The following is a 250,605-nucleotide window of genomic DNA, read 5'->3' as shown; positions in this document are numbered from 1 at the left end:
AGTGAGTGCTTGCTGGCCTTCCCAAGGATTGGCACATCGTTTATGTAACTGACGTGCTGGTCCACGCACCTAGCTTCAGTGACATATTCACAAACCTGGAGTAGGTATTCCAGACTATTAAATCAGCAAACATCTGGCTGCAACTGAAGAAATGCAGCCTCCTTCAGCAGTGTGTCAGCTTTCTGAGGCATCTAGTGAGCCATCAAAAAATGAATCATAAATCATAAGGATGTAGCCAAAATTGTCAAACACAGAGAGAATGTTGTTAATATTTCTGTGAAACCAGGGCAAAAACGTTGACCTGTTCCTTATAGTTATTTCAGCGTTATTCTGTAAAACTGCTTTGTGTAGTGAGAAATTATGTACAGTACAAAGCATAGCTTCCAGGCAAGCTGGTGAAAACATATAAATTCAAATTGGTAGGGTTTCAAAACGAATGATGACTGTCCAATTTTGCTGAAAATATCATTGGGAATAAAAAAACCAAATTGAACAGATATTAATTTGGGATGTGTACATTTACCAACATAAATATTGAGTAGGGTCAATGAATTCTTTTTACTCTTTCAAGGGGGAAAAAATTGTATTCCTTTCCTGCTTCTCTAACCATTTGGCTCTAGATCTTATAAATGTACTCTTGACCAATTCCAAATAAATGTGGCATATGTACAAAATAATCTCTTTTAAATTTTAACTCCTCATCATCTGATATCTGGGTTTTGCTTAATAAAACATTAATCTTACTGAAACAATTATAATTTTAAGTTTAATGTCTTCAACACCTTGCTTCTCTCCTAGCTGGAGTGCAAAACATCTAGATTTATATTTAAAACACTCCCATTTTCTTTGACTTTTTTGACCTTCTGTACAATCACTGACCAGGTCTATAATGCTTTTATTGAATTTATCCTCTTTTCAGAGTTTATTATTTAGCTTCTAATAACCACTCAAGATAGAAATTCTCTTAATTCCACCCATATTCAAACTAGCACTTTTGAAATCTGATAAAGGAGTTTATGAGTGAGACATAATTAAGAAAGTGCAAGCTGAGGTAGAAAATAGGAAGATATATTCTACAAGGGGAAACTTTTCCGCTAGACCGATCAAAATTAAGTATATTTGGATAAAGAAAACACTATGCATTGATCAGTGAGAGATCAGAGTATAGTGTTAAACCTAGATTAAATTTAGCAGGATATCTGTTTAATGTTTCATGCATACACTCATTAAAGTACCAGAATTTCCCTTTAATCACAGATGTTATTTGTCAAAAAAAATTTGTTAGTTTGAGGAGAGTTATGACCATATATGTTATAATGAAAACTACATCCTTCTTAACAAAAATAATACATTTTCAACTATGTGAAGGCACAACATCAAGTATATCCCTTTAAATGTATGTAAAAGAATTGAAAGTTTGGAAAGTTAGCACCATGCCTACAGGGAATAAGGTTCTTCCACTGTGGCTTCCAAAATTTAAGATCCGATTCACATTAATGAGCTTCTTGAAGGAAAATCATATCAGCATCACCTTCTTTCAAAAACAGACAAAATCAAATTTGCTTAACCTTAACATGCATACCTCTGACATTCAAGGACAAAACAGGAAAGAAACAGAGCAACAAAGCATAAAGGTAAAAGTGAAATTCAGAACCTTACACTAACACAAACAAGGTAAAAAAAAGTTTAAATTTAGTGCATTAAACTACCTCAAAAGGTTAAAAGCAACAACCAGAACACCACAGAATGCAAGCTCTTTCAAGCTATTCAAGACATAGCCAGGTGTGCATAAGGACATATGTAACTATATGACCATCCACAAGTGCATCAAGGCCATTATAAATCAGGTGCTTGGCTTTTCTGCAATGTCCAGAAATGTTTCAGCCTCGAGATAATAAGACCTACTTTACACGAGTTGTCAAATTTCTTCCGATCACCGATTCATATGAACCAAGGAAGGAGGTTTTATTCCCCTTAACCCTTCCTTTGTTAACTAAGGGCCAAAGCTTATCTGCTATGTCCTCTGGTAGTATAGCCTCTGAGCGATATAGATTGTTGTTGCAGAGAAACCTGTATCATCTAGCAACCTTACAAATGTCATCCACCAGTAAGTGGAATGCAAATAAGATGATAATGGATCTATGAGATCCATCAATTCTTCCTCGACCAAGATGAAGGAGGACATGAACCCCTTATTTCAAACTTTCATGGAACTCTGGATCCACTTTGCCAAAGATTTCTAGTGTTCTCTCCATCATCCTCCTTAATGCTGTAACACGGAGAGTCTGATAGACACATACAAATGCTGAGAAGAGCTTCATTGAGAGCAAATCCATAATTGAAATCCATAGTCTCTTCCAAGGTCCAAAAGCCAGAGCATTCATGAACAGCAACACGACTGGAATATATAACTGGGAAAATGAAAACAACATGGGAATACAGGTAACTATACTAAACCAAGTACAAAAACAGCGAATGCAGATATGGGCTAGTTACACTGACTAGATCAACAAACATGTAGACATTTAGATATTAGACAATGACCAGCAACATAACACAAGAAACAATGGGCTAAAATACATGGCGTAATGAGATTAGAAACATGCAACCGGTGAAACCAATCAGAGACTGAGAAAATCAAAACAATGACAGGACCAGAGACAAAACAAAGAAACATGTGACAGGGTTGCCAATGTGACCGTGATGCTAGTGTAGGGGAAGTGTGACAAATCCCATGCAGTTTCAATACCCACTTTCACCTGTAGCATTTACAGTCAGCCACAGCAGCACTCATGTTGCTTTTCCGCTTGTGAATCTCAGTATGTACTTGTTTCATTGTCTCTTTTTGTTGATTGACATATACTGTTAAACAATGTACAGCGGAGGACAGTTTCTGAATTTGTTCAGAAGTCACCTTGGTCGTTGTTTTGCTGAGCATTTTCAAAAATGTTTCCTCATGCTTGTTAGAAAGTTCGTGAATTGTGGGCAAAATGTTTTCAAGCCTATCGTTACTGTCATTTTTTGCATCAAACCAGTTGGATTCTCTTTCACCAGTGCAGACCCTGCAGGTTTGAGGTTGCTGATATTGAATAGAGAAGGCAGCATTTGTTCTGTCTGAACTTGTGGACGTAGTTACAGCTTGCGTTCTTGTCTTTCTGCGTAGAACTCCTCAAACTCAAAAATGTATGGCAATTGTCAGTCAAGGTTTAGCAACTCAAAAGTTCATTTTACAGCTTGTTTAACCATACAACCACAGGATTTACTGACAGAGTTTCACCTGAAGCATCTCACCTACACCATGAGTATCTTGCCCTCCCTCTTCCATAAGATGCAGAAGTCAGTTTGATTTGAGATACATTCACACACACACACACACACACACACACACACACACACACACACACACACACACACACACATTCTCTCATTTACACAGTCAAACACACACTCTCTCATTCAGACACATGCACACACACACACTTGAGTGTGGCTGCTGTGTAGGTAGGTTGAAAATACCATTCATTCAACACCTACTGCATTAGATCTGCATTAGCTTGTTCTTGCATTCACTGGCCACATTATTAATTTAACTTCATAAGGTACACTTTATAAGGATAGAATTGCAGACTGCAGCCCACCTGTTGGAAGTTCTGACTACAGGACCACAGTTTATTGCCCAGGAGAACCGGGAGTTATTTGGGTGGTGGACCATTACAGCATTAACACTGAGACGGCAGTTTCATGGTTGTGGGTGGTGAAAGTGTTGCTGGGGTTCTTAGCTAAATGTACATGTCACTGATTCTTTGTTGGTCCACTGGCACAAAAAAATTCAACATCGGCCATGTTGTTAGAAACTGGGCAAACACAATGTTATGTTCATATTATAGCAGTATGAACATAAGCTTTTTTGACTGGGATAATCTAATCTTAAGTGATATATGTCCCATTTTCACTGATATTTGATGCTGGTCAATGACTAATTTTTGGTAGAATTAAAGATAATATAACAGGGCTCATAAATGTAACTTGAGCCTGTAGTGTGAGACTTATGTCGCTGTTTATTGAAGTCTTTCAGCATCAGTGGACCTGCCAGTCTCGACCTGTATTCCCCTGGTGTGTCAAAGCCTGTCTCGTTTGCCAAGCTCCACCCAGTGCTGCTAAACAGAAGACTTTTAACACAATCAGGGATGAAATGTCACTACCGCTCATAACAGACAGACCCTGGAATTAGATTTCTAAAATGGGTCCATTTGGGTGTAGCTCTCCCCTTAATGTCTGCCACCACCCCCTCCACCCTCTGAAAGTCAGTCTTCCTGTGCTGCCAACAGTTATTATTTGATTCTGCTCTTCTACAGACTGCTTTAGACCCACCTTTTGCTCTTTTTTTTGCTCTCTCATTTCAGATATTCTTTGCGCGGTCTCATTCAAGATCTCAGGTGGATCCCAAAACATGTGGATGTGAAAAAGATAGATAAGAATAATCTTTTCATTTAAAAATGAATGTAAATTGTCCAATATTTACCAAAGTGTGTATGTAGATGATATTCATTGTATTTTGGATGAATAACGGTAATGCTAAAATCTTCATAAACATCCAGAACATATCAAAATCTGTTCATAGAAAGGATGGCACTATTTCCCTGAAAAATAAACCTGAAAAATGTTATGCCTTTGGTAATGTAACAGTCTCCATAAAATATGATCATAACATTGCTATACTAAAATAGTTAAGCATATAAAATCCTTAAATGTGGTCTTTGTTTCAGATATGCTCAATTATCAACTTTCTAGATTCTTCAGTGTGTAATTGAAAAAAAGGTTCTCGAATTCCTGTGTTTTTGTGATGCAGTGTTAATTGAGAAGATCTTTGCTGAGATTAGATGTCGCATGGTGTCAGTGTGATGGTGTGAAATGAAGAGTGAGAACACGCTTGACATGCTGTTATTTCTCCACTTTGCTTCTTTATAACTCTCCCAAATCTGTACAAATTGTCACTGAGAATTTTTTTAGGGAAAACCTGGGGCAAGTGCTCCTGCTTAGCAGTTCAAACACTAAAGTTAAATGCCACTGTAGCTCAGAATTCCCCAATACATACCTGTTCAGTAACAGGTATAGCCAGGGGTCTGTGATCCTTGTGAGGGGCACTTCTGGCACAAACACTGCGATCTAACAAATAACTCCCTCTGATTCTACAGGCTTCCACTAGAGTGCTGGTAATTTCCAGACCCCACTCTCTCTCCATCAGGAGTTCACAGTGTGTGCTAATTTCTGAGCCTGCCCAGTGTCTGCTCACTGCTTTACTGGTCACACATAGCAATAGCAGATTCAGCAACCGTGGAAAGAAGCAAATCCTGCAGAGGATCATAGTACAATTCTCAGCATAACACTGTTGGTTAGCTTAGAGTCCTATGGAAACAGGCTTTCTGACTCTTTGTGTTATGCTTCTGTTCTGTTCATCTCACTCTGTTGATGTAACATGAGTGATGACAAATTAAGTCCTTCCTCTGCCCTCTTCTACTCAACAGCCAGTCATGGCTTGTTTTGTCATGTTTAAGAGAAAGTAAAGGCGATTTCAACTTGAAGGCCATCAGTGAGTAGAACCAGTCTTTGTGTGAGATGAATGACCTTGTGGATGTTGTCAGCCTTATACAAGGCACTTGGAGGGCTGGAGTGACCTGATGAATTATAAACTCAAATGCTCATAAACTCTCAAAACTCAAGTGGCATGGTGCTCAGACCTATTACACATCCTCTAGGTTTTTGAGACAGCTAGGAATCCAGCCTAAATATTTAGGCTAAGATGCCAGATCTGAGAACTCTTCAGAAAGTCGAAAGTAATGATACTGAAAAAAGCTACATTTTGTATTACAACAATGCCAAATGTAGACAAAGTTTGAATTTTCTTTCCTTCCATTTATTGTATCACATCAGAAAAGTGACAAAAAAGTTCAATTTGGTCTTGCAAACTTCTCTATGACTCAAAAACATACACATACTTATCTTCTACTCTGATACAGATACAACAAATGGCAGCGTTTTGTAGGTTATGAACAGAAGCTGCTGTAAGCTGCAGAATTCCCCACAGAAATGTGTGGCGGTAACCACAGCAGCTTTGGCACTGCACGGGCACTGTTGTGTTTAGCCCCTCCCACCGCATGGCCTTTGCATTTTGGCAGAGGGGGCGGGGCCTTCTCTGCGGGGCCCTCCAGGTCAGCGGCAGACCTCCATTCATCTCGCATTAGTGCCTGCGGCTTCGTGCTTCCAGAGCAGCCGCTCCCTTCCTGCTCGAGCAGCAGGCAGCTCCTTGCCCAGGCTGCACCTCTCCTCATTCCAAGCCCAGCCTGGGTGTGTGCGTTTTAAGCTACTTTTCAAAAGGCATCATATTTAACTGGGGTAATAATGTTATTTGGGATACTGAGGAGAGCTTAAGTGGGAACATCTGTCGCCTGGCTAAATGCTGAATTTAGTCCACACTCCCATCCTGTAATTGCTGTTGGATGGACTACTGGGAACTGGTCACGTACTAGAATATACAATAAACACAGGGAACTAGTCATGTACCTGGTGTTTATTGTGCATAATTAACACAGGGAACTAGTCATGTACCTGGTGTTTATTGTGCATAATTAAAACAGGGAACTGGTCACGTACCTGGTGTTTATTGTGCATAATTAAAACAGGGAACTAGTCACGTACCTGGTGTTTATTGTGCATAATTAAAACAGGGAACTGGTCACGTACCTGGTGTTTATTGTGCATAATTAACACAGGGAACTAGTCACATACCTGGTGTTTATTGTGCATAATTAACACAGGGAACTGGTCACGTACCTGGTGTTTATTGTGCATAATTAACACAGGGAACTAGTCACATACCTGGTGTTTATTGTGCATAATTAACACAGGGAACTGGTCACGTACCTGGTGTTTATTGTGCATAATTAACACAGGGAACTAGTCACGTACCTGGTGTTTATTCTGCATAATTAACACAGGGAACCGGTCACGTACCTGGTGTTTATTGTGCATAATTAACACAGGGAACCGGTCACGTACCTGGTGTTTATTGTGCATAATTAACACAGGGAACCGGTCACATACCTGGTGTTTATTGTGCATAATTAACACAGGGAACTGGTCACGTACCTGGTGTTTATTGTGCATAATTAACACAGGGAACCAGTCATGTACCTGGTGTTTATTGTGCATAATTAACACAGGGAACTGGTCACGTACCTGGTGTTTATTGTGCATAATTAACACAGGGAACTGGTCACGTACTATAATGCAAATCACATTCTGTGATTGACATGTAAAGTTAAAGCAGTTTTAATGACAAAGTGACAAAGAGAGAGGCATGAGAAGCCCTGGTTGCAGATTGGGTGTGACACACAGAGCACAGCATGCCGGCAGACTTCCTACATGACAGGCAAAAGAAAGTTAAGCCAACTGAAGTGAAGCAAAAAAGCTTTTCGGGGCAGCAGTGAGATTTACCCTGTTCATGGCAGCAGGCACTCATGCTCGTTTGTGGGGGATAGTCACCGGCAGCCGGTGGAAACCACTGGTCCTGCAGCTGGGGGCAATGAGGGCAGGGCCATGCTTTTTTGATTTCTCAGCTGGTGGAAACTCAGAGTGGCAGTTATAGTCTGTGCCTTGCTTCATGGCACATTTTTTTCCTCTCAGGTCAGAGTCTGTTTTAATTTAGACATTGCTGACGACATTCTTGATAAGTCTGAGGGAAAAGGGTTTGGCCGATATTTTGGTTGTGCTGCAGCCCAAAAATATCACTTTCATATCAACCTAGGTGGCCTGCTGAACTGTAACAGATCTTGGCAACAAATCTCTCTTACAATTCATTGTCCTTGGATGTGTCTTCATTCACAGTACAACAGGTAATGTGATTACTCCACCTAAGGATTCCTCTTGTAACCTGTCCTAAACAATAAAGATATGTCCTAAAATAGACTTTTATCATTAATCCCCAGGAAAATGTGCAAAAATAAATAGTGCATCTACATTATAACGCACAATGTGCGTGCATTCACACTGTAATGTTTCTCATTCGTAATTTATATAGTGAATTTTGTTTATTAGAAATAACAAACCAGCCTATATGTATTAAACATGGTATCTTGTTAACACAGACCAAGAGCACATTTTTCCTACATTTAAAAGTATACTAAAAGATTCCCTGCCCAGAGTCCTGCTTGGTTTTCAACGAGCCTCGACAAGGCATTTCCAAAGGTCATGATACTGCATGCAGTCTACAAACCTGCTGTTTACAGCTTTCTAGACCACCTGCCGTCAACTACCGCAGATCCATCCATTGTTTACCTGAATTAGGGAGGTCAGTGCTTTGGCTGGTCAGCAACACGAGGAAGTCCTGGCATGTGTCGGTGTCCAGGACAGGACTGTCATCCAGGCACAGGTCAACGATGAGGGCTACAGCCTTCTCACAGAACACATCGTGGTCCTCAGAAGCGGGAGTGCGCATTGTTTGAGCCCCGAGTGCTCCTGCTCGCTGTCTACCCTATGTGGCCAGGAAGACCATGGGAATGGCAGCACTTCAGAAGAATATGCTGCGCTTTCTCAGTCTGCTGAAGCATTCCTGGGTGTGTGCATGTGGATGAGGCTGATTGGGTTTGTGTGTGTGTGTGTGTGTGTGTGTGTGTGTGTGTGTGTGTGTGTGTGCGCGTGTGTGTGCGCGTGCGTGTGCGTGTGCGCGTGTGTGTGCGTGCGTGTGTATGTGCGTGTGCGTGTGTGTGTGTGTGTGTGTGTGTGCGTGTGCGCGTGTGCGTGTGCGTGTGCGTGTGTGTGTGTGTGAATGGGAGGGACTTAATGAAACACCAGGACCCCCAGTGTTCTCTGGGAGTAAAAGTGCAGCATCACATCACATCCATGTCCCCTGCTGTCCAATCCTCCCGCTCGCTGACTGACTGTGTTACAGCTCTAGGTGCTTTGTCCTTGCCACTGCATTTATCTTCTCTCTTTCATTCTCCTCTCTTTCTCTGTCACACTCCCATGGGAAAGTGACTGATGGAGGGAGGTGTCAAGCAGGAGGAGGACCATCTTTTCACTCCACCTCTTGTTCACTTCACTTCTCCCTTCCTTACCCAGAGTTGGAACTACCAAACTGAAACACAACAATCTAATCTAATTCCTCCTCTAGTGTTCCCAGGTCTCTATTATCATGAATATTTAATTGAGCACTACTCAACTTTTTCCTGACTCTTGTTTCTTGTCCTCTTTGTGCACTGTGTCCGTAGTTCAGTCTTGCCCGCTAGTGGAATCAAACAGTATTCAAGAGTATATATGAGTATAATATGAGTAAGTAATTGTTCATAGGCAGTTTGTGTGTGTCATCTTCAGGTCTCTTGGATTTGCAAGGGGATAGTATGTACTAAAAAGTGTGTATCAGGAGATTCTGAATGGTATACCAGGCTAAGTGGGTCATGTTCTATTGCTGGAACCCAATAACACCCTAAGCCTTCATGGCCAGAAGTCCAAAAGGTTACAACTGAAAGTGCTCTCTGAGTGGGAAGGGTGGCATGGTTCCTCTTCACAGCAGCACTGGCACATTCTGTGTATCTGCCAGCTCACGTCGACAGAGATGGGCAATTAGTACTCTCTTACTAGGCTTTTCAGATGCATTGCAACATTGTGTGGGCAGCAGTTTAAAAAGATGCGGCGTCTTGCTTTCACGTGTCACGGAGGGAACATGTGCTTGTCTACATTCTTCTTGATTGGCTGCCATGCGACAGGGGAAATTCAGACAATAGGCCTATCCATCTGAATAGCAGTTGAAGGCTACATCTATATGAACATGTTTAGATGTGTAATTGCATATGGTAGGATAAATTGCTAAAATTATTATTTTTAGACATAAATTCATCTTTATAATACTGAAAAATAATTTGACACAGACAAGATCCATGTGTGGATTTACTGTCAGACAAAAAATAGAAAAATGTAAAGGGAGATTTTTCTGCTGGGTGATGTTTTAAGCAATAGTCATTACTGAACACAAATAATCACTGTTAGATGGTAAAGTGAATATCACTGTGAGTCTATCAACATAACAATGATCTTTGAAATCCAGACAGTGCAGAAAAGCTTGAAAGAAAGAAGCTTTTAAGACCTAAGCCGATTTCTTCAACTTCTTTCATGCTAATAAGACAGCTTTCCCTTTAAATAAGCCAGCTCTCTTTAAATGTTCAAACAATGAATCCAGTAGGTGGCCAAGACAAGCTTTTACCACTTAAACTATTTTAAGTGCTTCAGGTATTCTTGTAGCTCACACTCTATGTAATGGTTGAATAAATGTGTTTACATAGCAGAGTGTGTTCTGAAATTACTCCAGTGATCACCAGTAGTTTGGAAACGGACTATGAGAGCCATGTTCTTATGTACAAGGGTGTAGATGACCTTAGAGAAGGTTTGCATTCTTCCCTTTCTGCACCATATCAAGATATAAAACTTGCTGTCAGTGTGCTATAAAAAACTCATAAAGTTTATTTTACAAAATGTTCAAATATAGGTGAGGTGAGTCAGCAAATTTTTGGATCAGTAGATATTTTTAGGCTCCCTGTGCCAGTATAAACAAATATGGAATGAGATGGCACAGGTATTTATCTTGGCTTAAATGTTTCACTTGGAGTGTCTGGTCAGGAAGGAATGTATCTATATGTTTCTGCTGATCCTCGTCAGCTAATAAAGCCAGGGCCAGAAAAGGTGTATCGTCCAACAGACTAATGTGGGTGTTCTGAATGATTCTTTTCTTTGTGAGTCACACATCCTTCAGAGGCAAGTGCCACATTTTATATAGCTTCTCCCTTTCTCTCTCTCTTTCACTCTATATGTATATATCTATATCTCTAGATTGTGCTCTTCTGAACTGAGATTGTTGATGTCATTCTTGGGAATATGTTGGAGCCACTCTCCATCTGTCACAGCTCCAACTGCTCCTATCACCACTAGGACAAACTTTGAGTTCTCCTTCCACATTCTCTCTTCTCTCTATCCTTCAATCTCTATATTTCAATCCCTAAACTTTTTTTATATTCATTTCTTTGGATATTCCCATCATTTGGGACTGTTATAAGTCTGGATCTGGTTGTCCCACAAGATCTTAACCTTGTTGGACTTGGGGGATGCCTTGCACTTGTTTCTGTATATGATGCTTGTTTGTGTCTCTCAGTGTTTGCATTCCCCATCAGCATCTTGCATCCTGCTATTAGGAACGGGATTGTCTCAGAGGCTTCTTTGCACAGTCTGTATCTTTGGTCTTGTGCTGTCTTGCGCATCTTGATGTTCTCTATGAACAAATGGTGGCTGGTAGTAGTTTCTCTCCTGAATCTGTCCTCTCCTGAATCTGTATGGGCAGTGTAAGCTCAATGGTTAATGTATTTGACTTGTAATTGGAATGTTGCTAGTTCAAGCCCCACCGTTGCCAGTGTTGGGCCCCTGAGCAAGGCACTTAACCTGTAATTGCTCAAGATGCATTCCATCATAGCTGTAAGCTGCTGTGGGTAAATGTATTCATACCAACACTTATTGATCTCACTGAGGTGACTCAACAGTGGAGAGAGGGCATGTTCTTTGTAGATACTGCACTTGGACAGTTGTCCTTCAGTGTTTCATTAAGTATTCACATATAGTATATGTATTGTTAAAATAAACAAGAAAGCAAAGCATTTATTGTATTTCTTAAATACCCAACTGATGTGTTGATGATTTTTCAAAAATCTGTTGGACAAAAGGTTATTTTCCAGTCTTATGACTGGTTTGTCTCTTTGGATTACTTTGGTTTGTCTCGTTGGATTATCATCTGGTTGGTTAAGGTAGGCTCTGAGTTCACTTACTTTTGTCTTAGATTCTGTGAAATTCAAGGCTTGTTATCTAAACCTAGTTGTTAGTTGCTTGGTAGCGGTGCTTACTCACTACAGGTGTAGTTTCGGCCTGACCTTAGGTGTGAATTGAGGGGCAGGCTCAGCACTTATTGAACTGACTTAAATTAGGACGACTCTGCTACAGACACATCAGGGCTTTACAAACTCAGCTAAGTATCTTCTCATATTATCTCAATCCTTTATCTCATACATCCACAAATCAAGCATCTAAAATGTGCTTCACAATTCCTGTCCACATATCCCACAGATCTCCTCGACACAATCATAGACGTCGCAATCTCAGCAACCTCACTGACTCACAACGCTTCACACCATCACATATCGTGGTGGCAGGAGGGCTCTGGAACTGCTAATCTGCTGTCCAGAAGGCTGACTTCATCTCAGCATTAGCATCCCTCCACTTCCTACACTTCCTGGCTCTGACAGAAACATGGATCACCCCTGAGAACTCAGCGACTCCTGCTGCCCGTCCTCTGCCTTTTCATTTACGCATTCTCTGAGGCGTCTTGGCAGGGGTGGTGGCACAGGTTTACTAATGTCTCGAGAGTGGCGTTTCACTCCACTTTCCATCTCCTCTTTTGAATTTGATGCCATTACAGTGTCTTTCCCCACCAAACGTCTTATCATTGTTATCTACCGCCTTCCAGGTTCTCTAGATCACTTCATTGATGAGCTTGACATCTTTCTGAGTCATTTCCCCATTGAAGGGGAATTCTCCTTGGTGACTTCAACCTTCCATCAGACAAGCTGCATTCCTCCTGCATCCTTCTGCTGTTGACAGCATTTGACCTCACCCTCAACCACGCTCCTCCAACTCACAAAGCAGGCAATGTTCTGGACCTGATCTTCACCCGTACCACCACATCGGACATCGCAGTCACCCCATCCACCTCTCGGACCATCCCTTTCTATTCTTCTCTCTCTCCCTTCCTTCTCTTTCCATCCAGTCCTCTCCAACTTGTTCCTCCTTCCTCTGTCGCAATCTGCACTCCATAACTCCCTCTTCCCTTACTTCTACTATTTTGTCCACCCTTCCTCACCCTGACTCTCTATCCTCTCTCTCTTTGGATACAGTTACAAATACTTTCATTTCTATACAATCCTCATCAATGAATCTTCTGTGCCCTCTCTCCTCTAGACCCGCTAAGTCCTCCCAACCTGCCCCCTGGCTAACAGAAACACTTCACTGCCACAGGAGAGAACTAAGGACTGCAGAGAGGAGGTGGAGGAAATCTCGCATAGATTCAAATCTTAGCTCATACAAGTCTCTCCTTTCCAAGTTCTCAATGGAAGTAACATCTGCAAAGTCATCCTACTACAGGGAAAAATTTGAATCATCATCATCTGATCCACACAAGCGCTTCACAATTTTTTCTTCTCTCCTTAATCCTCCCCCCCTTTTCCTCTGTTCCCACTCCTCGAACTAATGTGCATTCCGCAACATCCAACTCTCTGACTTCCTTTTCTCCTCTCTCCACAGATGAAATTCTTCAACTCCTGACTTCCAGCAATCCGACTACATGTCCGCTGGATCCGATTCCTTCTGCTCTGTTCCAGACAATCGCAAGATATCTGCTTCCTTTCATCTCTGTCATCATCAACAACTCCTTATCTTCTGGATACGTGCCTACTGGATTCAAAACCGCCAGGATGGTACCAATCCTCAAGAAGCCCACACTCGACAGCTCCAGCGTTACCAACTACAGACTGATATCACTTCTCTCTTTCCTCTCAAAAGCCCTTGAACGAGCAGTTTATAATCCATTTTCTCTTTTTCTCACCCAGTACCAGCTGCATGATCCCAATCAGTCTGGCTACAAACCGGCACATTCTACTTAAACGGCCCTTGTAGCGGTGACTGAGAAACTTCATGCCACTAAAGCTGCCAAACAGTCATCTGTTTTGATTCTTCTAGACCTTTCAGCAGCCTTTGACACAGTGAACCACAACATTCTTCTCTCTGTTCTTTCCAGGCTTGGTGTGACTGGCTCTGCTTGGAGATGGTTTCAGTCCTATCTGGATGGACAGTCCTATCAGGTGACATGGAGAGGATCCACGTCCAAACTGTGCAGACTCTCCACCGGTGTTCCACAAGGCTCAGTATTGGGCCCCCTTCTCTTATCTTTGTATACTCGTTCTCTTGGTGATCTAATATCTTCTTGTGGTTTCTTCTACCACTGCTATGCCGATGACACTGAATTATTTCTTTCTTTTCCACCCTCTGACACGCAGGTCTCCAGACATATCTCGGCATGTTGACTGACATCGCTTCATGGATGACAGCCCACCACTTGAAGCTCAACCCCAGTAAAACTGAGCTTCTGGTTATCCCAGGTACTCCCAACCCTTACCACGACCTTACTGTTTCCTTTGAGAACTCCCTGGTATCACCATCCGAAGCTGCCTGTAGCCTGGGCGTAACTTTGGACAACCAGTTGTTGTTCTCAACTCATGTTTCTATTCTAACCCGCTCTTGCAGATTCCTCCTTTGTAACATAGCTAGCTAGATTACTGCAACTCGCTACTTGCTGGTCTTCCTCTAAGAGCCATCAAACCTCTACAACTTGTCCAGAATGCAGCAGCATGACTGGTCTTCAATCTTCCGAAGTTCACATGTTACTCCACTGCTGCGCTCCCTTCATTGGCTCCCTGTAGCTGCACGCATCAGATTTAAAACCTTGATGCTTGCCTACAAAGCCAAAAATGGACCAGCCCCTTCATACATAAGGTCAATGGTCAAAGCCCAATCTGTACCTTGAGTTTTTCGAACCTCAAGTACGACTCGGCTTGAAATACCTTGCTTCAGGTCTCATGGACGACAAGCATCGAGACTATTTTCTGTCCTGGCTCCAAGATGGTGGAATGAACTCCCACTTGCTGTCCAAACAGCAGAGTCGGTTACAGTCTTCAAACGCAGACTGAAGTCCCATCTATTTGCAGAATATTTAAATAACAACTGACACTGCTCCCTTATTGACTGACTAATTTAGTACTTATTGTAGGGCATTATTTTAACAAACTCTAGCATTTATTGTTCATAGCGCTTATCATTGTTTAAGATAGACCTTATGTATTTTGCACTTCTAGGTATCAGCATTCATCCCTGTATTCTACAGTATTCTAGTTCATTGGTATGTTTAATTCTAACCTACTATACTGTACTTGGATATATTCTATGAGTAAATGACAAAGCACTTTTGTAAGTCACTTTGGATAAGAGTGTCTGCTAAATGCCGTAAATGTAAATGTAAATGTAAATGTTATGAACAGAGTGTAACGTGCTGGCCCGAGTGCCGAAGGGCGAGGAGCAGGACGCACAGACTTCCTCGACATGGACCAATATTTATTCATATACAACATAGAGGATGAAAGTGGCACTTATATGTAAACACAAACAATGAACATAAGCACACTAAACACTAACGACTTCTAACATTTAACACGATATTAAACAAACATAGTCAAGACTTCTTACATATAGTTACAAACAACACAGTACATTAACTTTAACGTCAACAATGACCAACAATTTGCACATTTTGACATGGGTTTATATACATTTAGACAAACAAGGTGCAGGTGTGTGCAGGTGTGGTTACAAACAACTCTCCCACTGCACGTGGCAGGCCAAACCACGTGGTTGCAAAAGGCGAGCATTCCGTGTGGGAAAGGACATTTTTAAGGAGTTTAGCTTTAGTAGAGAGACATTTAGATGTTTAGTAATCAGACTGTTAAAGCTTCAGTAGTTGCTACATACATTTATAAAATATGATTTACAAAATATATATGTGAAATATGTGAATGTATCTTGTTGCATTTGTTTTAAGTAATATAACAAGCAAAGAAACAAATAAATATCCCATTATTTAAAGGTTAATGTCTGAGTTCAGAGACACACTGCAAGCAGCATCTAGCTTAGGGTCACACCCCCCAAAAACCTTTGCCCTTCCACCTGTGCACCAACCTATCAGCCACTTCTAATTCTCATTTGCACCTGTGTCTGTTTAAGCAGTCAATAACCTCTGTTTATATGCTTCTTGTTCCCCATTTTCGTTTTGCAAATTCCTCATGATTATTTCTTTGCGGAATTGCCTTCCATAATTGCCAAAAATGTGTGACTCTCTTTGTTCTTGACTTTGGTTAGGTATATGCTATGATGTTATCCCATAGCATTATAGCATGTCTGATTATTTATTTCCTGCTCTCTGGAATGCTCTCTGTCCAGGCTGTCAGAGCCCCTTTATTGGAAAAATCAATGCATCAAGATGGGATCTGCCATTAATCTTGACCTTGGATCAGTTCACAGGGGACACTGAACCACTTTACTCGTTTTTGGCATCTGTGTGTGTTTTTGAACAATTTATCATTCAGAAAGAGAAGTAGTGTGCTCTCTCCAGTGAGACAGCTTTCAGTTTAGTACAGAATGCCTTTTCTCCTGATCAAATTACCTAGGCTGTCCACCTGTGTTATGAAGAATTTGTGGGGATTTCTGTTGTTTCCCAGGGTGACTTCTCAAATTTTGTGTATTGATTAGCATTTAAACCTCATGTCACCTGAGTAATTTCTAGTTTTTAAGCTTCATGGCCCAACAAAGTTACCTGACCAGCTCTTGGTTTTACATTCAGTACTCTTCATTGTGTCTCTCTAAAACCATATTTTTAAAACCATAAAGGTAAACCTAATACCAAACAAATGTACAAGATAAGAAGAAATGTCCAATGAAACACTGATTTAAAGCTTAGCAAGTCCAATATGACATTTCTTATGTGCTATGAAGAAATGAAAACCATTAAGCTATGGCACTAATGCTATGAGTATGATTTATTCTGAAGCATTTCCTAATGCAATCAGGTGTTTTCATCCTCACAGTCATTTTAGACATACCAGTTGACATCCCCACTCATGGGTTGTCTGCTACAGAAAAATGTGACCCTCCAGCTCATTACTGAGAAGACTGTCTGTTGAATACTTAAACAGATGTGTGTTTCCATAACATACATAAAACTTAAGCTAGTCATTGAGCCAATATATATATATATATATCTTTTTGGAGTTTGTAGGTTTTGGGGTTTGTAAGTTTGTAAGTCATATTTGACTAATTCTTTGATAAAACCTTCAAATGGTATATTCTTTAACAAATAGACAACACATCTTCTGCAGCAGATCACTGCCCTGCTTGGTAATGGTACAATATGCAATTGTACTTTCAGACAGGGCCTTCTGCTCTCTAGGAGAACAGTTAAGTGTAGTGTTTATTAAAAACTTAGTAACAAAATGGGACAGGAGTGATAACTTGGCCTCACTGTTGCCCTTACTGACAATTTTATGAAAATGGTTGTATTGCTCAAAAAAAAGAAAAGAAAAGAAAAATCTAACCTAATGTGTCCTAGTGCAGACACATAGTACATTAGAAGGAGTTCATTAAAAATTGGAAATACATCAATAACTCTCAACATGATGGGTATAAGATTACAAATACAAAAACAAAAGCTATAGATCCAAGAGGAATAAGAATACAGTATCTTAAAATCTCCAAGGCAAGGCTGAAAGTAGATTATTTTAGCTCTTTTAAAGTGCATAGTAAAAGTTCCAGAGTTTGGTACATAAACCCAGAAAGCTGCCTTACTTTCACTTTGGGTTTAGGAAGGAGGTCAGTATCTATTTTATATGGAACAGAATGTCTGAATGAAAAACTCTGGTTTGCTACACTCCTAATTTTTCCCTGCTTAACTGTATAAATTTCAGTGACATCCAAATAATTTATTTTAATTTTTCAAGCAAGCAAGGGGAACATAATGGCCCTAAGAATGATCCCTGTGGAACTCCCAGGTTTTAAGACAAGCATGTTTTATCCATTTACACAGTCCCCCTAGTGGCAATTCAGCTGACAACCTTGATCTTTTCAAATCATCTAATGTTTCAAACAGAAATTATGATAAGGTGCATATCCACATTCTGCAAATATATCCAAAATTGAACTTTTTGTGCTGCCTTGTTCCTCCATCCTGCTAATCTATATAAAAAGAGCACAGTGTTGCCTGACTGCCATAGTTGCTGAATGCAGCATGGTAGTCACTGAACAAATGCGGGAACAGGATATGATCAAAAATCAACTCATTAAGTTTTTTTCTATCAGTAACAATTAAGATGTCAGAAGTCTGAGGTTATACGCCTATGCATTTTCTTTCACTTGCTCAAAATTTTACTGTCACAAAAACCTACGGACTTTCACCATTGTTAGAGCATATTGTTTTCATATAAGTATTAGTTCATATGTATATAATCAGCATTAAGAAAGTCTTCTACTTAAAACCTTTTTTTGGTATTTTATGGGCGACCCATGCCTGCTCTCCTTTTTAGGTTAAATAGTAAATCTTTGAGTTATCAACTAATAATAATAATAGGAGTATGCGCATTAACTCACAGAAAATGTATGATAGACAACTGAAGAAAGCATGAGAAACACTGTTGGCTCATTAAGACAGCCCAGAGTAAACTGAGTAAAGCATAATAAATAGTAAATAAAATAATTCAGCAAAAATATTAACAAACATGTCCAAGGTTTAGCTAAAACAGCCAACAGCCAACAACAGGAAACCAACCACTTTATCTTTCTGTGTTTGTCTGTTATACATTGACAGCTTTTAATTCTTCTTTCTCCCCTTGCTGAGGATGGTTGCTGTAGACTACAAGAACTGAACAAGACAGACTCTTTGGGTCTCATTAGATCAAAATAGGTATTCACAAGTGTAACTTTGCCTTCCTTTTCCCCTTTGAGCTTCAGGCTACAAAGATTCTCTGCAAACTGTCCTGGGAGGTGATGAAAACAAGATGAAAGAAGATACTCAAAGAGAGAAGATTAATTAAATAAAATTAAATAGCAATCAAGCCTCCCTACCAACCCGTATCAAATTGCATTATTTGGGCTTGAAGGACCAACAATCAGTGGCATCTATCGGTTTTGATTAATATACAAGGACAGAAGTGCATTTGAATATATTATAAAGGATGTAATATTACTGGTTCATAAAAGTATACCGCTGCTCAAACCGTGACATGCTCTTCTCTAAACTCTTCTCTATAGTGCTCCTCTTTACTTGAGATTAAAATCTTTCTAGAGCTCTTTTTATAGTAAATTGTAAATCTGTCATAACATCTGTAAATATTTTCAGAAATTAAATATATCTGTAACTAAATTAGAATCTGAGTCACTTGATGCCTAAATCTTTAGTGAACAGAGAGACAGTGATCGATCGATCGATAGATAGATAGATAGATAGATAGATAGATAGATAGATAGATAGATAGATAGATAGATAGTCATCTGCTCATGACGTGGATTTTGGTCCAAGACAAAGTTTCAAAATGACTTTTTACGTGATCCAGTGTGACTCAGGTTACTGCAGGGATATAAACAGATCAACTGGTGAGGCCCATGCATAGCCTTCTTATCCTGGCCTGAGTGACATCATTCAGGATACACATTAACAAAGAAAATTATAATAATAGTATTGCCAGCCTGTTTCATCAATAATATTGAAAATAAGCAATATAATAGCACCTAAGTCTTATTTGTGTTACCCAGTTAAAATAAATAGATAACTAAAAGCATTTTTTATTTGATTGAACCAAATCCTGATTTAAACATTATATTACTTCAGGTTTCAATAGGCTCATTTCCTTGCTTTTGTATATTGGTGCTTAATGTTATTTCAAATTTGGGTATTGCAATGTTTTATCATTTTAATCTGTTTGACTGCATGAAATATTACTGATTTTGACCTAATTACTTCTTCTGCTTTTCGTATGAACATATCTGTGAATATTGATTCTGGAGTTTAGTAGTCTAGCAGCACTAAGGCTAGTATTGCTTTAATTACATGTAAACCGTATTTTATGAGTCTGTTGTTTGTGGAATGACGGTAGAGTTGGGGGAGGGGGTGGGGTTAGCTATAGCCTGGGGTGTTTATGTATGTATAAGGATGTTTATGGATGTGTACAGCCTACTTGTATGGAAGAGATCCGCATTGCAAACTCTCCACAATTATTCCTTTTTCCTATTATTTATTTATTTATTTTTTGCGTACAAAGAGGAGAAATATGGTAAACAGCTATTGCCAGCATCCGCCTGGTCTCAGTGTTTCCTCTCTCCCTCACCAATCACGGACTCCAGAACACAATGCAGGAAAAGCAGACATGTTAACACTATTGTGTTGTCTAGCAAACAGAACAGACACACATACACAGCTGTTACATGTGCTATAGCCTATTATTTAACCAGTAATGTATAATATTTATAGTCAAGAGCAGTGAAAACAAACTAGCAGTAAGGATATCACAGACATAATGGGATGCTACAATAGTTGTGGATGGAAGGCCTTCTAATTGCATTTTCCTACATAAATAATATTGCTTGGGAAAAATAAATGTAATATCTGACTGTTTACAAACAGTTGTCAAATATCAATGCAGTGGGAGCTGAAATCTGATTTAACCGACCAAAACCAATGAAGTTAATATAAACAGGCATAATCCTGGCCAGAAAAACAGTCTTCTCCTCCAACACAAACATTAAAGTCACAGTTATTTAAACAAACTAAAAACCAGACGTTTGCTTTGTCATGTGACAGTACACATCCAGATTTTCTTTATTACTATTATTGGGCCAAGATCATAACAGGTTGCGGATTATAAAGGCAAATATAATGTAACTGTAATGATGATTGTCATTGGTGCTCACATTGGTGAGCAAGGGGGTGTCTGTTCTAAGCATCTCAATAGCTCCTGCTGTGAAGGCTCAGTACAGAGATGAATATTTTATGGGTTGACAGTGAGGGGCCTCAGCTGTGTCTGCCTCCACTGAACTCTACGGGAGAGACTACAGGAAGTAGGCCAATCTCTGTGGAATTAATTTTAGTCATCACTCTCTGGGTGAGCTGCTCCTACAAAGCAGGTGAGATTTTTTTTTTATGTCGTGATTGTTAGTTTGGAAAACATTTTAGGAGCAAAGACAAATTTGGTCAGGTATACTTGTGTATTATGGTTAGTACAGAACCACTTCTGTACTACACTAAGATATTGTCTCTTATCCTTCATTCTGTCACTAATAAGGCTCTCATTGTATACATCATGTAGCGTGACCACCAGAAAGCACTGACAGAACTTGGAGGACGACACCAATTCACACCAGTTAAGTGAATAAAAGTTTGCTTACTAGACTTAGAAACTGCACCGACTTGCATTATATTCCAACAAACAAACTGTCAGCATAGCAATTAACTGGCCAGCATTCTTTCCCTGTGTGACCGCACCATGCTTTGAACTTTACTGAAGATTTCAGCATTACTCTGTAGTGCTCCTGTAGCTCACCTGTTAGCGGACTAAGGTTGCAAGTTTGATTCCCAGGAGGCAGGCAAACTGCTAAAAATGTAAGTCACTCTGCACAGCAGTGTCTGCCAAATACTGTAACTGTAATGTAAATGAATCCACCACAAATTCTTCCTAGTGATAGAGCTGTCTTCTGAGGTGTTGCATTAGGGCCCCCCCTGAGAGCCTTGATTAATATGCATCCTGTGCATGCTGATGAGTCCTCAGTGGTGCTATTGCTGTGCTGTCCCAGCACATGCAGATGGGACATCGCATCACCTGCCTTCACATATGGCCATTACTCAACTCTGCCGTATTAGGATCACAAATTATTGCAGCAATTTGGATGCTGTGTTTAGACTGATGGCGGCGATTGAAGTAACACCACATGGAAACAGAAAGAATGAATTTTATGTGTTAAGACATAGTTTCAGGCTGCAGGAGATTATAATCTGTAATTATTTAATACATGGCAAGCATTGTAAGAAATGTATTAAATGCATATTGTTGACCTGTTCAATAATGCAACTTAATGCAACTTTAGTAATTGGGGAAAAAAAATATTAAGTCATGTCAGTCCATCTCTAGGTGCCTCACTCACATCGTCCTCCAGGATGCCAGTCCAGCTCCATGTGCCTCATTCATGCCATGCCAATCCAGCTCCACATGCCTTGTTATTCCACAGAGCCATGACCTCTGGATTCGGGGAGTTCTCTGTTGTTCCTGTGAAATTTACCCTCAGCTTCATGATTTCAAAGGTGTGTTTATATGTGTATGTGGGCATCAAGCATTTCCAAACTGGTGAGTCACAAATTGAGATGCTGCAGCATTCCTGTTGCAGGATCCCCCACACTGCACCCTGGGTTTTCTCATGTTGAAATTTTGCCAGTTTGAAGGCATGACCTTTTCAGAAGATGCATATTTTCTGGGGGTTTTTTATATTAATTGAGATCTATTGTGGGGAATTTCATCTTGAGCTAAGCAGTGTGTTTGCTCATGAAGGATCAGCCCTGCAGAGGCCCAGCTGGCACTCACACTCCCTTCAGTTCTGTGTGTTTGGTTTTGCCTTTTCCTCCTCTGAGGCAGATGAAGAACTTCACAGTTGCTGATAGGCAGATTAATCTCAGTGCAACAGCATAGCAGATACTGAGGAAAGAGTCCTCAACTAGCCTGAGGAAAAACAAATCCAGCACAAACCTGGAAAAGCATTGGTTCCTCTGGTCCCCTGAAAGCACTTATTTAGGACGGAACTCTCAAATAGATCAGCAACAAAAGACTCCTCAGGGAGAAAGTAACCATGGTAGTTTTTGGTAAAAATTAATTTTAATGAGAATTCACACAAAGTGTGGGTGGTATGATATTTCAATTGTTATTATCCAAACTCATTTTAGACATAACACTGGCCCACAGGACATTCCTCTGAAATTAACTGTCTGCCGAGTTAATGTTAGACAGCCTCTTCATGAATTGTTTTAAACAATATCTTTTTGGTGATTACATTTGCACTCTCAGACAAAAGATGCTGACTCAGAATTATAAAGAATTCAGCCCAGTCACAACACTAATCACTGTTTACTTTTGCACCTGGTCATTATTAATTACTTACTCAATGTGGAATAATCATCATCTCTTTTTAGCCAGTTTCTGTTTCCAGTACAGAGAGGACTAACATTCCCAGAGATGCAGATTTTTCATTAATGATTGATGCACCCGTGTATATACTTATGTTTCCCTTACCATATCCAGTTTATATATGTGCTCCATACTATACTTGGATGGCCACCATTTCTCTGAATCTCTCAGTCTGAGCTTAGTAAACGAGCCAGCTGTGAAGTGGTCCTCTCCTGTTGCACATCACGTACGAAGACAAATGACAGATAGATGAGCATGCACAGGCCAAAGCATAACTCTAGCTGCAAGCAGCGGAAGAGCCAAGCACAAGATGGATGCTCATACATTGCATGGTCTGGCTTGTGAAATATAGCCAGGGGCTCCTTGTTTCCAGAAGAGTGGTCGAGTCATGCATTCGGGCCTCGTTACCCGCCAGCCTTGAAGATGATCGTCGCAGCACCAAGTGAGATGAGAGGAAAGCGCAGGAGAGGACAATGCATACAAATAATTCAAAGTGTTTGGAACAGGGGTTCTTAACCTCAGTCACAGAGATGCACGATGGTGTACTAACCTTTTTCCTTGCACATTCACTCATAAGGGGTCTGATTAGCTGCTGAGTTAAATGTATTGTGGTTGCACAAATAAAATATCAAAAACAGCATTCAAGTTGCAAACCTCAAATACAGCTAACTGGAACGCTTCAGGCCATGATTATCATATTGTTCAGTGTTTGAGTACTGTTTCAGGAAGTGATCTTTTTTCAGGAAGTGATCTTTACTATTATAATGAGCATGATGAGTAGAAGGAGCAGAATGTCATTTCACTGCTGAAGTCTGACTTGGAGACGCTTCATAAATTTGAGGCCTGGTTATATCTCCACCTATTCCGTTGATCCTTACGTCAGAGCTTCTAACTCAATGACATGCTCTGCAGGGACTATGGCAGCCATAAAACATTGCATTGTGCGAAGATGAAGAGCACATTCTGTTTGGCCGGTCTGGTTCACAATGAAAGAGCGAGGATCATGCATGTGATCCGACATGACCGAACCTGCCTTTTCGTCATTATAACAGAGTGCAAATCCAGCAACTCTCTGAGTTTTGCTCCTCCCAGACTGAATCATCTCAGCCACTCAATAGCTTATCCACATGGGGAAAGCATATGAGGGCAAATTGAATTGTCATCTCTTGCCCATTTGAGAGCAATAAAGACTACTAGTAGGAATTAAATGTTTGGAATGTTAATGTGTATGGACAATAATATTTTAGGTTAGCCTATAAATACTTGGCAAAATGATATCCCTGGAAACTTCTCCCTTACTCCCTACAGCCATTAAAGTTGGAAACGTCATTACTAATTTAAGCTATTTTTGCTAGTAGTAATGAGAGATAATAAATCGTGCTTAAAGTCAACTGGTTATGCAGTGAATACTAATAGCTGGGTATAGAATAGTACACAGTACCCCCACAGATTTTGGGACAGGAACTAGTGTTCAAAAGCTGCACATTGCTGAATTCAAAATCACTGACTTAATTTCAGCAGAGGGGAAAGGACCCAAAACAACTGAGAAGCAAAGACTTCCATTTGACCTGAACACAGGATCCCTGAGAAGTCCAGCAGTACAGGTATCAGAAGTAGGATGTCTGAAATTTCCACCACCTCCATTTTAGCCTCATATCAGTTCTGTACACTTCCGTTCCTGGCATCCCTCATGAGGACGTGCTCATTGTCCTGCCCTGCTATGACAGATGACAACACCTCTGTAATGTAATCAGTGTGAGAGGAGCCGTGCTGGACGCAGCAGGCAGTGGCTCTACTGTAGAGTCTCACTGCAGCCTGCAGCTTTCTGCGGCCGATCATCAGTTTATTCACTTTGAGATCTACGTTAGGTGGGACGTGTGTTGAATGCACAATTCCGGATAGCTCCAAAAAGGTGCTGTTCTGCACCTCACAAGCACAGTCTGCAGTAAGTGGCTAAAAATACCCCAAGCTACACACCTGATAGTCGGGCAAGGGTGACAGTGGAGTGGAGGTATTGTTATCTCAGCTTTTCTGATCTTCTCTGGCCAAGACACTGCCGAGCTCAGCCTTGGGAGTCTGAGTATGTGGCACTATCATAATGAGGTGAAATCCAATAGGCTATTTCTGAAGAGGGTCAGAGGTCAACCTGAGAAAAGCAAGTAGCTTCCAGGCAATCTGCACATTCCTTACCATCCATATCAGGAGGCAGAAAAAAATGATTGATTTGTGCCTATTGTGGTTTTCACCAAGAAGTTGTTGAAATCATTTTCCTGCAAAGACATCATGTAGAGTGGATTAATCCAGAAGGTTTTGAGGTTATTTAAAATGTTAATTAGAGTGTACAGCAAAAGATGAGCGGCAAAGACTCCCAACAGGCTGCATGAACTTTCAGCTTCCTCCAAGAGGAGGAACTAAAATCCCTGAGGTGACAACAGAAAATACAGCCCAATGAAAAAAGCTAAAAGATGAGGTAAAATGCAGAGATCTGTCTCAATCTATAACCATGCACAACAGATTATGGTTAAATTATTACACCAAAATAGAATCATTAAGACACAATACTGCAGCACCAAGAAACCTGTGTTAAAAGAGCTTTGCATGTATGTGGGTTGATTTGACATAATGTGCTCGTGCTATATTTATTATTAGTAGAAACAATGGCCAATGCAGCAGCCTTATTTAATGACTATGAATCTTTTTTAGCTTCATTAATTACAGAAGTTGAATTTTTAGAGCTATGGCACAGTGCCAAGGGGTTAGTATGTGTCTTATGCAATTCTAATCATCACTTCTTAAAGCTTTTGGTTAATTCAGTTTACTACTTTTCTCACCCCCCCCCCCCACACACACACACACACACCCACACACACAGGCACCTCCATGCATTGTACACATTGTAGCAGATGTAATGCCAGATGCTTAAGTGGGTGTCACATATGCTCAGTAAAGTAACCTTCTTTTGGACAGTGTTATTTCTTTGCTTTGCTGAATTACATAGTGTGACTTTAACTGCAGGAGGCAGAGCTGCAATGGGTTTGTCAGAAACGACTCACTGATTCTCAAGACTGACTTGCTGAATGTTCATGAATACATGAGAAACAGCTTGTCATCCCAACCATGGATGGCAGTTCACACCTTGCTGTAGCAGTGACACATCCCTTATGTGAGAAGACTCTGCTCTTACTGCAGGCATGAGAGGCTTTTCTGCAGTGCCCTCTAGCCTCAGGGTTCCCTCTATACACCTTCCGGGGTTAGCCTAAGAGCTGGTGAAATGGTGCTCAGATCTTTGCCTGAGGGCATGTGATCAAGCAGGCCAGGCCCAGGGGGAGCTCCAGCCAGCAAACACACACTGCTTCACACTTGCAAGTCTGTCAAGAAGGGACAGCAGGAACAAAAGGCAATTCAAAATTCCCAGGTTGACTACAGGCCATATAGCTGGCAGTCTGTCTCACACACACACACACACACACACACACACACACACACACACACACACACACACACACACACACACACACACACACACAAGCACACACACACACACACACACACACACACACAAGCACACACACACACACAAACACACACACACACACACACACACACACACACACACACACAAGCACAAACACACACACACACATACACACTCCAAAACCTTTCGTCTCCCTCTTATGTGGCATCTGACACTATGAAGTTATACAGGTATTAGAACACTGTGCATAGCAAAACAATTGGTTGTCTATCAAATATCATATAACTTTTACAAAGCTAATCTTGACAGTTATCTGAAAATTGTTTTGACATTGAATATAGTTTTTATAGTATATCATACTGTGATGACAATTTGTTAAAGTATACTTAGTAGAAAACTATAGTTCTATGATCCTGGTCTATCTTTAAAATGCGTTATCATGATACAATATTTTCATCTATTTTGGACCTGAGTTTGGACCTGTAAGTTCTATGCATTGGCATAATTTTACCACTGAGTGGCAGTAAATTCACAAGGACGTGCAAAATTTAAACACTCCAATTTAAACCTACCTCCTAACATAGCAAACAAAATGCCTTCTCACACAGGTTTGCTTGTAGGATGACTGATAACGGGAAACAGATTGGAAAGGAAAGAAAGAGGCTGGAAAAGCAGAGACTGAAGCAAAGAACGAAAAGAGGACGACAGCAGCAGAGGACCAGGTGGACCCGATTCAGACCGCCTGTGAGAGGCGAATACCTCTGTGCTCTCCTCATTTTCCGCCTTTTCCTTATCTCTTTCCCCATAGCTTTTTCTCAGTCTCTCACACACACACACACACACACACACACACACACACACACACACACACACACACACACACACACACACATTATTGCAAGTCTTAGTCCAATCCATCCTAGTCTAATAAAGACCAGTGAAAATTTAATAAAGGACTGAAATTACATAGTCCCCAAATTTTAAATCAGAAGACAATACATGAGTCAAACTGTTCTGGATATAATGCTGTAACTTGATTGATTGTACCACTGAAATGATTGTTCAATCTTCCAAGGCCCCAAAAAGCTTAATAGGAGACTGCAATGACTGATTGCCATACCAGGGCTACATGTCACATTTTTGATTATTTGACAGTAAGAATAAATTTGTCTCGCCGACACACCAGTCCAACATGCCATAATCAATTCAGGTCACTTAAGAACAGTAATGGTTTTTAATTAAGCTGTTTTGTAGGCCCCAATAAATTCATCTGAAATATGGATGCAGGGTAATTTAACTCTAGCCATGTAGAAAATTGGAAAGGACATCTAGAGAGAAAAACATTTTAGCATGTGGGTCACAGTGACCAAAGTAGGAATTATGGTTGTGACAGAGCAGAGGCTAAAATTTAGTCTTATGATAGATTGTTGGGATAGTTTGGATTTGAGTGAGAAAGGCAGAATGTGAAATGTTCGCCTAAAATGTCCAATTTTCTAATCCATTTGAACTGGATTAGAAATATGTAACAGCTGATAAGTGAAATACTCTGCAGACAGCATGGCCCTGCTTATAGCTGGCCCATGTAGGAGTCATCTAGGCCTGCCAACACCAGCAGCTGTGGCACAAGACATACATCTTCTCAGATCACCTTTGACCCTTCTCCCTGTTTCCTGGAACTGGACCAAACAACAGCCGTAACTCAGCCCTCCGAGCGCCATAGCTGTGCTTCCCATATACTTTCCATGTACTGAACCGAGGATTTTTCATTGCTTGACAATAAAAACATTTTCAAAACTTTAGATCCATAACCATTTCCCCGGGCAGACCAAGCCTGGTCTAGACACCAGTAAGGCCCAGTTATGCACTAGGGAAGATTTGCAGTGAGACCTCAGCAACCGCAGTGATCGACTGAACATTAGCCGTAAGCAGTGTCTCAGATCACGTCACAGGGCAGGGTCACACTTGGATAGGAGGATGATGTTTCAGAAAGCTGCGTGGCAGCTCCAGTGGTTCTGGTGCCATGCCCCGAGGCAAGCTCACTCTGCTTCCCAGACTCTCTGCCTCAGCGCCTCTCTATCACCTCTCCACCACAAGCTACATTTTTCATTCCTTTTTGTTTTCCTTCTTTCAGAGGCATTTTATGGAGTGGAGCATGGTGGGGGAAGGCATGGGGGCAGGGAACCTGGAGAGCAGGTTCAGACTTAATGCTCCACATATGGACAAACTGGCAGAGCCGCAGTGGGCTTGGCTGTGTTTAAAAGAGATCAGTTAAGAAGGGGGAGTGGTGCCATGGTGAATGTGTGTGCATGGGGGGGGGGGGGGGGGGGGGTGAGGGTACTTTGTGTTACTTTGTTTCCAAAGGGAGATATTACCATCCAGTGGAGGAGGTTTTGTACATGTCACGTGAAGACATACCTTTCTGAAGAATCTAATGCTGACGCCTTTGTGTAGGCATACATGTCTTTACTGTCCCTAGAGTGTATCAAATAAAAAGACTTTTCCAAAAGACCGGACTAGTGAAAATTGAATCTGTTATTATTAGAGAGGCAAATGGAAAGTCAAACATCTCTGTCCACTTATTAGGTCACTGAGCTTATCACCTTTTAGACTTTTTCCGTTTTTAAAATCACTTTGAACAAGGTGGACTCTAATAGTACAAGCACACACACAGTGCAAAAGAATCCACTTTTCACAGCGTGCTATGGTGGTCATATGTGCATTACGTCATGTATCTGACTCCACTGCTGGACCAAAAAGGGGAGGATCAGAAAATCCACATGTTTAAGCAGCTGGCTGAACATGGTGTTGCTGCACAGACTATTACAGGCTGCAGCATGGACAGAGTGTTATTCTACAGTGTTTTCTTCCACCTTCTCCCTTTTTAGGTAATACTTTGTAAAAATCGAAAAAAAAATGGTGCTTTATCTTCAAGAAGGTCTTTGATCATTGAGGGTACATGTTTAAAAAATATATTTAATGATAAATGCTCTTTTTCTTCAGTAATGGTAAATTTATTGTTTTGAGAAATTACATAATGTTCATCATGTTATGACTAACATCCACTTTCTTACACCACCATGCATGTGCAAAAAAAAAAAAGTCTTCAGGTGTTTTCATACAATTGATTCACTTATTTTTGCGCTAGTTTAAAGTCTGAGGAGATTGTAATTGGGAGAATTTGTCTCAATCTGGAACAAAATGTCCTTAATAATAAATGTGGGCCGCCTAACATCTGAGCCTTGGGAGGTTAACGCAGCGAGAGGAAGGCAGCTGAGTCTTGGGTGGTTAACGCAGCGAGGAGAAAATATTGCTTTGGAACATGGCTGCCTTAGAATGAATGGAAATCGCAGTCGGTCTGGGCTCACCGACAGTCGTAATTTGCGCAGGGTACTTAGGGGATACTTTATATGGAGAAACCTACCAAACTGCAGAATTAAGTACGTATGAGTAATGAAAATTGATCATTAGGTAAAAGTGAGACGAACTAGAAATTAAAGGAAAGACAATAAGTTTGTGTGTTGTTTTGTGTGACTCCAAATGCGCACGTGAGGTGAACCAATCGTTCACTCTGGATTACTGATTTGAGGTTTTGAAGGCAAACGAATCAACATACTGTTGTAGCGATGGAAGGAGGTAACAGTGTTCTTGTTATTTAAATCACAGCATGTGCTCAGTTTGTTGTGCAAAAATGTATGTAGCTTTTCTTGGCGAGCGGGAAAATTGGGAAAAAGCCAACGGAGCGTCACAGTCTGAAGTGTGTCTTCTGTAGCGTCGCAGTCAAAGTGTGTCTTCTGTTGCGCTGTGGTTCCCAGCAGCACGCGATGCACGACCTGCTCTCCAGAAGGTTTTTACGTTTAACATTAATTTGCAATATTACGTAAATGTGATCAAGGAAATAATGCATCGATACGGATCACCACCAAAAAGTTGGCTTGGTCTCCGCTTACGACTGGGTGAGTAAAACTAAATTAAAATGAAAATTAATTAAACTAGAAACAATGATTCGGTGTGTCAGTGGGCGGCTTTCTAAAACGTTACACTTTGATTATAAACTTTGAATATACTTTGATTTTCCTTCATAATAAATATAAAAAACGCTGTGTGCATTCAGACGTGGAAGATCACAGCATGGCTTTCCGGTGTATTTAAAAAATACTTGCAAATAGGAAGGTGAAATGGCACAACAAATATTCCAGGGTTCTAAGCACCTCCCGTAACACACTCGAGTGCTTTGTGATCTGTGAACATTAAAGTTTGTTTTAGTTCACTGTCTCCCTACACTGTTTCAGTTCAGATTAATTATCTTAGCCCGACGTGTCAGGCCAAGCTGGGGACGTTCTCAGAGCGACAGGTGTAACATGAGTCTCAGTTGTAACTGAAACCTTTGGAGTATACTAGCTACATAAAGGCATTTACACCGAGGGGTGAATAGCTGGATAAGTGAATCTGGCCTTGTGCCACTAACTATTAGAGTTGTTTGTCTTCAGAGGAGTCTTGCCATATCTGTCAACTTGTAAGTTTCTATGCAGTCTGAGAACAGATGGCTTGACACTTCTCTACAGTACTCTTATGGATAGAATAGATGGATTTTAGTCCATCTTTTCCCATTCGATTGCAATGTATTTTGCCATCGTGACTGGCGTGTAAACTCGCACGTCAACTTCGAGCTTCAGGGTTTACCTCATATTTCTATAAATGTGATGCAGACTGTACTGACACCTGAACAGCTGCTGAGGAACATTATGTAAGGTTAGAGGTGGAGAAAAACAAAATAAAAAAGATGGAAAAAATCTGATTGGTGGAAACCTTCACAGGTGTGGTCAACAGGTCACATAAAGGTTCTGGGTGTTGGGTGCGTAGAATCTCCCTAGAGTGTTCATCCTCTTTGTTTACATGTGAATGCCCAAACTGAGTCTCCCAGGTCTTCCACTTAACCAGTTATATGGACATCATTTACTCATAACTTGGTTAAAAATCACTAATTGCATATATTTTGTCACATTCAACAAGCTTGAACTGAAAGTTTATTTTTTAAAAATGGGTTGAATCGATTACTTTTGATTTTATCTGTTTTCGTATAGTCCACCGAATAAAGTGACAGTCCATGATGTAGTGATCTGTCTATCTGAACTGTGGAAAACCATTAAAATTCAGTCTCATCTGCCTGTCCTCAATTGTAGTTCCCCAAAAACCAGACTAATATCATGCTGTGCTTGCCATGAATTTAGTTTTTCATAATGCTCATAGTTTAGCAGCAGCGGGTAGCATTTCATTGCTGTCTTTTCAGAGCCTTTTGAAGTTATAACAAGTGACTGTAATCGAAACTTGTTTACCTGAACCAGAATGGAGTCTGGTACAAGAGATGTACTTCTGACTGGTGGCTGGTTGTCACATGGCAGCCTTCAAATCTAAACCACTGGTAGATTGTCTACATTCACCCAGCAGGAAAAAATTGGCCAGTTCTGATGTGAAATGAAGTCTAGGTGTATTACAGAATTGTTGTGTGGCAGTGTGAACAGCAAAAAACTCAATGAATCTGACATTTTCAGTTCCAATTTGGGAGAATTTCATTTGAAATCCCATACATATCTGATATATGACAGTGCATCGGTCTAAACAGCCAGATCAGAATTCATGTGACTTTTATGTCAGTTCAACTCTGTATTTATCATTTCACACTGGCGGGAAGGTATAATGGAGAAGACACACATCCAGATATTCCTCTCCAGTAAGGTAGCTGTCATAACTTCTTAGAGAGCCATAATTAATATTTTACCCTGTTTTGCTTTCTCTCATTATAATTTGTTGCCAAATTTGCAGCTGGCCTCATCACCATGAGCAATAGACTTGTGGCTGCTACTGTTGGCTGAAGTTGCAACAAAATTAGTGACCTAAGAAACACTGTTCCGTTGAGCATGTGGATCAGTTCCTGTACATGATCTGTTCAAGCCAATGTTGGATACAGGCCAAAAAATATTGTGAACAGTCTAACAAATAAATTGACCTTGGTCAGAAAATTGTATTTGGGCCACTTTTACCTGTTGTGTGTCTGTAGCCAAAGTGGCTTAATCCTAATGCTGAGTTTAGACTATTTAGACATTGGCGTGTGAATCAAAGTCGCTTGCGAGTCATTGTAATGGTAGTTAATAAAATGTGTCTCTTTATTTTTTGGGGGTGGAGACCATGAGGTGTCAGAATTTTTAATCAAAGAGAAAGGAACATGTCATGCTGTGTTCATTGTGTGTCCTGTAGTTGGTGCTTTATATTGAATGAACTGCGATCGATAAGTAAATGTCATGCTGTTTGCAAAATTTGTATTTTTTTGCTTTTTGAGATTCATCGTGGGAGGCTGCATTGTGGACCATATGTTGCTGAAATGAAAAATGTCCAAACATTTGTTGTTATGCCCCGTGGCTAGTGAGACCCATCTGTTCCAGAGAGCAAATGGATGAGTAACATCAATAGACTTAGCTCTCTGGAGGAACTATTATTGTTGACACAAACTTGCAATATACCCAGAAAATATATGCAAAACCACACAGATGACAGTTATTGCAAACCATACTGCAGTCAAACAGTTTGAGTTGATACTGCAGTTCTGGAAAAAAAAAAAAAAACTTCTGTGTTGGGATCAGGTTGAAAGCCTCCCCTTTGATCTCAGTTAAAATCAGCACAGTGACAACAACGTCATGCTGTTTTAACACAGAGGGACCACATAGCGATGAAGGAGTCAGCAGGTTACACCAAGGCTACCCTCATTGTCTCAGAAATGTCTGTGTTCATGCAGAGTGCAAAGAGCATGTGTTCTGAAGCCTGGACAGCTACTCGCTGCCTTCTCATTAAGGCTAACTCCTGCACATCAAGCTGCTCCAAATCGCTCCCATATGCTCGGGAAGGGATGGTTCCCAGCGGTTCAGAAGCTCCCAGCCGCCCAGCCAACTCTCTAATTTGTCAGAGCAAAATTAGATTTTTTGCGGGGGGAGCTCGGGGCCCGGGGTGGCCCGGTAGACACCCGCACATGGTTTCATCTTAACCCCTCCTCACCTTCCACAAAGGAGCAGGAAATGAGTCTTCCCTTCTTCGCCTGCCTGCGTTCCCTTCTCCCAGAGGAAGATGGATTGGTGGCATGGCTGCCGCGCATTCTTTGTGTCACGCCTTTGTGTGATGCTGTAATTCTATGAGGGACAGCGGTCATAAAGAATCATGGGGTCCGTAGGTGGATGCTTTGAAAAGAGATCTTTGTATCTCCCTCTATTCGGAAAAGTCGCAGGTCCAAGTCTCCCTCACATCCCAGCATGCACTTCACATGTGGATGAATGCAGCACTTGTCTGTCCTGCTGTGTGGGTCAAGAGACCCTGCTCCCCCCCTCCCTAATACACACACACACACACACACACTGGCTTACAGAGTCCACAGAAGTCTGCCCAGAAACCTTTGAGAGGTTTGCATTCTGGGAAGCTTACCACAGAAGAGCTCACTCAAAATTTGTCTGCTTTCTGAAGTCCGATTTCATATGTCTCAATCCTGCGTAAGATAACACCATTCTGAGTTACGATGCCTCGGTTTGAACTGAGGAACATCTACTTGATATCCTCAGTTTTACTCTAGTAAAACAAACGTAGAGAGACAAAGCAGTGAGTGTAGATACTCTTTCTTTAAATTATCTGAAAAAAATTAACTTGAAGTCAGATGAACTCAGCTGCTTCTGGTACTGTCACTAGTGTTGGGACCGAAAGACGCAATGTTCCACTGGAGGCGACATGGCTCCTATGAGCTGGAGACCCTTCCATGCTCACAGAGTGAGCTGGAGACAGAGAAGTATACCTGGACTTCACTAATGGATGTCACCAAAGATCCATGTGGTAAGCTTCTGTGACCTCTGGGCTAAGAAAAATCAGGTGATGCAGAGTAGAATTGATACATTTATTACAAATAATTTATTCTGCTGTCCACACGTGTTTGTCCAACATAGTCCTTGAGGGTGAGGTTATATGAAATTCTAATCATCAGATTATAATAATTATGGCTTATGAAGGAAATGTTATGTGCTGCTGTCTTCATTAAAGGTCTGCTTAAGTGAGACTTTGAAGTGCTCTCATGGGATTTGTGGACTGATCATTATCATGAGCAGGGCTGTATTATTTATATTTATATATATATATATATATATATATATATATATATATATATATATATATAAGCAAGCATTTAATAAAATAATGTTAAATAAAATTACATCTGAATCGATGAATGCATACTGCTCCAAATAGTTCTCTCATTTACCATAATCTTTGGTTAAAATGGCCTGGTCCACCCTCAAAACCACCCCTGTTCCATTCAGCAAATGGGAAGAGTCAGAAATATGGGCTTTAGGAACTTTTCAATTTTATTTTATTTTCAGTGCATCTTGAGTAATCGAACAGTAAATATTTCCATCTTATTTTAGTAATGATAGCCAGGTCAGTTTTGAATAAGCAAAGAGTTAACATTGTTATCTTGCAAGCTCTCAAAAATGGTGAAAATATAACACAAATTGCACCATTGTTCTACAAAAAAAGGTAGTACTTAGTTCATGTGAAAGATTTTGTAGGATAGTCAGAAATGACATAATAATGTATTCAATTTTATATCTAGACCTGTAAAATGGGCTTTACTTGGAGGGACAAAACAGGCACACAGCTGGACATATATATATATATAAGGTTCTATGAATTTTACAGCCATATTAGTTAAAGTTCATATTGGCAATATAAAATTGTTAAGATTAAAAAAGAAGTTGCAGTGCAACTCAAAGGAAATAACAATATAAACAGATACGCTTGGTTTGTGATTGATTCGTCAGCATTTCAGTTGCATATCTTTGTTACAAACTCAGGTTTGCTCAGCTTTCTTTTCTTTTTTTTTACCATATTAATCACTATGAGGAGCTTGGAGACACTGCTATTTCCTCTTTAAGACTTGGTGAGATGACAGATTCACAGCAGCACCTGCTGGACTGCAAGTTCAAAGGTCAGCTGTGTGCCCTGGAGCTGAGACCTTGAACTTGACTACATTAGAAGAAAATGGTTGAGCTTCAGAACTCCTGAGACAGGACTTTCTCTAATCCACTCTCTTTTCTTGGGTTGAGCATCTACTGAAAAGTGGTTTCTGAGACATCAATGACACCTTGGTGGGGAGAAAGGGAATATAGACAGCTCATTTATTAAATCTCATGGCTCATGATGTAGTTAGTTCCTGCTAATGGTGTCCTTTGCCACAGGGAGGATTTGGGCTGCTGGCCTCTCTGTGTTCACAGACTAATCAGGCAAACACACATACCTATCATATAATGGTGAGTTGGTCTGATTGTTTCCTGTTCTTATACAGTCACATTGTATTTCTTTTGTAAGTCTTTGGCAATTGTAGCCTTTTCAATGGATTTATTTTTCAATTATTTGAAAGGGTTTGAATACATTGGAAAAAGTATAGTACTTCTCATCTCCCAGTTACCACAGCTGGGTCTGTAATGCATAGGTATTAGAGGCACTTAATTCCAAAGCCAGAGCTTCCGTTAACAAGAAATACTTGAGACCTCCCGCTGGTTGTGTTTTGACACATTTTCAGTGGCCTATGCCCTGCTAAAACTTCTGCTGGCATTGCTGGCATTAGCCTGTTGTTCCTCCAGGAGACTCGAAGGAGACATTTGTTACATAAAGGAATTTCCGGCTCTAACCCAGACAGTGAATGTGCCGAACACTCACCTCCTTGGAGGCTCCCAAAGGCTGGATAAACAGAGGTGCACGAAAAACAGTCCCTGGCATTCTGTGAATTCCTCCCATAGATCTAGAGCATCCTTCTTGCCTCTCTGACTAAACAAGGAGAAGTGGAGGTTTCTGGGGTGGATGGATAGCAGGAAACAGGGGATGGAATGCCAAGGAAACGGCAGAGGATGATGGGAGGTTGGTACACAGCTGGTTGGTAGCGGGCTGTTCCCAGGATGTTTGGAAGAACCGGAAGGACACAGAAAGTTTCGTTAAATCGTTCCTGTAGTTCATGAGTGAGGATGTGGAACTTCAGTACTGTACCCCAGGTGGGGGGTAGCACCTAAATGGATATCAATCACCAGGGAAACACTTAAAAAATGATTAAAGCACCTTTTCCTCTAAACTAAAATGCGCATTCGTTAATTGAGTCTTTTGTGGGATAATTGAGTCTTTTGTGGGATACAGATCAATCAATCAAAATGATATATGCACCCATCAGAATGGTGCACAGTGATTTGATGTTCATTCTCATGATTGTAGTACTGTCTCCAGAATCGCTGTTAATTTGTGTGTGCAGAGGCTCATGCACAGACTCTCGGGAGGCACTCGGAGTCTTCAGTCCCATTACAGTATATCTGTTTTCCACTCCAGGGGGCTCATGTTGGGTGTTCTCTATAATATTAACATAAGTAAAACACCAGGCCTAATTCCTCTTTTTTCTGTCTTGGCCACACCCTTAGACACTCCCCCAAGTGTGATGCTGTGCTAAAAACCTTACAGTTTACTGAGGCTTGCAAACACTAAGTCCTTGTGAGCGGCCATCAGCTGTTGGCCCATGTAGCGATTTGTTCGCGAAGGGCTGTGTTTGAACCCTCACGTTATAAAGATTTATAGCAGGTCCATGTTATCACATCACAGACCTTTGTTTAAAATAATTACACACTTTACTTCTGTGTCTGCATAGAATCTGATTATGAATATTTCAAATGAGCACTGTAATAAAGTAGTAAATATATCAGATTGACTTTGGAAAAATGTTGTATTATGTTACTTGGAGTAATTCCAAAGTCTGTAAAATCACTTTTCCTGTCCAGTGATGTGGTTTATCTGTACCTGATAGTCTGACTAAAACCAGTAATTTATATCTATTGGACTGTACAGAGAGGAAAAGGGTGGGGGGTGGCAAAAAATGTTCTTCATGCACTTTTCCCATAAACTTTTGTGGGTTTTTGAAGTGAGGAATCATTGCTCTAATTTAAAGGAAAACTAGTATACCGTCCAGCAGAGTTGTAATGTCTGGAAATCTCATGAGTCTGCCAGTTTTCTTTTTCTGCTTCTCTCTCTCTCGCGCGCCCTCTCTCTCTTTCTTTCTTTCTCTCTTTCTCTCAGTTTAGACTTTACTGTCTAAAATTTACTGTTATTATTATCCTCCTTCGTCTCTATTATTCTCTTTCTTCCCTGGTTATTTCCTTACTGTTTAATAGGATTATTTTGATGTTATTATTTTTGTCCTATGGCCTGATAGCCTGAATGGGCTTTTTGCGCTCTCTTTCTCTCTGCATTCCTGTGCATGTGGCAGAAGCTTGTCATTGTTAATTCAAAGTGAAGGGACAATAGCTTTGATTTGTAGCTGCAATAAGATGTGTTTATTGTGTGCTGGTGCGACAAGCTTAGTCCTTCACAGGCAGATTTCACACACTGCCTTGGCTGTGCATTCACCCGCAACAGTGTCACCCACTCATCCTGGAGCCCCGCTGACTATGCTCTTGGTCCTTCTCTCTGTCCCTCAATCCTACCTCATTCCTTCCTTTGTCACTAACTCTCTCTCTTCCACTGGAATAATACTTTTATGTCTTTTGGCCCATTGCCAGGAACATGTCCCCCATGGGTTTATTGCACTTATGGGAGTAACTGAGTGATATTTTCATATTGCCCTGATCAAACACTCATTTGTTTGCTGTATTGTTGTGCTGTAGGCACTTTGACGTTTGAACTCTGTTTCAGGTGAAAAGCCTGTCCAGCAGGAGAAGAGTGGCATCTTGTGCCAGCACCCCAGCTGCCCAGAACGCCCCCTTGCTGCCAAGGTAGGGTTCCAGAACACTCATCATCGTCCAGGGCACCTTTCGAAGGTTAGCTGCCACCACCCCACAGTATTGTGTTTTCAGGGACTTTGCTAAGCAAAAATGCAAACTATGTCTGCCACATTTGTCACATGGGATATTTCAGCGCAGTAATCATTCATCACCCTCCATACTTGGGACACAGACTGGAAAAACAAAAGCTTTGTTTGTCTTTGGGCTTTTGAATGTTCTTGCATATGAGGAAGGACATGAGGTAATAATGGACTATTCAGAATCCCTCTCGGGAGTGTCTGGTGATGCAGGCATGGAAATGCGTGGGCGCGCACACACACCCACCCACCTTGATCTCCCACACTTAACACACTCAAGACCACACTTTCCTTTAAGCTCCCATACATCCTGCGTGACTTCTTTCATTGTTGCCGTGTCTGAGCTAAATGACGGCGCTCCAGAGCCCACGCTCTATCTGCCCCCCTCCCCAAGTCACTTTTTCCTTTTTTCTATAACCTGGCAGTCTGTTTATTAATACTGTTTTCTGCTTTCATATTTTGTTCCCTTTCTGTCGTGAGACTCCAAATAAGAATTCCTAATAAGGATCCTGGTCAGGGTTAGTGTCTTAGAGTGCCTTTACACAGGTCTGTGTGTCTACTGGTTGCTGTCCTTTTCTCTGGAGTGCAGAAGTACATTACAGTAATGGCTGTTTCTTCTGATAAGATCCCATAACCCTCTTCAGCGCAGCTCTGCCAGCATCCATTGAGCTCTTGTTTAGTTTTTAGCGAGAGACTCGGGGGGTAAACAGTGCTGTTTCTGTGGTGCTCTGATCGAAGCCAGACTGAAGCTAATGTACCCGTGTTATCATCCAGATGGGGTCTGCACTTATGCCATTACCAGCACAATATGGCAGGGTGAGTGTATGTGAGGACTTTTGTTTATTGGAAAAGGTTTTCAGCAGAGAAAGGGAGAGGGAGAGGGGGACTTCAAAGTTTGTCTGTGCTCGTGCACGCGCTAGTGAGTGTCTGTTTATGTTTGTTAGTTCTGCATGGACTGTTCTCTGGAGTTATAGTTTGTAGTCAGAACACTGTAGTTAAGCTTCCTGTCCCCTATCAGACGTAGAAAGGTCAAAGTGTATGAGAAAGGGGCTGGTCTGTGTGAGGGATAGTAATGCTGGAATCCTTCCCACTATGCTCTGTTTTCACTGCTTATTCTCCTTGTGATTTTGCTCATTCTGAACCCAAGCTCCTGCACTGCTCTCTCTCTCTCTCTCTCTCTCTCTCTCTCTTTCTGTGTGTGTGTGTGTGTGTGTGCGCGCACGCATGCATAAGGACATTTGTGAGCACATGCTTATGACAACAGTAGATAAAACAGATTGAGTCTATATCTCTCAGTTGCAGACACACAGACTCAACTCTGATTTCTTTATGATAAACACAGGCCTTAGGGACAGGCTGTAATTTGGGTTATGATTCATATGCTGTTTATTCACTCTGCCTAATGTGCACAGTGTGAACAGACTTACCTGTTACCAGTCTGGACGCAAAACGGTGCCATACATGTATGTTATCTAAAGAAGCTAGACTTTTGCCATTTGAAGTGTACTGGTTTCTTGGAATTACTGGCATAGTTTTGGTTTGTACAGTAATTTTATTCCTTGTGGGGATCCATTGGGACATTTTGATCCAGTACAGTGGGTTAATCTGGCATTCTGTTATGTGATGCTTATTTCCAAAGTATTTTTCAGATGTCGGGCAGCAATACAATACAAAACGTTCCACACATTAACAATAATCAGACATTTAATAGTGAGCCTTTACAGGAACTGACAAACCACAGTGATTTGGTTTATAGCAATTAAATGTTGCAATTCTATTATTTTCTTCTTTTTATTGTTATATTAGGCTCTTTGGGAATTGGGAATATTTTCACATGGAAGTTAAGAGTTATGATAAAACTTAATCTCATTTCATTAAATTACATTTATCTGTTACATTGCACTGTATGAGAGAGAAAGCAACTTGGTTCACAATATCTCAGTAATTCTTAATATCTTAATGTCCAACTGCTTTATCCAAGATTAATCTTTTGTTTGTAGCGTAGAGTTTAAAATCTGAGCATAGGTCAGGACTTAACAGTACATGGGGTCTGTCTTGTGTCTGCTTTTCCATTATTGCCAGTATAAATCACAGTCAGCTACTTGACAGCATGGTGTGAGAACAGGCAGAGTTTGTTTTCATATACTGCCATATACACCAGCCTGGTCAAACTAAAGAGCCTGGTTCCAAAGCTGCCTTTTGAATTATTTCAGTGTCTAAAAAAGTGAAAACAGTGAAATATCTCTGTGTGTGTGTGTGTGTGTGTGTGTGTGTGTGTGTGTGTGTGTGTGTGTGTGTGTGTGTGTGTGTGTGTGTGTGTGTGTGTGTGTGTGTGTGTGTGTGTGTGTGTTTCACCACTAGGTGGCATAATAATACAGTGTGAATATTGGAACATTTCTGGTAATTTTTTCTAAAGACGGTTAACCTTCTAAGAACAAGTGCATCCGAAGGTTTCTAACTCCAGCCTCTTCAGAGCCTTTGTTCTTACCATAGTTGCCCTTGGCTTGCCCATGACGGGTGTGGACTTGAATTTTGGTAAAGTAGATTTGTTACATGTTTGTTGTTAAATGCTCTGTTCAAGTGAAACTGAAGTAAATGAAACAGATGGGCTTCTGAAAAACTTCATCCCTTTGAAGCCTGGAAAAAGCTATATGAACACCCCGACTGCTGGCCTCAAGCCCTCCGGAAACCATCTTGTTTTTTTATTGAAATCTGTGTTTATACAGTGTACTGGCAATGAAGAATGTACTGTCTTCTGTAATTGTGTTTTTCATCGCCGAGGCTTCAGAGCTTGTGAAAGGGAGTGTGGACTAGTGCGTTTGTATGGTACTGCGCGAGGCTGTGGCGAATAGTGTATTTTTGCTGTTGTTGGAGTGTGGACACTGGCATTTTCGCTCACAATAGTTTCATGGCTTCAGTGTCGGCACTGGGTCTCAGGAATGTTCTCAGAGAGAAACGCATCACTGACAAGGAACTTGAAGTAAATGATTGTGATGATGATAACAGCAACTTCAAAACCACAGCATCTCATGCTGCCAGCCTTATTATGTAATGCTGTGGCTTGTCAGATTTGTTTAGTAAAAAACATAATTTGTCTGTGAGTTTACATAGATGTTTACATAGATCTCAAACTCTTTGAGATGAGTAGTCTCTGAAGGATGGTGGGGTTTTTCTGTAAACCTCCCCGGCCTGTGTTGGAGGCCTCTGTAAGTATAAGTCTTCAAAGTTTTTGTCCCAAATCTGGGATTTCTGTCAGCATATTCCTGCTTTGAGTAATTACTATAGTTACGATATCAACTTGGAACACTTGCTTCCTCTCTCTCTCCATCTCCACATGTCCAAATACAGCACGTTTCTCTCACCCATTCTCCTTTAAAGGAATCCTGTGATGTCACCAAACAGGAATTAATTCCCAGCAGGATGAAGAAGGGGTGCGGGACATAGCACCTCCTGAAGTTTAATGTTAAAATCGCTTTCAGTTCAGGCAGACCAGCACCCGTCTCCCCCTAGTGCCCTGTAGACATGTTCATACTGGCAAACACCAAAACAAAACCTCCATGCAGAGTCCTTCTGTTTTCACTAAATGCTGTTCATGCAGCTCACATGTTCATGAAATATCCAGTATTCTAACTGTCCTATTTGCTATCGCTGTTAAAGTTTTTGTTTAGGGTTGGCTTGCTTTAAGCCTCCATTATTCAGTCTAAAACCACTAAAATTGAAAGCACTGTAGCAGCTTTATGAGCAAGTATTTCAAAGAAGGTATTGAAAAGGTACAACATGACCCTTCTGACTGATCTTCCAGAGCTGAACATTTTTGGAATGCCTGCATGTTTATCTTCATTTCATCAGCCAGTGTGGCTACCAGTGCAAGAACAATGAGCTCCTGCATATTACAGTGGTCCCCTGACTCCTTCCACAGGCCAGGGGAGGACTCTGAATCATGACGACAGGAAACTGTCACAGTGTAGTGAGGGGGAAAAACAGGAAATGGGGATGAGATGGGTTTGGCCCAGCTATGCTGTTGCACCAGCACGCATTTGGCCCAGCTGACGCAGGCGCGTTTTGGCCCAGCTGATGCAGACTTTCGCGTTTGGCCCAGCTGACGCAGGCGCGTTTTGGCCCAGCTGATGCAGACTTTCGCGTTTGGCCCAGCTGACGCAGGCGCGTTTTGGCCCAGCTGATGCAGACTTTCGCGTTTGGCCCAGCTGACGCAGGCGCGTTTTGGCCCAGCTGATGCAGACTTTCGCGTTTGGCCCAGCTGACGCAGGCGCGTTTTGGCCCAGCTGATGCAGACTTTCGCGTTTGGCCCAGCTGACGCAGACGCGTTTTGGCCCAGCTGATGCAGACTTTCGCGTTTGGCCCAGCTGACGCAGACGCGTTTTGGCCCAGCTGATGCAGACTTTCGCGTTTGGCCCAGCTGACGCAGACGCGTTTTGGCCCAGCTGACGCAGACACTCAGCTGTGGGCCTTAGCCAGAAGACAAGCATCTGTTTTGTTTTTTTTCTACCAGATGCTGAATCAGTCTCAGGACGTTTTTAGTACTCCAGGGAGAGCTAATGCGAAATCGCTGAATCTTCCTTATCAAAGACCGAGCAAAATGCCATGAAAAACACACAGATTTGTCTTACCGGGGAATTTATTTAGGCCTAAAAACTTTGGCCTCGTCACTTCACAGCAGCATACCCTACGTGGCTGCTGAGAGGATGCGACAGAAGACAGGCGGAAAGAGAGCAAGGTCTTGGACTATCGTCATGGACTCCATTTGGAGAACAGAGTCAGCGCACCAGCTTCAAAGCCTCAGCTGCATGTTTGTGGAGGATATCCTGACTCCACCTGCCCACCCCTGCTAACAGCCGTTCCCAACTGATACTGTTACCATGAATCATGTGTAAGGGCAGAGAAACAAAGAAAGCGGGATCTATATTAATGTACATAATAGTGTTAGGCTTTTTACCAAATAGTATTTTAAGGGTTTTTTGTTTTTATTTTTGTTGGATCTTTACCATAGCCAGAGCACAGGGGTGAATTTTATGTAGTTGTGGTCTTGCTTATTACTGAATTACAGACACCATTTCCTTTTAAGCAGGGCTCATGGTACTGTGAAACGCAGCTAGTAGGTGTGCAGGTCATACCACACTGCGTGTTTTCTGTGCTGTAAGGTTTGATATGGACTGTAACTCATATGCAAGAGAGTATGTGAGGCAGCTGGACCGAGGCATGTTTGCAGGTTGGAGTTCAAGACATTTTAGTATATCACACTTCTAGTCAAGGAGTGACTCATAGGGGTGTGTGCTTTGGAGGGGTTGTACAGTAATCCAGTTAGTGTTGTGTATATGCTAGAAATTGCCATAAAGCTGGTAGCACATTAGAGAGGAGAGAAAGTGTGTGTGTGTGTGTGTGTGTGTGTGTGCGCGCGCGTATGGGATTGAATGGTAGCATGAGTATCCATACGATGTAAACAGTTGTGGGGAGGAGACTGTAAACATTCTACTCCATATGAGGCCATTTGAGTCCCACATAGGCTACACAAAATGTATACACAGCTGTTTTCTCCACTGTATACGCGCACACACGTATGCACACACACATCCTGCAACAGCCTGCAAGAAAGAATGGGAGGCAGAAAAGGGAAGGATGGAGAGAGAGGGAGGGAGGGAGGGAGGGAGGGAGAGGGAGGGAGGGAGGGAGAGTGTGTGGGTGTGTGGGTGGGGGGTGTGGGAGGGTGTGAGCACTCTAAGGCTGAAGCCATTCTGGTGCACTTCTGTTCTGGACTGCTGAGACTCCACTTAACACAAGGAACACGCGCACGCGCACACACACACACACACACACACATGCAGACCTACCCCTACGTGTGTGTGTGTTACTTCTCTGCGGTGGCAGGTAAGACACAGGAGTGGGCAGTGGGCTGTTGGCTGGTCATCATGCATGTTGATAGAGCGTTAAGTGGTCTGCTTGGCTGAGAAGGAACTGCTTTCTGCCTCAGACATGTGAAAGGTCTCTGTGAAGTGAGGCTGACGAGAGTATGTCCAATGTAGCTGACAGACACACTCTCGCGCACTCTTTCTTTCTGGCTTTCCTTTTTTCTCTTCATGATCGTTGTTAATTTTGTTATCTCTCTGTCAGATTTAGAGAGTTGTGATAGTTCGTCCACCATAACGGCTGACTTATGGCATACTTTGCCACCGCAAAAATAAAAACCTTAAAACAGAAGAGGAATTGAAATCTCCTCTGTGTGCATCCTTGTATGTGCACATGTACTCAGGCCACTTAGATACAAGGAAAGTGCGACTGTAGCGCCTTGTCCACTTGTTTTATGAGCTGCTTGCCTGCTGTAGCTACTGACAGCACAAGGCGTTCCTGAGCTGCCGTTACCCAGGCACACATGGAACTGGGGTAAGTTCTTGGTGGCTGGGTGTTCTTGGTGGCCAGGTAATTGTGGGTCAGTGTTCTTGGTGGCTGGGTTGTTTGTGGGTCAGTGTTCTTGGTGGCCAGGTGTGTGTGGGCCAGAGTTGGGAGCAGAGTGATAGAAGCCTGCTGCTCCTTGGTCGACTGTGACAAGCTGGTGTGCACAAGATCCAACACAGACGGGCCATCTGAAGCTCTGTCATTTCAGGCCCCATTTGTCTTTGTGTGTGTTTGGTGTAGAACTGATGGGGCCTCACATTTGATGTGTTTAAGTTATAGGTTTTTATAAATGCACATTGGCTTTGAAATCCTGGGTCCTTTTAAGATCAGGCATAGTTCCCTGCCTGCCAAATAAATTCTTGCAGCTTCTGGAATTCAGTAGACTTTGACTCTGTGAAATGTGAGTGTGCTGAAGCATATGTTTTTGTCGACTAGCAAACTCTAGTACTTATTGTTTATTGCACTGATTGTTGTCTGAGATGGAGCTTATGTGTTTTGCACTTCTAGGCATTAGGATTGATCCCTGTATTTCTACAGTATTCTAGTTCAATTCTAGTATCTTGGACTCTAACCTACTCTACTAACTAGAATGGTAGGAATGAAAGTTTGTGCTATTGTTCCTTTTCTGATACTTTAAAAAGTGAGAGGTCAGACAAACAGCAAATCAGTCTAGGAGTTGTCACCAGCAGAACACAATCAGAAAATTAAACAAACACAAAAAGGTAATCAGATTAAAACAGAGCAAGAACAATAGCAGGCTCCTTACAAATATGCTCGAGTGTAAGCAAAAGTATTATAATTTTAAAACACGCAGAAAAGTATTAATCCGTCAAAGCTATTCGTCACTGAGAAAAGTCATTCGTTACTGTCCCCCTCTGTATGGTGATGACCAGATGAGTTGAGTTGGGGCTGGTCAAACACAAGCCGAACAATAACATTTGTAGTGTAGTGAGATGGTCTAATTAAGGGAGTAAAGACAAAACCAATAGGAGGTAAGATTCAGTGACAGTTGGCCAGAGCTGCAGTTATATTGGCCTTCCTTCACCTGCAACCTTTCTGGACTGAAATCATGGATCCCACCCAGTGCTCTTATATGGGTTATATATTCTCTTTTAAACTTATTAATCGATGCTTCTGATGATTTTTCAAATGATACTTTCTTTTTGTTGTCAGGGCAGGTTTAGTAATCCCTCCGGTATTTGCTCATTTGCTCCGAGTTACTTTTGTCTGTTTTTTTTGGACTCCCTTGCTCTCATCCACTTTACTCTTTGCTCTTTTGTGACGAGCTGTTTTTCTCCCCAAAACGCTCCAGTCAGTCGGGCCGTCACTCTGAGTCCAGCAGGCACATTTGTTTTGGCTCCTGAAGGTGAGCTGTGTGCGTGTGTGTGTAGGTGCGTGTGCGCGCGTGTGTGCGGGTGCGTGTGCGTGTGGAGAGAACTGGTCTGGAGCGCACACACACGTTTTGCTCCCTGTGAGTTGATAACTGTTTTATTCTCTAGTCCATCCCATTTTTCCATCCTGATGATCCTGTTCTAATCTTGTAGTCATAATCGAGTTTCTCTCTTTCATGTTCTTCATTGATTTAGTTCTTAAACTGCTTAACTTGGTTAACCTTTTTTTTTGTGATGCCAGTTAGTTGTTGACTGATTAATCGATTGATTTAATGCCATTTTTTAAAAAGAAATGCCATTTCCTTTTCTGATGCATTCTGTTTTTACAAAGTTTAGGTTTATGATTCCCTGTGGATATTTAGTTGATACATTTATTTATTTAAAATAAGAGCACTGCAGACAGTGCAAATCAGAGACAATGCAGACCACCAGCGTTCCTGTTCTCTAAATATCAGTATTGTCACTGACCAATGAACCATATCAGTTTACTACTGTCAAGCATAAACATACATAGTATCAATACCCATTAGTGGAGGTGTATAAATGATCGTGTGTGTGTGTGTGTGTGTGTTTGAGGGGTAGAGCTGGTGTTTATTATAGCATCAGTTGCTGCAGATGCAGTACTAATCAGATTAACAATAAGAGGAAGCTGAATGGAAGGGTTTTCCTCCCCTCTCCTCTCCATCTCTCTCTTTTTCTTTCTTTCTTTCTTTCTTTCTTTCTTTCTTTCTTTCTTTCTTTCCGGTCTTCTGCTTCCTGCTGTTCTTAGGTTCATCAGCTTTGATAAGAGAGAGTGCTTGGCTTTACCCGAAGGCTTGTACAGGAGGCTTCATTAGACTGAGAAACAAATGAACGGAAAAGGGTGTTAGTGTAGGGATGTGAATCCCCTGTTTCCTTTACAGACATTAAACTTTATTTCAGTATTGTTGAAACGTTCTGTGGTAATTTTTTCCTTTTACAACAAATGTTATTTTTTATGTCCTAAGCTTTTTAAAGAGGTCCTAGATAGTATTGGTCCTCAAATTCTGAGTATTATTAATAGCAGACTCAGTATGGCCATGCTTCTTCCCAATCTTAAACATGCGATAGTGCAGCCTCTCATTAAAAAACAAACCTTGATTTTCCTGTCTGTACTAATTATTGAAGTATATCTAAGCTTCATTTTATGGGAAAAGGTTCAGAGAAAGTAGCCTTAATACGGTTGAAATCATATCTAGACAGGAATAATATTTATATTTTTCACTCTGGCTTTAGAGTATTTCATAGCACTGATTCCGGCAACAATGCGGTTCTTATGCTCTTAGATTTATCAGCAGCCTTTGATACCATAGCTCATAATATTCTTATTAATTCATTGGAAACCAGTTTTTGTATCAAAGGGACTGCTTTGAACTGGTTTAGGTACTAATCATCTGATAGGACTTTCTCAGTCACCTGTGGAGAAGTGACCTCCTTAACTGCTAATTTGTCATGTGGGGTTCTGCAAGGATCTAGATTGGGTCCAATACTGTTTTCATTATGTATGCTGGCCTTGGGGTCCATCTTTAGGAAACATGGTGTAATATACCACTGTTATGCTGACAACACCCAGATTTACTTACCTTTGATAAATAATGAAGCTATATCTGTAACATCATTACTGCTTTGTATTGAGGATGTCTGGATAATTTTAATGAGTCCAAGACAGAATTGGTTCTGTTTGAATAAAATGGTCCTCCTAACAGCTTCTTCTGAAACCTCGGTGTGCTGGCAATATTCTATTAAACCCACAGTCAAATAAGTGGAAGTTATATTTGATAATGATTTTAAATTATTTTAAATTTGATAGGAAAATTAATGCAGCAGTGAAACAGTTCCTCAATTAAGATTTTTATTCAAGGTTAAACCTGTTCTTCCAATTTTTAAAAAATAATTCATGCTTTTATCTCCATGTTTGGACTACTGTAACGCTCTCTATATAGGTACAGGATAGACAATGATTTCAAGGTTACAGCTAGTCCAATATGCTGCTACTAAGTATCTAGCTGGCACTCTAAAAAGAGAGCATATCACGTCTGTGCTCCCTCTATTGGCTCCCTGTGGTTTTTAGAATATGTTTTAAGGTTTATTATTAGTTTATAAGTCTTTGGCGGCACCTAAGTTATGGACTGAACTGCTGCAGATTCGTTTAGTGCCCACTTTATCAAAGCTCACTTTTATTCTATAGCTTTTACTTATCTTCTAATGGCGTGTGTTTTTGGAGTAATTATTTTTAATTTTATTCTGTTTTATGAATTTGTCTTGTTTTTTAGCATATCTATTGTACAACACTTTGGTCAATGTTTGGGCTAGCAGTAGCAAAGTTAGATAAAGTTAGGTAGAAAGTTGCCAGTTCAAGCCCCACCACTGCCAGGTTACCACTGTTGGGCCCCTGAGCAAGGCCCTTAACCCTCAGTTACTCAAGTTGTGATCAGTCGTAATTGTAAGTTGCTTTGGATAACAGCATCAGAGCTAAATGCTGTGATTGTTTATTTGCTGTTTTTAATTGTGCTTTATAAATAAACTGACACTGACATTTCAGGAGTTAATGTATTGAATTGACTTATGCATATACATGCCTATTCTCTACCCTCTTTTTCAGGTGTGTCACCATCCTCTGTGTGAAGGTTTAAGGGGTGGTAGCCCGTTGCACCTCTGCGAGTCATGTGACTCGCGCTGTCACACTGTTCCTGATGGAAACATGGTCTTTGACCGACATCCACGTTTTGACCTGCAACCACAAGGTACAGGGCTTCTTCTCCCCAGAACAGCAAGGAAAACTGTGCGCTTGATTATATTCTTGTGAATAATCCATTTCAATAAATCGCAAAGGGAAAAAAAAAAAAAATTCCCCAATGGAAAAGAAATGTCTTGTTGGCAAGTGTGTTGAGGGACAGCGAGTGCCCCTTGATAAGGTTAGATAATAAGACGACAGTTTTAGTACTTCCTCTAGCTCTCAATTTCCACATTGCTCATAAGGTTTTGCACTTATGTCAGTGAAAGCTAAGCCAGGTAGGCTTCCTTATAACACAGAGTGAGAAGGGTACAGTACAGCTGTGGCAGGATGATGGTCTTCTCTCTTTTCCTGCCCCCCTGTCAGGATCCATCCTGGCCCGCAACGTATCCACTCGGTCCTGCCCCCCCCGCACTGGCCTCGTCTCTGACCTGGAGGAGGGGGACGATGGGGGCTATGACCTTGCGTGAGTACTCCTTCTCTTTTCCATCTCCGTCCCGCCATCCGCTTTAGACTCGTAGGGGCTCACCAGCTTTAGTGTAAGAGGATGTCCCTGTACTTTCCAGAGGGAGTCTTTTGAGGATTTAACTCTGTGTTCCTCTTAACAGCTAAACTGGCCAGTTTTGGGGAAATGGAAAATGAAAGCTTAAGGGTGCATGTTCTTGGTAGTTCTAACCTTTTTGTCTAAAAGAATTTAGTATGAAGATGTTTAACAGTGAAATTTAATCAGAATAAGATGGCTTTGTGTGCCTCTTGCATCTGAGGGCACTCATGAATGAACAACTTCAAAACATTTCTCATCCAGGAATGAAGTAAATTTCCTTGAACTGTTTGAAAACATGAATAAATTGTTAGAAATAAGTACTTCAGATTTTTTTTTCAAATGAATCAATCACTTACTTTCTAGCCTCTCTCTCTCTCTCTCTCTCTCTCTCTCTCTCTCTCTCTCTCTCTCTCTCTCTCTCTCTCTCTGTGTGTGCGCACACGGCGCCCTCCAGAGATCGCAAGAGTGGCCCTATAAACCTAGTAAAGAAGAAAGCAAGGAGGAGACACACAGATGTAAGTAACGAACCTTAGCTCTGTGACGATCAAATCAAAATAAGTGAGAAAAAACAAGAAAGTCAAAGGTTGTTTGGGGCCCTCAGAATGCTTTTAAGTTTAGAATGCCTTATGGGTAAAGTTGCAGCTTGTTTCGTTATTCCAGCTGTAACGTTTCTCTCTTTCTGTCGCCCTCTGCAGGATGCCAGTAAAGAGTGCTTCACGCTGAAATTTGATTTAAATGTTGACATTGACATGGAAATAGTACCAGCTGTTAAAAAGAAATCCTTAAGGTGAATATCTTCAATTCATCCAACAGGCCTGCTAAACAGTAAGGTGTTGCATACCACTCAATGTTTAAATCCCTTCTGTCCACTATTAGGGTTTGGCAAAAGGTTTATAGTCATATATATGTGTGTTTTGTCACATTGAAAGCCGTCTTTGTGCCAAGACTAGCTGTTTAGCGCAGATGTACCTGGAACTGTGATGTGCTCTACTGGGTGTGATATTGATGGCAGATCTGTGCTGTCTGTCACAGGGAGGTTCTGGGCACTGTGTTTGAGAGGAAAGGCATTGAGCTCTCCTGCGTTGATCTTTTTCTCGATCAGTCCAACACTCCTCTCTCCCTGGGCTTTGAGGCTTACCGCTTCGGGGGACACTACCTCCGAGTGCGAGGTGCGCCTGGACATTTATTGCCACACATTATTTGCTCAGAGTATGTTACATTAAATTAATAAACAAACAAAAATGACCATTTTTGTGTGAATAGCAAAGTAGCAATGTTCAATATTGTTATTTATTTACTGTGAGATGGTTGTCATTGTGTCCCTGAAGACCATGTGTCTATCCTTTGACCTCAGCAGAGTTTCCTTTTTTTCTTCGCTCAACCAATAAGATCACACCCTACACATTTTTCATATGTTCATTTTACACATCTAGAGTGGAAATTTTACTCAGCTAGTAGGAGGATCACCTCCGCTATCTGAACTGCTAAGTCTTTTGGGAAGCTACATTAGAACTGCCTTACGCTTAGTGTGCTGATGGTCTAGATGTTTGTTGATCTCCCAGGGTCAGTGCTCGGAGGAGCAACCTACTAGGCAGGCGGCGGTCATTCAGACTGCAACGTCAGCTTCTTAGAGGGGGAAGGGTAACTCCTTTCCTCTATTTTGAGAATTTTGTTTCTTAAAAGCTCAGGTCATCATGGTTGACAGTGTTTAACAATAAAAAATAGGGTTGTTAAGAATTTGGATATTGTGACATTTTCCTCATAGTGAAACCCTCCATAACCCTTGAAATGCATATTGTGACTGAAAAAAATGTTTAAACGTGTTCTAGGACAGCCAAGCTAGAAAATGAGACCAAATATGACATTTAGCTAATTAAGGTGTGTGTGTGTGTGTGTGTGTGTGTGTGTGTGTGTGTGTGTGTGTGTGCAGCACGGCCAGGAGAAGAGCTCCGTGTTGAGAGGGGGGTGAAGGACCCTAGGTCTCTCAGTCTGCCCATCATGAGGCCCTCAAGTGCACGCAGTGCCTCCACCGGTCGTGTGGAGCACGGCTCTCTGGGTCGGCGTGAGGCGTCTGATCTGCTTGTCAGTTTGGTGAGTTAGAAGTGACAAAGTCTTCCACTCTGTCTCTGTCTTCATCTCTTTCTCACATCTGTCGTCTCTTAGAGGACCAGAAGTTGCATCAGAAAACCTGGGAGGCAAATATGTTTCTCTGCCAGGAACTTAAGAACATAAAAGAACAGAGGGACTTCAATGGAAACTTCTGTTGCCAGATAATAATGTTTTTGCCATTATTTTCTGTACATGTGAAATGGGGCCTCACTTATCATACTGCACAATTCCCAGGCTTTGGACTGTACCTACATTTTAACCTTTAAATCAGTTATTTTGTGGAAGCCAGTAGAGATATGACCCTTGAGTCATGACCTGTGCACTGGATGACCATAAAGCTCTGGGCTGTTAAGTATCTATTTATATTGATTATTTACTGTTGTTTTAAGAACTTTGTACAAAATGCCATTACCACCCACAGGAAAAATGATGCAGCATACTGAGAACAATAGATCTTTAGAAGTGCTGTATGGGAACCTATGGGATTTGGCTGGTTTTAAAACTATGAATATTTCCCAGAAATCAGAAACACACTCCTCCACTTGGACATGTCATCTTAAGAAAAATTAACTGAAAATAATCTTCTTGAAAATGATGAGTATAGTAGAACCAACCAGTCTGATGAGCAATATAGGAGATTGTATAGTGACTGGGTATGGGAAACTGTGTAGTGCGTAGGTATGGGGGGCTGTGTAGTGACTGGGTACGGAGGAGTGTGAAGTATGGAGGACTGTGTATTGTCTGGCTATGGAGGACTGTGTATTGTCTGGCTATGGAGGACTGTGTATTGTCTGGCTATGGAGGACTGTGTATTGTCTGGCTATGGAGGACTGTGTATTGTCTGGCTATGGAGGACTGTGTATTGTCTGGCTATGGAGGACTGTGTATTGTCTGGCTATGGAGGACTGTGTAGTGTCTGGATATGGAGGACTGTGTAGTATCTGGATATGGAGGACTGTGTAGTATGGAGGTCTATTTAGTACATGGATATAGGGGACTGAGGAGTGTCTGGGTTGGTTTACTGTTCTCGGGAATGAAGAACAGACTCTGCCAAGTCTGGTGTGTAAGGTAGTTCAGACCTACACTGTACATGTTAAAATTGTCTCACAGATTTGTCAGAAAGTGGTTTGTTCTGGGGAATAAAAGTGTCAAAGAGCTCGTCCTCCAAGTTCGTCTAATCCATTGATGTAAGACGCTCTAACTCGTGCCTGATTATATTAGAAAATGTCATTTTTCCCCAGAGGCATTTTGCTGTGCTTGTAAAAAGGATGTAACATTTAGGATGTAACATTCTTGTACATTTTGGCAGCATGGTATATTTGTGTTTCTTACTGAATGTCTTTAGCAGACTAAAACAAATTGCTGAGAACGGGTAGGAAATGCTGATGGGTCATGATTGCGTATCTCATAAAACCGACAACAGATCTCTATGGCTGATTTATGCAAAGCCTCCACTGGTGACCAAAGTTCAAAGCTCTCACTGTTTTTACTTCCTCATAACCTGCTCTGACCCAAAGCTCCATCTACATCAACAGGCATGCTCTGTAGAAGACTACTGGCATCTCCAGCCTGGTCTCATTTCATGGAAAATCTCACCCAGATGGCTGGGGTCCTGCAGAACCAAAACAGGCACCTGTAGACTTTCATCTCTGAATCCACCTTGGCAGTGGTTCCAGTCCAGTTGTTGGATGGTGAGGGAGAGTATGTCGGATTGTGTTGCTGGATTGATTCTCATGTGGACAGGAAGCAGTAAGCGCACTACTCAGCTAAGAAGGCCAGTACTTCACTGGGCTGTGCTGTAACCAGGCAAGCTCATGTAACCAGTGAGTCATAAATGAGAGTGTAAAGACTGAGACAGATAAGACCTGTGACAGAGAGAATGAAAGCGCTAGGAGTGGCACCTGCATGTTGACCAGGTGGCAGGTGAACCGAGTGTCACTGTAAGCTGTGGGCTGGAAGGGGTGGGTTGTGAGCCCTTCACCACCCTCAGTAGTTGCTGCAGGTCAAAGGGCGTTGTGATGGAGGAAGGCTTTCACCCAACAGAACTGGGAGGCACAGATTAGAACACAGAGCGCACTGAAGAACAGACGGTTCTGACTGGTGCGGGCAGGGAATATCGAGCACTGAAGCCTTGTTTGTCTTTTGAGATGGTGGCGGTTGTAGTACCGATTTACCCTTTAACAAGTGTGAACCTGAAGAAATCTTGAGGAATTTCATTTTGGTGTTGTGTTATTACATGCAGCGCTGTATTAGCAGTTAAAATTGCTTGAGACAGCAGCTACTGGTATGTGGGACTGCTTTTTTGGTGGACTTTGGACATTTGTTCTTTTTTTTTTCCCCCCTTTGGACCTCACGATGCTCACAACCATTAGTGGGACTTCCTGACCTTTTTTGGATTTGCCAGAAGTTTCTGTCTGCTCGTCTTTTGCGCAATCGAAGCGCTTTCCTTGCAACGTTGAAATGCCGAATTTCCGTCAGAGGACGTGGCGTGTGCCCAGTTTGCCCTCCCTGGCAGAGAAGCCGGAGGGAATGCTGACCTCCTACAGCCCCCTGAGTGAGCCCTCTCCAACTTCTCCACACTGCCCCAGCACACCGCACACAGCCGGGCTGGTGGCGGCACGTGTGCAGTGCTTTGAAGCCAGGGTCAGCCCTACCCCAGGCGGCAGCCACCCCTCTGATCTGTCAGGAGAGACTAAACAAGGAAACAAGGTACACGGTGCGCTGACCAACGTCTGATAGACAGAGTACTCGTTCCTCCTATGAGATGATTAAGATGTTGAGAGAGTCTTCAAAGCAAAATATCTTGGTGTTGCATCTTCAAATGTTCATGTTATGACATTTTGGGAAGTTTAGTTATGAGCACAAGAGTAGAGTATTGATAAGCACCACTGTTATGAAAGTGTCTCTGTTTGTGCCCATAAAATTATGGTGCATTCTGACTACTACTGGATTGTTAAAGATGCATTATGACTGCTGGTAAATTATTACATGCATTAGGTACATGCCAAGTCACAATGCAGAGCACATGGTAAGATGAAGTGAAACGGAATGGGGTCCTTTCCGGTCATCTGTAACAGACTGCAGATAATTTACTAATTGTCTGTGGAGAATGATCATATTCACCATTCTAAAGCTTTAATTTTTAATTTTTAATTGAAAATTTGTAGAAAAATTAATCTTAAGCAGTCTCTCTTATCTTACTGCACTATCGTATATTTGCCACATTATTGCTATACACAATATTAATATTTAACTCTTCATAGATACATCTGCTGAAGCCTTCTGTGCAGAGCTGCAGGTACGACGACCAGGGTTTACTGTTAGTTTCTGTAGTTCGGTCATGTCTTTACTCTGTTATTGGTTTTTATGCTTTATAGACATGTAGGTGGCAAATTGAGGCAATTTCTAGATGTGCCTGAAACAAATTTGAGGAAACCTCATGATTCACACAAGCAAATGACATGGAGTTGAACCGGAAATAGGTTAATATGTACAGGTTTCACTCCCTATTTCTCTCTCCTTCAGAGGTTTTCAAGCCTTTGACAAAAATGTATATCAACAAGGCATTTACTTTTAGCCCTAAAACTACCATTTCTCTTCTCTTACCATTAGTAGTGATATATTCCTGTGTATGTTGTAACCAGCAAAGATGTACTCAAAGTTGTTTTCAAAGTTTTGAAAAATTTGGCTTTGACACAGAAAAAGGAGCACAGTAGATAAGAGCAGAAAGTTTCCCTTTTGATTCCTCTGTCTACTTTTCTGTTTATGGACTTTGAGAGAGAGTCTGTCTCTTTAAAATGCAAATCAGGCAATTAAGCCCATCCTGGCAGCAGCTAATTAGTTACGCTCAGTAGAGGTGTGCTTTTGCTTGGCTCCAAGTGATTGGCTTTATGCTGCGCCATGAAGTGTGTGAACCTCAAGGATAAACTGAGATAAAAGGGGAATCTCTGGTGTTAACTGTCCTTGTAAACTGCTGATATAGAAGCTGAAGCTGAGGGCCCTTATGCAGTAATATTTTGCAAAAGCCATGCGTGTTCTGTCCCGGCTGCTCTCTTCCAGTTCTGTTCTGTGCACTTGAGTACATGTAGGGTCCTTATGGAGTGTTAGCCTTGAGTTTGACTGCCTTCACGGATCTGCCTAGTAGGATCAGGGGAAGTTAATGCAGCGTTCATCAATGGAGAAGTCCGCCAGTGACTCCAGGATATGACCAGTCTTTCGTCTCAGGCATTTCCTCCTGCGTGGACAGAAGCCAACTGTTCTGCAGTCGGTTCAAGTCATTCTAACATCCTGGCTATTATCAGGACAGGAAATTTAAGAGCTGACACTGGATCAGTAGCTAGAGGTGGCGAGAGAGTCGGACTCCGCCTCCCTGCTTTCCAGCCGCTTCTTCTGTCCCCACTCTTCCTGTTCGCACAATAGGAGGGCAGGATCCTGCCGTTTCCATGACAGCCAGCCAGGCCTCCTCAGCAATGCAGCAGGCTCTGCTCAGACCTCCACCTTCAGGTTCACTCGCACACACGGCGACACGCGCGGGCAGCGAGGGTGCATGTGAACGTCTTGTTTCATTCAGGCGCTTGGAAGGGTTTGACAGATCAGCGGGGGAGTAGCAGCACACGACTGTATGGTTTACAGAAGCAGGCAATTGCTGGAGTTTTGTTCTCAGGGGGACAATAAAGGACTGAGTCGTTTCTGGATGTAGTGCAATGGTGATGAGCGTTTTGGAAATGCCTCTGACATCCACGGTGAGGAGTGGCTGAATTACTGCTTGCATGCTGGCATGCTGGTTTATTTTTAAAGCAGAGAGGTTGGCTTAAGATTTGCACAACTGCTTTCTTGGAAATTGAAGGTTATTTAATATATGTAAATGTAAATTGTTGGATTCATTTAAAAAAAAAAGGAAACAGTTTTTTTTTTTTTTTAAATAGTGAAATAGTAAAATTTGTTTAATAATTAGAAAAAGCTGAAATATAACTATGTGCTAAAAGAGGTGCCATCACAGATTGTGTTTCCTGCATGCATATGCTTAGCGGGCTGTTGGGTGCTAAAACACTGCACATCATCACAAGTGTTCAAGTCCATGTAAAGGATGTCATGTCACATTCTGGTGTGGGTCTAATTGAATGAACAAAAATGCTTAGAGCAAGAGTTAAACAGTGAACTTGTCTGAAGTGTACCATCAATCCTGAGCTTGTTTGTGAATCTAATGTGTTGAAGAAAGTGAGACACACACAGGCACTGATTAATGAGGCCCTGCCCCTTATAGCAGCATATGTGTCCATCTTATGCAAAGGTGTAAGTACTCATCTGTATACTGGTACACTGACCTAGCAGTTAGTATGGGTAATTTTCCACAACATGGCTTTTAATTCTAGTTACCTGATGCTATTTCTGTGTGTAAAGTGTGCTTTTGCTCTCACAGAAAATGAGATTATGCAGCTAGATTAAAAGGCAGCAGTAGTTGGAGTTACTTTAAATGCATTGATCTTTTAACAGAAACATAGTATATTGAAGCCCAGCTAAGATTGTAACACTGACAATTTAAAGGTTGCTTTTAAACTGCTTGAATCACAAACTGGGCCTTGTAGACGGCTGGGAGTAGAGAACTCTGTTTAGCACCAGTATTAATGCAATTACATAACATTCATCCCAACACTGAAAAGCCTGCTTGTCATTTTTCTTATTTTTAAAATATTGTTTTTTCCCCCCTAAAGAAACCCCATCAGTAGAACTCATTGTCTCAAAAGCTTAAGTCATTTGAACCCCAGGGACATCGTGTCATTTTCCCTTGGTGTGTTCATGCGTTCCTCACTTCTTCTCCATTGTGTCAGGAAGGGAAAAGCCTTGGCTGTTTTTTCAGAGTGTTGCCTTTCCTGTTGTGACTCATGGGTTTCTCCTGTTCTCCTGGGTCAGAGGGTTCACACCATGCTGTCAGTCAGTCCTCTGACGTTGCAGACCCCCTTCCTCGCAGAGACTGTTGGCAAAACCAAGATGACCCAGAACCCTCTCTTGACAGCAGGAATCAAATCAAATCAAAATGTATTTATATAGCGTTTTTTACAACAGATATCACAAAGCAGCTTTACAAACGTCCAAGTCCAAGACCCCAGTGAGCAAGCCAAGAAATGTTTACAGGCTTTTGCTTTCCAGCTCTTTCTGCCAGGCCCAAGGTGACGGCTACTCATGTACGATGGCTGAGATGAAGCCTGACGTGCATGTGCAAACATCCTGTTGCATTGTTTAAGTATAACCTGACGACCCCAAGGCTGAGACATGGTCCTGGACGCGTAAAATGCCACAATGCACCCTGACTACTTCTAAGGTCTTGCAGCATCTGGGTTGAGACTCATAGTTTGTATGATGGGAGTGGTCCTTTTCCTCTCTGCATGTCAAGATGCTCATCTTTTCTTCCAGAAGGATGCAGGAAAGGTGACTGTGGTGACATTCCCTGTCTCTGTCCCTCTCTCCCCCTCTCTTAGGGTCAAGCACGTCGACGGAAAAACATGACGGAGTTCCTGGGTGACGCCAGCATTCCCGCTACAGACTCCGTCTCCCAGCTGAGTGGCTCCTTGCCGAACTCAGCTACAGGCACGGATCGGTGGAAGAACCGTGCCGCCAGCCGCTTCAGTGGCCTCTTCAGCTCCAGCTCGAGCAACGGCTCCGTGGGCAAGGTGTGCGATCCAGATGCGCTCGGTCACAAAGCGTGTGTCTGCCCGTCAAACACGGGCCCTCCTCCACTTGGCAAAGTCATGTTTCTCACACTTAGACCCCACTTAGGCCATTCGGGTTTGAGGAAACGTCATCAATTTGTCAAAGCCAATGAGCTTTTAAAACTCCCAACTACCCTGTCTGAGCACAGGAAAACGTTTTTGAGTGGAGCTTTCCTGGAAGAGCACGTGGATTATCAGTGAAGTGTTTGTAGGGTCGGATAGAGGCGTCTGGTTGGGTAACTCATGGGGACCTCCACAACTCCCAGGCCTGAGTGTGTTTACACTATTGGTAGCCCCAGGAGGGGACACACGGTGGCAGAGGTCATGTCCTGCTATCTGCGTTCCGGCTTGGCTCCTTTTAATGCTCTGACGTTGGTCCGGTGTGGACAACAATGCCTTCTATGTGGTGTGCACGAACCAGGGAGCTTTTAAAAGGTGCCTAGGGGTTTGGCTTTGTGCTGTAAACAGCACACAGCACAATGAAGTGACTAACAATCCGCATAAATCTGTTCAACATCAGACAGCTGTACACAAATGTTAAACCAAGCAACTTACAACTAACGCTGTTTAGCTTCTGATAAATTACATAAACTCAAACTGATGAACCCACAATGTAGCTTGAAGTCCAGACAATAGGAACTGATGGGGTCTTTCATTCTTTTTTTTTTCCATTCTTTTCATTCTTCTGTCTGTATATCAACCAATGTATTCATCGATCCATCCGTCTTTCTATATATCTTACAGCAGGAGTGTGACCGAGTGGAGCAGTTGCAGAGTAAACTCCACTCCTACACGATGTTCGGATTACCCACAATGCCTCAGCAGCTCTCATTCCACAAAGACTCCTGGGAGGAAGAGCCCAACCTGGAGCTGGAGAACAGCTGGAAAGACCTGCTGGGAAACCCTGAGGTACACACACCACCATGTCACACAAGTACACACACCCATACACACCACACATACACACGCAGGGGCGAAATGTTAGGACGATTCCTAGGGCCCCTGACTGATGGGGGTCCTAAAAATTTATTGGAACATTAGGTACCAATATTAAATTATTAACCTGTCATCGTTAATATTTTATATCTTTTCATGGGGCCCAAAATCTCTGGTGGAACACACACTCATGCAGACACTCTCAAATGCATGCACACTCCTGCACACACACAAGCACACACATGTGCATGCTCTTCTTTTAAGGTAACATTACCCGAGCAGTTCTCTTACCAACCTTTGTACAACATGACAGACTTAAGGGTCTTGGTTTTTTTTTTTTTTGTTTTTTTTTTGGAGTTGTCAGGCACACAGATACTAAGATAAAAGCATAATTTAAAATGCCATAATCATCCATGCTGTGGGTTTTCTTTCTCATTTGCACAAACATGGACACAAACAGTGTGGTAACGAAGCGCATGGAAAATGCTGTCATAATCAAACATTTATGATATTATGACCCTCCATAAATACAAGACTAAAGTAATCTACACAGTGCTGTAGACAGACAAACTATCCTCCCATTTTATGGCTGTAAGCAAAGACGAACTGTAGGATAAGATGACCTATGCGTTAACAATATTTGTGCATTTAAATTGCATGGTGTCATGGAGATACCTTAGTATGTGTAAAAAAAACAATTCTGCATTAGTTGTCTACATCCTAGACACAGCCCTACAGTAAATATGAACAAATTCTATAGCTGTGGTTTGATGTTCATTTGTTTAGCAGTTAAATGTCATTGAATTAATTTGCATTCTCTTCCGTATATATAAATGTTGCTGTAACACTGAACATTATGCTGTAATTGAGCTTTTGTTACACAAATGCAGTGGTACAAGTATAATACAGTAATTAGATGAGCAGTAAGGTCTTTTCCATCTTCCATATAGCCACAGACAGGCTGTGTATTTCTCAGGCTGTTTATTTCTTTATCTTAGGCTTTGCCCAAACGACTGTGCCATCAACAGGAGGCCATTTGGGAGCTTCTGCAGACAGAGTCAGATTACATTAAGAAGCTACACGTCATCACTGATGTAAGCTCCACTTCAGAGAAACTCCTGATACAGAAATATTGGATTTACATTTGCCTCAGTTTACTTGTAGTAATTCGTTTGGAAACGAAGTTAATGGCTTGAGCTGTAGTGGTCAGTTTAGTAACTGAATTCAATACTTTTTTTTTTGGTCACTGTGTGTTTGTGTGTGTGTGTGCGCGTGCGTGCATGTGTGTAGCTATTCCTCAGTGGGTTGTTAAACCTGCAGGAGAGTGGCTTTCTAAGTGAGGTGGAGCCTGCCCGTCTATTCGGGAACATCCAGGAGATTGTGCTGCTCCACACGTCACTGTGGGCTGATGTCCTACTGCCTGCCTTGGAACGGGCCAGACACAGACGTGCCCTGCTCGACCCAGTGGACCTGCACCAGGGCTTCTGCACTGTGAGTCACATACACACACACACACTCACTCACTCACTTACACACACACACACACACACACTCTCTCTCTCTCTCTCACTCTCTCTCTCTCTCTCAGCACATGTGCAGACACACAGACAGTCACACATTCCCACCTTCAACAGTTGGGGCAAGTCTCTATGAGCAAGGAAAACTTAATATGTACAGGGCAAGTTAGTACCCCGTAACTTACTGTTTGCTATACTGTTTGTGTGTTTAGTTTGGTTACAGGTTTAAACCCTATATCCGTTACTGTATGGAGGAGGAGAGCTACATGGAGTATATGCGCACTTTAATGAGGGACAATGAACTCTTCAGGATCTATGTGACGGTGAGAGGCATAACTGACACTGTGGTCCATTACTTTAACATGTGCCATGGTGCTCCCTATCTCTATCATTGCTGTTGTCACAGAGCCCTTCAGCTCAAGGAAGTTCAACCATCTGTTTTGCCCTCCAGTCTACCAAGCATAATAAAAAAAGTGCAAAAAAATACTACTGACTCATTTAATGTGTTATTGTTGTGGAGGTAGAGAGCAACAACATACCACAACAATGATGGTTCTTCGGTTTGGAAGATTTGTAAAGTTGTATGGAATCCAGACACCCCCTCTCTCCATCCCAGGGATAGAAGATCTTTATCCTTCCTTTGCATCACATTAGACATGGTGGAGTATTAGCAGTGTTAAGCGAGAGGGTGTCTTTAACCGCAAAACTGTTTGTTGTGCTCCTATGCAGTGGGCAGAAACCCATAAGCAGTGCAGCCGCCTGAAACTCACCGATATGCTGGTGAAGCCTCACCAGAGACTCACCAAGTACCCACTCCTGCTGAAGAGTGTGCTAAAGAAGACAGACGACCAGGCAGCACGAGAGACTATCACCAGAATGGTCAGAAGGAGGGCCTTGTATAGCCATTTGAGCTTCATATACCGTATATCATTATACATCCATATGTCCTTGATTAGACTTTGTCATCTTACTATTGCGCATGTACTGTGAATGTGCAGTAATAGTTATATATGTATATGTTATATATGTAAAGAAGTCAGGTGCATGCTGTATTCTGAATTCTGTGGCACTGTTCAGTGTACATGTGATGGTAAGATGGCTGGATGTGGTGGGTGTTGCAGGTGGCGGAGGTGGAATGCTTCATCAACAGCGTGGACTCTCAGATGAGGCAAAGAGAAGAGAAACAGAAACTGGCTGCCATCGCTAGCCGCATTGAAGCCTACGAGGCCGTAGAGGGTGCTAGTGAGGAAGTAGAAAAGGTGGGATGACCTGAACAAACTCTTTGAGAACTACGTTGCTGGTTAACCTTTGGACCCCTCTCACACATTCAGAAGGGGACCTGTGTTAATTGCCCCCGCTGTTCTTTGACCCCTGACCAGATCCTCAGGGAGTACAATCAGTTTGACCTGACGGCTCCGGTGATGGCCGCCTCGCCGGAGGAGACACGACAGCTCCATCTGGAGGGAGCGCTGAAGATGAAGGAGGGTAAAGAGAGCAGGGTGAGAAGTCTGCCATCCAGTCCAGACAACCTCGCGCATGCTGCCACTTCTTCAGGGAAAAGCATTGACTTGTACAGCACTTGTATCTAGGCTCAGGTCCTTTAAGGTATAACCCATGTAACCCAAAAGATAACTGAGACCTGTCACCTAAAAAAGGTACAGATTAGCACATAAGCATCAGGAAGTAAGGAAACTCAAGTGTATCTTGTGGAACAGAGATGTATTTTACTGCACTTCTGTTCCTGACAGTGGAGATTTTTTTTGTGCTCTCCACAACACTCCTTTCTCCTCTCTTTCCTACCCCCAGATGGATGTGTACTGTCTCTTGTTCACGGATGTGCTGTTGATCACCAAACCAGTGAAGCGCGTGGAGAAGGTGAAAGTCATTCGCCAGCCATTGGTTATTCAGAATGTGGTCTGCAGGGAGCTGAAGGATCCAGGCACCTTTCTCCTCATCTACCTCAACGAGTTCCGCACCGCTGTGGCCTCCTACTGCTTCCAGGCCAACAGTGGCATCCAGGGTCGCAGTTGGGTGGAGGCTATCTACAACGCACAGGTACCTTCTTGCCAGAAAAAGTGCCACTGAAACTGAAACTTGAGGGTAGGTAGCAACAAAGAAAATCCTATTCATATGAGAATTTGCTGGAATCACTCTAACCAAGTGCAACTCACAGAAGCATGAAGGTACAAGATCATTCTGAACTCCAGCAGGATCTGCTGGAGCAGCCCAAGGAGGGGGAATACTTGGCTGACCATTTGTAGAAGGCTGTCTACTTTCATATTATCTCAAAGCAACAATGGTTAGGCCAGACATGCAAGGCCTGAAAGTCCTGTTCCTCTTATGGAGAATATACAGTTAATCCAAAACAGAACTTCAGTGTGTAAAGTGAATTATAAACCATGATTGTAAGAATTTAGATAAGATTTTCTACTCTGATCTTTGATAACACTAATGGTTTTACTTATTTAGCAAATTTGTGGCACTTCTCATCTTTAGAATTAACATACCTTTAAATGAGCATATCTTTAGATTAGCATGCCGGATGTTTTGCTGATTTTGAAATTCTGGAGTGTTTTGTGTAGAATCAGCTTGAGCGGCTCCGTGCCAAATCCCAGAGGGATGAGAGAGAAGAGGACGAGGAGGATGGGACAGAGAGCAGCATGTCTACATCTAGTTCCCCCTCCCTACAGCACAAGGAACCACTAGACAAGAGGTAATGCTTTGCCTGCCTAGAAAAATATACATGATTTTTTTTAAATTAATATATATAAAATTAAAAATCACATTAATCTACTTCCATTTATTAGCTCATGGAGAAACCTAGAAGAAATATTTTTGTTTAATTGTAAAAAGCCATCCAAAAATAGGTATATGAAATACTTAAAAATGCTAATATTTCTAACTGGTGCTGGCTTGGGTGATAATTTCTTGTACATGATTTATGTAAGCTTTGCCTTAGTTCAAGATGACTGATGGTCACATTTTCACTTACGGTTGGTCTGTCTTCTCCAAAGCCTTTCTCTCTCACCCAGCCATTCAGACGGCTCCACTGAGACCCTCTCTGTGGTTGCAATGGATGAGCCCGAGGAGGTCAGATCATCCATACCTGTGGAGACAGAACATGTGTCTCTCAGACATTCTCTACATTCTTCGAGCTCAAGGGACTTGCTTTCCACCAGTGATGGTCAAGCTCTGGAGACGCTGGGTGATCTGCCCACCATGGAGGTAGATCCAGAGAGTCGCTCTCTGTCTGTGGACAGTGCCTACGGAACGCTCTCTCCAGAGTCTCTGATCACAGAACTGGAGTTGAAGGCAGGCGTAGAACAGAATGAAGGAGAGGAGACAGACATAGGAGAGGAAGAGGAGGCCTTCGAGGAAGATGACGGTGCTGATGATAATGATGACGACGATGCAGACGAAGAGGACTCATTGGCTTGGAATGGCTCTCAGGTGACTGTTAATGAGTCAAACATTTTGGATGATCATTCCAACCTCCAGAAACACCTGGTGGAGGAACCAGAGGAGGTGGAACACATTGCGGCTGCCTCTCAGGACCTGGGGTGTCGCTCACTGACGTTGCAGCGCCGTTCACCCGTCCACCCTCGTCCGGACTTCCTGCAGCTCTTCTCCCTCAGGTCACGCTCTGAGGATGACCTTCTCCGAAGACTCGCTTCTCTGCCCCGCACCTCTGAGACGGCCAACCGTAGCATTAGCAAGAGTTTGTCTCAGCTCTCCAAACAGGAGCTGTCCAGCAACGAGCTCCTACAGACGGAGATGGGGCAGCCCTACCAGGACCCCAACACTCTACCAGGCGAAGCTACGGACACTCTCAGAAGGGCAGAGACGCAGCTTGTGCACAGGGCCCTGACCTGTCCCAAGTGGGAGAGTGGGAGAACATCGCCCCCTGGTGCTTTGGAGGGAAATTGTGACACAGCAGCATTGCAGCAGCTGCACCATAGGAAGCTGACCAGGTCTCAGCTGCAAAGATTACGCACAGCCATGGTGCTCAACTCCACGCTCACTGCCTCGTAAGTGTAACAACTTAACTGCATGCGTGAATTATTGGGTAACCACTAATGAACCAGTACTTTTATTCCTTTCTTTCTTTTCAGCTTTTAAAACAGGAATTCAAGCTAGTCATAAGTCAAAGATTGCATACTGGGCCGTGCATAGCTTGTAGTCTCTCACAGATACACATTACAAGAAGACAAATGATGCACTGTGCACCAATATGTAAATCATTTTTAAAAAATACTCACTGATCTATTACTTCCATAATTATTTTTACATATGACACTTCATTTGCATAAGGTAAAATTATTTTTAGCATTTCATATTGTGGTTATGATTGTAATGTTAAAGGGTGTTTCTTGTTGCAGTGTCTACCTGAGGCCCCTCCCCCTTTCTGTTTGATTAAACAGTTTGATAAAACAGCTGGCACTTATTATCAACCATTTATAACTAATCCGCTGATGGTATTGGTCCTTAACATTTGTTGTTTGATATGTTGGTGCATCCCTAGTTGACACCCTACATTTCTATTTGTTTTTAACACCACACCTAAGCCAAAAGGATACCCATTCCAGACATGCTATCAGTATCCTGCACCCACCAGCTCAAGTCATATCTCTACTGCATCATGGCAACACCAAACATTAAGACACAGCCCTGTAGCCTTCCCAGATAACCTGCTGATTGATTGTTCCTGTGCATTCTAGCTTCAAAGCTTGTGCTCATTGTCTGGGAATGCCGTTGCTATGTGACCTTTTGTAATAAGAGGTCATTGGCACTCACTATCTCCCCCTGCCGCTCGATATCAGACTGCTGTTGGCCATAAAGGTCTTCTGCCTTTATGGAACATATGATGGGCCGAGACACGATGACCTCAGATGGCCTCAGCTCTCGCCTAGGTCTGAAATAGGCAGGCTCCATTGTCTCCCAGCCTGTGGGAAGCTGGCATTTCACCACCAAGGTCTTTTGTCTCACTCTTCTTTTATCTGATGATCTTGGTCTCCACCCAGATTTATTAAGGGGGTTGCAACATGGTTTTGGTACACCTTGTAGAGTGAATGCCAAGATAAGTAACCATTGGGAAGTTCTTCTGGTAATTTGGGTAAGATGTAAGAAGTTGAGGTTGCTTAAGGATTTCTTGGTTTGCAGTTTGAACATTGTGTAACATGTGAAAGTTCTTTTAGGACACAACAAATGAATAGGTGGTGAGGTTGCACAGTGTGGTTATTATTTCACTCTGAGCGCTCACTTTATGCTTTCTTTGTGTGTGTGTTTTTGTTTTTTGTTTTTCCCAGGGAGGTATAGAGTCTGACAGAACAGAAGCAAGTGCCATTAGCTGGTCTATTGGTGGTCTAAACAGTTGCAGTGATGAACATCAACACAGCAATCTCAGTATCTGTAAGGAGTATCAGCATATTCCCAAGAGCAAAGGTTCAGGAGAAAGGAGGAGCTCAGGAGAATACACTCAGACACCCCATCACTGGAAGCCCAGGGACTGTAACACATGCATGAAGATAATGTAACACATGCCTTCGGAATATGCAAGATGGTAATATATATATATATATATATATATATATATATATATATATATATATATATATATATATATTGTAGCAGTAGTGGCAGTACACATTAATGAAGGGCTTAAAAACCATATTTTGTTGTAAGGACCTTGTTTGTAGACTACTGTACCATCAAAATCAGGCTACACATCAAAGCCATTAAAAAGAAAGGAATTTTGTTTTTTCTGTCTTAAAGATAAAGCGTAATAAATTAACTACTTAATAAATGCACATTTGTGTATGAAGGCAGTATTCAAGGTAAACTTACATATCACGTATTTTGCTGTAATTGATTAGTTTACTTAAGAGAGTGGCTTTTGCAAGATTTTTACCTCAGTTGAAACTTACATTCCATTGTGAACCTCAAAGAAGAGGTAAAATAATGTCAGAACAGGACAGATTTGTATTTAATGAGGTGTATCAGGTTTTTTGTTTCTTTTGATTTGTTTGAAATTCATTTTGATGTGATTGTAGCCTTTTTTGTTTACTCCAGATCTTTAAGAGCACTTGAAAACCAAATAAATAAAATCTGAGCAAACATGAAAAAACATTTACATTTTTATAGATGACGAGCAATGTAAACGAAGGCACCCGAGACAGGATAATACAGGTGGACGTCTTAAAGTTAGATTGCCCCCTTGTGGATATGTAGTAATATTGAAACTCAAGATTTATGAGTATAATGTGATTGACTCACCTAACAATAAAAATAGATCTATTCTGCTTCTTTTTTAGTTTACTGAATCATCACATAATGTAAATAACCACGAGCAATAGTTTCTGAACCCCAAAGATTCTGCAGTTACCTACAGAGAGAGACATGTCCCCAAACATTAACCATATAGGGAAAACATGAAATTAAAATATGAAATCTGTCTGGCTTGTAATTGTAAACTTTTTGATCTAAGGCCACAGTAGTGAATTTGCATGAGCTTGCTCTTTGTTAAATGTAATGTAAATATAATATTTATTTAAGCTTTTTTGTTTTATAGACAGCAGTCTCTGTTGACAAGTTTTGATTGCTCTGCGTCATTGTTTGAAATATCAAAGGGTAGCGTTGTTTATTCACCTCTTTGGACAATGGGGGAAAAATTAAAGACTGAATCCATGTCTGCCTTAGATTTTGATCGTTATCAGTTTACAGCTACCATGCATTGTAGTGACTTTCAAATAAAAACAGTTACGCGACCAAAATTACAATGCTATCGTTTGGTTCCTACATACCAAAAGGATTAAACTAATTTTCTTAACCCAACACATTCTGTTACTCATTTTTAATGCTACAATGAGACTATTTGTAAATGATCGAGAAGTGTATGTCAAGCCTTAGTGATAGACGAACGACTGATCTCGGACGATTAGTACTGCCTCCTTTAAAGCATGTGGGACAGAGAACTCCACAAGAAGCGCAGTGTAACAAGAGCGTTAATTATTATATTGTATGTCCGAATAATGTAATTCGATTTGGAGCTCTCGCGCTCTCTCTCTCTCTCTCTCGCTCTCTCTCTCTCTCTCGCTCTCGCTCTCTTTCTCTCTCTCTCTCTCTCTCTCTCTCTCTCTCTCGCTCTCTCTCTCTCTCTCTCTCTCTCTCTCTCTCTCTCTCGCTCTCTCTGCCACGAGGGGGCAGACGTTTCCCGTTTTCGTCCTTGTTCTGCGGAGTTTAAACAGCTGCCAATACAGGAAGAGTTGAGGTCATGCGAACTCTTTTCTCAGTGTTAGTTAACGACCAGAACCAACCCCAGAACAGCAAACTTAAGACTCATTTGACTTTATATACTGACTGGTCAGTCGGCCGTTTTCCCTCCCTAAACTATGCTATTCTGCTCCAGTATGTTCACCTGAAATCTTTGTCACATATTCAGGATGTCTGAGGTAGCCTACAGTGTCTTTAGTTACGTTAATGCTTTTACACGCCTCTGTTAAGTCACTCAGTAGAAAGGAGCGCAATCTTGGCAGCGCTATGCGCAAGGAGAGGTTCTTTGGCGCTGTCGGAACATTCTCCCGATAGCCTCATAATCGTTCGTTTCCTGGAGTTTTATTTGTAGAGGAGAGAGCTGAGTCGGCACTAACCCGTTCTGTCTTGCACCAGGCTGTAAACACCAAGTTGTTAGCTTGGGTTGTGAAAGAGTTTGATTCTCCCATGAAATAATGAGGACATTTAGACGAGTGAATAACGAGACCTTCAAAGCGATGAGGTGATTCACTAAGTATACTACTAGATACTACTAGACTTCACTTTTACCCACCTGCCCAACAGTTTTTGCAGTGATTTCTGTGTATACAGTTAACCAAAATTATTGCTTAAATAGATCATTGAATATTTCAAAGCACTGCTCTCTTTAAGACAAATTTCTCCATATTAAGCCTCAAAACTGCATCCCGCCGCTTTTTCTCACTACACTGCAGGAATGTAACTTGAACTTCAGCGCAGGGCTTGAGGTTAGGTTTAGACGCGGAGGCGGGGTCCGGGGTCTGTGCGTCGTTAGACCCGCAGCGCCAGCTGCTGCTGTTGTCGCGGGCCGACAAACAGCGAATCGACGCAAAGATACGAAGTTGAGGTACTAAGTGAACCGAGTCCTACTGTTTCTGCCTCCCAAACTTAAAGACGCATCTGAAAAAGTTAAAAGAGATGCCGGGATTGAACCACGCAGGTGTGCGCGCTGTCCAGGCGTCGCTCTTGATTCAAAGTAAGTATGCACTTTCTTTGGCTAATTGAGTAGCTTCGAACTGATCAATAATAGGTAAATAAACGTTGTTTAAACATTTAAATAGTTGTGTGATTTTCCAAAAATAACTTACTTGTCACTATGTCTTAATGGCTTTTCATTCTGTCTTTACCTTGGTCTCTGTCTGAAACCAAGTGCCATAAGTAACTACTGCATGTGGTTCTATTATAGACCATGTCCATGCTTCTTTGGTTTAGGGGGGGAAGTAAAGGTCCTTTCCCCTCCCAATATTTCCGCAAAACCTCAAGGAACATAAAGGGATATAGCTCAGGATTTGTTTCTGGTCTTGTGCTCAAACTGAGATGGAAGACACTGGCATTCTCTAAGAAAGAGAAACCAGATGTCAGCTAAATGCCATAAATGTAGATGTACCATTTGAAACGTTTTCTTCTGTAGAAGAATCTGAGCACCCTATTTTCCCCTTTGCATATTGTCCTATTGCTGTGGAATTCTGTTTGTTTTGAAGGGAGTCTGTTATTGCTCAAGAGACCTGGGCATGATAATGCTCAACGTTAGTCATCCCTAGAGTTTTTTTGGGGGGGGGAAATAGGGTTAATGGTGGGATTTTGCTAGAGAAGACACCCTTTGTGTAGGTAGTCATCTGATGGCATCTGCACCTAATGCTGATCTTGGAAGGACACTTGAAGTGATTCAACAAAGTAGAGCTTGTGTGGATCATGTTGATCTTGACCACAAATCTTCTTTTATGCTGCGTTAGCAAGAAGCTTGCTAGTGATTCATCTGACAGATTCTTCACAGCAGAAATAAAGGCATGTGGCTTTATTTAAAAACAGAAGATGATGTCTGACTAAGAATGATTCACAGCCTCAGTATAATGGTCTGTTTTGGTCCTGTTTTGAAACTGCCGTGGTCTTAAGAATGGGTTGCAAACAACTGGCAGTTACACTCTTATGCATGACCGTTATTTAACATTGTTAAAATAACATGTATTTTAGACAACACCATGGCCATACTATGTATGTCTTTGTTAGTCATTGTAGCTGTGAGCTTTATAAAGTTTAGTTGGTTTCATTATTTTTAAAAGAAAACACATCATTGTCTGTATTACATTTACAGCTGGAAGATATCTAGTGTTAAATTACATCCCACACAAGTCATTTGAATTATTTTGGGTAAATTAATTCTGTAGGTGTCACACTATAAATTTTACTGAATGGTTAAATTTGGTTTGAAATAGTTCTTAATAACTTATGTTCTTGAATACCAGCCATGGCAATGACATTGTTTTTGTGTGGAGTCCTTGAGTATTGGTGAAACTACAATTCTGCCCACTATGTGAATCTTGCGGTTTCCAGAGGGGCCCATCTCAGGTGGAGACCCACTCCCAGAACCCCAACATACAAGAACCACAACTGCATGAACCACTCAGAGCACAATAGAATGGACAGTTCTGGAGAGAGCCTGTAATTCAGAATGTGAAGAAAGATGGTTTATTGAAAAGTGATTTCCTAGGCCTTTTGAAATAACAATCCAAAGAGTACTGTTGTGTGACTCAGTGTGACAGAGCAAATCTAAAGGGTTAAAAATCTAAAGGGTTTAATTAGACCTATCCTTTCAAACTTTTCTATTCAAAAAATCTCCTCCTTTTACTCCCCCCCAAATCCTGCAGTTCTTGCAGTATTCAGTTGCCTCTCAGAACCTCATCATTTTGGATATTTGACCTTGCCACGTATGATGGAGAATAAATAACACAAAATTTCAAACCTGCTATCTTCTCAGAGTCTACCAAAGCTAATTTTCACTTCTCCTCAGAAAGAAATGGAGAGATGGAAAGAAAGAGAAGAGGTGGTATGGATCTCACATCCTTGTGGGAAAATGTGGTGTGAGTGCGTGCGTGCGTATGCGAGTGCGTGTGCACGTGTGCAGGTGTTTGTGTGCGTGTGTTTGTGTGTGTGGGGGTGGGTGTGTTGTGCGTATATGTGAATACATGGACATGACATATCCACGTACTTTTGAGTGCTTGTCAGATTCCTGCCAAAAGATTCTGGCTGTTTGTCCTCTCCTCTCTCTCTCTCCTCTCTCTCTCTCTCTTCTCTCTCCTTCTCTCCCCTCTCTTCTCTCCTTCTCTCTCTGTCCTCTCTCTGTCTCTCTCCCACTCTCTGTCCTCTCTCTCCTCTCTGTCCTCTCCCTCTCTCTGTCCTTCTCGCTCTCTCTCTCGCTCTCTCTCTCTCTCTCTCTCTCTCTCTCTCTCTCTCCTCTCTCTCTCTCTCTCTCTGTCCTCTCCCTCTCTCTCTCCCTCTCTGTCCTCCCTCTCTCTGTCCCTCTCTCTGTCCCCTCTCTCTCCTCTCTCTCTCTCTCTCTTCTCTCTCCTCTCCTCTCCTTCTCTCTCTGTCCTCTCTCTTCTCTCTCTCTCTGTCTCTCCCTCTCTCTGTCCTTTCTCTCTCTCTCTCTCTCTCTCTCTCTCTCTCTCTCCCTCTCTCTGTCCTTTCTCTCTCTCTCTCTCTCTCTCTCTCTCTCTCTCTCTCTCTCACTCTCTCTGTCCTCGCTCTTTCTCTCTCTCTCTCTCTCTCTCTCTGTCCTCTCCCTCTCTCTCTCTCTCTCTCTCTCTCTCTCCCTCTCCCTCTCTCTGTCCTCTCTCTCTCTCTCTCCTCTCCCTCTCTCTGTCCTCTCTCTCTCTCTCTCTCTCTCTCTCTCTCTCTCTCTGTCCTCTCTCTGTCCTCTCCCTCTCTCTGTCCCCTCTCTCTCTGTCCTCTCTCTGTCCTCTCCCTCTCTCTGTCCTTTCTCTCTCTCTCTCTCTGTCCCCTCTCTCTGTCCTCGCTCTTTCTCTCCCTCTCTCTGTCCTCTCCCTCTCTCTGTCCTCTCCCTCTCTCTGTCCTCTCTCTCTCTCTCTCCTCTCCCTCTCTCTGTCCCCTCTCTCTCTGTCCTCTCTCTCTCTCTCTCTCTCTCTCTCTCTCTCTGTCCTCTCTCTCTCTCTGTCCTCTCCCTCTCTCTCCCTCTCTCTGTCCTCTCCCTCTCTCTCTGTCCTCTCCCTCTCTCTCTGTCCTCTCCCTCTCTCTGTCCTTTCTCTCTCTCTCTCTCTCCTCTCTCTCTCTCTCTCTCTCTCTCTCTCTCTCTCTGCCCTGTCCTTCTCTATGTCCTCTTCAACTCTCTCTATCTATCCTTCTCTCTCTGCACCTCTCTCTCCACTGAGCCCTGTGCTAATCATCCAGCTGTGCTTCCCAGTTCCCCTCGGATCCTTTTCCTCTCCCTCTTCCATGAATGCCATGTGGCAACACCTACCTCAGACTTCACCATGAAACCTTAAATGTCTGTTCAAGTTTACAACGCCTACAACCAGGACCGGATCAGCATGCCTAAGAGCACTTTTAAAGATGGAAACCTCTCACTGATTATCTAAAGTGAGTGCTGCTCTTTCATTTCCTACTAGAAACACGTGATAATTTCTGTTCCTTATGCCTGTTTGAATGGACGGATGCACTGCGGGTCTTATTACAGATGTGGCAACGAGTGACAGAGGCATCTACTCCTGCAACCTCCACCATCACTACTGTCACCTATATGAGTCCATCAAAGTGCAACTCAATGTCACCAAATTCAAAACACCAAAAAAGTTTACAGCACTCAACAAAACCTTTGAAGAGTTTTGAGTTAAAAAGCCAGAGCACACTAGGGAATACCTGAGCAGATGCTATCCATATTCTGCAGACGTTTAATTATTGGAGGGATAAACACATCTGTTGGAACATCTGGGCAGTGAGCAGGGATTTCAGTAGTAGTTCATTTGTATTTGGAATAATCTCTACGCTTTTAGTCAGTGGAGGTTTGTTAGTTTGATCTGTTTATGGCCTAATCTAAATTTCTAGCCATCCAGACAAATAATCCCAAACATTGTGTGATCAGTGGGTTCAGTGTTGTTTTTGTGAGTGTTTGTGTCCCTGTGTACTACTCTGTGTTGGTGAGACTGTATGCATTAGGTTATCTACTTGTTTTGCAGTAACTTGGTGTTTTTTAAGCATTTCTCTCTGTAGAATTTCTTTAAGCAATAAAATACTCTCGCTAGCTCTGATTGTGACTCACAGCCAGTCTTTTAGACCTCATTTAGACCTCACACAACATCTTTAAGATACTCAGAAGCAGTTAAGTCTCTTCTAGTAGGTGATAGGGAACAAATTGTATGACTGTTCAAAGATTGAAGGGGAAAAATGATTATGTTCATGCCAGCCATGAAGAGCATTATTTTATACAAAAAAGATTATTTGTGGTGTTACAGTCTTTGTAATTTAGTCTTGAGAACTAGAGTGGTGTAGAGAGCATTGCTCTTTTTAAAACATATTTCTCCATATTAAGCCTCAAAACTGACACTGCATCCCGCCGCTTATTCTCACTACACTGCAGGAATGTAACTTGAACTTCAGCGCAGTTGATTCTCTACTAGAGAGTTTTATTCAAGAGTTTTATTCAGGAATCAAGAGTCAAGCGAGAGTTTTTCCAGATAATTATTTTTTTCTCTGTGGCAAATATAACAAATTTAAGCCGCATCATAGATCATTAATAAATCATGGAAATGAGTAAGGTCACATGTGCCAGATTTAATGGGCTAGCAAGGTATGTTTTAAGCCAGCAAAATTAATTAATTAATTACTTTTTTAAATTGTGCAATGTTTTACTGTAAAATTTTACTGTAAAATGTTTTTACGTAAAATCTTTGACCTGTACTTATCCTGAGACCACTGTTTTGTGTGGTGTGTGTGATGATCCTTTATACAGTCATAGGGCTGTATTTATTACTTAAGGATACAAACTTGCCATCAACCTGACATCTATCCATAAACATCATTCACAGACGTTCATCATGCCTGTTGAGTTGTCATGGCGACAGTACCATGGGGCAGGTACTTGACTGAATCTTCCTGGACTTATTTTTCAGTCCAGTTCTAATTATTCATTTCAAATCTTTAGTAGTCAGACTTCAAATATTTAAATGCTGCCCTCATTTGGTAGGCCTATTGCCAACCTATTTTACTTATCTTACTGTATACAGTAATATGTTTTTATTTATCTATTTAATTACAACAAGTGTGTGGCCAAATAGCCATATGAGCTGATTTGTGGTGACACATCAGCCGTTCAGTCTGACAAATGTAATTGTAACTGGTTCTAGCTAATGCCTGTTCACCTGACAAATGTAATTTTACAAGTTTCTAGCTGATGCCTGTCAGTCTGACAAATCTAATTCTGATTCTAACAGATGCTTGTCAGTCTGACAAATGTAATTCTAACTAATTCTAGGTGATGCCTCATCTTTTATTCTTTGATTTCTTCTTTCATTCTTGAATAAAACAGATGTCTTGGACTTCTATGGGGTAAATCAATTAATCAGCCAATCGGTTAACCAACACCAGACATCACAGTCAAAGTTATCCTGAACATTAGTTTGACTCAGCAGAGCCCTCAGCCTGGGAGGAAGGAGTGTAGAAAAGGGGCCAGGTTTACTTTGGTATTGACTCCTGATGGCTGGCCAGCTGGTCTGAGTTTGATTAGTCTAATTTCATCTGTTTGTCTCCGTTTCAGTTGCTGTGTCATCTTTCGGCACTACCGGTGAGTCTCTGCAAGCCTCTCTTCCCTTCTGCTCCTGTCTTGTGCCTCTAGTCCTTTGCTACAGAAACAATAGAAATGTTTATTAATTCACGTATTAACATAAGATTCTCTTTGAATAGACCAGAAAGAAATGCCTATGAATTCTAAATGCTTTTCTTCAGTGCTAGGCCAGAGTGATGGCAGTAGTGTGGTGGTGGCCATGTACAATATCAGCGCCCCACAAGGGTCCCAAACGGTACTGCAGTGTTATAGCCAGCGCATGGTGTGGACCCAGGACCGCCTGAAAGACCGGCAACGCGTGGTCCATTGGGATCTGTTCCGCAGCACTCCTGACTACGCCATGGAGCGCATCCTGGACATGTTTTCCACTGGAGACCAGCGCATCTACAACGCCTACAACCAGGAGCGGATCAGCATGCCCAAGAGCGCTTTTCAAGATGGAAACTTCTCACTAGTTATCAAGAGTGAGTGCTGCTCTTACATTTCCTACTAGAAAAACGTAATTTCTGTTCCTTATGACCGTTTGAATGGACGGATGCACTGCGGGTCTTATTACAGATGTGGAAACGAGTGACAGAGGCATCTACTCCTGCAACCTCCACCATCACTACTGTCACCTATATGAGTCCATCAAAGTGCAACTCAATGTCACCAAATCAGGTTGGTTAGTTGGTAACTTCTCAGTATGGTCAGTTGTAGCTGCATGATCTCAGCATTGTAATTGTAACTATCTGTTAGTTTGTAGTTTTGGTGAAAGTTTTCCTTTGAAGATTAGTTAAGGAGCTGGATGTGAGGCATGTGCAGATTGTCATCTTTTGTATCAGTTGAGGCTTTTCATTCCATTGCTGGTTCCATTCCATTATTCATGGCATAAGATGTTTTACCACAGTCTGCTTGTGTGCAGTGAAACAGAATACACAAGATCCAAGAAAATGTGAAGAATTTTTATAAGAGTATTCACCCAGCCCATACTATGGTTCTAGCGCGTAAGGAGCGGCGTTTCTGGGACGGGCAGAAGGCAGTGTACGTGGTCCTGGCAGGCAGCACGGTGGTGCTGCCCTGCGTCAATCGCCGGCCCATCTGGACGGAGAGCAACAGTGAGGAGGAGCAGCAACAGGTGGTGCACTGGGACCGGCAGGGCCCAGGGGTCCGGCATGACCGCGCTGACCGCCTCGTTGACTTGTATGCGTCAGGAGAGCGCCGTCACTACGGGCCGCTCTTCATCCAGAGGAAGATGAACATCTCAACCACGGCATTCTCACGTGGGGACTTCTCACTCACCATCTCAGACCTGCAACCCGCTGACAAGGGCCTGTACTCCTGCCATCTCCACCACCACTACTGTGGCCTGCATGAGAGACGCATCTTCCAGCTAAATGTCGGCCCGCCCGTCCCACTGGAGGCCACGCATACTCCCTACTCTCTGCCCAAAGAAGACCCCAGTAAGAGAAACGTTACCTGAGCCAAGTCCAAAATTAAAAATGTTCTGTCTGTCTGTCTGTCTGTCTGTCTGATTGTCTATGTATGTGTCCTAGCTATCTCTTTCTTTCTGTTGGCATAGAGGATGACCACATGGCAACAGATGTCTTAGTCTGCAAATGAACAAGTATAAAGATCAAATAAAAGATCAATTAAGTAAGGTTTGCAAGCTAAATCCGACACAGTGGCTGGCGAGTACATTAATGATGCTGAGCTGAAATCAGGAGAACATATTATGTGTCAAAAATTGGTTCTCTCTTCTTCCTAATTGAAAGTCACTTCATCTTAGAAGCAGTATGAATGCTGAACTTTGGCTGGTGGTATGCCCCCCACCCCCCACCCCAGGGCCATGTTACATCACTGGTGTGTGGCTGCAGGTCAAGGCCCATATGAGTATTACCACAGGCAGGCAATGTGTACAACAACAGTATATTCTTACCAGGCTCATTTTTCCTGAGTGTAGGCAGAGATGCGTAATGACTGGTTGTAGGGAGCAGTGTTTACTGGTGAAAACCTGTCTGCCTCAGCAGTGACTTACAGTTCAGTAATGAGGTCTTTCAGAGGTAATGAGAAGCAAATGCTGTGAGGAGACACAGTGCCGTACTCGACCATTTGCTTTATTTCCTATGGTCTACAGCACAAGGATTCAGCGATTTCATAATGAAAATCCATTTAGAATGCAGTTTTCAAATTTTAAGGACTGTGACATTAATTCCACATTATTTTCAGCAATCACAAGATTCTTTATACTCTTAACAAGCTCCTTCCATCTTTGTATGGCTTTAACATATCTATAGTCATAGTTATAGCTGTTTAATAAACAGTAGTAGCGACTGCATGAATTCTTTTCATGGAGGAGTCAAGATAAGTAATTATTTATGGTAGATGTACTATGTACTGTAAACACAAACCTGGAGCATAGCAGTCCGGGTATAATGCGGGCAATCCAGGCATTATACATCACATGTGATGTTTACCTCACATTTGCAATATTTGTCTAAGAATAGAACACTTGGATAATGTTTTCACCAAATCAGTGTTGTGCTGCAGCCAGCGCTGCTCCTTGTTGTTTTGGAGGCTTTTTAATCTTTTATGAGTGTTACGGAGAATGTGGGGGAGGGGAGGTCTCATTACTGCTTTGTACATTTCTTTGTACAACCTCAAACCCGCCGCCCCAGCAACTGTGCCGGCCTCTCTCTGTCCCCTCTCTCTCTGTGCCTATTCGTGTTTGTCTATCTCCCCTGCTCTCACCCCCGTCTCCTTCTTGCTGAATGGTGGTAGAACAAACAAGTAAAAGCAGTGTGTTATTTGGATGCCTTGGAATGAAGACAGACATACAGAGTAGAGAACGAGCACGGATATAGTCACATATACATGTATGTGCGCACACACAGAAAATTCAAATCACATTTATTTGTATAGCGCTTTTTACATGTTGTCACAGAGCAGTTTTACAGAAATCATATGTGCATAGAATCTGGGTTCAGGTCCATAATGAGCGAGCCATGGCGACAATCCCTGAGAGAAAGAGGAAGAAACCTTCAGAGGAACCAAGACTCAGAAAGGGAATCCATCGACATCTGGTTGACACTGGATGACAAACTAATAGAACATAATAGTAAGAGTAGCTTACAAGCCTTAAGAAATGGCTAACAAATATTTAGTACACAGGTACTTGGATTACTCAGCGAGAGCAAATTTAGTAGTTCTATTCAGAATCCACAGAGTAAATAACTGAGCACATTCTAGCAGGAGAAACAATGGTGGTGGTGATGAGCTCCTCAGTACAAACGCCATTTTTGCTCAACATGCAGATGAGCCAATCAGGTTCAACTTGAGGGTTCATGGTGGTCAGGCTGGTCTGGAGACGCTGGATGTGTGTCTGCTTTTGCGTTCAGTTCTTGGTCATGGCGTCTACCTCAGTTACCCTGAAACAGTAATTAGTCCCCCATCTATTTAGCATCCCTTTACACTTCTTTTTCATTTACATTTAGCAGATGCTCTTGGCTTCAGTGACTTACAGTAGTGCTTTGGTATAGTGGTTGTTATAGTGTAGTGGGTAACAATGCCTCACCCCAGGGGGGACTGGGGTTTAAACCCCATCTGGGCAAGTGCTCTGCACTACACCAATAAGAGTCCTTGAGCAAGACTCCTGACACTATATTTGCCTACCTCTTTAACAAGCTTGAAATTGCAAATCGCTCTAGATACGAGTGTCTGCCATATGTGCTTCGTTTGTTCCATGGAAGAAATTCTCTTTCTTCCCCTGCGTTTGACTCACATTCACATTCCTGCTTCTCCTCTCTGGCCCAGTTCCCCCAGTCCACCCCTCGCTTTCAGTCTGGCCATGTGTATGTGTTTGTGTTTGAAGTCCAGCCAGACACACAGAAGAAAATGAGCACAGAAGATTGAAAAGGAGAGTTAAGGAGAGTTAAGCAGAGTGAAGGAGAGAGAGGATAGGTGGAAATACAAAAAAAGATATGTTGTTATGATGCATGGGATGCAATTATTTGGGGGGTGTGGGCAGATTACCGCAAGGTATTGGTGTCCGGTTGACAAACTGACAATGGGAAAATGTGGGAAAGTCATTTTCTATGGTTCAGAAGTGCATACCATGAACCAAAGCTTGGTAGAATCCGGAGGGATAACATCACATCCACAGGGTGGGGGAGCATAGACCAAAACACTGTAGAACACATTAAGAAGAAAATACATACTGTTTGTGCTGAAATGTCTGTTGACTGCACACAAGCTAAGAGCAAACCTGTATTGTTCTATGTGCTTTATGAAATATGTTTTTCAGAACTAATTTGTAGCATTGTTTGCCTTGGCACTTCTAAAATAGACGTTATAAGGCAAGTGGAGCATTTTATCCCAGTCTTGGTTGGCTGTGTCTGTGTTATGTGTACTTATACTGCCAATCAGGTGATTCATTTAAAGTTATCTTCTCCTCCTTTCATTGCTGATCATCCTGTTTTCTTTGGAGTTGTGTTGTTCTATCCGTCTGTCTCTTGCCTTACACATAATTCCCTTACCTTTCAGTCCCCTTTCCTCTTTTTATTTTTCTTGTTGCTGTTTTCCCACGCTTGGCTCTGCTTCTGTGTTTGACTTCACTTAGATTGCTCTTTGGCTATCAGCAGAAACGCAGACGATTTCTCCATTTGTTAAGCATACAGTCAGCTGTGGCTGGAATTCTATGTCAGGCTTTTGCTCTGAGCAGGCTGTGTTGGATTTAGGGATTTAGGTCAGCTCACTATCACACCTCCCCTCGACCCACCCAAACTATGCTAGCCCTTTCCTCTGTCCTGTTTGTGTGAAGAAGAAAGCTGTTATCTGGATTTGAGACACACATATCCAAACTCCTTTTCATTTTGCACAGAGAAGTTTCTTTGCCAGGGAAAAACAGTAAACAATGGCAACTATTGCTCTTAAAAATCTATGTAAATCAATCAAAAGCAACCTTTTCTCTCATTCTGGGGGTTTCGTAAAAGGATATCTTCTCTTTCTTTCTTTACTGAGCATTTTGCTGCACTTTGTGTTTTTAAACAAGGCAGCCAAACCCTAACTTTGTTCATCCTGGTACCCATGAAATCAATATAATCCCCTGGTTCCTGAGAAGTTCCTATTTCAGATTACTGGCATTAGAAAAGTTCTGCATTCTCCTTTGACCGGAGGAGCCAATCCAAGACCAAACAGGTGCAGGAAGTTAAATTGACCATGCAAGCAATGGGCCTGTCTCAATCTGTGGAAGGTTTTACCCTTAAATCCTTCCCCTTACTCAGTGCAAAGCAAGCATATAACCACAGAGAGCTCTAATCTCTGCTGGAGTTCTGTCTTTTGACTTAGCAATAGAGTGTGTTTTAGTAGAGGCTAATTGTTTAAGAATTTTGAAGGCTCAGACTGATTCAGAAAGGCCTCAGAGTGTTGAGAGCATGTTCTTCATCTGGACTGGCTGTTAGCGGTGATGGCAGGGTTGGTGGTGTGTCAGCTTCCCACCAGGCTGCTTTATTGTGGTTAAGCTAAAATGGCAGGTACATCTGTCTAATGATAGTGATTCCAGGGCAACTAGTGTTTAAGGCGTGCAAATAAACAGAGATGGTAAAAGTCCCTTCATGGGGCCTTGGAGATAACCTACCCATTTTCACATTGAGCTGTGATGGGGAGTTGGTGGGGATGATTACAGTGAGGTAAGTGTGCTAATCAGCTAACATTTTTAGCATCATTTAGAATGGATGTTGGAGCATTCCCACAAACATTTAATGTCTTCTAAAAGCAGCAAATGATCATCACCTTAACTGATGAGGACTGTTGAATGTACTCGCACCTGATCACTGTGATATTAGAAGAAGTCGAGAGAATGTGACTGTCATCATTTTAACATCTAAAAAAACTCAAGTTGAAGTTGAAAATTGATGTGGTAAAACTTGAGGTGCAAGTTTTCATTTGGTTTGTCTCCTCTTGGATGGTGACACAGCAGAAAGGAAAGACTCTGAAAAGCATTTGCCATTATAGTCACCAATAACAGGTTTTAGCAAGATGAGTGGAACTTGGAAAGACTTCATCTCTTATAGAGATTCAAAAAACACCATGAAGTTGAATTTCTCTTAACTCTCAACTTTGTTAAACAATTATTTATTCAAAACAGTATTGTCTGGTTTGTGAGATTATAGAAGTATTTTCTGCCACTAAAACCGAGACACACACATTCTCTCTCTCTCTCTCTCTCTCTGTGTCTCTGTCTCTCTCTCTTGCTCTCTCTGTCTCTGTCTCTCTCTCTCTCTCTCTGCCTCTCTCTCTCTCTCTCTGCCTCTCTCTCTCTCTCTCTCTCTCTCTCTCTCTCTCTCTCTCTCTCTCTCTCTCTCTCTCTCTCGCTCTCTCCTGTGGTTGACCAGGGTCCTCTTTGATCCTCCCATCCCCTCATTATTATGACCACAGGCAGTGTTCAACTGTTTCTGCAGGCGTGACGTGTCTCTAAACTGTACCCCTACTCTACGCTCCAATCATAACACTAAACTCCAGATGGTCTCTCTCTTTCTCCCCTGCTTTTTTTTGTCTATCCTGATTTTCCTTTCCTCTCATTTACTTGCTTAATTTACATCTTTTTAGGGTTTATCTGTACATTATCTAAATAGATCCATCTTGTTGTCCTAAAGGTCTGTTGTTGTATCACATCAGGCTGGGTGTTTTTACTCAACTGAGTGTATCAGACACAGATGAAATAGTCTTGATGTTCATCTTTTTACATGTCCTGGATTAGATTTTCCTGTGAAAGAAAAAAATGTTAACCATACTGGGACCTTCTCAGTAATTTTTGACCACTTTTATGTTTCAGTGCCATAAAAAACAGTTACATCAGAGCTGTGGAGGCCTGGGCATATTTGGACTCCCACTATCTAGTCTTTAGATTAATCTATAGCTAACAAACATACGGACACCTCCATGTTTAAAGCCAGTAGAAGGGAGTTCAGAACACCCTCCACCCTCTCATCTCAACCATCTGGTTCTGTTCACCTGAAGTTGCTTCCACCTGGGTAGCTTCTGGGTAGCTTTATCTCATCTTTGTTGTTGAGAATCAAAGTGGCAGAAAGGCGCCCAGAAGCTCAGTAGGCAGAAACAAAAAGCAAATTCGAGAGTCTGCCCCAGACATAGCCCAGATATTTTCTGAGTCAACATTTTTTTCAGGACTGTAGTTTTCTCATAACATTTAGGCCTGTAGTAATGGCATTAAGCTCAACACAGGCAATGTGGTAATGCCAGAAGGCTCATTCTTTGAACAGCTTTGTATGTTGCTCTAGTTTATTAACCTCATTTAACATATTTGTTGTATTTCTCCAAAATCTAGAAATCTTATGCAGTCTTATGCTGCGCAAAAGTGCCAATTTTGCTTTTTCTGAATATTTGGTTTTTACTGATTTTTTTTTTTTTTGGAATGGTCTTCTTTCACAGAAACGTCTTATGAGCATGCAGTGCCCTCTTGTGGCTAATAAAAGTGTAGACAGAAATTACGAGTTCAAAGGCAGTTCTAGACTTCCCACATATTTTAAAGAGTTTTACTAGGATGTTATTAGTGAACTTAGTTTTATTTCTTTCTCTCTTTTTGACAGTGACAAAAGCGGTGGAAATGCCCCCTCATGTCATCAATGTTATCCTGCCAGAGCACCGAGGTCACTTCCTGCAGCAGCTGGGATACATCCTGGCCACCCTTCTCCTGATGGCCCTCATCATCCTGGCCATTGTCCTCCTCACCTGCCGACGGAAGGCTCGAGGTTGGTGGCTTTCCCCACCCCGACCGTACTGAGAGATTTTTTTTTTCCCCTTTCTGTAACTTCATGTATGTAATTCTGAGATTTATGAACATCTGACTGCAGCCTTGGAATATGATCCACGTGTGACTGCGAAATCAGAACTGCCTACTGTGAAATTTATGTGAGTATCCAAAACTCTCAGTACTAGAATCAGTTGCAAAGACACAGTGATTAAGGTTCAGTTCAGAGTTACTGATTTGCTCCTACAGAAGCCATCAATGCCGTTTGAGCAAAAACTATGAGAGAGACGTTCCAGAGGTGAAGATGTGCAACCAGGATGAGGCAAAGTGTGGTGAGAACACCCAAGTTCTTCCGTTCTGCTGGACCAACCGCTATAACATAAAATATGTTATTGAACAATATGCATCTGTTCTGTCTTAGAGTTCAAAAATAACCTTCTAAAAGAGGCTGAGATGTCCAAATGTTCCTCCCCTAAGGTCATCGACTTGGACAGAGGTAAAAAGAAAATACAGATTTACTATATTTGTGTTTCTGTTGCCCTGCTCTTAGATTAGGCATATGTTGCCTCTGCCTTCCCTGAACTTGTTGGAATTCCTTGTTGTTTTTTTGCTCTTTTCTATATGTTGCAGACTTGCAGAAGTCATGGAAATGAGAGATGCGCTGGCCACTGGCTGGTCCAGGGGCAGATAAAGCAGAATGCAGGAGAGCAGCTTTAGGAGTGCATACACACAGATGAGTGTTGTACGGAGGGGAGGAAAGCATGAAGTGCTGTGCATGTGTGCTTGTGTGTGTGTGTGTGTGTGTGTGTGTGTGTGTGTGTGTGTGCACGCAATGCAGTCTTTGCTGTTTCAGGTTCACTAGTACAGCAGGGGCAGGGCTTTCCTGCTGAGAGGAGCACCCTATCACATTTAGATCACTGACTGTGTGATGCTGCAGCATCCACTGTAGGCTTTCTCCACTGCCCAAAGGACCAATCACACTTGCCACCTTCTCCTCAGGCTTCAGATCTACAAAAACAAGCTTCAGTGACATCAGTGTGCCCTTTAACCTACATCAATAATGCATATTTTAGATTTTATGCTATACACTTGCCAGACTGCATTGTGTATTTAGCGGTATCTTTCAAATCTCAAACTAAAACACTGCTTTCTTATTAGACAATGTGCAAATGTGAGGTAATTTGCATACAGAAATGCATTTGATAACTGCATTTGATAACTGAGTGACAGATAAAAGCTTAATAATAATGCTTAAACTTGCTTAAATTCAAGTGCCTTGAGTCATACAGTAATTAATTATTTTCCTTTTTTTCAGCTAAAGAACTAGGATATATAAGCTTTGTTCTCATTCATCTGTTTTTTTTGTTTTATGGATATTTTTACATCCATCCAAATATGTTTGGGTTGATTATTTAAGATGTTTATTAATACCAATATATATGTATTAATGGCATAATGAAACTTCAAATATTGACCTAGAACTCATTTTAAATACTTTTACAGTAGAAGATTGAACAGCAGAGACTTTTTAAAATCAAAATGCATGATACATATCCAATATGCTGCATTTTCTATATTTGCTTGTGTTTAGTACATTATTCGGACAGATAGCCTTCAGAAATGTAAGTGTGCTGAGTATAGCCCATCACCTGCTAGATCTCAGTAGCTCATTAAAAGGCTGAAGCTGCATCATTAATGCTCACACTAGCACCAGACACTCACAGAGCTTATTTTTGTCTTTGTTCACTCCCTACCACCGATCTCCCCAGGGCTTGTGAGAGTCTTTTGATCAGACAGATTCTCCATCTCATCCACAGATTCTTTAATCCCTTGGTAACCTCTGCCCTCTGTGAGCTAACTCCAGTTTATTTCGCTAGCTGTTTGTTATTTTTACGCTACTGCATTTGCTTCCTTTGAATGTACAAGTGCCAGACTTACTGGAATAAAACATTAATTTCATTGTAATTGAACAGTGGCAATGAAGCTATTCTATTCTATTTTATTCTATTCTTTGTGGAATTTGCCCTCATTTATCTGTTGTGACTCCCCTCTGTTTGCTCTGCCTGATGCTCTTACTGTGATTGCTGTTGCTTCTTAAATATTCTTGCATCCACACATTCATGTAAGAGGCCTTGCTGTTATCCGAAACGCGACCGCTTCCATGGCACTGTGCCCGCAACTCACCTCCAGTAACACGCTGCTGCTTGTAATGCGTTTTCATACAGTAGTGCTTGAAATCTGCAGGAGCCACAGTTCAACCAAGTGTTATTGAATGCCAGAGCTGCAGATGGTATTTTGGCTCAGTCAAGATAAAAGGAACCAATGTTTGAAACCTCTGTAGGAGGGATAATTATGGCCAGTATGACATCCACATATTCTTATTATTTTTCTCAGTGTTTCCTTAACCACCCATTAATATTGAGAAAATTGTAGGGAGCAGTTGGATAGACCATAATTCTGCAAGTATGCCAAACAATAGCCTACTCATTTTGTGTCTTGATTGAATTCCTTTGGCCTGAACACCTTAATATGGCTCCTGGCTGGGTTACTTCTGATGATGTAATGACTCTCGGTTCCTGTAATGAAGGCTATGCTCAGAAACATTCTGTTAATAAAGGGTTTGTTAATTAACATTTGCCAACTGGATTTTTGTTGTTGTTCTTGTTGTTGTGTTATAAACTCTCTCTCTACCCGTGGCTCTTTACAGTTTTATAATGGAGATTCAAATGTTCTTAAAATTCCAGTCAATTTATGTATGGCTAGATTTAGAATGACTGTATATGTCTGGTATATGCTCCTTTAATATCATTCATCCTTGACGCTGTGTTATATAAGGGGAGATTGCAAAGCCATGAAGTGAGTCAGGAAACACGTGCGCCAGTGCTTTTCATTCCTTACGCAAGTGGCGTGGTAACGCTGTCATTGAGTCGTACTGGCCTGTACAAACGATTACGTCACTAGTTAGGTTGTGTGAGGGGTCGAAACAATGCCACTAGAGGGCAACAAATCTTATGCTGTTATTTTAATACCCTGACAAGCACCCTAATGCACATTATTGTCTGATGCCTTTGTCATTTTAATTACTTCAGCGTTAATGTGTTCTATATAGTTTTAAAAAGATCATTTATTCGTGCAAATATTTTTTTCCTGACCACTCAGTATGAACTATTGGTATTTTACAAGCTAAGTTGATTTGTTGAAACATTTAGAAAATATGCACTGTATGACTACTATAAGTCATCTTAAAGGCATAATTAGATCGTAGAGCTATAGATTCTATTTATAAAACCGTAGCTTTCGATTTCCCACCAGCACTAGATTTCACAGTTCCTAAACTGTTTATGACCATCTGTGAGCAGAATGTCTGATAATGGGGCAATATTCCACAGGTGCAACCACACTGACTCACTACCCGAGAAGCATTGTTAGAAGAGGGACAAGATTACAACTGAGTATTTTTAATTGACTTTGCATAGTTTTAGCTAATTTATTTGTAAGGTGGGAAATGGGATATGATTAAATGCATTTAATTAAGCTGTAGTTAATATTAAAGTGTACTTCGACGAGTCGTGACCATGAAACCTGATTAAAGGTCACTAGATATGCTATTGATCTGGAATGGAGATTTACAAATGACCATTCCATTCACAAAATAGACTTGGCATTAGTTCCTGCCTCAAAATATATGTTAATTGCCTTATCACTACCACAATCGTTATCATCATTTATGCTACGTATATGGATTCATTCATCTGTTTTAAATGAATTGGCCTCGTTCCACCTTACAGAGGCAATTGATTTATCCAGCCTATTGTAACGTCCCAGCGATGTGACTGGAAATGTAGTGAGGCCACGTGATGGCAGTACTGGCGAGAGAAATGACTGTGTAACTCACAGTATTCCAGCCTGATTCTGTCGAGGATGTGAGCCTTCCCTTCCTGTTTTACCAGACCAACTGCACAACGTCCGCACACTCACACCGACTTGACTGCAGTAGATGTCTACCAGGCTCTTATAATGCCTGTGTTCTTGTCTTTAGCATTAAATAGGCGGTTGTTTTGTTTCTTTATTCGCGCTAAATGTTTCGATTAATTAATTTGATGACATTATTTTATTGCAATAATTTATCGCTATACCTCTGGTACAGCCGGAACACTCACGGTTCTCCGGTGATTGTTTCCTCCATATTCTCATGGCGGAGACTAAAATTATTTACCATATAGACGAGGAGGAAACTCCTTACTTGGTAAAATTGTCAGTTGCTCCAGATAAGGTAACTTTGGCAGATTTTAAAAATGTCCTCAACAATCGCCCGGTTAACAGCTACAAATTCTTCTTCAAATCTATGGATCAAGATTTTGGGTAAGTAGCCTACCTTTTAAGCCTGTCTCTTTCATGCGTTAACAGAATGGCATATAATACTGCGTAACCAAATCTGTGTAGCCTGAAAATCAGAAGCATTATGCCAATTCTTCACTTCGCTTCTGTTCAAATGAAGCTGTCATCTTGGCAGCGACGGTTTCACATTATTGGCACCTGCCTCCCATGACTAATGGCTTGATCACCTGCTCCTATTGTAGGGCTATAACATCATGATGTGTTCGTGATGGGACGAATTATGTAGGATCTCTATGTTTGTATTCATTCTATAACCCACATTTTGAATAACCGGCAAAGACGGTCGTCTGTACGGCTAATAGTCGAAGTTGAATCTTTTACAACAATCAGCCAACACAATTGATTCAATCCTGATATTTGGAGTCACTTTTAAATGAACGATTTAATGCCGAAGGGAAATCACAATGTACAGGCCTACTTTTATTATTGTTCCCACTGCTGTTGCGGCGTACCTGCATGGTTGTAAATGTAAAATACATGCTCGGCGTCTTGTAGCTGTCAGCGCTATGGTGCACGTTGAAATCTCTCCGATAATAGTTATTTGGACTGCTGGATTGCTGCGTGCTGCAACGCCTCCAGACCCAGTTTGCTGAATTCTAGTGCAATAATAACAATGTTGCATGGCTGCACGTGCAACAGTGCGTGTAACGACATAAAGACGCCAGTACCGTCGGCTACAGGACGGAGGACGTGTGCTCGCCTAACTTCGGTGTTTTACGGAAGCTTTGTTCTTGCTTTGCCGACTACATATGCGTGGACTACACACTGCGAGTGGTCCTTTAATCTGCATCAACACATGACATGGCTAACGTTACACTAGGTGGTATATCAGTAGGGAGAAAAGCACAGGATATTACATTACATGTAGATTCATTGGCCTATGATGACAGGTTCCGTATTACAGTGTCTACTGCTGTCGTTGCTAATAATTCTACGCGAAGGCTACGCTTTCTCTCTGATCAATTTTCGAAGTAGGCCGCTCACTGGGTGGAAATTTGTAACCCGAAGTCCAACCGCGGCTGCCCGGGAAAACTCGCTCTGCTCCTGAAAGCAGGTGGCGGGGACTAACGGCCTGACTTAAGTCACGGTCACTGTGCCGAGCTCTTCAGCCTCAAGGACCTTGACATGGCGTATTGGCATCCTAATCTCGTCTGGTTTCTATGCAGTAATATGTAGTCAGTTGAACAGTAGCTAACTGTAAGTGTATCTCTAGCTGCCGCAATAAAGATAATTCAGTGATCTTATCAGATACTCGGCGTGTGTCTTCTTATTGTGCTGACGTATTGTTCCATGACATTGACTTACTTGTTTCCATCTGTATTTTGTGCCACGGTTGTTTGCTATGTCAAGATTCTTACCTATTTTACAGTCACGCTGATATAGTAAACGAAGATCTTATTTTAAAAATTGTTTTTATGACAAAATGCTCTAATATGAAATGCAATTCTGCATATTGGAGCGATTTGCAATGAAGAGCAGATATCTGAAACTTATGACATGGATTCATATTGATCATGACACGGATTGCAGTAATGTGGAGAACCTTTATAAGTGTGCTTGCAGTTATTAGGCTTTGTTTGCCTTTTCCTCGCCAACCACAGACCACTAATGAAGACTAACAATGCTAAAATGTACCTCACCCAGTTATGGCTTATGTATGAAATAGTACAAAGATCAATATTATATATCATTATAATTGTTATGACATTACTGCATGTTAAATTTATATTAAAAAAACCCCCTCCCATTTATTGCTACAACACAAAGTACAATATTTATTGAGCATGCAGTTACCTACACGTAGACTAACGCCTAGATTCCCGGGTGTCTTTTTTAGGAATGCCTTCCTTATAGGTGCATTTGAAAGGTGTGTAATTAAAGATGGTATCACTGCTGTTGTCATGCCTCTACCCCTTTACTGTCTGACTGGTATCACTGCTGACCCAGTATTATTTGGGAGGAAGAACCCTGTCCAAGCAGCATTGGTACTGACATCTCAGTGGTATAGTGTAATAGGTGCAGCTGTGTTACTGGGCTTTTTATGTTTCCATGTCACAGCTGGGTTGAGAGTGGTCTGCTGCCCAAACACCCATCCAAAAGACCACTAATGAAGAGTTGGATGAGGTCTAACCAAACTGTATTGCATGGCTATAGTATATAGTGTGTGTATATATATATATATATATATATATATATATATATATATATATATATATATATATATATATATTCCTAAAAAATGAATGTTTCTAATGAAGTGGGTGGCAAGTTTGAGTTTTACTGCTTCATAATGCACTAATACATTGGTGCTCTCCTGCAAGATCCTGTACTTTTTGAAGACGATTAAAGTGAAAAATGTATGAAACCATTTGTTAACTTATACAAATGCTGAGATCATAACCGATATGCCTATAAGCCTAAGTGTAGTCTGGAAAGGCAGCCTTTGTCTTTTGTATTAGGCCAGCATACAATAACTTGTGCCCCTGTAGCGCTGATGTGTGAGCTACACAGAGCTTCACACTTCTCCCTAAGGCTTCTCACGGTGGCCCGCCGTCCTACCCTCAGAGAGGTCATTAACCTACAAACAATTTTATAGGTTGTTGAATTATTTCACATCATGTAACAGTCAGATGCACATCACAGCCCTTGACTGGGAAGCCAGTGATCCAGAACACTGGCCTCCTTCACTATCCCTCAGTCAGACCACATAGAGTATAAGAGGAAAAAGCAATGCCTTTGCTTGTGACGTCGTTCGCGAAGCTTATATATGCACTACAGTGTTTACACAAGACATTTGCAAACAATCAGACAGCAGAACTGTAGATTAGGACTAGTAAAGACTCTGTTTTGATTGTTTGAATTTGGAATGTTGATATGACTGCTTCTGTTACTGGTGTTGCAGCTAGATTAGAAATAGTGAATGAAAAACTCTTAGTTATTCCTGTGTTTGTTAATTCATTTACACCTATGATTTAAGTTCATCCCTGGTTGGGTGGTTTAATGTTTGAAATGATTGGATAGACAGGTGTAAATGCTGCAGAGTCAAAATTGTACCATGATCAGGTCTGTTGAGACTAGTTGAGTGGCAGCCCTGGATGCACCAGGGAAGAACTGCGTGTGACTGTCAAAGTGTCCAGATATCGAAAATGCTTTTGACATGATGAAAACTCATTGGGACAACTAATTTTTTGTACAACGTTTACATGCCAGTTGTACATTTTTGTACAACTTTTACTTTATTTAGATTTACCTTACTTCGTTCATGTGGGCAGTTCAAAATAAAACTTGCAATAATTCTTTATATTATAATATTTTATTTTGTAGAATGTAGAACAATAGTATATGGATATGTATGGATTTTCATCACAAGGGCTAATTCAATGAGAACACCCTATTACGGATCACTGGGTCATGGGTTATTATGAATTTACTGGTTGCTCAACCCAATTAGATTTGGTCAGTCCAATTAAAGATTGCACTGATTTGGTGACGTTAGAATTGTCCCAGCCTTCATAATAAGGTAGCATTGCTGTGTTTCCCGTAAGCTGCTCTGTGAGTAGTGGCATTGCCTCAGTGATGTGATGCACAGCTAAAGAGATGTCCTGGGAACAGCACGAAGTGTCACCCTGGGTGAAAGAGTGAGAGGCTACAGGAAGTAAAGTAATTACACCATCAGCCCTGACAGACAGTGACTTTACGAACCTGATTTCCCTTAGGTCCTTTAACCCAGTCTGACCTGGATGCCCTCTCAATTTTCAGAAATACATACAGTGGCTAAGTGCATAGGTGAAATGGGCTTTGTTAGAAAGATCATTTGGTAGAGTGAATTCAGTCTGCCCTAACATATGTACCATGTGTAACTGTAGTACATGACAGTGAGATGTGAGACAGTAAGCTACGAGCATATATATAATGTATAATATAATAATATATAATCTATTATAATATATATGATAATTGTACCTTGCCAGCCTATTTATTACAAATTGTTATAACTATCACAAAGTGTACAAAGTAAGGACCATTGTTTCAGTAGTATTTCACTACCTATTGCATACAACATATCCTACAATCATATACAACATACCGTTTGCAACGTCAACATTATAACACCTATATGTCATGTACACATATTTCAGTATTCAGGAATTACTTATGCCCAATGGAATGAATAATACCTTATTCTTTTTATTATATTATTTTTGTTGCTTTAAAGATTCAATATTTATTTATTCAGTATCTCTGTATAGAATGTATTTTACTAGCTGCTGAGATGCAGTTGTGTGCGCTGCTCCAGACTGAGCAGTGTTGTGTACTGTAGTTTGTATAACTGTGGTTGAGAGAAGGAGCCCATTATAGACTGGAACCAGGCCCAAAGATGTGTGTTCACTTACTGAGCAGCTCGCCTGGACTTGAAGTTCTTTCACTGGGTGAGTGATGGAAAGCCCCTCTGGTGTGTCCATTTTTTCATACCAGCAGTGATGAGCGAATGCTGCTCAGTAAATACAACCTTCTTTTGAGACCAAGAGCCATCGGTGCCAAGTTAGAAGAAATGTCCAAGAACTTAAGAGGAATCACAATAATTAGAATTCTTTTTGGATCAGTTGTGCTTGAGAATGGGTCACCTTTTGTTCTGAATTTGAGAGTTGTACAGATACAATGTTATTTATGTCTGAACATAGCAACAATGTAGCAGTCTCCCAGGTGACTGAACATACTCACCAATTAAGTAGCAGTCTCCCAGGTGACTGAACATACTCAACAACAATTTATGTAGCAGTCTCCCAGGTGACTGAACATACTCAACAACAATTTATGTAGCAGTCTCCCAGGTGACTGAACATACTCAGCAATTATGTAGCAGTCTCTCAGATGACTGAACATACTCAACAATTTATGTACCAGTCTCCCAGGTGACTGAACATACTAAACAATTATGTAGCTGTCTCCAAGGTGACTGAACATACTCAACAATTATGTAGCAGTCTCTCAGATGACTGAACATAATCAACAATTATGTAGCAGTCTCCCAGGTGACTGAACTTACTCAACAATTATGTAGCAGTCTCCCAGGTGATTGAACATACTAAACAATTATGTAGCAGTCTCCCAGGTGACTGAACATATTCAACAACAATTTAGCGGTTACTTGGGTGACTGAACATTAAAACATGAAGCCATGAAACCCTGCTGCTTCATACATTCCAAGAGAGTTACACTAATCATCTCACAACCCCAAACACAAGCACAAAATCTTAACTGCAATGTGTAATCTGATGCCTGCTCTCTGTAGTCTGAAAGGGACGAAGATTTGTTCTGGGTGAGTCATGTTCTCATGATTCATGATGTTAAATGTAATCTGGCAGAAGATGATGAACATCAAGTAGCTTTGAACAGTACAGATTCCTACACTCAGACTACTTATGCTAGATTCGCTGCACATACTGTATATAGATTCACTACAAATACTGTATACAGACTCAGACTGCTCATACTGTATACAGACTTGCTACACATGTTGTATATAGCCTCACTACACATACTGTATACAAATTTACTTCCCATACTGCACACAGACTCATATTGTATACAGATTGCATATTGTATACAGATTAAGACTACCAATTTTGCATACAGTCACTACAAATACTGTATACCCACTCAGACTATACACACTGTATACAGGCTCGCTAAACATATTGTATACAGATTCAGACTACCTGTACTGTATAAGATTCACTACACATACTGTATAGCAACTCAGACTACACATGCTCTATACAGACTCAGAGTATGAATATTGTAGCATATTCTGATGAGACTACAGATGCCTAGACTCAGACTACTCATACTAGATTCACTACACATACTGTATACATATTCACTACACATGCTGTATACAGACTCAGACTGCTCATACCGTATACAGACTTGGTACACATACCGTATATAGACTCTGTATTTTCTGTATACAGATTCACTAAACCTACAGTATACAGACTCACTACACATACTGTATGCAAACTCAGAATACACATAGTGTATACAGACTTGGCTGTGCTTCCTGGCGTAGTGTGGCAGGAGTTTTTATGTATTAGAGGTGGCTGGAGGCTGGATGGATTTCCCACAGTCCCTCACTGCTGTGAAGTCCTGGCCTAAGGCCTCATGGAAGTGGATGGGCTAGCCAAGTGAAGGAACCCCGGACTTCCTGTCGTTTACAGAGACTCCACAGAAGGTTGGCAAAGAGAAGGCCCAGTACAGTTTGGCAGCACAAGGTAATTGATTGCAGGGACTAATGGCAAAAGGGACTGTTTCTTTCCATTTAAGCATGCAAGATTTGCATGTTAAAATGTTCTTTAACAGTATATCAGCCACCTGTATATAATAATGCTTTTGTTGAGAGAGTTTAGGTGAGTTGTTTTTGGTTGGATTTAACTTACAGAATTTTGCTTTGAATTGACTAAAAGAGAACATTCTCACCTGTGATTCTGTCTTGCTAATTGTGACTCTGTAAGTACTATATACTCTGTCACCAGACATTATGTAAAATGCATATAGTCAGTATATATTTTTCTTAAAGTCATTAACATTGTAAAAAAAACACAATAATAACTAGAATATATTTTGAATGTGAAATGATGTGGATCCCTATGTCATCTCCACATCCAATTTGTAGTTTGTAATCTTGAGGAAAGCTGTACCAGGATGGCTTACCAAGCTGTATTTTTTCAATTGCATCATTTTAGTGTTCAAGAAAATAAATATTCCTGGAGTTTTTTGAGTTATATAATATGCCCTTTGATCAGTGTTCAGAGTTTTTATCCTGTGCATCAGTAAGGATGACATCCTTTGAGAGAGCAGTTCTTGCTGAAGTGCATGCATCTCTTTACTGTATATTATTGATTCACTCAGCATAATCCATGGTAACAAGCAGCTCCATTATCGTAAGATGTATAGTATTTTAGAATTTTAGAATACAGTTCAATACACTTTAGGATGGCTAATCGCATGATAATATAACCTCTCAAAGCAATTGAGCAAATTAATAAATTAATTTTAAAAAACGGCTTATAATAACACCAAACTGCATAATCACATTTGAGAATCATTAGGTAATAAAATAATGAATGCAACAACCTATGCCCTGTAATTATTACCCCCCCCCCCCCCCCCCCCAAAAAAAAGCCCCGACAAAAACCCACCCCTCTGGTCTGTAGAACAGATAATCTTCCAAGGCACATCAAGGTCAAAGGAGCATTAGTTAGCCATGCCTGGTCAGGCGGCAGAGAGCCCCCGGTGACTGAGGTGCGTCTCCTGGGTGGGCGGCAGAAGAGGCTGGGCTCAGGGAAGCCTGGTCTAATTAACCAGTGAAAGCTGCATCTGCAGCAAGCCCTAGCCCGCCCTGAGAGGGTGGGGGGGTACAGACGCCCTCCTGGAGGCCCAGACCTGCCCTGAGAGGGTGGGGGGTACAGACATGCTCCTTCAGAGCACACTGAGGATGTTCATTCATTCAACTTAAGCTTTTTTTATGATATTTCCAAAAAGATGTACTTGTGAGCATTTCTAAAGCAGACATAATGCTTTAGAAGATTATTTTTCTTAAGTAGGTACCAGGATTTGATAATGTTAAGCTGAAAAGATGAGGTTTACAAATCTTTTCATGGGTAAATCTGAGCTAATGATGTGTTATTAACTCATCCTCTCACGATGAATCACGAGCTTGATGGGAAAGTAATTTCTACCATTTACCATTCAGCATGTATTAACTCCCAATTACTGCCTTCACTATCATTTCAATCACGCTTCTCTCTTTATCCTTCAACTTTTGAGGTCATTCCCTCCCCTCTCTTTCACTCTTTCTCTCTCTCTCTCTCTCTCTCTTTTTCCTCTTTACGCTGTGTCTTGTGCTTGGGTTCCTGTCTCAGGAGAGGCAGGGCAGAAGAGTTCAGGGGAGAATTTCCACTACAAAGTACAAAGAAGCTTTACACCCCAATAACCTCACTGTGCCCCCACTCATTTAACACACACACACACATATGCACAGAAAACAGCACTCTCACACACACACACACACACACACACACACACACACACACACACACACATCTCCAGCTCTGTCATGCATTTTGACTTTAGCAATACATGCATGCATCCTTGCTGTGTCTTACCTGGGTGATATGTGCTAATGGTGTTGTGATGTCTCATATGTTTCTGTCTGTCTCACTCAGGGTTGTTAAGGAGGAGATCTCGGATGACAACGTCAAGCTGCCTTGCTTCAACGGGAGAGTGGTGTCATGGGTAAGCAACATTCTCTGCCGTCTTAAAGAACACCTTGGATGGAGGAGACCAGAGAAGCAGGCAGTCACATGATGCGACATGGCAGTAGCTGTGTATTCTTAACATCATATATTATCATACTGAGCAGTGCTGCCCTTCCAATGTGCTGGGATCCCACCAAACTGCCTCACTTCTTGTGTCCACACAGGTCCCCTAATCAGAGGAGGTTTAGGTAGAGATGGTATATTCCACTTCTAGGCAGAGATCTGAGAAAGGAATATTTCATATAACCTATGCGCTTTCACTATAGATCATAAAAGTTTAATGCACCACACTGGTGTCCCATTGGTTTCAAAGCCAGCAGCAGAACTGTAGATATAAGTGCTTTCTAATTCTGACCAGTGTGGTGTGTGTGTGTGTTGTGTGTGTGTGTTGTGTGTGTGTGTGTGTGTGTGTGTGTGTGTGTGTGTGTGTGTGTGTGCATGCATGTATGTGTACGTACGTACATACAGCCCCAGTATCTTATAGCACAACTGATGACCTCTAGTTGTGATATTTTATTCCAGTTCCCTACTGAGTGTGTTTTTATTCAGTCTTCTATTTGTCTGTGTACCATGTGGTCAATCAGGTTAGAGACCACAGTGCCAGGACTGGTTCCAGTGCAATTCTTAGTTCTAGTCCCAGCCCAAGTCTCAGATCAAATCCACTGCCCAGTTTTAGATCTAGTACCAGCCCCAGTCTTGGCTTAGTTCTAATGCCCAGTCTTAGTTCTAGTCTCAGTCCAGGTCTCATCTCAAATCCACTGCCCAGTCTTACTTATCGTCTCAGCCCAAGTCTCTACTGCCCACTCATAGTTCTGGTCCTTATCCCAGTTCCAGCCCCAGCACACGTTTTAGTTCCAGGCCCCCTGCAAATCATTGTTGTAGGGTCTGTGCTGATTACACCCCTATGCATTTTGATTTGTTTGTGTGTGTGTGTTCCCTCAGCTTGTATTGGCAGAAAGCTCCCACACTGATGGGATGTCAATGTGTACAGACAGTCATGCTGAACTTCCTCCACCCCTGGAGAGAACAGGGGGCATCGGAGACTCCAGACCCCCCTCATTCCAGTATGTATTGCCTACCTCCACATATATGCGCACACACTTTTAGAGCAGTATCTAGGCACACACACGCACACACACACACACACACACACACACACACACACAGTGCAATCGGCCCTCTCACACATCCTACACACTATCAGGCTTCTCATAGGTCTCTCTGCACACAAATTGACCTGACACAGACCCTTACAGCCCACAGACAGACTCTCTTATTCTCTGCAGCACACATTTTACACTCTTGCATCTCACCCACTCACACCCCCACATACATACCTCCACACAAGCACACACACACACACACACACTATGTATACACACACACACACGCACATACACACACACATACCTCCACACCAACACACAACACACACACTCACATATTCTTTGCTCATTCATCTACTCTGTATATGGCTTGTCCTGTCTACTCCTGTTGGCAGTAATCTCTTCTACAGGTATGGCATTGTTACCAGTAGAGCAGCAATAGCTTAGCTCAAAGGGAATAGATGCACATGGCTCTGGTTCCCCTGTCGCAGTCACTCATCCATAAGCTGCCGGGCTCAGAACAGGACGAGAGGGGAAGCCAACATGTGGTGTTTGTGTCTTGGGCAGAAAAGCACCAGGGGGAGTCCACTCTCCTCTCTTACACAACAGAATACACTGCTTCATACAACAGACAAGCCAAGCATTAAGAGCCTTGTTGATGCTTAAGAGGCACTCGAGGACACAGGGTAACATACACAGGCGTCAAGAGTGACAGAGAGGCACATATGGCGAGGGAGAGAGTGAGGGAGAGAGAGACAGAGTGCTAATGAAATGCGGTTGATTTGGATGTGCTCAATAAATTTTTTTGTTTAAGATTTTTCCCCTTTTCATTGTGTTCTAGTGATTTACCATCTCACATTACATTGCTATTGACTGCCCTCTTGTGGTTAAATTGTGAATATCACTTTTGCTCCAGGTTCATATAAATGCCCGCTAATACTTATGATGCATTTTCTCTTTTATGTAAGATCTCGTGCTTGTTTGACTCCTCTTACACTTGACCAGGCATTTCCTGATGTGTTTTTGACATGAAAGTTATAATCTTATGATAACTTGATGCTTGTATATACTCAGAGTAGAAACATCATTGTTCATATATGCAACAAAGGCAAAACTAATTTTCCCATAGATATATGTCTAAAACATGTATATACACATATTCTATTCTCCACGAGCATCCTGTATTTGTTCCAGTAGTCCACTTCTCATCAGATTGCGCTGGTCCCCCAGCACAGACCTTGTTAACCTGACCTCACAGACCTGAGCAACATCTGAGCCAGTGTGACTCTCTTGTTTTGACCTCTCATTGTTATTGAGGTAGGCAGAATGAAGGACTTTGCCTAAGGCACCACACTGGAGACAGGATTCAAACCCCCAATTTCCTTTACCATGGTCAGTGGTGTAACCCACTGAGCTGTCCAGCAGCTTGGTGTGCCACTGGGAGCACTAGAGGCTCCCCAAACTGGGAGAATGGCTCCCGCGGATCCCAGGAACAAGATCCAAGATCTCTAGTGAGAAGAGTGCAGTCCTGGGAACAGCTAGGATACTAGACAGGACCCTCAAACTCTTAGGCATCTTGTAGAGGACCCGAGATTGAAGGAAAAAATGCACAGAGGAGGTCAGGTGGGGAATATATATACATATGTGTGTGTGTGTGTGTGTGTGTGTGTGTGTATGTGTGTGTTTTAGGGGTTCTATATTTTCCATTTGATATGTAATTTCAATATTTTCCTGCTATGACCTACCCAGCCCAAAGAAAACAAAAGCATCCTGAATAGGCAGATGCATTTGTTATCGCATAGAATGACCCATTTTATGCAGTGCCTCATGGGTAATGATAGATGGAGGTTTCCTAAAGGCCAGACTAGTGTGTGGGTGTGCGGTGTGTGCGTATGTCTGTTGCAGAGCTGGGGGAAGCGTCCCTCTCGCAACTCTTTCTATGTTCTGATATAATTCTCGCCTTGCTCAGGTTTCTGGAAAGCCGGTGGCTGCAGCTTTTCAGGTGACATACTCACCTTATGTGGCTTTAAAGGTTTTACTGGGAGGAATGACAAAGTGATCCAGTGTGATAAAACTGAAATATGTTTGCACTGTTATTCCCTAGAAACCTCCTCTATGTTTCTGCAAATACCTCTTATTCCAGGATAGGTAAGGACACACGGGTCAGTTTGACTATTTGTTACACATGTGCAAGTCTGTCTCTGCACCCCATGTACCCCTGATACTTGTGAAATATACAAAATGCACCATAAATACCAAAATATATACTGTGCATGAGTTAATTTGAGTAACAAAGAAACAGAGTTCTGGTTTAGGTTGAATAATGGGTGCTAGTGTTGAATGAGTTTTCTCTCTTTCTTGTCTCCTGAGGTCATTTCTTTCGAGATTGAATGTCACGTCTATACGCTGCAGGTATGTGTGTAAGGCAGCTGGCGTTTGTGCTCATTTCCTCGGGTGCGTTGGTGTGTTTGCAGTGCCAATGCAGTGAGCAGCAGAGACGGCCTGGATACAGAGACCAGTGAGACACTCCTCAGCCATCGTAGAGAGAGGGAACGTGAAAGAACCAGGCGGAGAAGAGAAGAGCGTAAGAACTCTTGTCACACATACAGACCATGTGGAGATAAAGAAGCGTGCCTCAGGCGTATCTCATTTGGATCCAAAAATTATTTTGCATAAGATAACAAAGCATAAGATTCCATATCAGGTCATAGCATGTGGATGTCTTGTCATGGATTTACTGTATCAGGTTATAGCATGTGGATGTGGAGGATATTATGAAGGCATTCATGGCTTGATCATATCCTGAGGATACAAACACATGTGGACAGCTTCCTTTAATGAGATATATTTGTCATAACAATTTAGAAAAAATGCTTCTTATTGCACCTGCTGGGACTGGTTTATATACCATGAGCATACCATTTTCACGTACACCACATTCAAATCACTCGAATGCTGTTCTGTGACTACATATTCATTTCTAATACCTGAGAGACCTCGATATGTCCCTGGTGCCACTAAAAGATGTGATGCATCATCCCACAGAACATTAGATGTGCGAATATTTTAAAAAAAATAACAATACATTCACCAAATTCATTGCCCTGCAGAAACTGAGTGGTTGCTGTATTCTTCATTTTATTTTCGTTGTTAGTTTCATTATCTGTCTGATAAGGGTTTTAGAAGCTTTTTGGGGTGCTTTGGTGTCAGACAACACACACACACATACTTTTCAGAGTGTAAAAGAGAGAGAGAGAGTGAGTGAGTGTGTGTGTGTGTGGTCCAGTCTTGTGCGTGGTGAGTAAGTGTGAGAATATATGTGTGTATTTGCGTGGATTTTGGCATGTCTGCATGCTTCTTCTCATCCGAGGAGTAAAGGAATCAGCATGTGGAGATCTTTGGGATCTGTGAGATCTGCGCTGTTCCTTTTTGCTCCGTTTACTCGGTTCTACCCTTTCCAGCAGCCGCAGTATGGACGTGTGTCTGGATAACTCCACTCACTCCAACCACCGCTGGGGCTCACTGACCCTTCCATACAGGAAGAACTATATTTAACCTCGCAGCCGCCCTGCCCAATGCTGATGTGGTTCCCGCCTGTTTATTACAGTGGTCTGTCTGCCTGCAGCTTCCCTGCTCATGCATAGTACCTGTCACGTCCACCGTACAGCTCTCTCCCCCAACCGACTCGCTGGAGGCTGCCTCTAGGGTTGTTGCTAATCTCCATATTACCTGTTTGTGTAGTTCACTCTTACATACCATATACCACCCCCTGTGTTCTGAATATGTATCAATATACAGACTCGAGCAGCCAACTATTGACCCACTCATGTCAGTACATGAAGCAGCAAGCCAGTAACAGGTCAGCGAACAGAATCCTTCAAATATCTAATTACCTTTCTTCACATATACCTCCCCCAGACCCACCCCACAACCCACCCCACACCCAGTGTTTCCCCCTTACAGTAATTTGTCTCTGTGTTGGTGACAGTATAGCTCTGCACTCTATTAGATCCCAGTGATCATTAATCATTGTGGCTTAATTAGACTTTAGCGATGGCCAAGTTATGACAGCCCTGTCCCTGGAGAATTAAGGAGAAGGAATGTAGAGACACAACACCCATACACAAGTGTCAAGCTCCACATTGTACTTTCAGTAAAAAGTGAGAAGTCTGGCTAGAGTCTGACAAGAATCAGCATCAGACGCTAATCATTGTGGCTTTGCTCTGGAATTGGATTTATATTCTAGAACAGGGCTGGATGCATAATAATAATAATAATAATAATAATAATAATAATAATAATAACAGCAATGATAATAATTATTATTGTTGAGCTGGGTGCATATTAGTAATAGATGCATATTATTATGAATAATAATAATAATAATAATAATAATAATAATAATAATAATAATAATAATTGTTGTTGTTGATGTTGTTGTTGTTGTTATTAAATACTACATTTACAAAAGCAAAATCGTATTCGCTGAATTGTGCAAGCACTGCACTGCTCCGTTCTGTATCCAGTCGCGTGATTTCATAAAAGACAAATTATCTCCAAGTTTGGTAGCTGTCTTGAGGCGCTTGGTTTAGCTGGTGTAGCGCGGTTGCATAGGGGTTGTGCGCTATATCCATTACCTCGCCGCTGGCTAACCTTGCTCAGAAAACGTTTGTTCGTTCTGGCGATCATCATCGCTCAGATATCGCGTTAAGGAAACAAATACGTGGATCGAAATAGCTGTGCGCCCGCTGTCTCCAAGGCACTGTGGTGATGAATGGTGATGCGCGAAGCGCGAGTGGGCGAGAGAGGGGGGGGAAGGTCCTCTCTTATCGCGCGCTCTCGCACGGGTCGCAGTGCGCTGTCGGAACCGCTCCGAAGAGTTTGTGCTCCGTCTCTGAGGTAGGACCGGACCCGGGGTCCGCTTTTTTCGAAGGGGTTTGTCAAACCATGCAGGATTCTGTGTTGTCCCCTTGAGATGTACATTTACGTTGTCCGTTCCCGTTAACCTGTTGTGTATAGAAAAAAATGTGTAGAACGGCATCGTGGTACATGAGCATTCTAAAGCAGCTGGGTTTCGAAAACATATCATTGTTTTTTTGAGGGAATTAATATGTTCTGAGGGGAAGTTGAAGTTTTCGTGTGGAAATGCAATTGCGATTTATCAGAGAATGAAATGGAACTTGATTTGTTTTATCACAAATGACATAAATGTTTCATTGTGGAGTATGCAGAGTATTTTTGCTGAGCGATTTAACGCTAGAGCTGAGCACGTGAATACCTCGTGTCATCCGAATTATCGCTCATGACAAAGGTTTGGTTCAAATCCAAAGGATTTGCTTTTTAATTTGTTTCACAGCCAGTCATTAATTACTGAGGAGGCTGACTGCCTCTCTCGTGTTAATCCAGTCCCATCGTCGTCATCTGACCTCCGTAAGACCGAGACAGAGCTACTTTAATAATCTATTTAGAAAGTTTTAATTTTAATTTGATCTGAAGCAGATAGAACATGGATAGACTGGACATGGTGTATGACCTGACAGCATAAGGTCTACCTCATCAAGTTTTTACATTCCAGTACCGCACCCCCAATGATATAATTGATATAATTTCTGTGTGTGAAATATTGTTCTGTGGTGCTTTGTGTGCTAGGAGTTATATTGCTGGGGCAATAGATTTGGCTCATGTGCGTCTCAGTCACATCCAAACGCTGAATATCCATTTAGCCTGTCGGCTGGTCTAGGAGGAATATTGTTTTCTGAAAATTCACATTTGTTAAAGGAAGACTGAATTGGAATGAAATTCTCAAGCCCCTGCCTCCAAATCTCTGGTGCCTTCTGCTCACCAGTGCCCTCTTTTATCTTGCCCTTCTTGTTTATGTTCTGTGAATGTGTTTCACCCACACTCTCTCCTTCTATTACTCATCCTCAGTCAGCCCTTCCCTCCCTCTCGACATCCGTGAGCTGCCAATCAAACCTGAAGACCAATCACTGGGGATCAGAGGGTTCACCTTTCCTGGTGGACTGAGAATGTTGTTCACAGTTTTTAACTGAAGAACTGAGAAGCTTTTGTGCAGGGTGTATGTGCTAGTAGGAAGGGTGGGTAGGGAGAGTGTAACCACACAAAGGGAAGGCAGCATGACCACACCGACTGTGTTGGATTGTTTCGGCATTCCCCGGAAAGTACACGCCCACCCAGGCTCCTTGAGATGCCTCCGCCTCACTCAGGCCTTCCAGCCAGTCCGCTGCCACCCCGAACCTCTGCCACTTCCAAAACAATGTATGTTGTCTGCACCTTTTTAATCTCCCTCATACTGTGCACTTGTGAAAGGGGAGTCGTAGTACTCAAGGTGTGATCAAGCCATATAGTTTAATTGTCAAAGTTCCCACAGAATTTCTTTCAAGATTATTATTATAAATGATTATTAGTTTTGTCCAAAAGGGCAATGCATTGTTGCAATTACCATCCACATACCTGTACTACCTGTCCCTGCTTTCAGGAAAAAGCCTTTCTGAAGTACATCTGTGATACTGAGCCCTGTGTATGTGCGTGCGTGTGCGTATGTGTGGATTTATGCGTCTGCATGTGTGGGCACATGCGTGTCTCTGTGTGTGTATGTCTTTGCGTGTGGTGTGTGTGCACATCTGCATGTGTGTGTGTGTGTGTGTGTGTTTGTGTGTGTTTGTGTGTGTGTGTGTGTGTGTGCGTGTGTGGCCACCCTCAGTCCCGCGTGTGAACGGTCACTCCAAAGCTGAGCGGGGCGTAAGGGAAACAGCAATGGTGTGTGACAGCGCCTCTATGATGAGCAGTGAACTGGAGTCAAGCTCCTTCATCGACAGTGAGGAGGACGAGGATGGCAGCAGGTCAGTGGCTCCACAGCACAGACAAGCCATTATCCAAAAAGCCACTGGTGCATGGCAAGCGTCACACACTTGTTTTGTGCATATTGTCTTGTTAATGTCGTTATTTTCTCAGCCAGTTTCTCGTTATTAATGATCACCATACAATTCTAAAAATAGGCAGTGTAATTTGGCAAAATACAACATTCATTGTTTTAGACCCAGAGTTGCTATCTTGGATCTCTTGCAACGAATATAGCCATAGTGATTCACCTAGTAACACCTGTAAGACTCAACCATGAAGGTGGGGATGCTGAGCTGGTGTGTAGGTGAGAATGAAGTGCCATGGACTATGACCACAGATACTCAGCAGTTTCCTGGTAAACATCCTGGAAGATTTAAATTCCAAATTTTTACCCCAAATACCATCAACATGTCTCCTCTCTCATTAGGGGTATTAATCAATCAATCACTGTTCATTTGCATGTGTTTTGAGATGACTACATGGTCACTGTTACCCAAAGTAACAGTAACAGTAATTGTTACCTACTCAATTAGTGTTACCCAAAGACATGTACTGCCCAGAAACCCATCCTCCTTCAGAAATCCATCCTCTGATCTGGATGAGGTTCACCACAGCGTACATGGACTTCGTTAGGTACTGGGTGATCGACTGTATACCCACGAGTCCATTCATTTCCCAACGAGAAACCATGATTTAATCTGGAAGTCCATCATAAGGTCTGTGGTTGCACTGGAGATGTGTGCAAGCATGCATGCAAGTAATACAGGAACGATCGCTGGAAAACCATCACCTGCATGAAACATGAGTACACCAATAGAGCGTAGTGCAAACAAGATGTGCATTGGCTGTGGTGGGGAATTCAGACCCAAACCCACTGTAAACCACAGGCTTGTGCCTTCAGATCTGCCAGTGCATATCTCCCAGATGAACTGAAAATATTTTATGCCTGTTTGGAGCCTGTAAACAGAGTTATGGCAGCACAAGTTCCTGTATCGATCTGTTGTGGATGTGAAGAAGTTAAACAGTGAACAAAGCTGCCAGTCTGGATGGAATTTCAGGTCGTGCGTTAAACATGAAGTAAACAATTGGCTGCTGTTTTTATAGACATCTTTAAATCTCCCTAAAAACTCCCACTTGATTCCAAAACACCACTGTTAACCCTGTGACCATGTGGAGAGGGTCACCAGCCTCAAGTCCTTGGAGTCACCCTCAGTAATGCCTTCACTTCCTCAGGCATCTGAGGAACGCCCAGATGTCCACTACAGTCCTGACCGTTTAACACAGGTGTGGTGTGGAGTCCACCCTCACAGGGTGTATTAAGTTCTGGTGTGTTAGCTGCCCAACAGAGGACAGGAAAGCCCTACAAATAGTAGTTAAAACATCTCAGAGGGCGATCAGCATGCAGCTGCGAGCAGTTTAGGATGTTTACTAGTACCCTGCACCAACACGCCCCTCCCTTCAGTCCTATGGGAAGCTCGGCTCAGACTCCGGACACGCCCAGCGAGATTCGGGGATAGCTTCTACCCCAAGGCTACAAGACAGCTCAACACACAACACGCTGACTACAGACTGTTCAACACCCACTAATATGCAATATGAATACCTGTCATCTGCTAACTATCTGTTTTACTGATTTCTCCCATTGTTTGTCACTTTGTACTGCAACACTTTGTATTTCTACTCCCAAATTCTACCTGCTTAGAATTTATTTTATTGTGCTTAGTATTTCCTTTTATTTTAATGTTCCACTACTCTATTAATTGTTTAATCTGTGGAGAAGCATATAAGTAAGAAATTCACTGTACATAGTCTAATGAATTTTCTACACATGACAACAACAAACTTGAAGTTGACACCTGGTCATGTGACACCTGCTTAATCAGTTTGGATCCAAACCACTTCACTGAGCCATTTTGACATTGTTACATAGTCAGAAAATATTTTTGAGCGGTTAAAGCACTCACAAAAGTGATGATGGACTATGCTAACTAGACCAACATGAGACATTACAAGAAGACGATGCTGAACGCTTAGGAGTGTATTAGGAGCTATACCCGTTACCATCTAAAGTAAAATGAGAATTCACGACAAATAAAAAATGAAACAAATCGTTTGTAAATAGGATGTTGAGGTGTTTCAGACACCTAAACAGATTTGACTTGTTCTTAAGTACATATATCAACTGAGTAAAATATTTTACTTATTTTCGATAAATTCTTAAATTAAAACAGCTCTTGCTAGTAATCATAGATCTACTGTGCCCCCCATCCCTCACTTCTTTAAGATACGTGTGTACTTTTCCTTACACTAGCACTGTTTTCAATGCATTTTTAAAAATATCTTCATTGTTCATGTTACTTTTCCATAATTTGTGTGTGTGTGTGTGTGTGTGTGACTGACTCAGACTGAGCAGTTCCACAGAACAGAGCTCCTCTTCCCAGCTAATGAGGAGGCACAAGCGTAGACGCAGGCGCCATAAAGTGCCCAAGATTGACCGGGTATGACCTCACACATCAGACCGCAGTGTGTGTGTGTGTGTGTGTGTGTGTGTGTGTGTGTGTGTGTGTGTATTGAGAGCATCTCTTTTCCTCTCCACAGTCATCCTCTTTCAGCAGTATCACAGATTCAACCATGAGTTTGAACATTATCACCGTTACACTCAACATGGGTAAGAGCCCCACAACCACCCTTGCACACACAAACACACACACACACACACACACACACACACACACACACACACACACACACACACACACACACACACACACACACACACACACACACACACACAAAAAAACCACACACATGCATATCCGTTTATGCCTCTCTACCTCCCTGCAGAGAAGTACAACTTTCTGGGCATCAGTATTGTGGGACAGAGTAATGACCGTGGTGATGGAGGCATCTACATTGGCTCCATCATGAAGGGAGGAGCAGTTGCAGCAGACGGAAGGATAGAGCCAGGAGATATGCTCCTGCAGGTGACTAATAGTCTGGTGATAAACCAATAAAACCGTATAATTTTTAAAAAAGCAACAATAAAAAAGAAGTTGCTCAGAACAGTGGATCTGAATTTAAAACTCTCAGTGATACTTAACTCAGGATCTTAGGTGATATGGATTGTTTTAAATCAGGAAGTTCAGGCTAAAACAGTACTGTTTTAAGATACTTTTTTCCCTCGAGATGATACATCAAAATCTTTTCTTTTTAAATTAAACTCATATTTTGAGGGAATTCAGTATTTTTTGCTGAATTCCCTCAAAATGCAGGTTTTATCTTTAAAAAATGTATTGGAAAAAAAATACATTTGAAAATCCATTCAAACAAATCTTAATCTTTGCAGTCGCCTCTCTGTTTGCTTCATAATGTACACAAATGCCAAAAGATTTAGTGAAAAATATGAAACATTCTTCCTTCCCTAATCTATACATTTATGTCGCACTGCTTGTTGGTAAACAATCAAGCAGTTCCTGGTTGACTGTTTCAGAAAGACGCCTAATGGTATAAAATCAAAAATCAAACTGGATCGTATCCACAACAGACAACTCGTATCTGTTGTGTGTTATAATGCTTTTAACGTTGCCCTTCGGACGCTTTTGAAAGTTTTATCACAGGCACATATATGCACAAACTTAGAAAACCCTCTACTGTAAGATGGAAAAAAGCCATAAATGCATCCGAAAACATAAAGTGTGGTTTGGAACACAGCAAAACTGGAACACAACCCCTTCAATGTTCTGTTGCACCTCCCTAACCCACAAAGCAGCTTAATGTAATACCATGTCTTAGCTGAGCCACGGTGTCGCATTAAAGTGATTAAACAGTGCAGGGACACTGGGACATTACCTCTACATCAGTTTTAGAGGATAAACTTTGGATCTAAGCTGGGGGGGGGGTCATCCCCTGGGTCATGCCTCCCAGTATAATCAACCATCACCGCTGTCTTCAGTGTCCCAGCCGTCAGACACCTCCAGCAGTTTGCTAATCCTGATTAAATGGCAAGCTGAGGTAATGGTGTCGGCGGCAGTGGATTCCCATATGGCAAGATGCCACCACGATATACAGAGTATTAGCATAGTAATGTTTTTTTCCCCTCTTTTTTATCCATATCTTCTTTAGATTCACATCCCAGGGGCAGCTTAGAGGCATAGGTGTTGCTCCCGTCTGGTTTCTGAATCCAGTTTAGGAGCGTAATAGCTAAGCCGAAAGACATGATGATGCCCAGAGGTGTACGGATTTGATTTCACATCCCCAGATTGGAACAGCAGTAGTGGCACATGACAGCGGCGACAAACAGACCTTTTTTATTTGCTACTTTAGGATATGATCAGCAGCAAAAGCATAATGCCAATGCTGTGTGTCACCGTGCTGCCTGTTAACATACGTGACAACCTTCCTGTCTTTCTGGCTTACAGGTGAATGACGTGAACTTTGAGAATATGAGCAACGACGATGCTGTAAGGATTCTCAGAGAGATTGTCTCCAAGACTGGGTACTTAAAAAGGACTGGATTAAAACCATACACGTTCATCGATGTGGCTGTCACTTGTGTATTAACTGAGCACTTACTGAAACGTGCACCATACTCCTTCAGGCCGATCAGTCTCACTGTGGCTAAGTGCTGGGACCCTTCACCTAGGAGCTACTTCACCATACCAAGAGGTCAGCTTGCACACACACACGTGTGTACAATTAGCCACATACACACACACACACACACACACACACACCGGCTTACACACATGCTTGTGCACAATCACCCATGCACACAGACACACTTTTTTATCCTTAGTTTTTTTTTATCTGACTTGTTACTTGGGAAAAACTATACAGAGCCGAGAACTATGAAGGGTTAAACAAAAACCCTTCACATTGATGTATACCTTAAATACTGAATACAAGACAAATGTTCTGTAATAGACATGCTACAGGGTTATAGCAGTCATTGTATGGATAATACTGGAGAATGTTGTACCCTGAGTAGTTGTAAATTGCATTTCAGGTTGTGTATTCTGTCTTTCAGACAGAAAATTACATAGCAAACAAAGGATGGATGCTTAGTGTTTCACCCTTGGCTCTTGGTCAAGTGCGTCAACCTGGTCTCTTGGTCAAACGTCACCCTGGACTCTCGGTCGAGTGTGTCACCTTTGACTCTCAGTCAAGTGTGTCACCCTGGTCTCTTAGATGAGCGCGTCAGCCTAGTCTCTCGGTCGAGTGTTTGAGCCTGGACTTTCAGTTGAGTGTGTCACCCTGGACTCGGTCAAGTGTGTCAACCTGGTCTCTTGGTTGAGTGCTTCACCCAGGTCTCTCGGTTGAGTGTGTGAGCCTGGTATCAAGTGTGTCACCTTAGACTCTTCATCAAGCGTGTCACCCTGAACTCTTGGTCAAGTGTGTCACCCTGTTCTCTCGTCCAAGTGTGTCACCCTGGACTGTCAATGCAGTGTGTCACTTTGGTCTCTTGTTTGAGTGTGTCCTAGGTGTAGTGGGATACATGTGTTTATTACTTGCTTTGTTTGTTATTTGTCTTGCAGAAACACAGCATTCCTGCATAGTAAACATTGCTAAACAAAAGCAATGTGTCTTGTGCTGCTTTATATCCTCTTTATTAATACGTTTACAAACATGTCAGATTTGTTTTGGGCTACACTAGTTACTTTCAATGAATGACATTACAGCTATGGTTTTTCAAATTAATTATTTTTTAATACAAAAAATATTTCTAATGGAAAACCCCTTAATGCGGTCTTAATTAGACCCAACTGTCTTGAGTTTACTTGAGGATTTAACCAAAAGACAGATCAACAATAATCACAATACAAACATGCTTGATCTTAAACACAGGGATCATTTGTACACATGTTCAATGACTTCTAAAAAAGTATCCCTGTTTGGTCCCGATATTCCCAGCTGAACCTGTGCGGCCGATCGATCCTGCTGCCTGGATATCTCACACAACTGCACTTACAGGAGCTTATCCACAGTATGGTATGTCACATTCACCTCTGCTTTTGCCCTAAAATTTGAACTTAATTTACCATTCTCCGTCAAAACCAGAAGGCTTTGTGCTTTTCAGAGTTTGACGACCTCCCACTCACAGTCGGGAAGACGGACATGACAACCATTGTGAAGGTGATGCAGCTTCCAGACTCAGGCCTAGAGATCAGGGACCGGATGTGGCTGAAGATAACCATCGCTAATGCTGTTATAGGTGAGCAACTCCCTGCACACAGAGCTGTTATAGGTGAGCAACTCCCTGCACACAGAGCTGTTATAGGTGAGCAACTCCCAGTACACAGAGCTGTTATAGGTGAGCAACTCCCTGTACACAGAGCTGTTATAGGTGAGCAACTCCCTGTACACAGAACTGTTATAGGTGAGCAACTCCCTGCACACAGAGCTGTTATAGGTGAGCAACTCCCTGCACACAGAGCTGTTATAGGTGAGCAACTCCCTGTACACAGAGCTGTTATAGGTGAGCAACTCCCTGCACACAGAGCTGTTATAGGTAATCAACACCCTGTACACAGAGCTGTTATAGGTAATCAACTCCCTGTACACAGAGTTGTTATAGGTAATCAACTCCCTGTACACAGAGTTGTTATAGGTAATCAACTCCCTGTACACAGAGCTGTTATAGGTAATCAACTCCCTGTACACAGAGCTGTTATAGGTAATCAACTCCCTGTACACAGAGCTGTTATAGGTAATCAACTCCCTGTACACAGAGCTGTTATAGGTAATCAACTCCCTGTACACAGAGCTGTTATAGGTAATCAACTCCCTGCACACAGAGCTGTTATAGGTAAGTAAATCTGTACACAGTGCTTCTGTATTTTTAACATTGAAGGGAGTTGATTAATATCTATGGGGAATTTCATATTGGGTTTCTCTTTAACCACTGTAATCATAAACCATGTTTGTATGTGACTGTAACAAAGGTTGAATGCAGCCACCCTAACCGGTACTTGAACCCGTGGCTGTCAGGAGGAAAACATGAGCTCTGACCACTGGCCAGCTCCCTGGCACAGCGGACAGAGCATTTAACCTTCAGTCTTCGTCTTCATTACAGTGAACTTGTACTGGAAAGCAAAACAAAATAAAATAGGAGGCTCTTTCATGCCATTCCCACGCTTTCCTGCAACTGATGGCTTGTTCTATGCTCTGAGGGGAACACAACTTCTGAGACGAGCTTTGTCTGGGGAGGGGCTGGTGAAACAGTCAGGAATGAATAAACAGAAGAGGGGTTTCCTGCAGTGACATGTGTGCAGGACAAGTATTACAATGGAGTTAAAGACTGATACGGCTAAAGGCATCCCACGTTTCTGTAAAATAGAAAACGTAAAAGCACATAACTGGATATAATACTTCTGCTATAACTTCTTCCCACTGACAATAAAGAACTCAGAGTGCTGTGATTGGGATGTAGAATAGGTTTAAACTAAAACTTAACATATAACAGTAATCAGTTAATTACAACACAGTGTAAGCATAAATAGATGAAAGTATTCTATAGATTTCTGTGTGTAAGAGCCGATACCTTCCCAGCCTCACAGTGGGAGATGTTTAGAAACGTTATTCATGGCATATATATCTATGTGCTTTGTTATGTGCTTTGTTAAGTGCTGATGACTTTGTTTTTGTAATCTGAACTGCTCTGATATTAACTTGTATTGCTTGCATGTAGTGTTTGTTTTTGTAATATAGTGTCTTTCATTTCTGAAAGGTTCCTTCTCTTGAAATTGGGGGGGGGGGGGGGTAATTCACCATCTTTAAAACATTAATTGTAGTGGCTGAAATTAACTACTGCAAAGTGCAAAGTGGACTAATATTTTAGCCTACTACAGAGCAGATTATTCTGACAGGAGAGCAGGCTGAGGTATTTTCCTCAGCAGTAAGGCGAAGAAGACGCATCGCATCACACGCTCCCTCTGAGACAGCAAGGCTTGTCCGATGTCGTTCTGTTGACACATGTGTGTTCAACTAGGGTTGTCTAGTTTTATCGTGTTTTTTGTTATCTGTATAAATAAGTAATGAATACATGTGGATCTTTTGTGTGTGTGTGTGTGTGTGTGTGTGTGTGTTCATTCCTGTGTGCCTGAACCCTCTGTGCTGTAGGAGCTGATGTGGTAGACTGGCTATACTCGCGGGTGGAGGGCTTTAAGGACCGACGTGATGCCCGCAAGTATGCTAGTAGCATGCTGAAGCACGGCTACCTCAGACACACCGTCAACAAGATCACCTTTTCAGAGCAGTGCTACTACACATTTGGAGACCTCTGCCAAAGTACTCCCCACACCCCACGACCCTTCTCAACACAGTCTACCATGTTAAATATACCACATTTCAAATCTGTTTAAAATAAAGTTTTCATGCTATCTGAAAGTAAAAGTTGCCTTCCTGCTTATGTCGGTCCCTTATCCATTGTTGTATTTTTCTCCTCTGCACTCGTCATTGTTTTCATGCTCTCAGACATGGCTTCGCTGAACCTAAATGAAGGTTCCAGTGGTGGTGGTTCAGACTCACTGGCACCTCTCCCCCCACCCTCCAATCCCTGGCCAACGGGGGGGCAGCCTTTTCCCTACCCACCCTTTTCATCAGCGCCCCCTGGCTTTCCCCCGGGGTACTCCGACCCCTGCCACAGCTTCCACAGCGGCAGTGCAGGCAGCCAGCACAGCGAGGGTGGGTGTAGTGTGTGCATCTGTGTGTGTGGTGTGTGTCTGCACATGTGTGCACATGTGTGCGAGTGCGAGTGTGTGTGTGTGTGTGTGTGTGTGTGTGTGTGTGTGTGTGTGTGTGTGTGTGTGTGTGTGTGCGCGTGCACTGCAAATGCTTGGCCCACCTGCCTTTGTTTAGACACTGTTAGTGGCAGTGGGACTCCCTTCCTGCAGACTTGTTCTGTTTCTGAACAAGCACACTTGATCCAGCTCACCAAGCTACTGAACTGTGAAGGATCTTGTTGCAGGGGGGGAGGCAACCACTGCACAGAAAGTGCTCCTGTTGACTTGAGCTGGTCAGGCTGCTTTAAAGAGAATTTGAAGCTGAAATCTCCTTAAAGCTCTGAGATATTGTTTGATTATATCACAAAGCTTCATCTCTCATAGGTGTCTTTAAACTTCAAAGCCAAATGCAATTTTTATTCACTTTTGGCTGACATTGAGAGATTGGTGGTAGTAGTCAGGAGCTTTATAACTTCTTATTATATCTTATTACATCTTATTTGCTAAACACAAGGGGCAATGCAAAGATTTGTTCCTTCACATTAATGACTCTTTAACTGTTAGCCCTAAACAGCTTTCTAGAACCATCCATACACATGCAGCCCAGGGCACAGTACAGTGCAGTCGACCTGAAATTTCTCTGCTTCAAAATCAAAACCCATTGTCACATGGCAATATTAACTCACTCATTTCATAACCTCCACCACTGCCTCAGAACTTTTATTTTCGATACATTTTTTTCCCCACAAACCCCATGACATTTTGCTGGTAGTTCAGCGTGACTCATGTCATTCGTAGATTTCCTTCACTCCATAATATTCACTACTGTCGTGTACTGGAGGAGAGTGGAGCAGCTCAGAATACAGCCAAATCCTGGAAGGAAAGAGTAGTTAGAGTGGCTGTGTGGGCATGTTCTGTATGGTGATAATACATTGGAACGGTGGAATGGAAAGAGTGCACTTGGATTTAATGCAGTTGTGATGAGTCCTTGAAAACAGGAGTTTAGTATTAGGTTGCTGTATTTATCTTGTGGTCAGATATTTTCATTAGCTGTGAAAATATTTTGAGGTTGAGGTACAGGGTTTGCATACAGTATATACTGTATACCAATGCATTAACATCACAAATTACTAATAGAAATACCGTCTTCATTTGTGAGAATAAATACATTGCAAAAGAATGAGTGAAGCACGTGCCCAGTTAAGTACCTGATTTGGCCTGTGTTAACAGCACAGGCTGGAGGATGCTAGCATGAGCTTGTTCTGGAAGTATGTCCACTGTGTAACTGTGTTCTGTAGGCAGAGCCTTCTGTGTTCTGTAGATAAGGTCACCGTGTAACTATATTCTGTAGGTAGGGTCTCTGTGTAACTGTGTTCTGTATGTATGGCCACTGTGTAACTGTTCTGTAGGTAGAGCCATTGTGTAGCTGTAGTCTGTAGGTAGGGACACTATACCTGTGTTCTGTAGGCAAGGCCATTGTGTAACTGTGTTCTGTAGGCAGGGTCACTGTTCTGCTGGTGCGGTCACTGTGTAATTGTCTTCTGTAGGCAGGGTCACTGTTCTGTTGGTGCGGTCACTGTGTAATTGTGTTCTGTAGGCAGGACTATTTTATAACTCTTCTGTAGGTAGGGTCACCATGTGACTGTGTGCTGTAGACAAGGCCAATTTGTAACTATATTCTGTAGGCAGGACCACTGGGTAACTGTATTGTCTAAGAAGGGCCACTGTGTTTGGTAGATATGGACACTGTGTACTATAGTTAGGGCAACTATGTAACAGTATCTGTGAGAAGGGTCACTGTGTAATTGTGTTCTGCATATAGGGCCACGATGTAACTATCTGTAGATAGGGTCACTGTGTAACTGTGTTCTGTAGGTAGAGTCACTGTAACTATGGTCTGTAGGCAGGGCCACGATGTAACTGTGGTCTGTAGGTAGGGTCACTGTGTAACTGTGTTCTGTAGGCAGGGTCACTGTGTAACTGTGTTCTGTAGGCAGGGTCACTGTGTAACTGTTCTGTAGGCAGGGTCACTGTGTAACTGGTCTAGGTAGGGTCACTGTAACTGTTCTGTAGGCAGGGTCACTGTGTAACTGTTCTGTAGGCAGGGTCACTGTGTAACTGTTCTGTAGGTAGGGTCACTGTAACTATGGTCTGTAGGCAGGGCAACGATGTAACTGTGGTCTGTAGGTAGGGTCACTGTGTAACTGTTCTGTAGGCAGGGTCACTGTGTAACTATGGTCTGTAGGTAGGGTCACTCTGTAACTGTTCTGTAGGCAGGGTCACTGTGTATCTGTGTTCTGTAGGCAGGGTCACTGTGTAACTGGTCTAGGTAGGGTCACTGTAACTGTTCTGTAGGCAGGGTCACTGTGTAACTGGTCTAGGTAGGGTCACTGTAATTGTGTTCTGTAGGCAGGGTCACTGTGTAACTGGTCTATAGGCAGGGTCACTGTTTAACTGTGCTCTGTAGGTAGGGTCACTGTGTAACTGTTCTGTAGGCAGGGTCACTGTGTAACTGTGTTGTTCCCTCTGTTTCTGCTGGGCAATGGCAGGCTGATGGAGGAGGTAGTCCCACCGCTGGGGTGTCCGGTAAGACTGCCTCCCTCTCTTTCTCGCTCTCTCTCTCTCTCTCTCTCTCTCTCTCTCTCTCTCTCTCTCTCTCTCTCTCTCTCTCTCTCCTCTCTCTCTCTCCCTCTCCCTCTCTCACTCTCTCCCTCATGTTCATGCTTCGCACTGTGACACAGGCAACTCGCTTGCTTTGGTTTCCTTCCATTGGCTCACCTGCCTCTCTGTCTCTGAGCATGTTTTGGTGGTGTGCAGTTATGTTAAAAAGAAATTCACCATCTCAAAAGAGCTGGATAACTTATAAATTATACTTTCACTACAGACTTGTATCAGAGTGTTGCTGCTTACATTTTGAGAAGTTAGTGATTTTCTTTTTTGATACAAAGGGAATCACGCAGTCTTTCAGTTGCAAGTGTGGTTTGTTATTTTTGGTGCTTTTTCATTTTTTTCTGTGATACAAAAACATGAGCATCTAGTAATCATTCACATATCCATCCAAAATCAGAATCATCCCAACCTGATTCAGTCAAAATGTGTATATTATTCAGTGTTGTTCATGCAGTGTAATTGTCTTGAAAAATCAAAAACAATTCATATATCGCTAAATGTAAGTTCATTCACTGTTTAATCAGATGCAGTTCAACTTGGTCCATATTCGACATGACACGACTCCTGTTTTTCACCTTTTTAATTGTTCGCCTAAATGTGTATTTGGATCAACATTTGAACAGATTTTATTTAAGATGCATCAAAATGTTTAAAAATCTGGGAAGAGTTTTTTCTGTCTTTTACCAAACAAGATGTAGGTGATGTACACTATGAAACGTGTCTGTGCAGGTTTGTAATTTGCTTTTTTCTCGCTTTCAGGAAGTCGCAGCAGCAGTTCCAACCCCAGTGCTGGGAGAAGCCAGCGGCCAGTGCCCCGGGACAGGGACCGCAAGTTGACAGGCAGTGGCGGCAGCCAATCAGAAACAGGCACTCGGGGAGGGGGTAGGTGGGGCGAGCGTTCGACCAGTCAGCTAAGCCACCGCAGCCACGCCATATCATCCCATAGCCACGCCCACTCTGGACATAGCAAAACCCACTCTCACCGAAGCCGAGTGCCCTCACACCATAGCCGCGCCTCCTTCTCCTACAGCCATGCCTCCTTTCACAAGCAAGGCCACACCTCCTGTGCGCACAGTGAACGGAGCCACGCCTCCTCTTACGGCCCTCCTGGTCTGCCTCCTCCCTATAGTCTAGCCAGACTTCCCCCTAAAGGGGCCATTAGCAGTGGGCCCCCAGGGGCGCCACCAGTCCGCGAGCTTGCGTCCATCCCTCCAGAACTCACAGCAAGCCGTCAGTCATTCCAGCATGCCATGGGTAACCCCTGCGAGTTCTTTGTGGACATCATGTGATCGCGCAACGCTGCTCTGAAACATGGGCAGGAGAGGTGGCGTGTGGGGTCAGCACTCTCATGGCTCCTCTCTTCTGTCTCCATGCCAACAGCATACACAAGTGCTCCTGTTCAGTTAGTCCTGCTTTCCTCCGAGGTGTAGCAGTCACTTTCCACTTTTTTTGCTGTGACTCTGTGGATTTTGGCTCTGGTTTGTATGGAACATGTTGAAGATAATCACATGGGGCAAGTTTAAACCAAAGTGTTACATGGATAAAATCACTATATAAATAGACATTGGTGATTGTTTTTTCTAGGCTGATAACAAAAAAACAACAAAACGTCCACTGAAATTAGTCAAAACCTCTAGACAATGAGCCACAAAATGCACCTATAAGATAAATGTGTTAATTTTATAAAATATAATAATTAACCCATCTTACATCTACCTTTATTACCACCGCAGATGTCCTCCAGGGGCACTGTTAAGCTGAATTCATACTAGACTAGAAGACAATCAGACATCCCCCTCTGCTGGTCAGAAGCTGTCACTACACAATTTCAAAGCTTAGTAAACAGGTAAACAGCCCGCATTTGATATGCCTGCAAACCAGTAGAGCATTCAAACCAGTTCCAAACCCAGTCCTTTAGTTTTCATAATTTCATACTCAAAATTTACTGATATTGATATACCTTTGAACATTAATGAGATAGTTCTCTGTGTCAAACTCTAAATAAAATAAATTGTGCATTTTTACCAATTACTCTACCCTGGCTGTAGACCTCTATAATGTCTCTCACCAGGCATCTATAAAGTACAGACAGATGTTAACTGAGGTCATTATATTCACATTCTTTCACTTTGGAATTACAGGGTAAACTCAAGAACCTGGAAAGAGACATAGACAGAGCGAGAGAAAGCATAAAAACTGAGGTGTCATCAGCTGCGTAAGCCAAGTGCTTCTGAAGTTCTAGGAGTGCGTGCATATCTTCATTTATTTTATTGTAAGCTAAACAAAACTGCAGTTTCCCTTCTCTTGGTGAAGAAGGGTTCAACAGCTTCTTTTTACTGTGATGGAAGGGGCATGGTTACCTGCCAGTGCTATCTAAACAACATGAACCAACAATCTGTAGTAATGTATGTTTGCTTGTTGTTAATGTCAATTTGAGCAGAAATTAGTGGCAAATGTGTCGAAATTCCCTCTAAATGAAGAGTGGGATGTGTTTAGAATACTTTGTGCTATTGTGAGGTATCCACCTTCTTAACATCCTGCCTGCCCTCGAGTTACCACAGCATTCAACCTACCTGGCACATCTTATATGCACATCTTAGTGTTAAACATTGTACATATTCAGGTGCTTCTTTTATTTCTGTCCAATGGGAAGATGGGGGAGGGTGGAGTCACAGTGTACAGACTTCCATTTTTATTGTACATATGAGAAATTAAAAAAAATGTATAAAATATGTACAATAGGTCATGGTCATGCCTTCTTTTGTAAATTGATGTAAAATGCAAATTTGATTACACATGACTGTGTGAATACAAGTTGAAATTTCATCTGGAAGGTGTTCAGCTGTTTTGTTTTGTATTTCATATTTCTCATTACTGATCAAACACATTCAATTAAAAGTGAGCAATGTGTGGAAGCATATTTATTATTACCTTCCATCCTAGTGGGAAGTGTAGCCAGGTACTGGCAGAGAAACAACAGCTAAGCATAAGCTGTTTCAAGGTGTTTATTAGTATAGGTGTTGAGTGATAGCTGATTAAATCAGTATTACTGTCTTTGTGAAACACAAACATGTTCTCTCTGTTATGCCTACATAACAGCTGATTAAACCAGTATTGCTGTCTTTGAGAAAGACAAACATGGACCAATACTGCAAGTGCCAATGATTCCTCGAGCATATAACTTGGGTGGACATGACATGACAAAATAATCTATTGCTAAATCATTTCACAACTTCCTGGTTTCAGACCTTTTAAGCTTTTATTCACTTTTTTTTTTCCAGTGATAGCAATTTAAGTATGATCTAATCTTAAATAAATACATTTCCTGCAACTCAAAAGACACCCGTCCATCATAGTACTCTTAATAATCAATCATTCATGTGTATGTACTTGTTATTGATGTATAGCTAAATGAGTACCCACAAGGTATATAAACCATTGTGAATGTAACCAGTGTGTCTGAAGTCCTATTTCTGATGCAAAGCTGAAAAGCTATTGTGGAAGACAAAAAAAATACAAAGAGATTTTAATTTTTTTTTCTTCTGAAAACAGGAATATAGACACTTATTCACATAGTCCACAAGTTTAGTGGTGAAAGTTCTTTGGTGGTCACTCCCAATTCCGCTCTCTTAGTTCCCAAAAAAAAAACAAAAAAAAACCCACATCATAATATACCAGTACAAAATACTACCACTGACCAAATGAAGTGTTTGTGCGTGTTTCTTTGAGGATAGAGAACTCCTAGGCATTTCCAGCAAGCTATATAAAATAACTTCATACTTCAGTTCAGTTCAGTGATCCTGGAGCATTTCTCCCATAAGTGGTTCAGTGCTGCGTCCACTGGATGTTCTTCAGGTCAATGCCCTCTTGTACCATTTCCCACAAAGGGCTATAGGACACAGATCAACTCAATGACAGGCAGAAAAAATCAAGTTTTAAAAGGCATAAAACTCATGTTTGAAAGGGCAGGCTTTGATTGGATGACAACTTATTTTATTGGCTAGTAAACAAATTTGCTACAAAGCCAATGTGTATTGCATCAATTACCTCATTTCACGCAGTCGTTTAACCTGTTGAATGCACTTTTCAGCTGTGTAGTCCACTTCCTCCTCTGTGGTAAAACGCCCAATTCCGAACCTGTGCCCAGCATCTGATGTCATAAAGGCACTTCACAGCAATTACTGCACCATGAGATACTCCACATCTAATGCCAACCTGATTGAGGAATGGGCCAGGTCCTCATCTGTCCCTATTGCCCTCAGTACATAGGAAGGCTCCAATGAAGCAGAAGTGCATGCACTACAAAACAACAAAGGGCAATTCTCCATTAATGTGAACAAGAGCAAACTGTTAGATTTCCAATTTCCAACAACTGACCTCCCAGACGAGAGTGCGACATCCTTTAAGGCCATCAGCAGACTCTCTCCCTCAACATAAGCAAACGATAAATTGATGCACCCTAAAAGTCAATAGTGAGCATCACACATGGCAGTAATGTTCAGTCAGTGTACAATGGGATAAAGTTTGATCCCATAAAGTTGGTACCCGTTTCTCAGAAACAATGCGTCTCACCTGGGTACCTCTGTTCTGCATCTCCATTGAGTATGACATAAGGGACATCAGACATGATCCTCTGCACAAGGCGATTGGCAAGTTCAGACACTCGGCCATGGTCATACTGGAAAAATAGGCCATTGTTAGTCTTAAGTTCAGACTACTCCACAAAATGTTTAAAAAATAGCATCACTGACTGCAAAGGAGTGACTTAAGTCCTACCTCCATCTCTTGCTGGGCAATTTGACAGGCAGCCCCGAGCCCCACAACCAGGGGAGTGGGCACGGTGCCAGAGCGCAGACCCCTCTCCTGACCCCCTCCACTCTGAAGGGGCTCAATGCGAACCCTGGGTCTCCTTCTCACATACAGCGCACCCACACCTACAACATGCACATCAGCAGTCCTACTTCCATACTGTCTGGATCAAGCAAAAACTGTGTTCAGAATTTTAAGTCCCATTTAGGATTGGGATTTAATTATTTTTTATTCTTACTGAAAGGACTTGTGTCGAGATGAAACAGTTATTAACAAAAAAACAACTTATACCTTTGGGGCCATATATTTTGTGCCCACTAATAGACATCAGATCCACTTTCAAGTCTGATACATTAATGGGGATTTTTCCAATGGCCTGAGCAGCATCCGTGTGGAAGAACACATTCTTGGCCCTACATATACGACCTAAGAGGGGAGAGTGTGTAAGAACAGGAGGAAAAGCAAGGCTCTGCTCTCCATGTACTAGTGCTAGTTAAATGTGGAATAGTGAGCAGGTATAGGGGATTACCTATTTCTTTGATAGGTTGTTTGACTCCAATCTCATTATTGACTGTCATTATGGATACCAAGCTTGTATCAGGACGCACCGTTTCCTCTAGTTGCTGGAACAGCATAATAGAATAATACAAATATTATCTTTCTTTAATCCTTAAACAGAAATTAAATGATAAATTAAATGTACAACATGAATGTTGTCGACTAAACAAGTCTGGCATCAAAGTCTGACATATATGGGCAATATGTCACACCTGTAAGTCAATTATTCCATTGCTTTTTACAGGCAAGTATGTTACTTCAAAGCCTTCAGCTTCCAAGATACGACAAGAGTCCAGTACACACTTGTGCTCTGTCTGTGTGGTGATGACATGCTTCTTCTTGGCTTTATAGAACCGGGACACACCCTGAGCACAAACCAGAATGAGGGGAAGGTATAAATCAATCGTTCTACATCACTGTACCCTGTATATTCTGTTCTGCAAATCCAGGCCTAAACGTTTGCACGTGTCACTTTGAGTTCCTTCAAAGTCCCATACTCCTGTAAAAAAAAAAAAAAAGAAAGAAAATGCTTACTTTGATTGACATGTTGTTGGACTCTGTGGCACCACTGGTAAACACAATTTCTCGTGGATCGGCCCCAATAAGATCTGACACTTGCTGAAGGAGAAAAAACACCGGTGTTCACATAAACAGCATTTTTTTTTACAGATAGACCATTATTTATCTTTATACTTGATAAGCAAAAACAAACATGTGACAGTGAAACAGAGAAACACTTGTTTACAGAGAATGAACACACACAGCTCTTCTGGAAGAAAGACCGTTACTTTTCTCGCTTTTTCCATGGCGCCCTCACTTTCCCAGCCATACGCATGGGTCCTAGAATGTGGGTTGCCATAGTAGTTCACTTGATACGGAAGCATAGCGTCCAAAACTCTTGGATCCTGTTAAGCAGACAGACACATCGCTGCTCGAAAACAGTGACAACCAAACAACTCTCACGTGTAGCTTGTAAGGGGGGGGGGGGGGGGGGGGGGGGGGTTCTGTTCTGACAACACGGATTCATCCAAGACTAAACTACATCGGAGAAAGCTGCTGTGCGTTTCTGGAAGAGGTATTACTTAACTTTTAACGCCCACATTATGTATTCCTGACCTTTATATTTAGTGTATTTACATTAAAATACCTACCATTGGTGTGGTCGCCTGAAAGTCCATGTAAAGTGGACGGAGCTCGTCCTCCTTCAGTTGCCTACTTTGTATTCCTTCTGGGGAGGGAACATGCAGTTACTGGCGTTAAGATCATGCCACACTGTCACGGTCTAGTTTACACGCTGCTTGCGCGGTGCGAACACACTTCAGTAAACAAGTTGCAAAGACAGTTTTCAGGCTAACAGGCTAGGCTAGCAAGTTAGCAAAGCGAGCTAGCTAGCTAGCACGAGCACTCCACTTTAAACCGACGCGGTGCGACGGGGGATATTACTGCGACGGAGAGGTACCACTGCAGGCGGCCGCGGTTACCTCGCTGTCTTGGAGAGGCACCGGCGGAACTTTGTGCACAATTCAGGCGAAAGCAACGGGAAATCCCGCGCGCGCCCACCACAAACGTCCTCGCGCCACTCTTGCTCATCATTTTCCAGCAAACCTAACCCTCGCCTGGAGGTTTATCCGCCACAGAAAACGACAGGAAACGTTATGGACAACCGCGATTAAAGTGCGGTCGTTATTTAAACGCCTTTCGTAGCGCAGGCACGCCTTGTCGAAACGCTCAAAACACTCGCGTGCTGCGCATCAACCAGAAGTCGCGCTTACGCCAGAACCCACTGTAATGAGGGGCGGGTACTGCCTGTCAACGAAAACTCTGATTGGTCACATCTGCAACGCAGAACAAGTAACTCCTGTCAGTGAAGACTCTGATTGGTCACATTTTGCATTTTAGGCGGGATTTTATGATTCAGTCCAGATACATTGATTCAAGATTAAAACGCGTAACTTTTCCGCCGGAAATCTAAAAATGTCAACCAATAGAAATGTCACTTTGGATCAATAGCTTGTATTGGTTCTCTTAAAATGACATTGTCAAATCACCACTTATAACTAATGAGACTAACGGTAGGCTGTGTAGTTTTGTATCTGTATCTGAAAGCACAGGTTATAAATTGTATCACGTGTTTTTGGTTCTGTGTTGAGCAGCGTATTTATTTGTGTCCGACTACTAGAGAAGATGTGTTCTCTATATTACCAATTTAGTTCATTTTTATTGAATGTCTAATGCAAGGTTCACTCTTTTAGTAACATCTCCCTTCAATCCAGCAGAATGGCACTCCGCACTGATAATCACTAATGACCACAACGATCCCAGAGCTCGGTAAGGTTGTCCCCAAGCCAGAGGTCACTGCGCTTGCAATTGCTCTTATGAGCTTGTAAAGCTCGGACTGAAAACCGAGCTTCTCAATAACACGGAGCCACATGGACTGGGAATGACTATGCAAAAACTGTGCAACAGCCGAGTTGGACATGTGTCGCTGCAGAGGACTCAGGACAAGTTTCTAATATTTACTAGTGAAAGACAAAGCGAATTGATACAAACAGTTGTCCGAGCAACTGAGTAAACATCTAATGCCTACTTCACGATAGGACAGCCCCCGGGGCTGCTACAGAAGAGCAGGACTGTTTCAGACTAAAACTGCTACTAGGCCGCAATGCCTTTGGCTCAGTTGAGGCCACTATAGAACAAGAATGTAGCAGTCACTTAAAAGTTAATTCAGTTTTACTTTAGTTTACACAATCTAAAATTCTGCATTTCATTTAGGTCCCATACTGCTCACTGTATGCATTAAGAGCTATTAATGGTATTGACCATCACATTGTCAGCTTTGTAAAATTTCTAAAATTATGTTGTTTTGGAGGGTGCACTTGGCATATTTATGCTCTTTCACACATTAGTACAAACCAAAACCCCTGCCAACATCATGGCTTTATTTGAAATGACCTGTTCATCAAGAATTTTACAAAAACAAGTCTTAATTAGAAAAACAAGATACTCTGAAACTGTATGGTCTCTATGAACACAAGAGGATCTCATCTGCCTTCTAGTTCCCACAGCTCATAGAGCCCAAAACACTGAATATGTAGATATTTAACCAAAACTGCAGGGTTTTATAATTATTTAAAAAAAAAAAAAATTAACATTTGTATGTGTTCCTAACTGTACATTCTCAAGTAGTACTCATGCCAATCACAAAGACAATATGTGGTAGGAGACAAACTAAAAAAAAAAAAAAAAAGTAAGAAATTACAGGACAGGGTGTGGGGAAGCAAAAACAAAACTAGGCTGTACATAGAAAAACTTTAATGCCAAAGTAATGTAAAGGCATTTGAACATGACGCTCAAACCTCTAATCGTAATTAAGAAAGAGGAAAGAGGTAAGGGAGGAGAAGAAAAGGGCACAGGCAACTGCCATAGTTCGCATGACTGAAATATTAATACATTTGCCCAAGTGTTAAAAAGAGAGAGGAAAGAGAACAGACTGAAAAATGACTGTCTCCAGGAACAAGAGATCACCGGCGAGTGGGCACAAGAAGCTGGGTGGCTTGCACAGACTCTGGGAAAAGATTGTGGTATGTTGGCAGAGGGACATATGCGGCTTTGATCATTTTACCTGTGGGGAAAAAAACAAAAAAAAACAAAACATGAAATGGCACATTCAGTATGAGAAGATAAAGATGCTCAACAACTTAATACTTCAATAATTATACACTTAACAGCCAATGTAGCAAACCATGTTCCAAGAGTTAGACATGTTGTCCTACCTCCAAACCAACGTCCATGTAATGCACTAACTGCAGCCATTGCGGCAGGGATGGTTGGGCACTTCACATACACATTTCCCTACAAAACAAACAAAACGTAGCTGGTACCAGAATGGTTGTAACAAATCACCTGACAGCACTAATGGCGTGACTAGTTCTAACTTCAGCACTACCAAAGTGACCCTGAACGAATTACTGAAGTCAGTTACCGATACCTGTCACTACCATCAATGTTACCCTGGCCAATACCCATTAGCCCTACTACTATAACCCTGACCATTGCACAGATTACCACAAACCTCAGCAGATTTCTTGTCCACATATATATGTATCACTCCTCCATGTTTGTTACATTCATCAATGACATCATCTTGGATTTCAATATCCCATCCAGGATCATTTTCCCTATGAACACAATGTCACAAAATATTGAAACTTCAGAAAATATTAAGCTCTTAATATATTGGACACGACTTTATGTACAATCGTATGAGTTAATGTATTAAAATTCACAACACTTACGAATTTGGATCGAACATGTTGGAAAGCTGGAAGCAGTGTGTGGCAATTGGCTGAGATGGCAGATTCAAAGGTTGGTTTGTGGGCACGTTGATATTGAAGCTCAATCCAGGATTCATAGCCGCTAATACATGACAAAAGAATTAATGAATAGAACGTTAATTCCCCAAGTGATGAAACAATGAGTATGAAAACATGTAGCCAGCCCTGTAGTAGATAAGCCCTCACCTGTAGCTGCTGCCATTGCAACCATAGAACCACTCATCTGAAGCGCTTGCTGTGCAGCTGGGGGGATTTGCAGTCCAGTACCTTAAAAAACACCAAATTGAATGAACAAACAGATGGTAAACAACAGATCATCCCTAAATCCTTTGCATCTTGGCTATCAAAAAGGCCAATGGGCAACAGGAAGCTGTACTAAATGTTGCCCCCTTTAGAAGGAAAGGGCCTTACCCTCGGCTAGCCGGGCCATGAGCTGTAGCCTTCCAGTAGTGCCCAGGTCAATACCAGTCCTTTCCAGCTCATCGTTATCCAGGAAGGAGCTGGCGGTGGAGGCATCAGTGCGCTCAGTAACATGGCCCACCTTCATGGGCCTGCCAGCTAGCTCAAAGCCATTAAGCTGCTCCAGGGCTTTCTTGGCACACTCTGCATCAGCAAACTGAATGGGAAGGAAAATCCAACAAATGACTATATAACTGCTCTCCCGCATATACCATTGCAGATTGTTAGAAGAATAAACATTTAACTGAGGAAATGAAGGTTATTAAAGGCTATTGGAATCACTTGTATGCAAAATGCATTTAGTATTAACTCACTGTAATAAAGCCATAGCCCTTGGATCTCCCGGTTTCACTGTCCATCATAAGCTGTATGCTATCAATCTGTTTGGAATAGAGCACAAATGAAGAATGTTTTACCTCACACTGTCTGTTGAGATAATTAAAGTTTAAGAGAAAAGTTAAGCAAATAGCTGAAGCCCTCACCCGTCCAAAAGGTTCAAAGATGCCCCTGAGCATGTCTTCTGTGATGTTGAAGTGCAGTGAGCCAACATACAGCCTCATAGGCCCTGCACTGCCTTTCTGCAGATTGTTGGCATTTGCAGCTGCTCTGTTCTTTTCAGCCTGTAAACAAGAATGAACACTTTCAGATGAAGATACATGAAGCACAAAGCTCTTTTAAACAAGCTGGTGCGAGATGGTTTCTCCTACCTGTGAAGCTTGAACAATGATTGGTACTCCCAGCAGCCTTTGTCCAGACAGGCCAATTGCCAGAGGCACAGAAGTGGCTTCCACAAACTCGATGTAGGCAATGCCTTTGGATCTCCTGGAGTTTCTGTCAGATATCATCCTCACATCCCTCACCTGTTGACAGAGAATAAAAACCAGCACTGTAAAAATCAGAACTAGCAAAATAAGTCAAATATCTAGGAACTAGAGGAGTTGACACAGACACAGACCTTCCCCACAGCAGAGAAGAACTCCTCCAGATCCCGTGGCCGAATTCTGGCAGCAAGCTGCATGCAAAAAACTGTGCGTGCATCCCTCTCTTCAGGGGTGAGGTTATCTATGGGCTGTCTATAGGCAAATAAGTCACTGACAGTTAATATAGTGCAAATAATTTATTTTTATTATATATATATAAAAATAAATAAAACATGGATTTCTTCTAGTTAAAACTTACCTGATTGGGCTCTTGTCTCTCTTGAAGGGACTGCGGCTCCTAGACCGTCTACGGCTACATGAAAAGATTTTCAGTTAATGTCATATTTCCACCTTTCAATTCATACACTTAACAGGGAACTACCCACACAACAAAAATATTATCATAGAAACCTTAGTTTGATGGCAGGTGGTGGGCCAGTCTTCCCCCTGGAACCACCGTTAAATTTCGGCCCAGAACTGTGATTTAAAAACAAGGTTTATCTCAGCAGCTACGACTGCTCTACTCCTTGTGGTCATCATGAAATTTAAGCTTTAACAGCTTAACAGGGGACACCAGGGTGTTTCTGCTCACTTAAAAACTTGAGTTTTCAGGGAGCACCAACCAGTCAAAACTAAAATGTTAGCGCACGCACTGAAAGTCCCTTTTACACAACCACTTTGTAGACATTTCAAACAAAAATACTGATACTCCAAAAATGAGGAGCTGTATCAAAAATATATAAACAAATAATAAAGACATCCTGTATTTATGTGACTTTACAAACCTAACCAAACCAATATCTACCTAAATACTGACATGCATACATACAAGGAGGGTCTGAAGCGTCCCGCGCGCTCCTTGCTCCGGGAGCCGCTCCGCTTTCTCTCTCTGCTGCGGCTGCGCCGCTTGTCTCTGCTGCGGCTCCTCTTGCGCTCACGGCTCCGCTCACGACTCTTGCTCCTCTTGCGGTCTCGACTTTTGCTCCTCTTTCTCTCCCTACTCCTGCTGCGACTCCTGCTCTTCTTTTTCCTTCCATTCAAAAGTTTACACTTCATGAATTTGAACATGTTTAGCTCACCATATTCAGCCAACTTGTGTTTGTTATAATAGCACATGCTTAGGGCTGGCTTCCTGAACATGGATTAAGCCTAGTTGTGGACTAAACAGTAAATGTTCAAAATGAATGACCACTGCCAAGTTCTTTGTTTCTTTTAAGCCTGACCTGGGAAGCCATCCCTTGGAAACCAATTCAGTTCAATAAAAAAATTTGCATTCTTCAGATAAATTTATATTCACTTAAATGCATCAGATTAAAACAGACTTACTTCTTGCTTCGCTCTTCATGGCCATTGGAATTTACGGACTTGGTCTCATCCTAAGCAGGGTCGATAGAAGAACATCATGAGGAGGACGGCGTAACATTGCAAGTCGTAAGGATAAAGGGGGATGGGAACAAAAGAGAATATGATATGATCATTAAATATGTGTTCTTTACACTGTTAGTGTGTGTGGGGGCAACGTCATTAAACGGGGCCATTAGAACCACAAGGCTGCCATTTTCCTCCTTCCTTACTAGTGTCTGTAATACGTATGTGGTACGGTCAATAGGTCAAAAGCTAGTGCTATGCTGTGAATGTAAAAATGGCATGTTTAGTGACTTCATCCTTTCGGCAGCCTGACAGATTCAGTACCAAGGCTATCTGTGCCTATAAGACCCAAAGTGGCAACGCTAGCAGCCAGCCACTAAGCGAGCTCCAGTGGTGGATGCCATTCCAGTGATCTTCACCCCCATTTGCCTTCGTGGATTGTAAGAGCTCGATGCCACCTCTGTCACACATCTCGCCCTGAAGCAAACAGGGATTCACACGGCTTAGTAATATCGACTCCCAAAGAACACCTAAAGCTGAGATGCTCTTTAATGTTCCTAATGATCTGCATGAGTGACTTAAAACAAAGTGGCCATTTTTATGCAATAAAAAAAGGCACTTTCGTGTGAAAGTTATTTTGCAATGTGCAGAGAGCCATCATTTCTTGTTTGTCAGGCCCAGGAAATAACCACAGATCTGTATATGAAAGTAAACTGCATGCATAAATATTTAATGCATGAAGTGATCAATTTCCCTCCAGTGTCAATATTAACTTCCTGGTAATTAGTTATGATGCTCATCTCTGTTCATTTCCAGTCCCACAAGAAGAGGGGAGAAAAAAGAAAAGAAAAAGAAAACAAACATTTGAAAACTATGTGGAATAGCCTGTATGCCAACTCCAGCATATCTGTAATGAGAATTTTAACATTTAGGCCATCATGAGATTACTTCAACAGCTACAGTAATATTCTATGATGAGACATGCAGACTAGAATTATCCTTCAGTAACTTTTTATTGAAAATCATGTGAGGATAGCTGCTAAAAATACCATGCATTCAAAAGCGTGAATAGAGTCTCCAAACACTTCATACCAGCACTTAAATTCATGTGCATCCACTGTATTATTTTGTCGGCACCAAAATCAGCCTATGTATTTGAAACCAAGGGTACCACAGTACATCAATATATGGGGCAATTACTACCTTCATTTTTTTGACAGTTCACACTGGAATTCATGGGAGTAGAGGTGAGATATAGGCATGTCTACAAAAAGAGATAGATGGGCATTTATTCATTGAAACCACTATCACAGAAACAATCATGTAATTTATCTGTACATAACGACTTAGCTAGCGAAAACAAAGTGCACCTTGGTTTGCAGTTTCAAATGAATGCAATAGTTAGCTAAGTTAGCTATCTTAATGAGCCAAATTAAACACCCACCTTTTTAAATGGCGCCTCGAGCATTGCTTCGATGTCAAAGTCGTCGGCCATGATGTCGGCGATCTGCTGGCGAGCAGAAAAGCCGTTAAAATCAAACGTTAATTGTATACAGTTAATACCTAACGTATTTTGAAAGACAATGTCATTATTATTGTCATTTTATCGCTTACCCGACATGTATTACCAGTAACACGACTATTTAGAACTTCCTGACTAAGGCCAGCAAGCTACACTAAAAAACTGAGACACGCAAACTAGCATTAAAATTGACAAATAGATAAACGTATATGCTCTTTTACTACCCCAAGCCTATGTGCATCTTTATCATGATTATATATCCATCATAATTATATATCAATCATGTTGAACGCAGTTGAACAGAAAGTAACTACAACTAGCTTGGCTTGCTAACCTAGTAACGCCCGTCTCGTTTTTTCATGGAGGCTGTGTTGTTAGCAAAAAGCTAACAACTTGCTAGCTAGGTTAGCTTAAAAAACACTCATAAAACATGGAGATTTATCGGTACAAGTAGGGGGTTTAAAACGGCGCACCGATGTTCTGTCCTTAGTCATCTACACATTGACTGTTATAATTAGATGGATGTGTAGATGAGCGTTTGTAATAGAGCAGCTAGCTAAGCTACGTGTTCACCTTTTTTGCCTTACCTTGTTAACGCGGCCTAGCAGAATCCTCGTTCAAACGACGGTTTTCCTTCTCGGCTGTCTTCTTTTGCCTGATTTGAAGCAACGATGTACGTCTGTACGTGCTTAAATGTGCGTATTTCACACAAAACGTGCCCGTTTTCTAGTTCTAACAGTTGCCAAACGACTACTCGGACAGCGTGGTCAACCTTCGCCTTCCCTGAACTGTGGCGGCAAACTGTTATGGCGCAGCAATGTTTCTTGTTGCATAAGAGGCTTGTGGTATTGTCCACCAGGGGGCGCTATAGGTGCCCCATAAAGAGGCCGAATCGAAACGAGAGAAGTACATCTCTGCCCCTAATGATGACTTCCATTACTCAAGAATGTGAATCTTATTCAAAAAATCGAGAAATGTAATGCCGTGTTATGGCCGACATATACATATATATATATATATATATATATATATATATATATATATATATATATATATATATGCGCACACTACTGATTCATGCAGTGTATTTTTATGCATAATATACATGTAATGTAAATTAATTTTAAAAATACATTTTGGATTAATATAAATGACTGCCAGTTGATTGATATGCTTGGCCCGTTCCATCACAGTGTGTGTCCTGGTTCATTCTGTTTGTCAGATGTAAAAAAGAGTAGAGGTTGGCTGTAAATATGTTTGGACGATTAGAAGTGTTAATAAAGAATTTGTGTTGTTGACATGTATTCATCCGCATTCATACCAAGTACACCTGCAGTCAAAATGAGTGGAATTAATTTTATTTTAAAGGTGTTGCATACATACCATTTTTGCATCTTAGCATGCTTTACCATATATATCTTCTTGGTCAGTGCAGAAATTTTGTTTTTGTCTCTGTGAGTTTTGTGTTTCATTAAGAGAAGGTTGAAATTTTGAATGTTAAATTTCAAAAAATATATAGCACAAATGTCATGAGCAGAGAGTGTAAGCTACTCATTGACTGATTAACGTGTTCAGCACATCACAGCCTACCATTTCAACTATTTGTTTTAAGCTCCCTGTCATTTAATTATTTAAACTGTTTATATTTCAGGATGTGTTTGAGAGTAAGCAAAACCAAGGAGCCAATTCATGGCACGCCGTTAAATTCATTTAGGCCTTTAGTTTCCCACCTTTCTTTTTCAGAAGAACAGCTGTCCTTGGTGAAAAGGTTGTAGAATGCGGTGTCCACATGTTATTAACAGGAGAAACACATCGATAGTGTACATCGCTGGTGCCCATCTTTGTCTGAACTCGGAGTCTTACATTGTTTGTGTGTGTGTGCGTGTGTGTGTGTGTGTGTGTGTGTGTGTGTGTGTGTGTATGTGTTTGCGCGCGCACGCGTGGGTGTGTGTTGAATTAGACCACTGTAATCTTCAGGGCAACAATCGACATAGAAATATAATACATACCCTATACGTCATACTTCAGTTGCATTCGTTACATATTAGTAATAAGTCACACATGAATGCATATGCATCTTACACCTGGGTGCAGTTATTTCATCTCACTGTGTACCGCACACTGTATCTGGCTGGGATAACGATAAAGATCTTTTTGCGCACTTGTCTTGATAAACCATGTCAATATCATTTCACACAGATTTGTTTCTGCAGAATAGCAGTTTTGCACTATGAGCTGTGCTGCATTGTACTAACTGAGCAGCTCAAATTCCAAATGGAACAGCATTTAAAAAAAAGCAAGCTTTATAAAAGAAGCTTAATAGTGCTTCAAAATAACCTGCATAAGCCTAAAAGCAGGTGACGTATTTGAAAGAACAGTAAAACAGCTCTTTTTGTGTTGTTCAAAAAACGTGCATTTATGACCTTGCATTTTTCTTGGTTTATTCTCATTCTTTCCATTGTGTCTTGCCACAGCTTGCTTACTTCTGTACAGGCTGCCAACTTTCCGTAATTAGCACCCCCCCCCCCCCCATCCGCTCGCTCCCACCTCCCTCTGTCTTTCTCTCTCTGTTTCTCTGTCATCCCCTTTTTCCTCTCTCTCTGCCTCCCCCTTTCCCTCTATATCTGTCTGTCTCTCTCTCTCTCTCTCTCTCTCTCTCTCTCGCTCTCTCTCTCTCTCTCTTTCTCGCTCGCTCTCTCCTCGCACCTTCAGCCTTCAAATGTAAATCCTGGCAGGAGATTGGACAGCATAAACATGACACACATCTGGAGGACGCCAGCTTCTTGACACATTACAAGAACCAGTCAGTGTGACCAGTGCAGGGTCATTCATCTTCCTGTATGCACCACCATCTCCTCGGCCTTATTCAATTTTTCCATTCTACTCTCTCTCTCTCTCTCTCTCTCTCTCTCTCTCTCTCTCTCTCTCTCTCTCTCTCTCTCTCTCTCTCATGCCCTCTCACATGTTGTGTTGTTAGTTTTTACTGCATAACTCTAGTTGCTGGGTCTCCTGTAATCTTGTGTCTATCACATAATACACAGTTGCTGTTGCTGTTTAAATGAAACATCCTTCCACTTGTTTTGAAAGCAATATATTTCATTGTAGGAAAGAATGTGTTTAATACATAAGAGCCCAGTAAAGTGTAGAGCAAGAAACATTAAATGTTACTTAGGAAAACAGATTGGGATGTAAATCAAGGTAAAATTACAAAGATGCATTTAATTCAATAGATCTGAAGGGTATAAACATGCAAACATTCATTCCTGGGTTCATACTATTAAATATGACCTGAATGGAAATTCTTGGGCCATTAGGCCTCGCAAAAAAAAAAAGACATTGTCAGACCGTCCTTTGTTAAACATCCCACACTTTTCCAACTGAAAGCTTAAAAGCAAAAACATCTGTATGAGAGCAATTCTCTGGTGTTCAGTTGTGTTGCACGTGTGTGCGTGTTAGCGATGTCTGAATTAGCTGAGGGAAAGGCTGACCCACAGAGTGAAGCATTCTTTCCATTAGCCAGACCAAATCAACGCTCTGAGCTCCCAGCCAGCAGGCTGTCACCCCTCCCCTCGTGTACCATTGACAAGGGGCTGAGTGGAAAGAGCTGACCCAGGCTCGGCACTGTGGGACTGGCCTTGCTGTAGCCTTGGCCCCCTGCCTTCACCTCTTGGTGCTGAGCTGTGGTTGTCCCAAACACATTTCCCTACGGCAAAAAATACAAACGTCCATATAAACAGTGGATGTACATAGCATGAAGTCAGTCAAATGAACATAAACTAATTAAAATGACAATGTTCTTGGCCAAATTGCCTTGAGTGCACTGGTTGCACATGCATATGGAATGCTGCCACTTTGAACACAGCTAAATCCCACAGCTAAATTCAGGCTGGGTAAACCAGGGTTACTTTATGGTGGTATTAACAGCTGATACTTTTCATTAAGGTCAGAAATACAATACTTAAACAGAAATCCATCCAATGAGAAAGTTCTCTGATGAGGTTGATGATATTAGCAACTCAGGTTCACGGCATTACAAAGCATAATGTGATTAATTGCACTGAGTGGAACCATAACCCATCTGCAAACAAAGAGAGACCCTGGTACTGGCCCTTTATAATTTCAGCATTAGCCTGCATATTGTTGGAGGCCAGCACTCTCAAAGCCACTAGACTGTGTCTGAGGTCTAGAACAATGGTTGGCCATCCAGGATAGCATACATTCTAAGTAAGTGGGATATGTATGTGAACTGCTCATTAGCATATAAATTAGAGGCACACTTTCAAGGCCTGTGAACAAGAACCAGTATTATGTAACATCTGTACATTTTACTCATGTAAATGATCTTACATTTAAACGTAATCATGTATAATTATTTAATCACAACTACGATCTTAAAACCTTAAGTTTAGTGGAAATGCAAGTATACAATGCATAATTACATTATCTGTATACTATTATCTGTGAGAAAGAAACAATGCAAATAACAAATTAATTTAACTTACAATTGAGGTAGAAAAAGTTAAATTATGTAATTATTCAGAAGGGATGAAAAGCAATATGGAAGATTAGTTATGCAACAGTAAAATTGTGTGGAATTTGTCTGAATCTTAAGCAGCCTTGATCTAGTGAAAATTCATCACTTGTCTGACTTCTTTAGAAGATAAGAAGAGAGCCATCCTGTATGTGTAACGTGACCTCCAATTTCAAAACAACTGAACTCCATAAGAACAGGTTCTGACTGCAGCATAAAACTACTACAGCAGCGTAGTTAAAGACAACAAAAATTAGGAAGAATGTTTGAAATCCATCACCCTGTTATCACAATTACAAACAGATAAGAGACTGAAATACTCTGAGCTGGTCCTAAGGGGGTTGATTTAGGAATGGATGCAGTCTACAGTAAGAAAGTAAATTTAACTTTAACATTTCAAAGCTGAAGAGTACACTACACTACATATCCTTATAAAAAGTAGTAAGAGTAATAATAATTTGCCATGTGTTCATTTGTTATTAATTTATTGTATTATACAAATTATAGACATACAGTAATGTTATATATTTACAACCAATTTTATTTTTCTACAAAATGCTTTTTTTTTTTTTGTATCTCTAGCTTCAAACAAGTGAACAAAAATATGTGTCCACAAAGTATTCTTCAATGTTATACTCGGTATGGTCAGTACTCACACCATGTCAACTTAGAACTAACTAGACAGAGCCTTTTGGAAGAATGTGGACATTTGCATAGTATCTTGAAATAAAATACAGATCCAAAAAATTCCAAAATGTCTGCAGAAAATAGGAGTAAGCTCCACTTACATGATGAAACCTTGTTCACCATAAGCTATGCTTGCTTATTCCATTTAGTATGCCAGCAATCCTAGTTGCATTCCTTTCGAGTTCTCAGCAGAAACTCAGACAGAGCTGTGAGATGTAGTGACACTTGTAACAGCAAAAAAATCCAGAATCCTGCAGCTGAATTCAAATTTGAATTGGGATGTAAAATGGCCAGTTAGTACAGGTCAGTGAAACAATGTACATTAGTGCAAATATTTAAACCAAAGACCATGGTCTTTTTTCTGTTACCTCTTTGGACAGTGATCACGTTGTAGCAAAATACTTCAGTATTTAAAAAGTAAATTTTTTGTAGGAAATGGTAAAGGATCTTTTACTGTTATGTCACCTTAAAAATAGCAGAAGTAACTGTGCAGTTGGAACTGGATCCTCTAGGCTAGTCTGCCAATATGAGAGGCCAAATGCTGATAGATGTCCAACAAAACAAAACCTATCTCATCTGTTATATATAGTAACAAACCTTTGGTTTAACAAATACCCCAAATTTCTTTTAAATCTCTTCAAAACAACATAATCTTTCAGATATATTATTCAGATATATTAGCTGAAAGTATTGTGAAGAGAGTCAGTAGAAAAGTGATCAATAACACAGTCCACCAGCTTTGAAACTATTAAATAAATAACAAATAACACAACAAAACCCCCAACATGTCCATAACTGGTGATTTTCAAAGTCTCAGAGAACTCAACAGGACCTGTTCAGGATCTTTCAGGATCTGTCGAAGAGAGCGGGATGATGGTAGAAGAAGAAGAAAACTCAGGGGGCATCCCCTCACAGAACGGCAAGGTCGTGGCAGGATTTGGAGCGCACTTTGCGGGCCATCTTTTTGTTGTTCTTGGCCACCAGCCTGTCGAGGAAGCGCCGGGCCTTTTTGGTGACGCTCTCTTTGCGTTTGTAGATGGAGCGGCGGCGCTCGTTGGCCTCCTTGCTGTCCCGCCGCAGACGGATCTGCCTCACGATGCCCTCGAACAGCTCGTGGACGTTGTGGTGCAGTGATGCTGATGTCTCGATGAACTTGCAGTCAAAGACGACAGCGCAAGCCCGTCCTTCTGGCAAATGCAGTAAGCAGAGGGTCACTGTTAGTGCATGTACGCTTGGGAGCACGACAGTGCATGCGGCCAGTGAGACAGGAGACCAGCATGAACCAGGATTATACCACTCAAATACTGAATCCATTAAACAGCTCTGTGGAGTGCTGTTTACAATAGGGGAAAAAACCTGATCCCGCATCTGCATGCCATCATCACGGGAGGAGTTATTCTAACAACAATAGCACAGAGTTACTTTTAAAAAAGGAACGGCAATTCGCTCTGGAGATCCTCACCTTCTACCGCCACCTCTCGGCAGCGCACCAGATCGCTCTTGTTGCCTACGAGGATGATGGGAATGTTCTCAGCCTGGCGGAGGCGTCGTAGTTGGATCCGCAGCTCGGAGGCGCTCTCGAAGCTGCTGCGCTCTGTGATGGAGTAGACGATGACGTAAGCGTTGCCCACCTGCATGCAATAATCCTGAACCCAGTTCTCATCCTCTTCCTGTAAGACACAGAAGAGAGTTTCACATGCACCTCTCAACTCCAGTCCTGCGGTTTTCAATTTTCCTTGTCCCATTACACCCAAATCAGCTCATGGAGGGATTAGCAAAAAAACCTGACCAAGGTGACCTACAGGATAGATCGCTCATGGCAGGTTCGTGTGGACCTTTTAATGTGACAGGACAAAAACAAAAGAAATGAAAAGCAGCACGTGACATACAGCCACCAATTCTAGTGTCACGAGGCCGGGCCCAGGTGTCACTGCCACGGGGCCCATCTGCGTTATATCTCCAGGCAGGAGCTCCATGCTTCCTCAGGATCAATAGTGGTGGAATTAGAGCCACGTGTGTTCTCTGGGGCGTTGGCTGGCTCCACAGGGTAATAGTGGCACTGCCTTTGATTATTTGCTGTATGCCAGCCCGCTCCACTTCAGCTCCTGTCAATGGGCTTTGGCCAACGGCACCTATGCCATCATGTTTCATCCACAACACTCAGTGAGGGACGGGCATTGGTGAGCGTGTTGTTTTTGCAGAGCACAAGTTCGCGGCTCCATGTATCTCCATGTGTGGGGACCGAATATATTTTTTGCCCTTTTGTACAGTTTATAAAAAAGGTTAATTTCATTTGTTATTTGGATCAGTAGATACTGTTGTGTATTGTGTGTTTGGAGAAAGGATTGTTTAGTTATCATACCTGCTTTTCTGTTGCCCATGTATCCATTACTATGAGAGTGGTCTCTTCTCCATCCACCGTCAGTGTTCTTTCATAAGTGTCTTCTAAAGCAGTAAAGACCACAAAGAAGCTTCAAAACCTCACACGTCCATTCCATTTTCCGTTAGAGAAAAAGGGCGAAGTTCTTAAACCTATTAGCCGAATTTAACGTGACGTTAACCGCAAATAGTGCCGCGGTAACACGTTTCCTCATTCATATATGTGGATTGCCGGTGTATTTTACCGTTTGCGTGATGTATGACGCTATGGCATTTTGTCCTCATTTGCGCATGACGTTAGTGGTTCTTAATAGAGCACCGCTCATCAAAAACAAAGAAGCACCCATTTAGCTAACTATTTTATTTAAAAGGCATGTTTTCGGTCTGTTTAGAGTGAGCATTATGGCAAACTTTGCAACGATTAATGACGAGGAAGGCCACTTGCTTGAGCAGGATCCCAGACTATCACGAGCTTTTTTTTTTTCCATAGAAAATACAAATCTGGTTGTTATAGAGGAAGAAACTATAAACAGATATAGACAGGGGACAGACACAATTTTGCTGCTCTGTCATAATTTAGAATCAGTAATGGAGTCATCAACCAAGCAGTTTCCGACATGGTGGAAGTTACAAATGCGTTACATTTTTAAGTAACTGGTATTTTTCTGCGTAACCACCGGTCTCAGGACTGGGATAAGTCAGCTATCTGTCTCTTGACGTGGGTTTTTAACATGCACAGACTTATTCAAATGTCGGTTTTGACTGGCTTCTGCACCTGTGAATTTAGCGCAGTTGACAACATTGCGCTAATTGTCGCCACGGTAACTTTAAATATCGTATGGCACGTTTTGCGTATTGCGAGGTTACCGTCAGGTTTTATGACCTTGGCCCAATAAGGTTGATCTCTACAACAACCTCAACACTGTGCAGTTACAAAAATTAGAATAGTTTCTGGTAAACCTTTCATTTCAGAGAGACGTTGCTACAATTCAACTGTTTGAACAGATGAGATGGCTGATGAGACCCCTACCCCAAGGCACCCGACGCGTTCTGCTGTTGATATGTTTAGCCCTGATCTTCTTGTCAGCAGTTAAGTTAATTCTTTATGTTCATGGACATGAACAGTGAGTGCGGAGTGGAGCAGGGGACAGCACGGAGTCGCTGTTTTAGGCTGACCTCGCGGCCAGTTCGACAAGATGAAAACACTTTTCATTAGGATGAAACAGACCTTGTCTCCTCTTTCCACTCTGTCACTTTCGAAGTCCTCCATGCACTTAGCACATAGAGCACTGAGGCTAGATTCATGTTCCACTTTACCTTCAACAGGAATTTAAACAAGGATAAAAAGAAGCTTCAATCAATCACATGCCTTTGAGACTTAGTGGTATCTAAATGTGCTGTATCTAATTATACTAAAAATAGTAGACCTATATTTAAATTACTCCATAATCACCTATAAAAAAGAGTCTCATCAGTCGAGTTCAAATGCAAATTTCCCCATCCATTTATCCGATGCAAATTTCACTTCTGATTGCATCTGGTCTCATTTGTTAACACTTGACAGGAGTTACTTGACTGGGAAACACAGCCACTTTTTAAGCAAGAAACATTAATAAGAAATGGATTGAAGAAACTGATGAATGATGATTTCCTGACTAACTCAGTGGGCTGAAACATGAAGATAAGCAGAAAGGCAGTAACACTGATCGTGTCTCTAAGGAATCTGGAAACACAATAACAAGTTAGAGATATAGACACACACACACACACACACACTCACACACACACCACAGATACACACACAAATGCACGCATACACACACACACACACACACACACACACAGACACACACACGCACACACACACACACACACTCACACACACACACACACACACACACGCACACAAAAGCAACTACCATTACGTTGACACAAGCCTACAAACCTGGTATATCCCCCAAGTTGATAGTTAAGCTTACTTTGAATGGGGACATCAAATGAGTACTAAATAATTTTAAATTCAAAATTTCTCCAGAATTTTTCATTTCATTCTCATTCTGTTGTGCCTTCCATTTCTTGCAAGGTTTTCTGCTTAGCAGTTACTTTAAGTTCTTTTGAAGATCTTTGCTTTGTGATAATGATTACCAATGCACTCTGGCAGAACATAGATGGCTGAAACAATGAATGAGAATAATATTTTTTACAAACAGGCAAACAAACATCAGAACTACTATCCAGGATGTATGCATCGATGTGTCAACGTATCTAACTGCATCTTAATGAATATACCAACGTTTACCATAAAATTCATACCACTGGTAAATCTCACTGGCATAACAGTCATGTCTCAATTAGCTAAAAACATGAAAAACTCATGGAACAAGATATCAAGATGAAGATTACCTTGGGCTGAAGATAAGGTTTTACCAGAGGAAAATTAGGAAAACTGTGAACAAGTGTTCCCAGTGTGCCTAGTGCTCTTATCCTCACTGATCATTAAAGGCCTGACAGAACATCACAGACAAGATGTGCAAAATTTGGTAGTGTCAGTAGGTCACCATCTTTCGGCAGTTAAGAACTGTTTATAGCAAAGTAACAGTTTTCCTTAAGATTTACATTCATTATAGGACAAATAATGGGTGTAATGGGTGAACTATGTATAGAAATGATTGCAAAATTGCTCACCTAATACAGATGCACACTCCCACTTTTATTGTTTCATTACAAATTCAGTTTAGTACAGAAACAAAACAAATTGTGTCAGTTTCTACTCATGATATATGGATGTTAGTTAAGTCAAATGTATGGAAGTTCAGATCTCAGGCTTGGAGCCTTGAGATGAATAAATTATAAACAGTACAATTCTTTTCTAGTTCTGAGAACTGTAAGAGAGTCATGTAGCAGATCTTCTTCCACTCTGGTGAGTGCATTGCACAATCTGCACATATTTGCACAATTATTTATTTATTTATTTATTGTTTTTTGCTAATTTTCTATGAAGGCCAGTCTATCAGAGTTTATCAGACGAGTGACAGCATAAAGCATTAGACTCCGACCGACCAAAATAAAACAATAGACTACAACATTTCAGTAGCCTCAGGACATATTGATAACTCTATGCTTTCTGTGGTGACTTATGTATAAATCAATACTGGCCTAAAATGAATGTTTTCAGATTAATTACAATATGTGTTATTTTAGGAGTTAAATCATTCAGATGGTACTGAGGGTTTAGGAAAAGGGTATTTGGGGCATGAGGTGGCAACAAAGTCACCAGTGAAAATGAACATGGCTTAGATAAACTAGGAAAACTGAAAATGAACTCAGTCATAAGTGATGGGAGTTCACGTTATACAAACAGGGTATTAGCAAAATAATGCAAGATTCAAAACTAATTAATAATCTAATAATTAAAATAGCCTACCTTCTATGTAGTTGTGTGCATCTTTTTCTTGTATTCCTGCGAATATGTTGGCAAGGCTTGACTTCCCTACTCCATGGTCTCCCAACAAAACTACGCGATAGAGGCATTCAGCTCCAGAGCTGTCTGACTCTTCAGAGCCTGATGACCAGTTGGCCAGGGAATGAATGCTTTTGTCACCGGGCTGGTAAGAAGCAGACTGGCCAAGCGGAGGGTGATGAGAGTCGACTGGGAGTTCTCTGTCTCTCGGGCCCGGCTGATGAGAGGAGGGGATGGGAGTGCTTGCTCTTCTCCGGAGGGTTGCCTTACCCTCTCGTTCTGTGTTGAGTGTCATCTTGGAAGGATACGCATGCCTACAAAAGAAAAGTAAAACATTTTAATTCAGCCAGGTATAAATGCCAACTGGAAAAATGAATGCCAATCTGCAATCTTTATATAGGCCTATATATATTGTATACGTCCAGTAAAACTGCAAATCAAAGACAGAGAAAATAAATTGTTTCTAAAATTTACTCACAGGTAAGATCATACATGAATGTATTATTGCCAAGTAGCCTAAATAAAGTCAGTGAAGTTACGAAGGACGATCAAGTTCATGTATTTCTGCGGGTCGCGAAGTATGCGTTCTCATGCACTCCTCCATCGGTACAAGCGAGCAGAGTGTGCATCAATCAGTTTTGCTTGTAATAGGCTACGATGTAATACTATACCCCAGGAGTCATAGCAACAGCTAGCAAAGTTCCACAACGCCTTTAAAAATTCAAGAGTGGAATCAGAGGTTGTTCTCCCCCCCATTCCCTCCTCATTCTGTCCGTCACCCTCGTCTCTCTCACCCCTGCGTACACGAAGCCTCGCAGAACACGCACGCACACACTCACGCTGAGACACCAAACACTGGTGAGTGCAAGCTTTCAATTTTAAGGCTTGATGAAGGCTGTAAATATACCTGTTTTAGCTTTTTTCATTAAGCATGTCTGAATTTTAACAGTCTTGTGTAGGTTTTGAAGCAGTAATCGCACGTATCCTGTCGGTATACCATAAGTGAGTGTTTTTGCGCACAGCACATTACTGGATTGTCCATTGCGTTTTTATTACTCTTTACTCACCCTGTTCACAGACTGCTACATATGCTTTCAAATCATCGGGTTACCAGCCTCGTGGTTCCTCAGAGCCGATGCGCTCACTCGCCTCCTTTTTTACATTGCGCCGGGTCATATATTCTGTGTGATCTGGAAGTTTTCCGATCACACAGAATACTTCAGTCAAGTCTCATTCCAACAAAATGACGTCGAGCTTCAGTCACTTCCTGTTTAACGCTAACGTTCAACATAAAACTCTGTCAGTCTTTATTTATTAGTCAGCGTCTTTGATGCAGAAATTGCATCGAACCACAATCTTGCTTTGATAACTTTGCTGCTGTGAAGTTTTGCCAAATGCAACCCCAAGTGTCAATTGCTGAACCATCAAGAAAAAGTTACTTTTATGTTTCTTCAAAAAACAAACAGAAAGCTCCACACAATTGATCTTTTAACAGTGCATAAAGCACAAATAGGACCCAAGGTCTTTTGCAGGAATCTGTACTTGCTAAGACTCTCATGAATCTTTTCCAACTGCAACATCAGAAGTAATCAGAGCACTCGCCCGTGCAGTGGGGTGATGAAGGCCCTAACTGTTTACAGAGCAAGTCCTGTTCCCACACTTAATTCAGTTACAGCACTGTCCAAAAACTGTAGTTACAGGGTTTGCAAAGATTTTGAGGGGGTTAGAATTTCTGTGTTAACAAGTGAAATAAATGTTCAGGCATCCTAGAATAAAGTTAAACATTTGGAGAGTTTGCAATTAAACATATATATTTGAATAAGAACTATCCATAAAGTGACTCTAAAAAATAATAGTTTTTTATGTGCTATAGATTGGATCTGTTCACTACATTCATTTAACAGTCAAGGTAATTAAAAACATTTTAAAATGTTTTTAATGTTTAATGTCCTGAAGTTTAAAACCCCTATTGTCTAACTGTAATACTATGAAATTACATACAGCATTTCATAAAATGTAAATTTATTACATTTTCTGACAGCTTTGGGAAAGCTTATGAGAAAGTCAACTCCAGACATAATTAGTTATTACTCAGATATTACTAAGGCAAATTTAATGAAAATAACCTTCACTACAAGTGTGTGAGTGCAGTAATGCTGAAACTGAACTGTACTACTAAATCTGTGTGAGGTTAAGTCAGGGTGCCCATTTGCTGTACAATTATATAGGCAGGCAGACATCTCTTTTTATCCTGAGGTGGACATCTGTATCTGGAGCACACCTGCAAAGAAAATCAGACAAGCTGTTACTCCCCTGTCTTTTATAGCATCATAAGAAGAAACACCATAACACACACACACACACACACACACACACACACACACACACACACACACACACACACACACACACATATATATATATATATGATTTTAAACTCATGAGGTCTTGCAAGCATGCATTATTCAAGCATGCAATATTAAAGTCATGTCAAATGCAGTTACTGAATGTCACCTCATCACATAGATCATATAGTCTCATATATCTCAACTCTCGTTTGCACAGTGAACTTTCATGAATAACCAACCACCAAAGAATGGTTTACATAATGTAAGAAACATTTTCCCATACATAGACTGTCGCACCCTGACTATAAATCAATGTGGAAATGCACAATGAGTAATTCACTTTGACAGAATAAACCGTGTGACAGCTCCCCTGCGAATAACAGAGGCTGCATCCTATCATGCCAAGGAGAACAAACTATTCAGAATTAAATAAGCAAAGTATCTCATCACATAGGCCCTGGGGGTGTGCACAAGTATGCATACGTGTTGTGTCTGTGTGCAAGTTGCCCCAGCAGCTGTGGTTATGAAGTCTGTAAATCAGGATACAAACAGAGACTCTTTATAGAACATCTGCCCTTAAACGTGGCCATTATAGCCAGGGATGATTCTGTTTAACACAGGAAGCAGGGGGACAGACTCTGCTGGGGCTCAGGGGGACAGACTCTGCTGGGGCTCAGGCCATCTGCACACACTCAACTCCAGCCTTTGTCACGAGTGAGCCAGGACATCCCAAATCTGGTTGTTATTAACCTCCAAATGGAAATCTCAATCATACTGTGTTGTTTGTGAAAACTCTGTATGTCTTGACATTAGACAAATAAGCACTTTTTTTAAATGGAAAAAAGGTTAAAAAAACAAACAAACCCATAAATCCAAGGGCCTACATAAAAGCATCTCGGTCATCTAATAGGACACGTGTTCACAAAGGATTATGTAATCAGCCTTTGACAAGTGCAGTGTCCAACACTAAAGTGGTGCTGGTTCTCTGCAGATATGACTGATTGTCATGGAGAGGGAAATGTCACGCTGTTTTGGAACAAGCCATTGGGAAACGTGAAACCCTTATTAACCTTTAATGGTCAACTGGGATTCCATGAATGTACAGCGTGATGCTGATCTTCATTCATCTTTAAGACGGAGCTTTTTCCAAAACTGTAATATCACACGCCTTACGATAGCCCATTTCTTTTTCCTCCCCTTTTCTTCTTTGGAAAGAGGAGTAGGTGGATTCACTTCCTAAGGCCCTCCTGTCTGCCTCATTTGTAATGCTGGGACAATCAAGCACAGACAGCTATTGAATGTGCCCTGCTAATCAAATATGCTACTATCATAATCAATTCGCATGTCCATTTTTATGATACTTAGTGCAATTACATAAAAAAAAAAAAAAAATCTTCACTGGTAGTTTCCCGTAAAGCACATATATTTTGAATTCTGTAGTTAATGAGTATAATTTGTCATTTGGAGTGGGTTGTCAGTGTTTGCAAACAGCTTAAGGGACTTTGTTATGATGAGTGTTTCAGCATATATCAGTTCATACATGCAGGCTCACGTCACTTTAAAAATAATATAAATACAGTATCAATGACTAAACTCACTTCTACCTGCGAATGTGAATAATCTAGTAATGTGTATTTACACTAAATAAACCCATCATGTTGCAATCTAAACTGAACTGTACTGATTTTATAGAACAATTTTTTTTTCATGGATGAGAAATTGGGTTTTAGCAGTAGACCAAATAAAAGGCAAGTTGTCCCATGACTTGTACCGGTCTGACTTTGGGAAAAAGTTCTGGAAAGCCTCTCGGATGCTGCTGGCCCTCAACAGACGCAGGGCCCGAATATTCCTCAGGAGGGCACTGTTCTCATTCTCCAATTTCATTATTTCCTAGGAACAACAAATTCACATATAACACATATTGTGAGTCATTCATGTATTATACGATTTTCCTGAAAAACAAACAAAGAAAAATATATATATCTGACAAGTTTGGGCTTCTAGTGTGAATGAACAGGCAACCTGTTTCTGCAGTTTGATTTCTTCCTTCATGGTGTGGTTCTGCAAAGCCATATGTTTTACCAGTGGCGGTGCATAAGACATAGTCTTCTGTAAAATAAATCACCAGAGATTAATAGCCTACAGAGTAATTGATCAGCCTTAGCTCAGATGTACAAAGTGTTTGAGGTCACTATCCAATACTTTGGCAATGCTAGAGAGCACTTCCTCTTGTTTTTGGTGCAACTGCTTCTCCAGATTGGCCATCTCTGTCTGACACAGTGCACTCAAATCATCATGTTCTTCCTAACAGAATGAGAGAGGGAAATATACTATCAGGGACAGAAATTTTCCAGAGGGCTTTTTAAATGTCTACCAAAAAAAAAAAAAAAAGTAAAAAAATAAATCCATTTCATCCAAGACCTCTGTATGCTGTTTCTAAACCTTAATAATTTATTCTAAACATTCTACAGCAAATGAAACTTGTGTTATAGTCATGCCAGCTGTTAATAAATGGAGGCTTTTACTGTATAGTCATCCAATCGATCTTCTAACATTACCCGCCTCTTTAAAAGGTTGTGTAGAGGACGGAGGTCTCTGTAATAATGTGAGGTCTGATGCTATACCTCTTGAGCCATCTGCAGTTTATAAAGCTCCCTCTTCAGGTCAGCGATCTGTAGGGCTTTGAGCGGATACCCCTGGTCTTTGTATGTCTTTAGGGTTTGAAACTCTACCTGTGCATTCTGCACTTCTGCCATCACTGCCTGCAGTTTCACCTGCAGACCTGAAGTGTTGAAAAGACCTTTAATGCCATTTATTTATGACTGTTATTTATGCTTCATTTCATTTCTTTGAATTGTGAGCCAGTCCTGTAGGATGTACACTCAAAATCTGATCCATATGAACTCAGGAATGCAGAAGTGATTAACATTACTCATTTGTGTTTGGAACCAGAAGAAAGCACAAACCTAGGAATCCCTATTCATGCTTAGACTTTATAAGCATATTATTAAATCCAAATCTCATGTAGTTGTTTGCATTTAAATATTTCCTCTAATGATTTTGTTGGTAAATATGAAATAGCTAACCAGAGAGTTGATCCTTTGCCTCCTGAACGACATCCCTCAGGTCATCTTTGGCCTGTCTGATCTGCCTGGTGCTCCATCTGTTGTAGGCGGGTACTGAACGCTTGAATCAGATCACATTTAATTGGTTAAACATTGACTCTGAGATTCCTTTAAATCCCATTTATAGCCATGCACTACCAATGAACCTTCAGTTAAATGGTTTGCCAGGTTTCCAGTTCAGTTATATTAAAAGCCATCCTCTGTTCACAGCATATTCAGTTGATGGCTCACCCCTAGTTTTGCGTGTTGGTTGAGGAGCTCCCTTGCACTGGACACACTGTGCCTGTCTGTGTCTTCAATGTCCCTGGCCAGCTGCTGGTTCATTTCCTGAAGCAGTTTGCAGTGCTTTTCCAACTCCTCGACAGCCCTGCTCTGCCCCTTAACAAGCAGCTGAATGACAACTTGCACTGTAAAAGCTTGCCAGAGACAATGACAACAGGAAAGCCAGAAATGATTTTGTCCATTTCTTGCAGTTTCACCCACCTTCAGTATTTTCACCTTATCATTCATACAGGCTGACTTGCCCTGCCATGTCTTGATTTTTATCCTTCTGGAGAATCTAGACGAAACTGTAGGTGACTCCTGAATGCTGTTTTCTTGGGCTCTCCCTGTACATAGAGCAGAAGAGCAGTGATGATCCTGCCAGTCACACAGAGACACAGTTTAGAAAGCAGTAGCCTTTTGTTCAGTGTTTTTGCTGATAGATCTGGACTCACCAGATCTTCCAGACTGGGCTTGTTTTAGATGAAGCTGGAGGTTAGTGGGAGTTGGAGTTTCACTGTGCCGCTCTGAGATTGGTCTGTGGAATGATTTGGTTGCTTGGCGATCAGGAAGAGCAGAAGCCCAGAGGACTGGTTGTGGCTGAGTTGATTTTAAGACTTTTGTTCTATTGCTTCGCTCCCACTTGCTGTAATCCTTGAAAATAATCGTTGATATTAATAATAACAATGCTTATATCATATAATACAATATAATACACAATGATAATATAATAATCAGAATGCCTTACAAGACATTAACTGCCCCCACCCTGCAGCTTCTCAACATGTGGATATCCACTTTACTGATTTATTAGAAACAGGCAGCATCCCCTCTGCCTCAAACAGAAGAGTTAATTTAATTTTGCCCTCCTTCAAGATGACCCTATATGGGCATGCCTCTTGGTATTAGTTAAACCTGTTTTTAAAAGATCTGCAAAGAACTATAATATAAATGTTTTACACTGAATGATGGGGTTTCCTGAACCTTAAATAGGACTCATGCATGTCAATTTACGTTTTCATCTCAGCCTGTTGTATTTTTAATCAGCGGGTCAAAGGTTGAATGATTAAAACCTTCTTTTTCTCTGTGTTTCAGGAGGGGATTTGAAGATGAAAGCTTGTAATTATGGAAGGAGTTTATTACTGTGCCACTGCTATAACTACGATGACTTGTATGACTATTTTAGCAAGGTTTATCGGCTTGCAATAATCTGTTCTGGTGGGGAAAAATATTTTAGATGTTTGATGTATTACATCACCACACACCGCCGTTAGGAGCCACCTTTTGGTTAGAGTGAAATCTAACTTCAGCTGGTGATAATACATCCTAGAAGTCGTTCCTATGTTTTTATGCAGTTTTGAGCAAACGCTTTCGTTTGTCATAACCGAACAACGGCGCTGACACAGAAGGTGTATCAATGAGCGCATGAGGTTTCATGATTTCTGTAAGTTAAAAAAAACACCCCAAAACATTTAAATATCTAAAAGAAAGAAAAAGATCCAAAGAACAGATGAGAGAGAATGAAACTTACCACATTTGTAAAATACTCTTCCAGAATATGTGAGTGCTTTGGTAGTTTGTTCATTGTTTTGCCAAAAATAACAGCCGCTTGCAATTCGTTTAGATTTGATAATTATTACTACCGTTCCTAACTCGTTTCTCAAGAGTTCACTGCTCCTTGTGGAAACCACACAGCATTATTGTGCGAAGACACAAACGCCTCATTGGCGCGAATAATGTATTCGACGTTCGAAATAGAATGAAGCGTCTCAGAAGTTCCAATTGTCATAGCAACCACACGTACTCAAAGCCCAACAATGGAAATGTACCGCCATCTACAGGCCATTCTATTCATTGACTGAATCATACAGGCGGATTAACATGAATAATGGATAATAATGGAAGTTAATTGTTAATAAAAAAGTACGATCCCAGGCGAACATGATTGTATTGTATCATTAAATTTACGTGAAAGGTTTATTAATAAACCGTTTTTTTCCCGTTAGTTACATAGGAGATAGTAGATGCCTTTTTGTTATAGTCTCTTGACTGGCAAACACGAACAGAAATTATTATATTAAATAGGATACTGTATCGACCCAGTATGAGTAGCAGTATATTAATTAGTATAATCAAACCAAAAAGCTTTGATTAACACAAGTATAGAACTCATATAAAAGTATGATTGTTGTTCTTTATGGAATGTGCATTGAATTCAAGTGTATAAAGTATATGACGAACAATACGCAACTTTGAACACTCCTCCACATCTTTATTTGATCACATTTAAAACCCTGAAGTCTTGAAGTCAGTGAAGTTGATTATCCTTAAACTCACCATACAAATAAAGCCCTCACTAGAGCTAGTTAAAAAATCCTTTTTTTATTATATAATTTTCAAAGAATGCTATTTAATAATAATATAAAATAAAAATACATTATGTATGAGCAAGAAAGATTTCATGCCATAACGACAGCAAACGTGGGGCTTCTGCTAATGTCAGTGGCTGAATAGGCTGCAGATTCGACGGGGGCATGGAAACCATGTTAATTACATGGCAGTGTTGTTGTTCACATCCATGTGGTTCACAAGCTCGGTGACGAGCTCCTGCAGCACGGCTGCCCTCTTCTCACTCATCTCCAGCACGGACTGGTGGTTGACGGCGCTGGAGTCCCCGTAGCTCCGTGCTATTTTATTGGTGATAAGAGAGAGGCCAAACACACGCATGTCGCAGTGCTTGGCAACCACCACCTCTGGTGCTGTGCTCATTCCTGAGGGGTGGAAATGGAAGCTTCATTACTGACTTCACTACTGACTACTCAAGTACTTTATAAAGCATTGGGAGGAAAAAACACTAATCCCCCATTTTAGGTCAACTATAGGTTTAACATTTAACTGCACCACTGGAATACCATTCAGACAGATTTGATTCTTACCCTGGATGTAGTGAAGGCCGAAGACAGCAACCACATCCAGCTTCAAACTATTCAGGAGGTAAACCTGTGTTCTGGTTGCCAGACCAAAGAGCCAGCTCTGGTACAGCAGCCAAAACACACATTTACCTTCCTGAGTAATGCTTGACGTCTCTTTGGAGTACACCCTGGCCTATATAATTGCTTGCTATAATCATTTCCATTCTTGTCACTAATAATGGATGCTTACCCACAGCATCTGCTCCTAGTCTGTGCAGAAGGCGGGCCTCAGCTATGCTCTCAAAGTTGGGTCCTCCAACCATGCAGTACACGCCCTCCTGAACAAACTGTGACATGCCCATGTTTTTACAGATGTCAAAGGCCAGGTTTCTCAGATCTTTATCATAAGCGCCAGACATGGAGGGAAAGCGAGGCCCAAATCTGGAAAGTAAACAAATAAATACAAGAGGATGCTGAGTGTCCCAGATGCATAAATGCGTACTCTAAAAATGTTTGTCTATTTATTGAATATTTATGGCTATAAAGGTCTATTGTAACGCAAACCACTAATGCTTGCAATAGATTTGAAAACAAATCAGAATCGGTTACTGTTGTAACATAAAAACTGTAAATATGTCATTTACAAGATGGAACTGTACATTCTGTACATTGTGTACATACATATATACATAATTATATACATTGTACATTGTGTTAAACATAATATGCATATATTGTACATACAGTGTTAATATATTTTTGTACATATATAGAATATATATTTCTCTATGCACCCCTGCTTTCTTTTTCCTCAGTTTGAACAGAGCACTCTCAACCATTTCACTGCGAGTTATACTGTGTATGACTATGTATGTGACAAAAAAAACAAACTTGAAACTTGAAACTTGTAAGACTGGAACCATACTAACTATAAGATTTGTTAGCCACTCCTATCCATTTTAACTTATATCACTGGGTTGTGATATTATAAACTTGTCTTATGGTCAGGTAAACAAAAAAACAACTTTTGCATTGGCTAACTTACTTTTCGTCATTAGGGCCATTCAGTGGGTTCAAACCAGCAAGTCCAGGGATGTTAATGTGATCCCTGATGATCATGATGTCACCACAGTGGTAGCTGTCTGCTAAATATCCTGCTGCATTTGTGACAATCAGGGTCTCCACTCCCAAAAGCTTGAACACCCTTACTGGAAAAGTGACCTGTGACAGAGATACAGAATACGACTTCGGCTCTTGTTTCTCTGGGGCACCGAAATGCCAGGAATATCAAGGTTTTAAACTCTGTGCTAACTCCAAGAAGCATGCATTCTACTGTATTCCCCAGAGAATGAATGGACAGCTGTACCTCCTGGTCTGAAGTGGAGAATACTACCATTGAACAGAAAAATGAGCACCGGCACCCAGCATGTGATGCAACTCAGCGTGACTAAGAGCAGGAAAGCATGCATGGTACTATTTAATGAAAAGTGCATATCCCTCTAGTTATTACTTGTGACTAGGTTATGGCTGGCTCAAGCAGGGGGCATGAGGACGGACACAGTACAGAACTGCCTTCATGATGGTTTGTGATGGGATAAGCAATGGATTGCTACTACAAGGGAGGAATTACTAATAAAAGACACTGCCTATAAGGCAGTGTGCCATGAAGGCGGACTCACTTATTTAGTTACGTGAGGGAATGAAGGCAATCAAGAAATTTTTAGTGGGTCTGAAAGAACTCGCCTTAGAGAGTGAGTGACCCTCATATATGTGGAAACGGCCCTGCATACAAACGCAGGTCTTTCCCTTGAGCTCACCAAACACCAGCCTCCCAGCATGACCCTGCACTATTCACATGCATGCACATGCACATGAGCACATAGGCACACACACACACACACACACACACACACACACGAGACTAATATTACAAATTACTTAATTACTTAAGTAATCCATACTTTTACTAATATGGTGTTTACCGTGACCGATAATTTCAAGGAGACATGCATGATGCATTTTAAACATTTACACTGAATCTCTGGTAACATATAAATCATTCTAGTAGCTATTTTGCTAACTAGAAATGAATACTTTGCATATGCCACTAAATCGTCTTTCTAGAAAGGAGGCCACCTATTCTCTTGCTTCAACATCCTACTTCATCTGAGCTCCCAGACATACCTGTGCTGTGAGGAAAACCAGGTATTTCAGAATACTTGAAGGAATCTTGGCACTGGAGGACATCAGCCAGCAAACCCAGTCCGGAACCACAGATAATGGCAATTTTGGGTCTGTGCTGTGTCTGGGATAACAGCCAATCAGCTGTTTTCTGATAATCTTCATGACTGGGAGGAGGCAAAAGTAATATCTTTATCTCTATCCTTTTTCAGAGACTGGGGAAGTGAAATGTGATACACTGATCTATGGCAGAATGTGGTACAAATAATCAAGGTGATATCCACATCTGGCATTCCGGGACAAACTTCACTAACCGAGTGTAGGGTTATGGTGTGTACTTAAGTACTCTTATAAACAAAACAAGTTTCACTGCCCTTTGCCACATAGACACCTCCAGTTATTTGCCCTTTTAGGAAGACCCCAGTGAAACACTCATAAGGATTTAGTAAAGAAACCTACTTTTCATCCTGTAACTGACTCCCAGAAAATATCTACAGCTGAGAGTAAAACCCACAACCTATAGTACATGTCATAACTATTTTTTTAAATCCTGAGTTATCGTAAATGTCATACTGTATCGTCATTCTATCCATTTATGCACTAAAATGCTCAGAACACATTCTATTCACATTCTACTCATTAATCATTTGTGATATTCCCCCATGATTTGTTACATTCACTCATTAATGATTTGTGAAAACAAGAGCCAAAGAAAGTTTACATTTTACCTTATCTGATCTTTACTGTACATCTTGTGTTCCATGTGAAGCTGAAGTATGGCTTGAAGATGAACAGAGTCCCTGAGGAATTACAAACAGAAATGAAAGCAAAGTTTCAGACCATTTTTATACATCTTGCTAAGCAGCAGGAATTTCCTGATTGGTTACATCTTAATGTTGTTGCCAGCGAGGCCAAATGAACTGCCTTACTGTTTGAAAGGCTTAATATTTAAATAAAATAGTATGCAAATTCCATTGAAAATCAATCATTGTCAACAATCGATTTTATTATCTATGTAGCCTTTTTTAAGATTTGACCATAATCTGGTTACGGAAAGATGTTTACAGTAGATCGGTTTATCATAAAAGATCAATCAGGAGTGCTTGTTCTGTGCAAACACACGAAATATCATGGCTGTTTGAAACAAATATAGTTTGAGCATGCTCATTTCTTGGTTAATGTTGTTTATCTGTTCTTATTTGTATAACATACTGCATGTTAAAATAAAGTTGGGCTTTGAGTGGGGAAAAAAATGTTCACAAAAGTTGTTCTGGTCAGTCTTTAAATGTCATTACAATTATGAGGAAAGTTAGACTATTTCAATATATAGTGGAATGGTGTGAATCACACCATTATCTTATACCAACCATACCACATCCTTTACATATCCTATTACACCCTGTGTCTGAAATTTCCTGGGGAATCTGATATAATTCACAAGACATTTTCTTCTCCTTTAAATTTTTTTTTTTATTGATCTTGAGACACAATAGAGGATCCAAGTAACCCTTAAAAATGTGTTAACATTGGAGGTATGGCCATTCTTGAGGTAGCATGTGACACCCATTACCAGAGACTGGACTTCATTTTTATTCAAAATCTTGGGACCAGGAAAAAATTAATTTGAGCACTTCACAAGGTTTGGCTGATTACAATCTTTTCACCCTTTTAGATAAACAACTTCAGGCTTGTAAAGCCACATGCTATATATCAAATGCTTAAGGAAAGAACAAAGAAGTATCTCCTTACTATTAGTACATCTTGTTAGTGTTGTTGTATGTTATATGTATGTATTCTTATGTTATATGTATGTATTCTCCATATTTAATGGTAAAGCACAGTCCACAATAAAGTTCATGGCAATGAGAAAACAATGAACTAATATAAATCTGTAGGGCAACTAGTCACCAACTCATTTGTGCCATTCTGATCATGTAAGAAAGGATGCTGTACATACTCAGATGCTCAGTGAACCAAACTCTCTTTTATTATAGTTATTATTATTATTGGCTGAAATGATTTGGTTTCCAACACATACATATTTGTAGATGCTATGTGATAACAGATATAGCAGATATAACATGACCTATTTTAGAGGCATATGTAGATTCAGATATAGACATAAGGAAGCAAAACGACGCTGCAGCAGGGCACACGTACACTAGAAGAGCTGTACAGGAGATGAGCTGTAGCCTGTTGCCAAGTCTACAGTAACCCAGGGGACCTTCACCAGGAGAAGCACTGACATTAAAACACATTTGAGTCTATGTTTTATAGTCAATATTTTAAGTTAGCATTTACTGCTCTAACAGAGGTCCTTGCTTTGATGCTCACAGCCTCCCTATGATCGCTGAGCCATTAGATGTGATTGGCTGAAACAGCAGAAGTGGTGCCTATAGCAATAAAGTGCTAACACGCACATGCCAGGGTGAAATTTAACTGGGTTCATGTGAATGATGGTATGCAGAGAGAAAGAGAGAGAGCGTGAGACACAGAGAGAGAGAGAGAGAGAGAGAGAGAGAGAGAGAGAGAGAGAGAGAGAGAGATTGATTGATTGTAACGAACAAGGTATGTTGAGCACTTGACAATGTTAATCTTGTTAATAAAGACTTGCTGATTCTCTCTTTCTTTCTGTTTCTCTCATAAAAAAGATGCCCGAGATGCCTTATAGACACTTAATACTGAACCAGCTACAAGGACTATATATTATTTATTAAAGTGTGGACTGATAACAAGCTGGGATGCCCAAGAAGGATAGGTTCCCCCTTGAGTCTTGGCCCTACTAAGTTATCTAAATTTTAAATTCCAGCCAGTGAGTTTTCCTGTCATCACTGGCTTGCTCATTAGGCACTGGGACCCATAAATTTGTATAGCTGCTTTGGCATGTTATAAATCAATAAATTTTACTTTGACTCTGACTTGATTACTTCTTCATGAATCAGTGTATGATGTTTTTTATTACACTGTATAAACAAAGCAGTTACATCTTCAAAACCCCAAACCAGATCATAGCCAACTTGTTTGTGCACGTTAACCGTTCGTGCAACGACCCGAGTACCACAGGGCGTGGAGCAGGACTCACAGACTCCCTCGACTCTGACAGACGTTTCTTAACATATAACGCATACAACCACGGCACTCACGCATAAAAACGGTGAACACAAACACACATCTAACTAAGCACAAAACTCCGTCAACGTTAACAACGACGACATGAATAACAACCAGCAAGTATGCATGTACCAACAGGCGTTTAAATACATACTGACACACAACACTAAACCCTGTGCAGGTGTGTGCCATCAAGGAGGGCGTAGTTACAAACAAGACACAGCACGCGGCGGGCCGTACCACGTGACCAGTGGCAAGGGGAGCGTTCCATTTGAAGGATCATGGTTTATACTACTTATCACACCACATTAAACATAATATAGGCCGCTTTTTCCCCCTCAAAAATTGCTCTTATATTATTTATCAGGAAAACATTAGCATGGACATAATTCCTGGTCTATCTAAAATAAGTTGTTGGTGTATTTTATTTTTTTTTTTCCCAAAATCTGATGCATTATACTTTACATGTAACGGAGAGGTTTTGCCTTTTGTAATGCCTATTATGACCAACATTATAAACTAAAACCACAAGTCACCTTTTTTACAGTGAATAAGTGCAAAAAAACCAACAACACAAAACAAAACGGGAAACAAGAAATATTTAAAGTTGAAAATAATTCGATGTGCTTCTTTGCTCTATTATCTTGTTAAGGTGACGTGCGCGAGGCGTTTCACGTGCTCCTCAATGGTCGCAGAACGCCTCTCATTTCGCGGTCACGCGGAGGTGTGGCGTAATTGGACATTAAGGCATGTGCTGTCCTACTTGTTGTGGCTCGCAGAATGGACTCTGAATTCCCGTGTCTGCTGGTTCCACCACAGGGTTTCCCCACTGATGAATCAAGTTAATTTTCCTGACCACTTATCAGAAATCGATGGACTAATGAATGGTAGGCTAAAATCCATTTCATTGAAACAGTCCCGAGGTCCCGCTGGGATCACAAATGAAAGGTGGTTTTTTTTGGGAAACATTTCCGAAATAAATGTCTCCTCTTATCAAATCCTGAGATTACAGAAACATTAAGGTATGATTAAAGTATGATGTGTGTATATATATATATATATATATATATATATATATATATATATATATATATATATATATATACGCTAAAATTGTGTCATGTTATTTTAGTATTGTACCAATTCAGTATTGTACCCATTAGTATTGAAGTATTGTACCCATTCTGTAAATTGTCTGTAAGATTATGATTCTGTTGTTGTTGTTTTACCCCTCAGCTACTTGTCCAGCAGCAAACCTGGTGGATTTAATCCTGTAACTGCAGAATTGCATCTGAAGGGTGTATGTAGTAGAGCCAGCTGGGAAGCCTCCTGTCCCCCCAGGCCTTTCAGAGACCCAGCCAGTGGGTCAGTCCAGCTCAGGGTCTTAACCACCTGACCTTAATCCTCAACCACAAACACATGGACTGCAGTCAGCCCTGTGCATCTGGTTGCTCTGCCGTATGCTAAGCGCCGAGGACGTGAGGCACCCTAGTGGGCAGTCTGTCGACATGGAGGGTCTGCACATGGACACAGACGTGATAAGAGGAGTTGATTGGGAGCAGTTGGAGATTAGCCAGCTGCTACCAGTGATCAGAGGAACAGAGAGTGCTAAATCATAAGATCAGAGGAGGCACACACAGTCCATGCCTAAAGAACATGATCTTCTTTCTGCGTAGACTTATAGAGTGATTTGATTCTAACATAAAAATTGGATTCTTATAGCCTACTCTTTTAATCTAATATAATATTAGATCAGAGAATAAAATTCCTCTAGGTTAAGGCAAAAATTGTCTTGTGGGGCAAAAAGAAAGTTTTGTGGGGAAAATTCCTGAGCTGCCCACCAGAGGTGTAACAGAGACCTCCAGGAATTCTCTCCTGAGGAATTGATTAACAAAGAGTAAATCGAAAACACAAGAGCACATATTATTGTTATATAAATCTCAACAGAACAAAAAGACATTTCCATGATTGTTATCATCATTGTTGGCTGCGTTGTCCGCAGAACCAGATAGGTTGGATTAATCATAGATTTGATGGTCCTGGTCTTCAGAGACTTCACAGCTGCAATCATAAATGGTAGACAACACCAAAGGAGGAGAAACACAACAATAACAGGCAATATAAAATTAATCAGTCAATGACCCCAACCATTCCACAGGCAGAAGAACCAGGCGAACTAGAAACGCTCAGTGATGGGTAGAGTCTTATTTGAATATGTCATGTCATCTTTAACAATAAAAACATCATAATAATGATCAGGGAACATGGCACACGCCTTCAGCTAACAGAAAGTTAGCTGACACACCACACTAACCCACACCATAGCATCTGTGGACTACAAGGCTGTAAATGACCTTAATGTTTACTCTGTCTGATAAGCATAAGTCGCCAAGCTTTAAGGGATAACAAGGGTTCTGCAGTATTAAAAGGTCTCCAGATCTTTGGCATCGCTAGGCTGGGCATCAGTTAGTACAGCTGTTCATGTTATTGCAATAGTGGTAGTAGGTGGTCCATAAAGATCCTCAGAATTTTCAATGTAAATATTACATTTTCAAAGCAAATGTTTGATTATTATTCTGTCTTCAGTTGTTTGAGCTGTTGGGAGAGGGAGATGAGGCAACATTAACTTGAGCACCAATGAGTTTTTCAGTGAGTGCTCCAGTAAAATTAAAGACAATTGTATTTAACTGCCAGCTTGCATTGGCATGGTTGACCCTTTAAACAAGGCATGGGAAATGGTCTACCCTTCAAAACTTCAAGCGGTGACAGTTTTGAGGTTTCACAAGGAGTGGTGCGTATTTTATAAAGAACAACAGTAACAGGTTGTCACGAACTGCTCCTCTTCCCACTAGTCATGTGGTTTGGTCCGCCCCACCCCGTGCAGTGGGTAGTCATTGTATGTGTCTTGTTTGTAATCATGCCTTCTTTGTTAGCACACACCTGCACATGGTTTAGTGTTTGTCTATATGTGTTTAAACCCCTGCTGGTGTGTGCAGTGTTGTCGGTTATTGATCATGTTCACATCGTCAGTGTTGCACATATTCACATCCATGTTCACCATTTAAGTTTTATGTGAGTGCCATTGTATCAAATCAATGAGGGCCTCAGAAGATGGGCGCATGTTATGTTTTAACTGTTTTTATTGCCACATTGTTCTGTGCACAAATTAAACAGGAATCTAGGATCATATTTGTTGTTTGTTGGACATCCTTAAATAAAATATTCTACTGAGGATACTCCACAGAAATTTATTTCGTTTTGTCTAGAAATCCAGAGTTATAGACTTTGACTGACTGATGAGAAGGTGCATGTACAGAACCAGTGTAATTAAGGAGGGGAGAACCCCGTCAATTATGAGCATGTGTATTTAAGCGCGACGAATTGACCAGCATACAAAAGGCATAGGCTAAATTGCGGGTGGATGGCGTTTAGCAAGTGTTCTAGTCAATGAGCACAGACACGGGAACATTGTAGTGTTGCAGCGGTAAGTGATTTGGGAATTTTGTTTTTAATGTGACCCGATCCTGGAAGCAGATTGCTCAACAGTTGCAGGAGTTATAGAGGCAAAACACCCAGCCCCAGGTTTATAAGTGGAAGGAGTCTCATGTTGCATATGACCCCCAAGGTAAGCCAATATGTTTCCATTGCCAACAAGCTGGTCACATTGTCCAAAATTGCCTTGTTCAAATTACAAGTCATCAGCAGCCAGAAGTAGGGGTGGTGGACCATAGTTAGTAGAGCAGGCGGGAAACTAACTCCCCCTGCTGTGGGGAGTCAAACAGCAGGGTAGGAGCAAAAAGACTCAAATAATGTAAAGAAACCTGGAAATTATGGGCAGTTGGTGGGACAAAATCTAGTGGTGAGTGTGAACATGGGTGGGGTTGAGATAAGGTGTTTAGTGACTACAAGGTCTACGATGAGCAAAATCAGAAAGTTTCTTTAAATAGCATTTTGAGCAGAAAGGAGTTGGACTACTGCAGCACTGTAGCTGGCTGGTGATTAAGGCAGCAAATGGTTTAGATCATATACCATATTTGGGCTATTTAGAGGTTGTTGTCATGATTGTGGGAAATATGATAAAAGGGATGGGAATTCTGGTAACAAAGGATGTGACAGACCCACACTTCCAGGCAAGAAAACAGACTGTACCAGGGTTGATGGGAATGAATATTATTCGCCATTGCTATTAGGTATTAATTCAACATTTGATTCGATTTGATTGAGCATGAAATATGCTTGAGTAATGAGGTTCCGGTATGCCAGCACTATCACACAGAAGGTGATGTGTGAGAGCTGTAGTCTGTACTCCCCAGTTGTAGTAGTGTGGAAGAAAGATGAAACTATCCATATGTGTGTGGACTACTGGCATTTAAATGTCAAAACCTGTAAGGATCCATATCCTTTGGCCCAGATTGAGGAGTCTTTAGATGCTCTGGGCAAAGCCCAGTGGTTTATAGCTATTGATTTGGCAAGTGGCTACAATCAAGTGGCGGTGGCAGAAATAAAACAAAGATGGATTTTTGTACTCATTTTGGCCTATATGATTGGAATTGTATGCTGTTTGGCCTTTCTAATAGCCCTGGAACCTTCCACCGGTTGATGAAGAGGATATTGTGCATTCATAGAATTTGCTCATTGCATATTTTGACAATGTGGTCATTTTCTCAGAAACAGTTGAGGAACACTTACAGAGGCTTGAAGAGGTCCTGAAATGGTTAAAATCTTTTGGACTGAAAGCTAACCTTGCCAAATGTGTTTTTTTCTAACAGTAGGTGAAATTCCTGGGGCATTTCTGGCAACTGATCCAGGGAAGGTGGAAGCAGTGGTAGCATGGAAGAAGCCTAGCACTGTGACAGAACTGAGATAATTTCTGGGGTTTGCAAGCTACTATTGGAGGTTTGGGGAAGGTTTGCACAAATTGCAGCCTCCCTCCATCAAGTAGTGTCCCAAGGTACTGTAAAGAGGGGAAAGAAGCAACTTTGAAGTAATTTGACCTTATTAGACCTTTGAAATGATTAAATGGAATGCCGCATTCGAACAGTTGAAGAAAAAGTCTCTGGTGTTGGCATTTGCTGATTTTAATAAACATTTTTATTTGAAAATAGATGCAAGGTACTCATGTCTTCTTTGCAGATACTCCCTGAGTTTCTCTGGTTCAGCTTCGGGCCCTTCAGAGATCCGACCTAATAATAGGTCCATTTCTGGAACTCTGGAGGAAAGGGGACTTGACTAGAGCGGCAGCAAATCACGCCAGAAGTACAAGAATTGGTGAGACAGTGGAATTCGGTGGCGGAAAATGAAAGTGTTCTGTACAGATAAATTACAGAGGCAGGTGCAGGGCCATTGAGGCAAATTTTACTTCCAGCTAAATTGAAGGAGGTGGTAATGGAACAGCTCCATAATAATTATGGGCATCAAGGAGTGGAACGCACATTTAAGCTAGTGAGAGCCCGCTGCTACCGGCCAATTATGTATAAAGATGTGGAACATTGGTGCCAAACATGTGAAAGGTGTTGTAAAGGATGTGCACATTAAATCCAAGATCCCGCTGGGAAGTCTTCAAGCCGATGAACCGTTGCAGGTGCTTGCAGTTGATTTTACCATACTTGAACCTTCACAGGATGGGAGAGCGAATGTGATGGTAATGATGTCTTTTCCAAGTTTACTGTGGCAGTGGCAACAATAGATCAAATAGCAGGGACTCTAGCTTGAGTGCTGACCAAAGAATAGTTCCACAAGTATGGCGTTCCTTTATGTATATGTCCTATTGGATTTTTCTGCCTATTTTTTTGACCATGCTTTGGATGACCCTTACTTTCTAAACCTACCCTGTTTTCTTGCACTCGACCTTGAGTGGCTATAGCGTCCAGAAACATTCCAGTACCTGCCAACTGGACCCTTCAGCTGCTCAAGGCCAGCTGTTAAGTCAGACATCATCAGCAACTAAAGTCTTTGGGTAATATGGTGGAGAAGCTTACACCGCTGTATTGGTTCCCTCAGTAACGGAGTTAATGCATTGTCTGGCTACATTAACTACCAGTGAGTTGAAAGCTCCCAGTGTCATCACAGTCCCTCCACCCGCAGCTAGCAGCTCTCCATTTCGTCTTTCTCATCCTGATAAGTACAATGGGGATCCTGCAGGATGTAAAGGATTTCTGTTACAATGCTCATTGTATTTTGCCCATCAGCCTCCATGCACAGATGTGTGCATTTCCATTATTTTTTTATTAAGTGGGAAAGCTTTAGAGTGGGCTAACACTTATGGACTGAAGGTGGTAATATTACAAGAGATTACAATCTTTTTACAAGTCAGTTTTGGGCTGTTTTTGGTCACCCCTAGAAGGCAAGGCAAGTGGTGAACTGCTATACAGTGTACAACACGGTTCTCACACAGGAGCAGAGGACACCTTAGCTTTAACTATTACTTACAGACAAGGCTTCAATGTTGACTTTCTTACAGAATTAGCTTGCAGCAATAATTTAAAATCACTGGAAGGTCTCATTATGCAGTCTATATGTCTGGATAATCTTTTACAAGAGACAGGAAGAAACAAGCTACATTGGGTATTTCATCAGTGACACAGGAGTCACTATTGTGGATAAAAAGGTGGACACTGTAGTGAATTGGTTAGTGCCACATACACCAAAGGAGTTGCAGAGGTTTTTGGGGTTCGCATATTTCTAGAGATGCTTCATAGTGTCACGATTAGTCCCTCCCAGCTTCCATGTTCCATGCTTTCCCTGCCTTGTGTATTTTAGTTACATTCTGTAGTTTGGTTTTCTCCACCGCTCATAGGGGCTCACAGAGACTCCAGTATTGCAACATCTAGATCCAGAGGAACCCTTTGTGGTAGAGGTGGACGATACTGAGGTGGGAGTTAGAGCTTTTTTTTCACAAAGAAGTGGTAAGCCACCTAAGCGCCATCCAATTGCCTACTTTTCAAGGAGGTTGTCACCAGCAGAGAGGAAATATGTCATGGGGAACAGGGAATTGCTGGCAGTTAACTGGCTTTGGAGGAATAGAGGCATTGTTTGGAGAGGGTTAAACACCTGTTTATGGTGTTGACAGATCACAAGAATTTAGAGTATATCAAACATGCTAAATGACTTACTTTTCGCCAAGCCAGATGGTCACTATTCTTTACACGATTCAACTTTCAGATCACACTCCAACCAAGATCAAGGAATGCCAAGGCAGATGCTCTGTCCTGGATGGCATGAGTAATATGGAGAAAAGCACTGATCCCTTACCTATTTTGCCTGAAAAATGCATTATCGGCACCATACAGTGCGACTTTAATGAGGAACTGCAGAAATCATGTTCCAGCATGTGTTCAGGACTTAGGGAATACCTGAGGATATCACATCAGACCTGAGTTCACATCCCAGATATGAAAAGCTTTCATAAAGAAGCTGGGAATAAATGGCATCTTAACTTCAGGATACCACCTGCAAAGCAATGGTCAAGTGGAACAAGTCAGTCAGGAACTGGGAAAGTTCTTAAGGTTAAACTGCAAAGAACAAGAACATGGAATAGTCTAAGTATGTAATATGGGCAAAAATGGCACATGATTCCATCATTCATTCAGTTACTGGTCTCACACCTTTTAAATGTATGCTAGGATAACAACCTCCATTTGTGCCCTGGAATCCAGAGCCCTCAACATTACCAGCAATTGACGAATGGATGAGAGTGAACGTTTGGGAAAGCACACACCAAAAAATCCACCAGGCAATTACTCGTTTCCAGCACCATGCTAACTGTAGGAGAGCACCTGCAATTACATATTCACCAGAAGACCAGGTATGGTAATCCACCAGGGATATGCACCTTAGGGGTAGCAGTAAGATAAAACCCTGCTACCTAGGCCCATTCTTAGTGAAGAAAAAGATCAGTGATATTACTTACTGTCTGAAATTGCCCAGTTCCTATTGAATTTTGCCATCGTTTCATGTATCTCTGTTTAAGCCCTATGTTACAGGATCATTAACATCTCCTTTAGTGGAGAATGCTCCCCCACCACTGGAGTTCGAAGGCTTCTTGTCTTACACTGTCTGGGAGATACTGTACTACAGGAGACGTGGGAATGAGATACAGTATCTCATAGACTTGGAGAGTTACATACCAGAGGAGAGGTGCTGTGTCCCCAGGAAGGATGTATTGGATCTCTTTTTGAGCTTTGATTTTCATAGATCCAAGATAGGCCCACTCCTCGACCCAGAGGTCGTCCTCGCGGCCGTTCAGCACTGCCTGCTGACTCAGACTCCTGGGGGGCAAGGATACCGTCACGCCTACCACAAGAACACTGACAACATTACCCATAATCCCCCTGTTCATTCCCAGTCTCTGGATTATTACTATCAGCTGTGTCTTGTTATCCTAATGTGTCTTTGTATATATAGCCCTGTGTTTAGTCAGTCTTTGCAAAGCCATGTTTGCCTGCCTTACGTTTCTGTGTATTTGGATTATTGTTGTGTTTTTTAGTTATGATCCCTGCCTATCATTTGGATTTACCCTTTGTGTTTGCATGTTTGGATTGTCTTTGGTTACTACCTCTAACTGTTTTTTTTACCATGACTTGGATTGCCCTTACTTTATTAAACTGTTTTCCTGCACTCGACTCCATTTCTGTCCAACATACGTTACAATACAGAGTTCAAGGTTATAAAATTAAGACGATATGAAAAAACACAGGAACTAAGTAGCAAAGAAACAACTGTTTATTATGTATTTTTGCATGCTGAGTCTAAATACGTTTTCAGAATTTCTCTATCAACTAGTTTTTGTTTTTTTTGTTCCTCCATTACTTTTACATCTTCATGTAAGGCATTTAGCAGAAGGGATCTACCAAAGTAATTTTAGCTGTCTACTTAAGGTAAATAGATTATACTCACATATCATTATATATAGTAGGCCTATGGAAAATCGGTACCAGGAAAGTGGAGCCCCTCAGTGTATGCAGTTTACTACTGGACCCTGAAGATGTATGCTCCTGAGGCCAAATATTGGCGAAATACATACACCTGTACAAAATTTTTTATAAGTGTAATAACAGCTTTATTTATGAATAAGTCACATATTCATATTGTAAAATTAACCAAAAACCATGCCTGAGAGAAATACATACAACAGATTTGAATTCAGCATAAAAAGATCTATGAGGACCCCATATTTGAGTTTGCACAAAAATATATATTGTTACTCAGTGTTATTAAATGAGTTTTGAAGAAGTAACTCAGTACTTGAGTAGTCTTTTCAACAGATATGTACAGATACTTAAAAAAACAAACAGATTTCTTACTTTTAATTAAGTACTAATTTAAATGACTACTTTTACTTCTACTTGAATATTTATTTTAAAGCAATGCTACTAATTGTTTATCTATGTAAAAGGATCGGCAATGATGGTAGTTGTAAAAATATCTAGTTATTCACTTTTCTTACCATTCCATCTACTACGGTGGACAAAAGAGCACAACTTTATGAACAGTACTTGTTACTGTAGAAACCTGCATGATTTTGAAAATCATAGAGCTAAGTATGTACATGTAGATATGATAAATATGATGTTTTTAATGGTTAAGTTTTATGTTCACAAAATGTAAATTCTCAAGTAAAAGGACTTTTTTTTTTTGCCTTTGAAAAGGAAATGGAACTTTATATTAAATTTGCTAATTGGGCCCCCTTTAAAAGCTTGTTATAAAGTTTGTTAATGCATGTATGTACTTTAGCTATGACTAATGATTTGTTGTGCAATTATAGGTATGTTTTGCATATGCATTTGATGGTGTGTAGCTTATTTCAGCTTGCCTAACTAGAGCTAACAGCAAAGGTGGTGTGTTGGCAGATGTTACGGTAATGAGGCAGTTTACTTGCTAGCTGGCTAGTCACTGTACTGCAAATAGGCAGCTGGATATTGTGGTAACAATGCTGGCTTAAGTTACTCGCCTAAATTACTCAATCATCGCATAAAATAGATTGCCAAAATGATCCATCAGGTCAAGGACAAACCAAGGTACTGAACTGTAAACAGCTTTAACATCCAACTGACAACAAAGTGCTAATAAAAAGAACTGAACACTGTCAAATGCTGATTAGCAGAAGATTCTTGCAGGTTCGATTTTTATATATTGCTTATTTCCCCAGTTAATACTATATCAGGTAAATATAACGAGTAAATAAGCGGACCATCAAAATTTGATGTTTTAAAATAAAAATTCACCATATCTAGCACCAACCAGAATGCAAGTGATCAGCTGTGGCTGCAGCATAAGGGGGCCAGTAATCAGGGACTTTTAAACTTAGAAATTATTATTCATTTAAACATTTTTTTCTTGAACATGGGGCAAACTGTTCATCTGGCAAGAAAGATAATTTTTTTAATTTAAATTGAAAATGGCATCAAGGGGTAGGTGCTTGAGCACTCTACCACCACCACCACCTCACGCACTTGAAAAGCCTCAGTGACAAAGTAGCAAAGAAGCACAGACAGCAGAATTTGGCTGAGAAGATCTAAGCTCATTATTACAGACTAAATGCTTGGCAGTAAAGCAGCAGTGATTGTGTTTTTCCTATAAGTACATTAAGGCTTGTTGATAGCGAGTATATTGTGTCTTCGAGCTACCTTTTTTCACAAATGTACGCCAAAATGCGTATTGACTGTCTGCGAATAGTGACGGGTTTCTCCTAGAACAAAGTACATGTGCAAATCAGACTTACCAGCTCAGCCCCCTGAGCCGAGGTATAGGGAAGAGATTGGGCTTCAAGAATTGCATTCCACAATGTACACACAGCATAGTCCCATACGTAGATGCCATCACTCGGTTTGGAACAGGAGCCATCAACAAAAATGTGTGATACATGTTCCAAAGCTAAATCATACCTACAGCATGATTGTACAAAGATCATTGAGGAACAGTTGTGCTCCTCTGGTGTTGGTGCTGACTTCGGGAGAGACAACATTTGATGCAGGATGAAGGCTGGAGAGGCCTGCAGAGAAGAGAGTTTGATAGTCAAATTAATAGAGCATGTCACTGTGTTTTCATAGCTGCTGTGTCTCTTTGCTGTTATTTGCTGTGTGGCGGATGTATTTAACACCTTGGTGACCTGATGACTGATATGCAGGGTTAAGTTATGTAAAAGAACTAGTTTCTCAGCATCCTGTTCCAAAACACCAGCACCAGCTAGAGTGTGTAAACATGCAGGTTAGGCCTTAAGCCAAGTTATCTTAAGTTTTCGATAGGTATGTCACATGTCTGTAACCTCCAATATGCTCCTGTGCCAACACCCCTGCCATGACCCCGTCATCCTCACAGATGTGGAGATAAAAGGGTAAGCCTAATGCTGGAGTAGAGCAAGAGATGACTTTAGGGCAGAGAAAGCTGCCATCAGTTCAGCTGTTTATTCAATATGCTCAGGAGAGTCAGTTTTACATACAGAGTGTAGGGTCTTACCATTAAAAGAGCAGTTAGGAACCCAAGCCCTGCAACAGTTCACAAGTCCCAAAATCCTTATTATACCTTTTTTTTTTTGATGGGGGGATGAATCCCAGGTATTTCACCTAAGTCCAGCAGTATTGGAGTTTCTCCAGCGAGGCTTTGAAACTGTACAAGGCTAGGTTCTTCAGCAGGGCCAGTGAACCCCACTCACGGGTATTGTGGTCAGCAGTTGACAGGAACAGATCATTTGTGTACTGTAGGACATCAGACTCTTTGGGGATGGTTAGGTTAGCAAAAATTCATGAACAGTGGCAGCAAAGACAGTAGGTAAGTCAACAAAACCCCGCGGCAGCCTAGTCCAAATGAATTAATTATATTTGAATATAAAAGCAAAAATGGGCTGTGTGCCACATGGTTGTGTTCACATGAGGTCAAACTCACTTGATCCTTGTGTTCTGCCCATGCCTGCGGCCTGGTTTGACATTGCCACAGGACTAGGAAGAGGCATTTAACCCAATTCATGCCTGTTTCCTGCATCATTTTATCTAATCCCCCTTTAATGGTTCCATTTGCCCTTTCTACCGCCCCTGCGCTAGAAGGGTGATAGCTGCAGTGTTTTCTCATATCCACTCCTAGATATTTAGTCAGAGCTTTTAAGCCTTCGTGTACGAAGAGTGTTCTGTTGTCACTGGACACTCGTTGCGGCAACCCCCACCGGGGAATAATTTCTCTCAGTAGCGCTTTTGCTACTGCATCACTATCTTGTTTTCCCGTTGGGAAGGCCTCCACCCACTTACTAAACATGCACACACACACAAGCATGTATCTCTTCCCTTCTGCTGGTGTTAGTTCTACAAAATCTATCTGCCAATGTTGAAATGGTTCACTAGGTGGCGTGTGTCCAGCGGGTGCATGTTTGGTATGATTGTCTCCATGCGGTGTATTTTGTGCACATACCAGGCATCAGGAACAAAAATTTGGGGTGTGTGTGTTTATTCCCGGTGCATACCAATGTCTCGTTATACTCTCCACTATCCCCCCTTTGCTCATGTGACTCCTCCCATGAGCAATCTCACTTAATCCTTTTATATAAGATGTGGGGAGACATGGTTTGTTCGAGTCTGGGTGTACCAATATCCCGCCTATTTGTTTACACCCCCCTTTTTTTCCATTTCGCATAGTCCTGTGGAGTGGCTTGTCTTTGGATATCTTTGGTAGTTATTCGGGTTTCAATATCTGCTTGTGCCATTTGTGGATTGAGTGGCTGTAATGCTGTAAGTTGAGCTACTTTATCCGCATGAGCATTTCCTTTTGACACAGTGTCATCTGCCTTTGTGTGTGCGGCACACTTCATAATTGCTACTTCCTTTGGCAGTTGGATTGCTTCCAATAGTTCTGCTACCAGGTGGTGATTTTTTATCTTTGCTCCTGAGCTGGTGAGAAAGTTGCAATGTTTCCAAATGGCCCCAAAATCATGTACCACTCCCAAGCATATCGGGAATCAGTCCAAACATTCACAGTCTTATCCTATGCTAGCTTACATGCCTGTATGAGTGCGACAAGCTCAGCTGCCTGCGCTGAGTAGTTAGATGGGAGTGGTTCCGCTTTCACCACTTCCGTGTTTGACACGACGGCAAATGCTGCTCGATTAGTTCCTCGAGAGTCACGTTTGGCTGAGCCATCCACAAACAACTCCAGGTCCGCGTTAAATATCGGTTCCTCCTTTAAATCTATTCTAGGAGATGTTGCAATTTCTAACACTTGCTGGCAGTCATGGGGTTCCCCCTCCTCCTCTGTAAGCGGTAGAGTGGAGGGGCTCACGGTTGTGCATCGTTTCACAGTAACATTTGGCATGTCCAATAAAGCAGTGTGGTACCTGAGCCATCGCTGAGCGGATAAATGTGCCACCTTTTGGTCCTGCAATATTCGTGATACTGCATGGGGAACATGTAGGGTCAGTTTAGCATGCCCTACTATATCTCTGGATGCTACTAGGGCCTTTTCTGCTGCGGCTACTGCTCTTATACACAATGGCAGGCCTGCTGCAACTGCATCCAGCTTTCCTGAGAAATAGGCTACTGGCCTCTGTTTGTCCCCGTGTTTTTGCGTTAAAACGCTTGTCATGTATTGTCCTTTCACATCCACTGTCTGTTCGAATGATTTACTGAGGTCTGGGATGCCTAAGGCGGGCATGACCTATAATAATTGCTTCAATGCTGTAAAGGCTGCTTCAGCTTCTGGCGTCCACTCTAACTGAGAGGAATTCGACCCCTTGGTCGGTATTATATTTCTGAGTGGCCCCTCATGCTCTGCATAAGATGGTATGAACGTTCTACAATAGGAGCACATGCCTAAAAAGGACAGCAGCTGTTTTTTCGTCGTAGGCTTCGGTATAGTCAAAATAGCATTTTAGTCAGCATGCGCATTTGTTCGGTAATGTCATGTCCTAGAAAGTGCACTTGCTGCTTGCAAAACTGTAATTTAGATTTGGATGCCTTGTGGCCTTCTCCTGCTAAATAATGTAGCAGTGCCACCGTGGCTTGTTTACACGCTTCTCGTGTTTTTCCACAAATTAAGAGATCATCAACATATTGCAGCAGAGCTGTTCCTTCAGGGAGCTCTAAAGCCTTTAGGCTTCGGTGCAGGGCGGCATTGTAAATAGTTGGTGATTCACAATACCCCTGACACAACCTTGTGAATGTGTATGGCTTTCCTTCAAAAGTGAAAGCAAACCAAAATTGGCTATCCTTGTGCACAAGCTTGACCCCCCTTTTGCAATTTAACCTATATGGGGCTGGCATTTTCCACGCTTTTATGCTCGGGCTGTACATAATTTCACACTGGGATTCTTTTACCCAGTCAGTTGCGCTCAACACGCGTTTAGTCCAGAATCCTACTCTCTGCCAGTCTGGGTCGGCATGTGTGCTAGCCAGCGACACATGAGGTGCTGCATGCGAGACCGAATATAAAAATTTCTGTTAAGCTGAGAGCTGCACCACTCCCGCAGCCCACTCGCAGTCCCATGCTATAGCTGTGATAATCAAACTGTCGCTGCCCCCTAAGTCAAATTTCTGCTCAAAATCAACGTCTGATCCCTCATGGACCTTCATCATACAGTGAATAGAGTCACTTTGTTTAATAATCAGCTCACCAGGTAGCGTGTTAGTAACTTCAGTCATAAAATGTGTTAGTACTTCCCCAGCAGTGCACTGCAATTCATAAACATACAAAGGGACCCCCACTTCTAACTGGACTCCCTGTGTGGGTGTTTACCACGTGACAAATAACCCCTCTGGGTTGCTGCTAATTGTGCATCCAAGTTTACACATTATGTCTCTAGCTAACAAATTAATTGGACACGTTTCTGACACCAAAAAGCTGTGTTTGAATTGGCTATTTCCTAAACTACATTGGAGAGGCTCGGACATCCTTTCATCGATGGGATGGCCTCCCACTCCAATTACTGTTATCCCATACCCTGGTCTCATTCTACATTCTATTAAACCTTCTCTCAACACCAAGTGGGTGGCACCACTGTCAGCCAAAAACTTAACATTTTTTCCCTCTACATTCACAGTTACTTCAGGGAGGCCTCTTGACCCTTTACTAATCTGCTGTAGTAATTGGTCATTTAAATTTGTTACTTCCCGTTTGCCGTCTTCCTTCAGTGGTTCGTCGCTGTCCTGCCTCTCCTCCGCCCGCCAAACTTCCACAGCCATGCTGTCACTATCTTCCCCTTTTTCTTCAGGACAGTCTCTTGCAAAGTGTCCGAATTTTCCACAATTGTAGCATTCCCTTCCTCCAAACTCTTTTCCTCGACCTCTTCCTCTCCCTTGTCCGCGTCCGCGTCCTCTGCCACGTCCGCGACCTCTTTCCCTGTCTCCTACTGTTTGGAGCATGGTCAGCATCGCCTGGTGAGTGATGTCGGTGCGCTGGCGCTCCCGTCTAGCATCCTTCTTGCCCAGATTAGTTTCATGATGCTTGGCGTGTTCTTCAATAGTTGACAAAGGGGCTCGACTATAACCGATGCAGTTTTTTCTGATGAGATCGCTAATGTCCTTTCTCATATTCATGACGAAGCTATTTCTCAGATGAGCTTCCCACGCCCCCACCTCTCCGGGGCCCGCTGCACGTTGTGCTGGTGCATTAATTCCACAATGATCAGTATGGACGCGTGTCAAACAGACGAGGAAATCAGCCACGGGCTCGTCATCCCTTTGTTTGCATGCTGCTATCATGTCGGTGTTAATAGTTGTCAGGTATGCTGCTTCCACCCTTTCGATGAGTCTTCTTATCATCTCTCTGTATGGGCCATTTAGGTCAGGCTGCCCTTGGGGCGGTGCATTCCACTCAGGCAGATGGAGACGAACATCTCCATCCACCCAGTCTCTGTCAATGCGGTTATACTGCGGTCCGAGTCGAATCATAAGCAATCATCACAGTTCAGCCTGAGTTGGTCTGCAGAACTGCACAAATGCCATAAGTTCATGTCCGAAGTGTCATCCGCCGATATCGCCTGGTTTGCTCAGGCCGTCAACCGCTTTCATGATGTCGTCTACAGTCCAGTGGCGGTGGACCATAATTACTTCATCTGGTCCAGACACCTCCATCATCGGGAACTGCGGGGTGCAGCCTGCCTCAGGCTCTGCAGATAGCTTTATAGTGGTGTGACTTCGAGTGCGATGAGCCACTGGTGAGGTTATTGCCTCCAGTTGTCGTCTTGATTCGTCATATAGAGACGGCTTTGGTGTCAGCGATGAAGTCCCTGGCTCAGGATATGGAGGTGGGTTTGTTGGCGCTTGCGGCTGTTGAATCAGCTGGGGGGCTCTCGGCGGGGCGGCATCGAGGTCAGGATCAGCTAAGGAAACACACTGAGAGACTTCATTATTTCCTTTTCTATGCCCTACCTCCTGCTTTCTCTGTCTTTTTTCAGCCTGCCTTTTCCAGAATATCTTCACTGTTCTTGTCAAAATATTTCCGCGCTTTCTTATAAGCCTCCCTTGGTTTAACCTTTACTCTTTCAACCAATTTAAGTAAATATGCAACACTCAAGGTCCCCGATGCATTAAACCCATAGTATTTAATCCAGAACGGGACATATTTATTTACATGTTCCCCATAGTCTGTACTCATTTGGAAGAACAGGCTACTAGAAAACTTGTCTTTGCTAAATTCATATTCCTTACTTTGCCCATTACCCATTTATTTATTTATTTATTTTTATTTTTTTTGTAGGTAAGGGTTGCACAAATGTGATTGCAATATAACCAAATAATATGAATAATATGGGTACGGGTGACTCCCCCCCCCTGTTGTCTGTCTTTCTGTTAATCACGTCTCTAACGTTGCTTAAATTAGTTCCACTCCAGTAATTCGTGCTGGTTTACAGAGTTTCCTCCTTTCTCTATGGGGCGTCCTGGCGGCCCGGGCCTATTTTCCCTTACACTTGTACGTCTACACAGTGTGCCTAACTCTTTTAGGCTATTGGAGTCCCATAATCCGGAGTCCCAGACTCCTTTATGAGCGCTAGTATTCCCTACTACGCTACTTACACAGGCGCGCCCCCAGGCAAACTCTGGCGGATTTCTATATTCGAACTTTTAACGATTGGTTTACTATTTCCACCACTTACTTTCAGTTCGTTAGATCAGGCGGAGCACACCACCACTTTGAGTCAAGCGGGACATCACTCCCTGGTTAGGTACTTTCCCGTATTCTTGTGGGTTTCCCTCTTTCTCCAGCTCAGTCGAGAAATTCTCTCTGAGGAGCGTCCTCGAAGTTCAGTCACCGCTGCTCCGCGTGGTGCCCCTCGCTGATCCTGCCGACTGGGCCAATTTCTGTGGTGGAAATTTGAATAAACAGCAAGTCAGACGTGATTAAAAGAGTAATTTAATAAAGAAAATAGGACATACAAAACACAGCTATGTGAGAGCTAATGCTCTGAAGCAAAAGCTCTAAAGGGGTAGACTGGCTCTGCTCCTTATACCTAGACTTCACCCCCAGAGAGGGATGCTCTGTATCCCTGTTTACCCATTCCCTGCTCCTTATACCTAGATTTCACCCCCAGAGAGGGATGCTCTGTAATCCTGTTTACCCATTCCCTGCTCCTTATGCCTAGACTTCACCCCCAGAGAGGGGTGCTCTGTATCCCTGTTTACCCATTCCCTGCTCCTTATACCTAGACTTCACCCCCAGAGAGGGGTGCTCTGTAATCCTGTTTACCCATTCCCTGCTCCTTATGCCTAGACTTCACCCCAGAGAGGGGGTGCTCTGTAATCCTGTTTACCCATTCCCTGCTCTTATGCCTAGACTTCACCCCCAGAGAGGGATGCTCTGTAATCCTGTTTACCCATTCCCTGCTCCTTATGCCTAGACTTCACCCCCAGAGAGGGGTGCTCTGTAATGCTGTTTACCCATTCCCTGCTCCTTATACCTAGACTTCACCCCCAGAGAGGGATGCTCTGTATCCCTGTTTACCCATTCCCTGCTCCTTATACCTAGACTTCACCCCCAGAGAGGGATGCTCTGTATCCCTGTTTACCCATTCCCTGCTCCTTATACCTAGACTTCACCCCCAGAGAGGGATGCTCTGTATCCCTGTTTACCCATTCCCTGCTCCTTATACCTAGACTTCACCCCCAGAGAGGGGTGCTCTGTATCCCTGTTTACCCATTCCCTGCTCCTTATGGCGATGAACATTCCTGCAGTACCAGAGCACTCACCAGGACAGACACAGTTTGCAAGATAAAATAAGCCTAATCCCTTTTTACGACACTTGCAGGTCACGACACATGCAGGTCGTTAGGCAACATTCCAACAGTCGTTTTGTTCACACAATATACAGAGACAGAGTATGCAGACTAAACTATTCATATAAGATTATATAATAAAAGGATTAACATGATTATATATGAATCATTACATATGAATCACATGATAATACATGATCGAATAATATTTTCCATCCCCCATTGCATGCACAATTGCATGATCTAACCTTCTTTTTAGGGAAGGCGTCAGTGGCTGCCAAATTGCGAGTATGAGTCAGAGCATCATTCAGCGGATCATGAGTTTAGAGACATGAAATCTAACAACAGTGGCTGAGTTTTTGGAAATAAATGTAAGGTTTCAGAGTTTTCAGTCAGTTTTCAGTCATCCTTACTGAGACCTGCCTCTTCAGTCCAGACCTTCTCGAAAAGTTTAACAAATACGATAGTAGACCCCTTTTGTGGGACTTTCTCTATTTCACACCTTGTACCAAACTGAGAAGGGGGTCGAACTTTCCAGGTATGTTAATAGAGAGGCATGCCTTGGTTCTTGCATATTCAATACCCTTTGTTTTCACAATAGGGGAATTCCTCTACCACATACAGGGATACAGAAATAAATAAGATCCACCATGAATCATTAAAACAAAGCAAATCATACATTTTCTACCAATTTCTACCTCCTGGTATTAGAATGAACTTTGTAACACAAACCCTAGGAGGAGTGGAGCAATCGAATAATCAATTCCTTAATTCCTTTTCTGTTTTCTAGAAGTTACAAACTACTGACTTTAATAGATTTTGTCTAATTGGTTCATATAAGATTTCTAGTAAACACAATTAGGAGTGGTTAACAATTTGTTTGCCAGTCAGGAGGTCAATCGTAATATAGTAAAAGAGACTTCACCTCCAATTGACAATTTCACCTCCAGTTGACAATCCTGGATGAGCCCCAAAAACAGTTAGATCCTGTAGCCTCTTGGTCATGTCTTTCTCCAGGCCGTTCTGTCTAAATGTGGAGTGCATTCCCAAATCAAGACACTAGAAACTGTCATTATTAGTAGCACAGGGAAGGTATTTGTAGGGTTTGAGGAGTATGTAAGGAGGAAGGAAGTGACACAGGGAGGGGAAGTGGGATGTATGCGTGCGTGTGTGTGTGAAGGTCATGGAAGCGATAAGATAAGAGTAGTACTGGGAGTAGTACTCTCCTAATCCTGACAAAACAGAAGTGCTTCTATTAGGCACACAGACGGCTAGAACCTCACTCTAATTACTTAATGAACCTCAATGATCTCACAATCACATCCTCTTTAACAGTTAAAGATCTTGGAGTGATTATGGATCCCATTCGAAGCTCATGTAAATAATATTATACAATAAATATAGGACCACCTTTCTCCACCTCAGGAACATTGCAAACATTGGGAGCGTACTCTCCTCACATGATGCAGAAAAGCTAGTGCATGCATTTATCAATTCAAGATTGGTCTACTGTAATGCCTTACTATCTGGCTGTACCACTTAGTGTCTAAGCAAGCTCCAGCTGGTTCAAAATGCAGCAGTCAGAGTTCTTACTACAACTAGGAAATTTGATCACATCACTCTTATCTTAGCTACATTACAATGGCTCCCAGTAAAATTTCATATTGATTATAAAATACTTCTAATGACCTACAAAGTACTGAGTGGTCTTGCCCCACAGTACCTTAGTGAACTCCTAATGTGTCACAATCCACCACATCTGCTTAGATCAAAAGGTGCAGGCTGTTTACTAGTACCAAGAAAAAGAAAATCAGGGCAGAGCCTTTTCCTATAAAGTTCCCACATTATGGAATAACCTTCCTGTAAATGTTTGAGACTCAGACACAGTCTCAATATTTAAGCCTAGGCTGAAAACCTGTACAGTCAGGCATTTTATTAACTACTTCCCATCTTGGGTAAAGGTGTAGCCCCATGTCTACATGGGCATTGAGAGTTCTGGTAAACTGGGATGGTATGGTGCTGTCACTTCACTACTCTTTTGTCACTCAAGTTTGTTGACTGAGAACAGCAGAGTGCTGATTTTCCAGGGTGCCCTCATGCCTGTGTTTCCTTCTGGCTCTTTCCTTTTAGCTGTGCTTCCATAGCTAGATCTGCCAGATTCCATCTTTGCACATTATAGTTCCCTAATTTACATACCCTCATACTTGGACATGCCTAATAATCTATTCTCTCTTTCTAACGAGGCATACCCACCCCTGATGTCATGTTCTTACAGAGCCTCAACCCGTCTCAGCTACCATGCCTCCTCCCACAAACCCTTGATGGCCCCCTGTTGTGGCCCACCTCACCTCCACCCCAGCCAACTTCTTCGCCGTTGCTCTTGATGAATATACGAGACCAGACTATGACTTTTAGAAACCAAGAATAGACATTGCATATTTCTTTATTTTTATTTTTCTTTCTCACTCACTACTTATTCTGCTCCTTATTGTTTATATTGTTGCTATTGTGGTGTCCATTGTCAGCCAGCCTTTGAGTCTTGGTTCCTCTCAAGGTTTCTTCCTATTGCTCTAGCGAGTTTTTCCTTGCCACTGTCACCCTTAGCTTGCTTACTGGGGACTTGGACTTGGACATTTGAAAAGCTGCTTTGTGACCATAGCTGTTGTAAAAATATATATAAATAAATTTGACTTTGACTACATTTGTCTTGCTTCATCTCCCCACAAAACCGTATAAGTAGTAATCATTATTGTCAATTCTGATAGTACTTCTGTTATACAGGATATAGAGTAAATATAGATGGCAACATTCCCCAAATAAACACACATACACACGTACACCTACATTTAAGTCTTGACTCACATTCACAAATTTGTTCATTTGTTCATAGCTGAAAACTGAACACTCCAATGTGTTCTGGCTAACTCCAATTCCAATTCAGATTCCAAAATCGGCACTTTTATACATGCTTATACACAGTCACACACACATACACAGACACATACACACACACATACACATGCACACACACACACACACACACACACACACACACACACACACACACACACACACACACACACACACACACATACACACACACACACACACAACACCACACACACACACACACACACACACACACACACACATATATACATACATACATACATACATATCTATACACACACTCACACATTGTTTTGCATCGAACTAGTGCTGAAGTCAAACCTCACACAAATAAACTATGCACTCCTGTTGCAGTCTTGCACATTATCCTACTTGCTGCTAGAGTACTGTACTAAACCAGCACTATACTCTGAACTGTTCTGGCTGCTACCGGTGACTGCTATGTTCAGTGTAGCATGTCACTGACTCCTATGCACAACTCACTTTACATATTCCCAGTACTGTGTACTGCACTAAATAATTGCACTGTCTACTCATTTTGCATTTGTCCTGTTCTGTATTTATTATTGTTTATTTAATGTTTATTTATTTTGCACTATATTGGACTGTTTGTGTAGCATGTTGTCTGTTGCACTGTTGTTTTGTGTTGCAGCATGGTCCTGGAGGAACACTGTCTCGTTTTTGTTGTGTACTTGTATATAGCTGAAATGACAATAAAACCTCTTTGAACTTTGAACTTGAACTTTGAACACACAGGCAAGTGCACCCACATACATGCATACATGCACAATACATTGTGTCTGATGGAGTTCCAAATAATATGGGACACTAATTGCTTGAATTTCAGAAGTGCTAACAATTAACAGAAAACAGACATCAATAACCTGGTTGCCAGATAATTACTGCTTATGTTGTTATTTCAAGCACCCAGGAGATTTGTTTGAGTGTTTAAGCCATGGAAAAACCTCTTGTTGCAGTGTTTGGATATCGTTCAGTAGTGCTTCCCCTAAACCCATCTCCAAAGTATTGTTTCTCCTCTGTGTATTGTACAGTGGAGCCTTCTCTAAGGACTACTCCAGATTAGCAGCTAAGAGTAATCTCTCGCACTATGTCAACACAGAGGCTGCAGATGGATGACAGAGGTCCCCAGGTCTCCAGTGCCATCTTGGCTCACCCACACACCCTTTATCCCTCACACACACACATACACATGCTCTCTCCCTCATACACACATCCACATTGTTCTTACTCACACATACACACTAACACTCATGTGCTAGGCTGACCTCGTTATTCTGGGAACCTGCCCCAGCTGTCAGACATGGTTCCCTGTGCTCACATCCTGTTACTGTGCCACAGTAAACCTGGTACTGTGCAGAGAATCAGGGCGGCAGCATGGACACTCTTCTCCACCGGTGGTTTATCATACGAGGCAAAAGGAGGCTTGTCCTTGATTTTTTAAAATCTCAGTAGTGTGTTGTTTTTTTGTTTTTTTAAAATCAATCCCTAACTTCAATATGCATAATTTTAGAAAATGTTGTTTACATTTTAAAATTAGCTACAGTATCTGAATGGCAGAGGTGTTTGTAGTTTGTAGGTAGGTAAACTAACCAATCCGAATAAATATGCAAATTTTGGAACACCACTTAGATCTTGTGAAAAATCCACTAAAATAAAATTAGCCTCTTTTGATAACCAACCGTATTTGACTACAGTAATGACTACATAGGGTAATCAGTTAGCTTCGAAAATCTCTTCATGTAATTTAGTATTTCTTTGTACATTTACATTCATGGTTAAGGCCAGCTAACATGGCTGTGAACTTGGAGCATTTGCTGGAAAATATATTAACTGTGTTAACTATGTAGCATTCTGTGTTATAAGCTGTGCTTTTGAAATTGCTGGAGAGAGCCATTGTCATTGGGGAAATACAGCACCAGAAACATGCCTATGACAATGTGAGGGAGCACATATTTATTTGGAAGAGTGATTTTTGTATTATACTATTTATTCTCTCCGGTTCCATTCATTCCCTGTGAACTATTATCGCTGTTCTATCATTCTATTGTACCGAGTAATTCCCTGGTGTGTATGTCTGGCTATTATTCTAATTCTGCTACAAATAAAACTCCCTGTTCTAAGATGTCAGACCTATAGTTTTTTTGTGCCCCTTCAATTAAAAAAGAGGGATGTCTCTCGGCCTGGTACAGCATTACTGTCTGTTTGGTAAGTTAACAAAAAATGTTAATCTACATTATTCATTCACACATCAGTCTCCCCACACATTTTCCTCACATACTGCTACCACTCTTTTCTAGCGTTCCTCTCTGAGGGGATTATGTTTTTGTTTTTTTTTTCTCAGCGGATTATTTACTAGTGCAGAAGGACATCTTATAGAGAGCACGAGACCTACACTTGTATTGGTAACAGAAGTTTATTCATTACTTGGAAAGAGAATTAGCATTAGTGACCCTGTAAACTGTGAAGTTGGCGGTACTGTGTACCGATAACTCTGCACCTTTCACAAAGCTACTAAATGCAGCCTTAATGAAAAACCTCACTGACAGTAAAGGATAGAGTGTGCATGTAGGAGAAGTTTTCAAGTTCCACATATTTTGCTGACATTAGAGGGAGCTTTCAGAAGTCTGGGTGGAAGACCTCATAGTAACGGCTTAGTTTCTTTCATTACTTCATACACTTTTTTATTCCTCGGTTGAATTGTCAAAGTCTTCAGGTCTACGTTCTTATGCTATCTTATGACGATATGCATGCCCTCTCAGACACACATCCCCACTGACCCTTCTCAGCACATATCCAGATAAACCTAAAGTAACTTCACCACCTCATGAACAAGTTGTCTTCCCTTGAAGCCTTTTTTTTCTTAGATTCCATTGGTCTCAGAGTCTCTTTGTCTCCCTCTCTTAGATGAGTGATGAGGCTGGGCTAGCTGGTACCTCATGCCTGTGAGGGGGTCTGCTGTGGTGTTAGTTACACTATTGGGTGAGGCGGGGGGGTGACACGCCAATCTAAGATAGGGAGTTGTTTTTGCAGTGTGGAAATAGACGTGTGTGTGTGTGTGAGTGTGTGTGTTCATTCGTTCATGTACTGGCATGCGTTTGCTATGAGCTGCATACTGAACACACCTAGGACTCAAAAGGAAGGTTCTTATTAGTGGCAGCTTGAATAATGACAAAATGGGTTTGGATGATAACACTTCACAGACACCAAACCCTGTTGGGGCATCTGGTGACTGGTCTTGTATTCGTGGCACTACTAGGAGTGAATGTGTCTACTGCAACACACAAATGTACTGACCATCTAATACAGAGTCAAAGAGGTTAAGTTAGGTGAAATAATATACATATCTAAAGACATACTTATTGTTCTTTTTTGTTATTCCCTTACAGGTGATATCTCCTGCAGTACATAAATTCACAAATTACTTCATATTATAGATGAGATTTGAATGGCATTAAAGTCTCTGAAAGAGCACAAGGAGTTCAACCTGGGGTCAGTGTGTGTGGGCAGCAGAGGTTTGTGCTGAAATAATTTTGCATATATCAGCAAGCATGAATACCAACCCACTGCAACTGAGTCTGTGTGCGTGTGTGTGTGCGCGCGCATGTGTGTGTGCGTGTGTGTGCATGTGTGTGTGTGTGTGTGTATATGTGTGTGTGTGTGTGTGTGTGCACTGCTTATGCTTATGCAGTATGTATGGCAGAGATCAGAGGAATTCTGGAGAGGGGAGAAGCTCCTGGCTCCCCATGATGTTTAATCCTACCCTGAGGAGACAGACAGAGACACAGAGAAATAGACATACAGAGAGAGAAATAGAGAGAGAGAGAGAGAGAGAGAGAGAGAGACAGAGAGAGAGAGAGAGACAAAGAGACAGAGAAAGAGAGAGACACAGAGAAATAGACATACAGAGAGAGAAATATATAGAGAGAGAGACAGAGAGGGAGGGAGGGAGAGAGCACTCTGGGAAAGTCGTGGGGGTTGTCCTGCTGCGTCTCGATGACACTCTGCTTCTCTGCTGCCCACTGCGCTCATTCCCCACATTTTAATTCCCACACTGCAGCTCCATGTAGCTCCCCTTACTCCTATAACACTGCAGACCTCTGTATCTCCACCACCCCACCCCGCCCCGCCACATCTGAAATGGAACAGGCCTGCAGCGGCTTGTGCGTGTCTCAGAAGGTGCTGCGAGCCCTGTCCACTGGCATCAGCAGCAGGCTGAAGCACTGAAGCACCGATCCTAGCGCTGGGTGACTTCCCACATCGAACAGTAGATGTCACTACATCTTTAGCTTCTCAATTTCACTGCATGCAGAATTCCAGAAACCATTGTATTAATCCCAATGCCTAATTTAAGCAAGCAAGAATGTCTGTAAAGCTGCCTGTAGTCTATTGTACTCACACCATGGAAGTGATACTTGGCCAAAATCTAATTTACAACAAGCAAAACCCTTGTAATATACTGCTTAAAGGAAAGGTTTTACTACACAGTGTCTTAGTGACAAAAAATGTTCTATAGCAAGGCTGCGCATATATTCCATACATTAAAATAGGCCAGTTTTGTTGTAAAATTCAGGTGACATGAGTGAGTAATGGTTGCGTTGAATGTGCAAATTTTCCAGTCATTGACTATGGAAGTCAAGCTTTCATATGCACCATAGGCTATTTCTATGCACAAAGAGAAGGTCAAGGTCTTGAAAATGCATTAAACACACATAGACCCTGTGTTCAGCCTTTCATTAGCAAAGGTGATTTAAAAAAAAAAGTTCAGTAGAGTATCTTGCAGAAAGGGAGTGTTCTAAAAACATAAAGCAAACCTCACCACTTCCTCCTATTCCTCTCTTCCAGAAGTATCCTTTAGAGTACTTTCAGCTGACAATATGAAATCACAATTGATCAAATGCGGCATACTTTATGCAGCCATGAATAATTTATCGGCAAATGGGTGCATGATTCTATTTTTTAATAATTCATTACTCTCAAGAAGCCTGGCATTGCACCAGCTATGATTAAAAGCCAACGAATCCATTGGAATCAATAGTTGTGTGGAAGCGCTTTGGTGGGGCCTGATGGTTTGTGGTACTGAACTCAGTACTGAACCTGAATCAAATGTGTATTTGATTAAATACATCAAGCAGAGAGAGAACCCCATTCTGTCTTCATGATTCTTTGATTTCCATTCTCACAACACAGGACGTGGGTGTGCAGAGCACAGCACCTGTGCTTCCCATACATAAGCTGTCTCTTTCTCACGAGAACAGATGGGGTTTCATTATGAAGCTAGGACTTTTGAGGTGAAACAGACATATTTTTAGAAGCTGGCACCATATCCGTTCGGTTTGGGTGGTGCTCTCTATGCAGTGCTGTGTGCAGAACAGATTTTGAAGACTGAAACACTGCAGATCTGTCATGCTCAAAATATCTTGGACAAATGTCAACAAAGAACTTAAATACTGTGTCAACAAATCATAAGCAAATAGACCTAGTATGGATTAATCTCTATGGTTTTCTGCATATTTCCATGTAATGAAACATATAATGAATTTTTACATTACAAAAGTAAACAGGACTCATAGCTTTTAGAATTCTGAATATGTTTCCTGTTAAAGACCTCTGTGTGCTGCAGATGACTCCAGATGTTACCGGACGTCTGACACAGTCTCAGTTGTCCCTGGTGCTGTTGTTACAAGGACATAGCAGCACAGGGTTAATTAAACCTCCCTAGCCTACAGTCATGACTCTGGTTGAGGAAGCACGTCTGGTCCAGGTCTGGGTCTCTGTAACAGAGCACTGGTCTGAAATTCCCCTCTCCCCACATACGCTCCCATTCACTAGTTCAGGTTCCAGCATCTAATATTCAGACTGGGGAATGAGGATGAAATAATGAGAGAAGATTTGGCGTGTCTGATACCTAACTTTCAGACAAACACTCTATCACTAAGCTTAGATACCCTTTATCAGAGTGATAGTTTGGATATCAGTCACCTCCAACCCTGTTGTTTAGACGCACCCACGTGTCTGCCACAGTACTTGCAGAGGATGTGAAGAGTGCTTATGAAGGTTTGTTGATGGTGCAATCCTGGTTGAGGTTTATTGCTTTAATGCTTATGGCTGAAGTTTGTCTTTTCCGGTGATTGGTGGCTGTTAAAGAGATAACCAGGGCTCTTGTTACCATGTATGTGTATGTTACTGAGATAACCAGAGCTCCTGTTACTTTGTCAGTGGGCGGTAACAATTACCCATGAGGCTATTACGCAACTGCATGGCCAAGTCAAGTACCTTAACCACTGAGCTTCCACTGCCCCTGTAATACATGAAAGTTATACCTATTTTGATTTTAATTGAATTCATAACCATATTTAGGAAGAATATAGGACACACTTAGTGGTGTACCACTGTGCCCAAGTGAAGCAGGGGCTGAGGAGTTGGGAGAGTGATGTGGTAACCCACCACGCAAGCTCACTCCAGGAGTAAACATGTGGTCGGAGGCCCTTCCGTAGCAACAGCCCTCGCTCAATAGAGAAGCATGTAGTCAGTTCAACAGCCCTTTTGCTGAAGGGGGGGGGGGGGGGGGGGGGTGGGGTAAACAGGAACAATTAGGTGAGAAAGACACTGCATAGATTAACAACATGGACCCACCCAGGGTCTGCTGCAGCTGTCATGATTTTCTCAATCTATCTGCCCCAATTCCTCTCCAAATCCCCTCCTCCTCACTCCTACTCATGGGCCTCCCCCTATTTTTGGCTGCAGGGTGTGTTTGTGTGTGTGTGTGTAGGTGTGTGTGTGTGTGTGTGTGTGTGTGTGTGTGTGTGTGTGTGTGTGTGTGTGTGTGTGTGTGTGTGTGCGTGTGTGTGTGTGTGTGTGTGTGCACATGCGTGCGTGCGTGTGTGTGTATAAATGGGGGTGGGGTTGAGGGGACAGACAATGATGGGGAAGGGATGAGTCTTTTTCCAGGAGGTTGGGTGTTAGAAACCTCTCATCTTGGTTCTGTCTGTTGTGTTTCTGGTTGAGTTACACCCCCCCCCGCCAGTTTATAAACTCCAGCCACTAAAGCTTTACAAGATGCTCCTCAGACAAATGCCATGACAACACAGAGTAAGGGAGAGAGAGAGAGAGAAAGGAAAGAGAGATAAATAAAGAAATAAAAGAAGAGAGAGAAATAAAAGAAGAGAGAAATGAAGGAGAGAGTGTGAAAGAAAGAAAGTCAGAGGTGAAGAAGAAAGAGAAACATGGGACAATTCTCAAGTCTCACATCTGTTTCTTAAGCTTGTGACTCACAGTGGTTGCATACAAAACACACACATGAATTTCACACATGCAAGCTCACACATACACACCTACATCCTTACTCATTTGGAATGATAAAAAGGGCAAACCACAAGAAATACATCTTCATCTACACAAGAGAGCAACAGACTACATTTCGAAGTACTTGCACTTCAAAGTGTGCTTTCTGCATAGAGATAATAAAATTCCATAAAAGGCAACATTTTAGAAAGAATCTTAAAAAAAAAAAAATTAATAAAGGACTGTTTTTCAGAGACAAGTGTCAACTCTAAGGTATAACTGGGCCTATAAAAGCTACAGACTCAGATGTATGCATTGCTCTAGGCCCAAGCTGCCAATGCCCTCCCTGTCCTTGTGATCCTGAATTAGCACTCAGACAGCTCTATTTTCTCAGCCACCAAGCCATTCCAGTAGGGATGACAATGAAACTCACCCCCAGGGTCTAGGAAAGACCCAGAGCTTTCTCAAGTCTACACTTGGGAGGACAAAAGAAGCAACGTTATTGGGTTTACCCCACAAGTACTGAACTCACCCCACAGGTATGACAATCCCACAGAAGATGTTTGTGACTCGGCATTTAACCAGTGCAACAAAAGATAAATCAGATGCTGGTTTATTCAGGTCTGGACTTACACTGGGTAAATCCTACACTGCTCTGTAAGAAACCAAACTCAAGCATTTGCTGCATCTCCAGAGAAACTGCAAGACTGCATGCAGGTGGCACATTGTAGACTAATTTCGGTCATTCCTTCTGTGTCTGCCACACAACCTGCAGCATGGTGGCATGAGGAAGAAACACAAGAAGAGGAAGGACCACAGGACAAGGAAGGAATACAAGGACTTTTTTGCTTAAAAAAAGAATGGATCAGAGTGAGGTCTTCTGTCTTTGATACCTCATGAATTATTCAGGTGTGCATGCAGTAGGTGTAGCACAGTGGTGGAGCACTGTGGGGTATAAAATTTGGGCAGATTTTTTGTTGGATATAAAGGGGGCCACAGGGAGGCATAACCATTGGTGCTGCTCGTCCGCGTTAGAGCGAGAGCCACTTGCGTTTCACACTGCCGAACAAGGAAGGGCCTTCTCATCTCAGAGCCTTTACAAGAACTGAGAAGGAAACGAGGTCCAGAAGGAGCTCGGAGAGAAGAGCTGTGGAGAAGTAGAAGAGATCCAACGAGCTCAGAGAGATGTGGAGAGTCAAGAGCATGGAGACGGTGCATCACAAACTCGAGCCCTCACTCTTGAAGGCTTGTGTCTTGTTTTGTGCGTAGCACGTAAGGCTGCTCCACCCAACCACATCACAGCAGGGCTGTGCTGTCTTAATGGCTGATTATAATGATGCTGCATGCGGTGATAAAAACAGACGTGGAAGTGTTTGAAAGTCGCAGTGCTGCCTGAGCTGTTACATCCCAAGTGAAAATCAAAGGCTCCGATTCTGACAGAGGATGAGAGGGGAGCTCCTCTATGAGCGCATCTGAAAAAGCCGCTTACTCCTGAATCTTTTCCTCAAGTTGATTATTGTGGATTTCTTCTCTGCAGATGGTCAACAGCGTCTTGGCAGTGAGCTGACTCTCCATTTCCCTGAAATGGTTTGGATTCAAAGGAGTCTCAGCTCTGATGCTCAGCTGACACATGAAAAGAAGACGCTGTTACTTAAAATACCTTTGTTGTATTATACATAATATCCATGTAGGCTTTTTGCTTAATAATTTAGAAATACCACATTATAACATTGTGGATACGGAAATTCTGCACAGGTTTTAGTAAAGTCTATATGATTTGCTATGATCTCCTATTAATAGCCAGGGACTTGCCTTCAGTGAGATGTTACAAGCCAAGGGTGTTCTGTGGTGAGAAGGTTCTACAGTAAAGAGCACTTTGTTCAAATGAGCTGCTAAATCTCAGTCAAATAAAGTCAGTCATTGCCTCCACCACGCACACTCATTAATATTATATATGAACCAACTCTTCATGGCTAGCATCACGATAAACCGTGATACACCGATGTTTGCGGGGCATCTATAGCTAGACTTTGATCATCCCCCCCACATCTATGAATCAAATAAAATAAAAGCTATGTAAATCTCTTCCCAGTGGACAGGAGCATCAACCCCACCCCCATACTGCTGCATTATTGAGAGGATACTGGCTTTGCCATCACACATCAGGCCCACCTGTCATCCATTATTTAATACCATACAGCATTGGGAGTTTTTGACGTCCCATTATAAAAAGCCAGGCCTCCCGTAGCCACTCGGTCAGGCCTCATATGTGATTGACAATAAGTAAACATCTCCAACCCAGGAAGGGTGAACAGAGGCTGGGCCTCGACGAGGAGGTCAGATGGTGGGAAACATTAACTATGAGAGCCCATTGTAGATACGACCATGGAAACATGGATTTGTATGCTGTAAGAATAAGGTTACTTAAGGGCAAGTTTAGTGTTTTTATGATATTATGTTGATTGGTTCTTAACAGTAGTGATTCTTTTTCACTTCTTCAGGCTCCTTAGCAAGGCCTCTAATTAAAGGTGTGATAATTCTTTTTTTTTTTTTGAAGTATTTAGTGCAGTAGATGACATCAGAGCATGTGGCTCCAGGTCAGGATATATGTAGATAACAGGTTGTGTTTTTGTGGGACAGGACGTGTGAAGACATGCAAAGTCACATGAAGGATGACAGAGTCAATATGATTACACTATTTGCATCAATGCAAAAAACTTGATTACCATTTTTCTACATTGCTTTCAGCTGAGTACAGTTTGCAGGTGATTTGCTTTCTCAGAATGTCTTTGGAACATCAAAACATGAAAACCACCAAGAACAATGAAAAACAAAATAATGGAATAGTGATCTACTGTAGTTCCTCTCACATGCTAAAACAAATGTTTTCTAAAGGGGGCATGCTAGTAAGAGAATTATCCCAAATAGGCTGACCAAAGGCTAATACATTTCTCGCTTTCTCTTTCTGGATGGCTAAACAAGCGGAAGATCATCAAGACCATGCCACAGATCACTGTAATCAACCTGACATTTACCTTTTTGCTTAGCCAGCCCATTGCCCACAGACACAACACGAGTCGCCGCATCCCACTCCTCCATACACATCAGACCTTTTTTAAAATATGGAAATGAATGGTAATTACCGTGCCGCTCAGCACCGATATTTGCTCAGGGATAAATAAGTATCATGGGATTTGAGGCGGGCTGTCAGAAGGCGTTGTGCCGAGGCGGGAGGGAGGAGAGGAGACATGGAAAAAAGAAAGGGAATGGGAGGGAAAAAGAGAGGGAGAGAATCTGAGAGGAAAAGAGGAGAGGAGTGTACAGAAGATGTGGTCAGGCTTCTTCACAACATGTGGACAGTAGTGGGAAAAGGAGGCCCCAAATGTAAGTTAAGTCTGCTGCGGGATGTGTCTCACACATGTGCCCAACACACATGCATTGGAATCAACTCTTTCCTTCCCAATGCCTTTTCTAGACAATTTACAGCAGTTATTTTCGAGAGCGAGCAGTTTTCCTTCTCAATTTTCTAGAGAGAGAATTTATTTTCTAGAACAAGCAACTTCAAAACTTTTTGGCAAACCACTGATGACACCCTGGACCAGTGGTTAATCACTGATTTAAATCAAGGATGAATCTTCAAACAATTATATTTATAAATGACGTCACTGTTTTCAACTTTCTCAGAGAGAACTATTGACAGTTCGATCCACAGAAGGAAGATGATCTTAGTGATTTGGCTTGACATTATTAATTGAATGCAATGGGGAGACAGATGTTTTCTGATTGTGCAGGTTACAAGATCTGTGTCTGCTGAAGACTCTTCTGGTAAAGCATGCCCTGAGTGGACTTGGATAATGATGACTCTACTGTTTTTATTAAAGTACATGGTCAATATCTCATGGTTAAAAGTCTCATTTCACTGATATGACACCTCCCCTCTGCCCTTGAATGAGTTTAATGCAGAAAGCAAGGCAGTTGGTAGGTCAAACAGCAGATCAATGTATTGATGAACACTCACTGATTCTAAACAGATCAAACAATCTTTGAGTCACTCTGCAAGGCATAGCAAGTTTAGCTTTGCAAGTTGGTATTGAACTGTCTGAACCATATTTACCACTTAAAATGAGCTACCAACAAAACTAGCTTGAGCTTCATTACTGGATAGTATCTTTAATTAGCTGAACATTTATTCCGTTTGGATAAGAAATTGGAGCTGATTAGAGGCTCTGCTGTTGGAAGCTAACAGCATGCTGACAGATTTGCTGTGTTTTGTGTCACATATCACACTAGTACACATGCTAGCTAGCGTGTCTGGCACTCACACACCTGGGACAGGCAATGAGAAAAGTCTCCAGAGAGATGAATGTCTGCGTGGAGGGTTAACAAGCTCTTTGTTATTTTTTGTATAATTAACGCATACAATTTTTAAATGCATGCAAATGGAGAGGAAATAGCTGTGGCTCATTGTGGTAACTGAGCCCAATCATCAATCATACAATTCATGCATGTCAACTATATCTATCTATCTATCTATCTATCTATCTATCTATCTATCTATCTATCTATCTATCTATCTATCTATCTATCTATCTATCTATCTATCTATCTATCTATCTATCTCTATCTATATATATATATATATATATATATATATATATATATATATATATATATATATATATATATATAATATTCAGATTTCAAATGTAGTGAAGTACACATTTCACTACACATTCCAGAGAAACAGGATGTTTTGAACAGAGGTCCTTCGAATAGAGGCTGGTGTCGAATGGTGTCTGTCCCAGTGGATAGTGATTGTGAGCTTTGTATTTCATTGTCATTGGCTATTTAGTTGTTTTCTTTTAATCTCCTCTGCTCCCTTCTCAATATCACTGTAGGCACATTCAGTTAGACCTTTTTGGCATATCTGGTTATAATGAATAATAAGTGATATAGTAATTAATATTATAATAAGGAATTTGTTCAGTATGTAGTATTTTTCACTTATACACACTCACAGTGTGTATTAGATAAACAGTGTGAATTAGATACAGGACCACAGGTGAAGCCTAACTGAAGTCCCATTAACCAATCACCCCCCACCCCCACCTTTAAGATTGGCCATTTGGCCTAAAGACCATCAGCCAGTGCCATCAATGTAAATCACTGGAGAAAATCTGTCAGGTCCAGCTGGTGACACAGTACTCTGCTTTTTTGCAGTTAGTCTGATTCTAACTACATTTTGCCTTAATCCTAAAGGTGAATATGATATTGTCTTTTAATGCTCCTATCAAGTTGAAAAATAGTAAAATAGTTAATTTGGGTTAGGACAGAGGGGGAATAACATATGCACACACACACACACACACACACACACACACACACACACACACACACACACACACACACACACACACACACACACACACACAAGCCCTTTAAATGTATTCAAATGTCCATATCCACAATTACATTTTCTCACCTTGAGATAATAAGACTATAGGATTGCTATGTTGTTTCTGTGGTTATATGACATGTGTTATAGAGGCCAGTAACAGGACAACCAGGTGGGCGTGTCAATGAGACATTGACACACCCACCTGCTCAGTGACTTAAATATGTGCATAGACACTTTAAATAGAGCAAATATGAAACTGTAAGGAAGGGCTAGACAGACTAAAATCTGAGCACTGTTTTAATATTTTTAGACCAAGTCACCAGCTCAAGACGTAAACTTGGCATGAAATTGGGTACTGAGGTTTATGTTGAACTAAAGACAACAGTATGTACAATGCTTCGGTGAGAAGTTCAGCAAAGCTTTAATGTGGGGCTGGCAAATCATTTTCACCATAAAATCCCTTAAATTAATAGTCATCAGGGTGGCAATGCTTGCACTGGAAGTAAAAAGCACATATTGTATACAGCCTACACACTAACACTGCCCCACAAGCATTTGGATGAGCATTTAAATATAATGCAGGCCTGAGAACAGATATCCTTTGCTGTCATTAGATTTTTCCAAGCAGAGCAGAAGGCTTAAGCAGAAGGCTTATCTTTGCGTTGAACCTTGGCAGTAAGCTTGCTTTTTTTTTCCTCCTAGACCTCTAGTTAAATCCAGTAACCAATCATGGTGCTGATCACCCCTCTCTTAAGATTCCCCCCTGTCGTGTTCAGCAGACATCTGCCACCTTGCTCAGCTCTCTTGACTGGAGACACGGCTGTTGCTATGGCCTAACTGGTCAAACTTGCTTTTTAAATCAGTTTGCAGGGAGTCTCATTTAGATTTGACATTCAGCCTGCAGGACAGTATTAGACTGGATCTAGGCATCTAAAAACATGTTACTGATAGTTAGCTTTGTATTGCAATGGAAGTGGTCTAACTTTGTACTCCCCATACGCACACACACACACACACACACACACACACACACACACACACACACACACACACACACACACACACACACACACACACACATACATACACACACAGAGTGGCAGCCACATCTTTACACCCACAAGAGACCATTCCGCACATGCTTCTAACACATGCACACACACTGACTCCTGCCCACAGCCTTCTTCACATAAGCACAGCTTTCCAAATCCATTTCATGTGCCTTGGCGAATTGAGAGCTTTGCCAGGCTCGTCTCTGCCTCGCCTCCCACCCCCCCAAGCTTGAGCTCTCTGGAACAGTCAAAGGCGCGGGAGCAGACTCACCCCCCCCCCCCTCTCCAAGATCAAGGGAGGTTTTCTGGGCTCGTCAACCCTATTTTCAGCCTCATTAACTCTGGAGGGAGGCTTCTGCCGTGCTTCATCCGTTCTCTCGTCTAACCAGGTCCATGAAAATCAATTCCACTAATGTTAACAAAATATTTATACACGAGGAACACAAGAAAGGCCCTGCTGCTGCCATGGGAAGCACATTTGCTGTCCACAGATGAAAATGTGGGTCGGCTAAAAGCCCATGCTGTCAACACTGAGCTCCGGAGAATCAGGGAATGATGTCTTGCAAGGCTTATGGAAAAGTTTGGCTGAAAAAGCTGCAAAGGGGACTGATTGAAATCGATCAGTCATGGGCTCTTCCTTGGAAAGTCCTCACAGCTATTGATATTTGAGACTGATATTTGACAGACCAATAGTCTCACTAGGGGAATTGATAGAAACTGGTAGAACGTATTGATCCATTTGTGAAGAGAGGGAGGAGTTTGCTGTCACTGCAAACAGTGCAAGGTGAATGATGCAAAATGGGATTCTACCATCTAGTGATGAACTAACTCCTACCATGCTCAGGTGTGCCCAGCTGGGCTTATCCAAACTTTGTAGGCGTTGGACTCAACAAATATCTCAGCAACTATGCATATATCTTTCTGTATACATGCTCTGTCTTTTCTATGTATTGTATTTTTGAACATCTTAAGTTCAGCTGAGCCAAAGCAGCTGTGTTTACCATAAACTGCTTGAGCAGATCCAAATACTGGGTTTTATGGTACAATACGGTACAATATATATATATATATATATAGGTCTGGGAGAAAGCTAGACTCTGGTTGGCCATCTCTCAGCCCTGATCTTCACATCAGAGCTCTCTCCTCAGCATGGTCCCCATCGTCGCTCTGTGTGTGCACCCCGGCGCTGGCATTTCACACGTCACCACCTACCCAGCAGGACCCAGGCACCATTAAAGCAGCTCTGACGTAACCCCGCCCTGAGACACCTCCACCTCAGTGCTACACCAGGAAGGGAACAGAGGGCAGGGGCAACGGAAGCTGCCCCATTTAAGCTCTGAGAAGATGCAATCAATTAGCTCCACTGCAAATGTTTCATGCTAAGCACCCTGATGCCACATCAAGCAAATTTTTCCCCATTTCAGAATGCCCTTTAAAACTTTTAAACTGTTTTCTGAACGCAACAGGTTAGTCCTCTTGGTTTGGACAACAATGGAGACAGGATGGGGTATGAGGATAGGGGGAGGATAAAGATGAGGACATGAAAGAAGTTAAAGAATCATGGTTGAAAACCAGGCCACCCTGCTTGATCATGTGGTGAGCCATGGTTTAAGTATGAGGCAGGCTGGCAAGGCCAGACTACTTCACAGTAGCTGATATCATCAGACATTATGCACCATGATGCTGTACATTATGCACTATGATATATTATTACATCACTAGTGGACTGTAATGTACCGCAATGGATATATCGATGGTAGTTCAGTGATAATGATGTTTAGCCATTGAAAGGTCAGGCTGGCTATAAGAAATTTTGTGTCAGGCTCCAAAAAAATCACCCCAAATCATTCCCATCATGTTTTTGCAGTACTGAAAGAAACCTGTTGGTGGAAGAAACCAGCTCTTTACCCCACAGCAGGAAGAGCACATTGCCAACAAGATCACAGCAAACATTCAACTGCGAGAAGTACACAGTCTGATTCTCACAGCCAACGCCACCTTCGATAATATCAATAATATCAAGTCAGCTTGTCAGCATTGTTCCATATTCTTCAACGGTATCAACTAAACATGAGGCAGCTGTACAGCGTGCCGTTGGAGAAGAACGCCGATAGAGTGGAACAACTGTGAATATGTGCAGGTAAGCATTCTCTATTATTGCTACTGTTGTCATTGGTACTGTATACCAGTGAATAGTGGTATACCACAGTGACTGCCCCTGTCTGTTTACAGTATTCTGTAATACTGTTTTATCATGGCTGAGAATGATAGAGCTAGATGTTGCCACGGCTCCTCACGAGTACATCTGTGTTGAAGAGGTTGGCTTTGACTGAACTAAAACAAAGTGCAAGGAAAGAAATGTTTTAGAGTAACGTGCCATTATCAGTGTTCCAGGCCAAGGGGGCAACATTACTGTGTGTGTTTGATTTGATTTGATTTTATTAGACCATTTCACATTTTGTGCAAATAATATCCACATAGATACACCATGCGCTACCCATAATAAAACAGTCTGGGAAAACACAAAAGAGTCCAAAGACTTATTTACACTAAGGTCCCTTATGCAATACCAAATCCCGTATTAGGCAGCAGATGCAAAATAACCAACGTGGCCTAATAAAACAGGAAAAAATTATCACAATTCCTTTGCACCTAAAATGTATTTACATTTAAAAACATATCATACATAATGTATCAATCTAATTATTATCCATACCCCCTGCTGTATCCATTTCATTTTAGGTATTTAAGAATTTTTAAAACTTAAAACATAATATCAATTATTTTAAAACACCTTGGCAACCAGTTTGACAGAGTTGCAGCTACATACCTAAAAGAGTCCCTACCCATTCTACTTTTAAAACCAGGCGGAACCAAATCTGTGGTTCTTCCTCTAGTAGAATAACTTGACAGCCCCAACTTCTTTCACCTGCACAAAATCATTTTTAAAACACTGTTGAACAAACCCATGCAAAATCTTAGATGCTTTCCATAACTCTATCAATGCGACTCTGTCCTGCACTTTTAGCTATGCGTTATCCGTGCTTCAGGGCAGTGAGGGAGCAACATTACTGTGTGTAATGCCACTGTACAAAATGGGATCTTGCATCACCATGCCACTCCTGACCCATACATCCCTGCTCACATCCTACACAACACATCGATTCCCGATGAGCACAGGAATGGGCCAGAGCTATCCAGCTTTGTCATCATCTGTGTAACGTTACTGTCCAACATGACTGTTCATCAAGCCAAAATGTTTTGTTCTGTATCTTTCACTATACTCACCATTCCTAAACCCCGCTGAGGCATTCATGGAGGTGGAAGGTGGAAGATATGCATGCCTTATGGATATGCATGCCTTATGGATGCATATCCCATCTTCAAGCAATGGAGGAGGCCTGTGGGAATATACCAGCACTGGGAGATGAGGAAGCATACCATGGCTGGATGTGTACCTCCAAACAATACTGTCTCCGATGTCTTGGCAGAGAGACCATTGTGTGTGATGTAGATGAGGTGCTGTGGCCAGACCCAAACAGGAGACAGGATGCAGCCTAATTTTTTGTCATTTCCATATATTTCTTTCATTTCTTTTTTGTTTTTTGTATTGACTAAATGCATGAAGAGATGACTGGAACCATTTACAGCAGACTGCCATGCACTGCACAGTAAAAATACAAAAGAGATTGCAATGCTTTGCACTTTTCTCATCAGTGTTTGGATGGTGAAAAATATTGATTTGCTGGTCTGTGTGTAGAGATTTGGTGTAAAATTTAAAATTTTGAAGATTTCAATTGAATAAATGGTGTGTTTTTACACCAAGTGTGTTCATATTGTGAGTGTTTTGGGGATTGCTTGTAGAGTTTTGCAAAAATTAGCTGTAGTTTCAAAAATCATGTGTACGCATTGAGAAAAAAGTAAAACAATGTGGGAACAACCAGGAATACCAGGACTAACACATTGACACAGCAACTGTTCATGCAAAGCAATGCCCCAATTTTTGTATGTGTATGTTTCTGTGTGTATGATTGTGTGTGTGGGTTTATGTGTGTGCCTGTGTGTGTGTGTGTGTGTGTGTGTGTATAAAGCCAGTTAGGTTCTTTGCAGTAGCTGGTATATGTTTCCGTACTGATTAGGGGAGTGTAACACTGAACAGCTGGAGATCTGCACTTGGAGAAGAGGAGAGCAGAGCAGAGGGGAGGGGAAGAGAGGGGTGTAGACAAGAGGAGAAGAGAGGGGAGGAGAGGGTTTCAGAGGAGAGGGGAGGAGAGGGTTTCAGCGGAGAGGGGAGGAGAGGGTTGCAGAGGAGAGGGGAGGAGAGGGTTTCAGAGGAGAGGGGAGGAGAGGGCTTCAGAGGAGAGGGGAGGAGAGGAGAGGGTTTCAGAGGAGAGGAGAGGGTTTCAGAGGAGAGGGGAGGAGAGGGGAGGAGAGGGTTGCAGAGGAGAGGGGAGGAGAGGGCTTCAGAGGAGAGGAGAGGAGAGGAGAGGGTTTCAGAGGAGAGGGGAGGAGAGGGCTTCAGAGGAGAGGAGAGGAGAGGAGAGGGTTTCAGAGGAGAGGGGAGGAGAGGGGAGGAGAGGGTTTCAGAGGAGAGGAAAAAGGCAAGACAGGCAAAATTCTACATGGTGGGGAGGGGCAGTGGGCTTATAAATGGAGTAAATGGATTCTGAGGACTTAGGGGAGGTGGCTTGTCAACAGGGGATATGAGGGAGAAGCCTGACTCGGGCTATCTAAAGCTAGTGAAGAAATTACAGAGCTTTGTAGCCTGCCAGGAATCGTCAACATCCATTAGAAACATGTTAAATCTTGAATGAAGGAGTCCTGTGCACAGTTTTAGAGAATGTCCAGAGCTGTCAGGCTGAAGTGTCACATGCAGACACTTCACACAAGGTATTTATATATTTAGCAAAGTGTTTCTTTAGTCCAAATTTGCATGGAGCCACATTTTGTAATTCTCCATTATTAAAACGGTGGAAAATCAAATGCTTTCAGTCATGGTGCCGCTAAATAATTCATTGTCTGTTTTTACGAAAACAGAAAACTAGAGTAGATCATTCCTGTGGAAGACCATCCCGTGACAACAAGCAGATGTTTATAGCAAAGATTCATCAAAAGGATGTCCTAGTACATCCCAGCAGCATGACAGCATGGTCACAAAAAGCTGTTAACTACATCTGACTGTAGTGCATTCACTGATGAGCTCCAGGGAGCCGAGAGAAATACATGAGTATTTTTTTTTTTTATTGTGGTTCCTGTTGAGGTTATTAAGGATTCACTGTGTCCCATAAGGGCTGCATGGGGAAGAGAAGTTCTTCCCTGGAGCACCAAATGATACGAGGGAACGCATACGTAGCCTGGAGGCGCACCGCAGTGACTGGCCTCATTTTACAACTCCTCTCCCTTTCAGTTCTTGGTCCAACATAAGAGCGCATCGCGTTCTCAAAAATTAAGAGTCCTAATAAACCACCCGAGAATCCTCCATGCGTAAATACTAAGCCCAGACTGCTCCCGGGCACTGATAAAACAGTCTCTCTCTCTCTCTTTTTTTTTTTTTTTGTCTTATTATGGTTATAAAAAAAATCTGCATATTTGGGATCACTGTGGAAATAACTTCCCTAGCAGAACCCAGCAGTGGGGATTAGTCACGGTCATTCCTTTCTCTCCACGGCCGCCTCCCTCTCCCTCAACCCGCTCTCTTCTTACCCCAGTCACCGTCACTCTGCCTGGCTGCCATGTTCCCCCACTCCAAATTAGTATTATACCCATGAAATTAAAACGCAGGTCCTTGGAGATACCCGCAGAGATTAGGGCCTATACTGCAGGTATTTGGAGATACACATGTCACGCCAAGTCAAATTCATTTCGCGATAGCCGGAGACATGAAGGCACACCATATCCGCTTGTCTGGCATGTATATTGTATGTCCATTAATTAGGTTTTCCATGTCTGAGGGGGTAATGAATCACTGTTCAGTGGAGGACGTGAGTAGCAGCGGCTGGGAACAAAAGGGAGTCTGGCACTGGGCTGTTCACACCGGCTGGCAGGCAGTTATTACACACAAAGCAGGGGAGGGTTCTCCTCTGTTTCATTGTCAACTGCTCTGGTTGCGATGTTTAGTGATGAGCAAGGCTAATACATTGTATCCCACTTTGATAAGCGCTGGCAAGCAATGTTCAAATATAATTGTGTGGTTTTTTTTTTTATATTTAAATAAATAAATGTTTAATCAGAAATAAGATGTGACATCCTTAAATTGCTGCTTGACATGTGAAACTAAAACAGTACTGATGTGTTTCACGTGTGTTTAATGGATGTTTATGGTTAAAGAGGTCATTAAAATTAGGCTATAGAAATAAAATGGTACTTTCGGTGCATGAATGCTCAGTGCATGACTCTTTCTTTATACCAGAGAGTTTCTTGGTTCCCAAAACTGACCACTTTGTCATCAACCTGGTTAATTATAATTTCTGAGATGGCTACTTCAGAGTTACAGAATTGCAAATTACATGCTCCTTCACCCGTACAGTTTATAACTTATAGTGCAAGTCTGTTAAAAAACACCTGTATTAAATTGCTCTGATGAACCCCTCACTCAATGTAGAATTTTTAAGCAATTGAATTAATGTGAAAATCAATATATTCAATCTGTAATCATTGAGATAAAGCATGAAGTTTGCTGCCCGTGTTACATTCCAGACTATCTGGTTTGTCTGACTGAGAGAGTTCAGCTGAGGTGATGCACACCATCCCACTTCCTCTCTCTCTCTCTCTCTCTCTCTCTCTCTCTCTCTCTCTCTCTCTCTCTCTCTCTCTCTCTCGCTGTCTCTCTCTATCCCTTCCTTTCTCTCCCTCTCTTCTATACACACATCAGTCAGTAGTCATTATCATTATCTACCTCTGCCCTCTGTTAGGTCAGTAAGATAGTGCTGTCGGTCAGAGACTAATCTATGGCTCTCCTCAGCAAAGTCAGACCAAGCGAAGCCCTAGCACTGAGCCTGTGTCTTGCATTTAAATGGCAGTAAATTGCATCTCTTTTCCCCCGGAGACTGTCATTTTCCCATGTAATGGCGTCTGATGGGAGTGGGTGTGATTTTCGCATCGGGGCTGTCAAGGCCAGCTCCTTGCGTCGGGTTTTAACGCGCAGATCTGGCAGCGGAGCAGCGTGGCGTGGAGAGAGAATGGCACCTGAAGAGGAGCTAATAACACACAGGAGGAAATGGGGACATGAAAGAGGAATGGGCTGCATCTTAAACTGAACATTACGCCCTGCCTAGTGCACTTCTAATGGCAGAATTGAACAGAAAGGCCTGTTTGAAGATGCTGTACCCTGAAGTGACCGAGTACCCTTTGAGTTGTCTCCTGAATGGCTTAGCTTGCTTGGAGAAAGCACAATGAGATCAAAAGGCTTTGAGCAAACACAATGCAAATGATTCTCCAAGCACTGTAGCCCCTTGGAACTTGGTGCTGGCTCTCTTTTGATAGACATACACCAATGCAGCAAGACATTAAATGCAGAAGATGTCAGAAGCCCCACTGACTCAGAGGGCTGTGTGTAACTTGAGTGTGTGATGACTTGTGCGCTGTGTAATATCTAGTAACACCAGAGCATGGATGAGGGGACACAGTGGTTGCCCATAAAAGCTCATCTTGGAAATCAATAAAGCAGTGATATTGATTTTGCACAAATGTACAGAATATGGATTGAGGACTTAAAACCACTGAGACACTGAATGCAAATATCTGAAGAGCTGTATTCACAGGAATACTACAATACAATAATAATGATACAATGGTCAATTCACATTTTTTGACTCTACATTTTTAAGCTTTTGTGTTGGGGCATTGTGGCTGTGACAGTTATGCCCACAGTAAATGGTCATGTCAGAGCAAACATAACTGTTGTGCATGACAATTGTTATGAAACAATTAAAACCTTTATATCCCAAAACACATTGACATCTGCCCTTGAACACATCAGTGACAAGTGCCTTTCTTCAACAGATCCCTCTGCTGTTCTCTTGCTCTTCTCCAATTCCCAGATAGCAAAACCTAGCCAAACGTATAGTTTCCCACATCTCCGGTTCAGACTTTTGACTGGCATCTCCTTATGCGTTCATAGCCAGCAGCAGGATCTGAGTCTTGTTAACGAATGAGCGGTTCCTCTAGCGAGCAGTCACCACATTCCCACAAGCAGACGCTGATCACAGGACTTTGGTGCAGGGGGAAATGGGAACTGCTCAGCACAGCTCATGGGGGTCAGGGGCAGAGGTGGGGAGGTGGTTCAAGAGTACCGCGGAGGGGGGATGCAGAAGCGACAGGTCCCACAGGGCAGACGGGTGAATGGGGATCCGATCAAACTACTGTGAAAGCATGGGGCTCAGGCTGACCCACAGGCAGGCAGTAATTGGCACAGGATCGCGATCCACAATCTTCAGAGTGTACAGAGTCAGGAGAAAGCAGAGGCACCGAAGCTGCGATCTGCCACGCCGGAGGCTGCCGACATGCAAGCAGCAAAGGGAAGAGCAAAGCGTGTCAACGCGATGCTGATGTGCACGCCAAAGCATCCCGATCACTCGCAGAGAGAAAGAGGGAGAGATAGAGAGAGAGAGAGAGAGAGAGAGAGAGAGAGAGAGAAGAAAGGAAGGGGGTAAGAAAAAAGATAGAGACAAAGATAGAGTTCAGAGAAAGAAAGGGGGAGAGAAATGAGGAGAAAGAGAAAGAAAGGGAGAGAACGAGACTGTTGTTGTTGGATTCATTTAATTATTAGCTGGGATAAACTGATTAAGCATAAAATATTGCAGTGGAAATGCTGGTTTCTTTTAGTATATTTTCAGATCTCATTTGATTCCTTCCTTGAAGTAACATTGAGTTCATTTCATGTCAGATTTGAAATGCTTTGCAAAGGTTGGCCCTGTAGCTTTTCTTGCCCAATGCTAAATAAGCATCCGTCTCATTTTCTGGGTGTGAATCTCTAGATTCTGTCTGCTCTGCTGACTGAATTTAGAGACATCAGTAATCAGCTTCTCTGTCTTTTCACAGGTCTCAGGAAGAAAGATAACCAGGGCTTGGAAAGAGATATGGCCTTGTTCAGTCCTTGCTTTTTACTGTAGCAGTGATGCAAATGATGATGAAGACTCCATTAAGGGAGAGGATGAGGGAGAGTTGAATTAATGCAGCTTCGATCACAGCTAAACAAGGGCCTTCTCACAAGCTTCAGTAAGAAAGTGGCTCATAAGACAAGCTGTTAATACCACTGAAGATATAGATGTTTCTAGACAAAACACAGCCCCTGCAGATTAAAACTTTATAAATAACATTTTGCCTTCCTTTAATTTCTGTAGAATATGATAGCCAAGGTACTTGGGGGGACTCTTCTCAAGGTTCACAGTGAAGTGGCTATGGTTATACACAGTAAACATATTTTTGTACTCAGTATGTTGTTCAGATAAACATAACTGTTACACTAGTCATTTGAATCGCACCCTCATGAGTATCCTTGGAATCTGTTGTGCACTTTAAATCACATGTATGAGGAGGGTGGGGGATAGTGTATGCTTTAAATGACTGCCTTGGAAGAAAGGGGGTTGGTGATGAATTTGGATGTCAGGGGCCCTTGTCTTTACAGGCTGGACTGGACAGGATAATGTAAATGCTTGGGCCTTTACATTTATTACGACCGACTGGGGGAGTGTTTTGTAAAGGAGGCGTGGCCTGCACTTTTCCCCACCCATTTCAACAGCGTGGCCTGCCTGTGACTGGTTAGCAGCCCCGATGCATATTTATATCCCTCTCACCCTGCTGTCAACCTACATTCTCCTCACTGTTGTTCACTGAAGCCAACTGTCAAAACTGACCAAGGTGAGACGAACTGGGAGGATGTTGGGCTAGAAGAGAGACATCTAGGGGAGGTGTAATCACAGTAGAAAAGGTCCCCAAACCTAAAAGGCACCCATATGCACAGCACTACGGTCTCAAACGCCTATTACATTTTACATATGCATATACATGCATGGTCATAAATTGTTGTCTACTGTAAGTAGTGTCCAAGTGGGGCAGGGTGTGGGTTTGGGGAAGTGTGGTTAATAAGAAGCCCATCTCTCATGAATAAAGAAAGAGCAAGAAGCTTGTGACAATTTGGCCTTCAGTTCACAGGAGGAGGCTGCGAGTCTGAAGTGCTCAGACACAACCTCTTAAGCCCCTCTCCTGTCATTGCACAATTTTACCATTCCACTTAGATGCTGACCCCAGGAATATGTCTGACCCATGTAATCCCTATCCCGGTCATTGGACAGGAGGGGCACGACTGGCACATAGCTGATCTCAGAACAGCTGGAGAGAGCAGCAGCCATGCCAGGATCTACACGGGCTGACTAGAACAAGCCACTGAATGGCCAGTTGAAGCCATGTTTGTTTACCACTGGCACAGGCCAATGCTTTTAACGACCATGTGCCACCCAGCTACACAGTCAGTTTTTAAGTACTCATTAAGGTTCATGGTCGAGACCGTTGACATGGAATTTAGATTTTTGTTGTGGAGACAACACAGAACAGGCAATTACAAAGGCATTCATTATAGTTATGGTTTACAGTACATCACACTGCCAAGCCTAACAATCTTAATGCTACAGTGCTACAGATGTAGGGCAATTGAACTTCAGTCTAAAGTTGTTTGTACAGTACACCAGTGTTCACCTAAATCTGCAAGAGCAAGTTTGGCTCTGTAAAAGTCATATTTGAGGCTCTGTGGCTGAGCGGAACATCCATGTCTTTCATCTGTCCCTAAACCTTACCTCAGCCTACACGCCTGCCCTCAGGAATGGATGGGTGACGATGGATGGAGAACGGTCTTTAGGGGTCAAAGGTTGTCGTCTGGGAGACGAGAGTTCACGTTCATTTCTCCTGCTCTTGTCTGCTGCCCAACAGGGGGCAAAGGTCACTGTCTTTAAATCTTTCAGCTGTCTAGAAGTGCATCAGAGAAGCCCTCTAACAAACCACACACACACAGACACACACACACACACACACACACACACACACACACAGACACACACACACACACACACACACACACACACACACACACACACACACACACACACACACACACACACACACAGACACACACACACACACACACACACACACACACACACACACACACACACACACACACACACACACACACACACACAGACCATAACCCCCCAGCAAGCCACAGACTGACCCCTGACCTTTGGGGAAAAGCAACGACTTACTCCCATCTAAACAATTTGACTCTGATTCAGGGTCCTGTCTAAAATAAACTGTTCATGACCTGACATCTTTCTGACAAGCCTGCTCTTACAATATGATTCATATGGGCAGATTTACAAGGGCAGCAGTGAAACACGTGGCTAATAACCAACTAGAAACCCAGTAGTACTGATAACCTGACGTGATATTTAAGAGAAAGAACTGAAAGACTTTTAAAACCCTCCATATTAACCCAAGATCTGGGTATATAATGTGAAAGAAACTTTCAAAATACAGTCATATTTTGTCCTGTAAGAGTTCAACAGCATCAACCTAGAAGAGTCTAGTGTAGTTTTCCATCATCTTCTGTTTTCCACCTCCAGCATGCAGCAGAGTGTATATGTGCACACAGCGTCCTTACAGCCGAGCACAGCTGAAAAGGGGCACGGTCAGAACAAGCCTCCACTCTGGACTCCTACTCAGAAGTGAAGGGGCGGGGGGGATTAGGGGCCCTGTGGGGCCAGAACTCATGTTGTGATGTCATAAACTGGGCTTTCAAAGAGGCCATTCTTAAGAGCACAGAAGCGTCTGACCAGTGGATTTAGTGTTCATTTTTTAGGGACAATTGTATAATTAGTTTAAACAGGATAGGATCTGCCTATGGCAATCTTGAGGTACAGCTTGTCACGATATATATATATATATATATATATATATATATATATATATATATATATATATATATATATATATATATATATATATATATATATCTCACACACACACACACACACACACACACACACACACACACAGGTATTTAAATCAGAATAAAAAAAGACTGGATTAATATTACGATCTGACATAATACAACAATAATACATAGCAGTACTGGCAAATTATGTCCATATGATAGTATTCTACAATACAAAAGCTTCTTTATTAATAGAATAATAAAATGGCATGCTTTTACAGTGTCTGGTGGTTTTAAATTGCATAATTGCAAAATTTCCTTATATAATGGCAGTGCTGTGAAGTGTTTTTTAGGCTAACATATTCTATGATGTTGGCAAACATCCTCTCCCTGCCTGGCACGATTTAAGCTGGTTTCTGTGTTTGACTGTATGAGCAGATCCCACACAGACCCCAGGCAAGTCTCCTCCTCTCACTGGTCGCTAATCCCCAAAAGACGATGCACGTGTGAGCCGCTCCCGCTCTCAGCCATGAGGAGGAGAAGGTGAGGAGGCGAGATGGAGGCTCAGCCCCCCTCCGTTCTTATCAGCTAGACGGCAGCACAGACTCCCGGGAAGCTCCAGAGGTTCAGGCCACATCCCCCCCGTCTCCAAGTCGCACCAGAGTTAGAGGACGTGTCTGCGTCTGCCTGGGGCTTGTGCCAGGACCTGATCTAGGTCGCTGGGTAATAACTAGGGTGTTTTTATTTTGTCTGCTCCTCCATCCCCCCACTTTGTCATGCTAATATCAGTTTTTGTTGTTGTTGTTTTTTTTTGTCAACGGGAATATGTTTGACATCCACCATGTGATGTGAATCATTATGAGATGGACTGAGGGAGGCGTTAACAGGCCTCAGTGGTCATTATGTGCTTCAACGAGAGCTACACACTGAAAGCTCGGTGCACTGTTCGTTATCATTTCTTTCTTGCTTTTTGCCCCTTTTTCCAATGAATCGGAGAATCAGCCGAGACCAAAATGATTACAAGAATGTCAAGACCTGGCCACATACATCGCAGCTACAGGACTCGTCACCCTGACTACATACATCAAAGATATATGAGTCATCTAATGCACGGCCTTATGGATGTACATAATTGACTGAATGGAAAAGATTTTGGACAGTTGCCCACAAAATGAAAATGTGGGTCCCTGAAAATGCAAGCTTGCACCTCAGTATATATGTGCTGGTAGCCGGCCCTTATTGACTGCTAAATGTATATTACCATTATTGACACTTCAGTGACAGTGTGGTTTAATGAACTGTTTTGGAGCATTTCACCATGTAACGATTCGACAGCATTTTGATGCTATGGTGCTGTCAGTATAAACTGGCTGATGTATTTCACCGGGGCATTAATGGTTCTGTCTATTTGGATAATGACGGTTCATTCCGATTCATTTGCTGGGAATCTTAATGATGGCTGCTGGTGGTGTCATCCCAGGACACGGGGCGCTTGCTTCCAGAGCTTCTCTGGGTGAGAGCAGTGAGCTGTTCATGCTGCTTCAGTTATATTCCCCATTTAAAACCAACAAGTAAACCCCACGTGCAATGAACTCGAAAAACAACGAGTGCCTACTGTCCATGTTTAAAAATCATCAGTCTACTGAATTTGCATATTTAAGAATCAGTTCATCCATCCATCCATCCATCCATCCATCCATCCATCCATCCATCCATCCATCCTCTCAGTTTCAGCTGAAGTGCTAATGAGTTTTTATGTTATATTTAAGAATTCTGGGGAAAACACATCTGAATTTGTCATGTACAGAATTAAGCATTCTTTTTGGCTCTATTATGGCTCTATGTAAAAATTATGGCTCTATTTAAAAAATATTATGGACTACTGAGTTCCAAATCCCTGGTGCTATCACCAATCTCCTTTTACTGTGTTATTGTAAGATAGCTGCTGACTTTAAAACTGAATTTTAAATAAAATTTGTGAGACACTCTGAAATGTTTGAACAAGCTAAATCATTCACAAAATGGGATGCAAGTAAAGCAATGATAAATAAGTGTAAACTCTTAAGTTTGTGTTAATATACTGGGTTCTAGATGTTGAAAAACTATAGACGGTCCAGTTTTAGTTTTAGATGAATTACCTGTCTAATGTGCAGTGCTGTTTCCCAGTGTAAATGTCTATATATGTTACAATCTGTATTAAGACATTTAAAACTCAGTTACACACACACACACACACACACACACACACACACACACACACACACACACATGCATATGCACGCACACACACATACACACATACACACAAACAAATCATTCTGAATATGACAAAATGTAAGTATGATCTAACTTAAGGGGTTTTGGTTTAACTGTCAGTTTGTAGCCTTTAATGTTACTTCCTCCTCATTTACCATCTCTCTCTCTCTCTCTCTCTCTCTCTCTCTCTCTCTCTCTCTCTCTCTCTCTCTCTCTCTCTCTCTCTCTCTCTCTCTCTCTCTCTCTTTCCAGCCACTACCGTGTTGTGCCTCACTGCATGGAAACTTTCGCTCCCCCTTCCTCCCTTCTCTCTCTCTCTCTCTCTCTCTCTCTCTCTCTCTCTCTCTCTCTCTCTCTGTCTCTTTCTCACACACACACACACACACACACACACACACACACACACACACACACACTCCATGGCTCAGAGTGGTGGGTGGGAGGGGAGGAGTCTGTGTCTGGTAAGGTTGAGCTGTTTACAGTGTGGGTTTATAGAGCAGCAGACAGGGGGAATGGGGAGGAGAGACAGCAAACAGGGATAGAGAGTGAGAGAGAGAGGAAGGGACAAAGAGAGAGACAGAGAGATAGAGGGAAAGAGAGACAGACACAGAGAGAGAGAAAGTGAGAGTCTGCATACATTCTGCCCGGGACAGGCTTGATGGAACTGCACACAGACATTGGAGCATAGCCTTTTTTTCACTGGCTTCTGTCACAACTGCTACAGTGCAGTGCATGTCTGCCTGGGGAGACCAGCAGCCGGAGTAGTACTGCACATTAGCAGAAAAAGGAACACACCAGCCAAGGCTTATTTACTGTAAGTACTACATCTCACGTGTAGCATACATGTGGCATATCATGTTATGTCTTACGTTTTAGCTATATTTTAGATATATTATTCCTGTTCATTTACTTACATGAAGAAAAAAGTGCTTCATAGATTAGGCAAGCATGGTGCACTGGATGGATTTATGTATGCAGAAAAGACTTTCTTTGAACAGCCTACATTAAACAATGGAACTGGTTTCTAGAGGAAACCTAAAACTTGCCTTCCTCTTGTTTTAGGAAAGAAGCAGGCATTGTTAAGAGACTTTAATGCATCTAGCAGTGTCTAGTCATGGATGACTTTAGAGTCCCTTCCAAATAGAGCTTGCTCTTGCATCATGGTTCAGCAAAACCCATCTACAGCCATGGACAGAGAGGCAACCCAAGAAGTGTTCGTGGGGCCGGGAAGCGAGGATGCTGATGAGGCATTTGGCCACATCCCATCCAACAAAGACCCCAACTGGTGCAAAACTCCCACTGGGCACATCAAGAGACCCATGAATGCATTCATGGTCTGGTCACAAATTGAGAGAAGAAAGATTATGGAACAGTGGCCTGATATGCACAATGCAGAGATCTCCAAACGCCTTGGAAAGCGTTGGAAACTTCTCCCAGATTATGAGAAGATCCCCTTCATCAAGGAAGCAGAACGACTGCGTCTGAAACACATGGCTGATTATCCGGACTATAAATATCGCCCCAGGAAGAAGAGCAAGTGCCCCACACCCGTGAAAGTTGGGGAAAAGCTCCCAATGAAAGGCAGTAAGTCTCAGTCAGGTCGATCCACCTGCTTCACCAGCAAAGGGCTCAGAGTCAAACCCAACTCCACCAAACACAAAGTGAATTTCAATGGCAATAAACACAAGAGCTGCAGTGAGAGTGTAAGTGACGACGACACTGTGGATGTACGCCGGGCAAGTCCAGATACCCTGCAAGATGATCAGAACCAGATGAGTCTTGTTGTCCTCCACCAGCAAGGTACCATTCCCTCCAAGGACCAGAAACCTATTTCTCAACTCAGAGTCAAAGTGCCCAACTCCCAGCCCAGCAGTCTCCAGAGTGTCCCCTCTGCAGCTGGGCCTCCAGCACCTACGGAGGCCAGGGCATCTCAGCCACGAGGATCTAACTCTGGGAGATCTGCCACACCCTCCTCCACCAGCTCCTCCTTCGTCTCATCGGCATCTTCGGATGAAGAACTGGACGAGGAAATCCTGCATATCATATCGAACACAAACTTTGACAGCACGCCTATGGACTGCTCCACTCTGGATAAGGACCTCGAAGCATTCCATACCCACTCAGGATCACACTTTGACTTTCCAGACTACTGCACTCCAGAGGTGAATGAAATGATTTCAGGGGACTTACTTGTACCCAGCATCTCTGACCTGGTGTTTACCTACTGAGGTCAAGGCCATTGTGATTTTGGCTTGGCAGATATATTTGCCTAGGAGAAGCCCTGTGGTCTTGAACATGCTAAGTCGACATCCCTGACCCTGGACAATTCCTTTTCCCATTGTTTTGTTTCTCTATCAATTCCGTAAGTGCTATTGCTTTTGTTTTCCAGGCATGGTACATCATGTTGAGTCAGAAAAAAACAGCATTGGGCTCTGCAAAACCTTTAAGTGGGATTCAATAGTCACACGCTTGAGACCCATTCAGAGAAGAAGCAGACATCCAGCGAAAGGCAGAAAAGGTGTGAGTCTTAGTGAGACAAAGTTTAAACAGCAAGTCTGAAATATTCCAGAGTTCACAAACAAAATCTTAATGTCACTGGACATTTGAAATGCTGCAGCGTCAGTGTCAGCCATGTATCAGTATTGATAAAACACATACCACTGCAAATTTCATGATTGCTCATAAGAGTATTGCTGATCTGCTCCGCCAAGATATTGTTCACAGATTCAGATTAATTGTTTTTGGTCTAACCATTTGCACAAGAGATATTACAGATTCGTCATCTAGTATTACAGTACTGACAGCATTTGTGCTCTGAATCGCTGTAAGGATGAAGTGCTCAGTTGAGTGAGAATCATTCTGTCTCAAGCTAATTAAACTCTACAGCACTCGACAGGCATACAGTATGGCGGAGTGTCAGAAAGCTGCCAGACAGAATCAGTGCGGCGAAGTGACAGGCGGCCGGCACAGAATTGATCTCCTCCTCTTTAATTAGATAACAGCACTTTCATCACCTCTGCTAATGCCGCAAGACTGCAGGCACAGTTGAACGACAGCCCTGCACTATCTGTGTGTGTCCTTATGTGCCCGACCTCAGGCAGTGGATGGCGGGGGGTGGGTCCTGAGATTTGGGGGTCATGTCATGGGCGGATGGGGACTGTTTTTTCTGGGGGCTGTGCATCTGTCCATGCAGGCAGCGGTCTTTGTGCGCAGACATCAGGGAGGGGGTGGGGAGGGGGTGGGGTTAGAGAGTGGGGGGTTATTCCTGCTCCAGCTCTGTAAAATGCATGTCATGTCTGCAGTCTGGCTGCAGCTGCCCCGATCTGGGCGAGAAATCTGTGTCTGCCAGCTGGCCCCATTGACTCACTCAGGGATCGTTTGTTTAGGTCCTAGTGCCTCCTGGAGGTAATTCATCCATGATGATCTGTGTGTGTGTGTGTGTGTGTATGTGTGTGTGTGTGTGTGTGTGTGTGTGTGTGTGTGTGTGTGCATTTGTGTCTTATTCTCTTGTGGCTGCTCTCTCCCCGAGCAACCGTCTGGAGGCAGCTGAGGTGACCGAGGCCACTGATTTCTTGCTGCTTCTAAAACAGACTCATCTTCTCGCCCATCACCCAAGCTCTTGTTTTTGGCACCTGGTAAACGCAGCACTGTTTATTTCCCACCATCAGCTGTCGTAGAGACACAACAAACCCCGTAGTCTGATCTTCCATAAACAACTAGCCACCCTCCAATGGTTGCTGAAGATGCAGCCGTATGTGGTACGGCTGCTGCTGTCCAGAGGAGTCGGGGACGCCTCCACTCGGAGTGCTCTGCTGGGTGTTTATTTTCAGTGACCTCATTTACTCTGGGTTGCATAATGGTTTGTTTCACGTTGACCCGGAGGCCCTCAGAAGTGTTTTCTTTCTTACTGCACTCACTACGTGTGGGAAACCACTGATAGAATCCTTTGTCTGACCAGTTCAGACAGTTATGAACCATGTGACCATTTTCTAAATTCCACCACATTTTTATTAGTCTTAGTAATACCAGTTTGGTGTGACTATTTAGTGATGCATCCATGGTAACACGTTATATTGTTGCAAATAATTCAGGTATCTATGAAGGAAATTGAGAGAGGAGAGGCTAATTTGAGGATAGGGCAAGAAAGTAAGGGCTTGAAAAAAAAACCAACTCATATTCAGAGGCCTTCAATTATCCTGACTATATAGATATTTTTTTTGTCCACTATGTAGAAGAGGAACAGTTTGCCTTTACTTTCACGTAAGAATAGATTTAGGCGTGACATCTCAGAAATGCTCTGAAATGTTAGTAATAATGCTAGCACCCTAATTTTAGAAACAAATGAGTCTATGATACTGACAGTTACATGACACATTTCATGTGTTTGTCCATGTGGGTGGATGAAGCAGAAATGCAAAAGTGTTTCGACATAATGCTAAATGCTCAGTGGCATTATGATACAGGAGCCATACTTTCCTTGCCAAAAGATCATAAATGTGACTTAAAAAGGGATTTGTATCTGAGTGTAAAGGAGACATTGGCTGTAAATATCAGGGAAAGTGTTTGGCTGATTAATTCAGTGTAGATTCTGCATATCTAAGAGTGTCACCATCACTCCATAGTTCAACCGATGGAGATGGCTTTATCTCTGCATTACGATACTCACAAACCTGTCAATCAAGCTGTTCCTCATAAAAATCTCATTATATATATATATATATATATATATATATATATATATATATATATATATATATATATATACACACACACACACACACACACACACACACACACACAAACACACATGTAATGGGCTACACATTGAACCAAACACCAGCAACACCAGCAGTACTGAAATGGACTCAGGACTATTAATGTGAGCTTACTGTGGAACTACATTGACCCTGTTTTGATGCATATGGACGTTCATAATCATTGATTCACCCACAAAATGGCTGCAAGTAGAAACAGAGATGAATTTGCCCGGTGAACGTTTTGAAAGATTTAATATTTCCAAATGACATGGTGCAGTCTTTCAGACACACATTCAATGATAAATAAATCATTTATTTAACCATCAACCAGCAAAATGTGAAAATGAGGGTTTCTCAAAAGGGAGGTCTTTGTAGTAACCTACCAGCATCTCTGGATTATTTATTCAATTACTTATTTTTATTTTTTTTTTAATTTAATATATAATTTTTTAATGTTTCTGATAGCCTCAGTTGTTTATTTATTCAATATCTTAGAAGGAGTAGCAGGAAAGGGAGAGGCTCTTCACAGATGGGCAGTAGACAAATTAGTGTCAAAGTGATAAATGCAAAAAGCTGTATATAAATGAAGTAGTGTTAAAAAAACCCATCTGGTCCACACCTCCCACTCAAGGCTGGCTCCTGATGAATAGCATTCTGGGAGACTGAAACACAAGGACAAAGCTGACTTCACACAGGCCAGACTCACTTCTAATCAGCCTGGCCCAAATGAAGCATTCGGCACCGTTTCATATCACAGCATGTTAATCAACCAGATCCCCACTGCGCGAGGCTTGCCTGAGATCGCCTTACAGGCCACAGAGCCAGTCTGCTCCTCAGGGTCTCTGTATTCTTTCAGTTTAGCCTAATGGGCAGGTTTGTGGGACTCACTGTTGGAAGTTCACTTACTCCAGTGCTGACTTGTTGTGCTGATTTGAAGTGGTGTTCCACAAGGTTTCAGGATACTAGGTAATCTAATCTTGACAGGTACATGACATAAGGTCTTCTCAAAGCCTCAATCAATTTCTCAACTCACAGGTCAGTCTGAAGTGGATATGACACTGTTTGGATATGACACAATGTTAGATATCACAAAACAAACAAAAAAACCCCAAAACAAAACAAAACAAACAAGACAAAACAGTACAGTATAACCGTATTGCCTCACATCACAGTATGCATTGTTTACTGGTTTTATGGGTTTCCTTTACCATTTTGTTTGCCAGAAATTATTGTTAATAGAAAATATCAGTTTTGTAGAGTTTGTACACATTTAGTATTCTCACACTTTGTTTATGATATGTATAACCTTTCAGTGTTACTTCTGAAATGTTTAGGTTTATAAAATCTACTTAATTTGAACATAACAGTTAATTCAAGATGGCCTCCATGGTCTTCATGAATATAAACAACAGGGTGAAGACAGGCTATATGTTCACTTGCAAACAGCTTAATCTAGCATATTTATTTTTGGAATACCACATCATGCCTTGTGGATTTTCCTATGGGTACTTGACAGAGGCTCTTTCAACAGATCAACACCCTGCAATATTACATGACTTTCTTTACTATCCAATCATGTGAATCAAGTGTCAACTTTTCCTGTCAAAGCATTTAAACAGCCACTTCTGTCAGGACAACTTTCATTTCCTTGATCATAAATGTAGACACTTTTGTAGGCCTAATGTATACCAGCATAGAAATCATGGCAAGCTAATCATGGACATATATGCATTGTGCATGTAAACAAACAAACAAAAGTGAGACTCAAATCAGTCTCACACCAAAATGTCCTGTTTGTAGCATTCTGTAACAGCTTACACAGTTTTGATGTTACTGCAGTGACCTACGATCACGATCACATTCCTTTCTCTGTAAGGATTTCTTCAGCACTGCAGATAACAAACCATGATATATGTTGTTTTTTTTTTAAATATCACTATGCCTCCTTTCTTTGTTGTGTATAAAAAAAGAAAAAAGATCTTACTTTGTGCACAAAACATTCACCCTAGTGGGCCAGTTTTCCATATGATTAGCTTTGCCTTCTTGTATGTGCGCGTATATGCTTTTGTAGTCAGCTACACTGCGTTCCCATGTGTCTGAAGGTGGGTTCTGCATGCGGGCAGAAATGAAAGCACTTTGCTGTACATAATGACTAGATCTGAGCATTACAGTTTCTCATTTTGAACAGAGCTGTAACTATAGTGGTGCACTCATTAATAAACTCGCTACTTCAGCACACACATGGCATTCTTGGGTTTCTGTGCAAGTGCATTTACATTTAAAAGTGCCAGAGTAGGTGGAAACACTATAATTACATGTATACATATTTACCCATGCTACATTATACAGTAGAAATATGTCAGCTGGTATTACATATGATCTAAGTTATTGAGTTCTGGTTCTAAGCACTGTAGTTAGAGCTGGATTAATGTGGGTGACATGAGTGTGTATTGTAGGGTGTACCAGTTTTGTACTGTGGATTGCTCCTGTTGCATCTGTGACGTCGAGTTTCAGAAAGGATGCAGATGTTCTTGTGGTAGGAGTGCACAGGCTTATGAGGCTGCAGCAGTCAAGTCACTGACAACCCTCACACATGCACAGGCCACATACGAACAACACTTCACCTCTACAAACCTAACACAGAGCAACAGCTATTTCAGCAGCTAGGCTCCATGTGGCACACGTGCCAACTGAAAATGGAAAACATTCGGCAGTTTTCTACAAAACTAAGTTGGAACTCAATTACACTTTGATACCTTCGCAAATTCAAGCACATTTCAATCATAATGCTACAAAGGTTGCATGAAGACTGGATGGACAGTATACAACTGGCCTTCCATAAACCAGACTTCTCATTTATAGCTATGAGAGTGATTTGGTTGATTGGCCAGTGCTAGATTGCAAATGATATGTTACATCACTTGGGATATCTGCACATATCCTCTTCAAGAGTTAGTTTCAAAGTTATGTACTTAAAGTGGTAGGTTGCCATTTTAATGAGATGATGCTCTTGGGAAGATGCTCCTCCATCCGGGAAAAGAGAAGAAGCAACTCCAACTTCACCTCTCTTTTCCAAAGAGGTGGTACCATGTGCTTTGCTAGCATCAGAGTGTGGGGTCCAAAGGTTTACGAATATCTGGACTGAAAACCTGAGCTTGCATCTTATAGCCTGCTGTTACGTAGGAAAATGCTTAAAGACAGCTACAAGAAGCTTTCCCGTAAAACAGGACAGATTGAAATGGAAGAATTGGAACTATGTGTCCAGTTTCATAACATAAGATACATTATACAGCATTAAGTGCATAAACATTTGTCTGATTACACGATACACATATAGTTTACATTTGCCTATATTTTTAAGTCATATGTTGGATTAAATGCAGTAAGGCTAGCATGTCAGGATATCCGATAAGTGCCCATTAATTTGTTTCCTGTCAGCAGTAAGATGCCTTATGGTGTAGGGTGACATCGCATATGAGAGGATTAGTAGGATTATGGGTAGGAGCTTTCACACAGATTTTTATTGTATCCTTCCAACAGCGTGCTGTAACCCAGACCTGAGGTCACACAGAATAGTGATTCCCCAATAAAAAGAGTGCAGCAGTTGTATCATGTATTCTCAAACACTACAACACAGCCTGTTCCACAAGGGTTCACATAACTTCAGCTATAACAGGCTGCTGAGTGAGTCGATTCGGCGCTCAATCCGTTGTGCTTCCATGTCTGCTGCCTCATATCGGAAAACTGGTCCAAGCACACACTTTCAGTGATAAATGCCGGCAAATATCTGTGTCCAGTGAAAGCAGAGCCTCATCGGTGGAACAGCTTATTGAATTTGGCTGGGCACTTGGCTAAGCAGATAGCCATTTTACACTTTGAATAATTGGGTGCCTATAATTCTCCAAGACCAGTTTGCACCCCAGGACAGGCCTATAGACGGGTAGTTTTGCTTTCCACCGATTCAGTGTGTGAAATAGAGCAGCCCAACCCTGTAGATTTATCTTGAGTGCTCTTCCACTCAGGCGGCAGAGGGGGAGGAACTAGCCAAGCGATAAAGTGCTGCGTCAGTCCGCTTTCGTCCATACGTGGATCAATTAAGGCGCGCTAATTGCTGCGCAATTATGCAGCGATAAGCACAGGATGAAGGGATTGCAGAGCCTGGAGGAGGTACAGAAACCAGGAATGAAGTGAGACAGAGGCCATAAGCATCAGGAGAGGGAACATGGCAAAAAAAAGAGCAAACGTACACAGCACAAAAGCAAAAGGTTCGGTTATGAACTTATGAGAACATGACAAGAGAGAAAGCCAGAGATGCAGACAGACAGGAGCCAGCAAGCAGGGAGATGAGACCGACGACAGGGGAGTGGATCAGAGACAGAGAGTAAGGGCAGAGAGCCATGCTCGCGTCGTCATGCAACAAGGCGCTTTGCGGAGTGGCAGGCTTCCAGCTCGCTCTGCCTTCTCACCGATCTCCCCACGCGCTGCTGGGATTCAGCCAGCCACGGTAATGACTCAGCGCTTTCACACACGGCGAAGATTAGCAGGCCAGAGGGGCACATGACCCCACAAGACTATATGTGTCTCCACAGGAAAAACAGGATGTTTTGCCTCAGCAAGTACTACCCCTTCACTACCTCATAATGTCTTATGGGTTGAAAGAATTATAATGTAAATCTAAAAAACAATGTTGACAAGGTAAATGCGAGGGATGTTGTTTAGCCAGTGAGAGAGGAGAAGCAGCCATGCTCAGAGCCAAAGGCCTCTTGAGCTGTTCAGGGGAAGCAGGACATGCATTTGAGGACATGCACAGATTTGGATTGGCTGTCCACTCTAGGCCCATCTCCAGACTGAAGTTTGGAGACCTGAGACCCACAGAGGGCCAAGAGGAGCCAGTAATGTGGGGTTCTGAGCGCTGCGAAGGTGTGGCCCTCACACACACACACACACACACACACACACACACTCACTGCGCTGGCAAGATACCAGTGGTACCGCTAGCATTACAGCTACAACGACCCAGGCAACAGAGGTGAGACGGTTATCGGATGAGAGAGAGAAGAGAGAAGGCAAATAAAAGAAAGAAAGAAAGAAAGAAAGAAAGAAAGAAAGAAAGAAAGAAAAGAAAAAGAAGAATGAAAGATGAGAGCGCCTTGCTTCTTTTTTCCTTTGATTTCTATTACAAAGAAGATGAAGTAAAAGATGATCCTTCCTGTGTCTGGTGCGTTTACCATTTGTCTTCTCTGAGGAAAACCTCTACTGAATGTCTGCGTACGAGGCAGCGAGGCACACGAGATGTACGTCACAACTACTTCCCCTTTTAGAATGTCATGAACTGCACCAGTTTTCATTTCCTGGGGAGGCAATTTTAGCCTTGACACTTTCCTATTTGCCAAGCTAACTGTAAGAGCAATGATGTGTAAACTGCTATGGGTGTGTGTGTGTGTGTGTGTGTGTGTGTGTGTGTGTGTGTGTGTGTGCGTGTGCGCACATGTGAGTATGGACACATGTGAGGAGGGGTGTATTATTGTGTTGGTGCAATATAAATCATATTTTTTATTTGTCTTTGAAAAGAAAATGCACTTGCTCATTTGAAGCTTTAAACTTCATTATATATCTATTACCTGAACTGGGGCACATTTTCAGATAAGGGTTCCCACTGTACTGAAAAATTTGTGCAACCACATGTAATAAAGGCAATAAATATATTATATAAAACATAAAAGTCCCTTTATAAAACATTACTTACATCCTTACTGTAGCATTACCCTTTGACCAGATTCAGTAAATGCATACATGACCCAAAAAAAATCCCATAATATAAATTTGTGTTAAAGAGTATGTTTTGGTGGGACAAGGAGAAATTTAATTTAAGAAAAAAGGAAAATAACACCTATCTCAGAGCCTGACACTAGAATGAGAGAGTTGTTATTCTTACATTAGCATTCTCAGTCTGTGTGTCTGCATGTGCCTCGTGTCAACAGCATGGTCACAATCAATCTGGCAACCAGCTTCAAGCACTGACCTAGATCCTCATCTGACCTTGTTCATACATAGGGCATTCTCCAGACATAGCCCTGCTGTTAGACTAATAGACATACACACACACAGACAACCAAAAAACATACACACACAGGCACACCCACACCTACACACAACCACATGCACATAAACATACATACACTACAAAACATGCATACAATTACACATAACACAAATGATCAAACTTACCAAAATATGTGTTGCAAATAGCATTCGAGACATTCAGAAAATGATCAACAACGCATTTATAAGTTTTTATCTGTCTCCAAATTATAATGACCATTTATGTTGGGAGGATCTTGCTCTCTTTCAAACTCCTTTATCAGTTAAGAATATGTGTAATCAACTTTATAATGTTTCTAATTGCTAAAACAGCCTGCTTTGTCAGAGGTTTACCATTCGGCCAAACTAATTTATTGCTTTAACTAATGAGCATGTGCAGCAGATACTGGATACTTTATTGGGAGCTGGTGTTGGGCAATCAATAAAACTATACCTGGGTCTTAAACATTTGCTTACTCTAGTTAGTTAGTATTTGGGAATTTACAATTAACACAGAGTTTATTAGCAGTATCTAACCCAATTAGTTACACTACAATTAGATAGATATTGTTGAAAAATAATACATTTTCAAATACAGCATTGGTAATATTAACCAATGTTACCTGCTAGAGAGAATGACAGAGAGAGAGAGAGAGAGAGAGAGAGAGAGAGAGAGAGAGAGAGAGAGAGAGAGAGAAATGGAGAACAAGAACGAGGAAGTCCACCAGCTCTATCCCAGCTCTGCTAAGAGCTCCACTAGCCCCTCTCTCAGCTCACCACTGACCAATCAAAGATGCCCACAAATGAGCAGCACCTTCCACCATATGACAACCAGGTACTGACCAATCAAGGATGACTACATATGAGCAGCACCTTCTACCATATGACAACCAGGTACTGACCAATCAAAGATGACTACATATGAGCAGCACCTTTCACCATATGACAACCAGGTACTGACCAATCAAAGGTGACCACAAATGCAGAGCAACCATCACCATAAGACTACCAGGTATTGACCAATCAAAGATGACTACATATGAGCAGCACCTTCCACCTTATGACAACCAGGTACTGACCAATCAAAGGTGACCACAAATGCATAGCAACCATGACCATAAGATTACCAGGTCTTGACCAATCAAAGATGACTACAAATGAGCAGCACCTTCCAACATATGACAACTTGATATCACAGCCACAGGAACTCACCTAGTAGAATGTTGATTTACAGTCCTGAATAACAACTGACCATTTGTGGTGGGGCAGAGCCAAAGTGACCATAGTGATTTGATTATCCTTATCTCTGTGAGACCACAGATGTACACAGCAATGGGGGCAGATGAAAACAAGACCACAGAGACTAGAGTTTGGCTTACATCCTTAATATCATTTTTTCAGTTTCCAAAGAAATTGTTTATTCAGTGGCTCTTTCCTTTAGGCTATATCATGTGAACAGCAGGACCCTACAACAGTATTTGCTGTGTGTGCTGCAGCAGAATTTATCTTCAGCAAATCCCTGACATGCAAATAATCTTATATGACATTCTGACAAACACACTCGATGAAGCGTCAAGGTAAATTCAGCCAGCCAGGAGCAAGAGTTTTAAAAGCAGTTTGGCAAATTGTCAAGCACCCGAAACACCTCACCAGCGGAAAAACAGACACAGAGTGTGTGTGGATTCTGACAGATCTGACAGACACACACAACCCACATGCATACACACATCCTCCCCACCTGGGTCGTTAGGCGCTGCAGAACACACGACTCAGAGAGGCGTGTAGGTCACTGCTTATCTGCACAAACTTCGCAAGCACATAAGCGCCCATTTTAAGGCTGTTGTTCTTTGTAATGCACCATTTGTGTGATTTAGGCTCACGACACTTGGAATCCTCAAAGTCTTCCTCCACTCTCATCATGACATGCATCAGATGCTGAAGCACTGCCAGCACTCTTTGCTTGCACTTCTGGAAAAGCATATTGAAGCATCAGTAAATCTGCACATCACGGACCCGGGCACCACCTATCTTTAGCTCTTACTCCATTCTACCTACCCTATGCTTTCCCGCACGTCCTCCAGAGCTCTCGATGGACTCTCTAATCCTGTGTACTCTGCTGGCTTTAGCCCTTTTCTCAACAGGGTTAGGCTAAACCCCAGGTCCTGAATCTCTCTAAGCCCAATTTAAGCTTCTCTAAATGGGCTGTGGGAGTTTTCGGGTGAATGTTAAAACAGCAGCTTCGTTCTTATTAAAGAGGCTACTTAGCTGAAAAAAATTGAGCTCTTCCTGCAATGCCTACAATGAGACAGAACACTCTTGGTTTATGTAATGGGTGTCGGAATGAGAAATTATACAATGCTTGCCTGAGCCAGACTTCATCTTCTCTTTGGTCTCTCAGTGGGACTGCAGAAGTTTAGTGGCAGAGGCAGATTAGCCTTGATACATCAACCACATATTAAATCTTTTAACAACTACAAGCTTCATAGCTCCACTATAGCCTTCATGACTTTCACAAGCACCGTAAGCATAGATGATTATTTGTAAAATGATCGCAACAAATGTTTGACTTAGAAGCAATTTATTTATTCTGCCTCCTAAATATATATATAAAATCTAACAAGAGCGTTCATTCCATAAATGTGGAAATATGTGATTTCCTTTGGACGCAGATAGGCATTTTGGATACTGAACATTAATTCTGACCTCAATCCATCTTGAAACATCTCATGGATAACTGTCAGATAAACAAGGCTCTTTGGGTAAAGTCTGTCATTTCAGATATGAGAGTTCAAGGTCACTTGGTTCAAAGCCATGTACATCCCTTGGGGTCTCTGCAATTTCAACACTGAACAGTTCACATTCACTGGTTCTCAGTATTTGAGAAGTCTTGTTGCGCTACATGCTGGTCTCACTGCACTCTGGTCTCACTTGACTGTCCCGCTAGATGACTCAAATTTAGATTCAGAAATCTGTTTAATAGATTATTTGGCTTTTTAAATTTTTTGCAGAGTCTAGCCATTCACAAAAAAGTCACAAGTCAGGAAACATTGCATCACAACCAGGTTGATTATTAATGGTGTTCAGAAATGGTGTTTTCAAAACAAATGCCAGTGATCCTAACATATCTCTCATGTACCCAAGCACATCCCAAGAATACCAATTGAATGCTGCTCTGCTTTATGTCAGTAACACGGATAGGTGACAAAGCTCAAATGTGTGATCCAAAAGTCTCCAGGAGCATAAGCCTCTTAGACACTGCACCAGGCCATAGCATGTAAACATGCATTTAGATGAGGGATTATCCTTCATGTCATCCTCAACTGCGGCAGTCACCTACATGTCACTCATGTGTCACACGTCTCTGCAAGTGACATTTTCGTAACCTTGCACTTGGGACCTAGTTAGAATGTAAAAGCAAGATAAAGAGTGTTCCAATTCTAGCTCCGGATTAAGGCCCCTATTAATCATAAGCACATTTAAAAGCTGATGGGCTTCTTTAACAGTATAAGGCTTGTAGTCAAGTGCACTGGAGAAGGTGCCAGTGAAAGTATGCACTCTTAAAACAAGGATAGCCATTCTTGGATAGTAAATGGCAGACGTATCACTCGGCACATGCACGTCTGCATAATGTATTCAGTGATCATTGCACTGACTCTGGAGGACAACCAGGCTTGCTGGTCTAATTAGTAAATATTTGCACTAAATCACAAGTCTCAAAGGTGTTTTTTGCTGCTGCATCATCTATCATGCTGTCCAAAGAAGCACTTTACTCCAAAACTACCATGCTCCCACTGACTCCTTGTGGGCTCTACAAGCTGCTCCAATATCTGCCCACCAGCACATGGACTGTGTCATCTTACGGTCAGGTCCATGCGCCTTTCATTTGCCATCACAGAGCTAAACCGTTACTCAGAGTTACTCTCAGCCAATGGGATTGGACATACCACTGGCACATTGATACTGTGTAATTAAACACACATTTTTTTTCCCCCTTTATTTTTGCAGATGCAGCAAAAAGTGGATGGAAGATAGAATCGTTCCAGTTCGTGTTTTCTGAACCAATTTCATGCACAATTTGCTCTGTGCTGGATGAGAGCTGTGGGCGAGGCTGCTACAGTAGTTTATTGCTGGTCTTTCTTTTGTACTGAAAAAACACATGACCTATTCGACACTTCTCAATGCCGTTATTTCCTCTGGGCCATGGAACTGCAGGGTTTGACCCTGTACACTGCGCTTTGCCAAATAGTGTCCTCTGGAAATGACAGCATTCCTCCAAAAATGCACACAGAGAGCTTTAATTTTAAATACACGTAGTCTGCTAAAACCTTTGAACATCTACAACTACATCCACTTTAAGATTTACAGCGTTTTTGAAGAATTCCATCAGTATTACATTGTATGTGGGGATTTTATCTGAGTTTATTTGTTTATTAGCCATTGCAGTGACAATAACAATGATACATTTTAAAATGTGAAAACTGGCAAATACCAAGGACTAGCAGAACACTATTTAATAACACAGTTCCTGGAACAAAGCCTTAGAAAAGAAACTGCTGAAGTCCTCAGAGGGAAGATATTCCATCTAATCAGTGTCACTCACATACTCTGTCCCCTCCCCTGTCTAGCAGTTTATTTGTTTGTGGTGGAGATTAACTCTGTGTGTGTGTGTGTGTGTGTGTGTGTGTGTGTGTGTGTGTGTGTGTGTGTGATGGCCAAACCACATCCATTCCCTCATCTTTTCACACAGATGAGAGAATGGCTGTGGTTTAGCCATCACACACACACACACACACACACACACACACACACACACACACACACACACACACACACACACAAGCATGAAATGAGCTTTCAACAAAAAGCCCACTCCTCATTTAATCTCTCTGACTTATTTATTTATCTGCAAAACCAGAAGCATCCCAACCGCATAACTGATGACACTACTGTGTCCCCCCAACTCTGCAGCCCAGTGGGAGGCATACATGTGGTATACATACAGATACAGTCTAGGTTAGATAAAACAATGAATAACCAGAGATAATCTAAGTTTAGCATTTAAAATGTATAAATGTATAGTGTGTATACTATACAGATTGAATATATATATATATATATATATATATATATATATAGAGAGAGAGAGAGAGAGAGAGTAACATCTAATGGAGCTACCTATATCTGAATTTCAGCTGTTTGCTCACACACACATACAGGCAATGAAGGTTAGAGCATTTTAAAGGACAAACAGACTTGTATCATTTAAAACATGGGACCACAGGTTCTGGCCAGTGCCCCCTTGTAGATTGGAGAAGACAGCAATTAAGGTAGACGGGTATGGTTGCCAAGTCATTCCCCTTGAAATCCTCCTTTAATCCATCACAGAGAGGGTCAGAGGTTCTGTCATGGCAAGTAATGAACAAGAGAAGCTCCCGTTTAAAAAAAAGCCCTCACCTTGTTTCACATTAGTGGTCAGTTTGTTCCAAGCACTGGGAGACTGGGGTCCCTGGTAAGCAGGCTAAACGCAATGCAAAAAAAAGTTACATATGAGAGCACATCTTCCTTAGCTGAAGACATTACTATCTGGTGCAAAGCGCTGAGATGATCAATTGCACCAATTTAGAAAAATTAATCAAACTAACTGTAATGTTATTTCTTGAGCATACAGGTCTAGAAAGGGAGAACATGGAGGAGTTTTTTTAGATGTGGTCCAATAATAGTATACAAGACTTGCTTGTGTATCTCAACGCTTGCTTTAAAACCCAAACGACTAAAAAGGTATTGACTGATTAGGTTAGAAAGCTTTAATCACATCCTATTCAGGAGTGGCCCGACAGATAGATCTAGATTTTCCAATTCCTTTTAATTAGTTCCCTTCGATCCTTTCGGGGAGTAGTGAAGGCCATGAAACCCTAAATCCTGCAAGCGGAGGACCATCCTCTGGAGACAGGGCTCTTCAACCACAACATTCCCATCTCCGGTAAACGAAACTCCTGTGGAAGCTGAGATGACACACACACACCAGGGGTGAGGGGGCGGAGCCAGGGTTAGCTTAGGCCTCTGGGGGAAAAATGAGGATCGATTGAGGTGCTAGTGATGAATTTGGGCCATGTTTCTAAGCTGTTTAATGCCGGCATCAGTGTAGCACTCTCTTAACCATTCTCAGCTGAAATCTGCACAGTAATCCATTTTCACAGTCACGCTCGAGTGTCAGAAAAGAGCTCGACGAAGCTTTATAAATATGCACTCTCCTGATAGTGGAGAGTGGGTGTGAAGGGGAGAGGGAGAGATAGAGTTATTCAATACATTATGGCATGCCCCTCAGCTGTGTTAATGACAACAGCGTCCTCCAGGGCTGGAATGGTTATTTCAGTGAGAAGAAGAAAGAACAGCAAAAGCTCTGAAAGGGAGCTGATGTCACAAAGTCAGCACAGTGTTTTAGGATCAGGTATAGAACATCTGTGCTCATAAAGGATTTAACATATTGTGTGGTAGAACACATTTACACAGCATACCACAAGAAGAGTTACATTAATCCAATATACACAGTATTTGGAAGTGTTAAGCGGAACTTCGATATGGAAATTTATTTAATAGGCCTCAAGAAAATTACCCCAGCAGCATTCATTAAATAATGTTAAACTATGGGGACTACAATTTACTAAGGTACAAAGGTCAATGCGTGTTAATTTCCTAGTATTGAGGCAATGATTAAAAACTACGACAATAAAACGCAACCTCATTAAAATGGAGCTATGTTGCCTTGCATATTAATGAAGAAAATGTCCTTGAGTCAGTGATATTTCACCCAAAATGCCAATGTTTGTGCACTTCCTGTGGTGAAGGGACAAGGACCCTCATAAACAGTTGCACAGAGGACGTCATATGTTAACACAAAATGATACTAATTAAAATGCAATTTCACTTGCAACTTCTGTTTCTTCTTTAATCTATTTGTTCTTTAACGGGAACCGCACCACAGAGGGGAAACCGTGATACTTGTATGGAACAGATTGCTTATTTTTTGTACGACTATTGCCATAGTTTTATGATTAATGGACATGTATTTTTTGGTATGATATATATTTTTATGGTGGCACAATTACTGAACAGCACCACGTAGGAATGCTTATTCTGCAGTACCTTGGAGTCAGCAAGGCATGGTTAAAAACCGCCTGTTAGTAGAATATGCTCCATGTCAGACCTAAACCAGAATATGCATCTTTAGCATGTCAGGCCTAAACCAGAATACGCATCATTAGCATATCAGGCCTAAACCGGAATACGTACCGCTACCATGTCAGACCTAAACTGGAATTTGCACCGCTATTATGTCAGGCCTAAACAGGCATACACATCCTTACCATGTCAGGTCTAAACCGGAAAACACATCCTTAGCATGTCAGGCCTAATCCGGAATACGCACCGCTACCACGTCAAGCCTAAACTGGAATGCGCACCGCTATCGTGTCAGGCCTAAACAGGAATACACATCCTTACCATGTCAGGTCTAAACCAGAAAACACATCCTTAGTATGTCAGGCCTAAACTGGAATACACATCCTTACCATGTCAGGCCTAAACCGGAATACACATCCTTACCATGTCAGGCCTAAACCGGAATACACATCCTTACCATGTCAGGCCTAAACCGGAATACACATCCTTACCATGTCAGGCCTAAACTGGAATACACATCCTTACCATGTCAGGCCTAAACCGGAATACACATCCTTACCATGTCAGGTCTAAACCGGAAAACACATCCTTAGCATGTCAGGCCTAATCCGGAATACGCACCGCTACCACGTCAAGCCTAAACTGGAATGCGCACCGCTATCGTGTCAGGCCTAAACAGGAATACACATCCTTACCATGTCAGGTCTAAACCAGAAAACACATCCTTAGTATGTCAGGCCTAAACTGGAATACACATCCTTACCATGTCAGGCCTAAACCGGAATACACATCCTTACCATGTCAGGCCTAAACCGGAATACACATCCTTACCATGTCAGGCCTAAACCGGAATACACATCCTTACCATGTCAGGCCTAAACCGGAATACACATCCTTACCATGTCAGGCCTAAACCGGAATGGTTAGAGTTTAAAGAAGGAGCATCACTGCCATGCTGCCATCATCTCTACCAGCACTTTGTTTGGTACAAAAACCAAAGCAGATAAAAAAATGTTATTTAAATTATGTTATTGATCTAAGTGGAATTTTTAAAAATAATGTTAAATAATTATGTACAAATACACTTTTTATTTTGTAGTTGGGTTTCTACATTACTGATGTAATTACCCTATATTTTTTAGCATTGTTTACTTCTTCATGATATCTGAAGATCCATGAGACATGCATAATGTTTGTGTGTGTGTGTGTGTGTGGTGTGTGTGTGTGTGTGGTGTGTGTGTGTGTGTGTGTGTGTGTGTGTGTGTGTGTGCGCACGCACTCCAGGGCTTTATCTAATGTCACCAGCCATCAGCCAGACTGGGCTGTCTCAGAGCTGTGCACATGGCCTGACAGAGCCTGATTAAAGGTTCCTCATCTCTCCCCTGACAGACGGAATTGGACAAGCTCACTCAGAGTTGCCGTGACAACCAGACAAGCAAGCCACAAGGCTTCAGAGCCCCGCCCCTACACTTCTTAAAAGCTTAGGTGGCAATTTACATGTGTGTGTGTCTGTGTGTATGTGTGTCATCATGAGAGGCACCGTCTTCTTGCAAATGACTCTTAATGTAAGCATTTTATATTTATAAATCTTATATTTATGAAACAGCTTGTCATGTCTGAATATTTGAACTGGAATTGTTAAACACTGTCATTGTTAAAAATTGTCATTGTGGCTAAACACTGCTTTTGCAATTTTGAAAATGTCTTCATGGCACTGGTGGCAGACTCCCCACTGCATAACACTGGAGCACTGGTGCCAGTCTCCCCACCGCATAACACTGGAGCACTGGTGCCAGTCTCCCCACCGCATAACACTGGAGCACTGGTGCCAGTCTCCCCACCGCATAACACTGGAGCACTGGTGCCAGTCTCCCCACCGCATAACACTGGAGCACTGGTGCCAGTCTCCCCACTGCATGGCTCTTTGTTATCTCACCTGCACACACTGTGCATTTCATCAACAGGGGCCCTGCTTCCATTAAAAAAGAAAAAGAAGGGGCACAGCGGGAATGCTTACACTGCAGTGGACCTGTGTGTGTGTGTGTGTGTGTGTGAGTGCGTGTGTGTGTGTGTGTGTGTGTGTGTGTGTGTGTGCGCGTGTGTGTGCGTTTGTGTGCGTGTGTGTGTGTGTGTGTGTGTGTGTGTGTGTGTGTGTGTGTGTGTGTGTGTGTGTGTTTGAGCATGCTCTTTAAATCTGAACTTATGGCCATATCAAAAGGATGTGATACACAGGCACTTTTGAGCCAGTCTCTCACTAGGTCAGACTGATACAGTGCAATTCAACTAGACTTTCCTCCCCAACTTTGCGTTAGTCACTTGCCTCAGCATTTGTTGTGCAAAAAACCTAAGCTTCTTCTGTTCTCTTTCTCTCTCTCTCTCTCTCTCTCTCTCTCTCTCTCTCTCTCTCTCTCTCTCTCTCACACACACACACACACACACACACACACACACACCTCTCAAAGATGTTTTTGATTCCTCTGCTTTACATTTCCTAATATCTAAGGAATATGCCCCACTCCTCAATGTCTAAATCCACCAGTAATGATGCATAACAATAGCTACACGGCACGACAATAATCAGATTCACCTGACCTAAATCTGTATTTCTGCATGACAGAGTGTGTGCTTGGCTGTCACAGGGGGGATTCGTCACTCTATGCTGGGTCGCCCTGAACACCCCGGGGAAGTGACTTCCTTTTGTCTGATTGCTCTGACACATTTCTGAAGCCCAAGTGAATTGGAAACTTCCTTTAAGCTTTAATGAGCCAGCATTCTCTCCAAGTGAGAAAAAAAGCACTACATTATTTAAGGGTATTATTTAATGTCTGCAGCACTCATCTGAATGAATGCAGACCTAAAATTAGGCAGAAGGAGAGAGAGACAGGACTGGTGGAAGCAGGGACTACATGAGACAGGAAACTCAATCCCAGCCAGTAGAGATGTGCTGGATGTGTTTGGGATCATATAGTGTGAGGAAATATACAGTTTTGTCCCTTTAATTACAATGCACATCAACTTGTGTGTAGGCTTACAGCTTTAATCCAAAGTGATTTACAATTATGACAGAACACAACTTGAACAGTTGAGGGTTAAGGGCCTTGCTCCAGAGGCCAACCATGGTAACTTGGCAGTGGTGGGGCTTGAACCTTCTGATGACTAGTCAAGTACCTCAACCAGTGAGCTACCACTGCCCAGGTTTGAGCACTATTCCTTTTAAGCAATCGTAGTGGGAAATAGAATTAGTGGAGTCTGGTACATTATAAACTAAAGGTGTATGCTCAAAAAGGGCATTGTGGCAGTGGTTAGTTCAATCCTATTACAGCATGAAAAGCCTGACGTAAAACTGATATAGCCTTCAATGTTATCAGACCGAAGGTGCTGAGTCGTTCTTCCATTCTCTGGCGGCCAGAGATCTATCATTGTACTTGAGAAGCTGATGCTTGTATCGTCAGGATATTTGTTTATACAAAAGAGAGTTCAGAAGAGTGGGGAACCACTTGGAAGTACTGATAACTCAGTAAAATAACACGTTGGTGCACTTTGGTGAACAGCAGGGGGAGTAAGATTGGTGAGGCCAAATGTTGTAAAACTACTGCTCAACCACTAGGTGGCACACAAGACTGTAATGAGAAGGTGGTTTTGCAAAATCAGGAGTTTGGAACAGGCCTGTACTCTTCTTGATTAGATCCTTCCCAGATCCAGACTAATGATGAATGATCGAACTACTGCACACAGTGCAAAAATAGTTTAGTACTATTAGTTTTGACTGGAGAGCAGGGAAAACACACTCACCTAATGCTTATCTTTACAAATAAGTTTCATTTTAGTTCTGGTACTAAGCAACAAGAACCTAGCACACTGCCTCTACATATATTCCTTTAAACTGCTTAAGAGGGTCCACTGAAGACCCAGGTGTAGGCAACCACATACAGGGGTAGGCCATCGTTTGGGCAGATTCAGAGCAACCTGCTCTAAAGTCCTTGCATGAAGCAGAGCAGGGCTACTGGTGCACCCTGCTGGAACACACACACACACACACACACACACACACACACATCCTGTATCCTGCTCCAGACTACGCCTGTCAGGAAGAAGCATGCTAAGCACTAGACATCCCACAAATGAAAAGAGATATGCGCATCGCAGGCCTGTCTGTGTGTACAGTTATCTATAGCAGCTCTTACTCAGTGTAGAAACATGTGCTTATGAAATGTCCCTGTTCATGTTGTGTTCCAAAGAAGTTAAAAGAAAAAAGAAGCAATTGCCAAGATTCCCCCACAACAGTGCTGATCTATTTTCAGCACTGAAAATTGTGCATGTATTATATGACCACACACACACACACACACACACACACACACACACACACACTTCACTTTGCCTGCATCATAACTACTTTTTTAAAATTCAAATACCTTTATACTGGATGTTCAACACTTTGTACCAAGTTAGATGTACCTGATTAAAAAACATTTCAAACATAATTACAGTGAATCTTCTCACTAGCACCATATTGTAATAATTCCCAGAGTGACTTTATCAGGCTTTAGCACCATGAAGACCAGTGCTTAAGTATTGGTTCACATGGTGGTGTGAGGGTGAGTGTGTTGTCTTTACACTGACAACACATGTAAGCAGGTGCCTAAAACAGCATTATGCTGTGTCAGAGACATGAGGTCTGGTTTAGATAGCGAAACCATTCACTCACACATCATTTTTTTTCTCTCTCTCTCTCTCTCTCTCTCTCTCTCTCTCTCTCTCTCTCTCTCTCGCGCGCACACACACACACACACACACACACACACACACACACACACACACACACACACACACACACACACACACACCTCACAAAGAGAGAGAGAAGGAGAGAGAGAGCTGTGTATCATGCTGGGGGCTGAGGCTACACATCCTGTGTCGCTCTGTTCCACTCATATTTCACATGACTGGGGGAGGATGTTGAGCAATTCACTGGCCATGCAGATGTACACACACACACACACACACACACACACACACACACACACACACACACACATTCTCAGCATGCATGCACATAGTACACACAGATATTCACACACACACACACACACACACACACACACACATTCTCAGTATGCATGCACACAGCCCACACAGACATTCAGGCACAAACACACACACATTCTTAACATACGTGCACGTCTTAATGTACCTTTTACATTTGCTATTGCTATAATACCATCTATATACAGTACAGAAGAGCCACCAGCTCAGTCCTGTTTCACAAGTAGCATCTGAAATAGCCTTAGTGAGAAGTAGCAGACCCATACACATACAGACCCAGACCTCAACATCAGTGGCCAGCCATGCACTTGCTGGGATCACAAACAGTCCCTCCACCACCATAACCCCTCAGTAATCCCACGTAGTCTTGCATCTGAAATCTGGGCTTCTGCCCCCCGCCCCCATGATTACAGATTAGATTAGGACACCTTCACGCTGAGAATGTGTGTACACCACTGGAAATATCTTCTTTGAAGAGCCCCCCCCAGCCCCGCCCCGCCCCGCCCCATGCAGCCACACAACGTATACGCAGCCGGAGTTTGTGGATGATGGTGTGTAATGGGACCACAGATATTTCACTGATTGTGTCCCTTCCAGAGGCTCCGTGCTGCTGGCACAGACCCACAATGAAGCAAGGCACACAAAGTAATGACCTCATCAAACAACGATTCTGCCCATCTGGCTACATCACAGTGTGGCTGACCAGGAACAATAGCAGGACAGTATGGGTGATGGTTTTAACTGCCTAAGCTTCTCAGTGCCTCCGTCCTCACTCAGACCTTCGATTTGGTCCCTACAAAGAACAATGCGATGCAGGAACCAAACGATTTCCCCATGACGCAGCCTTTTCCAAACATTAGCCGGGTGAGCAAAGTGCTGAACTCAAGCAAAACTGGCTGAGCCGAAACAAGACAATAACGTGGAAGTGAGAACATCTCACAGACAATCGGCAACCCCCAACTGCAGAGCTGGAGGTGAGCTGAGGGAAAGGGGTAATGTGAGGGGTGTTGGGAGCATGCTTAAACGGTCCGCCATGGTGTGGCTCCACTCTCTTGGGACTGGGCCTGGAGCGGAGAGACCCGTTCCAGGGCAATCCTCACCTCGTCGGGCCCAGAACAAAGGTGGCTTTGTCGGGCACTCCCATGGCCTCGGCTCTTTGTGCTGTGACAAAAGGGGAGAGCAATGTCTCATGTGTTTGGGTTATGTGGCGATGACGAAGACCGCCCCTTTCATCCAACGCCCCACCCCGTGGACCCTCATCTCTTACCCATTTACAACAATAGGTTTCCCTCTCTCTTTTTTTTGTCTCCCTTAAAGGAGAGAAGAGTACAAAATAAACTGTGTTTTTTCCCCTTGAGCTAAAAGGATCCTAAAGATAGAACAAGGCTTCACATGGAACATTCTGTAATAGCAGAGGTGGGCAGAGGTGTGATTATCCTGGAACAGAATAAGACTACTGGATGAGGAGCCCTTAGACACTGCCCTTCACAGGCTTTGAAAATAGCAAAATAAGCAGCACAAACCAGAAGTTAATAACTGTGGGAAAGTTTTCTGGACATAAATTAAAACTAGTTCATGACCAAGTGGGAAATTCTTATAGCGGAGTGCACATGTATGGTGCAATTCACAACATTACACTTAGGTCACTTGTGAAACCGGAATATATTGTATGAGATACAATTACTGCATGAGAGAAGAGTCACACAAATCTTAAGTATACATTTTGCTGGCCATTGAGGCAACTCAGAGTAGTCCCTGCCGTGAAGTAACCAGACAGACATTAGCAAATGACTCTGTTGTCTAATGACAGGTCACAAGCTTTCTTGTTGCAACACTGTCATCATATTGCCACAAAAGACTGCAATACTCTCACAACCACAAATCATGACTCGAATGCCTTGCCAGAGCGCTGCACAATTCGGGTGGCTTGGTTAAAGAATTTCAAAGTATATTTAAGCCGTACACAGCTAATAACATAGGAATGTTTTCATTTTAAGAAGGTTTTCATTTTAAGAAATGAGAAAAAGTGATTAGAAATCAGTGGGAAAACATCCTTTCGTAAAAAGAGAGAAGTGTTTGTTATCTGTACTTATCTCTCTTCAGAGTTTACAGGGACTGAGAGAGAGAAATAATGTGTTGGGCAAGCCTGCAATGCGCTCTGGGAACTAGGAAGTCCAAAACATCCAAGGGTCAAAGTTCAGAATACTGCATGCGCGCCCCCCTCCTGCACCCTGCTCCTCGCCACCACTTCAGTGAGCTGAACTGCTAAACTCTCTCTCTCTCTCTCTCTCTCTCTCTCTCTCTCTCTCTTCATGGGAAACACACAGATTCTTTATTAATAGCATTGCCAGGAATGTGTAAATACTGGTCTCTTCACAAAGTGCAGATGCACTCACACACACGCATGTACAGTGACTGACATGCATGAGTCCTTTAATGCCTTCTGAAGGACTTTGTGAATGGGTATAGGCTATGTGAATGAGATTTGGTTATGTGAATGGGATATGTGAATGCAAATGGGATATGTCAAAGTGATATTTGATACAGGGTTGGTCCAAGTGTAGTATTTTATTCAGCCAAGCAGAACCTCTTACTCATGGGAAGTGAAGCTGGCCTCAATCAATAGATTATAAGAAACCAATTCTTCTAATGGACATGTAGCTTGAGAAATCTAGTATCCTCAGTGGGCCATCCAGTCAATAACGTGAACCAACTCTTCCTCTTACTAAGCAACTTCTTATAGCCACTGAGGAAAACGAGTGGCTAGTTGACTACTGGAGCCTTGGGAAGAATGAATGAGTTGAGAGAAGAAGAAACTCAAGTCTATACCCAATCACAACAAAGGCTGCACTTTCTCCAAGAGGAACCTTATCACATAATCACTCATTCTTGCAAAGCAGGAGCTAGCCTGTATACTTGGTCTACTCTCTCAAAGCAAGTCAACCCAGCCAACTACTCCAGGACTGATGGTAAAGTCTGACTTCACTCCCTGGGGCCTAATCTTAGATTATGAGACATTCTATTAGACACAGGCTTAAAAAGGGAACCCCTACCCCCACACACATTCCAGCCTGAGAATAGTATATAGTTTAAAGGTAATCTAATCAAGGATCTTATTAAGGTTGTTTTTCAAAAAGTCAAAGTTCAGCATTTGGATGCCAAACAATTTGTTCAGAACTACGACATACATCCTGTCCTAGCTCCGTGTACATGCCAGGCGTGTGACCTGCTGAAATTATCTCTGCATCTCTGCGTAGAAAAAAGGTCTTTTCCTGTGGTGAGTTTCATTTTGAGTCACATGGACAGCTACTGTGCATGCATGCATGTGCAAGCAACATGTGAGAGGCTCAGCCAGTGGGTGTACTGGCGCTGAAAGCACAAGTACAAGTGTGGGTTTGTGTGCAAACGTGTTGTGTGGTGCTGAATGGTGAGCAAGAGAGTGCTCAATTCTGCACAGCTGCAACCCTCTCGAACCCTGGGCCCCTATGACCACTCTCTGATCGTAGCCATAGCAACGACCAGGTCTCTCTGCATGTTTCAGGAATGACTCATTCCGGCCATCCTGCACAACAGTGAGCAGCCATCTTAGGAAGGAAACTGCAATGTTGGACCTGCAGAAATAAATCACAGTACATTGTGCTCCGTGTATGCAAGCTTAATTCTCACTCCTTTTCTTGTTTGCAACCACATAAACAAAGTTCAAGCCAAAATAATCCAACAGGTATTGTTGTAGAACAATTCTCCTGGAAAAAGGTTTTAAAGCAGTTACAGACTGCACAGGAGCCTGGCAGAGGTCAGGAATTAACCCAAAATCCCAAAGAGCAACCTACATGATTATGACACTGCAATTCGTGGAATGACTAACATTTTCATACAAGCTGAACAACCCCCAGTTCTCTTCTCTGCAGCTGGTTTTCCAGTGAGTGCAACAACTACAGCGGAGTGTGCCTCATTTAGCCATGTCAGCCTTGCAAAGGGGATTACCAGTCTCCCGAGAAACATCTCTCTCTCTCTCTCTCTCTCTCTCTCTCTCTCTCTCTCTCTCTCTCTCTCTCTCTCTCTCTCTCTCTCTCTGGTTTTCTGTCTCTCTGTAATAACTTGTTCACGAGAACAAGGGAAACCCTGCTTTGCCACTCAGTACTTCCTTTTGCCAGAAACCACAGAAGAGCTGAAATGAGCCACAAATGAGAGAGAAGAGCTTCCCCTTCAGCTGCAAATGGATGCTGTAAGGCCCTGCTGTAAGGCCTCCACAGGTGGCACAGGGCCTTTGGGTCAAGGGTCAACCACCGCCTCAGTGCCCTTTGGCCTGAAACCTTTGAAACAGGTGTGGAATTCAAAACAGAAACATGATTCATTTTTTTATTGTTCTCTTTCTGCTCTGCTTAAAACCTGATTTTAATAACCAAGGATTCATTAACTATTGGAACCCAAAATCTGTATCTGCCTAAGCCTGCACCCTCACACACTCGCTTGCTGAGCTGACCTCAGACCAGCAGTTTGTGTCAACACCTGACTCACATCCTGCAAGTCCCATGCAATCCCAGAAGTCACAAAGTGCCTGCTCCCACATGACTGACTCTCCTTCATCCTTCTGAGGCTGGGGGTCTGCTTGGTGTGTGCGGTGGGCACACAGAGGTAAAAGCTCCACAGTTGGTCATCGTTGCAGTCTGATTGCAGATCGTTACGGCATCAGTAAAAGTCGGAGCCCTGTTCTATTGCAGTGGCAGAGAGTGCTATTGCCTGGAATTGCATATGTTCACGTACAGTGCAGTGATATCGAGCTGTTATGTCATCAGATGGGCTCCATGCACACGCTCCCTTGCTCACTCTCAGCACTAAAAGGTTTCTTATACTAACATACTGTACAGTCAGTGCTTTTAGCAACTTGAAGGATTGAAATTCTATTACCCAGTAAGAGGTATTGCAGAAAAGAGTAGTCGGAGAAAGGGGCTGTGTGTCACTACATCAAGTCAAAAACGAATATTTTTAGACGTTGTTGCTTTTGCCTCCTGGTGTCGTCTCTCTCTGCCTCTTTATTTGTCTCTGGCCCTGTCTGCTCTGCATCTTGTTCCAGCTGCACCAACTCCCACCTCTCCCCCCGGCTCACCCCCCCCCCCATCCCTTTGCCCATCCTGCTCAGGTCTACAGTACAGCTACAAGCAGTGCACGGAGCAGGAGCGCCAGAGTTCCAGAGAGCAGCTTCAGACAGCCGGTTGTGCAACTGCTCCTCCCACCCCGCACCCCCTCACCAGCGCAGTTGCCCCAGGGGCCAGAGACCATGTATGTGTGAGGCATTACCTCACCTCCGCTTGCAGAGCTCCACACATTCCTAGAAGAGCTTGACTTACAGGCACTCATCCCAAGAGGGATGTGGAGAGGGGAAGAACGCAAATAAGAGGAGGTAGGGAGGAAGGAGAGAGAGAAAGGGAGGGAGGGAGGGAGAGAGAGAGAGAGAGAGAAAGAGAATGGGAGAGAATGAGAGAAGGAGAGAGGGAGAGAGAGAGAAAAGAGAGAGAGAGAAAGAGAGAGAGAGTGTAAACATGAGAGAGACAGCGAGAGCACACCTGAGAGTGCCCGAGAGAAGGGTAGGGTTACGCAAGAGCTCAGGGATTGCTCAACCACTCCTTACTTGTTGCCAGCAGGAACTATGTCGACACACAGGCAGGGAAAAACAAAGCACAGCAGGGCTGTGCCCATGGCAACTATCTGTACACAAAGCGGTGATCGCGTTTTCAAATGACGCCACACACACACACACACACACACACACACACACACACACACACACACACACACATGCACGTACAGATGATCAACAGGGAATGAATCCAAAGCTACTGGTCCTGAATTCCACCTGTGGCCTGCCAAGCCCCGAGCTTGGCTGACATGTAGGTGAAAGGTGTGAAATCATCAGAGGGGCACTAGCTTCTGGTAGTGAACCGCCAGAGTCAGTCAATCTGCACCATGTAGCCTATGAAAGACCGGGGCACCCACATCTTCATGTGCGTGCGGTGGATTCATTGTGAAACTCTTTGCTCTGAATGAGGAAATTAAAACAAAACCAGCATCCTGGAAATATGCTTCCACACGGCTTCAACACGTTTGCCTAAGGTCGCCGATTTCAACATGCATATTTCTGTGAAATGGCTAAATGAGAGTAAATGGTCATTTCTCACAGACTATCAGCAATTTCTTGCCCATCTTTGTTCCATGAATGAAACCTCATTAAAGTCCTTCTTAACTGAAGCAAATTTCTTAACTGGGAGCCCTTTAATCGAACAGATCGCAGTGATATTTGGGTTGCATCATCCGAAGCAGTGGGTGCCATTGTTTTGTTTTTTTTTGTTCCAGGCCAGAAGCTGTCGGCCTGGAAAAAGCTCGTGTCTGAGAGTGCGAACTCATTCAGCTGTCACAGGCATGCCATTTAGATGAGTTGTAATGGAAAAAAACAGGCAGGTTTAATGGGTGTGCGGTAGGGGAAGGAGAGAAGAATAAAGAGTGGGAGACAGAAAGAGACAGACTGAAGAGAAAGAGCAAGACAAAGGGGAGACGAGAGAGAAGTCTGTACATCAGAAAGAGAGTGAGAGAAAAAAGTGAGAGAGTGATAGAGAGACACAGACAGAGAGAGAGAGAGAGAGAGAGAGAGCGAGAGAGAGAGAGAGAGACCTGACTAAAATAAATACTGCCGTCAAGGATTACAGGGAGTTTCATCAGAGGTGCGTGTATTGTGGGCTGCTGCCACCAGCCTGATCCAGCCAAGCAGCTCTGGGTCACTACTGCGCTGCACTTGAAGAGCCGACGATAGAAGTCTCGAGTAATTCCGTAATAACGTGGACGTGATGTGTAATAAAAGACAAAATGAAAGCCTTTCTTCTATTGCCTAATAATCACTCTTGACGTGATTACTGCAAGGTTGTTTTCAGAGGTATAAAATGAGCATTTTATGGTGAATCTACTCAGCATCCATATGATTTCAGTTTGAATTTTTAGTGTATTAGAGTTGAATTTACAGGAAGAGCATTTTGGGTGACAGTACCAAGTTAATGTATACTCCATACGGTGCTATTTTACACAGTATGTTTCCCTATGCTTTGCTGGATCCAACCTGCCTTATGAACATACTGACATTTTGATTTAATGTCACAAGGTAACCTCTGACCTCATTCAAAGTTAAATTCTGAGTCAACAAGACAGCCAGCTATTACTTACTGGGACTTGAGCATGTATAGATAAAAACTGCAGGGTATCAGAGTCACCAGTCGTTTATCGGCTTCCCACCAAGCAATGTGGACAGGCTGTATCCTTCCCTTCCTTCCTGTGGGTTGACCCTGGAGTGACCCTGAAAAGTCGCAAAAGCTTACAGGAAGGCATTCTGGAGATTAGAAAATAAACAACACAGCAGATAGGACACAGACAGTAACAAAGACATCCTGAGATGAAGGAAGACACACACACACACACACACACACACACACACACACACGGTATCTATTTTGGAAACACTGGAACGCTTCCTCTGCCATGAAAACTGCTCCATAGGAGAACAAGACTTTTGATACTAAGCCCCTTTGATACTAAATCCCATAACAAACTCCTAATCAAATTAAACAACCCCCACGTGCAGGCTTGATCATTTACACCATGTCCTTGTAAGTTCACTTCTCCAGCCATGCAGCTGTACCCTGAGCCTGCACCAAGGCCCACCCAGGCTGTCCAGACTGTCCTGCCGTGCCGAGCTGCTCCTGGGTTTCCTGTTCCCCTCCACCACCCGGGGAATCGTCAGCTCTGAAGGAAATCCTCACACTCCGCGATGGTCCCGCTGGTAAAGTGAGCAGAGGATAATTGCGTCCTGGTTTCTGGCTGCTACCCGGCCTAGCCTCCAGGGTGAGGTGGGACAAACCCGAGACCCGGGGAGGACATTCCTTCAAGCAAACATGGGCAACACAACCTGAAGGTGTCCATGGACCCAGCCAGTTAAAGATGCCATCAAAATGAGGATCCTGTGGCCACAAATGGATGACCCAAAGGTGGTTGAAACATCTACCATAAACACCCCATTAAAAATACAAATGTATTATAATTGGACATGTAGACCTAGCACAGAAAAAAAAAACAAATCCAGAAGTGTTAATCTCTGCAGTAAGGGGGAGGAGGGGGAGGGGGGAGCTGTTAGCCATAGTGAAATGTAAAAAATATTTTTCATACATACCATAAAATGCCCACACAAGCAAAAAAACCTTGAGTACTCCCAGTGACCTGGTTTGACCCTGGTCTCCTCGGTTTTTGCCAGTGCTGGTTGTCACATGTCTATGGCTGGTGAGGTGGTTGTTTTAGCTGCAGTGTGGGAATCGCCAAACTCTCCACAGATTAGAGGCAAGGAACCACCCACACACTGCTAGGAGAGAGTCTTGCCCAATTCCAGCACGACCTTTCTCTGTACTTTGCCTGAGGTAAGAGCTGTTAAACAACCTGATGTCACCACAACAGCTCGAGGAATCCCAACCTTTAGTTCAAAATCTACTGAGGCTGTTAACACTAAACCTTAAGCCGATGTAGTCTTATAGGGTTTAACAAGGGATAATACAAACTGCCTCGTGGTATGCCTCGCAGTTTAGAATGCTTCAGAAAGATGGGACAGTGAGAGGTATACCTCATATACTTCTGAGCCAGTCTTAAGTCTCAGAGAAACCTGAAGCTTTCTCTCTGCAGTCATAAAAGCACCAGTAGCACTTCTCTAAGAGCATAAACAAAATTATTTGAAAACAAAAAGATCCCCCCCACTCCCAAGCCAGGTAAAGGATAGCAGCTTTACACTGCGAGACAGGACAGTGAGAGTTGTAGGCAGCTACAGGGAATAGGAGTGCTTGTTTAGCATGATTGAATCAGGTGGCATCTATTGTAGCAAATAGATGACATAACTGTCCAGCCTCTCTGTCTACTCCAATGAATGCTGAAACAGCTCACCCACCCTTGACCCACTGGTGTAGCTGAGACATCTGAACTGAAGTGTCTACTAGGACTAAACATAATGTAATAAAGCATGGCCTGTTATTAGCCAGGCCACTTGAGGATGATGGGTTCCCTTCTTGAGTCTTTCTTTCTTAATTCAGCCCAGGGAGTTTTTTTAACCACTGTCAGCACTGGCTTATTCATTAGGTATCTGGACCTTTGTACATTTGTAAAGTTGTATTGTGACAATGCATGTTGTAAAAAGCACTATATAAATACATTTGAGTTGACTTGACAAAGTCTGCTAAACACTACCCCGGTTATGGCAGCTATCATGATGTTGTCCTCGTGTGTTTTAAAGTGAAATTTTACTTCATATTTTCTCTGTCACTGAGTCTTCCCTCCCTATGTTCCTTAAATCCTCCCCCCAACTGTCTTTAACTTTCCAACTTTCTCTCTTTCTCTCTGAACTTCGGTGCAAGCTCATGGTTGACTCACTTGACCCCAGGTTTCATCACATTTGTTATGAAAAGCATGTGATTCAGAGGCAGCCGACTCAAAACAGCCACTAACATCTGGGAGTGGACTGAAACTTGCACGTCTCACTCAATATATAATGACAGTTAGAGCTTTCACAATGCATGTAACCTAATAAAATAACAACTAGCATTTATGGATGCTAACACACTTTAATATGACAGGCAATGGGAACTCAAGTTAGCCACACTGTTTGGCAGTTGCACATGATGTCATGTCCTACATTATGATGAAAAGAAGCTCTGAAACACCTAACCACTCAGCCACAAAATGGCAGCAATTCAGAAATTAAGTGTAAAGTCTGGAGATAAATCTTGAGATCACCTCCTGTAATGTGTTCATGGCCTGACTCACATAGGCGGGTGGTGACAGGGTGATACAAACCTACGCCTCAAGTCTGAGCAAAAATTGCTTTTCAATCACATGCTCATGCTAGAAAGGTTTCGTAAAGCCATGCATATTAACTGGACTGAAGTTTCACCACCCTCCACCCCCCACCCTCCACCTCCTCGGCGTTAACGTTCAGGCCCACAGAGCCACCCTACAGTGATTCCATTATCCCCAGCTAGGGCTGAATCAAAGTCATAAGGATTTGGGAAGGATTCCAACTAAACCCAGAGCAAGGCCTCAGAGTCTCAAAGTGAGGTGAGTTTTATGAGCAAATGCTGGTGGGTAGAGAAACATGCACATCGTGCTTGGCATGGTTAATGAGGTGATGCTAGCACACAGTGAGTCACAGCAAAAAGCTTCCAACCAAAAGTGTCACCGCACACTAGGTATGAAGCTGGGCTGCTCGCTAAAATTTTGCTGAACTTCGCTTCATCACTCACCAGATTGTGTGGTTAGCTCCACAGTCTGGGTAGACCGGTAACACATGCTGTAAAAGTACTCCAACAACAATTTCCAACTGCTGAGGTGTTACAAACGCTGATCAGACTCACACTGGAAAGTTTGCTCCATACCTGTCTGTGGCTCAGTGTGCTCCACCTCCTTGGAAGGGCTGTACCATTTTAGAAAAGAATAAGGCCAAACAGGGAAATCCGACTATAATAACCAGCATATTATTTCACTTTGTCCTCTGTGGGTTTTTTAAGTGGGGGTTGTCAGACCTGTGGCTTCAGACCTGAGTAAAGGGTGTCAGGTCTGTGGCTGCGGACCTGGGAAAAGCGTGACGCACAGGGGCATGAGGTTTCAGCTGCCTTTGCATATTTCACTTCGCAATTACACTGCATGGGGCCTTGACTCTTGTTTTGAGAAGTGTTGAAAAACTGCTGAGCTAAGTGCCCTGGTGTCTGCCTGAGGGTTAAGTAATGCTTCAGCAGAAATTTCCTCTAAACAGAGACCTTGGGCACATGATGAACTAGGAAGTTAATCAATTAAGTAATTCAGTGTCATATCTAATGCATGTGAGGATGAATGACTGAAATTTATTTTCTTTAGGAACCAGTAGATAACATGCACATGGCATTAACTATTGCCTAATTAATTTCACGCACTTCTAAAACACGCCAGTAGTTTTGTCCAATATTCAACGTTTAAGCATAATGCTCCTTTATTAATAACTAGTGTAAAAGCATAACCCTATCTTATCATATGGTAGTCCTACAGATGCCCCAACACCACAATCTATTTCATAAGCTCAGAAAGTAACCCCATGCTTTGTACCCGAAGGACAAGATCTGTTCAAATACCTGCCTCTTTATGACAACAGCCTTGTTTTTACTCAATACCGCATACCATCACACACTAGTCAGCACTGCCTGGTTTCAAAACATCACATTTTGCAGTTTATCGCTACTTAAAACCTGTGTAGGAGACTCTAAGGAGACGCTGTGCGCAGAGCAGGCTTGGAATAAACCCGGCTGGACCATCTCCTTCCTCACACCACATGTCGAGTGCCCACTCAGTCCACTTCATGAGATTACCCTACAGCCTAGGCAGTCTGCAACACTTCCGAAGCACAAATAACACCAAGCTAAGTGGGCCACAGAACAAATACACAAGTGAGACTGACAAAAGAGACAACGCCCATGGAAATGTTTATTAATATTTACTCATCTTGTGTGGGAACTCCCTATATTTTACCTACCCAGAGTGGAACATAATAACTTAAATCTGTGTCATGGTACATCAGTTCATGTTGCTTTTCTTTGGCGGTTTCCGGCAACAGCTCAGTAGAGCTTTGCTTGTAAGGATATGCGATCCGGAACCACTTCCAAGGTAGTTACTATGATTTATCATTCTCCTCACACCACACAGAACATTCCAAAACAAATGAGCAAAGCAAAAGCGGCCGAGTACGTTAATCCTCCTGTAGTTCAGCCTGCAGGAAGGGAAGCGGAGCTGTAACCTCGTGTTTGCTTATGTTTAGCATTGACACTGTTTTGGCTGAACAAATTCACAGGTATTACTGTACCAAACCGCTCTGGTTGTATGTGTACCCTGTCTTTAAGCCTATATTCACAGCAAATATCTAGAAGGTGGGAAAGAGAGTAAAAGAGAGAGAGAGAGAGAGAGAGAGAGAGAGAGAGAGGGGTGGGAGGGGAGAGACAGTGAGGTGGTGTGAGGGAGGAGAGAGCGCTAGAGAGAGAGTGACAAAGCCAAGTCCAGACGGAAGTATTCAATTCATTCAGTTCTCAGAAAAGCTGTTGCCAGAACAGCTCAGTGATTAAGAGGGCACAGGCTTAAAAGGCCTCAAAGCAACACATGCACTGGCTAGATTGAAAAGACACACACACAAACACCACACAAAATTGGACACAGACAATGCAGACAGTTAATATTTGAAAGCCTTTATTTTTGAAATATTAGAAATGATCACACATCCAGTCTAGCATCATGAAAGACATACCTTCCTCCACTTCTTGCATTTGAAAGAACGTGTCTTTCATATTAGAGGGTTAAAAGGAAGTTGTTTGGTCCGTCATTAATGAACCATTAGGTGGGTAATACACAACTTCAGGCTTTGAAACAGCAGCCGTGTCATGTGTCAAGTCCATCGCCACAGAAAGGGGTTAAACGCTGCTGATGAGTAGACCGTCTTTGCACAGAAGGCTAAGATGGGTCCTTTAAAAGGCCCTGAAGATATGCAACGTAAAGAATAAATTATAACATTATTAAAAGATGGGAAGTGTATTTCTTTGGCTGGGAAAATAAGGTTGTTTGCATTGTCACTGTATGAATCTGGATACTTAGATCAGGCTCTGTATGGAGAGTCTACTTGCCTAAATGTTCATTTTGAGTGCTCTTTGCCAAGTCTTGAGAAGTCTCTGAAAGTCTCAAGAAGCCCCAAAAGACATCTGGGAAACACTGCAAAGACCCAAAACAGGAGCACAAAGCTGTCAGTAGGTGCGGCTTGAAGAAAGAAAACATTGTTTGTGCAAAAGGCTGGTTGCTGCTATGGAATTCTGGCTTTCACAACCTTTCAAAACAAAAGCGCAGGAGTGAGTCTGAATAAGCAAATAATAATCTTTCTTTCTTTTGACTTAAAGGGACATCATGACACGTGTAACCAAAAGCGTTGTCATCTTCATCCACACGAGTTGTGAGGAACAGGCGGTTCTTCAGGCCCCTGCCTACGAAGCTCTGTAACGTGGTGCAGTCATACTGACTGCAGAAGAGTTCCATTCGGAACAGAAACCTGAACGTGAACTGCCGAGTTCCCCTCCCCTCAACGCTGAGAGCACTGCTAATAATGGTGCCCACATTTGACGAGGTGAGAACAGTCTGTGGGTTTCAGTTTGCACTGTTTTCTTTCAGGTGAGTTGAAGTGTGATGTATGTGACCAACATCAATGTGCTTAACCATAGCTAGAAAGCATCTGAAAGTCAGCAAAGAATCTTTTTTTTATATTTCAGTCTCAGAACTGGGTGGACAGTGCATTCCTGTCCTATTTCAGGATTTGGGCATACTACTGACAGATCATCAAACTGACATGATCAGACATCTGTAACCTTAATGCAAAGAACCAGGACACAGCTAATTCGATTAACCTGGACGCATTCGTTAGGCCCTCTGTAAATGAAGCTATTTATAGTATGTGTGTCTGCAAAACAGGACAACTGTCATCAAAACAGGTGTGGCCACAAAAGCTGGGCTTGCCATCATTTTCACTGGCTCCTATGAGGCAAAAAGAGATGCAACATTCACAGGCTTGGATTTCTGTGCAGTTGATGTGTATCTGTAGTTCCAGCTGGAGCTGAGCATTCCCAACTGTCCATCAGCAAGAAACCCTTTGCTGAGAACATTGCTAGTTCCCATGGTGATACTGTGTCTCAAACCAAAAAGGGTGGTATTTTCACAGAACCATTTTTGCACTGCTAACAGCCAGAGGATTTCTGGGAAATGAAGGGCAACCTTTCCATGTATCAATGAGATACTGTAATATAATTAAATTAATTGCCTTAGCCACCGGATGTTTAGAGTTATGCTGTTACATGGTGACTCAGCTGATAATAACAGCCAAAAACGCCACAGCGCTAAACAAGGCAATACCTCACCTAACTGTTTCCTGTGCTGATAGATTATTGCTGAACTGATGTGTCTTGCTATTCGTGGACTAGCAGCCGCTTGGAGGTGTTGGCTTGAATGCTGAAACACATTGCCCAGCCAAGTTGATTCCATTTTAAGGACTGGTTCAATGATCTCCCACTCAAAGGCTCAGTGATGATAGAACAGCCCAGGAAACTTCCGACGCCCACCTACTCATACAGGCAGCCTCTGACTCACCTCGAAACCAGGAGGGCTGTACAGCAGAACAACATTCTGCAACCTCACCTGTGTCTACAAGCAGACTGAAGAGCCTGAGCATACAAACAATACACCCTCTGTGAGACGGGGAAAATATGCTTTTGGGAGACAACATACAAGAATAATGTTTAATGATAGCACCAATTTCTTTATTCTTGGAACTTGGATGTTTTAGGACAGGACAACACTTTACTAAAATAAACATGAATGTATTCGTAAGAATCGCTTTCCTCAGATACCCACGCGCAATGTCTTGAAGGTTACCTAAATATCTTTTTTAGTAAACATTGCTACAATGGTGCAAGACCAATATTGCTGTTGAGTCATACAAGGGGTGTGGTATTCATTCTTGGTATGAGTGGTCTAGCATGAATAGCCACTGTGATCTTCTTACGGTGCATAGAGGCATCATCTTAAATAGCATTCTGTGGCCTGGTAAAGTTCGTTGTTTGAGTAGTTAGTCAAATGTGGTTGCGTTATACATCAAATTACTTGCACTTGGTTGATGATGAACTTTAAAAAGAAAATACACATATTTTCATTCTGCAAAAAAATTAAATGTGAACTTCTGCACTTTGGTGTAATAGTACCATTAATAAAAATACATTTACCATTGACTTTTGCAAATATTTTCTTTCATGACAGACTATTTATATGTTTTTTCCTGTCTCTCTAGCTAATCCTTGGCCAAGACTATTTGACCACACCATCACTCCCCTTTGGAGACCAGTACTGTCTTTTTTTATATTGTATCTCTTATTCAAGTACTTCGTAACTTCCTCCCGCTACACCCGCACCATCCCAACCCAACATAATAAGTTAACTAACTGATTCATGGGAACATGGGAAAGAAAAGATAGAGAGAAAGGGACAGAGAGCCAGACAGGGATCTCAAAGACAGTTGAGCATGCATGCACACACACACACACACACACACACACACACACACCTAGTTATAATGCATATACATTGGTTATAAATTGTATCATAGATATGGATTATATCAGTATATAAGTGTTAAGTGGTTTGAGTTAAAGGATATGTAGGACTACCTCACAGGCAATATTCATAGTTACTTTTTTTTGTTTGTTTATTATTAGTTTTTTTTTAATCCCAATACATCTCAAAGGCTTCAAATTGATTTTTGAGGCATTTAATTTTTCTAGCGATATATATTCTAATTAAATATTTAACCACACCACTGTGCAATGCTTACTGTATTACAAAGTTTCCAGCTTAAGAGGTCTTTTTTATGTGATGGCTAATACCACCAGTAAAGGTTTTGTGTGTTGTGATGGGAGGACAGGTCATCCGATGGGCATACTGGGGTGGTACTGTTAAAACAGGATGATATGTGCTCAGTGACTGCTTTCCAAACAGCTTGACTGCATGGGAACCCCATAATGCCTGTAGATAATCTTCTATTTTGTTTCCTGTGCAGTGAGTTCTAATATTTGTGTCCACCAGCCCCACCTTATCCTCTGCTTAGTCATGTGTACTCTATGATTTGCTTTATATTTAATTAATTGCATAATAGTTCTGTAGTCACAGAAAAAGTAGAAATGCATATCTTTTCCTTATGAATATTTTCCACAAAAGCTTTCAGAGTTGTAAAAAATTACAGTATTGCTAAAGCAGGGGTGTTGTTTTATTGCTGGCTAAGGAATGTCAGATCAGATATTTTTGATTTGCTTGACATTTTGATTGCTCTATTGCTAGCCAACAATTATTGACATGGTGAAATTATTGTAAGTAAAAATTAGGTGTAATTGTAATTAGTGAGTCCAATGAATTGAACTATTAGGCTGTGGGTTCAAGAACAAATAGAGAAAAAATAATTAACTTTGGGTAGTAGTCGTCTTTTTCTTTGCTGGCACAAGGATAAGGGTGAAAAAGACTGTTAGACTGTTAGCTTGGTAGAAATGTTAATGCCTAGCTTGTTAATATTATCTGAGGTGACAGAAATAGTATATGATTGGATTTTTTTGTGATTTCCACTGAATGGTAAAATTGTTGATTTTAAGCAGTTCATGTAATAGTCTGATTTGAATGAAAATCCAAATGTAACTTTGATTGCTTCATTTAATTACCTTAGTGACTCATGTACATTGAGTAACACATCTTCTGCATAAAAACTGATTTTGGCTTTGTTATACTGCTAATTCCAATACCTACGATACTCTGGTTTTGACCGACTGCATTTGCTCGCTTTCCAGGCAAACTTGCGCTGCAGCGTGTACTATTGCGACGGTGCGCTGTAGATGTCGTCAGGCAGAAGAGGCGGCGCTTACATGTTGCAATCGCACTAAGTGCAGCATCATCGCGTAATGTACAAAAGCATAATAGGAGTAGCTACCCAAACTGAGAGCTCACAGTCGGACGCTCAGGCGGAGGGACCACGGCTGGTTTCAGACCTCATTTATAAAGGCGTCCGTGATCAATTTCGAAGGAATAGTCAACCGAAAAAAACGAAGCAAAAGACAACAACAACAACAACAACAACAACAAAAAACACCTAAGGGCTATTTCTAATCTCTGTGCTGCCGCCGACACGTCTTCGGGTTTTAGTAACTTTTCAGGACTTATTTTTTTTTCTTTCGTCCAAACGTTAATTCAAGATATTGAGTTAACTGGAATACCGGACTGACTCCGTGTGACAAGTTTGAGGGAAAAAAAAATTTACTTTATTTGACCACCGAAGACTACATACTGTGGAAACCGAGAAAAGCAACGCAACATTGTTCATCCAGCGGGAATAAGGAACAAAGACTGCCGTGCCAACGACAGACGCGCTCACCGGCGTCTCCACCGGACTGACTGATAGTTTATGTGATTAAGAGTTGACGAGAAGAAACCGAAGACTTCTGCGACGAACAAAATCCGGCGGTCCATTTTATTTATTTTTGCAGTTGTTTCGGATACTTTGTACTTTGTAGAAACACAGTTCAGCCTAAACCAACTACTGACAAGTCAAGAAAAGGCGCTTCAAGTTGACTCGTGGCAATTTATCAGCCCGAGTTTCCGAGCTAGCTGCTGTACATGCCATAAATCCAGTATAATTTTTTGTCGAGGTTTAGTGCTTCTTCACAATTGGAAAATGTATTGAGACAAACCGCTAAGTCGCCCACAACTCGTACGACTGGAGTTCCTAAACCATTGTTCTGTTTTGGAGAGGAGCAAGTCCTTTGTCTGCCAGCGAGGTGAGTGAAACTCACTAACCCGCCACATTGGAGGTCATGAACGCTGCATTTTGGTGGTGTGAACAAGAGTCCTTTGCCATGCGTGTCCACCGCTGATTAGCTGGTTTCCTTAGAAAAGATAATTGTGAAATAGTCTGGGTTAAACTTCATAGGGAAAGTGATGGTGAAACTCTTTCCCCAATCACTCCTCACGGTGAATTCGCGCAGTATATTGTTTGAGTTTTCTCAAATCGTATGCGTTTCAATGTTCTCTTTTTTAATATATCATGCTTTTCAACAAAATATAGTACAGGGATTACAAATAAATACATATGCGGATAAAATTTATGTGTACTCTGCAGATCCACAGTCAAATGGAAAAACGCGATTGCGCTACGTCATTTTATGACTCACGCTTGAATGTGTAATAACTCCGAGTCTGTGACTCACTCACTGACTGCCATCAGGCTTTCGAAAGCGGTAGCCAGTGGCTTGGGTAACAGCTCGCTTGCATCAGTGTGGGTCATTCCTTCGGTGCCACAATTTATCTTGTTTGATAGATTAACGGATGTGAATCAACTTTGCCATGCCCCATATCCTCATTTGTTGCATTGTTCAGTTTTTTAGTTTTTTTTTTCACCGTTGGATTCACTGTTACGCAGAGCAGTCATCAAAGGCATTTCACTGCCTGTTATACGGTGTATGACTACGTATGTGACAAATCAACTTTGATTTGATTTAGATTTTTTGTTGTGTACTGCATCCTGCATAACTGTGCTCTGGTTTCACTATTTATGCATTTATATTAAAGTAAGGTGTTTATCAGCTTAAATCATGCACGGCTGAGTTTGAATAAATAACTGCAACAACATGCGGTTGACACATAACATATGTTCAGCTAAATGCGCTGTCACAGGGTTATGACCTCATCCATTCATAAACCTCGATTTTCTTTTAACCAGATGAGTGTGAACCTCTCAACGCCCACTCTTCCTCTGAGCTTGAAACGAGTGGACTGCGAAGACTCCCACAGCACGGATGTGCCGAAATGCAAGCGACGCAGGCTGAGTCAGCCCCCCTCCCCTGGTCTGGCCCCCTGCCTGCGGCCTCTGAGCCACAGCGTGGAGCATGCGGGCCCAGAAAGCCACCCTGTCTCCTCCATTGGACCCTATATTCTACTGGAGGCCACAGAAGGCACTCAGACATACAGGGCTGTTCACCGTGCTACAGAGCAGGTCTACACCTGTAAGGTAAGCTCCCTGCCTCACTGTGTCGTACTGGGGTCTCCTGCTGTTGTGCAACAAAGCATCTTGGTCTGTTTGTCGAATTGAATGCAAAATTTGACACTTGTTAAGAATCTAATCTTTCCCTGCATAGAGTACAATAATTCCATGTATAAGGTACATGATTGTCATATTTACTGGTTGTATTGTTCTTTATATGATTCATAAGCCTAAGAGGAACAATAGCCTGATTATAGCTAGTGTTGTTTTCAGCTATAATGAATACGTTTGTTGCTCTTTCTTTTGGTAGGTGTTTTCCATGAGGAAGTACCATGAGCTCATCGCCCCGTACACCCGTGTGCTGCCCCACGACAACATCTGTAAGATATCGGAGGTGATTATGGGGGAGCGAAATGTGTACCTCTTCTTCGAGCATAGCTATGGTGACATGCACTCGTACGTGCGCACATGCAAGCGGCTGCAGGAGGACGAGGCCGTGCGGCTCTTCGGCCAGATGGCGGCAGCGGTCGCACACTGTCATGAGAACGGCGTCGTTCTTAGAGACCTCAAGCTTCGTAAATTCGTCTTTGCTGACGCGCAGAGGTTAGTTAGCGATCAAAACCCTTTTCTTCTCTTAGAGCTTATAGAAGACTTATAGAGAAAACTATGGAACTGTGTGATGCATGTAACAGTAAAGTTGTCATTTCTCAGGCCAGCTGAACGCACAAAGTCAAAAGTCTGGGACAAAGTAAATGTTGGAAAGTGAGCTAAAAGTGTATATATAATTCCTCTGTCCCAACAGGACGAAGCTGGTCTTGCAGAACCTGGAGGACTCGTGTCTCCTGAACGGAGCAGACGACTCTCTCACAGACAAGCATGGCTGCCCGGCCTACGTCGGTCCGGAGATCCTCAACTCCCGCCACTCTTACTCAGGGAAGGCTGCGGACGTGTGGAGCCTGGGGGTGGTGCTTTACACCATGCTGGTGGGACGCTACCCTTTCCAGGACGTAGAGCCTGCAGCTCTGTTCAGCAAAATCCGCAGGGGGGCCTTCACCATTCCCGAGAGCCTCTCCCCCAGGGCTAAGTCTCTCGTGTGCTGCATGTTGAGGAAGTCACCCTCTGAGAGGCTGGAGGCGCCAGACATCCTGCTGCACCCTTGGCTGCTCTGCAGGGGAGAAGGTGTGGCTAGCCAGCAGCTCACCTCCAGACATTGTGCAGACCAGGTAGTCCCAGACTTTGAAGAGAGCAAGGACAGAGACTGTTACTGAAGCCAGCGGAGCAGCAGAGTGAGTGTTCTCCTCCCTGCTCGCCTGCCAGCTTCTGCTAGCGTAGTAGGGTATGCCGTGGTTCGCTTCAGAGGGTGCACGGTGGTCATGCACAGGGCAGGGCTCAATACAGCCCAGATACCACAAAAAAAGGTGAACAGCATGGCTGTTTGTCATCAGGCAAAGAATCTGAGAGGTTTGAGTCAGGCAGCTGGACTTTGTGGTCACTGCAAACGTTTAAGGCCACACTGGTTTGATAACCTTATCACACCTGGGATCTACCTACCTGTGCACTTCTAAAGGATATGAAAAGGGCTGTGAAAAGGTGAATGGCTCAAGTCGTGCGTTGGCCGCTTGAAGGATTCAGTCACAAGCAGTTTAATTGTCCAAAGCACAACTGGTCCTTCATCAAAACATCAAACTTGTTTCGTTCAGCAGTATTGTGATATCTATGTATATATTTCTTACAGTGTACATTTAAGCTGTTGGAAAGACCTCTACCTTGAATCCTGGGATACTTGATGCACAGTATGTGCCTTTTTGTATGTACTGTTTACATAATTTGCAGTGGAAAATACGGTTGACTATTTAAAGTGCCTTTTTCACTAGTACAGTTGATGTTATGTTGGGTTTTTTCAAGTAACCTACCAAAGATTTTAAGTTTCTTCACTTCTCATTGTTTATTGTGTGACTCCCTCATAGGTTAGTTGAAGTGCTTATGTTGGTTTTCCCATGTGAAGAGCTAAAGTCTGATGGTCTATATCATTTGGACACATACCTGTTTTCATGAGATAAATCCTAGTGTTGATTCACTCAGAGAACATGGCAGAACATGGAGAACTCTATTCCTATATCTGTAGACCAGGAGCTGTACGTAAAGTCCAGCTACAATTCTGCGTAACCTTTCAGGATAACATGTCCTCAGTGCCAGGGTTTTTTATTGTTCTCTGAGGAACCTGTGATGTCATTGTAGGCATGGTGACTTGGGTCATGGATAAGTTAAAAAAAACAAACAAAACAAACAAACAAAAAAAAAACAAAAAAAAAAGAAGAAAAAAAAAATAGAAACCAAATGACCTACGGCATGAGTGCTGTCTGTTGTGTACATGTTGTGGGTGGACTTAGTTAGACCCTGAAGAATATGGAGCGGTAGGTGACTGGCACCGCGGTAAGATTCCATGTAATGGTAAAGTGGTGTGTCTAACACGTTTGGCAAACAAAGGCATTACATTAGTTGCCAGTAGTGATGCCTGCATGCAATGCTTTGACTCTTGTTTGTCAAACTACTTTGTGTTATTTGTAAATATGTTTTTGTTACCATGACATAAAAAGAACACTACAGTTTTCTCAGTTCAAAGGATTTAATTTTTTATGTTTTGTTGTTGCCAGTACAAATAAACAAAAGTTCAAATAATGCCTGTTTTTATGAATGTGCTGATGGGTTTTGTCTCATCTCAACTAACTCTTTAAAATAAAATGCATACAAGCTTGTTGTCTCTTAAGCTGCCTAAAAGAGTCATTTAATAAACAGAATTAGGCTAAAATGTTTAAGCTCTTCTGTCCAGCTTTACTGCATTTCCCATTGCTGATCTGCCTTCCAAGTACCCTTATACTCTAGTTTGTGTAACAAAAAGCATAATAACATTTAAGGTCTTGCAGACCCTTCACCTGTACATTTCTGAAACTCAAGGCTGGCAGTAGGCTGTGAAAGTATAAAGTGCAGTATTATGGGGATGAGTGAACCAGGTCATACAGGAGAGAAAGAAGCCAAGGACAAATGTATGGCATATTCCCCATCTGGTTTAGCTATGCATTTGGAATCAACAAACAAGCATTATTTTGACAAAGGGGTAGAGAGCAGCTGTTTTTTTACTGTAGAGAGCAACAGTTTTTACTCATCCTCTTTAAAAGCCCTGTAAGAGCAGCTGCCAGTGTTGCAACACATTCTATACGTTAAGCAGTCTCACAAAAAATAAAATACTGAATGTTACTTGAATCTGCATCTGTGACATTTATCTAATGTGTTGCTAAGGAAATATATCGAAGGGCGTACTCTTTTTGCATCAATTCTTTTGACATCGGAACAAAATCCACATATCAGTTGGTCCATTTATAAAATCACAATATAGCAGTAATACAACTTCAGTGAGAATCACAGTAGCACATTTAAACACAGGTACTCTTCTCAGCCCAAGCAACTGATCATTTGTTCTCATTAGCTTCAGCTATCCCTAGCACTAGTAATATTTCCACTATATCCATGTTTAATGACCAAACAAGACAAGGATCATTAAGATACACTGGAAAAGATCAGAACCCTAAAAATAAGTTTTATCAGCTCTGAAACTCAGAACTGGAAAAAACCTGACAGGCCAGGTCAGATTGTTTTCTTCCAATAAGGCCTTAGAAAATGCACACAGTTTGTTCAGTAATTGGTAATGGCAGAGGCAAAAAAAAAACCAAAAAACCCTCATCCAGTTTTACCCTAAACTAGAAAATTCAACTTTACTAAAACCAACACTCATCAGGTTTATCTAGGACAAAAATAATTGTGAGCAAAAATTGTAAAAAGGTAATGTTCCAGAATAAGTACAAACAAACATAAGCACTAAAGCCAGCTCAGATTTGACTAACTGGGAACTAGATTCAAATGTGCACATTTTAAACATCATCATCAGCCTACATCCATAAAAGGGAAAAGGAAAGATTGAATAAACAGCTAAATCTGGGATCTTGTGTTATCTTTAGCTTATCCACAGCCAGGATACACTAGGAGGCAGGAGTGAGTCATGAAACTGCAAAGGAGAAAATGCTGGGAGTTGTGGTTTGGAGCAGGCATCAGGGAGTGTCAGCACAGTGAACTGTCCTTCCTCTGACTAGCCTTTGTGCCCTTAAGGACCCCTGAGGTTTGGCCCTCCTGCCTCTCATAGCTTCCAGCTTGGTCATGCCAGAATACTGAACCACATACTCTGGAGCTACCCCAAGCTAAAACATTAACTTAAAGCTAAAAAAAAAAGACAAAAATATACAAACACAACAAAACTTGACAGCATAAAAACATGCTTTTAGTTTCTCATTTGGGTTATTTTCAATTTGTCCTTTAAAACAAACACATTTCAAGATATGAGGTTGAAAGAATTCTCACAGCTCATCAGAAACAAAAGAAATTGACATGTGGTTCCAGAATGATGAGACAATGGTATGTGGAATGCTCCCCCTAGTGGCAAGGGACTCCAATATTTGTTAAATGAAAAATAAAATAAGGAGGAAAAAGCAAAACAAATTATATAGATCAACATTTTGGACAGAGGTCCTTTATCAGCTTCATGGCTACACATTTTAATACTAATGGACACTGCATTAATGATATATCTGTCATTAAATTGGGAAACTCAAAGAAAAAGAACTTTAGAACCCCATGGAATTAATAGTATAATTTGGCTCCTCCTCCTACTCAGAAGCACTTTGCTTGCACAATTGATGAAGGACCTCTGTCCGAAACGTTCCGTTTCTAATTTTGAATCTCCCTCTCTCTATCAATAAATCCTATAAACAAGGATACAAAAAGCATGGCTAAATTAAATCTTAGGTTGGTGCCAATTTCTGCACTCAAAAAGAAAAAAAAAAAAAAGTTAAAAATAGCAACTGCTTTAAAAACACACACAAAAGAGTAAAACCTGAATAAGCATAAATGAAAAACTTCACATGGCTTTCCAAAAAAATAATAAAAAATACAAATACAAATACACAACTTAAAATATACAACTATCCTGTCACAAGTCTAGCAAAAACTTACTGGATAATAAACTAACTGAAGTCTAAGAAGAAAAGGTGATATTGGACTATAAGAGAGACGTCACCTCTGCCCACAGGCAGTCAGGAGGTAACCACTGGACCTATTGCATCTTCACTGGCCACACAGAGCTCCATACCTACAGAGCAAAACACTGATTAAAGGAGACAAACTTTTTTGGCCCTTACACTTCATAGATTTTAATGGAACACTTTTGATGACATAGAAAATGAAATTCCCATTGCTCGTTCGAATTCCTTCAAAATGAATGTAAGTGTACCCTTGACAGCCCTTCCTATTTGTGTAAAGCCTTGTCAGTGGGTTTTCTACTGACAAACACACCTTTGCTCATCCATGTTCTCCTCCTCCTCCTCTTCTTCTTCTTCCTCCTGCCCTCTATAGCTGCCATCATCCAGGTCCAGATCCAGCTCCGTACCAATGCCAGAGTCCCGGGGAGCCATGAAGAGACTAGAACCCAACCCAAAACGGTCACTGCACAACTACAAACCCTTGCAAAACTGCCATTACCCAACTACAAAACCAACTGCAAACACAATACATTGTTGGTTTGTGTAGATGAAGTATTACAAATAGAAGCTGCTTGCTGAACATACAAGGAACTGTACAACCTTGGGCAATATTCTTTCTGTAGCATCTGGGAACACTTTACCTAACAGAGCGGCAAGTGAAAAACACTATCCTTTTCAGCCTCTTGTTGTAGAAGAAATAGTTAAAGGACCACAGGTTCCCTTCTTCTCCATATGGGTCTGAATCAAGGTCTGGATTATAGCTGATTTAGAACAAGAAAAAAAAAAAAAGAAATATAAATTACAATCACAAAGTTAACACACAGTAAGGGCCTAAAATGGATTCAAAAGAATCTGAAGCTCAGGATAAGACAATCATGTAAGATGAGACAATCATGGGACATGGACTGGTAAAGGAGGAATTGTACCTGTAAATGTCACATTCAGCCAAGCTGATCTCATGGTCAATGGCCTCCCAGAGCTGAGGTTGTAGGCGACTGTACGCCTCCCCAGCAGCAACAGACAAGCTACTATTCACGGCGTTGAACACCTGAAGAAACCATGCCATGAAACAGACACATTTTATTTTATTGAGTGCACTGTCCATGTTGGTACTCATATGTTCAAGTCAAACATAATGTTGCACATCCTTTTGTCATGGGAACTGTCTTGGTTACTGGCCATAACAGCCAACACTGTTCTGTATACAAGTAGTCTACTCTAACTATTCTGCAACATGCAGAATACATGCTTTTGGTAAAATAAACAAGTGTCAGCAATTCCATACCCAACTGAGACTGGGCTCTCTGCTGAAGTCGTGTCCCCTGGTGCGGCTGAAGTCATAGTCTGGCCTGAAAGACTCGTTAAGAGTGGCAATCAAGTAGAACAGAGTCTTTCTGCTGCACTTATCCGAGAGGGGCCCCTCTCCTTCATCACCACTCTGACTGTGGCTCAACCTGAAAACATACACACGCATGCGCGC

The 250,605-nt window shown here is 42.1% G+C and overlaps 11 protein-coding genes and 1 long non-coding RNA gene across 25 annotated transcripts in view; 5 read left to right on the top strand and 7 right to left on the bottom strand.

The window, feature by feature from the left end:
• The first annotated feature begins 30,195 nt into the window (after nucleotides 1-30,195).
• plekhg5a (pleckstrin homology domain containing, family G (with RhoGef domain) member 5a) lies at nucleotides 30,196-66,218 on the top strand. Of its 9 annotated transcripts, none has more exons than XM_035520559.1 (21): nucleotides 33,803-34,017; nucleotides 34,105-34,245; nucleotides 38,131-38,210; nucleotides 48,716-48,857; nucleotides 49,214-49,313; nucleotides 49,846-49,906; nucleotides 50,087-50,178; nucleotides 50,424-50,560; nucleotides 51,322-51,482; nucleotides 57,977-58,168; nucleotides 58,955-59,116; nucleotides 60,142-60,237; nucleotides 60,434-60,634; nucleotides 60,873-60,983; nucleotides 61,390-61,539; nucleotides 61,782-61,919; nucleotides 62,040-62,159; nucleotides 62,467-62,715; nucleotides 63,243-63,373; nucleotides 63,693-64,688; nucleotides 65,967-66,218. In XM_035520559.1, coding segments are annotated over exons 1-21 (3,471 nt in total). In that variant the 5' UTR covers nucleotides 33,803-34,016; the 3' UTR covers nucleotides 65,977-66,218. The 9 variants fall into 9 exon arrangements, with proteins under 9 accessions (XP_035376456.1, XP_035376453.1, XP_026868243.2 ...); XM_035520556.1 differs by having other exon boundaries at nucleotides 63,675-64,688; XM_035520557.1 differs by having other exon boundaries at nucleotides 58,952-59,116.
• A 2,469-nt stretch (nucleotides 66,219-68,687) lies between these two features.
• Nucleotides 68,688-84,903, top strand: mxra8a (matrix-remodelling associated 8a). Its single transcript, XM_027012443.2, has 10 exons — nucleotides 68,688-68,923; nucleotides 74,495-74,521; nucleotides 74,683-74,985; nucleotides 75,080-75,181; nucleotides 75,505-75,963; nucleotides 82,105-82,266; nucleotides 82,369-82,426; nucleotides 82,515-82,597; nucleotides 82,687-82,761; nucleotides 82,896-84,903. The coding sequence occupies exons 1-10, from the start codon at nucleotides 68,866-68,868 to the stop codon at nucleotides 82,916-82,918; spliced, it is 1,350 nt and encodes a 449-aa protein (XP_026868244.2). The 5' UTR covers nucleotides 68,688-68,865; the 3' UTR covers nucleotides 82,919-84,903.
• Nucleotides 84,904-86,208: 1,305 nt separating this feature from the next.
• On the top strand, nucleotides 86,209-117,167 carry dvl1b (dishevelled segment polarity protein 1b). Its single transcript, XM_035520343.1, has 15 exons — nucleotides 86,209-86,627; nucleotides 94,892-94,961; nucleotides 95,927-96,048; nucleotides 98,565-98,674; nucleotides 102,812-102,950; nucleotides 105,356-105,449; nucleotides 105,550-105,619; nucleotides 105,796-105,935; nucleotides 107,370-107,446; nucleotides 107,549-107,616; nucleotides 108,862-108,939; nucleotides 109,028-109,162; nucleotides 111,070-111,237; nucleotides 111,424-111,633; nucleotides 115,101-117,167. Exons 1-15 carry the CDS (start codon nucleotides 86,458-86,460, stop codon nucleotides 115,628-115,630), a joined length of 2,181 nt encoding a protein of 726 aa, XP_035376236.1. The 5' UTR covers nucleotides 86,209-86,457; the 3' UTR covers nucleotides 115,631-117,167.
• A 411-nt stretch (nucleotides 117,168-117,578) lies between these two features.
• On the bottom strand, nucleotides 117,579-121,480 carry nfs1 (NFS1 cysteine desulfurase). 2 transcript variants are annotated; one of them, XM_027012466.2, is made up of 13 exons: nucleotides 121,190-121,480; nucleotides 120,860-120,936; nucleotides 120,497-120,613; nucleotides 120,243-120,326; nucleotides 119,921-120,073; nucleotides 119,680-119,773; nucleotides 119,442-119,576; nucleotides 119,118-119,275; nucleotides 118,914-119,019; nucleotides 118,719-118,800; nucleotides 118,557-118,640; nucleotides 118,389-118,478; nucleotides 117,579-118,230 (listed from the first exon to the last, which is right to left on the bottom strand). In XM_027012466.2, exons 1-13 carry the CDS (start codon nucleotides 121,299-121,301, stop codon nucleotides 118,167-118,169), a joined length of 1,356 nt encoding a protein of 451 aa, XP_026868267.1. In that variant the 5' UTR covers nucleotides 121,302-121,480; the 3' UTR covers nucleotides 117,579-118,166. The 2 variants fall into 2 exon arrangements, with proteins under 2 accessions (XP_026868267.1, XP_026868268.1); XM_027012467.2 differs by having other exon boundaries at nucleotides 120,860-120,933.
• Nucleotides 121,481-122,614: 1,134 nt separating this feature from the next.
• On the bottom strand, nucleotides 122,615-129,129 carry rbm39a (RNA binding motif protein 39a). 4 transcript variants are annotated; one of them, XM_027012479.2, is made up of 17 exons: nucleotides 128,899-129,129; nucleotides 128,234-128,299; nucleotides 127,993-128,053; nucleotides 126,748-126,797; nucleotides 126,251-126,451; nucleotides 125,833-125,898; nucleotides 125,681-125,734; nucleotides 125,457-125,574; nucleotides 125,209-125,361; nucleotides 124,984-125,121; nucleotides 124,816-124,881; nucleotides 124,454-124,658; nucleotides 124,229-124,309; nucleotides 124,004-124,124; nucleotides 123,781-123,886; nucleotides 123,482-123,560; nucleotides 122,615-123,330 (listed from the first exon to the last, which is right to left on the bottom strand). In XM_027012479.2, exons 3-17 carry the CDS (start codon nucleotides 127,996-127,998, stop codon nucleotides 123,230-123,232), a joined length of 1,545 nt encoding a protein of 514 aa, XP_026868280.1. In that variant the 5' UTR covers nucleotides 127,999-128,053; nucleotides 128,234-128,299; nucleotides 128,899-129,129; the 3' UTR covers nucleotides 122,615-123,229. The 4 variants fall into 4 exon arrangements, with proteins under 4 accessions (XP_026868280.1, XP_026868279.1, XP_026868278.1 ...); XM_027012478.2 differs by having other exon boundaries at nucleotides 128,234-128,296; XM_027012477.2 differs by lacking the exon at nucleotides 127,993-128,053.
• A 4,672-nt stretch (nucleotides 129,130-133,801) lies between these two features.
• rem1 (RAS (RAD and GEM)-like GTP-binding 1) lies at nucleotides 133,802-140,602 on the bottom strand. Of its 2 annotated transcripts, none has more exons than XM_027012491.2 (5): nucleotides 140,436-140,602; nucleotides 139,333-139,682; nucleotides 135,892-135,974; nucleotides 134,992-135,199; nucleotides 133,802-134,716 (listed from the first exon to the last, which is right to left on the bottom strand). In XM_027012491.2, exons 2-5 carry the CDS (start codon nucleotides 139,661-139,663, stop codon nucleotides 134,439-134,441), a joined length of 900 nt encoding a protein of 299 aa, XP_026868292.1. In that variant the 5' UTR covers nucleotides 139,664-139,682; nucleotides 140,436-140,602; the 3' UTR covers nucleotides 133,802-134,438. The 2 variants fall into 2 exon arrangements, with proteins under 2 accessions (XP_026868292.1, XP_026868291.1); XM_027012490.2 differs by lacking the exon at nucleotides 140,436-140,602 and adding an exon at nucleotides 139,847-140,059.
• A 627-nt stretch (nucleotides 140,603-141,229) lies between these two features.
• Nucleotides 141,230-146,716, bottom strand: c20h20orf96 (chromosome 20 C20orf96 homolog). The gene is made up of 10 exons (XM_027012489.2): nucleotides 146,634-146,716; nucleotides 145,558-145,756; nucleotides 145,325-145,449; nucleotides 145,073-145,231; nucleotides 144,803-144,902; nucleotides 144,341-144,498; nucleotides 143,919-144,020; nucleotides 143,739-143,825; nucleotides 143,488-143,606; nucleotides 141,230-141,649 (listed from the first exon to the last, which is right to left on the bottom strand). The coding sequence occupies exons 1-10, from the start codon at nucleotides 146,685-146,687 to the stop codon at nucleotides 141,589-141,591; spliced, it is 1,164 nt and encodes a 387-aa protein (XP_026868290.2). The 5' UTR covers nucleotides 146,688-146,716; the 3' UTR covers nucleotides 141,230-141,588.
• An 843-nt stretch (nucleotides 146,717-147,559) lies between these two features.
• On the bottom strand, nucleotides 147,560-150,893 carry pnp4a (purine nucleoside phosphorylase 4a). Its single transcript, XM_027012495.2, has 4 exons — nucleotides 150,199-150,893; nucleotides 149,060-149,235; nucleotides 148,265-148,455; nucleotides 147,560-147,873 (listed from the first exon to the last, which is right to left on the bottom strand). Exons 1-4 carry the CDS (start codon nucleotides 150,358-150,360, stop codon nucleotides 147,653-147,655), a joined length of 750 nt encoding a protein of 249 aa, XP_026868296.2. The 5' UTR covers nucleotides 150,361-150,893; the 3' UTR covers nucleotides 147,560-147,652.
• An 11,511-nt stretch (nucleotides 150,894-162,404) lies between these two features.
• Nucleotides 162,405-172,558, bottom strand: LOC118240373. The gene is made up of 3 exons (XR_004775384.1): nucleotides 172,420-172,558; nucleotides 170,378-170,582; nucleotides 162,405-164,296 (listed from the first exon to the last, which is right to left on the bottom strand). It is a non-coding gene; the product is annotated as an uncharacterized LOC118240373 (long non-coding RNA).
• A 30,336-nt stretch (nucleotides 172,559-202,894) lies between these two features.
• sox12 (SRY-box transcription factor 12) lies at nucleotides 202,895-205,554 on the top strand. The gene is made up of 3 exons (XM_027028408.2): nucleotides 202,895-203,152; nucleotides 203,401-204,500; nucleotides 204,728-205,554. The coding sequence occupies exons 2-3, from the start codon at nucleotides 203,457-203,459 to the stop codon at nucleotides 204,797-204,799; spliced, it is 1,116 nt and encodes a 371-aa protein (XP_026884209.2). The 5' UTR covers nucleotides 202,895-203,152; nucleotides 203,401-203,456; the 3' UTR covers nucleotides 204,800-205,554.
• A 36,414-nt stretch (nucleotides 205,555-241,968) lies between these two features.
• trib3 (tribbles pseudokinase 3) lies at nucleotides 241,969-246,851 on the top strand. The gene is made up of 4 exons (XM_027028411.2): nucleotides 241,969-242,836; nucleotides 243,778-244,065; nucleotides 244,349-244,641; nucleotides 244,841-246,851. Exons 2-4 carry the CDS (start codon nucleotides 243,778-243,780, stop codon nucleotides 245,304-245,306), a joined length of 1,047 nt encoding a protein of 348 aa, XP_026884212.2. The 5' UTR covers nucleotides 241,969-242,836; the 3' UTR covers nucleotides 245,307-246,851.
• A 1,914-nt stretch (nucleotides 246,852-248,765) lies between these two features.
• maf1a (MAF1 homolog, negative regulator of RNA polymerase III a) overlaps nucleotides 248,766-250,605 on the bottom strand; it is a 2,996-nt gene continuing 1,156 nt past the window's right edge. The window contains exons 3-7 of the mRNA XM_027028412.2: nucleotides 250,411-250,579; nucleotides 250,052-250,173; nucleotides 249,767-249,886; nucleotides 249,439-249,564; nucleotides 248,766-249,235 (exon numbers count right to left, since the gene is read on the bottom strand). Of these exons, the coding sequence (XP_026884213.2) occupies nucleotides 249,211-249,235; nucleotides 249,439-249,564; nucleotides 249,767-249,886; nucleotides 250,052-250,173; nucleotides 250,411-250,579 (562 nt within the window). The 3' untranslated portion in view covers nucleotides 248,766-249,210. The remainder of the gene's footprint in view (nucleotides 249,236-249,438; nucleotides 249,565-249,766; nucleotides 249,887-250,051; nucleotides 250,174-250,410; nucleotides 250,580-250,605) is intronic.

The sequence above is a fragment of the Electrophorus electricus genome, chromosome 20 (genome assembly GCF_013358815.1).
Source record: "Electrophorus electricus isolate fEleEle1 chromosome 20, fEleEle1.pri, whole genome shotgun sequence".
NCBI lineage: Eukaryota > Metazoa > Chordata > Actinopteri > Gymnotiformes > Gymnotidae > Electrophorus > Electrophorus electricus.
The sequence above is the reverse complement of the archived record's forward strand: the minus strand, read 5'-3'. Positions and strand labels throughout refer to the sequence as shown.

Excerpts from the sequence above, each read along its gene's own strand:
- mxra8a (XM_027012443.2), top strand. The coding sequence starts at position 68,866 with ATGCCGGGATTGAACCACGCAGGTGTGCGCGCTGTCCAGGCGTCGCTC. Across the intron at positions 68,924-74,494 it reads GGCGTCGCTCTTGATTCAAA|TTGCTGTGTCATCTTTCGGC; the intron begins GTAAGTATGCAC and ends TCTCCGTTTCAG. Across the intron at positions 74,986-75,079 it reads CTTCTCACTAGTTATCAAGA|ATGTGGAAACGAGTGACAGA; the intron begins GTGAGTGCTGCT and ends GTCTTATTACAG.
- rbm39a (XM_027012477.2), bottom strand. The coding sequence starts at position 128,284 with ATGGCCGACGACTTTGACATCGAAGCAATGCTCGAGGCGCCATTTAAA. Across the intron at positions 125,575-125,680 it reads AGAGACAAGAGCCCAATCAG|ACAGCCCATAGATAACCTCA; the intron begins GTAAGTTTTAAC and ends ATTTGCCTATAG. Across the intron at positions 125,362-125,456 it reads TCTTCTCTGCTGTGGGGAAG|GTGAGGGATGTGAGGATGAT; the intron begins GTCTGTGTCTGT and ends CTCTGTCAACAG.
- dvl1b (XM_035520343.1), top strand. The coding sequence starts at position 86,458 with ATGGCGGAGACTAAAATTATTTACCATATAGACGAGGAGGAAACTCCT. Across the intron at positions 105,620-105,795 it reads CACCGTTACACTCAACATGG|AGAAGTACAACTTTCTGGGC; the intron begins GTAAGAGCCCCA and ends ACCTCCCTGCAG. Across the intron at positions 107,617-108,861 it reads CTACTTCACCATACCAAGAG|CTGAACCTGTGCGGCCGATC; the intron begins GTCAGCTTGCAC and ends CGATATTCCCAG.
- sox12 (XM_027028408.2), top strand. The coding sequence starts at position 203,457 with ATGACTTTAGAGTCCCTTCCAAATAGAGCTTGCTCTTGCATCATGGTT. Across the intron at positions 204,501-204,727 it reads CAGACTACTGCACTCCAGAG|GCATGGTACATCATGTTGAG; the intron begins GTGAATGAAATG and ends TTTGTTTTCCAG.
- trib3 (XM_027028411.2), top strand. The coding sequence starts at position 243,778 with ATGAGTGTGAACCTCTCAACGCCCACTCTTCCTCTGAGCTTGAAACGA. Across the intron at positions 244,066-244,348 it reads AGCAGGTCTACACCTGTAAG|GTGTTTTCCATGAGGAAGTA; the intron begins GTAAGCTCCCTG and ends TTCTTTTGGTAG. Across the intron at positions 244,642-244,840 it reads GTCTTTGCTGACGCGCAGAG|GACGAAGCTGGTCTTGCAGA; the intron begins GTTAGTTAGCGA and ends CTGTCCCAACAG.
- rem1 (XM_027012491.2), bottom strand. The coding sequence starts at position 139,663 with ATGACACTCAACACAGAACGAGAGGGTAAGGCAACCCTCCGGAGAAGA. Across the intron at positions 135,975-139,332 it reads TGCACACAACTACATAGAAG|AAGACACTTATGAAAGAACA; the intron begins GTAGGCTATTTT and ends TTACTGCTTTAG. Across the intron at positions 135,200-135,891 it reads CATGGGCAACAGAAAAGCAG|GAAGAGGATGAGAACTGGGT; the intron begins GTATGATAACTA and ends TGTGTCTTACAG.
- plekhg5a (XM_035520555.1), top strand. Across the intron at positions 60,238-60,433 it reads AGCTACACGTCATCACTGAT|CTATTCCTCAGTGGGTTGTT; the intron begins GTAAGCTCCACT and ends GCATGTGTGTAG. Across the intron at positions 62,716-63,242 it reads AGGCTATCTACAACGCACAG|AATCAGCTTGAGCGGCTCCG; the intron begins GTACCTTCTTGC and ends TGTTTTGTGTAG.
- nfs1 (XM_027012466.2), bottom strand. The coding sequence starts at position 121,301 with ATGATGAGCAAGAGTGGCGCGAGGACGTTTGTGGTGGGCGCGCGCGGG. Across the intron at positions 120,327-120,496 it reads CCATGGAAAAAGCGAGAAAA|CAAGTGTCAGATCTTATTGG; the intron begins GTAACGGTCTTT and ends TTTCTCCTTCAG. Across the intron at positions 118,801-118,913 it reads TGCAGAACAGAGGTACCCAG|GGTGCATCAATTTATCGTTT; the intron begins GTGAGACGCATT and ends ATTGACTTTTAG.
- pnp4a (XM_027012495.2), bottom strand. The coding sequence starts at position 150,360 with ATGAAGATTATCAGAAAACAGCTGATTGGCTGTTATCCCAGACACAGC. Across the intron at positions 148,456-149,059 it reads AATGGCCCTAATGACGAAAA|ATTTGGGCCTCGCTTTCCCT; the intron begins GTAAGTTAGCCA and ends TTTACTTTCCAG. Across the intron at positions 147,874-148,264 it reads ACTAGGAGCAGATGCTGTGG|GAATGAGCACAGCACCAGAG; the intron begins GTAAGCATCCAT and ends TCCACCCCTCAG.
- c20h20orf96 (XM_027012489.2), bottom strand. The coding sequence starts at position 146,687 with ATGAACAAACTACCAAAGCACTCACATATTCTGGAAGAGTATTTTACA. Across the intron at positions 145,757-146,633 it reads AAGAGTATTTTACAAATGTG|GATTACAGCAAGTGGGAGCG; the intron begins GTAAGTTTCATT and ends ATTATTTTCAAG. Across the intron at positions 143,826-143,918 it reads TGCTCTCTAGCATTGCCAAA|AAGACTATGTCTTATGCACC; the intron begins GTATTGGATAGT and ends TTTATTTTACAG.